Here is a 288358-nt window from a genome sequence, read left to right as displayed (position 1 = left end):
GCTCATTAGTCAGAAACAAAGAGAGGTGCTTCTGAATCACTGATGTAAAGTGGCACTGCAAAGAAGTTATGATCCTAGGACTCACCAGGAGGATTTTTGCAGGAGAAATAAAGTTTTAGTACCTCAGTATATGATGCATATGTGGCATCCTATAATAATAATGATCAGCTTTTAAATGGGTGTATCAGAAGAAGTAACTGAAACTTGGAACATCTTTTCAAAAGGGCCATGGAATGACAGGATTACTTACATTACAGAAGAAAGTCAAGAGTTTTTTCCTTGTGCCTACTCCATTGAAGGCTGAAGAAAGGGGCAAAAAAAGGTAGGAAGCTCTGACGAGGTGTCTTTAGGAAACATCAAAGCAAAAAAGAGATTTTGCTGCTGAAGGACAAAAGAGGTGGATAACCACAGGTCTCAAATAGATGTACCTGTGAAAACAGAGGGTTTCTAACAAAGCAGAACAAAGGCAACAGGAGATTGTGAGAGAGAAAAACACAATGTTGGTAACAAAAAGGGAGCAAACCAGCTGTTTGAACATCATTTTTCTGGATAGTTGTTGTTTTGGGATATATTTCTTATTCTTTGACTAAAATTTATACTGGAAAATACTGGAAACCTCTCTTTTATCTTCTTCAACTCTATTTTCTCCTGAAAGGCAGTTTTGACTGGGAAAACTATAGGCAGGAGCAGAGTGAGGTTTTTTACTTCTACACATCTTGAATGCTTCAGCACTATTGCTTGGTGGAAGAAGAAAAAATCAATGACAGCTATAATTTCATAATAAATATGGTACAAAACTGAGGAGCTCACTTTGTAACAAGTGCTTACAGACACTGCTGATGGGTGTTAGTTTGGCAGCACTGGTAGCATCTACTGCACAGATATTTAAACACTATCACTGTCCAGATTTTGGATAGAGTTGTCTTGCAGAAAATTGTATTTTTGAACAAATAATGTGTATACTGATTCCTTACACATGAAACTGCCCTTTTCCAGGCAACCACACTATGTCAGCTCATTATGGTTATGAAATGGATATAGTATTAAAATATGTTACCATGCCTGCTCTAGAACTTTTAAACACAAAATTACTTTTTTTTTTTTTTTTTTTTTTTTTTTTTTTGAGATTTATTAGCTGGTTGAGACAAATCTCTTCCAAAAAGACATAGAGAACAAGTTACAATTCTTTCCCTTGTTTTGTAAGATTAGGATTTTCCCCTTAAGGCTCAATGGATTCAGTGACATCACAGTTGTATATTTTATAACAACATATATTCTGAATATCTCAGAGGAGTAAGATACATGCTGACAGAAGTCAGAAATAAGTGAGGTGTCTCAAAGTGTCTCATAAAAATGTACACATGGATGAAGATCAAGTTTGGATATTTTCTGCTGAACAGGAAAGTATTTCTACAAAACTGTCAAAGCATTTATTAAAAATATATTTTAATACCATAGCATCTCATTATCATTTTACTCTATAGTAAAAATTATTGGCCCTGCAGCATCACCATAATTTATTTGATATGTTACTACCTCAAATTTATTCTTTCTCTATTAGAGAGAATGAACCATGACATATATGTGTGTGTGTGTATATATCTACACATGAAAAAAGTGTGATTGATTAGGCCTGATTTTGATTAAGCAGATATGTTGTTCATTTCAATCCCAAAAGGGATGAAAGGTAAAAAATGAATGAAAAATGTTACCAAAGTAATTTAAGAATTAATGTGATTAGAATGCATATCATTCTTACTGTACCCAGAACTCTCAAGAGCAAATGGCAAATGTATTCCAGCCACTGGCAAGCAAAGATTAGATAATAAATCTCAGAGAAATGAGAAAGGTTAATAGAAGACCATAATAAGGAAAGAAAATTATCTCATGAATTCAATTAGGAACTTTGATATCTAAGGCTAAAAGTAGAAACCAGAGATTCAGAGGTACCTGGACATGGAATTGTATGTCTTTGAAACAAGAAAATATAGAACAAAAATGCTTTTTGGTAGAGAGAGGTCAGTTTTACATGGGTGGAAGAGGGACAGAAATATTTAGTCCACTGAAAAAGCTTCTTTAGTAGCTAGATTGGATACGGTTGTGTTGCTGTATTAAAGCTGGACTGAACATTTGTGTGTTTCCTACAGCGTGATCATCTGTCAAAGCCAGTTTCAGTGGTCGGGAATACTCCCTCTTTTCCTTGTTTCACAAGGGGTGTATTCTCCAGTGAATTCTACAGCCCTGTTTTTAACCTTGATTAGTTGAAGAAGATAAATAGATAAGTATAAATAAAACCAAATATTTTTCTCTTACTTTGGTCTGTCATTACCATCAGATACAGTTAATAGAGTAGCTTACAACTTCTATTAACACACTTCCAGGTCCTTATCCAGAATTACAAACCAGAAATACAGAAAAGATTTTGCAAAATGTTATTTTATCATTTTGTAAAAATCATAAAAGACAATTCCCCTATTTTGAAGAATATGGGGTAAATGTAGTAGGATGTTCGTAAAACTTGAAGTTAACATATATGTCTTTCTGCAGCAATAAAGCAATTAAGTAAAAAAAAAAAGAAAAAAAAAAAAAAAAGGGAAACGTCTCCTAGAGCTCAAGGAATAGAGGAATAGTTGTTCACACACTTGGCCAGGAGAGGGACTGCTGATGTCTGAGCCATGCTATGCCCAGCAGAAGCTGCTTTAGTTATGCCAGAAAGGCATTTCCAGGACAGCTCTGCTGCCAGGTAGGGGGGGTTTGCTTTTGATACTAAACTGCAGCACGAAAGCTGTCCACCTGGAGATGCAGTTAAGTGCCCAAGCTTTCAAAAAATGCACACACACCTCAAAATACTGCATCATGCCCTAATGGATGAAGGGGTTTATTTAGATTTAAAATGACAAAGACATTTCTCCAGGCTTAAATGAATTGATTATTCAGGAACTACAATACAGCTAAATCTCAGCAATACCCAGGCTGATTGTATGTACGCTGAAACTACTACTCAGCGAGTGTCCAGCATTCCTTTCCCTTCCTCTTCCTCCCTTACCTGCCAGGCAAGCCTTTGGCCCTCTCTGCACATTCTCTTTTTCCTTTTACAAGTACAGGCTGGACCACTAGTTCTCCCAATACTATGAAGACACAGTAATCTCTGTTTTAATTTGTATACTTTTATGTTTCCAGTAAAGGACCCAGAATTCCAAATAAATCTTTGAAATATGTATTTTTATCATCCTACTCTCCCCTCCTTTTATATAATGACCTAATGCACTTTGGTTTCAAACATTTTCGATTTGCAGACCTCTGAAATCCTCCCTGTGGAGCTATATAGTGAATTAAAGCCTGCCAACATTTCATGGTTCCATTTCTTAGAACCTTTGAGAAGGAACCCATAAACTTTACAAATTGAAATCTGCCATGGTGTCCAAGCCTTACCCTGATTGCAACCAACCAGTGAGTGTCTTGTGACTCTAATTGTACCAATTGATTTTCCAGGCCTTCCTAAAGACAGAAGGATATAATTCCCATTTAAAGAGTATTAAATTGGTGAGAATTTACTTATATATGTATATTGAAGACAATTTTGTATTTCCCCATCAAAGCTTTGCCAGTGGTGGTTCACTTTAAAGGGATATAACTATGACAAATTCTTCCTTAATTCAGCTAGAATATCTTTATTTCTGTCAGTCAAGTGCAAACATATCAAGAAACTCAAGAAATCACTTTAACTCTATGCATGTACTTTACAGCCAGAGGAGTAGTATTCTGGAGAACAAATTTGCCTTCTGCATGTGCAGTTGTGCCTCACATAGGGCACCCAGGAGGAAAATGGACCTGTCAAAGCGTGGCTTGTCCCTCATTTTTCCAGTCCTTGGTGTGTTAACAGTCCCTAGGTCCTAGGCACCCTGTGCTGAAAGAGGCATTTGAGGCTGTATACAAAATAGGACTTAAGCAGAATCCAGACCTCATGTTAGATACCCAGAAAAAGGGAGAGCTCAAACAATGTCCAGAACAGCTGCCTGTTACTTACAAACCTCTTCTCCTGAGCTTACTACTTTAAAATTATCTCATATCTTTAAAAATCAAGCTGTTTTCTATTTTTAGAAAATACTGAGGCACTTGGTTCTTACATTCCAGGCAGATATTTATCTGCCAAATAACTTTTGACCCACCTCTTCCATAATGGCACCCCAGTCACTGTCCTACATCTGTGTGACACTATGGGAACTCATCTATCAACATACGAGAGACCAAACTCCGTCTCAGTTATGGGACCACAGGCTGCTATATAGAAAAAAAGGGAATGACCAAACAGGGTGGAGATTATGAGAAGATTCGGGGATAATGCTATGAAGGCATGTTTCTTCAAAGATATTTCCAGAAGGGATATGTTCTGGAGGGAAAAAAAACCAAACCAAACCAAAACAAAACAAAAAACCAAAACAAACAAACAAACAAAAAACCAACCCAAGAACAAGCAAGAAAACAACCTCCCATCATACGCAAACATACACACAGGGTTTTCATTACTCTGCACTTCTCACTGAGATTTCTGAAGAATTTGCCCGAGGAAAAAAAATAGAGAGAGAAAAGTTAAGTTACTTTCTTCTCCCCATATGCTTCAGATTTGTCTAATTTGAATGAAGAGTGGTGGGTGGGTATGTTGGATTTTCAAGGACACTTACTCCAATTGTACAGAAAAGCTCAGCATTCATTCTGCTGTTGGCAGAGCAGAAAGCATGTAAGTAGCTAGCAAAATAGAAACACCAAAATCTGTAGATCCTTCCTTGAAGTGAATGCCCAAGCTTCTGCCTATTGGTGACAGACTCCATTTCCCAATGGTGCAAATCCTTTTAATCAATGTATTTCTTCAAATAATATAACTGTAAAATAAAGTAATTTGTGTTTGAATTTCTTGTGCTGCAGAGAAATATACTTCCTATTGTCAAAGGTGTCTGATATACAAGTCACACAAAACATTATTTGGAGAAAAAGTTTAAAATCCAATGGCTTATGCAACATGAGACAGGAAAGTGTTGCATGAAAACGCAAGCTGTGCTGTGTAGAGGTTTTTGCAAAGTGATCACTGGTTTTAAAAGCTATTTCACAAGAGTATTTAAAAGAGCTGTAAACCCAACTTCTCATTCACATGTAGGAGTTTCATAAAAATTCATTTTAGAATATAAAGCAAATGTCTCCCCAGCCACTTCAAAGAGATTGTATCCCTTGTTGTTTCAACATATTAAGATGCTGAGCATACTATTTTATGTAAAGTTTTAATATGACTAATAGGTTTGAATTAGTGTGTTAAATAACCAGTCCTTAAAATAAGTGAGGATAGAGACAAATTAAGGCATTGTTATGTTTTTCTTCCTCTGGATTTATAGTTATAGCTCTGCTATTACCCTCTAAGCCTTTTTTTTATGGTGCATTTGCATGGTTAATAAGTATTACAGTCCAAAAAAAGGTTTAAATAGACAACAAGAGTAAAAAAAATCTTAAATTTCATCAAGCCAGGGACACAAATATGTCAGATATATTTGAAACAAACTACATTAGTAAATTGCATTCATTTAGAACTTTTAACAATAAAGTAAGTTATGGCTGAAAAGCCATTTAATAAATTCAGTCATCATGGTCAGCAGAAATCTTTTCTCTTTGGTTTCAAGAGACATGACTGTTATTTCATATCATCAGTATTTCTGCCAGTGAACTCTTGTGATCATACTGCCCTGGTTTGCAATACTTGCTTCCATCCCAGTGGCACGACTGAGCAAATAAATGACTGCTTTTTGTGCAAAGATCGCACGAGTTACACAGGGTAAAGAATCTGAGTTAAATATAATCAAATTTCAACACTGTGCTGTAAAATTACAGCTTGGATTATTTTTGCCTGCTTGTAGTCAAGAGATTTAAACAAGCATTTCCAATAATCTCATTTTAACATTTTAGATTGACACTTTACAATAGCTATAGTTGAGTCAATTAAATGTTTGGGTACCAAAATGAGGAAGGAAGGGAACTTTATTTGAATTGATTGACTTTTTCAGCTGCTCTCTGAAATACATCCATAGCATGCTCACTATCCTTGTCCTACTCAAAAGACACTATTTTGACTGCAAAATGAGGTTTCAGCTTCAACATCAGAAAATAGATGGGAATATAGGAATGGCAAATTATTTGCATTAGCTGTCTTTTCTTTTTCCTTGAAAATTATTTATCTCAAAAAGGAAAAAAGGGACTTCTAATCAGACATTTCAATTCAGTAGAACCCAGCACTTCGACATCCTATAGACACTGGCTTTCTAACTGATAACATTGTCTTTTCAAATATGTTTGAGACAGCTCTGACATGAGAATTGCTATGCAGAAGGGCATGGGTGAAGTACACCTAATAAGTTTTACAAGGAAAGCTTTTTCTTTCTTTATGCAAAAATATAACTTTTTCTTTAAGAGCTTGGAAAAGAAGATCACTTTCTCCCTTGGAAATTTTAACTTCAGTTCTCAAAAGAATTTGGAGACACCTAGAATATTTTGCGTCTTTATGCTTAGTTGCAATTAAAACCTTCACCAAACTGGAACATGCCTTCATTGCTTAACATTCAACTGTGGTGACCAGTCTGAGCTAACTCTCATCAGGGTGCTTGAGCATCTTTAAAGAAAATGGATGGAAATCCCATCCTATCATATGTCTCAGCTCAATTTACTCTCCATTCCAAATGAACATCCTTTTTATATGGACACTTAATAAGCATTTCAAGCTTCTAGACTGATGTCAAGTTTCTTGTTTCCCATTCACTGTTGCACAGCAATAAGTACAACTGGCATTGTAATATTTGTGCTGACGTGTAGTGGTGGAAATCTCTGCAGTGTGTATGTCTGGAAGATATTGCTTCCCAGAAATAATGTGCCTATGGTGGCAACAGGAGGACACACCAAGTTAATTTCCCATATTATCCGCTGGAAAAAGACATTTTAAATGAACAGATTTTAAAATTAACAGATAGAGAGTACATCAGCAAATTGCTCGTCTCTCCAATTCATGCTATTGAAATAGCACTTGGGGACTGATTTGTGATAATCTGGTGATTCACAGGAAAGAGCTGAAGGAACAATGCCCCCCCTGTTGACAGTGATAAGCAAGAATGAGATTTCTTATTACTGCTGATGTACCTGCTGAAATTACTGCTCAAGTACTTTTTGCTATTGCTGGTTTTCCTTCTATTGTAATTAAACAACACCAGAACACTGCCTTCTGATGTGTTTCAATTAAACCAAAGTCAGATTCTCCATTAAATCCTATCCAAGAGGTTTACAAGGGGAACAATATACTAACTTTAACACTCTTTCAAAAGTTTTTAGCACTTCAACTATTTAGTGGGGTCTTTATGTCAGAGAATTGAATTTCTAAGTATTCATGAGAGTCTAGATTATTTTATTGTTTCTGAGGTCACATCCTCATTATTAATTTAACTGCAGCAGGATTGCTGGTTGATCCTAGAGGTACCTGGAATGCAAGGCTGCCAGCATGTGACCTGAGTGCTTATCATGCAATGACTCAGATAAAATTCCATTTTCTTTCAATAGCTGATTTGATGGAAGGAAAACAAGTGTGGAAACACACTCCATTATCTCATCCAAAACTTCAGCCAGATTCGCAGATGTGATAGTAAATGTAATTTGAATGCCAGTATCAGGTGTATTAGCTAGTAGCTGAGCAACATTTTCTTTCTCTGCATGCATAAATTGGACTTGTCTGTGACTTAAGTCTCCAGCCAAGAGCCCAACCCCTTCATGGATCAGCCACTGAGACCTCATGCCTGCAGAGCCAAGACTTACTCATATCAATCACAAGTCATGGGGAATGGAACCTTCACCCTACTCTTGGACACTGAAGTACTTGCCTCATTAGAGGGAATATGAAAGGTGATTATTGCTTAAAACGACTGGGATTAAATACTGCTGTGGGATATGTAGAGCATTTTCCCCTGGAGACTTTTCTCTTAATCACACAAGCTATGTCTTTATTGCTGAATAAAACCAGGCAGGCAAGTGTCCACACGTTTAAGGACACTCTGACATACCAAGTGAGATGGTGCGGTCCAAAACAGGGACAGGCAGCAAGCTATCAGTTCAGTAATTCAGATAGTCAGGAGATCAGTATTTCATCTCAGTTTCTGGGCCTCTTGTTAACAGAATAGAGGCATGATACAAATGCTCAGTAACCCACTGCACAGAACCATGGCTAAAGTCACTACCCTCAAGCATCTGCCTTTCTGCAGTAGCCACCTCTTCTGTCAATGGCACAAGGCTCCCTCTTTCCCCAGACTGTCCAGAGATGGAGTGGCTTAGGACATGGATCTAAGGTTTTGTCCATACCACTTGGAAATGTGCCAGTCCTAGGGGAGAAAAGGAAAAAAATAGCAAAAGGAGGTCATAACAGATGTCAGTAAATATAAAGACAGAGAAGCTATGTCCATCTCATGTCCAGTTCTACTGACACAACTGTTTCTTTATAATCTGTATCTATCTAGCTAAGTGCTTATGTTTTTATATGAAAGTAAAAGGCAGTTTCATTATTACACCTAAAGGAAGCTGTAAAGCAAGTGGTCCCAACAATCTCCTTATACTATATTCTTAGCATTTGTCTCACTTGCAATGAACCAGTTTCAAACCCTAAACTACACAACTGTACCCTAATTTTGTCAGCTCAGGTCCCTGAATAAATTAACTACTGAACAGGACCCCATCACTGTGAGGCTGCACTGGAACCCAGAAAGGAAGGTGCTTAACTAGGAGGCAGAAGGAGGAGCTGAACTGGCCTTCGTGTCAGCCATCAACTGTCTGACAGGCTCAGCTGTACTTGCAAACATACTGTCAGCCAACAAGATTTTTATTTAGCAGAGATTTGTTGGGCCTACAATATCTACTATCGCATACATACATTTTGACAAAGAAAGATTTATTCCTTAAGACCTGAAAACACAATTAATAAATAGATTTAGATACATGAGTGTGACAACACTCACGGCAGTTGAGATGGCCACAATACACAGAGAATCACCATACAATTTCAGAAAGCTTTAAGCATTCACCCATACAGAGTAACACTATATCACAGCAGAAGGCTCCAGGCACCTATAAAGACTAATATCACATGGGTCAATACACATAGGTCAATTGGAAACTTGGACACTTTCTACTTCTTAGGATGTGATGTCTATCCAGTCTTTCCTTGAATCTCATGTCAAAAGTAAGATCCCAGCATATATCTGCTGCTTCCTTTTCAGTGAAGGACCCATAAGTACATAGGCAGCAAGAAACCTCTGTAACTTTTGCTTGTCCTTTTAGAACACTGTTTTCTGGGCATATTGAGAGTAAATCATTTCTATGGGATGAATCTCTCAGATCACTGCATTATTAATAGCTGATTCAATTTAGCTAGTTAGAACAAGAAACAAAGAATTGTTTCTGAAGTTAGATTGGATTTCAACTACCTTTTTTGGATTTATGTTATTTTTATCCACTAATTGCTTCCATTGCATGGATTGTCACACAGCTATAATTCTTATACAATACTAAAATGAATAGCTGCTAGGCAATGCTAATCCTTTCTACCATCATGCTGGACATTTTATTGCCCCCAACCCCACCCCCTCCCATTTGGATCTTTCCCTAAAAATGCTTGTTAACTTCATCTTGAAATTGCATTGTTGCATTTTCCTAGTCATGCCTTCCCACTTCCCCCACCTCCCACCAGAGATTCTTCTGCTGCTAATTTTTCATTGAGCTCTAACATATCATAGCACCCAAAAACATCTTGGGTTGGAAGGGACCTTACAGATCATCTAGTTTCACCCCCTCTGCCATGGGGAGAGGTTGGAACTGGTCTTCCTCCAGACCAGTTTGCTCACAGCTCCATCCAAACTGGCCTTGAACACCTCCAGAGATGAGGCATCCACAACTTTTCTGGTAGTAGTGCAAGGTAGCCTCTCTGCCAAGACGTATGAGGTACACTCAGCCATGCTGATTTAGGAAAGCAGACAGCACAAGGGCTGTCCTCTACCAACATGGCTTTTTTAACAATGAAATTTGTTCTAAGAAGAAAGTTTCCAAGTAAAAATATGCTTCAGCCCCTTTCAAAATGCAAAGACAATGGCAATATATTACCCTGTACCTTTCTCTAAAATCAAGAATAAATACGGCATATCCTTCAGCTACTTCTTTCTAGACACCATATTTATATTTATTATCTGTAACTGAACAATATACAGCAACGTTCTGCAATGAAGCCCTAGTGATACTGTGTTCACTTAAAAAACACAGTAAGTTTTGTGTCACCAGCAGATATATGGTTTCTGCTCTGAGACTTTCTTTGACTGAAGAACTTCTTCAATGGTCATAACCTCACATACACATATAATAAAATACTTGCACAAAGGATTTTAATTAACATTTACAAATATCTTAAGAAATGAAGAATGGTAATGATTTTTCTTCTTGCTACCTATTTTGAAAAATTACTCTAGGTGTTATAATGGAAAGCAGTGGATATGGAGACTCCAAGAAAGAGCAACAGCAAAATATTCCCAGATACAGTGAAGGGACATGACATTAGCAGCCTTTTTTTTTTTTTTTTTTTTTTTTTTTTTGGGAAAAGGGAAAAAGTGATGGTTATCTTGGAAAAATAGACAATAAAGCAGTTTGAGTGCTCACAACATATGAGACTTCAAGCCTCAATATGCTGAGCCTCTGTTAAAGAAAGACTGAGATTTACTATGGAAGGAATAAAAAGAAGCCATGCATGAAAAGCAGCCTGGGTCTTGGAATCCAGCAAGAAATGAGGGTCATCTTGCATTTTTTATAATCCATATCCCAAGACAGATAATAACACTTTGAAAACGTTTGTTGCTTTCAGTTTTATTAAATTACAACAAGTTACTTTCTCATCAATCAGTTAAATAGGCAAGACTATAACTTGATTGTATATTCCTGAGTTGGTCTGCAATAAATCAAGCCCACAGTTGAATGGGTGTTTAATTATGTGTTCACAAACTGTAGTGTATGAAGAAATTTACCTATCAGGTCATATTTTTTACTTCTTATTTGAATAATTTGTTTCTCATTAACCACTGACTAGCCACAGTGAACTTTCTTTTCAGCCCAGTGTCAGGACAGAATCTCACCCAGGAAGATCCTAAGAGGAAGCTGTATGGGGGACAGCTGAGGTCACTTGATCTGTCCATCCTGGAGAAGAGGAGACCGAGGGGGAACTTCATCGCAGTCTCCCCATTCCTTGTGAGGGGAAGAGGAGGGGCAGACACTGATCCCTTCTGTCTCGTGACCAGTGACATGAGGAAAAAGCACAAAGCTGAGTCAGGGGAGATTTAGGTTAGATAAAAGGAAAAGGTTTTTCACTCAAAGAGTGGCTGGGCACCAGAACAGGCTCCCCAGGGGAAGTAGTGACAGCAGCAGCTTGACAGAGTCCAAGAAGTGTTTGGACAATGCTGTCAAGCACAGGCTGTGACTCGGGGATGGGCTGGGCAGGGGCAGGAGTTGGACTTGATGACCCTTGTGGGTCCCTTCTAATTCAGAATATTCTGTGATTCTATGAGTCCACTGACTCAACTAATTGTCAGCTTGAGAAAAGGACTCCATACCTTGCAGAAAGAGGATTCATTTTCAATCTGATTGTGTACACTTCTGGCTTTATCTTGAATTTGTGGTATTTGGCTCACATTTGTGAAGTGAGTACAAGATTGAAGAAAGCTTTATATCAAGATATAAGTAGCAAACTTATTTTTAGACAACAGACTGGGTAAAATAACCACAAAGAGTAAGAGCTTTTTTCATCTATTGTGACAAGAAAAGCCACAGGATAGGATGATGCCTTCCAGTGCACCCAAGAGCAAAAGGATCAGAAAAATAAAAATTTTCCAGAATGGATTGTGTGCCCAAAAGGTGTCATGACATCCATTTTTAGTGAACTTAGTAAATAGTTGGACCATAACCAACCACAGTGGTTCACAACCTTTCTACATTATTTATTGAAAAGCATTGCCCACCTGGGGTTTTTCTGCTTGCTTTTAGGAATTTTTAGCCTAATGGGTGATCACATTTAATCAGTCTGCACTTCCTTGTTAATGCAAACAGTTGAGTGCATTGGGTTTTTTAAGGCTATCAGGCTATTGGTAGAGGTATCTCAGACTCCTAATGCAAGTCATTACTGCCCCAGAAAGAGAGATGGACTTCATATTTTGTAAGGACAAAGCTATTTGGGAAGTCAACACTAAGATCCATAATCATAATTTCTCTCCTACTGATACATACACCGTTAAGAACTATTGTCCCATCTTCTCTATTTGGTCTTTTCAATATATTGTTCTCTTGAGAAGAAGCCAGGAAATCCACATTTCCAGCGTGACTTGGTGCCTGAAGGATGATACAAGATCACTGCCATCAGTTAGTGAACCGCTATGATGAGTAAGTCATGAGAGGAAAAGAAGTTTCTAACGTCAAAACTTAAAATGCTTAAAAAACAAAAGAGCTACATCAGATAGAATTCAAATAATTCATCATCTTTGACCCCAACTTATGCATAAAGTACTTTAAATGGTAAATCATCACAAGTTTTGTCCTGATCTTAAACTTTCTTCTGTGATAAAAACATGCCTTTCAATGGGCAGATAATCACAACATTAGGAAAAGTATTCTCTCTCTTCCACCATCCCAGCCGAAGCTGGTGATGCTTCACAGAATTTGATTTCTTAGAAATAGCAGGTCTTTACCAGGTTTGGCTGGTCACAGATGCCGTTATGTGTACAGAGAACAGATCACCCTATCACAGTGCCTTTCAAAATCAGTGGAATATTCTTTAATAAATTTGCATAAGGGCACAGGCTCAAACTGTAAAGTAAAAAATAATGTCTCAATTCTAATTCATGATGCCAAAATCTTTATCTCACAAAACTTCTGCTAATATATATGAACATTTGGAATCCACAGAGGTTCCTACCAGAAAACCTAATTTAGCCAGAGACCTGAGAGTTGCCACTAAAACTGTACCTTAACATTTTGTTGAAGAACAGTTAATTGCATGCTCTTTTAATCAACCTCTAGCTTGCCACAATAAAACCATATCCACACTCATAGAAGGTGATCTGAGAGCAGTAAAATTGTACATATAGTGCAACTTTTAGGGTACCATGGAAGAATTACAGACGAATTTGAAAGATTAATTTCAGGCTCTTTACTGAGCAACTGAGACTCTTGGTGTGGGAGGAGAATGGTCAGATCCAGGCAAAGCATGACATTTCCAAGAGGCATGACGAACATAGATGTTTCCATCTTGCATACCTGTAATTAGTACTTTCCTGGATCAACCCATCTCAGCAAATAGTAAATGAGACACTGGCTATTTTTACCCAGGTCAATTCTTGCCAGATTTGATCAGCTTTGCATTTTTTACCAGTGGGAGCCAGATAATGGCTGCCCTTGCTACAGTGGAGGATACTCTTGCATGGAAAAAAGTGAGAGAATGCACAAAAACCCCCAGTGTTATGTTTCCCCTAGAGGGTATGGAAAACTGCTGAAATCATCTAATTATTTTTTGTATTATTTTTTTGGGAGTGTGGAAGTTCTCCTGTTGAATCATGAGCATTGGCTGCATAATAAAGCATCACTGCTTGTACAGAAAAAATGTGGATCATGATCTTTGGTGTACCAAACATCTATGATTTCAGTTCCTGGGCAGCATCATATGCTCAATATTTTGTAATATTCTGAGACATGAATACGTTGATACATGAGTATAGGCTAGTTTAAATTCATAAGCAAGGTATTTATTTACAGAATCCCAGGATAAGTGTTCTCCTATAGCATGTCCAAGATTTTAATTTGCCTCAAATATGTGTCCTTGCCAAGGACATATCAGAAGCTAGATAAGGTAATTCAGAAATTTATTACAGCTACAAGGCTTTGAACAAAGACAAATCAAAGGCAGATTTTAAATTTGAAGGTAGTAAGTCCTTAATATCCCTTTGGTACTTGGCAAGTGCTATATGTTGAGGTTTTTTTCTGTGGAGTGGGAAAGGACTGAATATATTTCCCAAAATCAAAATGTATTTTGTATTTCCTTTCCTTTCGAGCAAATTAACATTTTTTCCCCTTTCAGCATCTTCATAATTTGTTCTGATTCATCAAGGTACTCAAATTTAAGGCTACAGATAAGAATGTAGAGTCAATAGAACTACATGTGTTCCCAAGCTAAGGAACATGTTTAGACGTATGTGGACTTCAGCCTTAATTAGTTTCTAGCTCTAATAAATGCTTCTTAAGACAAGGGAAGGTACAATTACATCTTGGTTGAAACATTTCATATACAGCAGGAACCAGGGTTATCTTGTACTAGCCATGAATGTCCTAAGGAATTAACCAGCGTCAGGATAACATTTATCGATGTATTTATTTATTTTAAATAAGGAGAGAGAGAGAAGACTCCTAAATTTGGAGTTATCCTGACATTTCTAATACTACAAAATAAATGGCTAATGAGAATGAAACAAAGAAATTCCTGAAGATAGAAATGCAACCACATAAGCAGAAAAAATGGCATACCTTCACTGTTGGTGAGGAATTGATTTATATCATCACATTAGGTCTCTCTACCTATTTGTTCTTGCAGATTAAACCAAATGAGTTGTTTAAACTCTGTTTACTTAATGGAGGAAGTAACTGCACTTTTTTAGTGGAAAGAGTGGAGACAAGAGGATGGGTTGACTGTGTCTTGGAAAATATACTAATTATGTTTAGGCACCTCTGTACATACACTAGGAATGCTAATGGGAAATCAGAAGAATGCAGGAAATGGAATCCTCTGCCTATAGGACTCCAGGACAGAAAATTTCTGTCTGTGTATGTAAGACTACACATGAAGAAAGGAAGCAGCTCTAGTGAATAAAAGAAATAGAAAAATGGTGGCTAAGGAGTGAGTTTTAAGAACAGCCTTCTAAGCAATATTTTAACTGGATGGTAAATTCATTAGCAGCTGATGAAATTAGTTTAAAAAACATACCTATTTTTTGCATGCCAGCTCAAGTCATAGCTTCCTGAAATCTTCATTGCCACATCTTTCTTATTCTTCAAACTGGTATAGAAACCTCTGCAAGTTGCAAGGATGAATGATGCTTTTTGATTCTGTTCTGCATAATTTCTCTGCTACTGGGTTGTGCAAATTTTCTACTTCCAATATTTTAAACTACTTCCTAATACAAATAGTAAGAGTTAGAAAATCACTGGAGTAAAAAGTTTATTGACAAAGATAAACGCAAGTGAATAAAGAAATGAAAAAAGACAGAGTATGTACACTTAAATACAGAAGAAAGCAGCTGTCTGATGAATTTGCTTTCCCAGAGCAAAAGCCATTTAGCTTGTGTTTAAGAATAATGGAAAATAGTAAAAATAATTAATAGAAACAGATATCACTGGGGCTACTTAAGTAAGAAAAACTAATATGGTTAAGTACTTGAAGCGATATAACATGTAATGATGGATACTTATAGAGAACTTTATGTGTTCCAGGAACTGCACTTACAGCAATTAATCCTTAGGACACCCCAGGGAGACAACTTTGTAAGAAATAGCTTCCTGCTCAGTTTGCAGAAGGGGTTCCAAGCGTGGAAACAAGCTGTCATTGTAATATGCCCAATACTAAATAGCACTTTGATAGGAACAGCAGGGCAAGAACTCCTGAGGTTCTGGGTTTCTGTTCTGCATTCATGTCATAAAAGTGGCAGAACCAGAGTGATGTGGGAGATAAATGCACACAATTATTTTGTGTGTTTGTGTCTGCGTACTCTGTTCCTAAGAGTGGATATCATACACTGAAGTCCCATAGAAAAATATCTAAAAAAATATTGATGCAATTTTCAGGATGTAAATCCACAGCTTTCCTTCATTATTTTCAGTGCTATGACTAATAGAAATTTAGGCTGATTTTAAAAAGTTTAAAAAATAAATAATATTTGGGTTGTTTTGTTTGAGTTTTTATTTCAGAAATAGTAGGGAGAGAAGAGTATTTCTTTGGTGGTGTTTTGAGGATGAAACAAGATCTGGCATAAGTTGCAAATGTCTCATATTTTCCCTTGGTATCATCAACTCATTTGAACAAGAGAAGATAGACAACAAAAAAGAGAAAATGTGAAAAAGGGCAAAACAGAATATAATCAGAAAAGGGAGGAAAGAAACTTAGCTTGCAATTTAAAATTCCTGTGTTATATTTTAAATACTTGGGTTTTTTTCCCCCAACAGACTCATATAAGCAAGTCTTCATCTACCTTACTGAGGTTCACACAATAATTTTATGTGTTCCCATTTACAATAATCTTATTGAACATAGCAATTATAGGCTATTAGCTTTATTAGCACTGGGTACAAGTAGTAGACCAACCTGCCATTATAGAGACAACAATAAAATCACTCCCCCTTCAAACAACTTATACATTCTATTTAATGGGATGTGCAAAATATTATAATGAGAACAATTCTGAATTGCAGTGATTTTCCTGATTAAATGGTGGCATGTACAAAAACTTCAAAGACAATTTTTTTCTTGTAACTCTTACATTTAAAATAACCAGAGTTTTAAAGCAAGCTTGATAGAGAATTAATATGGGCATGGTCATTTTTCATTCAGACAATATATTTTTTTATTTGTTCTAAAACAAGTAAAAAATGAAGAACCTGATATTGCATTAGCTGTGTGTCCTGAATAATAAAAATTGAATTATCTTGTCCCAAGTGTCAGTGATAAGGCTATGGACTTGAGCTTGCATGCTCAGAATGTCTATTGTGATGTTTTCACAGTTCCTGCACAGGAGGGATGTATAATAGTTTTTCTTAGGTAATATTCTCTGTCAGATATGCTCAGACATTGGTTTTTATATTCTGCCATTCCAGCTGGCTCCATAATCCATTCCTGCAAAAAGGACAGTACAAAGACCAACCATACTGTCAAAGCAAAAAGTGACTAAGAGAGGGCGAAGAAAGAGGAAAAAATAGTATTATGCTTCCCATGAGGCTGTGGGCTACACACAATTTGAATCTATCCTGTAGGTTTATGTATTGTAGCTCCCCTAGTTTGCACTTCTACTTTTTTATTCTACATCTCCTCTCATTGGAAGAAAACAGTCATGATGTATCCATAATAACTCACAATTACAATGCTACATATTGCAATGACATGACCTTTTTCCAGAAAGCAGGAGATGTGAGATTTTTTATTTTTACTATTTTGCCACATACAGTCTCTGAGAAAGAAGCTAATGCAAAGTTGGAAGTCACAAACTCTATATTGTGCATAAGCAATGAATCCTCCTCCTAATCTAGGGAGATGAAGTTATCTTACAGCCTTAAAATATTTGAAGAAAGAGCCAGAAGCCAGGAAGAGTAATTAAGGAACACGGTGGAAATAACTGTGTGAGGTTGCTACAATTCTGATTAATTAGAGGCAAATTTGGAGGGAAACAGGAACTAAATCTAACCCCTGGTAGCAAGGGATGAAAAATCATCATTCTTACTACTGGTGTTCACGCAGCCTCACGAGAGAGGAAGTAAGTTCACAGCCATGCATAAGAAAACCAAGAAGAAAGTCTACTGAGCACAATGAGAGAAACTCACTCTAGAGACAATAGGGTTTTAACAAAGACCAAAAGAATTTCTTACAGAAATACCTGCTAAAACCCCCAACAATAATAGGGTAATCCCCCAGCACCTATCCTAGCAGAAATGCTGAGGCAGTGAAAGAGGGAGCTTTAGCAGAATCCATCTTTAAATAAAGAACAAAGAGGTCCAATAAGAGAGGAAAACCTCCAAGCAAAAGATATTCAGAACATCTGAGCTAGTTATTGTGTCCTAACAATGGGCAATTTGGAGCAAGTAGGGAATTCTTGCAGTGCCAAGACTGAGGCAGAACTGCACTTTGTGGTGGCTTATTGGTTTGGGGGTTTTAATTTGTTTTCTGACTTTTATGTGTTAAAATTTGTATTTTAAGAAAATTATTTTTAGCCTGAGCTGAATGTGGCAATGAGCACTCTCAGACTGCTTCTCAGAAATGCTCAGGGCTCATTACTAAGCCATTCCCAGATATTACCCCAGTTCTTTCTTCCCTGTGGAGTAACACATCACAATACAGTGAGGACTGAGGGCAGAAAACTCAGCCAAGAGACGGGTTCCTGTAAGGGGGTATTCCCAGCAACAACTGGGATTTGTGGTTTACATAAAAAATATCCTGAATTGTGCAAGATGTAAGTGCTGCCTTCATCAAACAGAAACTAAGGAAAACTTCTTAATGCCTTTTTTTCCCTTTTGGTTTTCTCTTTCTCCTCCCCCTTCCACAATTCTCCCCCTTTTTTCACCCCTTTTTGAGAGGAGTTCTTTGGTCTGAGGACTAATTCATCTCAGAAAAGAGGCCAGATTTTGCTGTTAGGAGCTATAACTCTTTGCAAATCTCTTTGCTCCAGACTTCTTGTATCTCCAAGACAAATTAAATTCCTAAATAATATGCTTGGGGCTGGTGTTAGCCCTAAAAGTTCTGATCCTACACTCACGTAAAGCAAAAGAAAAAATAATCTCAGCAGGAGCAGTCTTGGGGGAGGGCTTCTAGTCCTGATTAACAGCAAGTCCCAGCACTTCACATTCACTGCCATTTGTTTCTGCAGCACTCCAGCAACACGTAATTCCTTATCCTGCAGGTGACAGATATCTTTGGTGTTACTGCTGCTCTGTGGGCAGTAAATCACCACTCAAATATAAGCTTAGGTCATGCCATGTGACAACTTCTTTACTTATTTGCATCACTGTAAGGCAGCCTGGCAATTATACAGAAAGTATGTTACCATGGCAACACAGGGAAACTGCAGCATCTAAAAAAAATTAGACTGCAGAATTACTTAACATTTTATTCTCCAAAGACTTCAGTATTCTGAGTTTAAACTTTGCACAAAAAATCATAACAAATGGTGCCTATTTCATAAATAGTGCTTCCTACATCTTTTAGAAGTAATTGCTTCTTTACATCAAAGCATTTTATATTTTCATCTTCGTGGAATTACTGAATACAGAGTTTAATGAGTAAAATACTCCTCTATCCCCTGTCCAGAATTTTTTTTTTTGCAAAAAATACCTCTTATTAGTCAAGTCAAATATGGTAATTATTTCAGCACAGTTAATGCGTAAGTCTCCTCACACACCTCCCACAGAAATGACTGCAGACAGCTCTGACAGAGCCTGAGTCTTGGTAAAGCTCTGGAACAGCACAAAGGAACACCTGACATATTAGTCTGCATAGGATGGGAAGAACCAAGCTGTCTGAATTGTGAAAAGGGACACAAAATGTAAGAGGGACACAGCTATCCAATGTCCAACTCAAGATACACAACACCCTGGCTTCTAGCACAAGTCAGAAGATTCCTTCTGGCTTAATGTCTAATTCAAAACTGAGGCTCAGACAATCAAAGATGGCATTATCATCCAAGTCCCACCAGCTGCACTGGTTTTGGATGTCAGACGTCACATTGTTTTAAGCTTTTAGTCACGCGCTGCTGATCAGGAAAGCAATGGAGATAGTGCTGCTGCAGACCCCTCATAAGCCAGGGTTTTGTAATAATTTAGTATAAGCCATTGCTGTCATATTATTACTATAAATAGTGGCAATACAATAAAGAACACATACAATATTAATGAAATTCAAATTAATGAAAAAAAAATCACTATATCCCAGGGCATTTTATCTCATGCTGCTACCATTTCATCTCACAAACATGGTCAACGCATCAAAGGCAAAAGCTGCTTAGTTCCCTGAGAGCTATTCTCTTCCTCAGAACAGAAATAGTTATAGGCATACATGAAGCAGTCATAGTTTTAGGACACCTTCCTTGCAAGCAGAGGGCAGGCGGAGAGCCCTTTTTGACAAAAATGGAACTGTGTGACACAGATACAAAATTTTAGAGGAGCCCATTAATGCATGACTAATGCTCTCCACTGAAGTAAATACTCTGGCTTCAATTCTTTTTCTAAAAGATTTGACACTAGTAGCAGCCTGCTTTAAAGTCTGATTTTGTAAAACACGCCATTCATTTCTATCGGCACAGTCAATAGAAAAATACATATTGACATCCGAACATCAGAATTTGCAAAACAAAGTCTTGCTGTGCAGTGTCTCTGATCTACATTTCATGCTAATTAACCTATATATTTCAAATGAAAACAGACCTTGATTCCTTATCAAGAAGCCTAATTATGTTACCTATATTGCATTTCTGAAATAGGTGATAAAGTCCAGTCTCAAGTCTTTGTTAGCACCATTAACAAATAAAATTCACAAAGAGCTAATTAGGAACAGAAACACTAAAAATGTCCAAAGCATTTGCACAAATAAAACATACATAATTTAACCACCATGGCATATCCGGAATTATCCATTGCTTTACTATGTGAAATAAATATGCAAAAAAAAAAAAATCTAAATAGTAATAGTAAATTCTAATAGTAAAATTCTAGATCTTAAGTCCAACAATACAGCACAACATAAACAGTTTAATAAAATCTCAGAAATATAAGCAGCAAGGATATGCAGACTTTTGTTCCAAACAATAAACCCATTGAACAAGAACCAGATTGCCAGGCACAGGAAAGAGCAGAAGCAGCAAGAGGGGGAGAGGTAACACAAGGGGATACTTGATGCTGTCAGGGAGTCTACTGACCTGTCAACCAGAGAAATAAGATAAGAGCTGTGAAAAGAAAGTGGTAAACATGAAGCAGCAGCTCAATCATTAAAAAGCAACAGCCAACTAATGGGAAAAGACATTCAGCTACCACGAAGCCTACTTTTAACTAAAACTGCCAAATGGAAAGGTGACCACCTGGCCTGACTGAGAAGAAAACAACAACCAGCTTCACATACCAACACAATTACAAGAGGAATTGAGAGGAAAAAGCAGGAAGAAGGGAAGCCTGAAGATAAAGCTGCAGGAGGGTTTTGGCCACATTGCAGACATTATTTGAAACTAATTCAGTTTTGACCACAGCTTCATGTGGTTTGGCACAGCATTCACAATGAAATGAACAGATTTACAGGTACTAAAAAAACTGTGGTCCTTCTGGAGAAAATCAGGTATCATCATAGGAATAGAATTATTTACCACCAGGCTAACTGCTTACCTATTCCTGTTTGTAAAAGTGCTGAATTGAGTGATATTTCTGTCCATAGCATAGGATTGCTTACATACCACAGCGGTATTTCCCATCATGCCAAGCCCCAAATAAAACCACATGTCTAACTACATAAAGGGAGAAAGTACAACACGGTGACATCAACATGGGAAGTGAGGAGTCAAGCAGGTTCAATTCCCTGCCCTGCCACACCCTTCTGGCATAACATTTTACAAGCCATTTTGAGCATTTCAGGTCCTCCCAGTATACCATGGTTCACGGCTTTCCACTGGGCTCTGCAGGTGTTATAGAAGCCTGCATTAGGATACATCCTTCAGTCACACTGGAAGCCTTCCTATCTCTTGGATGAATATAACAATCTCCCACATCCTATAAAAATGTGATGTGGGCAGAGATATGGATGGCAAAGACCTAGTGAAATATTAGGTCTGTATACCCTCTTTATTCACAGAGCACAAACTGTTGAAACATCTAGTGGATATAGGCTGAAAGGAATGTACAGCCACCTCTACAGAAAACATATGGCTGAATTCAATCTTGGTGTAAACAAAAATACTCTAAGTTTCACACAATTTTTTTTTCTTCTTTATATTTCACACTTTTCCCAATAGCTGCAAACTATCGTCAAAGCCCATCACAGATGAAGTAATTTCTGAAGCCAAGCTATGCATTTTTAACGCCATTTTATCTTTTCCCATATGTCACTCTATCTATTTCTGTTGCTCTTCTTCACCTTAAACTGATTATGTATCTGGTAATTCACTCTCCAGCAAAGCCTGATTCATCTGTAACCACGTAAGGACAGATTCCATGATGAAATCTTTGACTGAGATGGTTTGGAGGAGGGAAACTTCACAGTTTCCTCCAAAGATATTTTTTCAAGGCATTCTGCTTCTGAGAAAAAAAGCTCTATGAAGCCTGTGGAATTAACATCATAAATAATACAAATCCTAACGCCAAAATTGCAAAACAGAGAAGACTGTTTCTGGATAGGTTTTCCTTCATTCCCCTGTGCATATTTTTTTCCTTTTTAAGGACACACTTGGGAGTGATAAGTTATATTTTATTGTGTCTATAGTAATTAAAAAATTATTTCATCAATTTTAACAGATATCTTTCCACATTGTCACTTTATTTTTTTGCCTGTAAATCTAGTCTATTGACTCTAAATCAGTGTTTTCCCTAATATTTACTCTGAATGTTTGGAACTCATGGATATGTTTTACCATCAAAAGCAAGGTCATTAAATACCTATATTGTTTGAGATATTGTTATTTTTAATAAATCTGTTAGTCCTTCAGCTCTTTTTTTTTTTCCTTTGGTGCATGTGGTATTCTTTTCAAGTAAATGTGAATTAATTTTTGTCAGGTGATTTCATAGAATGAGATAAAACCCTGAAATTAAATCTGAAGATATTTAATTTCATCTGCTGCAGTCTGTACAGACACTGATTTTCTACCGTACTTTTAAAAAAACAATTTAAAACGTGCCTAACAAAAAACAACTTTTATAAGAATCATGACAATTCCTGCTCAAAATGGTTTTATATATTTAGAGAGATGGTTTTTGCTATGATTCTCTTATGTTTCTAGAAGCAGAAGTTAAATGTGTGGAAGGCTCATGATTATCTTGCCACCTCCATCCCTTTCTTCTCTACTCCCAATTTACTAATCAGTACAAACAAGTGTTTTTCTCCCATTTTCAAGCAAGTGACAGATTGTGTTCAACCTGAACACAACAGAACACCATAAATTCTCCAGAGCAGCAAGTCCCCCAGGCTCTGCTTCAAGTGTTTCTTCACTTGCTCCCTTGTCCTCTTCTGAAATTATTTCTGTATGACCTTTTCTTAGTTCTAGCTTGTGTGTGAACAACAAAGAATTTTTGCAGAGAATCTCAATCTTTGCCATTTTCAATTCATAATTAATTCACTCCTCTTCATTTATTAATGAACTAATTTCTTGCAAAGGTTGAAGTTATTCAAAAATGAAAAAAAGGAAGAACTTTTTCACTGCATGAAGGGCTCATCAGTAAAGAAATGTGTTTTGGAGGCCTAAATCTCATAAGAATCCACACACTTCAGCAATGAATAACAGAACCTGAATGTCTGGGGAAACTGGGACCTGACATCTGTTTTGAACTTGTTTGCACTTCTCCTTTGTAAGCCATGTAAGTCTATTTAAACTCTTTAGAGGAGGAAAACAAAACCAACCCCACAACCATTCCCCTGTAAACATCCACAGACAAAATCTTCTTCACAGCTTTTGAAGATGTGCCTCCCTACCTTCATACGTGTGAATAGTATTTATTTTCTGAGGATCATAAAAGCAATTATTTGAATTTGTATAAAAAAAAAATGTGTGATTATTAGCATCCTGGAATGGGAAGCTCAGGATTTCAGGTGTCTAAATCAGGAATTCTAAAGGCCTAGCAGGCTATGTCCCAGTGCAACTTTTACCATGTTGGAGCAGTGCAGTTGTGCAGGTTTGGCTCTCAATTTACCTACACAAATTCTCCCCTATACATAGTCTGATCACTACACTGAGCTGCACATTCTCTCCTATTCATTGCAAGGTAAGGGGAAGCATGGTAAGGGAAGATCCTGTATCCATACTGCTTGCAGAGATTTTTTTGAATATTGCATGCCACTAACCACATCCTCTGGATTATGTATGCCTCCTGCTCTCCCTACCCTCTTGCATGACTGAATGTTACACACTGATTTCTGATCAGGCTCATTCTCTTTTCACTAACATTACGTTCTCATTTCTAAGTTCTCTTAGAAAATGGGTCTTTAGCTCATTTGACTATGTGATATGCACATTTCTAAAACAAAAAATAAGGTCAATCAAGGTCACCATGACTAATGGAGCCTATTCTAAAATTATATAGCCCAGATGTGATTTTTTTTTCTTTTTTAATCAAATGTAGGACAAGAGTAAAGAGTACTTGAATTGACACATTAATATAGGAGGCAGACTATGTGAAGAAGGAATTAGAGTTATAATCAAAGCCTGCTGCATAAGAGCAAATTGCTTCAGCTATGTTCAGAGTGGAGCATAATTTGATCTGTCTATCCATTTTGATTTCTTTATTGCTTTGTTACTGAAGACTTATATTGTGTTTCTATACACAGATACACAAGCTGTAAGCAAGAGATCATAGTTACTGTTGGCAAGGAAACAAGTTACTGGGTGCTGAAAGTCACATTTCAAATTAAAATTATATTAGTATTTGAGCCAATTCAAACTTATAATTGTCAGTGAGTTTTTATTTGTATCTACTTAGAGCAGGAAGTCATTAATTGACTTGAATATATTTGAAGGATATAAAATATATTTGAAATATATTTGAAGGAAAATTATTTACTCCCCTAGTGTTGAACTCAGGGAGAGATACAAGAAATAAATTGCTAAAGAATGTGTGGCCATTCCTGCACAAAAATCAAACATAAAATTGCAATAACTTGCTTCCCACACCTTTCAGTAACTTGTGAGGAACCAAGAAATCAAAACACAACATTTTTTTGTTCGTTTCTGTTAAATTACTCCTTTAGACTGCACCTGAATTATTTGCCTTCCCACAGTTGCTCTCCAGAAAGAAAACAACTTTAATTTCCCTTTCTCCTATTCTTGCTCATGTTATATTCACATGCAGCCTTCCTCTTACCCCTCTGTTGGAGCCCCTTCATGTTTTGTGCAGTTGTTCCAAGCAATTCAGCACCTATATTTCTCCTTACATTTTAGCACAAGCAAGAAAAAAGCCTGAAAATATTCACTGGACCAAAATTGTATACATTTGCCAGCAAAAGTGAAAGAAAATGTTTACCCTTTATGGCTCTTCTGAGGGCTTCAAAAAGGAGCTTCAAAAAGGAGCCAGGTACACAGGTTCTTGTGTACCACACATCACTAGGATACTGACAGCATTTTCCTGAGAGGAATTGTTTGTTACCTCAACAAAAGCCAATTACATGGTCATTAAACAAGTTTTATTTTTTCTAGATGTAAAGATCTGAACTTGAATCGAAGCTTAGTGCTACACCAGTTCTTTCTGAAGTAACATTTTTGGTTTTCCTTCCATATAGCAATTAAAGAGATTCAGTAGGGATTACTGAAAATGTTACCAGTTTATGTGAAAACATTAAATGTGAAAATATAAAGTGTGGCAGTTCACGTGATAAGTGGAACAAGTCAGCATTTTAAGTTTTCCACATATAATCAGTTGTCACATATACCTTATTAAGATACTATAACTGAAGAAACCATAATTCACTTCCCATTCTGCTCTCACGGTAAAGCTTGTATAGTCTGGGAATGTATCATCTGCTTGAATCACTTCTGGGAGTTACATGCATACTGTATAATGAGAATAAAACTTCATGTCATATTTTGAAAATGGCATTTATGGTCTATTTATGGCTTCACAATTCAAGGTCATTTATAGGAATCATTATCTCCACTTATTCTGCTCATTCTTTCAATAGTTTGACATAGTCAACTAGCAAGGTTTCTGAAAGTATTAAAGCACAAGTTGCCTTAGCTTAAAATAGATGATAACTTAGATCCATTGTGGAACTTCAAATTAAAAAAAAAAAAATCCACATAATTTATAGACACGGAATCAAAGAATATGCTGTGTTGGAAGGGACACACAAAGGTCATCAATTCCAACTCCTGGCCCTGCACAGGACCATCCCCAAAAGTCGCACTATGTGCCTGAGAGAATTGTCCAAACACTTACTGAACTCTATCACCCGTGGTGCTATGACCACTTCTCTGAGTGGCCACAGCACCAAACCTGACAGAGCTGGTTCCAGTGCCCAACCACCCTCTGGACCTTTTCCCAACATTCAACCTAAACCTCCCTTGACTCAGCTTCATGCTATTTCCTTGAGTCCTGTCACCTATCACCAGTGAAGAGATAAGTTCCTGCCCCTCATCTTCCCTTCATGAGGAACTTGTAGACTGCAATGAGATGTCTCATCAGCCATCTCTTCTTCAGGCTGAATAAACCAAGTGACCTCAGCCACTCTTCACAAGGCTTTCCCTCCCGCCATCCTTGCTGCCCTCCTTTGGATGCTCCCCAATAGCTTAATGTCTTTCTCACATTGTGGCACCCAAAACTGCACAGAATATTCAAGGTGAGGCTGCCCCAGAGCTGAGCAGAGCAGAGCAGAGCAGGACAATCCCCTTCCTTGCCTGGTTGTTGATGCTGGGACTGATGCCCCCCAGGACAGGGCTAGCTGGCTTCCAGGGCACTGCTGGCTCATGTTCAACTTGCCAGTGACCAGCACCCCCAGGTCCTTTTCTGTGGCACTGCTTTCCAACCTCTCGTTCCCCAGTCTATACACACAACCAGGGTTGCCCCATCCCAGGTGCAGACTCCAGCACTCATCCTTGTTAAACTTCAGAGGATGGTGATTGCCTATCTCTCTAATTTGTCCAGGTCTCTCTGCAGGGCCCCTCTGCCCTTGAGGGAGTGAACAGTGCTTCCCAATTTAGTGTCATCAGCAAACTTATTCGGTATTCTTTTGAGTCCTATGTACAAGCTGCTAATGAAACTGACAACGAGTGCAGGGCTGGGGATGGAGCCCTGTGGAACCCCACTGGTGACCAGACACCAGCTGATGCCACCCCATTCCCTGTAAGTCTGTGCCAGACCCGTGAGCCCGTTGCTCACCCAGTGCCTAACACAGTTATTCAGCTGAGGGATGGACATTCTGTCCACAAGGACACTGTGAGACACAGCATCAACAGCTTTGCTGAAATTCAAAAAGATTGCATCTACTGCAGTTCCCAGATCAGCTAGGTGGATTTCCCTGTCATAGAAGGAAATTAGGTTGGACAAGCAGAACTTTCTCCTCATGAAGCCCTCTAGGCTGTGACAAATGACTGCTTTGTCCTAGAGATTTTTTCAATACCACCCTGAATAATCTTTTTCATGATTTTACTGGGCTCTGAATTGACACTGACAGGCCTGTAGTTTCTGGGGTCCTCTTTCTTTCCCTTACTGAAAATCAGGATGTTAGTCAGTTATATTATTAAATACAAGAGTATATAATTGAGTAAGAATTTTTAAGCTTTTTTTTTTTTTTTTTTTTGTTGTTGTTAAAAAGAGCATATTTTGGAAAAAATGAACAAGAAAAAGATGCTTAGGAACAAGCCATTAAATCCTACTACATTTGGGAAGATGGTTCTAAATCTCTTGGACATTTTTCAGGCAGCAATATGTCACAGACTTATTTTATTAAGAGCTTTATTTCATCTGAATAGAAGGAAAATTCTTACTGATTTAACTTCATTAGCTATGCATAACCATCAGCAAATTTAAAGAATAGAATTATTAGAGAGTTTCCCTGTTCCCTCTAGAGAGAAATTTTCCTTCTCTTTTCAGAAAGCTGTGCAGAGCTGCCCTACTACAAGTATTAACCTCTTAGCATCTACAGTAATGATACATTTTCTTCCTCCTCTCCTAATAAAAATAATTCAGGTGTTGAGTACTTTAATTATTACTTCTTAGTACTAATGGCTCTTTATGCAAGTGGATCTAATAGCACTGAATTATCAGTGCTGATATATCCATATAACTCCAACAATGAAACTACCTGGCTTTAGGTCCTGTGCAATGCTGCGAATCTTATTATTTTTAATTTCATATGGCTACAAAAAAACCTTTATTTACCTACAGATGATCAATAGAAACAAGTGATGGACTAAATTCTTTAAAGATATACATTTCTTTAGTAAGACACACATAGCCAAAATCGTTGTATTTGAATGTAAATACAGACACTGGCTACACCAGACTTAAACTTCGCATGTGAGGTTAGAAAATCTCAGTTTAAGTTTGGTGTGGTTCCTTACTGCAGTTTTTAAAGGTGCCTTACAACCTAATGATGATGAATTTATCATAGTTGTGTTCTCAAGGGACTTCAAAGCACTGAACTCATCAATTTCAATAGGAAATGCTTGGTTCTTTCAGAAATACCTATAATAATTTTCTGGCTATATTCATCCCAGAGTCCCAGTGCTTTGTAAGCACTACTGAACATAGCACAGCACTTTGTTAGTGCATGGAGGTGTAGACAAATTAACTAAACCCATCACACAGGGACTATTCTAGCCCGAAGACTGGTGATAGCTATAGGCAATATTTATAATTAAAATAGCTAATAATAAATGAGAATTCCCTCATTCCTTCTGCACTGCCATCTACTAAAACAAGTCTTCTTTCTGTTGCATTTCACTTTAAGCAGGTTTCAAAAGCAGGATCTAGAGCCACATGTTCAGCACCCATATGGGAAGTGGAGCATGTCCAATCCCACTGTGCTTGGGAGCCATGGGCAGAAGTGTGGCTGCCTGAACAAGCTAAGGGAAAGAGTCTCTTGCTGACTCTCCAGTCTTCAATGACAGTGTGGGATTTTGTGCTATTGGTGAGAAATCAAGCAGCAGGAAGCCAAAAATATTTTCTAGAATAGCTAAAATGTTTTCCAGCCCTGAAAGTACACTTTGTTTTCTCCTTACTTTGAATGCTTTTCCTGACCCTCTTGAAATTTCCCTTTCTTCTCTGGTGTTTGTCTCACACTGCTTTCACCACACTTCTCACAGTACCCAGTTGCTCTGCTTGTGAAAGATAATTTCATGCTGTGTTGGTACATCTAGGAGAGATGATGGCACAGACAGAAAGCTATAGAAGCTTTTGCTGGGTGTGGTTTCGTGGAGACCTGTGCACTTCAGTATGTGTATGTGCACAGTGTTTTCCTCTTTCCTCTCAACCAACCTCAAACCAGAAGGGAATGTTTCTGAAAAAAAAATGCAAAATAATTTATTTTGCATTATTTTATCTGTAAAATAATTTAAAACCAAAGCCATTTGGGTCCCCAAATTATTGGCAACAGCACTGGCAACTATTGTTACTGACTGCAGGGTAATTCAAAGGAGTCAAGAAGACTGACAGCTCTCTCTGGGCTAATAACCACTGAAGCTGAGCCATTTTTTCTATAGCTGAAGTACTCCTACAGAAGCTTGAAACAACACAAACTTCTGCTTTTCCTGCACTTAAAGAAATATCTACATTATTAGCTGTTTAGAGCCTCCAGAGCGTTTGTCTGCTTTCTAACCAGATTTTGGTCACATGTCATCAAATACACAATGAGGCATATGTCATCCTTGCAAGAGATTTCCTTGCTTTTCTTCTCCTTTTAGGTTACCTACAAGAAAATAATAATTTTTTTAAAAAAGAAATCCAAATAAAATATGATACTAGGAAAAAAAAACCAAAAAGGACTTTGTTTAGAGTCATAAACAGTTCCCAAGATCTGAAGAGAATTTCTGACATTACAGTGGAAGTTTTCTCCTCCAGAGCCTAGGTGTACTTTCACACATTCCCTGAGTGATTCATGGAATAGTCGCTAAGTTGATGGAATAGCTCTAAAGGACTTAAATAGATTATACCAATTAAGTTAAACACTGGCAACATATTAAAGTCATCTAAATTATTACACACTTCAGAAAACAAAGTTATTTAAGTAGAATATAAATTGTATATTCTGTTACAATGTAGTATATTAAGAAACCACTGACTCCTTTTTTTCTTTCCAATAAGCCCTGGGTCGAAATCTTTGGCCCTCAGGTTTGTCTGCACATTTTCTCTCAACAACAATAATCCTGCTCTCAGCAGCGTGTGTTTTCCTTAATGCAGAGTCTCATTGAGAAGCAATGCACTGATGTCTTTGGTGGAATTTGGTGCTCAGCATATGCAGCACTCAGATATGCTATGAATAGCATACATACAAATCACCTCTAAATTTGTTCATTCCAGTAGTGTAAATTAGCAACATTCTGAACAGATTTTTCAAAGCATTCATTACAGAAAAAAATTTTTAGATCTTCTATGAATGCTAGTTCTGCTTTAGTATCAGAGCAATACAAAACTCTGTCTTCCTAAACTTATGTGAACATGCTTTTCATTCTATCACAAACAAGACTAACCTTAGAAGTTAGTACTTTTTTTATTATTTACTTCACTAAAGCAGTGCTCTAACTCCACTCGTGCTCAAAGCACAGCCTGTCAGCCAGCTGTATGTCTGTTCAGCAACGCAGAATCTTTTAAACCTAAAACACTAAAACATCTGTTTAAAGACGTGTCGAACTATTCTGTGGTGAACAGAATACTGAACAGGAGACACTGATTGCTGGTTAATGATAAGCAAGAGGTATAACTTCCTACCCATGAAAACAGTTAATTTTTTAGGACTTGCATTGTTGTTATTAATGCCTCCTATTAATTTGCAGTGCACAGCACTGCATGAAAAAAGACTCACATAGAAAAGACATAACTGAGCTGAATTCCATAGGCTGTTGCCAAGCAAAAGGCATTACTCAATTAAAGAGTGCAGAATTTAGCACACAGACCTTGACCATTTGTCTCATATACAACAATGTATGGCTTTCTAAAATAAAATTTGACACTAACCAATTTTATTTCATCTTCCCATCTGACAGACTGCAGAAGTATAAATGTTTATATCCCTTCTATAATTCCCACTTATAGTACAACTGTAAATACTGTGAAGAGATATATAAAAATTTTAAGACTTTTTGGGTTCCTGTTTGCCATCTGTCTGCAATGATATCTTGGGGCAATACATGATAGAGTTTAATTATGCATCTCAAAAAAATCATAAGCGTTTTTTACTTAACTTCATGTTGAACTGATTGAATTCCCTTGCTGTCAGCATCTAGGAACTGTGAACATGAAGAACTAAAAGAGACTCCAGGAAATCATCTAGATTAATCTCCTCTCAGAGGAACATAAATACCACTTACTGTCAACTAGAAGGACACTCTAGTCTATGACTTGTCAGTTTTGAATTTTATAAGATGGACAAACATCACCTGATAATTTTTTTTCTGAAAACATATTGAAGTCTTTTCTTATTTTCAGTAAGGATTAAGTATTTCCTATTAAGTTCAAATTGCAAAAGGGGGCCACAGAAAATAGCCAATTTCACTTATCTTAACAACATCAATAGTGCCATTCCATGATTCCTGGGTGGCATTTAGTGTAATTTCAGCTTCTAGTTTTGGTATCTTTAAAGTCATTACTACAATTCTTCCCAAGGGACAAATTGCTGCTATTTGTAAAGACACACAGGAATTTTTGCTGCCTTTCCTACAAAAGAATGCACAACGGACTGGGCTGACTTCAAGAATAATTAAAAAAAATTCCCAGAAAAATCTCTGGTGGGAAAGCAGATAAGGCAAAAAGACTATTTAAGCATAGCCCAAATTCAATATTCAAAGGGCTTCTGGATCCAAGATAATTTGCTGGGTCAAAGCCCATTCAGCTTCAGGGAAGGGCTAAATTTTGTTGCTCATCTAACAAGATGAACAAGCTCTGAAATATCTGGAAAGGTTTAGCTGACTTCTCTATACAGTTGTACTCAAGTAAGCTTCTGCAGTAGCAAATTTCATAGTGTGGAGCCATTTAATAAGTCAGTACTGATACAACATTCCCAGGACTACATTCTCATGATGGATACAACATACCCAGGACTATGTCCTCATGATGGATAGCTTCATCACTCAGAGCATTTCCAGCCTTTCACTGCCAAATCTGATCTGCCTTCCAACTCCCTCTCTGAGCAATGTATGCAGTAGAAAAAATTATGTGCAGCAGTCCCTTCTGACTCAATTCATTGCTACTTAGCTTTTGATTATGTATATGCATTCTTTTATTTCATTCTCAAGTTTTCCAGTGAATCTATGAATTCAGTTTGTACCTGTAGCAATAGCCAAAACGTTGGATTTTACACAAGGATGAAGTGAATATAATAATCTAAATACTTTGGTCAAAGTTTGGAAACACTGCTATAACTTTTCCAGGAAAATTTGTGTGCTTCATTCTTTAGCTGTCTTTTGTAGGTCAGTTTCTTCTCCTGAGGAAAGCATCTATTTTCATACACAAGTTCTGTTTAGTCAAAAAATTACTCCTGCAGTGAGCATGCTCAAGTGCAACTTTCCACCAACCATAATACCAGCACAACAGCAGAAGTTAAAATTTAAATTCCTGTTAGCATGTTCATTTTATAGTCTGCTGTTTCTCATTCTACGCTCTAAACCTCTTACACTTGAAAGGATGCATCTCAAGAATACAGCTAATGCAGGGGAGCATAAGGTAGGAACCACTTACAGTCAAGGCTAAACCAGTCTTCACCTCATTAAAGTTATGCTCTGGCAGCTGTTACAGTCCATCAGGAAATGAACCTTCCAAACTGAACAGTGTAAAATAACTCAGCACAAAAATAAGAATTTTTTGGTCCTACCTCTGCATCTTCGCAGTTTAATTAGACTCCTGATGTTAGCATATTTTTTCTCTGGATTTCCTTTTTGGTGTTCAAAAGGAGAGAGGCTAAATAAACATTTATAACAGACATTTTATTTAAAATTAAGTGTGTTGGTGAAAACAACCAGGCACACTTCTGATGGAACCAGTACAGCAAAGCTCCAATTTTCCCCAAAGTGCAGCAGAGTTTCACTGGAGTAATCATTTTTCCTAACATGAGGTCTCTCATGAAAACATGCACTTTTCACAAAGGGCTCCACCTATCTAGGAGCACCAAAACCAAATTCATGCCACTAATGTAATTGTTTCAAGACTTCAATCACACAGACTTCTGAATCAATCATTCTGACCTTGTACTGTGACACCACAATAACATCCTTCCCCTCAACCTCACAGGCTCTACTACTAGTCAAATTTCCACCAGTAATACTGGTGTCATAAAAGATGACTATGTGTAATATTTAAAAATAAATACATAAGTAAATAGTTAAAACAAAATACTATTTATTACCCAAGCCACTGAAGAACCAAGTATACTGTGTGTTTCACAAAAAAGACCTAGCTTCCCTCCTTTCTTAGGTTTCTTCCAAAATGACTGAAAAATTTCTTTCATTGTCTCCTATTTAAGGATACATCTTTATGAAGGGTCTCCAGCCCCTTGCACAGTGTCTGTGCACCTGACAGCTCCAGCCACACAGTGAGGCACAGCAGAGGGTAGAACTTGCTGTCACAACACATTTTACATTTCCAGACTCAAATTGGGAAGGACTTTTGGGTTTAGTAATTAACTGCCCCCAATCAGTGATCCAGGAATATAAATATATGCATCAATAAGTTGAAGCTTATATCTTCAAACTTTTATATTTAGCTGTACCTAAACTAAAATATATCTGAACAGGCATGAAAGGTAGAGAAGCTTATATAAAATTGGCAGACTTATTTTTACAAAATACTTAATCACACCACCCAAAGATCAGTTCCATCATTTAATATGTCAAATACCACCTTCAACAGAAAAAAAATATCATAAATTCAACATACTTCATTGAATATTGAAAGTTAAAAGAATGGACAACATTTTGTTATAACGACAAGCCCATTTTTTGTATGCACCTTTCTTAACTGGAACAGTAGCAGTAATTAATGGGAAGTCATCCTGGGATAACTTTCTATTCTGTGTCAAATGAGATGCACAGACACTCATGAAGTGTTTCCACACATTTTTCAAGCCATAGTATTTTTTACAGAACTACCTAGAATACTGTCACTCAGAAGCAGTTTGTCCAAAAACTAACAATAAGACTGTCTGGTTGCCCTATTTCATACTAGATTGAGGAAAAGAAAAACCAAACCACTATGATTCATGTTTTCTACTCTTGACTAGATCACCACTTCTCCTATTTTTTCTTGTCTCTCAGGCAATAAATATTTCCAAATGTCTTCCCTCAGACACTCTACAGCTAAGTTAAAGACTAAGTCCTTAGGATCAAAGATGACTCAATACTTTTTTTTTCCTACAAAATGCAAAAAAGAAAGAAATTTGTTCAAGGAAGTCACTTTTATTTTCTCTCTAAAAGTAATAGCAACAGTATTTGAAAGAATATCCTTTCTTACCAAGTGCAATTTTGGTCTAGTTATCTATGAAGCAATCTCTTACAATGGTGAGGAGGGTAATAAAGAAGAATGAAATGAGAGCAGAAAGCAGCCAGCTAATAAAAATGTAGTGACTAAACAAAAGACAGAAAGGAAGTTCCAATTTTATGCCATGTTTACTGAGCTTAAACAAAGAGAAAGGCACTACATTACCCACATTCATCTGTCTGGCCTTCCTATCACTGCTGATCTACAGCTTTCTAAACAACTAAATGCACACATTCTTCATTTCTTTATGACTTGCATGTAGGTACAAGTAAATCCAATGCTTCACAATGATGTATGAAGGTTTAAAACGTGGGTAACCACTGTCATGGATCATTGTAATTTCCTGCAGGCACACTTAGACAGAGCCCCATCAGTTGATTTACATGAAGTTTTACACTTCTTAGATGAATAAATAAACTGATTTTTTTTACAGACAACAAACAAATGAACAATGCCCAAGACAAGGAAATAATGAAACATCCAAACTAATTTACAGAAGCCCCATTACTACCTTCAGTTTTAAGAGAAAGCCCCTGCCAGGCAAACCTAGGGAAGGCAGCATCCCAGATGCTTGGACACTTCCAGGGATGGGGCATCCACAATTACTCTGGGAAACCTGTTTGAGTGCCTTGCTACTCTCAGGATAAAGTATTTTTTCCTAACATCTAATCTAAACCTACTCTGTTTTGGTTTAAAGCCATTCCCTCTTGTCCTGTCACTACATGCCCTTTTAAAAATCCCTCTCCATCTTTCTTGTAGGCTCCTCTCAGGTGCTTGAAGGCTGCAATTAGGAACTCCAGCCTTCCTTCTCCAGTCTGAACAATCCCAAATCTCTCAACATTTGCTCATAGGAGTGGTGCTCTATTCCTCTCACCATCTTGGTGGCCTCCTCTGGGCTTGTTCCAGCAGGTCTGTGTCCTTCTGCTGCTGGGGACCCCAGAGCTGGATTCAGCACTGCAGGTGGGGTCTCATTACAGCAAAGAGAAGGGGCAGAATCACTGTTCTTGACCTGCTCACTATGCTGCTTTTGATGCAGCCCAGGTGATGGTTGATTTTCTAGGCTGCAAGTCTGCAAGTGCCAGCTCATGTCCAGCTGTCTTTTATGTACCTGCAAATGTTAAAATCATCCTAATTAGAATATACATTTTAGTTGTGCATCTTAAAAAAATAGAGAGAAACAGAACATACAAAACCACTGTAGGAAATATTTTGCCTCCATTCCAAGGTATCAGAAATTACTGCAGTGTCATATATCCAGTGCCTCTTCTGAAATACTGAATTATCCTCATATGAAGGTGCCTGCTGCTTTGAAACTGGAGGTTTCTAATTTCAGCTTACATCTCCTGGGTCTTGATGGAGATAGGAGTTGACCAGGAAATGCTTTCTGGTTTGGTGCTTCACTGGGTATGATTGGCATAATATTCTCAGCCATTATATGTTTTGCTTTTTTCTTGGTCAGGTCACAGGTATTATTGAATGCTGTGTTTGGGAGGGAGATGGGGGTTTTTTTGGTGTTTGTTTTTATTTTTCAATAAAAGCCAGCTATATTGTTTCAACATCCTCATGGGTTTGTGGGTGAAGAAACATAATCTGGAGTAAAAATACAATTTGAGTGCTTTTAAAGGTCCAAGTATATGCTGTCAAAAAATGTAGATTTGAGATGTTTAATGTTCATAGATAAATGTCTCACAATTCCCTTTGTTACAACTGGCAACCTACCTACCACAGCCTATTTATTGGAGCTATTACTCTGCTTCAGAATAGGGCTATCTCTTGAACCACTTGCATATGTATTATTACTTATAATCAACATTTAATAACAGCTATGCCTCTAAATGAAGGCCTTTTATTCCTAAGATATATCAAAGAATGTTTACATGATTTTTAACCAAAGTAGTCATAGATATTTGATTATTGCTTTACACAATTTCCTCAGCCATGTCTACGATTAACACTTACAATATATTTGATTGCATTTATGCAATATAAATACTTACCTCTCCTTTAAGTAGAATGGATTATTACTTAGTGCAATGTCCCATGCTACAACTCCTTCCAAGAGTTTAAAACTGTCTCAGAGTGGTGTTTTTATGAGACTGCTTTGGATTAGTCTCTATAAGGAAGCTTCATGCAATATCATAACTTGGGTTTTCCCTATTTTTCCCAGAGAGAGACCAAAAACACGCACACGCACACACACACATACACACTACCCAAAAGTGTTGGTGTCTCCTAGCGTGAAGCAGAAGTGGCCTCTTCCAGCACCAAGCAATCAGAGAATTCTGAGCCCTCTTGGGTGCTAAATTTCACCTCCACACCAACGAGAGGCAGGATAAGAACAGCAACAGCCACAGTACCTGTCTCACTTCAAACTTACCAACAGAGCACAGTTCCTCTGACACTCTGCTGGTTTGCTACTCCATATAGCACTCATCAAGGCAACTTGACTGCAGGAGATAAAGGAAAGGATACATACAATTAATCCTTACAATCAGAGAGGATATAAAGAACATTTGTCTTAATTTGCTCTCAGACTTCTGGCACACTTTACAACTCCTGTCTGGCAGACACACTTTGCTTTGAAATCACTGGGACAAATCTGACTCTTGTGTATAAACGGATAATACTCTACCAAAGCAACTCTGTTAGCATAAATAGCTGCAATGGAAGAAAAATCTTCAAATTAACTTCAGTAGTGGATTATTTGGCCATTTAAAATTGCCACATTCAATCTCTTCTGTTACCTTACTTAGGTTTTCTAACTGCAGCAATGAAAGGAAGTGTTAACAAAAATAAAAAGACTCCTTAACACCCATGCAGCACTAAGAAGCAGGTATTCTTTATTCAGCCAATGCACAAGGGGATATCTCCTCCAAAAATCATGCATACTCAGTAGAGAAAAAGCTCCTACTCATGTACTCCACATTACATACATGTTTGTTGATTCTTCCAGAATAAACATGCAGATAAGAATTATTTCCCCAAAATCATTAACCTGTTTTCCCTCCCCTTCACACATCCAGTCTTCTGTCCTGGGAGACTCTTTGGTGGTCAAGCTGCTCAATTCATAAGTCGCATTTAATAGTTCTCTTAAATTATGTCGAAGTGACATAATAATAATAATAATAATTCAGGAAACACGTCAGAGCCTTTACATCAATTTTAAGGTATTCACAAGAAATGAAACCTGAAATCATAAGTATATCTGGTTTTATGATGATAAACATAATTTTACAACCTGCTCATGAATAGCTTCTACATTGTCTGTGGACTTTGAACAGATGCATAATAATCACAAAATAATTCAGATAACCTCTCTGAGACATACCACCCTCTCAATCTTATGTTTTTTGATTTGCTGCAGAAGTCATGCACACACACGGAATAAGAAAAAGCTATGAGGAAAAAGATATGTAAATCAGACTTTCCTGCTTAAATAAGGACATTGTATTTTCCTGAGGTAAATTTTGATTTGTTAATTTTGCCTTTAATTTGTTATAGGTGACAGTATTTATCCCATTTTTCATATTCTATATAGGTGATAAATAGCAATCAAGGAGTCAGTAGTAAACTAAAATGTTTTATTTTCTGAAAGTATCAATCAACAGTCCTCAATATTGATACCAAAACTGATTATTTTCTTCATATAATTCCCATTATTTTGATCCTGATTTTGTCCTAACATTCTGTTGTGAGAAACTTTCCAGTGAATTTCATGCCCTTAACACTCAAAGAGAAATCTCTCAAGTGTTTATATTTTGATTGCTTTCTTGGTGACACAAAATGTTTAAACAAGTTAAGGAAATTCATACACAATCTGTTTTTTACTAACAGAAGCCAAAGGGAAGCCACCCTCTTATCTCTGAACCCAAGTGTACTCAATCTAAAGGAATGCAAGTGATTCTAGAAAGAAGGTTTGTAAATTTTGTATTGTTTCACATCCTGTGTTTTTTTAAACAAGGTTTTAAGATAAACACAAGAGTGTATAAAATGTGTAGTATGAATCATATCAAGTATGGAACATTGGGTAGAAGTTTTATTTTTACTTATAGCCAGAAATGGCTATAAATCTAAAAACTCTTTGGTCAAAACACAAACAATACAACAAGAATGTCTTCTTGCTATACTGAACACATCATTCCTGTATGGGTAGCAGCAACTTGCAGAGGTAACTTGTCAAAAAATTGAGTCATGGTTATGTTTTAGAAGGGGATCTGCATGTATAAAGGAAGTATAATGTACAAAAGAAGTATACTGAGCAGACAGCAACCACAAAAACAGAAGTGATGCCAATAGTATATGTTATGAGCTGAAACTCATGGAGTTTTATCATATCCATCTTTTTGTCTGAAAAGGAGACAAAAAATGTCAAGTCTTGACCATAGAAATAAACTTGTTATACAGATTAAAACAGTGTAATTTCTGTGTTACAAAAATAGCTTTTTTTTTTTTGATGTTGCTATAACATCAAATGTCCTCACTTATTTACAACTTTACCTGTGGATATGTTTACTCTAAAAAGCAAGGCTTCAAGCTTTCACACAATTGCACAAAACTCTGGCTATATACTGGTAAAATGCAGTACATAATTGTGTAATAAGCCATAACTTATTGAAAGGTTGTTCTTAATTGGAGTTAAAGACTGCTAAAGAATCATCTACGTTTTGAAAAGTAGATAGTCTGACAAATGAATATTTTTTTAAAAATAAATCAGAAGTAAAGCTAGAATTATGTACAGTGAGTTAAGGCCATCTGTACATTCGGGTTAAATTCACACTTGGAAATATTTTTTTTTAAGATCATGTAATTGAAAAAGTCAAAGAATAATTAAAAATGCTAAATAATCAAAATGGAGTATTTCTGGTTAGATTACAAGAATTTGTTATACAGGAAATATTTTATCCTCTCATTTTTTGCAAAATTCTGTTCCAAAAAAGTTTGAATTATATTTGCCTGCTCCTACTCCATGTTGTGGCAAATGCAGAGAGGAAAATAAAGCTACATCTTCACTCTGATAAATAGGTAAAATAGATCCCTAAGAAAGATGGTATAAGAATTAACATTCAAAAGATGTCCCAAGAGCTTTCCAGCTCCTGAGGTGAAAGCAGTTACACCTCCACTGCATTAGCAACACTGAATATACATTTTTATGACTGGTCCTCTGCTTGCTCTCTGCACTGACTTCAGATAAAATTCACCTGGTACAAAGTTGTTCTTATCTGGAATAGCCTGCTACACAGCACTGACCATGCCCTTCATATCTCAGGAATTTATGGAAGATGAAATAACAGTGTGTGAGTGTGAGCTACATGGAAACTGTAATGATTAATGAGGATCAAATGAGAAACATGAACACACACACACACAAAATGCCAAATACTACTTCTCACATCTAAGGCACTTCCAATTAGTTGATAGATAAAATTTCTAATCCTGTAGCTCTCAGAGATTCCAGTGTTTTGGATCTGTGATGCTTGTTTGGTCAGGCAGTATGGTGCCTAGTCTAATAAATATTTAAAAGGCCACCAAAAGCAATCAGAAGTTTCTGAAAATTCAGCAGAGAACACAAAGCAGTAGGGCAGTACCAGTCTCTGATATCTTGAAATAATACTGTATTTTGTTAAGATTTGTTCAACATTTAAGACTGACAGTAAAGTGCTGATAGGTAATGTTAATAGCAAAAACAAAAGCCAAACTAAACAAACACACAACACAAACACAATAATTAAATAAGTGTCCAAACACCAATAGAAACTTTCTAGATCTGAGGAACCTGCTGTACTCTGACAACCCATTGCAATGGATGCTTACCTTTTAATAAGAATCTTCATTTATTTCAAGTTTAAAAATTTCTCCCTTCACAAGTTAGATACTGAACATCTCTTATCAAAGTTTGTTCTCACTGTTATAGATTTTTCAGCACTTAAATTTCTCCTTTATAAGTTAAACAGACTGAAAGTCTTTAGGAACTATTTAAAGGCCTATTTTCTACTTGCTTCCCCACGCTTTTTTTTTTTTTTCTTTTTCTGAATCTTCTTCCATACTTTTTTTGTTTGTAAATTATAGACTTCAGAACTGAATGTAGCATTCTTTCAGTAGCCTCATCAGCATCAAAAGGAATACAGATATTAGCAAGAACATATAATTCCAGCATTAAACATTATTGTCTTGATATTGTTTCTTAAGCTCATGAATAGATTCTCAGTGGGAAAATGCATCATGAAAAAAACAATTTGACATTCTCCCTATGACATTTATTTTGCAAAACCTCTCCATAGGTCTCAGTTCTCTTGGCACAACCCTCCCATTCTGCTGCTCTTTGCAAAATGGTTTCCAACCCTTCAGATTGTCACTGACATCCCATAGGTCACATTTTTTCAAAAAGACATGCTCTTTTTTATTTCTTTCATACTTTCTTTGTGCTTTCCAGAAAAAGTTCACCTTTGGGAAGGAGCTTATCAGAGTTTAAGTGAAAAGACTGATGAAAAAGCAGTCTTAAAATTTTGATTTCTCCTAATTACTGTAGAGTAGATGCTTGCTCTCCCTCATTTGGATCAAAAGGACCCAAGTGAAGTGCTTTGTGGGTTGACTTACCTGAACAAGGAGCTATGAAAATGGGGAGGCAGATGGTAAAGGTGACACTGGGAATGCACAGTGAGATCATGAAGAGTAACTTATTCCTGCTAGGCTTGGAATGCCAGCAAGGAGACACCTCAGCAGAACCTTGCTCATTTCACCTGGGCAGAGGCAGCCTAGGTGTTTCCCAGTAAAGAGGACACATCACACCTACACAGCATGTTGGAACAGGAGAGTGGGGCAGCCCCAGCAGTCTGAGCTGCCACGAGGGGTGTGCAAGTGAGAGGACACCAGCAGAGAGGAGCTGAGGCACTTGGCAGTGGCCACAAAGCCTGTGACCATCCCTGAGGGGATGCAGACTGCGCCCTCCCACCTTCACCAAGGAGCACTCACAGATTTGTATGAGAGCAGCAAACCTGGCTCAGAGGCTGTGCTTGTTCTGCTGGCCGACGTGTCTGGCGCCGGGGCTCCATGGATCGGACAGACACACAGACCACAGACCACAGACACACCATGAGCATCAGCAGCTATGTCTAGGCCAAGTGCTGTCTTCAGCAGCTGGCTTGGTTCAGTGGAGCAGTTATGAGTGTCCTGAGGAAAAAAATCACAGCCTTTGAGGCTGTATGATCCTAAGAAGCAGACAATAATACTCTTATTTCTGAGAGAGATAATTTTTTCCTACATGCATTCTATTTTGACAGTAAACACAACACAAAGATAATCTGTGCAATATCCAATGTTGCTTTACCCCTATGACCTGTGAAAAAAATGAAAATGGCATTAATATGCTACCTTTCCAGATGTAGACTGCAGTTGCTGAGGATCTTTTAATTATGTTTAATTACTAACAACATTTAAAAATATATTAAAACCCTCTGTAAGACAGAAAACCACACCTGGCTCAAGTACACCTCAGTGTGTTGGTTTTAGGTCAGTTTTTAAAGGAAGAGTTTTTCCTTTCATCTACTTCATATTATCTTTCTAATTTTAGAATTTTCATATGAATATTAAGTTAACAGCAAGCAGCTCACATATAATGTCCGTATAACATCTTTGAATTTAGTTTGCTGGCACTTCACTCTTAGTGTCAGCAAAGATAGTAAGGACAAAATATCTTGATTTCTTCTATTCATACGAGAAACAGCTTGTAGGCATTCCCTGAAATGTATGGAAAAATGGCAGAAACCTCCTGCAGATGGAATCTTCATGTGTATGAAAATCATTGTATGAAAAAAACACCATATGGAAACAAAACTAAGATAATTTCAGGGAATTAAACACCAACAACCACAAAGATGTTTGCACAAAAACCAAAACACACAGGCAACAACAAAGCAAAACAACTCAGGCATTCTGAGTCGTTTGACTCAGTTTCACCGCTCACCACGGACATAAATATCCAGTGTGGCAGACCTCCGGTCCCTCGTGGTTTTCAGAGCCACGCTGCATGCTGTCCATGGTCAGTGAAGCCACAGAGCCCGTCTTACACATCCTTACATATCCTAACACATCCTTACACATCCTTACCTGTTATAACACATCCTTACACGTCCTTACACATCCTTATACAACCTCACACACCCTTACACATGCTTACACGTCCTTACACATGCCCCGTCCTTTCACATCCCCCCCACCCCGTGCCTTCAGGGGAGTGCTCCTGTCACATTGTCCCGCTCTCCTCTTGGCTCTCCCCGAGTGAGCCTTCGTGTTCCTCTGCCTTTTGTAGAGCCCTGGAAAGGGATTGTCGTGCTTCCAAACTGTTTAACCATTATTGCTTTACAAGTATAATGTTCTCTGTGTCAGTTCTTTTAACTCTTATTGTCATTCACGGTGAAATTCACTCAGAGGCCTTTCTCCCTTCTCTCTGAGGCTCTGAGCCCTCAAACGCCGTGACCCGGGGCTGAGATCGGGTTGTGTAGAAGCCTCGCTCACCCTGCATCAAACTGAGAGCATTTTCTGCTTGTTCAATCACTGAGAACAACCCCCCTGGATACCTCCGGGAGCCGGGGCTCGGAGCGGCTGCGCTGACCCTTCCGCCCTGCTATCAATAGATGGCAGCAAGCCGCTCCTTCTGTCCCCGCGCCGCGCCAGCAGGAGGCTCCCGGCGGGAGCACGGGACGAGCTTCCCGACAGGCCTCACACAGCGGGGCCTAGCAGGCTCGGCTCGAACCTCGGCCCCACAGCGAGGGTGTGGAGATGGCCCTTCGGTAAAACGTCCCGACGTGTTTGCAGGTCATGTTAAATGTCAGTACATTTACAACAGGTCAGTAACAGGAACTAAAATACAGTTTACACTTGAGCTTACTTGGATCTTCACTGGCCTGGGTGGAAGTCCTAAAAATTGTGTATAGCAATGAGAGAAGGCAACAGTCAAACCAGGTCAGGACGCCATTTGCACCAAATCAAACCACAAGTTTTAAATCACAAGGGGTGAAACTGTGGTACAGCCCACTACGCAATTTGACCAGTTTGTGTGTTTGGAAGAAAGATGCAACTTATATTACATGAAAATTTGAATGTGTATTAAAAATAACGTTTCCCCAGCAAAGATGAGTCCTTCAGGAGTGTCTCAAAACTACTGCATCCTCCTTCTTTGCACTCAATGTGACTCTTTTTTTGTCTGGACCAAATTTTTAACCTCCTGTTTTGCCACTTCGTCTATTCAAAATAATACTTTTTCCATTAACAGAATGTCTCATTAATCACAAATAACTTTTCCTCACACCTCACACGTTACCCCCCCCCCCCATACCACATACCGCTCCTTAACATCCCTTTTTCTTGTCTGTCCCTCCCTCTCATCATTTCTTGTGCTCTAAGAGTGAAAATCTCCACATTAAAGCATCTCTTTGCCCTCCCATGTGTTGTAAATTCACTGGGTTGGACAGGTTATCTAAACTGGCCAAGTGATCTGGTGAGCTGTGAAGGATAAGTGAAATGGGAATGAATATGACTGAGCCTTGCTGCTGCCATGCAAATGGAGATGCTGTGTTGGAACTGCTTGGGAGACAGATTTTACTAGGATATTTGATATTTCTGCTCATAAATGCAAATTTTTAAGCTACAAAAGTGTTGAAGGAGATCATTAATAACTTTTTTCACACAAAGGGTGTCTCAATACAATATCCTGAACAGATAAACCGAGTAAAAGAGGAAAATATACCTTCTTCGAAGCATTCCAATTAAGAATCTTGAATTTCATTGTTCAATTTCAATATTAAAAGGACTCAGAACATTGCCTTCATGACTTTTAATTTCCTGCACCATGCCATATACTTTTAGAAAGTAATTTTGCAAAGAAAGAAAAATATTTTGCTATTCTTTTCAAAAGCCAACCTATTATTTCTGCTTAAGGCTTCCCAAGTTCTTTAACAATTAGCAGTTCCTTGCACTGACATTGACTGAGTTAAAATGCAAAGTCTACAGTCTCAGTGTTCTGCATGTCTACAGCAGAAAGTTATGTGTGAATGGCAGCTAAAATTGCATTAAATTTTGGCTTCTTGTCAGCAGTGTCATAGTATGCTTGTTAGGTGGTATGGTAAGTTGAGCTGGAAAGAGATGGCTAGACTTGTGGAGGGATCTAACGTTTTCATTTTGTAGTCAAGGTTGGGGAATATATGTACTGGACAAGCTGGAAGTGCTTCAGCACATCACAGAGCTCTCCCAGCAAGTTTAAGAACTCTTTTCTCCTTTTTTTTTTTTCTTGTTGTTTGTTTTTTGTTTGTTTGTTTGCTTGCTTGCTTGGGGTTTTTTGTTTTGTTTTGTTTTGGGTTTTTTTTGTTTGGTTTGGTTTGATTTTGGTTTTGGTTTTGGTTTTTTTACCTCTTTCTCCCTTCCATCAGAAAGTTTTGTTGTTTGGAATTTACAAAGACAGACCTAGTTCACCATGGATTGAAGCCTTTATCATCCACCTGTTTTTATGGGCTCTTCTGACTTCACTGGTCACAATATCTCTGAGAATTCCTTTGGGGATTTTAAGCAAAATCATGTAGTTAACATCACTTTGTCTTTAAATTTTAGCTAGATGATATCAGGCTTGTTTTCTTGAAGTTTTTTTTGTTCCAGTTTTTTATTCAAAAGCCAAATATTCAGACTTACACAGAAGTCTTTCCTTGTTTTCTTATGCTGTCAGAATAACACTCAAGTCTTCTCACAGACATCTCCAAGCATGTTTAGCTAAGCTTCAGGTTGGGGAGGACTTTCTGCCAAGATTAAAAGAGGCAAAGGAGAGTCATGAGCTTAAGTGGAAAAGATTTCCTCAGAAGGATGAAAACCAACAGTTTTCCTATGGATAACAGAATACCTTCTGATAACCCAATACCTTTTTTTGCGTGCTTTGCCTGGAAGACTGAATAGAGGTGTTGAATGTGTCATAACAACTAAAATTGAGACTTAAGAAAATGTTCAACACTGGCAAGTCACATGTCTCAGAGTTATTCTTTCAGAAACCCAACAGTCCAGGGCTGCAGTCAGAGGTAAAAACCCTTGTGCTTGTTAATTTATTCTCCTTTTCTAAGCAACAGAGATCACTGCAGAAAGGTATAACTGAGGAGACGTGGATTGCTGAAGATAATTTATGGTATGTAATTCTATTTCAACTTATCAAAAAAGTGCAGAGGAGGGAAGTGACACCTACACTTGCAGCCAGAGGGTGGCCATAGATTTATTTCTGCTGCACTGGAAGCTGCATCCCCCTCTTCTGTCACGATTATTTGCACATCCAGTACCCAGTCAAAGTGCAGTCACATCCTTGCTGTGTGGCAGCATCAGTCATGGGACTGTGGCGTGGGGGAGCGTGCAGAACAGCTAGCTCCTCTATTCATCCTTGCAGGTCATGGATGTTACAGGATGCACATCTGGCACATGTCAAAAATAAGCACTGCTTTTCACACAGCGGGTATGTGATTGGTCATGGCAGGGAAACTGGTGCAGAGAACTGGAAAGCTGCCAGCAGAAAGGACCTTGGGGTGCTGGTTGACAGTGGCAAGCAGGAGACAACATGGGCCAGTTAAGACAAGAAGGCCAATGGCATCCTGGCCTGTGTCAGCAACAGTGTGGCCAGCAGGAGCAGGGCAGGGATTGTCCCCCTGTACCCGGCACTGGTGGGGCCACACCTCGAATCCTGTGTTCAGTTCTCAGCCTCTCACTACAAGAAGGACATTGAGATGCTGCAGTGAGTCCAGAGAAGGGCAATGATGGTAAAGGGTCTGGAGCACAAGTCCTGTGAGGAGTGGCTGAGAGAGCTGGGGGTGTTTAGCCTGGAGAAAAGGAGGCTCAGGGATGTTATTACTCTCTGCAAGTGCTTGATATGAGGTTGTAGCCAAATGGGAGTCAGTCTCTTCTCCCAAGTAAAAAGTGACAGAAGAGCAAGCAGCCTGAAGTTGTTCCAGGGGAGGTTTAGACTGACTGTTAGGGAAAATTCCTTCCCAAAATGTCAAGAATTGGAATAGGCTGGCCAGGGAAGAGGTTGAGTCACTGTCCCTAAGGTGTTTAAAAGACATAGATGTGACACTCAGGGACATAGTTTTGTGGCAGACTTCACAGTGTTAGGTTTACAGTTGGACTAGGTGATCTTGGAGGTCTTTTCCAACCATAGCAATTCTGTAATTCTGTGAAATGAGAGCAGCTTCTGATCGACACCACAGTATTTTGGCTCTTTGACCCCTTCCCAGACACAAAGATACCAGACAGCTCTTAGATGCACACAGGCACAATGGAATCACACTGTAGAAGGCAGGAATTTTACTACAAAGTACATCTGGCACATGGACCACATCTCAACTAATACTGGTTTGATGAGCAAAAACCTATGAAAATTATCTATCACTCTTAGCAGGTTGTATAACTAAAGGAAAGCAGAGTAATGGCAATGAATAACACAATGCATAGTCTTCACTGAAAGCTAATCCACTAAGCAACATGCAGTCTATACCCTCCAGGAAAATATTTTCTGCCTTGGAGAATCTTTTCTACAAGAGTTAAGGTGCTATTCTGCAAGCCAGTGAGAAGTTCTACTCTGTACTGCACACAATTAGGAAATGTTACATAGATGACACCCTGTTTTGTCATGCTTTACAAATGGACATCAGTGAACTAGTCTTTTATTACTTAGTTAAGATTACCACTACATTTCATTACCTAAAAAATTCCATTCATACAGTGATCTCAAAGTAAGGGACGAATATTTTAGATGTTTGTGTTAATCAGATCTCATACCACACAGACCAATTTCAGTATGATTCCCCTGGCAATGCTTCTGCAAACTGCATCTCACCTCAGGGTATTTAAGACAACAATTGTACCAGATTCCCACTGCTTGCAGGGGAACATCTTCTTGCAGGTGTTTGCAGTCTTGTAGTCATACATGACAATTTAAGGGGAGACTGCTGTAAGTGGCAGTCTCCCTGTGCCATTATTCCCACCTCCCCATCTCCTTTCACCAGCAGAACAGTGAATGCTGTGACCAGGAATCAATTGTGCCATCCTTCCTTGCTGCACTCATTCAAAGTACTGTAGTCTCCTCACTAATTTACTGTGGGTCAGCTGGTGATGCCTCCTGGTCTCTTTCTCTAATTTACTACCACCAACCACCTGTTTTCTGCAGAGATTTAAAATACTTTTCAAAGCTTTTAGAAATAAGAGATTTTTATGTCTGGATAATATTCTGTGATCTTATTTTCAATACGTATTGTGCCCTGTGTTAGTTATCTAGGGGGTTTTTACCTTTTTTTTTTTTTTTTTTTTAATTTAGAACCACGGAAGTTGGATCATGGCCAGCTTTTCAATTCTTTAACCAGGCTTTTCAATGGAAAGGGGGTAGCTTGAATTGTTAAACTAGTTCATACTCTTTACTCTTTCTTGTTTGTTTTTTTGAAAAGGATAGGTTTAGGCATCACAGCAGGTTGTGTGATATACTTCATTTTTCATCAGTTTCTTGTCTGGAGACAGCATGAACAGTTAAATTTGCAGAGTGTTACATACTGGGCAGATATAAGAGCCTTCGTAAATCATCAAGCTTCATTCAGTCCTCACTTCAGAGAGCTAGCAATAGCATCACCTCTTGTTTTCTTCATTCTTACTTAAGACTCTTTCTGTGATGTTTCTTCAAGGGAGCCAGAAAAAGAAGGATGCAATTGGAGGCAACAGACAGAAGCTGCCTTCTGAGAAACATGGCAGAGGTGGTAGGAGAGAACTGAATTAGCCCTGAAAAAAATTGACAAGAAGTGGAAATAAGTTTTGTTACTGTACTTGGGAAAGGCAGAAACAGTGAAACAGGATGGAGATGAAAACACCGTTTGGATCTGTGAAGAAGGAATGTGTGCTTTGTAACATTCTCTGAAGTAGGAGAGGAAAGAATGTATTTACCAGTTCCAAACAACCATGTGATACTTTTTGAATAAAACTTTAGTGTGCAGAGTGAGAGGAAAAATGAGAATTTAAATGTCAAGGTGACAGTTTTCTTTTGCTTTATGGAGTTCTCTTGACACTGTATAGAAATCCATTAGCTGCCCTGCTTACTACTCTAATACCTAAATTTCTCCATTTTGTTTAGTATTGCTAGTGAGACCTGCAGCATTTCTTATTCTGAAGGCCTTGAGATATTTCCAAGATGCAGTATTTCATTGTTAGTTTTTGTATCCTTTAAAAAGAAGTATGCAGTGTCAATCCTGTTACCATTTTCTCATTGTGTGCACAGTCAAGGTAAATGTAGTCATTATAAACTTATTTTCCCTATAACTTTGCTGAGAATGCTAAGAAAGTCTTAGCACTTTTTCTTAGAATAAGGGCAATTGTAAAATGGCACAATTGACCTATGTAAAGGCTTTCCAAAGACCAAGATGACAACAATTACCCTTGCTTGTTGTGGGCCCACACAACTTGTTTTATAACATTTAACCTGCAAAAATTTAAGGTGGGGCAGGGGAGATAAAGAAAGAAAAAAAGAGAGATAGACAGAGAAAGGAAAAGAAAGAGAGAGAAAGATGGAAAGAAAGATGTAAAGAAAAACAGGAAGGAAGAGAAGGAGGGAAGGAGGGAAGGAGGGATAAGGATAAGGTTATTGGTAGCAGTGACTTCACATTACCCCCTCCGTGTCTGGAAACCATAGAAACCAAACTGAAAGTACAGCCAAGAAGTTCGTCATTTGGCTATCTCTGGCTGATCTCCATGGAAACATTTCACTTTTTGTTGAAAGGAAAGATTTTCAAATCAGACAAATGGCCACAGTCTGACGGGTTATGACATCTTTGGGAAGAATTAAAAGAACAAAAACAATGACAAATATTTCTGCTTTACATATTTGTATTACACTTCTATTTTACACCATTCATGCCTATGTAATTACAATTGCAGCCTTTCTTTCAGTTTTGTTAACAAATCAGACATTACATATGAGGAAAAAGGTAATACTCTGCCAACAAACCAGAGTCTATTCACTGTAGTATCCAATTTAGATGCTATTTGCTGTAAACTATATAGATCACCCAATACCTTTTTTTGCGTGCTTTGCCTGGAAGACTGAATAGAGGTGTTGAATGTGTCATAACAACTAAAATTGAGACTTAAGAAAATGTTCAACACTGGCAAGTCACATGTCTCAGAGTTATTCTTTCAGAAACCCTACAGAGCCAGGAAGGTACTTCTGCCTGTTTCCCACCCCCTTACCTTTTGAATTGCAGTTAAAATAAACACTGGATGATCATGGAAAAAAACTACCAGATAAAACAACTAATATGAAAGGCACTTCCATAGAAATCAAGGCTTTTATTTATCCCATATAAGTCTTTTGGTGCTTAGAGTTCATGTCTGTGAGGGTGCTTGTGTTGGAGGTGGAGAGGTGGAGTGGCCTGAGGATCTCACAGAAGCTTCAGAGTATGGTCAGTACCCAGCTGCTCAGCCACATCAGCTGCAAGGCTGCTCAGGGCACAATAGAAGGTTCTGGAAGACTCCTCCTTTACAACTGCATTTAGTTGTATGTAGGTACCATCTGCACTGTATGTATCACTACACTGCTAAGATATGTCTAAGCACTAGAGATACTCTGCTGAACTATGAATTCTGAAAATTAAAAAGTCTTGTTACAAAGTGATCTGAGGTACTAAAGCCTAATTCATTTGTCCTTAGGCAGTTCCAAGTTACTGCTGCAAGCATTCTGCTCCTCTAAATTTTTATTTGCTACTTTTACTGGTAATGGACATAGCATAGGTGAGAAGAGGGTAAATGTTTCTGCTAATTTAAATACACAGAGAAGCTCCACTACCAGAAAACTCTTATGCAACAAAGGAAGGAAAAATACCGATGCCATCTTACCTTAAACAGAAAAAAGAGAATAATACACAGCCACCCTAACACTATTAAAGAATGATTCTGTTTATCATTGTATACAGCCCAACAAACTACAACGCATATGGGATATGACTTACAGTCTTACAAAAGCCTCTAGATATCTCTGATTCATCATGCAATGAATATTACTTTCAACATCAACATTATTGCAGTATGACTTATTTAATACCTCATTGTGGCAGTTTATTACAGTGCTCCTAGCAGTGGTCTACCTGCTAAGAAATAGTGACAACAGAAATTAATGTAACAGAAATATTATCAGCAATGAAGAGACATCAACTGACTTCAGCTGAAGACAAACTGTCACTGAACAAAAAGAGAGAAAATATGCTGATGCTTCCTAAAATTTGAAAGACTAAGAAAAGACTGCAATGAATTATAGAGACAGAAGTAAACAGAGCAGGAAACTCAAGGAAGTAATGAAGAACATTCACAAAGAGAAAGTGACAGGCAAAATTCAGGCTCTGCTGAATGTTTTATCAAGCATGCAAAGTAAAATAATAGTCCAGAGACAAGAGCAAGGAAAAGGGTTACATCTACTCAGTTAGAAGATACTTTACTAACATACAGATGAAGATATGTATGAAAAAGATGATAGAGTTTGGTCCAGAATATTCAAATCTGCTTAAGAAATATTCTAAATATTTTGACCACATCTGGTTTCTCTGTGCAGTTCAACAGTTAGAAGATCAGCCGGAAGATGCTCTTTGTATTGAAAACCCTCTAATATCAGAATACAATAAAACAGAATATAATACAACAGTTGTGCAGGAGCAAACTGGACAAGATTTAGGTAAGGTTTCCTCCATGATCTTCAAGTTCTTTTCTAACCTAAATGATTTTATGATAAAGGTGGTTAACAGTGGTGTAGTTATTGCTTTCTCTGCCCATAATTATGGTATGGATATGTCAGTTCTGTAGAGTACTTGATCTGTAAACATATAGGAAGTCAGGATGTATATTTTAACTGCACAGGTATAACAGACTGATATTTTTCAGCTTGATTCCACTGAAGTCTGGGTGGAATTTTTAATACATTATTGAAATTTAAAATAAATCTTGAGAAATTTTTGAAATTATTGTTTTTGGTTAGGGGAAAAAGTACTTTCTGTTTGTTCTTAGATGGGATTAGCTGCCCAAACACAAGAAAAAAGTCTATTGACCTAGTAATTAAGTACCCAGCAACATCGGTCTAAAAGCTCTCTTTGTGTCCCGATGCATAGATAGAAAAAAGGGGCTGTAGGCAGGGCATCCCACAGAGTATCAGTTTCAAGAAATCCATGGATCAGCTGGAGAGAACCTAGAGGAAGACAAGAAAAATAATCAGGGAGCTACAAAATATCCTATAGAGAATGACTGAATTAATGGCAACGACTTAGTTTGAAGAGAAAAAAAGTTAAGAGGGAGACTGAGCATCCTTCTGACATACAAAATCTTGCTGTAAGGAGAGTAGATCAGTCTGTTTCTGTGTCCATTGCAGGAAGGTTAAGGAACAACAGACTTATACTGCACCTGGAGGATTTGGTCTGGAGATCAAGAGAGACAGATATATTTCTAGCCTTAAACATTGTGATAGCTTTCCTAAGGTAGTCTTCCCAGAAATAGAGAAATCTCCATCACTAGCAGTTTTTGGGACCAGATCACACAAACATCTGTCTGGAACTATTTATACATAATTGGTACTTCTTGGGCCAGAGGAACTGGATACATCATAGTCTCCCTGCTTTACTCTGGAGGCCAGAGCGACAGGCCCTCCATGGCAACTGAGGCACAGGGCATACTCCATTCCCTTCTTTAACCTGGAAAGCCAAAGGGGAGCTCATCGTTTAGTTGTAAAGCACTGGCCAAGTTATTTCAGCTGTGCCAGACTAGACAGCCTCCCCCGGTCCTTAGACCTTGTTTTCTATAAGTTATCTTTTTGTAGGAAAAAGAAAGGCTATAACTGCATCTCCCCACCCCTCCTCTGCCAGCCTTTCTCTTTCCCTCCAGTGGAACAGAAGCCTGCACAAGCTCCCAGGACAGTGCCAATCTTTGAAGGCAGTAAATCTTTCAGCAATAAAAAGCCAGGCAGTAGTGAGATAGGGCAACCAATAATTACTGTGCAATCTGGATAAAGCACCCTTCAAATGTACATCACTACAGGGTAGTTTTAGACTAGAATTTCCTGAGTTTCTGTATTTAATAATTACACTTCTATTGTTCTTGCCTGAACTGAAACTATTTTGTGGCTACTAAGATCACCCTATCATGAACAGCTTCTTATTTTCTTTCGCACAAAAATATGAAATTTTCCCCTTGACTTTTCTTGCTGCAGCTTGTAATAGAACTGCATCTGGAAACACTGTACCATATTCTTATACTACTTTTACAGCAGGAACTGCTAAGTACTTTGGCTTGCTTACAAATTCCTCAATTCACTGAGATATAATTGTGCTGTGATTCATGCCTTTGCTAAATCTATGCAAGTTGTGGGCATGATTATTAACATCACATTAAACCCTAGAACTAAAGAGATTAGCAAACAGATTTTTTTTCCTGGACATTGGCACTTAGGAGATAAATTACACTGTCAAAATGTTTAAAGAAAACAAAGCACAATTATGACAGAAATAGTTTTATTTTACAGATTGCTCTATTTTGAAAGAGTTCAGCAATTGTTATATGGCAAAATATAGCATAATTTGAGTATTTGTTTATCCGTGGAACAGCACAGCCTAAAACAACCTTAAGTGTTCAGTTCAGGAACCCTTGGTATTATTTCTTAATTTCAATAGAATTTCACACTCAGAATGTTATAAGTCTCTGTAGTGACATACAGTAGCATAAATAGGCCACTGTATGTCACCTTGTAATTGCTGTAAAGGCTATAATATCTTTTTGAACTGCAACCATGGGGCCACAAATGGCCAAATTGATTTCATTTCAAATTTAAATTTTGCTCAGTTTCAAATTTAAACTACTGGCTTTTCTTATGAGTTTTTCTGATGACTGGTATCTCTTTCCAGCACAGGTATGCATCAGCTATGATCAAATGATCATTCAAAACACTACATTAAAAATCATGGCCTCTTTGCATTTCTAGGCAGATTTTTTTTCCCACATCCTCTAAATGTTTCACTCAGCAGATTTTTTTTTTTCTAGGATACTGCTGATTATCCAAGGAGGGAAAAGGGTAAAGTAGGAAACTATCAGCCAGGGTAGAGGGATGAACTAAATCTGTAACAACACGTGCCATTGACTTTACAAAACACTAAAGTATGTTAAAGAGTAACAGGAATTATACAGTGGCTGCAGAATATTGCCACTGCAGCTTCTCAGGAATTTCCCATGTAAATTTCCAGAGGAATTCCAGTGTAGAAGGGAAGTCTGGCAAGAAATAACAGCTTTAACTTTTTTAATGCAAATTTGACGATGAAGATGTTTTGCCAGGCCAGTTGATGGTGGCAGAGATCATCTTAAATAGTTTTAAAAAAAATTTTTTACACCCTTCCTCAGCAAGATCATTGCAGAGAGCTGTGCTAAAAAAATTGTGGTTAGGGATGTATTATGCTATATGCATCATCCATCACTAGGAATCTCTGTTAGTATGATGATACAAGTAATCTAAGCTAAACAGAGATTCTGATGTGTTCACCATCATGTATTTTGTCACATGTATAAAACAAATAGATTAGTAAAAATCTTTAAATCCATTAAGGAAATTTGCCTTATAAATAGTGCCTTGAGGTTTATAATAAATATATGTGTTACTCTTCCCCCTTTTACAAGTAAATCCTATTACTTACAAAATAAATAATTAAAAGCTCATCAGTGCCTCTAGTCACTAATCACTCATATCTAAGAGCTTACTTGTGGCAATTGATTGTCTTGGTAGTTATACACTAGAATATTTTCAGATAAAATGTACTTAAAAGCTTTCTGCAGAGAACAAAGGAGATGAAAATATTTTTCTGTTGGTTTTGTCAGAAAATTGTAACATAAGACCACACAGATTTTCGGTGTCTGATAATAGGAACAGATCAAGGCTCACTCCTAATAAGGTAAAATATTGTATCCAGATATTCACGTACTGAACGCGCACACATACGTGAGAGAGACTTGCAGGGATTTTGGAGCTACCTTGTGCAGGAATACAACTCACTTGAGAGAAGCTCTGAGACAAGAGGACTAGCTCAGCACACCAGACCAGGAATGGCAAGAGAAGTCTGCAGATGGGAGCGTGCTTTCAGAGCGCCCAGCCTGGGCAGCCGCATATCCTCGCCACCCTCGATGGATGGGAGGAGGGAACCATGCCCACAGTGGTCCACGGGCTTGGGGGCACGTCCTGGGCTCAGGCCAGGGCAGAGCAGGAGGCCCAGGGACAGGCATTAAGCAGTTCTTGTTGTTGCTAAGGATGGGGGACACAGCACCACAAGTAGGCTGCTGACACAGCAAGCCTAGAAATCACCCCAGTGGTGTTTTCAGCTCATTGCTGAAGCACCTTTGCTTTCACAAAGCCTGAGTGAACTTCCACTCATCTCTATAGCTCACTGCTGGTAATATCAACAAGCCTAAGCTTCAGAGCTGCATTATTCAACAGATTACTGAGATGAATTTCATCATATAGCCATGGTATAATTCAAGTACACCACCTAACAATCAAACTAAGAATTACTAGGACTATAATTTCTTGATTAGCTTTCATAAGTCTTCGAAAAGACAAACATAAGCAAAAGTTTCAACCTGGGGAGTCTGCAGTTACCAAAAACCTGCTGTATTAAGAGAAGAACAGCTCCCAGGTTAAATCTGTTTTTAAGCTAAAACATATTAAGTAAAGATTTAAAGCAATGCACAGTACCAACATGCATAATCACTTGCTGGTCAGATTGCAACAGGAGAATCAAAAGCTACTGGACAGGAGGTAAAGGTCAAAGTCATTAATAGACTAGCAGGGAAAGATGATTTTGTTTTGATCAGAGATAGGTAAGCATAATTTAAAACTATCCTTTTTCTTCCCCTAGTCAGTTTGCCCACCCCAAGCCTCAGCCTTGCACATAATGATTATGACTGTTAAGTTTTGCAACTGTAAACATGACAGAATATTTTCATGACTCTTTTATTCTAAAAATATTAATGTCAAAGAGTAGTTGACACAACAGATAACAAGCAATTTCTTGCTTCGTTTATCACAATTTTCTTGTTAGCTACAGGGCTCTTTTTAATTACAGTTCAAGCATTGGTTCAGCTACTTGCTTTCTTGCTTCTGACAAGTCTGCAATTGTTAGTGTTTCCCTTGATCCAATGCAATCATTAGCAGAAGAGTGCAGCACTGAATCTGACATCATCTTTTAATATCTACCCAAAGAAACACCACAAAAAAGACTTATCTCTGGGTTTCTTTTTTAAAAAAATAATGACTGTAACACAGAGACTGACTTAATTTTCTGTGAGAGTAGCTCATTAAGCTGTTATTAACAAATACAGGTCCTATGATTGTTGCAGTACTAGACAATATCCATATGCAAAAGAAAGAATTAGTGATGCTTTCTAGATAGTCTTTTTAAGGTAATCTAAGCCTGTTGCTTGTAGAAGGAAGTGGAATAGAGAACACGTCAAAACAAGAACTGCAAGCACCATTCAGACACTGTTGTTTAGTGTTGCTGGTTATTCAGAATTTTGGTAGGGCTTTTACTTTCACAAGTAAATAACAGTAAAACTCTGAAGCACTAATATATTAATTTCTCTCCTATTGGAAATAGTCTCCACTCCTGTGATGGCTCACTGATTGTGCCATAAGAATAAGCCATTTGCTACTCTGACAAGCATAAATGAAGACCATATGAGTGGCTGGTATGGTGAATGTTTAAGGACTATGGAAGCAGAAAACTATTGTGAGAAGTTGTTTCCATCAGGTGTGGATGCAGCAGTTGTAGTCTAGTCATAGGCATCAGTTGTGGGTAAAATTTGCAGCTATAGATGATGAGAAACAACATTGTGCTTCATCACTGTATTACTGACCACACTTACTTTGAAAGTCTAAAAGTTATGACTGTGATTATGAAGGTGTGGTTAGGAAATATTATCACCCTCTATTATCGCTTTAAATGGGGGTATTAATAAGAACTTAAGTGATTTAGTTAAACAGATTTAACCTGTACTGTGGTGATATTATATAAAGAAAAAATCATGACCATTTTAGCGAGTTCAGGGGAATTAAATAGGATTGGTATGCCTGTATTTCCATAGAAAAAGAGGATCCTGAGCCAGCTGTAAACAAAGGAATGAAATAAAGTTAGGGTGAATGCAATTCATGCTTCTTATAACACACCATGAGTGTATGCGGATGTAGGAGACTATAGCACTCACAGGCACCCAAGGGATCTCCTGGTTTTCTTTAAGACATACATTTCCACATGAAAAGCATGAGATAATTTAAAGTAGATGTTTATGTCAAACTCCACTAAAACATGTTTAATGTTTATCTGAACAAGTTCACTTATCCCTCCATATAAATTCTTGCACAAGTTAGGGTATTTTTTATGATTTAATCATTTAATCTGTAAAATTATTCAATTTGCATACACACATATATTATTTTTTTGCAAACTATAACTATTTTATTACTCATTGCTGTTGAAAAAGTTCACTGTAACATGCCTTAAAGCTTAGACTAATTTTGTGCTACTGATATTGCCAGGAACCCCACCTGAAAAAAACAGTATTTGGAAGCATCTTGGAATGCAGGACTTGATTTTACTAAAACCTTAGAATATTTGATGCTCAAATGTCTTTGTTACCTAGTTTATAAACATCTTAAGCAGAGTATGGTAGTGCTAATGTTAAGACATAATGTTCCTGTGCACTGGCATTAATCCATTACTATCCAAAAGGCTGCAGTGATTCATGTTGAACTGTTGATAGTTTGTCCATTCTTATTTAATATTCTTAAATTTGTTTTTAAAATTAAAGAAAAAAAAACCTTCTAGGTATTATTCTTCCCATCATGACTACTTTCTATTAGTGCATCTCTTGCAGCATGTAAATTTTAACGTTAATAAAGCTAATCTGGGATATACAGGAATGTTGCCTTTCATACTATATTTTATATAGATTTTTGTAATCTTCCAGTTGTTCACTCAATTTATAGTTTACCCTGTTACATTATATTTTACTATTCTTCCACTTTGTCTGGTTCCTTGTACTTTAACCTGTCTGAAACTTCATAGGATGTGCTTTCTATGTTCATGATTATTTGGATGTTTTTCTACAAACCTTTTTTCATTTTCTTTCTGTGGTGGAGAAGAGTACATTTTTTAAAGTCTTTCCTTCTTACTTCAAAACTAACTAGATTGTTACAGAAGTAGTGAAACATTTTATATAATAGAGCAAAATATTGCATGCTTTAGATCATACCATACAAACTAACTTTAAAAATAAACTGCAAGTAAAGCTAGAGAAGGACCTGTGGCCTACAATTATTTTTTCAGTTTTTCAGTGTGTGAAACGATGCAAATCTTTTCATGCAGGAATTATCACAGAAACATATGCCTGAAGCCAACTCAGATTCCAGACAAACAGGACATTAAAGTAGAACCAAAATAATTAAATCTTTGTGCTCTTGGAGAATAATGATTCCTTATCTTGTGTAAAACATTACGTTTGAATTTACTGACTTAATTATTGGTCAAGCACTTTGATGAATATGAACAGTTGACCTTCATGGCACACACAGTTCAGCAGGCTTTTGAGTACAGTCCCAGTGTGCTGCCTCCCAAATTGGGACTTTACACAATATGGTTCAGAAAGACTGGTGCAGAGAATGAAATGGCTGGTCCTGATTTCCTTTTTGGCATTTCTCCCATCTTGGATTTAAACTCCTCTTTTTTCCTTTAGCTTGGGTACCTTGTCTACCTATGCAGTTTAGCAACTTGGCCCGGCCCAAAAGATGTATTTATGACAAAAATATGTAAAATATATATAAGGGGGTTTTTGGGTTTTTTTTTTCAGATTATATGCAAGCAAACAGTACATATGCTTCTGCTTTGGTTGGGGCAACATTTACTGCTACCCAGTTAGGAATGGTGCATCTGTGAATTTTGCAGTATATTTTCAAGTGTTCTGCATTACTGTAGCCTCATGGCCTGCAGCCTCAGTAGTTACACTACTAAAATTCAAGAGCATCTTTCAATAAACCTCTGCCACCTTTGCAGGGCCCCATATGAAAGTTCTTAATTTTATTTTCTCCTCTAAAATAACCCATCCCAGTTCTGAGTCTTCACATTTTCTATTTAAAGTCAATTTTTGTTCCATTTTAGCCTCTTTTCAGATGTGAATGTTTTTTGTTCTCCTAGTATATTCTGATTTCGTGCTGTGCAATCCGTATTTTCGAAGGGTCCCCGTGACATTCCTTCATTGATGCTGGCAGTTGTTCCCTGTTATGCCAATCTAGGCTGAATATTTCCATGACTTCAGAAAAAAAGTTATCAGAAAATTTGCTCTGGATTACACCTTGACAAGAAGTTGCTAGTTTAATACAAAAAGCTACAAATAATTTGTGAGTAGGAAAGCTCAGGAAATCTAATCTTCACTGTATGGAGAAAGAAGCAGTCCATGTTGGTATGATTTCTATCCCACATTGTACTGGGTGATAAGTGAACCAAGGAGAAGGTAGAAGCCTGCAGCTCAGAAGGCCCAGACTTTCTGTCAGAGAGAAAACTAAATCTCTCCCCTCTCACCAGCCATCTACAAAACTAGGACCAATTCAAGTCTTTGAGATCTCTACCCTTTTGTCATGTCTGGCTGAAAATGTTGGGAGTGCTGAAAATTATGCAAGCTTTTGGGAAGGGAGAGGAAGGAGCTGATACTGAAAGCATTGTGGGAATGCACAGCTCAGCATTTGGGTGTCTGTCTTGTGAATGCTGCTACCTCCCACCTGGCAAAGTGGCCAGAATACCCAAGTGGGGTAAATGGACCAGAAATATCACATGAGGCTGAAATATTTTCCAGGTCTCTGACCAAAATTGGAGTATTTCATAGCTGCTTGAGTTGTTGAAGCATAAGGAAGGTAAAGCAATAACAGGATGTTCTGAGTCAAGGAACAGTCACCAAGAATCCCAAACTAACAAAATATGCTTCGCAACAGGTCAGGAGAAATATTGTAACTTGGGTAAAGAGTTATTGCCAAGATTCACCTCAAGACCTAGACAGTTAAATACTACAGTGTAAGTGGGCTTCCTGAATAGTATTTTAAACACCAGACACTATTAGGTTCTTGTTCCCATCTGAATGTGATGGCTATTTTAGAGTAAGCATTGACTAACTGCTTTTTGAAAGAGCATTGAAAGAAGAGGTTGGAGGTGAAAAGAAACAAAGGACTAGAGGCTGAATTTTGCTTGGCTCAAGTGAAACTAAGGGCAAGTATTCTTTATACATCTTGCTGAATGAAGCATTTAAGCTAAGGAAACCTGGACCAAGGTTTTAAGTTACTACTATAAAAAGCATTAGTTTCCTATTTTCTCTTTTATTGTGCCACATAGACTTTGGAAATTGAAACAATCAGTTTGTTTTACCTAAGCTACCCAGATCTAATCATAGAGTTAAGTTTATATTGAGTGTTTTTAGCTAGGGAAGCTGACTGTACCAGGACCAAGGGCAAGCTCACAGCTCGTACCTGTCTCAAGCACACCCTATGCTCTTTAGTCTGACGACGAACAGAAGAGTATGCAGTCCAAACGTGTAACTGGTGACCATGGCTAGCAGCAACAAACAAAACAAACAAAAATAACCAAAACAAAACAACATTTACTATAATAAAATAAAACTAACTAACGAACGAACTGAAATAATAAAAATGAAATTCAAGGGAAACAAATCTTGACAACTTTATTTCTGAAGATAATTTGATGTAATGAACAAGTTAGAACCATAGAATTGTAGAATCAAGAAGATTGGGAAAGACCTTAAGATCATCAAGCCCAACCATCAGCCTAGTAACACCACTGTGTTTGCCACTATGTCCTCAAGTGCCATACCCACACATTTTTTTAATACTTACAGGGATGGTGACTGCAGCACTTCCCTGGGCAATCTATTCCAATGTTTTGTAGCATGGAAAAAAATGAAAAAAAAATTTGAAAAAAGTTTTTCTAATGCCTAACCCAAGCCACTCCTGGTCACAGCTTGAGGCCATTTGCTCTCATCTGTCACTTGCTACCTGGGAGAGGAGACCAACCCCCACCTCACTACCTCCTCCTCTCAGGTAGTTGTAGAGAGTGATAATATTCCTCCCTGAGCCTCCTTTTCTCCAGCCTGATTCAAATCCAGTTTAAAGTTCTCTGCACAAGCCCTGCTAATCCTTAAGGTAAGATTCTTTTACCACTTTGAGACAGGTGGGACCTTTTTGTTGCCAGGAGGCTCAGTGGCATATAAACCAACCCATGATCAAAAAAACCAAAATTCTGCTGCTAACACCAATCCCAAAGCATCTTTCCATCTGCATGATATTTCCATTTCTTGCGCATCCTTCCCTGCAAATGGCAGGAAAAGTTATGTTATGATATTTAAATCTAATTACATTGTGGAATACAGACAATAAAACTAGGTTTGAAATTCAGCAGACTTTCATCTTTAATGGAAAAAAAATAGTGTAATTCAGCTCTAGAGATATAACTAAATGCCAGTCTCAACTAGCTGATGCCATAACTTTGCTCCAAGTGTTCATTTTGTACATGCACATAATCATAATGAACACTACTCTGCTTCCCTGTTTCAGAGACTGAAGTTGCACAAATAGAAAACATTTTTTGACATCAGGTGGGATATGCATAATTTAAAGTGCTGCCAGAATATTGTAGAGAAAATATATTTCACCCTACTACTTCACATGCAAAGACAAAAAGACATTCTAGGTGTTTACTTGTCCATTGACTGATCTGAAAGGGGAAGAAATGAAAGAGAAAATTCATGCAGTATGAAAAAGAAAATATAATTAATTACAAAAAGTATTGAAGAGATTAAGGAATGCCTGTTCTGTGTTCTGAAATATCCCAGAAAGAGCAATACTCCTCAAAGGTAAAAGAGAAAAAGGTATACGTGCTAGTACATCACTATACACTTGAAAATACCACTGCATTTATAGAATGACAAAAACTTTAAAGCTCTCCCAAGATGCTCAGGCTGACATCCTGTGCTTCAAATATAATAAAAACATGAGATGGGTTTGTAGGTTTGGTTTTTTTTTTTTTTTTTATTTTGATAGGTTTCAAATTAACTGTATTCTAAACAACAAATTAGAACTGTGTCACAAATTCCTTTTTTCTATCTTACTGGCAGCAAGAACCTAAGGCAACACATCTCAAGAGCTTCTTTGGTTGTTTCTGACATACTCTGACAAGAAGTAATTACAGGCCACATACAGTCTTTCACAACCTTTTCTGAAGTAGCTTTTAAAGACAGATAATACAGGGCTCCTTCACCTGTCAGCGCCCTCCTGCTCGGAGTTGCTGCTGTTTCTTGCACACCCAGGCAAGAAGAAGAAGAAGGGGAAGAAGTTTTGCAATGTGACCAGGAGCAGACTCTGGGAAACCAAAGCACCTCAGTCTAAACCTAACAGAGCCCTGGTGTGATGAGGCTGATTTCACACATACAGGTTTTTCTCTGTGACAACTGTATCAGTTATCCACTGTGGTCTGCAAATGTCTGGATATGCAGAACATTTTGGATACCTCAGATTAGCCTCCACATGCTCCCAGATCAGGAGACTTGCAAGACAAGCGAACTGAATGTCCCAGGAGTCACTGTGGCCAATGGTCACTGTGAGGGCCAGGATAACTCACTGCATGGCCCTATAGCTACAAAAGGCGAGTTGCTACCTCTTCCCAGGAGCTGTGTCAGGAAGGTCCTGGCCCTGAAGACTCTGATTTTTCTTGAAGAAAGAAGTAAATCTGTATCTTATTGGAAACAGAAGAAATTTCAGTGGAGCTCACACTTCAGTGAAATTCTGCCTTGGTATTCAAGCTAGTGGAGATATTTCACTGAGGAGAAAGGATTTTTTTCACTCTAAAAGATAAAGGCAGGCAGAAAACATGCAGAAGCTTGTTTGAGAACAGTAAAAAATTAACAGTTTTCACTTAACAGCCTAAAAGTTTTAAAAAGCTGTCAGAATGGGTCTTGTGACCCATAAAACCCCCCACATTTCAGTGACTGGAAGTATACTCATGATTGTAAGACTAGGATGCTGGACTTAGACTCCTCTGTTGTAAAGAGAAATTGTTTAAAAATCTATTTGATCATCTCTGGCATTTTATTGCTATAGTATCCCCTCACATCAGCAAAGACTTTCTTGGTAGGCTTTGATTGGAATTTGGTCCCCTTAATGCTGATAGAACTATTACGGCTAAGTGGTTTCATTATCAGAAGTAAATGGAAGGACTTGCTATTTGGAAATATCAGTTTCAAACCAAAGAAAGATGTTCAGTTCTGCTGACTGAGAGCTCTCAGAATTTCTAGCTAAACGTCCATAAAATACAAGATTTGGAAATAGCTGCTAAGGCATTAGGTTTAACTCACATTTGCCCTTTAATATTAGTACAGAACAGGATGTTTTGGCCAGGTAGAGGAGGATGAATATTGTAAACCTTGCCACAATCTCCTTTGAAGGGAGAACATTTGCCCACAATTTGTCTTTTTCAGATTTATGCTTGATCATATCAGTGGGCTAAATGTTAGTCATTTCATTCCAAGTAGGTGAGCAGTATCATGCATTAATGCAGTTAGCCAGGTGTGGAGTGCAGTGAAACAAGTTAATGGCATCATCAGCTTGAGAGAGATCAGAAACATGCTTTGATATAGGCAGCAGGATTTCTGAGACATACTTCATTAACTCAAATTTTAAATGTTAATGGTATTTTATTAGAAAGAAGCCACTGAAATTAAACATGTAATAACTCAGAGACTAGAAATATATGCACAGATACAAGTATTCTTAAATGGTGACGTGGTTCCTGAGTCATTATGGCATTTCTTTTTCATCAGTCAGCAAGAAAAAAATATTACAAATACCACTGATGGGCATTTATACTGGTGGTTTTATCCATCTATTTAGCTAACCATAAGGAAACTCAGTTTCTCTGAGTCTGTGTATGTGTGTGAATTTAAAAATACATTTTTATATATATATATATATATATATATATGTATATATGCAGATTTGAAAAGCATTTATTATGTGACTTCAGTTGGAGGAATGGCTGTACAAACTAGTAACAATAGCTTGAAATCTTTGTTGTAACCACGTGGGTTACAATGAGGTGGGTAGAGGATCATATATGCAGTGGTTACTATAGTTACAGTGTCTCTCTCTCTGTCTCTTTAATGAGGAACTAATCACTGTTCTCTGACCAAGACATCCATATTTTGCTCATTTTTCTCTTCACCCACACCAGGCAGCGTTTCTTCCCCAGGAGAAGGTAGATATAGCAATATTAACCCTTAGGAGCAAAAGACTCCTTAACTAGCTGATTCCAAACCTTGCTGAGTCTAATAATGGGCAGAGATCTGCATGCCGTGGCAGCAGAAACCACTACCCACATCCCCACAGCTAGCAGAAACCCTAAAGGGCTTCTAAGCAGTTACATATCTTACATTTCTACTTCCACCTGTCAGTAGATTGAAAATCAGAGATGGGGAAAAAAGAACTCGAATTTGCAAGTATTTAATGAACAGCTTGATACAAGGCCCCAAAACTTAGTAGTTCCTAACATTAAAGAAACCCACAGGCTCTATATGCAGACATAATAGTTTTTCCCCCTTTTAAAATTATATCTTATAGCAGTAGGAGATGAATTGTGATCCAAATCCAGGAAGGGATTGAAGGGCTCACATCCAAGAGTTAGGATGCTCTGCTTCTCAAAATATCTGCCAGCTGCCTTCAGTACCTCCCTTCCCAGATCTATTTAGGTCTTTCCTTCAGGCAAAAAGGACAAGACTCAGGGCCGTAAACATAGTTGCCAAATTCCCTTTTTAGGCACAGCTGGGTTTCTGAAACCAAGTCTTATCATGTCAAAATCTCACCTGCTGCTCTGGTAGGTACAAATATCTCAGTACCCGGAGCAAGTGCTCTTTTACACAAGGACCCAGGAGGGAAATTTAGAGCTATCAAGTTTCACAGTATATTTTATATCTCTAATGAGTGGGACACTCCCGCAGTAGGCTGAGGAATCTGTTATGAAATACCCTAACTCACGGGTAAGAGTTATCTGAGGAATTATAATTGCAATAATCAGCTACTGACTGTTTAATATCACTAAGTAAAGGCAAGATTTTATCTTTTCTGTTTCTATCCTTCTGCACTATAAATGATAAACATCAGTGGCATTAGTCAGATTTGACAGCATGTTTTACTGAGCATAACCTCAAGCTAAAAAATAACCAATAAATAACAATCTGTGTTAATGCCCTAAATACCAGGTACATCTATTACTACTGTAAGCTACAATTTTCAGCATTTTCAGGTTAAATTATAGGCAGGCTTAATGTTGGTGATTCATCATAGATTTTCCTCAGTTTAACTGACAAGATGAAATTGCCCCTACTTTGTCTTTGCCTCTGCCTCAAGGAAATGAGATTTAAAGTCTCCAAGGATTCACATCTCTGTGTGAATATCTATGTTTGTCTGTATCCCTGTGAGCTCTTCCTCTTTTGCAGTCATTGTCATTTATCAAATGAATATGACAGAGTTGAATGTGCTGTTGTAAATACCATAAAGATGTTGAGAAATGTCTTTACCACCTTAAACATATTTTTATCCTTACTCTATATCCTAACATGATATTCTTAATTACACTGTCTATTTTTTTCCATTTTAACACTGTCTTAGTTTCATGAAGTTGAAACTAAGATGAAACTAAGTCCTGTTAATATAGGTGGCCAGAGAGAGAAGCAAAGATGTGTAAGTGTTGAGGTAAATATTGTGTTGTGATTTCAATCCATCTGCACCAGGGAATCCAGATACAAGACAAAAAAATGGGTTTCATTGGTTTCAACAATGGGCAACATTTCATTGGAAACCTAAAACTCAAGCTAAAATAAAATAGTTTTATTATTTTATATTTGAGTCAGGGAAAGTATGGTTAGCAGTTTAACAAAGGTTTCTGACTGTTCTTAACAATTCCTTTATTATTTGGAACAATAAATTTAAATTTAGCATGCTAGTTCTTAGACATAAAAAATGACACCATAAAACCTGACAAAAATATGACTCAACTGTCATTGCAGAAAGTCACTGCAGTCCAAAGGGATTTTTACATCCTTTGGGAACAGCATCACAGAACAGTTTCAGGACAGGACACAGACAAAATAGCCTTTCTTTTCTATCTACTTTCAATCTCCCTGGTTTTTGTTAAAAAAAACCCCACTGGCTCAGTATCATGAACAACTAATATATATGTTGATATTGTTGAAGGTAAATTTAAGATCACGCAGCTCAGTTTGGGGGTTTGCATTCTAACTGCTGAGTGGTTCACGTTGGGTCAGCAAGATACATACTTAAAACATATATTAGATATATCATAAATGCTGATAGGAGTCAAGGAGACCCTTTCAGGTTTTTTCCTAGTATTTTTTAATTTGTTAATGGGCTACTTATACAACAGTAAGAAAGTAGCTGATGAGAAAGAAACACTGTACAAGCAGGAGACAAAACAATATTGTCTCTTTGTAGAAATCTTTTCTTCAATTATCATTTTGCCTTGTTGCTAGCACCTTTCATTTTATTAAATCAAGAAAAAGGGAAAAAAATTATTCAGATGAGTATGTGATACGTGCATATTAGCCAGAGTGATAGACAGTTGCATAAGCAGAAAAAGAAAAGAACTTTTAAGAAAGTTATAGCACCATTAATTCATGAAAAGGTTATTGTTTTTGAACGTGCTCCCTGTTGTTCAAAGGTTTGCATTTATAGCTTCAATTATTTAAAACAACAGTAATTATGTTCCATACAAATTGACACAGATAGTGAACCTATTGATTGAGTAGGTGGCATCATTGTATCATAGGTCTCAGCATTCTCTACCTGGCAAATTAGAAATACATTTGCTTCTACAGCAAGATCGAAATTTCAGCTGCTATTATACCTGTTTCTCTGAATTTCAAGTACCTAAGAATATGAAGTCTAAATTGCAATGAACAGAGTCATCCTGCATTGATCCTTCTTATACATATTCCCTGCATTGGGAAGACGACACTTTGTGAATGTTACTAACAAGGCAGCTAACAAGTCATGCTCTTAGCTGTAAAATGGTTTATAAGACCAGCACTTGTCTATTTGCATATGAAAGACAAAAAGCAACAATTAAAATAATCTCCAGAAGACCAATTTCTTTTACCATTGCAGTTCTACATATAATTTGTCAGATCACATTAGCTTTTTCTTGTTGGAGTATTATGCAATGCATAACCTTTTCTTCCCAACACATTCTTCTGCGAGACAAATGAACAAATTGTATATTTTAAACCCTTCTGTTCTGTTTGAAATAGAAAGTGGGTCACTGGGTTTGCAGATAGTTTAATTTCATTCTCTATTGTCCTGTATGTCTTGTTATCAAGATGAGCATTAGATGCTACTAAATCAGACAGTGCTGTTTAATCACAGGGGCCAGCAAACAGCAGCAGCACTTCATGGCAGGCAGCTGGGGACAGCAAAAACTGCCCACACCTCGAATGGCACCTCGGGCTGGCTGGCAGAGTAACACAAATCAGAGCCACATGCAGACCTTTTTCCCTCCTGCCCACGCTGGTGAAAGGGCTGCTAGCACAGGTAATCACCATGGCTAAGGTCACCCATTTCAAACAGCAGCAATCTTCACACTCCTCTGCTAGTGGGTTGACTTGTTGAGAGATGGGCTGACCTCCTCCTCTATGCCATTCCTGCCCACTGAGACAGTGACTTCCTCAGAGGGGCAGTAACAAAGACAGGCAGCATCACAGTTAGCTCACAATAAGACCAGTAATTTTTGAAAAATTAGGTGACTTCCACATCTGCAAATTCTCAGTCTGGGCACTTGTGAAGTCTGAAGCAATGGTGAATCAAGCTGCAGATCCCCTTACTCCTCACATGCTTTTTCATCAGCAAACACCTTGTGGGGAAAAATGGAAAGAGATACCATCCTCAAAACCTCAGAGAGCAGAAATCAACAGGAATGGGTTTTGCTCCACTTAAGGTCATCCTCAGTAAAATCAGGTGAATCTTCTCAGCTTATTTCCATTAACCAAGGGCCAAGAGGAAGGGGCATCCAGCTTCAGGGTAGCACAGTTTATCAGGAAATCATGACACTGATATTTGAAAATCTATAATTTCAGCAATACCAATAAAGAACACAAAATTTTCTCTGCCAAAGTCCATAGAGAGCAACTTCTTGAAATTGAACACTCTATATTCAAATTGAATAAACAAACCAGCTAAAATATGTAAGCAATCAAATGCTAGTAATAATGAGGTGAGTGAAAGTGGATTTGGTTAGAACATGCCCTCTGGGTATGTTCACTTCCCTTGTAAACAGAAGGGTAGGGTCTGTGGAACTGTGAGGCAGGCAAATCCAATGAGCATCTACCAAAAGTGACTGTACCACAGAGCAGCAGCTGCATGGCAAGTAGACCTCAGCACAGAAACAAGCATCTCATGATCCTTCTCATTTATCATCTCCTCACTGGAGACTTCAAACATGGAGAGCAGCTAAAAACTGAGACCCTGACACTGACTTTTGCCATTTGAGGTGTAGAAGGATAGAAACAGAAAAGCGCTATAGCAACTCCACTCCTGTAATGTGTTAGATAAGGTTATAAAAATGGAAATTATACTGAGTATACAGCTGAATATAGCCATTATTTGCTAAATGAGAAGTCTGAGATAAAGAATTTTGTTTCCTATTGAGAACTGAAATCCTAGCTAACACTAATATTTGCTGAAGTATCTATTTTTGCTAGAAAATGCTATACTAATATTAGCTTAATTTCATTAAATACCATAGTGTTAGGTTAACTGCTGCAACCTCAGGAGAAAGAAAAAAAAAAAGAAAGGAAAAATCTGTTAGAAGGAGTTTAGATTTAAAACTTACTATGGGGTTGTTTGGGGTTGGAAATTTTTTTTTGTTTTGCTTTTTGATTTTGGGTTTGATTTTTTTTGCATAGACATACATACATCTTTATACAAAGCTAGTAGAAAAGGTAACAGAGTTTTTCAGACCTGTATTTGGTTGTTCTTCATCTTATCACCATCTGTGTGTTCTGCAACTTCATGTTTCTGCAATGTCAACATAGTGCAAAACAGTGATAAATTGGGCAGCTACTAAGCTGTATTGCAGGATCTTATGCCTTTATTTTTGGCAATCTTGAATATAGCAAGAGGCTATGCACAATATTATAAAACTTAGGCAGGTGTAGTACAGAGCTGCTAGTATAATAAAGATAGCTTCATAACTCTACCTTCTCAACAGCTCTGAGAAGATGAGAAAAAGACTAACAAAAAAAGCCATGAAGACCATTCATGCTTGGCTGGACTCAAAATTAGCTACTGTCATTCCAATATTGACTCAACACGTTCACACAATGCTCTTGGCTAAGCCTCAGCTTGTGAATACATAGTTGACTTCATACATATGCAGTATTTTTCTAAATGGCTTTATTTTTATGGCAGAAAAATTTTACTGAATCTTCAAAGCTTACTTTTTCCTTCATTGGCCCTTTTCTGAAATAGCCTTTCACTTTCATCAGGTTAAATTGCGATTAAAGTTGTGTTTCAAATAAGTGCAAACAACTTTACCTTCTACACAGAGGTCTATCAAGTCTCCAAACTGCCTTTGAATTAATTAATTTAAAGAATCCTAGCGCCTATATAGTAAATAAAAAAGTATTTTTTCTCTATCATTAGCAGTCTTTTGAAAGACAGCTCCTGCTGTAAAGAAATTGCTTGGTCACTACTGGACAGTCAGTCCAAGTGACCATAGATATTCTCTTTTCAGATCACTTTTTATATCAGACCACAGCTGGTGTGTTGCTTAAACCAATATACTATTTATACACCATCTCACCATTCAAACACAATGCTGAAAGTGAGTTTTCTGTGGTTTATATTAAGACAAGTAACATTTGCACCTATACATTCCAGGAGATTTGGCTAAAGGATTTAGAGATGACCTTCTCTGCCTTAAGGAGAGTATCTGAGATGAAAATTCCACCACCTTCCAGTTGTGTATTGTTCTTAAAATTTGGAGGTTCTAGACTAGAAACTGCTTTAGGCCAGAAAAATCTTTGCCTCCTCTAGAAGGCAGAAGTGTTTAAACAAGAGTTGTAGTCACCTCTAGAGAGAGCAGAGGTTAAACCCTGTTCCACCTCACATGCAGACCATGGTGAAGCATAGCTGTTTTTTAAACCATGGAGCATCTAATTTACCTGTAAAGGAAAGCTAAGGAAAATTTTGTGACCAAGTTACAGCTGCTGCAGGAATTTTGTAGCCTTCTGGACTTAGGTAATCGCCATAGGAGTGATATTCTTCATTGTTGTTTTAATGTGGCTGCCTTACTAGATCTTATCTTAATCCTCCTGAAAAATCCTGACTCATTTCATCCAGATCCTCAAGAAGTCATGAATGGTGCAATCTCAGGAAAAAAGCCAAGTGCTCAGAATGGAGGTGCATCAGCAAAACTTAGAAAATAAGCACATGTAGCTGGGACTGTAGATGTGCATCTTCCATCAGGATAGTCCTGTATCCTTCTGTGCAATAAACATGACTGTATATTTTAACCAAGGGTCTTGGTTTCAGCCAGGACAGGATTATTCTTTGCAGCATCCAGGAGGGGGCACGGCCAGGTGCCAAAGGTTGTTCTGTACCACCTCGTGTCATTGCTGGGCCTGGGGAAAGGAGTCTCTGCTGGGGAGAAGGGGTCCCATCTGATCGAATAAGCCTGGTGGGTAACTCTCGTTCTGAGCAACCACATGGGAATCATTGGCCTGCCTTGTACATTTTCTTGTCAATATTGTTGCTCTTGCTGTTCACTTTCCTATCTCATTGCTGTTTCCAGTAAGTTGTTCTTATCTCAATCTGGAGTTTTCTCTTTTGTGCTTTCAATTCTTCTCTCCATCCCACTACAGGGAGAGAGGGAGAACAAATGAGACATGCATGGGTTAAAAAGTCTCAGTGGAAGCACTAAATTGGACAGTATAATTCTTGAGCCATGACACCAAATTAAAGACATGAATATTAATTATATACCACCATCAAACATTATGAAAAGAGATTGGGAGCACTGCACATTAGAAAAATACCATTTCAGAAGGAATCCTAAGACTTCCCATTGCAGCTTCTTTGACTAATTTTAATTAGGCTGGAATTACAGGATATTTACAACACATTTACCAAGTATAGAAAACAACAGATTTTCATTCATAGTCTGATGTTTAGAGGAATGTCAATTTCCAAGGTATAAAATAAAATAATCAAAAGGAGATCAGAGTTGCTTCTCTGGAACAAGTATGGACATCTGGCTTTTCACAAGTAGTCTCCTGTACCATTTACATCTGCTCAATATGATGACAAGCTTCAAACTGTAATGTTTGAAGTTCATTTGACTTTTTTCATACACAATGGAGAGAGAAACCTACTCTTTGTATTTCAATGAAAAAGTAAATAAATAATACTATTATTTACAGGCTATTCGTCTGCTTTTGTTGAATTCAGATAAGTTTAAAGAAAGCCAATCTACCTTTTGGCTTCTGTATAAGTGATCTTAAGAACAGTAATTGAATTAGAATTATGAAAAAATAATGAAAAGCTATCAAACATGATAAAGTGAACCAAAATAATCATCAGACAGTCACCTTCTTCTTCATTTGATATTGAATCTCCAATATAATAGATACTAATTAGATTATCAGTCAGCTGTCATCTTTCAGCCTTAATCTGATGGGGCTACAAAAGCAGAGCTTCTGTGTATATAAGAAGGCTACTAACCACACTTACTACACTAGTGGTCTTACCCTTCATCAGCTGTGTTTCAAGTTCATCTTTCCTCAATGTAGGTGACCAAAATCAGATGATCATTCCCCAAGAGGAAGTCTGACCATGTTCTTATACTTAAATGCATTTTAGAAAGTAACAGAATTAGGAGAGCCAAGTATTTGCTTAATTTGCTTATTAAAGCCCTGAAAAGTTGTTATATCAGCTGGACCCCCAAATGTTGTCTCTTTACCCAGTTAGTACAGTACAGCTTGGCAGAGCACATTCTCACTCCAGGCTGGGTTCTGCTGGTACAAATGTTTACCAGTTCTGGTTTTATTTGCAGTTATCTGAACCTAGGATACCAGGTGGTAGACACTCTACTCTTATCTATTGTCACTTTTTGAATTTTGAGGTTTGGCTCCACAAGTATCTTTCTTGGAACTGAAGAAACGGGTGCCCTGCAATCTGGAAGAACTTGTTATACTTGCCAAACATCAGAATAAAAGAGCAACATGTACAAATGAACTGAAGATCAGGAGATAATTTTAATGATTGCATAGATACCAAGACTTCAGAGTATGTAACTAACATAAATGAGATAAAATCCCATAGGGAACAAGTATGTCTGAAATTAAGCATGATTTTTAGGAGATGTCCCATAGTGACAGTTCAGCTGCTGAACACAGAAATTCCACAGTGAGGCTGAATTTGAATTTTTATATTCTTTAGAGAGCCTTAATGCAAATAAAAAGAATTTTAAAGTTGCTAGGATCAGAGGCTAGAATCTCTTGGTGGATGATGCTGATGCAACATAAATTGGTTGATGCCACAGCAATAGGAGTCTATGAGCCTGTTATGAGCCTTTTGTCTTGATGGTTTCTCAAGCAATTACTTAGCAGCACTGAAGATGAGATTAAGCAAACTAAATTAGAAAAACACTCATATATTTTACTTCCACTCATCACCAATAATTGCCAGTTAAATTTAAATTTGTTCACATTCTGGATGATAAAGTAAAAATGTCCTTAGTGGAAGTATTTGACTACTTATCAGCTCAGGGGGAAAATTGGGCTATTTATAGAATGCTAATGCACAGAGCATCTGAAAAGAAAAGCACATATTAATCCTTTGCATATTAAGATTTACGCTGTTTTGCAAAAATGTGTTAAGATTAAAAAGAAAAAAAATCTGCAAACAGAAATGCCAACTAAATATGTAACAGCTTTTCATGCTAAATTGATCACAAAAGAGAAAAAAAGTGATACAGTATATGACCTTACACTAAGTGAAGAGACAAGGCTTTCAAACATAATTCCACAATTACTTCATTTTTAAAAGTTAGAGTTACACAATGAACAAAAATCAATTTGCAGCCAATACACAGCATGTGATGTTACCTGGAGATAAATAACTAAGTTATAAATCTATAAACACTGAAAAGCTCTAAAGCGGTCTAGCCAGGTACAGAAGAAAGGGAAGCTCAAATTGCTTATTGTCTCAGCATGGCTTTGATCATGCTGTGATCAATCCAAACTTGGTATGATTTCTGTGACTTAGATGAAGGAGAGCAGCTACAAGCCCAGAAACAGTTGGAGGTTGATGACTGGAGTCCAAGGTCTTCTCCAGGCACCTCAAAGCTGGGTGCCCTTATTAAAGAGGTGCCTGCTCTATCAGCGGATTGGATGTTCTCTAGCTGCTTTGGAGTGGCAGTGGATCCAGCCTAAAGAAATGTTGCCTTTCAGATTACTGATTCTGATTATCCTAGAGCAAACAATGCATGATTATCCTAGAGCAAGCAATGCATGCAAACAATGAAGCCGCTGCACAGCTTCACCTGAGAGCTGGCTCACATTCAGCCAGGTTGACACCTGAAGATACATGGCTGGCACCTGCTTGAAAACACTAGGCAGATATACTGAGGGCCCAACTATACTCTTCTCTCTAGCATCCATAAAACTATAACATTGCATACCTACACAATGCTTACCCAGTTACCCAATGCTGTGTGCCACCTGAGGGCATTCTCCTGAAACAGGACAGATCTACTTAAAGTATTTAATCTGGACTTCCCTCATCCCTCAATGGTGTGACTGAACCTTTACATGCAAACCAACTTCTTTTCCCAATACAGGCTTCTACCACATTATTGCAAGGGATCCCATCCTATCCATTCAATGAACCCTAAAAATGCCTGGATTTTCAGTTTTGTATGTAAACTTATCCCTAGATGGTATTTGGTAGGATGCTGTAAGGGAAATTGCCCTTCAGATTGATCAGAAGCTTATCTGCCAAGTCTAAGCATTGATAAACCAGGCAGATACACAAGTGTAATAATCTAGATTGTGCACCTCACTGATCTGAGCTATCTAGAGTCAGTTTTGCAGTGCTGGGGGTGTGGCAAAAGTTCTTACAGACTTGCTTGCTGCCCTTTACATAACAACTGTGTTTACCCTTGGTTATGTGCTTTTACTGATCAGCTTTCCTCTGTAGTATAGAGCAGGTCATGCTCCTTTCCAATGGGAGATACAGTAGTCAGATATATAGGAGAAATCAGACCTTTAATGCCCACTGCTGGGTGTGACCCTTTCATAGAAACATAGCAAGGTTTGGGTTGGAAGGGACCTGAAAGTTCACCTGATTCCAACCTGGTTCCAATCCCCTGCTGTGGGAAGGGACACCCTTCCTCTGGACCAGGTTGCTCAAAGCGTCATCCAGCCCGGTTTGGATGCTTCCGGGGTGGTTCATCCACAACTTTGGGAAACCAAAGCCAGTGCCTCACTACCCTCTGTGTAAAGAATTTCTTTCTAACACTAATGTAAATATTCCCTTCTATAGTTTGAAGCTATTCCCTCTTGTTCCATCACTGCATGCCCTTGTAAAAGGTCCCTCTCCAGGTCTCTTGCAGCCACTGTAGGTACTGCAAGGCTGCTATAGGGTCTCCCTAGAGATTTCTCTTCATTAGGCTAAGCAACCCCAACTCTCTCAGCCTGTCCTCATAGGGGAAGAAGTATTCCAGACCACTGGGCATCTTCATGGCCCTCCTCCTGTGGACTCATTCCAGTAGGTCCATGACTTTCTTATGTTAGGTGCTCCAGAGCTGAATGTGGAACTCCAGGTGGGGTCTCATGAGAGCGGAGTAGAAGAGCAGAATGAGTTCTCTTAACCTGCTGTCCATGCTGCTTTGGCTGTAGCCCAGGACATGGTTGGATTTCTGGATCCAAGCACACACTACTGGCTCATGTCAAGTTTCTTGTCCAACACCCCAAGTATTTCTCCATAGCACTGCCCTTGATCCATTCTCCATCCAGTCTGTACTTGTGTTTGGGATTGCCCTGACCCAGGACCTCACACTTGGTCTTGAACACAGGCCCACTTCTAAAAATTGTCAAGATTCCTCTGGATGGCATCTGTTCTGAGGATGAAAACCTGCTCTGTTGACTGTCAGTCTCCCCAGGATTTTAGGTATCACATGAGTAGACCTAGTCAAGCAAAAAGGGATTTGGGAGCTGTCCTGAAGGCAAAATGCCATGGTGACTGAGGATGCTCTTGAACTGCTGTGTTTACATCACAGTCATCACACGTCTCCACAAAAGCTATCACCGAGAGGCACGATTATGGTGCAGCACGGCCTGGCACAGGCATGCTGCATTGCTGATGCTCCTGTAGTGCCTCCTGACCTGTGTGAGTATCTCTGCCTGATGCCGCCATGTCACATGCCACCTCAGGGTCTCCATGGTGCATTCAATCCCCCAAAGCAGAGGTTGTGTTAAAATAGTTTGGATTTTTTTTTTTCTGGCATGTTTCACATTTATATCTATGCTATATTTCACCAAGATGACACAGCCAAAATATTCTTCTACACTGTTTCTACTCTATTAATGCTGATTTTTTTCAGGGATGGTGAAGTCCATCGGTAATTTCCCATGGTAGGATAGCTTTACACCAGAAAAACTGATAGAAGAGCATGTGGAGTTTCCAAATTTAGTTTTTTAATTTAAACCAATGGGCCATGACAAGCAGTGAATTTCTTGAATGGTTATTGCAAACTGCAGGAGGCATTAAAAGGTACAAGATAGAAAGCCAAATGGTTTTTTAAGCACTCAAGCAGAGTAAAGCTCAACTGGAAATTAATTACCTGGAGTGTGTTATTGCTACTGTAACATGAAATTCAAGCATCAAAACAAAACGAGGCAAGATGTATTTTAAATAACAAATAATATTGGAGGAATGCAAAATAGGCAATCATAAAGGCAGACATTCTGAAGAAGGTTTGTGTATAATTTCAGACAGATCATAATTTTGATGCTCTGAATCTTGAAAGACTAAACTTGTGAGACTCTTTAAAGCTATGCTGTGCACCTTGGTCATGGTTTTTAATGAGTATTGAATAAAAACTGTTCCTAAGTCTAAAATATCCAAAAGCATTTAATTATGAGGAAAAAAATGAAAATAATGTGCTAGAATTTCACTCAGCCATGTATTTTGAAAATATATTAGGAATATTACTAATTATGTTCAAAATTTGCCCAAATTTCATGAATTTAATTCTGATTACCATTACAATAAGGTAATTACTTCCAAAGTTTGCTGCTATACCCAAATTATTCTTTATTCAAGAGGGTTGATCTCTTTAAGAGTTCTTCCTCATTTCTAAACTCAAGTGAGGAGCTGGAAAGTCCACAAGGCAAGTAAACCCGTTTTGGATCTAGACGCAAGCAGGTACTGGTGTCCCCACTGTGAAGTTGCCCAGCCTTCATAGTGACACCATTCATGCTTTGCAGCTGCCATGATAGCACTCAAAAATTTTGCAGTGTAGTTTAGAAACTTACAACAGAAATATCTAAAGCTGCTGTCTTGTGAGGGTTGAAAGTTGAAGTTAAACTCATCCACACTACTGCTGTGGATGAGTAAGAAATCTAGAAGACAGAGGATCTCTGGCAACTTCTCATTTGAGAGGGTAATTGATTTGAAGGAAAAAAACGTCTGCATCCACCAATGGCAGCCTCCTGCCTGGATTTTAGTAGAGCATTTAATTTACAGTGCACTTAATTTAACTTTGTAAACACACACTTAAAGTTGAAAGAGACACAGCAACTGGATGGCATGATGAGTCAGGGAGCCAGTGACCATCCCCATGAGGGGAATACTGAAAACTGGTAAAGAAGCAATGTGGGACACCTAAATGTTTCACTGAAGTACCAGAAAATTCCAGAGATGTTCTGAATAAGAAGATACTGCAGGAATGTGTCCATTTCAGTCTTTTACATTTTTAATTGAAATGTAAGAGAAGGATTTTCTTTCAATTTTATTTTAACAGCAAAAAAGCTGTCTAAAGGTAACAAGCATTGATAGGCTGGCAGAAAAGAAGTCTGAATATACTACATTCTGATTTTTTCTTCCTTCCTCCATTCCCATTTTACTGCAGCCTTTTCAAAAGAAATCATTATTCACAACATTTTCCAAGCATGTATTGTGATGTGGAAAGGTATCCTTAACCTAACAGCTTTCAATGTCCCTTTTGCTAGCCTAATTATATACTTGCCTTGGACATCTCACCTGTTGCTCTTTTGACAGTGACAGGAAGTGCCATTGACATGCTGTGAAAGTTTTACTCCTCTAGAATTGCAAGAACCTGGATACATCCATTACTTAACAAAGTGTTTGAAAATCCAGGATAATATTCAACTTAAAAATTTAAAGCTGACACAGTTTTGATGAAGTATTTTTTTCAAAGCATGCACTGTGCAATATTAATTGTAGTCCCCTCTTGCACGCACATTCACAGCTGAAGGAAGGTTGCTGTCACTGGGAAGCATGGTTGCCTTTCTGGGCCCTGTGGCACAATGAAATCTCAGGTCTGGAGGCCTTATGCTCATCTGGTAACAAATGCACCTTCACAGAGCAGAGAGATGAGCTGAAAAAGACACCCTGTCTTTTGAGCACCAGTTATGTGTTGCAGCATCAGATCCTACCACACTGGCCTCATGTTGGCTGTGAAGTCCTTCTGCTTTCCAGCTGGCAGTGGTAAGTGTAAGCCTTCAAAAGCATCCTCACCAGCCAAGATGTGGTCACACCAGCAGAGGTCCAGCATGGGGTGTGTTGATTAATGACCTTCCTTTGCATACTCAGGAGAAAATTCATATTTGGACAGGTACAGTTAACAGTTAACACTGATTTTTGTCCCCTTCAACTTCATATGACCTGGGATCAGATCAGGGATTTTAGTGAGTAGGACTAATCATGATATAGTTTAATACCCCTTAAGTTATTCTCCCTCACCAAAAAAATATAAGAGCAGATTTCAGTTCTTTTGTAGGAGTAATGCTAATAGATGCAGAAAATAAAATTCTATTTTAGATTTACTTTGAATTATGTGAAAATAATGGTCAAGATAAAAAGGAATTGTGGATGGTATCTGGATAAAGGCTAACAACAATCTGCATATTTACAGATTACACAGTTTACACAAACAGACATTAATAAATACTGAAATACATATGAGAATAAAATATTACTCAGATGTGCAAAAAAAGAAACAAGGAAAGGGAGTGACAAGGTTTAGAGATCCAAGGGTGGCTGAAAATATTCAATTTAATTTTGCTCCAGTTTGTACATTTTATCAAATTCTAATTTATGTTGTCGCCAGTTTAAGAGAAATAAAAATCTTTCCTTTAAATTCCTACCACTATCTGATGGGCACCAAGATTTATATGCAATCATCACATTTGGACTCCTCACAAGATCAGACTAGAACAAAAGAAATTAAACCTTCTTTTCCTCCTATGTAGACTTTCCAGAAAGTCTTTCAAAAAAATTTGGAGAGGAAACTGAGAAATAAAATCAGAATACCTTGACTGGAAAAGGAGAATATCACTGGTTGACCACATGCTCCAAAAGAAGTTCTAAGAAATCAATTGGTTTTCCAGCTGACTGTTGTGTGCAGTCATTGTTTGTAGTATCAATATTCCCTTAGCTGAAGAGGGATCTTCAGCAAACTGACACCTAACTCCGGAGACAAATCTTTTTTTCTCTTCAGCCAGTTTCTCTTTGCAATAATTAACAACTGTTACTACAGTGAATCCCTTTGGAATTCAAAATGTTCATCAATCAAAAAAAGCCAAAACTCTGGAACAGAAAAGACTTGATTTCTTGGAGCTCTAGCTTTCATTTTCTTCTCTTATTTGTTCCATGTGAAAACAAAGATGTCTCGGTATAGTTACGAGAAATGTGAAACTCAGTTTGTGGGAGAACAAAAATTATCTCAAGATAACTAAGCAAGCACATCAGCTACAGTCATAGTTTATTTGTGTGTGAATCATAAGCCTGATGAATGCAAACTGTTGACTCCAAGTGTTCCCCGAGCAGTTCAGAGGTCTCTTTGATCACACAAATTAATATCAAGTGGGCCACTGACTATACTGGTTGTATGTTGTGCAGAATTCTCAAAACTGGGCAAGGGAAGACCTTTAACATCAGGAAAATAAAAGACAAATAGACTCAGATGAAAAACAAAGGTCTTTCACAAAGAGTTTTTCTCCTACATTTTTACAATGTATTCAACATTCATCTCTTACTAAACTATTTGAAGAATGACAAATTAAGAATAACACAGTATGGCAGAAGTGGGCCACCACTTAATTAAAGATGCATGACCAGTGGGAACCATTTGTGTGTGAAAAGTCATTTTATTTCCAGGGTTCTGGATAAAGACAATTTTGATGAACATTTGGTTCACAAACAGCTTAACTGATAGACAGCCTGTGTACAAAGGACCCATTAATTGAGACAGCAACATCCAATTCACTGGCAAGTGATTTTGTGAATACAGGCTAAAACAACAGAGATTCTGAAGGACCTAATGGTCCTCATCACTTCAACCAAGAGCATTTGCTTAAGCTGTGCATGAAAAGGTGTCAGTGCCCCTAAGTCAGTGGACTTAGACCTAACCTCCCAAGAGGTTGCTCTGATGCACGAGTCTCAGTCTCCCTGCATCAATTTTCCTCTGCTTGGCACACTAGTACCACTCTGTCAAATTATAGCCACCAGATTTAGCACAGCAATCCATATTTGCTCCCTCTCTTTGGCCCACTCCATGGAAAGCAAAGAACAAAGTCAGAACCTTCTCACCCCAGAACAACCTGGAGCAATGTCTTCCTGCACACAAGAAATTGCTGGATCCAGACATCAGTGATAAGAATTTTTTTTTTTTTTTATTACTGTCACAATTTTAAGGAAAAAAAAGAAAAAAATGGTAAACACCTTTGAAGTCTTTTTCTGTCTTTTCTCTCAGAGTTCACAGTATCTCACTACTCAGCAGCTAATTAGCATGATGTTGAAAAACAGTGCTGTGAGTCAGTGCCAAGTGACAGGGGAGGGGAGAGGGCTGGAAACTGGTTCAAGCACACACACTCCTTCCTCTGCAGCCTGACCACAGGCACAGGGAAGGGAGGAACCTAAGAGAAAGCATCATGATTTCTGATTTACTGGCAAGCCACAGACATAAGAATGGCACTCTCAGTGCTTCTCTCACATCTTTTGCAATACTTTTCAAGCAGGAATTTGGAACTGAAATAATTAAACAACATAATTAGACATTTATTTTAACTCTGTGGGCCAACGTGTTGGCTGAGGCTTTGCAAATGACGAAAACCACAGCTGCCATGTTCAGCTTTGGGAGCAGCTCAGCTGCACTATGTGTCATCAGTTCCCATCCTGCTCTCTTGTTTTAATTAGACTCTCTTGCAGGCAACAAATCAGACTGATATTCTTCCTAAATGCTGCAAGTGCCCAGAGCAAACTGTGAATACTAAGGGAAAAACAAAAAGACAAACTAGATGTTTGTGTTCTTATATATATATGAGATACAAGAACTTTACCAATACAGTCAAATCTAGTGAAATAGCCACATTCAAAAGTGGCATGCTTCTGTTGCAGTAGTGTTACTTCAAAGTACTTAGGCAGAAATTCTTCTGGCAAAGAGACTTTCCATGTGCTCAGGCTTGGATTATGTAAGGCTCCTGGCCCAGGTCCTACCTCCACTGCTCCTTCTCCAACATTTCTTCCCATCAAGGGGATAATGCCTTGTATTTCCTGTGGTAGCAGCTAGGAAAGGGTGGATGTGGCAATAGGGATGTGTTGTCCATGCCTCCTTATAGTCTGCTCAGTAAATACCACAAGTCCTTTAATTTTAAAATTCTCAATTTTCTCGCTTTGCACCAAAAGCAAGGGATCAGATCAACTCCATGTATTTAAAGTCACCATGAGAAAATCACTTGCCCTTCTTTAGGTGGGAGCACAGGGCACTCCAGACTCTAAACCAGAAACATTCCTGTTTGCTTTTATTCATCCCTCTTTCCCCCCACAAAAAAAAATTTAAAACCTTTCCCCTGAAGTTAGAGAGATGGGAAATCACCAACCATATGAAGTTTAACAAAGTGCTGAATTCGTTGCCTGGGATGGGGCAAGCCTGGATGTATGGACAGACTGGGGAATGAGACGCTGGAGAGCAGCACCACTTACAGGAGGTCCTCACTGATAACAAGATGAGCCTCACCTCAAGTCCTCAAGTGTGCAGTTTTGGGTGCCACCAAATGAGAAAGATAGAAAGTTATTAGGGAGTGTCCAAAGAACAGTCACAAAGATGGTAAAGAGTCTGAAGGGAGAGCTGTATGAGGAGATGATGAGGTCACTTGGCTTGTTCAGCCTGGAGAAGAGAAGACTGAGGGGGGCACCTGATGGCGTACTTCAACATCCTCACAAGGGCAAGTGGAGGGGCACCAATCTCTACTCTGATGACCAGTGACAGTACCTGGTGTCAGGGGAGATTTACTTTGGATATCAGGAAAAGGTTTTTCACCCAGAGGCTTGTTGGAAGAAGCTTTTGGACAATGTTCTTGGGCACATAGTGTGATTCTTGGGGCTGTCCTGTGCAGGGCCAGGAACTGGACTCAGTGATGCTTGTGGGTCACTTCCAACTCAAGATATTCTATGATTCTATGATTTTGTAAAATTAAAACACTGAATCTTTTTTCTTCAGTATTTTCCTCTACTTGAAGAGCTTTTTGAACCTGTGACTTGTTTCCCATCTCCTGTGCTTCCTCATGTTGGCCAGTAATATGTTTTTTCTGTATTGTATGTCAAAGGACTTTGTGAAATGCTCAGATCTTCCCCTCTCATGATCTGCATCTGCCCACAAAGTCCCCAGGAGCACACACAGCAAAGCACATTGGGACCAAGTGGAGCAAACAGCTGTAGTAAGTACAAAATAGAACTTACTCTGGAGGAAAAAGATTAAGCATGTCAAGGCCTTGGCACTGCATCTTGAGATGAATCTTAGCTCCCACAATTTCTCATCAGCTGCAGATGAGATGTTCCTATAATAGGAGGGAAATGGAGGGGAAACTCACAGTGTCCCAAAGCCCCCCAAAAGTTAAGAAAACTATGCTAATATTGTAATACTTGGTTAAATAACAATGAAATGTTAATACAGATGTTAGATGCACATTTCAACATAGATGTTATATATAGCTATATAGACGTATATATATAGTTATTTATCTATATATGCAATATAAATGCTGTCAAAGATTCAAACTAAAACCCCCATCACTAACAGACAAGTGAAGGGAATAAATCCAGATCTCAAACATTAAATCATTCCATGCCAGACAGCAGTATATATTTGTTATCCCACTATCGAAGTATTCTGAGCACAGTAGCAGTCACTTTTCTTCAGAAAAAGAGTTCCAGGCATGGTGTGAGAAAAAAAAAACATTTTAGCAAGTTTCATTCTTTGAAAGAGGTGGGGGACTCTAATCTCTAATGTTTCTAAACTGGCTAAGACATAAAAAGCAGCTTCCACTTTTTTAACTATTTTAATTTAAAAAAAAATATTCCCAAAGAAAATTATTTTAAGCCATTCTCAAATCAGCAGACCATTCTACATAAAGATCTGAACTACTTGTACACCGCATGAGCCATACAGTAACAGGTTAATTACCGAATAAACTACGGCTTTGAAGGATGATTACAGCTGAGGCCCTGGGCATGCACAGAGCAAGATCCTATAATCTGAAATTATCTTGACTGGGAAAAATGGTGGAGAAGTAGCTTTTCTCCTGATGTTGTAGAGGTAAACTGTTTTACTGAGGCAGGAATGCACAGTGACAGGGAAATTGGGAAGAAAAAAAAAAAAAAAAAAAGCTAGTGAAGCTCCAGAATGTCAATAACTGGGTTTTGAAAATATGGGACTCACATTCATAGTCATTATCATATTAGTAATACAAATTTCATGATCCTGGTTCTGAAATATATGTATTCTAATATAATTATATAAATCTAAAAGAGTGTAAAAGGTTGAATAACAAAATCATCAGAGCTGTGACTGCATGAATCCACAGATGACAAATTCACAATTCTGGGCATTCATCTGATTTTCTTAAGTGAGGGCACATGAAAAAATACTCAATTGTTGAGCTGGGTTGAGGGAACTGAGGGAATAAACACTGCTTGAATAATTGCCTGTTGACATATTGGAAAGCATGTACATGTTTGCCAAGGCAGGCAGCTCCTAGGGATTATGCTTTTCTCTGAAAAGCTATCAGCCTGCAGCACGTATCTGAGTTTACTAAAAGAGGTTTAAGAAAATATGTTGAACTGCAAACAAAAATAGTACCAAGTGCAGGCACAGCTCAAACAGCTGCATTGCAGTAGATGTTTGCTTTGAACATCGTGACAGAACGGCGTTCAACAAAACTATCCAGTGCGTGCGCTCAGAAAGGATGCCAGGATGTTGCCAGTTCTTGTACTCCCACTTACTGGGATGACAAAGCCACGAGCACAATTGTCAGGCAGAAAGAAGAAATGAACTGTGCTGAGGTGCTTCGAACAAAGGAACATAAAGATTTCTGTGATCAGCTTATATGTCACTAGAATATAAGGGGAGAAAAGGCACAGGGATGAGTGAACGAACAGACTGATGAGAGAACTAGAGACACACACTGAAAGATAAAGGATTGGCACTGCAGAGCGGAAAATCTCTGCACAATACTGAAAAGAAAGGATGAGCAATAGATTGCAGAAGAATGTAGAAAAACCAAATAATATTTTTAAAAATAAACATTGAAAAGCTCGCAAGGTCTTTGGGTCAAAGTCTGTCTCTTCCTGTATACCTCACCAAGTATGACCCAGACAGGGTCTCTGGGGCTACAGCTACATGGCAGACATGGATGTTAAAGCAATTGTGTTCCTCAGGGCCCAGGATCTGTCAAATCTCTTACCAGATATTCCTCAATAATGAAAAAAAAAAGTGCTGAGAAAGATTACACTTAATGAGCCTGGTTAGTTGTTTTTAAGTGAATGATAGGAGCTCAAGTGTTGAAAATTATCTAACAGCTACACGTTAAATATAAGTGGTAGGCAGGCTCCACAGCAGGACTTACCCAATCCAGTTTTTTCCCCATAAAATTGCATTCAGCAACCCTCAAACTGTGGAAGTACTCAAACCCCTTTGAAAACACCCAAAATCCTCACTGACAACCTTCTACTCTTCTGTATGTCTGCTACAGCCTGCCTAATTCAGTATCTAGCTCCCACCCAAGTCTCAAGAGGATGCCAAATTACTCATTCATCCACTAAAGTCTTAAACAGAGATTGTTTAAACAGGTTTCATAATGCCAATAATTCACTCAGGACAAGACACTCTGTGAATGCTACTTGCATTGAACTAGTGCAATTACACAGCAAAAATACCTGTACATTCAATTCTAAGTCTGTATGTCTCTAACATTTATTGAATACAGCCTCTAAGCTAATTTAAAAATGAAAAATATCATGTTGTCATTTGTTGATTTTTTTTTTTAATCCTATATGATTTTTTTTCTTTGAAGGGCTGAGAAATGAGAAAAGCTGATTTTAATTGAGAGTTGTGTTGTTTTGGAGTTCAACATCCTTATTTTCTTTTTAAGAGATTCTGAATTCTCAGCTATTTTTTTCTGACATTTTAGCCTCTTAAAACTTAATGGACCTATTTTCTCATTTCCTTACCTTCTTACTCATGTCCACTTAATTAATCTAACAACTGACTAGTTTCAGCCAAACCCATTCATTATTCTTCTTATATGTTGATCTTAATGGTATCTTCAATACTCTTGCAAATGCTTCCTTTATTTTTTACCTGCCTCTAGTTTTGCACGAAACTACTTTGCTCGCTTCTTTTTTCACTGAGCTGTCACATCATCCTTAATCATGCTTTCTCCATTATCATCACCCACAAGTTTTGACTCAGAAATCAAAGATCTTCTATTAAATAGACTGTTATTTCAATCCCTGATGGGTAGATACTTCATTCCTATGACTTTACTCATGCATTTGTATATTATTTCAGTACAACCCTTTATTATTATTGTTATATTGTTTCTGTGCAATATTTCACCATCCTAACACTATTTTTATGTAATAAATGCCACTATCTCCTCTTTATTTACTGAGCAAAGGGCCCTTTGTTTTAACTCTGTGTTTGAGTTGACTGTAATTTTCTTTATACTACTCATTTTCTGATCTCTAAGGCATTTAACTCAAATCTTGAGTCTTTCTTTGACTGCCTGAAGGAGATCTAAATTCTTCCCAAAAACTTGAGAAGTTTACTAATTTAGAAAGATACAGAGCTATTTTGTACAATATTTGAATCTCAAATTTCCTGATCTTTTCTTTCTTTCTTTAAGTAAATTCCATACACCACCTTCAAATCAGTTTCTGAGCTTATTATTTCCATTTGTCTCCAGCTCAGTTTCCTTCATTCATTTTATCACATAGTTTAGTCTGAGAATTGGACATCTTAATTATAGACCTTCATTTGTTTTCACAAAATTCAAAGAGAACTGACACATGTCAGTTTAATCTCAGGATGTTTTGCATTATCAGAACTGTTTTTACATTTCCAGTGCTCACCACACTGTCTCTTGATACAATTTTATGTTCAACCATATGTTCAACAGTGAATTGCAATATCAGAAAACAGAGAGAAGCCTGAACAGAAGAACATGTGACTACAGACAACTATCTATCTAGTAAACTCCACTTTCATTGGCAATTAAGATCCAATACCTAACCCTAAATAAAAAAAAACACAAACACACCCTAAATAATAATAGTATAAAGTAATAAACACATCCATATAACATTTTTGCACAAATTAAATATATTTCCAAGAGTATGTGATACTAATGCACCCAACCTCTTGTCCCTTATCCCAAGACGCAGTGATATCAGTAATGATGACAGCAGAAGTAATCAACAGTAATTAACAGCCATGACTCCAGTACATCACAGCTACCTTTCTCTAAGCTAACAGGGTGCAGGTTTGTTCCCCATTCTGAAGCATTCGTTTTATTTATATTCCATTTTTTACTGTCACACATAGCTTCAATTAATTCATCTGCAGCTTTTGCTTCTTTGACATCACATCTGCTTTGCACCACAGCCCATTCCATCATTGCACTACTGAAATATTTATTCAGAAAGTTGTGCAGGTGGAGGGCTGGCAAAAAGAGAACAGAACCTTTCAACTGTACCATCAGAAAAGAAGACAGGACATAATTGGAATTGCCTAGGTGAAAAACAGTTTGGATCTCACCACTTGCCTCAACATTCTATATACTAATTCAACAAGGTCAAGCTGAGCTGCAGCACAGTTAAAACTAAAAGCAATATTGAGAACATCATCATCTAAGAGAAGCTTTTGTAAAAACTACATTTTTATTTTTTAAAAATTAATATTTTGATCATTTTACATACAAATGTACCCTCTTTATTTTTACCCAAGAAAAATGAATATATAGACCAGGAGTTTGAACGGGATTAGGAAAAAAACTAGGCAGATATACTGTCAGTCCCCAGATTACTCTATGTGACAAAGACTGTTGCAGGAGACCTTATAACAAAGATGCAAACTGGTAAGAAACACAAGGAATTATATTCACAAAACTATGAATCAAAATAATAATTTTAAAACCCCACACTTGATTAGTTCTTTTTTCCCTGAATAAAGGAAATACACTTTACTGTTCTTGAAATACGGACCATAAGAGATCAGCTAATCTAGACACATTGTCAAGGCAGAACTGACAGTATATTGAAACATTTCTGATACAGGTTCTATAAAAAGAAAAGCAATAACAAAAAACCCCATAGACACTCCTGTGATTGAATACAATATCAGCTTTTTCCAATGTCAAAGATTTTTCCCAATGCCAAAGGTATCTCTCCCTGCTGAAGTGTCAACCCATGAGTTTGAGTTGCTGGACAAAATGCAGAAGACTAAAGGGTAATCTATGTACAGATAATCGAGAGCACATAAAGCCAACAAAATGGAAACATAACTAAAATCACTGAAATGGAGTTGAATTAGTGAAGTGGGACACAGTATTGTCTCACATAAAGGTCTCTGTTTTTCCACAGACACAGAGACACTGACCATCCTCTCAGTTTAAAGCTTGACATAAATAAATTTCTAGTAAAAACCACTCACTGGTAGAGATGGGTCAGCAAGCACTGGGCTGTTTGACACCACCAGACATGAATCCCGTAAGAGCTGATAAATCTGAAGGGGTACAGGAGTTTAGGTCAGAGTAAGAATCTACTCTCAGTTCTGCCCTGCAAGTAAATTGTTTACTACCCCTATATCTCTCCAGTGATATTACCTTCACATTTCAGGTTTTCATCAGGTGTATTACTTCACTTAACTGTTCTGAGCTGTTTAAAGGCCTCCAACAGGGATGTTTTACAAGGATTGTCTATACCAGTAATTGCCATTCCTGATATGAAGAAAGGTATAGAGCTTCTTTTCCTGCATTAGCTTGAAGTCAAGAGCATTTAGGGTTTGCTTTTTTTATCCCTTACAATTTCCTGTTTGAGGATCATAGAAGCTATTCACTTTATGTAATTGTTTCCTTAAATTGCTGTTTTCAATTTGCATAATGTATCATTTAAGTAAAGGTAAAGAAGCATTTCATCTTGATAATTTCTGCCACAGCTGAGATTGCAAAATTGCTTCTTGTTAGAAGGAAATTTTTAAAAAGTGCAATCACTGCAACTTTCCAGATGGCATCTAATGTATTTTTCAGTCTGCTGCAATAGTATGTTATAGATATGCTTGCTATTCAGTTCAAGCTAGGAAACATTTTCTCCAGCTGAGGTGGGTATTTTGGCCCCACGTTTTCATATTGCATTACATTCCTTGATAATTTTCTGATTTATTAGTTCCATAGCTCTAAACATTTTCTTGTATATAAAAAAATTCTCTACAAGTTTGATTTACCAAGACACTCTATTTCTCTACTGCTAATTTCTTTGCTATTAAATCTGATTAATTCTTTTCTACAGCCTTATCTAAGAATACCAAATTTAGCCAAAATACCATTCTACATTTATCAGTAACTTCTCCTAACTTCAAATCTTTTCTATTATTAATAGCAAATATTGATACATGCAGTACCCTATACCTGAGATATACCCATAGGTTGAAATCCTCAAAACATAAAACTTCCTAAGTTTCATGCCTGACACTTCTCTGGAATTAGCCTTTAAATATAGTGTTGCTGGAAATATCAATGTCATTATATTGAATAGTTCTGTGCAGGTCAAAATCGGGCAATTGATCTATAAATATATATTGTTTGTACACATTTAGCCCCACATTCACCTGAGCTTTTGACTCAGCCAAGCATATGAGTCTTATACTTCTGCAAAGTCACTACTAACATGCCTAAACTTTGGCTCAGCGTGGCAATACCAGCACAGACATTCAACTATTTAAATAATTTTTTTTTTAATCATTCCTTTATAGGTGATAAAGAATATATAGATCATAGTGGCTTAAACAACCCTATTGCTTAAGACTGCAAATCAGACCCAGTGCCTGCCAGAGAGGAAAAAACAGAGTTAGCCTCAAGCTCTTCACCTGGGTCAGGAATCATTCCTGTGTACCTGAACTCTCCCATTCTCCCTTTGCACTTAAGGCAAGCAGGGTACAAATCCTTATTGCATCTGCAGAACAGGGTCATAGGCCTGTGCAGATAGTCAGCAAAGTAAAACAAGATTTGTCCTTCATTTGATCATCTTCCTTTTCTTACATTTAGAATGCTGTATTTCTCTATCTCTCTATCACTTGCAAGTCTGCAAGCTGATGCAACCCCTCACTTGAAATTCTTCCATTAGATCAAGAGCATTAAAATTGGGCATGCATATCCCTACTTGGTTGCTATATTAATCTTTCTTTTTCCATCAGAACTGGACAAAATTTCCAAGTTTTTCATTGAAAATTTGAAAATCTTTGCTTTGTTGACTTGGAAACTTAGATGTCTTAAGGATTTCTTCTTCAATCACTCTTGTTTTCAAGCTTAATTTTAACACCAAAGAAAACAAAAATCTATGATAATGTCACCTTTTATGACATCTCTCTTGGTCAAAGTAAGCTCTATGACACATTTCAGCTTCAAAGAACTCCAGTGCTTCCTTTATGTTTAATGATTATGACATGGACTCGAGTGATCTGCAAGATCTGCAAGAAGGCAGCAAAATCAGCCACCAGCATGCAAGAGTCAGGACTGTTTATTGTCAGACCTGAAAGACTACAAAGAGTGCAGAGTTTATCTAGATTGTGTGCACACCAGCCATGTGGTTAATGATTCACGAGGCTATCACCATTTCTTAGTCTGGGTGGAATATGCTGTGGAATGTCTCAAGTGAATTGTTTGTATAGCACTGCTTGGATGTGGTCAGAGGCTGTGAAGTTCACATGTGACAGCACCAGCAAGATCTTCTGAGATGTCTGAAATATTAAATAGCTTTATCTCAAACTGAAGGACTGTGTTAGGCTTATTTCTTTGACAACGAAAAGCATTTGTAAAGAACCAAATTGTAATAATACATGCAATTTCATTTTGAAAGGCAGGGATTAGTGACACACAATGACAGTAATGGTAGTTAAAATTTGACCTCCAGCAATGATTATTATAACCCCATGGGGTATTCCTCTGCAACTGCTTTTAAAAATTTTACTTACAGCAAAAAACTTTGCTGCATCCCTCCATAGTCCTTTAAGGAGCACAAGGACTCTCCTCTACCCCGCTGCAGCCCGGTGTACCTATGCTATGAGGTTAAACCTGCCCAGGACAGTGCCTGCTGCTTAGGCCAGCTGGCACTGAACAGAGAAATGTCATTACGCCTCTTGCTCTCCAGTGAGGGCAACCCTGTGTTGAGAAAACTCCCATCAGGAACTCCCACTTGTGTCCAGAAACCACTTGACTAGCTGATGCAAACCAAAACCACCCCAAAGACTGGCTAGATGCTTACCTTCTAGCACGGAGATAGTCAAGAAAAAACAAAATTAAAAATTAAATAAAATTAGGTCTTTCACAGAATCATCAAGGTTGGAAGAGACCTTCAAGATATTCTAGTCCAACCCTCAACCCAGCACCACCATAATCACCACTAAACCACAATCCAAGTGTACATTTAGATGCCTCTTGAGCAGCTCCAGTTGCAGTGACTCCACCACCTACCTGGGGAAGTTACTTCAATATCCAACCACTCTTTCAATGAAAAAAATGTTTTAATATCTAATCTGAACCTCTCCTAGAGCAACTTAACATCATTTCCTCCAATCTTTTCATTTGAGACATGGCAAAAAAAGCAATCCCCACCTCACTACAACCTCCTGTCAGGTAGCTCCCTCAGCCTCTCCTCACAGGACTTGTGCTCCAGACCCCTCACCAGCTCCATTGCCCATCTCCAGACTCACTCCAGCAACTCAATGTCTTTTTTGAAGGGCAGAGCCCAGAACTGAACACAGCACTCGAGATGTGGCCTCACCAGGGCCGAGTACACAGGAGCAACCTGTAGCACTGCCTGGGGTTGGTGTGACCCAGGTGCTGGATCCAGCACTTGGCTAGCCCCATATAGTTGGCCTTGGCCCATGGATCCAGCCTTTCCAGACCCCTCTGCAGAGCCTTCATGCCCTCCAGCAAATCAGCGCCCCCACCCAACTTGGTGTTGTTTGTGAACTTACTGGGAATGCTCTCAATCCCCTCATCCAAATCATCACTAAAGATATCCAACAGAACCGGCCAAAACACTGATCCCTGAGGAGCACTGCTAGCAACCAGCTGCCAGCTGGATGTAACATCATTCACCACCATCTCTGGGCCCAGCAATCCAGCCAGCTTTTCACACAGTGAGGAGTTTCACTGTCCAAGCTCAGTACTACAGAGTATAGCTACTGCACTGGGAGATGCCAGCAAAGGCTTTCAAATTAATACGTAAGTGGGGGTTTTTTTTCTCTTTTACAGCAGGTACCGGAGAGGTTTGTCTAGTTGCCTGAACTAATAAATATTAATAAAGTAATTTGTGACAAAATTAACATAAACAAATTGTTCCTGCATTTATTCATAACTCAGAAAACTCATCATAAACGTTATTTACTTCACAGACAATTTCAGTCTGATTAACTAGAGCATCCTTCTTCAGTAGAGCACTTGATCATGTCCTCAAGTTCCACTGGATTCAATTATCAGGTTAGTTGAGGAATCAGTTACAAAGAGAGATTAGGGTGGAACACTGGACAAAGAAAAGCAGGAACTAAATAGCCAAGAAGGACAGAAACAGAATATGGGACAAAGCCTAAACAAAAACAAAACAAAGCAAAACTAAACAAAGAAAAGAGCCAAAAACCCAGAACTTGAGATTGAATCTAGTGGCCTTGTGCCATTGTACTTCAGCTGTTGTTGGAATCTGTACCTCACTCTCCAGAAGTTTCAGCACACACAGAGTAGAAAATGTCTTCTTTACTTCTCTTGTGAGTTTCTTCATGACTCTTGCAAAATTCTTTATTTTATACAACTTTCCCTACAAAACTCTTTAAATAAACATTAGTAACATAGCACAACGACATTTGTTACCTGAATTAAGTACTTGTGATTTCATCCAAATTTAAAGACATTAATGTAATATGTATTAACTAATTAGTGAAAAAGAACCTAAATAATGGTTACGGGTAGATGCAAAAGCAATGCATTTGCAAGGACATAATGAATACTCATGGGGAAAAATCCATGACAATGAATTAAGCACATGATTAAGTAACGATTTGGTTGATTTACTCCATTTAGCACACCCTGCTACTATGATAACAGAAGTAAGAGATGCTCACACTATATAATTTACTCAATGAATTTGACTTTCATGTGAATAAAGAAACAATAAATCAAGGGGTGTGACCCAAAAACTTCCTCAGGCTCATCCCCTCTGCTCTCACTTTAAGTGTCTGTAACCTGTCCCTGCCACAGGTCATTTCTTCCCATATGATTGAACAACCAGACCAGAGCATGTGCAGGGATAGAGGCTAGATAACTAATCAAAGACCTAATCTGGAGTTCAGCATGTGTTCCTACATGACCATACTTAAACATTTTTTCAAGACTTGCATGTCATACTTGTTCAGGAAAAAGACATAATAATAGTGACCCCATTGAGAACAAATTTTTATTGTTCAAATTATGCCAATATTACCTGAGAATAGTGTAAACTTTTCCTCCCATCTGTTGTCCAGCTTTACTTCCCTGTTACCTGCCACTCTCCTCCTCCCCATTCCTAGGGAAAAAATGCAGGAAGAAAGGTCTTTGCTATGGTATCAGTATGACATGGCATCTGCTTGGGTTTCAGTTCAAACTTTACTATAGGTGTGGATGGTGGATTTCAGCAGGAGGAACCAGCACATAAAGTGTTGTGCTGGTTTTAGCCCAGAGTTTGCAATCCAGAGGTTCAAAAGAGAAGCTGTTGGTTTTCCTCCTCTGGGATCTCTGACTCCTTATGTTTATCTGAAAGTTAGGGTGTCTCAGAAAGGCATTTCAAAGACTACGATGCTAAAGAGGAACTGTCTGGAGGTGGCTCAAAGGAAAACTGAGAAGACAGTATACCCTAATCTTTCCTCAACCACCTCTTTGGGCTTCACACAGGTGTACAGTGAGGTATGTTTTCTCCAGGCTAAAAACTCTGGGTGAGCTGCTGCTAATAGCAATTTTTTTCCCCAGGAAATTCTGCAGGTCTCATGTTTCTAGAACATCATCTCAATTTTTCTCTCTGATGAGAGCATATTTCTTCCTTACTGGTAGCATTTATATGCACTGGTTTTGCATTCCAACAGAGAGAGCACTGAGTGCCTAAGCACTTAAAAGGCATATCCAGTGCAGGAACAAAAATTTTCATATGTAGGTTTTGATGTGCCTACTTACTCGGCTTTGCCCACAGACACCTTGGATAGAGAACTGAGCAATCCATTAGAGATAAGCTCTTTCCAGAGCTTTCTCAGCGTACAGACACATGTATTTTTAATACATTTCAGAATATACTAAAACAACTTCCCTCCCCATCACGATTTGCAATATCAAACTGATGGCCATTTATTTTCATGTGATTCTATTAATATCCCAGAGAAGACTAATTGCTTGTATTTTAGAATGCAGCCTATTGACAACATATGGAAATAAGGGCAAGATAAAACATGTATTATGTAAGAACTGATTGGAAAAGACCTGACAGGTGCTGTGATATGTAAGTGGTCACAAGTTTGATAAATAGATATATTCAGAAGCAACAATATTTACATCTTAGCTAATCTAGGTGAATGTGAAAATTATCAAAGCCCAAGTTGTTGTTAGGATTTCAGGTGCATAAAATTACAGGAAAAGAGTCTTCCAGTTAGATAAATTAAACAGATTTAACAATCTCCCTCCTTGCATTGCTACATTCATAAAGTTATAATATTTTTTCAAATTCAGGGATAGAATTGACCACATTTGCTCTCGAAAGATGGCATGGATTGTAATCTTATATGATAAATTTAAAACATAGTAAAAGGGCCTTAAAATAATGCCAGCTGTGCCAGTTCTCAGGCATGGCTTGCAGCCACACAGAGAGAATGGAAACACATCTCAAATACCTCTGTGTATAAATACCTCTGTGACCCCAGGGAATCTGGCAGGGGTCTGCTTCTGCATCCCTAAGGCATCCCAGCTTCTCGACCTTCAGCTGTCAACGTACAAAGCAGAGCTTACACACACAAAGCATTGCTGTGCTTTACAGCCCACAATGAATCACATAGCACAGATGCAATGCTGTTTAGAGGAGCTGGAAATTTAGAAAAAACACAAGCACAACTTCCAGCCTGAACTGACAGATGTAATCCATTTCCATAAAAGCAGAGACTGTTATTAAGGAGGATAAATAGAGGAATCAAAGTCAAATGCATGGTAAAAAAAAGAGGCTGGTATATTGCAGTAGCAAAAATAATTCAGACAGGCCCAGACTAGTGCAAATAATGAGGCCTGTTTAACTTCCAGCTGGACACCTCTGCCCTTACAAATTTTCTCTTTGAGCCCCATATCAACACTACTATAACACCTAGTCATAAAGCTGCCAAGGAATTCCAAGGATGGCTGTGTCCCTGGGAAAAAAATGGCTGGAATTGTGTCCATACAACCCACAGAGCATTTGGGCCTCTTCAGATGAGTCCAGTTCCCTTCAGGGCCAAATCTGTTGGTATTCTAACACAGCTATTCCATCTCCATGTACATTACCTGGAGCTAAGGCTTCCTGCATGTGTAGGTTCCTCAAACAAGGGATCCAGAAACACTGTGAAAAACATGTATGAACATATGTCCTGAACCAGAAATGGAATCATATATCTCTTTCATTTTCAGATCCTGGACAGACTCCTGAAACAAAATACCTTCTACTATGCTTCAAGGGACCCTGCAGGTATTTTCCTTTGCTATAATGGCCCACTGGCTGTGCTTACACACAGGCTACACACACAGATTTTTATGTCAGCTGGGAGCTGACACCTGTATACATGTTGTAAAACAGGCAGAAGACTTTCAGCATCTTTTATGGGCAAGTGCTCTAATCATTAGCCTTGTAAAGGAAGGTTGTAACAACACCCCCCCAGCTGCAATCATTAAAAGAAAAAAAAAAAAAAACAACATAAACCAAAATAAAACAAACAAACAAAAACAACCAAACACAAAAAAAATTCCCAGTAGATAAAACACTAGGGAGCCCTCAGTTGTTTGTGTCATTTTGGCAGGCTCTCCCATGCTGTGAACGACACTTCAGAGTAGCTTTTTATTCAGCTTCTTGTTATCTGGAAAAGAAAATACTTCAATGCATTTTTAATGAATTTCCTGTAGTTTGAATTGAAATTTTCTCAGTCAAAAAAGTAAAAATCTTCACAGAACAAACAGAAAAAGTGATTTAAGAAAAATGGCCAAAATTGCAATAAATACAGTGAGTACATCTGAACACATTGCCCATCCTAGAATGCCTTTGGTAATTTGCCCCAACAGCTTCACACCTGCTAGGTCTCCAGCAAGTTTCCTTTCACACTATCCATCAGGGCTGACACATAATTTCCATCCAAAGCCTTTCAACAGCATTAAAGCAGTTCAGCGATACAGGTAGGTTCTCTGTTCCTCTTAGAGACCCTCCAGCACATCTGAAAAACAAGCCTTTGATCTATAATTTCTCTAAATTTTGCTGGCTTAATCACATCTACTCACACCTTCATCTTCCCTCGCCTAACGGCACGAGGGTGCTGCCAGTTCCTTCCTGCACTCAGACTGGGGCTACCCTTCACCTTGTGCTTTGAGCTTCTCCTCCAGGTTCACTCGACTGTGCTGCAGTCGATGCAACTTCTGTGTCTCTGTGCCTGCGCTGGCAGCCCTCCTGACATGACAATTGCTAGCATAAGCTATGAAATGTCACATGAGCCTTTCCCCAGATGCTTCTTCATTTTTATCTGAGCCATCATCTTGCTGGTTTCCTAGAAAAATTTAGTGTCACCATCTCAGACCACTGAACAGGCTGAGCAGGTTTTACCTTTACATACGTACCAGGTCAGAGGCTGTTCAGTAGATGAACACGGATATTCAGCATTTGAGACCAAATGCTGAATTTGGTCCATTTCATTTTGGTCCAATTTCAGCATTTAAGACCATAGGTAATTGTATCTTCTCCAGGGCCATTCCAAATGAGCATCCAAATACAAATTTGAGAATATAAACTTGAGACTCAACCCTGCAGAAAGAAAGGAGGGAAAAGGGCAGAAAGCATTGGTAGGCAAAAATCCAGAACCTGACTTCCACAACCGAGTCCTCCTCAGCTGTGCTGTTCTCTTAAGAGAAGTACTAAGTCCTACATATAAAAGTAAATATATTTTAATGGGAATTGAGAGCACCTATTCCCAGCTCAATATCAAATATTTCATGGGCCCACAGTAAGACCACAGACAGAAAACACAGGTTCAATTCCCTTAAACTCAGACTAAAAATATATAAATCAGAAGTCTCATGCTCCTAACTACCAGAAATGGATCTAGTGCTCTTAAGAAGCACTAATCACATCCAGTAGAGAAGGAGGTATTAAAAAATTAGTTTAGGAGGTGTTTTTCACCAGCCCAGGTAAAGTTCCTGGTAATTTTCAGCCTCCAGGCTGAATTCTTCTTATACTATCAGCAGCCGTAGTTCTAAATTACATAAAACCTGACCCCAGCATCCACTGAAACTCTCCTTAGATGCTAAACAGGCCTTGTCATAACCTAACAGCAGAAATCCCCATCTAATTAAGGCAAGTGACGTGAGTAAACTGTGAGATGTGGGGTAGGTAGTACCATGCCATGTAGCATTAAGTGGCAGCAGCAGCATGTATGACTAATTTGTGCTACAAGCTTAAAAATGACAGCCACAGAAGCTAGGAGAAAGGGCTGTAGTCTCTCAAATCTATGATCTAGCTGTGGTTGTCAAACATAGCAGATTTCTTGGCATCAACATCTGTCCCTGAAGCAAGCAGCAATTACAGCACTTTGCAGCACTGCAAGCCATTCTGACAGCTTTCAGCTCAGCCTGCAAAGAGATTTGATGGTCCTGGCCACACTAAGCAAAAGAAATTAGGATTCCCCACTCCCTGCTTTGCATGGGCCACTGCTCATACCAAAATGATTTCTCCATACATGCCTCTATACACATATTTGTTGCAAGCTATAGTTCATTTTTGCTGAAACACAGTTTTTACAAGTCTGTGGTTTCTAATGTACAGAAGCTTTGCTGGGCCCAAGCAAAGAATAATAGAAAATCACTTTAGGTCATGTTGAGAAATACAGTAGCTGATGAATTGTCTGTTGGCAGGTAAGGCAAGGAGGAAGCACTCTTAGATTACCTCAGAGGAATAAAAAATAAATAAATTAGATAATAAAGTGAGAATTGCTAATCTGTGTATATTTGTTTCTGCTGCTGTGAGAGAGGCAAGGTAATTCATTTAGCTTTTAGCTTGTTGCCTTAGTGAGATACTTCACGACAATGATACATCAGTAGACTGGTCTGCCATCTTAATAAATAATAAAGCAAATATAATTTGCATCATATTGCTCATGAAACCCATCCCTTTATCTGTTCATATCTAAAACATCAGGTTGATGGAACCATTTAGCTAGCATCAATGTTGCAGCAATAATTTCAGGTGAATCCATATTAAAGAGGTTTACTGTATTCCTTCCTCTTTCTGCTTCAGGCCACAATTAGAAAGACAACTGTTTAAGAACTCTCACAATTGTATTTTATTTGACATCAGCAATACACTGGAGTATAATAGGAACAATTTTTTTGCACAATCTTTCTTGCAAGATGGATTTATTTTCCAAATACATAGATGTTCATAATACAGGAAGGTAACAGTTAAGCTGCACAATAGCAAAACAAGTTGACAGCTATCAAACCACCTTTTAAGTTTGTTTGTATAGTCAGGTGACCAGCATTGAACATATCATTCAAATAATTTAGTTAACCTCTGATTCTTCAAATCTTCCCAGCCACATTGTTCCATGCAACTAAAATGTGCACCAAGAATAGCGTAAAAGAATTCAACAAAAGGTTTCCTTTGCTTTGATTTCCTTTCAGTTTTTCCCCATGTATGAGCCAATAGAAAGGGATAAACATCAGAATTTGGAATGGCACAGGATCTCTTGCAACATGCATCTAGGTCAGCCACATATTGCAGAAGTAGTGAGTTACTGACAGAGAAGATAGGACTTTCCTACAGGGGGTGTTTAAAAAGCATTTTTACTATGCTTAGTTTAAGTATATTTTTTGCATGCCACTACTTTTACAGAAAAAAAAAATAAAAGGTACTTCCAAAAGCTTCATATTTTTCACTGGGATTCTTCCTTGCAATGTCTAAGCCTAAACCCAGATGTTTTGGTTGTAATAGATAGGGCTTCTCAGGAAAAGAAAAGCTTACAATAAAACAAAATATCAGTAAATACCACTTTTTCTTTTTTTTTTTTTAACTTATTTTCATTTTCAGCTTAAAATGACACAATATATATGACATATAGCAGCTGCTACACATCACATACAAATTTGGTGTTTTTTTGGTTTCTCTGTTGGTACGCAGGTCTTAAACTTCAAATTAGCATAGAAGTTGATATCTCCCAGTCTGCCCCTCAACTGTGAATTTGTGAGTAGAAAGAATGAGAGAAAGGATGCTCTCCTTAATTTGTTAGATGTACTGATTTCAACAGCTCACTGAAGTGCCCCAACAGTTTGGAATATCAGGTCTGGCAGAGTGCAAGGGTGGTAGGTAAAGGTGAGGAGAAAAAGGTACCCAGGGCAACTTCTAGGTGCCTTATTTAGTTACTACCAGCAAGTGAATACTGTGTCTGCAGATGGAATTTTAACACACTGCCTCTGCTCTGTATGCCTGCTAGTGATGCAGCACAGAGCACAAGTGGGCTGGCAGTGCTAGAACTCATCCAGAAAATTTAGAAACCTGAAAACTTTTGTCTGTTCTACAACTGACCTGCATCTCAAGCAGCCAAAGTTGGTTTATGTCACTGTGCTAGCACTGGATCTTGAAGCCCTCCCCTAAATCCTTACACACCATACTGTAGGACTCCAACCCTACTCACACTGTGCCTTGCTGCTTGACTGCCAGGGTTTATCTGCCCCTGCCATGGATGCACACCCTCCCCCTGCCCAGATTCTGCTGTCCACCTGGTGATGGAGATGTGATGTAGATGTGATGCATAGAGAGCCTGTGGCTAAAGGGAAAGCATGGGAATCCCATACCATCCCAGAAACTGCTGCTCCTCAGCCACACAGCAAGGGAGCAAAGTCAGGGACAGAACTTGAACAAACCAAAACAGTGCAAAAGTAGCAGAACATGCCAAAGAGTGGGTTTAGATTGTTCATTTTGGAATTTAAAACAGATAATAAGCAGCCCTTAAACCTAATTCAACTCTTATATCTTACCTCAGGAAAACCCCACAGCTATTCTTATCCAGAACTGGGATACCTTCTCCTGCTGAACAGATTGTTCCACCACTTACAAAAACATGCTCCTAACTCAGCAAGGCCAGCACTGAGTGCCCTCCTAACTGGACTGATGTATTGAACCTAAAAATTCCTAGGTCTTCCACAGTTCACCCATGGAATAGCAGAAAGAATTCTTGGAAGTGTACAGGGAAGCTGGTTAATTGCATACTTAATAAGATCAAATGATAATGTGGAAGCAAGAAGTAGAATTTTAAAACCTCTCCACAGAATTTTCCTACCTTCCGTTTACATATTGTCTCCACATTCTCCAAAGAGAAAAAATATAATCCATGTATTTATTAAATGGCTACTGAATATCCCACAGCTAAGCACCTGGTTTACCTTAACAGAAAATCCACATACATTTCACCTTACCTTCCTAAGTGAAATGTCTACAAATAAAATTCACATTTTCAGTACAGAGAAAATATTTTTGCACATAAAATTTTTAAAGTTTTAACTAAATATCATCCAAATTAGAGATTTTATCTGAAAACAAAAGCTATCTTTGTGAGATAATCATAGACAGAAGTTTGCACAGAAGTGTTTCCTACCTTCCTGAAGTTTGCAATGGAGCTTATGATTTCCATGTCTGCAGGTAAGGAAGCCTCTTTAAAAGAAATAGTTTTAAAAATGAGAAGAATTCAGCTTGATTTTCTTCTTAATAACTATGCAACAAAATGGAGAAACATGCATAATTATGCAACAAAATAGAGCATCAAAGAGAACCACCTTTTTCCAGTGTTTAAGTTAAGGAGTGATGATAGGGGCATAATAATTATACCTACAAAAAAGTCAGCGATGCAGTTCTGTCTCCGGAAGACCCACAGGCTGCTGGCAGGAGACTGTGGGTACTTACCAGGCAGCAGCACTAAGCATCTTCTGTTTCATTACCACACCTGTATTTGGCACTCCCACCACTCTCCATTTCAAAACATTTAGCAGATAGGCAAGGAGCAGACAAGGTGCAATACACCTTGGTGCTCCTCTGGGACCTTCTGTGCTGTTGCAGTGCCTATGAGCAGTGCTGATCTGAAGGAAGCTTTCATTCTGCCCTATTTTGTACTCCAAAAGAGTATTTTCCATCCCACCCCCACTACTCCAAAGACCCAGTTGCACCACAGGACAGCTTGGATGCACAGCAACATGAAAGCATTCCAGCTGGCAGCAGGAGCTACCTCACATCTTTTCAGTTTTCTAGCCACAGCACCAGAACCCTTAGGGGAGATTAACTGTGCTGATCCTCGTGCAGGATTTGCAGTTGGAGTTGAATTCCACACTGCACTCAGCTTGCTCCTACGCCGCCTATTTGGAAAAGGGGTTTAGGGGGCATTTTCATAAGTGGCTTAATCCAATATAAGCTCTGCTCAGCCTCTGAGAGAGGCAGTCACACTCTCCTTACCCTCTGGTTCTGACCACAGACTCCCATCTTCTCCCACATGAGCAGCACAACAGCTCTCATGCACCCACCCATGGTGGGCTACACACACACACACCTTTTGTGGATCCATGCTCTGCAAGTGCCAGCTTGTGGATGTACATTTTCAGATGTGGCAACTCTAAATGCAGGTGCAGCCCACACGCTGTAGCACTGACTGGATTATCAGAAACGCTCAGCACTAACCAGCTCCCATGAATTCAGGTACAAGAATGAAGTCTTCATATTTAGTAGGAAAGCATGGTACTTTAAAAAAACACTGGTTGTTACTGTAATGAAAGCTGTTTTCTTCACCCACATCCCCTTTGATAACTGAATTAAATCAGAGACAAAATTCTCTCTATTTAGTCTCTTAAACATAAAGCAAGTTAAATGCTAAACATTCCAAAGTGCTTCACTGCTGAAAATTAAATGTATAGAGCCCCAGAAAGATTTTTTTTTTAATGTTACTGTTTACATTTTTGGTTGAGAAATGTTCTAAAACAAAGGGAAACAGTAAAACTTAATAAAACTCATTCTTTTTCCCTTCCCATTCTGTCTCCTAATTCTTCCTGGCTGACAAAGAAAATACCATTTTCACAAACAGCTTCCATGGAACACAAATGTTTATAATAGGACATTAGACACTTTTCTTTAATACTTTCTCATTATACTTATAATGAAGGAATAATTATTTCTAGGCTGTTTCCTGCCAGATGCAGTTCTAGTACCTCTAATAGGACATATCTTAAAATAACTTCTTGGTAGCAAGAAAATAAATTTTTCATCCATACTCATGTTTTCCCTTCTTTTCTCTCTCTTCAAATAACTTCATTAATTTTGGCTCTTTTGGTCTTTTTTGTTTGATTTGCGTTTGGTTTTTTTGTTGTTGTTGTTTTTGGTTTTTTTTGTTTGTTTGTTTGTTTTTTGATTTTTGTTTTGGTTTTTTTGTTTTGTTTTGTTTTGTTTTGTTTTTTAACTCATGATTGTCATTGATATAATTCACAAAATCACCTTTGTGGAGGAAAAATGACCACAGGGGGCACAGGAGGTTTGAGAAAGCTTCAGAGAGCCTCTGTTTTTATGATAGTGGAGGTAAGAGGAGAGTCCTCAGACTGTGGTTTCACACCAGCATTAACCCAGCTCAAAGCATCAATCCAGGCTCCTCATGCCCTCCTTTGTACCAGCACTAAGATGGGAGCCAGATCAGACAGATCCCACTACTACTAACCAGCCAAAAGGAAACAGGACAAAACTGCGGGTTTAGCTAGACAAGTTATTTCAGCCTGCTTCCCCACAAGCACAAAAATCCTTTCCCACACACAAAGCAAGGCAATAAAGAAGGTGAGAGGGCTACATTCAGCAGTAAGATAGTTTTATGGTGGAGTCTTAAAAAAGGTTGCAAAAAGCCCATGGATTCTGCTTGTAGTCTCTCTGGTGCAGACTGCCCCAGAAGATGGCAGAACATAAGCCAGCTCCAATTCAGAAGCCTCTTAGAATAAACATGCCCTGAGTCCTGCCTTGCCCAATGTGCTTCATCAGCCCTTCAAACATGGGTTGAGTATTCAAGACCAGGATTTTTCACAGGTGGATTATTTTTTTACCATAAAAGCACTGCATGTATCTATGAAACAAATATTTTAAAGTAATTGCTCAAGAGCTCTGGTTATCTGAAACACCTCAAATCTCCACCACTCCTCTGGTGATAGACAATGTTGCCACAAATTAACAAAAAAATGAAATACATGTACACACAGAATCATCTACTTATGGAAAGTTCATTTGACAACCTGGCACATCCTAACAGAAAAGGAGATTTTCAAGCTTGCAAATATAAAGCATACTGTGACATTACTCTTAGTAATAAGGTTAGCTATCTCATATTTCAAATTAACTTTGAAGAAATACTTGTAGACATTCTTTACTTCTGAGTCCTCCATCCTCGGAGCAGTTTTACTTACCATGGAGATGAGCCACCAGCACAAGATGAAGATGCAAGACAAAGCAGCGCTCAACTAATTTTTCCAATGTATTGAGCTCAGAAATACAGCTGAGTGCTTCATACTGTCATCTGCTTCTTCTACCAAACTCCAGTTAAGTATTTTCCAAGGATGAAAACATATTCACAAGCAATGATTTCCTTTAGTGTTTCTTTATGTCATCAGGTCATCCACAGACTGCTGTCAGTTAACAGCAACCTGGATACAGCATTCACAAAAACACTAACCAAATCTTGACACAGCAGCAAGATGACCAGCAGGAAATAACCCAGATCTTCGTGCTACTTGAAGATTAATACCACACTCTTCCTCCAGATCTTTTTCTTGAAAATAGTTACATGAAGATAGTGATAAAAAAATACCTACCTCACATGGTGTTTTCCATTCAGAAGGTACTCTTTCAATACAGAGCTATTAGCAAATGCATCTTGAGTCTGCCTCCTTAAAATTCAGGGAAATTATATTATTTCAAGAGATATATGTATATATGTACCCAGCCTGCAACAGCATTAGTATTTTTAAATGCTTAAGCTACACTAATTTTTTTTAAAAAACATTGAAAAATTGATGGGAGTTTGGAAGGTTTTCTAAAAAAGGGAATCTCCAAGGTTTTTGTTTTGCCACTCTTATTTTTATTTTGGAAAAAACCATCATGCTCTCAATTCCTCTTGCACAAGAAAATGAAAATAGAATTATGACCAAAAAAATATAGTGAACTGCAATGGATATTAACTGGTTTTCTTTGAAATCCTTTCCAGTGGTATACTACAAAAAGCATAAGAAAGTCTGAGCGGTACTTTTAGATGCATTAAGTTATTGACTAGAAGACAATGCTATTCAATTCTGAAATAAATACCTACCACATTTCTAACTCATGCAAAAACAAATGATGTTTTGCAAATTCTATCAATTTTATAATAATTGCATTTTTCATTCCCTCCAGTTAACACAGAATATAACATCAACAAAGAGAGATCTTTACAGGGTGCTCTGTACTTCACACTACTCTCACTTGCCTGGGATGTGGCAAAAATTTACTTTCAGAGTCTGATTTACTCAGAACACACTGAAACTCTCCCCACACTCACATTCTCCAAAATAGCTACATCCTGACTTTGAGGAGAGGCCTACAAATGAAGATTGTACAAATTAACGCATATCAAATTAACGCATATTAAACTCCTTCAAAATGGCACATTTTTCCTTCCAGTAAAGTTCCCATTTAAAGTGCACTGAAGTAAATGAAAAACACATATTGGTGTTAGTGGATACCAGTAGAGATTATTAAAAAAATGTAAACTCACCGTGGAAGCCCACAGTGAAAAAATAAAAGGTCTTGGAAAAAAAATCTAAATAATTTAAAAATATGCTACTGTCATTTAACTTAACTTTTTTTCCTGGATTTTTTCCCCTGTTTTTTTGGGGTTGGTATCTGGTGGTTAATACTGACCACCATAATGCTATTTGCCCCTCAGATTTTTATTGAGTATGAAATTTGTTTATGCAATTTTGTTCTTCCACATATAAACAGAGCAGCAATAAAGCTTATGCTTTATTGCTTTACTCCTGTCAGAGTAGGAAGGGAAGCACCTCCTTTCCTCCCCACTTAGCACTGACCTGCTGCAAACTTACTGCTGTATCGCCCTGAAGTTCTGTAAGACTTCTACAGCTTTGATCATACTTGGCTTGATTGATATCATCAGCAGACATTATACTAAACCCAGGCTTCTCAACACTCCAGCTGCTTTTTTTCTAATCTATTTTTCAATACTAGAATTAAATAAAAACAAGGGTGAGTTTTTGTCAGCTGTCTGTATTGCAATTCATAACCAGTGCTAGCCACACAAACCCTTTCTATTTTAGTGAGGTCAAGCCCTATTGGCAAGTCCCAAGAAGACAAGGTACAACTCACCAAAATTTCTTTCCTCTTTAATCTTCTAAGTCAAGCAAAAGTTATAAGAAGCCCATGATCTACTCTGCTATCCAAACAGAGCTCTCAGCAGCTCTTGGGATTTATATGTATAATGTGCTACTATAGCACACTGAAAAAGGGTCTGCTAAGAAATCTGTAGTATCTATGGAAAAATTACCCAGATGGCCAATGCATGTCCCTTACAAAGCCTGTGTGTCATTTCTCCCATTCTGGCCTTCCCTATACTTCTAACAGCACAAGGAACAGGGGAAGTTAGGCTTTGGATAAATTGGATAAATAGATACTGCATACCCTGTCATTCTCACATGGCATACAGACAATGAGCTACATTTGAGTGTCAAGCTACATTAGAGGCCAAATGACACACAGGAGGTACACAGTACAGTGGAAGAAGATGGAATTCTGGGCATATCAAAAAGCCGAGTTCATTAAATACATTTACTTGGTTTCCCCATTTTTTGGTAAGGTCCATTTTGAATGATGAAGATGATGAGATGTGAAAGGCTACACTTGAACGCCCTGTAATCAATAACTCTCAGCTCCTGTTAACAGAAGAGCTCTAATCACATTCCTTATTAAACTATTTCTCTTTCATTCAATTATTGTCCTGTTTACTTGCCTGATCAAGGGGTAATGTAGAGTGGATAACTAAACAGTTTAAAATCTTTCTTCCCCTTCAAAGACACATGGGAGAAGAAATGCACTACCAACATCCATTTGGAGACAAGTACATTTTAACAGGAGGAAAAACAGATTCCAGTACTGCTGGTGAGCTCCAAGAGTTCAGGTCACCGTGAAGGGCTGGGGTCTAAGTTTGCCACTTTTCTCATCTTCATTATTTTCACAATTGCAGTGAAACCTGCGAATAGTGGGCTCACAATTGACTACAAACCACACCAGCTCCTGTGAAGATAATCCTCCTGAGCCAAGTTTTTAACTGTTTTCCTCAAGTGCCTGCATTAGTGGTCAGGGCTGCATCTCAGCAATCTGTGGGAGTTTTGCTGCCTGTAACAATGTCTCTGAGGAAATATCAGTGGAGAACTATCTGTATTTCCTTGCAAAGATTTTTGTCTTTCTCTCCAGTTTCCTTTCCTGTTGATAGATGTGAACTTATCTGAAGTGTTTGCTTAGTTTTAAACCACTATGATACTGTCAAAAAAAAGATTGTTCAACAATGCCAATAGAAAAAAAGAACAAAAACCTAAAAATATAGCTCCTGTAGAATTCATCTCACTGAACCTCATCTCTAATAAGCTGTTTGGTCACTGAAATGACACCTGCAGTGTTCTCCCTCAGGATTTTAGTTAGCAGTTTTGAACATTTGGGCTGCTACATTAAGTATATTCCTCCTTTTGTGCTTTCAGGTTATGGTATCACTGAGTATATTGCAAGCACTTTTTTTTTTACTGTTTGTGTTCATCCAGGAAGATTAAAAATAATGAAGAACAACTGTTAACAATAATTTCCTATTTATATTGGCCACATCTAATTTGGAAAGGTAATTATGGTAATTTCTTCATATGCTGCAATATAAAAGTGTAGCACAGTTCAATAAATTAGTCCTAGACTCATAATGATTTTTTTTTAATGTACTTCATTTTGAATTTAGGCATGGAAGTGTTGGAAGATACTTCAGAAATACACTGGATATTTAAAATAGGTAACTTTTTCTGTGGTACCATTAAAAATTTCTCCCAAAATGGAAGCATAGGAATAAATATCTTTAATTTATTATTTTTGCAGTCCTTTTTCCTCCTTTTAAATCTTTAAACAGAAACTACAAGTGAATTGAAGCAGCACATTTAGATCAATCTTAGCCTGAACTAGTGTTGATCCCACTGAACAATGCACTAGATAAAGCTGCTTATAAAATCAGTATACAGGGATGGGTGGAAAGAACAGACGACTGTTTCTGATGAATTGTTTAAAGCTCTGCCTGTGAGAGAACATCCTTGGTTTTCATCACAGAGGAAAGCAAAGAGTAATTTCATTAACTTCTGGTGCAAGTACTAGGTTCTCCACACAGCAGGTCGCCATTCTTCATGCTAGGAGTACTTTATCATTTGCGTAATTATAATCAGTAATTGCCAGAGGTTTAGCTTTGTTTATTCTGGGTTAACCAAATAAATAGTCCCTTGCATACCATCTCCTATTCTAACAATTTGTAACAATGCGACCTAATTAGAGAGGAAACAGCTACAGCAACTAGCAGTACATCCAAAGATACAAACTACTGCAGTTAGACATCTTGCACGGGTGCTCCATTTCCAGTTCTGTGATATGCCACATAATGTTTTTCTAACGAGTGCTGTAGTCTCAACCATCTTCCAGATGTAAAAGATGAAAAAGGAAAGAACCATACCTGGGCCTTTTGAGAGCATCACTTAAGTAAAAGAAAGTCTAAGGCAACTGATTATATCACTCCATTATAATAAAGTTACGTAAGACATTCCCACTGCATTCTATCATCTACAGTTCATTATTACACATGAAAGAACCATCTGGAATCCATACTACACACTGCAGTATCTCTTGCCAGGTATCTCCCAGGTCCCACAAGTTACAGGTCAGATTCTCAGCCATGAGCTGGCTAAAAGGCTTGGAGAGACAGAGGCACGGTCATAGTTTCACCATTATGGGGTCTTTTTACCCTGACTCTTGTCCCAGCAGAGTCTAGAACAGTCTTATGTATCCCTTTTGTTGCCAGCAGCTTGTGGCCTCCATAAGTCCCTGGATCATTCTCTGGGCACAGAACCACTGACCTGATCTGCCCTGCAGCATAAGACTTTGACAATAGGCTACCAATCTCCTATTCAGTCAGCTGAAGCTAAGGATTAGTCCAGACCCTTTAAAGACACAGCCAGATCATAGCTGAGAATTTGGCCTTTGATTCCCACTTGTCACCTGCACAGAAATGCTAACCATTTGCCAAGCCAGACGCTTCTATACAAACATTTCTTTTATTTATTGGCAATTTGTTTTCTACCTGTTCTAGTGAAAATAACATTTATGATCAGGACTTCTATCAGACTTAACTATTCAATTATTTAATAATGTTGCCTGCTTGCATACTGCAATTTGGTAAGAAAAGCACCTATCTATGCCACAGTTTAAAGTAAACAAATGGATTTGTAAATTAACATTTTTAGCCTGGGATCCACCTAGAAAGTTTACTTTCTTATTTATATCACAGCAGTCCTTCTCAAAAAGGGTGTCTTTCATTCACTCAGTGACATGCCACACTCATCTATGCACAGGAAATGGGGCTTTTTTTGCTTAATTTTCAAGCCACTTTTAAAACTGTTGAAAATTTAACTTGACACAAACATTACATAAGGAGGTGGGGGAATGGAATATGTGCTTAAAGGAAATCAGGAGTGTAACTGAAAAGTATGGGGAAAAAAACAAAAACAAAAACAAACCAAAACCCAAACCCCAAAGCATCCAAAGAAAAAGCAAAGAATTTAAAGGAAAAGTTGAACATTGTGGTCTGGTCTTCATCTACTACAATTGATGTAATTTAGGAATAAATCCACTTAAGCTGGTCAGCAAGGTCAAAGAAGAATCACCCACTTAAGATCACCTTACCAAACGAGAAAATCCAATTTTAAGAATTACATCAGGTTTCAGATTTTACAAGGTTCACTCATTCTTAGTTTGGTGTGAGAATTTCCCAGGTTACAATGCAAAATAATGCTTAGTAAAAATATACGGAGCTCTACAACTCCTTTGCATAACTTTCCTGGAGTTGCACTCTCCCAGGCTGGACTCTCTTCCCTTTTGCCACTATTGACTTTCTTCCCCCCACCATTCTGTGAGTTTTAATCTCTCAGGGAAAGTCCTTTTCTACCAAGCACTGTCAAAATATACAGGACATAGACCTTACACTCAGAGAATGCAATGCTGTGTCCAGACAGCAGTGCTGGGTGCCTCAGGCATTTGTAACAGCCAACATGCATATTCCTAGCAGTCAGATGTGTTCCACTGCACAGCTGTGCACCTCTGCCTCTGATTTTTTTCAGGTGCATGTTCCTCCCAAATGCAAGTTCTGTGCAGCCAGAGTAGTTTGTCTCAAGCACGTGTTGTTTCACTGCTGGCTGAAGGGAGGAGGACCCATTACTGTTACCCATTACTCTGTTAAGAGTTAACTAATTATCCCCAATAACTCCAGCCTTTAGAATGGGAAAGTACCACACAGCTTTTATAAATAAGAATTACTGACCTTTTTAAATAGTTTCAAAAGAAGAAACTCTGCATCAAATGTGAGTATAATTTAGGAACTACTACATAGCAGCAAAACTACATTAGACTTTCCGATTTTTCCATGGTATCCTTGGATAGATACACCACCCAGTAGACCATGTTAAATGCTCCGAAGGTAACAGGAAATAAAATGCGTGCATATTTGTCTATCTTACTCGTGCCAGAGTGGGAGGCGGGGGGAGGAGGTGGTGTGACAGCAGATGGCTTTGCAGATGCTCCTAATGTGTTAGGTGTGGTGGTCTGAATCTGCTCCAGTCTAGATCCAAGCAAGTGCTGAATGGAAGGGGATCCAGCTGTGGCATGCTGGGATACAAATCCAGTTAAAATTGGGGTAGAAGGAGGAGCTGGAGGGGTAGCTCTTGCAGAAGATAATGTCTCTGATGCGTTGATTCGTGTGAAAGGGTTAGGACTTGATGCAGAAAGGGAGTGGGGTGTAATGTCAGAAGACCCCTGAGCTACAGAGGGAGGCTGGACGGAGCTGTGCCTTGTGTCAATTCGGCTCCCACCATCAGCTTCAGACTGTACTGTGGCATTCGTTCTTTTCCTCACATTTGAATTGGCATCGGTATTCTGCAAAGTTACAAAAAAACACTTGTCATTCTTAAAATAAACACTCAAACAAAAGCAATGGAAACTATAATCAAGCGCTATGCGAGTAATACTCACAAATATAACCATAGCTTGATCCTGAAGAACAAAGATACCAAAAACTCATGAAAATAGATTTAATAGCATATAAAGTGACAAACAAGAGCTCCTTTTACCTGTGGCTGGAATACCAGAGTGAAGACACCTAAATACATCACACTCCATGTGGTGCAGTACCTATACAAACTGAATACCACGAAGCTAAGGATTCTCAGGTTAGAGTCACAGCTTTTTCCAGGCTCAAGCTCAAAACAAGATTCTCCAATGTCTGCCTATTTCTTTGATGATATAAAAGCATTCTAGATGCAACTTACCAGCCATGAAGGTTTATTTATTCTATATCTCCAGAAAAGCAACTACCATATACTAGGAGCTCTAGTCTTCTATAGAAGAGGCTGTTAAAATGCAAACCAAGTTACCACATTGCTGCTCTTTCAGAAATAAAGTCAGTGCCTTTTCACATCAACCATAGGCAATAATTTCACCAGGCACAACTGAACCAGGGAATAAATTAGTCTCTCATCAACTACTCCTCTCCATTCATTAAGTAAGAGAAGCGGTGAATTCTCCATCACTTGGTGTCTTCAGGCAAGTCTGGATGTCTTTCTGAAAGATATTCTTCAACCAAATAGTACTTACTATGCATTAGAAAACAAAATTCAGATAACAAAGTACAGGAACAGGAAATCCTTCAGGGTTTAACATTCTACTGACTTTTGGGAGTAGCACTTGGCCTCTGCCTTTTTTCTCTGCACTTGAGAGGAAGACTAACATCTCCTGAACTTCCTTCTGGAAAGGTTTCTAAAGAAGTCTGACCTTCAACGTTGCACCTAAATATGATCTGAAACATATAATACTTTAGATATAATATGTGAATATCTTCTAATTAAGAAACTGACTGTTTTCCAGAAGACAAAGACTTGAGGACAGATATGGTACACAGGTCGAAACACAGACAGGATGAAACAACCATCTGTTATATATAAAAAATCCTATGTTTTATGCCTCTCTGATGATACCATTCCCAAGCACTGCCCTGCACCATACTGACTGTGCCTCTGGCTCCCCTTCCCTCCAGCCTTCCCAGAGAACCCTGCCAAAGTTCACAGCAGAAATCAAAGGGAGAGAAAGCAGGCAGCAATGTCTTCCCTCCTTCATCCAAGAGCAGTTCTCTCCAGCCAAGTGACAGAGCAGTAACAGAGATTAGGTTAAGTGTTATGCAAGGTACTAGCAGTACCTTGAGTAGTGACAAGAGTGACACTGTGTCTGTCTGCCACACCAGTTGTGCTTCACTGTTCTGCCTAAGGAAACAAAGAAATTTAAGCTGAAAAAAGAAATCTAAAAAATAATTTTAAAAAATCAAATCTCTTGATAATATTCCCATAATGACCAGAAGGCTGGTCCCTAATCCTGTTAATTGCAGTACAAATCTGTCACTGGCAATACTGTTGGCCTGAATTCATCTGAAACTGTCGCAGCTTTATGCCTGTTCATGTCTGATGTATTTGCCATCTCACAGTTGATATATCAAAGAATCCCTCTTAAATTTCAGTTTTCCTTCCTGCATGGAAGCATGTCAATCCCTTTTATTTATTATTCTGCATCTGCAATCCAAAGAAGCAGAGGACTAGAAGAAACACCAGAAGAAGGTGGTATTTCCTGAAATAAACACTAATTTTACTGTTTGATAGAGAAGCCCAAGTCACTTTTTGGGAAGTGCAGAAGTACACACAGATGCAAAAATTAGATACGTTCATGGTAGGGTTGTCAATGACCCAGGAATAGTAAAGCCATTTTCAAGACTGCTAAATTGAAATGATAAAGTACAATCAGGACAGGGGTACATTAACTAGAGACTTGGTAATACCTTGTGGAGTGCTGCATGTCACGTGAAGGCTTGCAAAGCTAAGCAGATGGAAGTCATCAATGGTCACTGCCCAAAACAGCATCTCTGTGCCATAGAGAAGCTGACACTAGTTAATGAGAGGAGGTGAGTTTTATCTTCTACATGCAGATCCTTGGACAACCTGGCTTTGCTCAAGTGTGTGTCACCCACTGTAAAGCTCTCAAGCAGTGCTGGGAAGCAAAAATCCACAGGCTGGGTCAGGGGTTGCAAAGTAGATCTGCACTGGAACCAAGACACGTCTCAGTTCCTTTCTGTTCTCCACCTACATTAGACAAGTAGCTTAGAAGTGCTGCTGCTGGAGAATAGAATAATCACGAATTCAGTCACTCCACATGCAACCATAAAGAATAGTCCAAAGAGCAAAACAATAAATTAGGTGCAATTAATTTACAGAGGCACCATTTTATGTTCTTACTCACTTGCACCGTCACCTGTTTTCAATGACCATCTCAGTATATTTCTCTTTTGTGCACCATCATCTACAGACACAGGTAAGACAGACAGGTAACAGTCAGGCTCCTCACATTCCAGTCATCTCCATTTCTTTTGTAGGAACTTGTTTCTATCAATATATTTGCATAACACCTCATCTTCCTCCCCAGTTCAACTGTCATCTAAATGACCAAATCAGACCTGTTGCTATTGGATTCACTACTTATTTGCCATTACAGTCTCTATTCTAGAATAAAATTATCTATATTATTTCAAATGGTCAAAATCTGTATCTGTGTGAAAGCCTATTGGGCATTTGCTTTTCTGTTACTGACACAGAAAACTTCCAATACTTCAGAAACCTTAAGTTTAGAGAGAAACACAATTTTCTCATAACATACACATAAATGTACACATAAAGCCTGAATAAATAATATTGTAAGACTGAAAAATAACACAGCATAACAAGCATCAAAAATGTGGGTACATTGTTTGCTAATTCTCTGGAAACTACCTTCCAATCACTCAGATCATGGAAATCAGAAATGGCATTTCTAACATGCCCCACAGACAATGTATGACAGACACCCAGTTGCTCTTGCACAATGTCATTGTAGACTAGTTTGTAATTGTGTTCTTGAGTAGAACCTTGCTCTTGAAAGGTGCTGAAACAAGCATGCTTCCTGGAGCACCCACATCTATGCCTCATCAAAGCTGAGCAGAATGCACTCTCCTTGTCAGGGTGGTTTCACCAGTACATTGACCATCACATCCCCTCATTTATCCTTTCCTTGCACTTGTTTTACTCAAGATACTATCACGGCAATAGCTCATTCTCCTTATTTAAAGCACTGAGGTGTCCCTCCTTGTTGAGTTGTCCAGTTAAAAAAATTCTAGCAAAAAGTCCTATTACTGGTTTTATACATAGGGCTCTTATATATTTCTCTATTCAGCCTTGCAAAGATAACTCAGTTCTTCCTACATTAGTTTATTTCTCCTCTGTGCAGAAGCTATCTCACAACTCTACATCATCTGAAGATTAGTGACAAGGTCACTAATAAAAATATCAAACAAGCCTTATTCTGTCGGAAGCCTTAACAACTCAAATTCTGTTGTAAAACATAGTAAATAAAATACAATGTTCAGTTTGTGTTAAGAAAACATTCCACAGTCATTTCAGTTATGGTATATATCCCCAGTAAAAGGGTAATGTGATAATGGCAATCTGACTAACAAAATTATAAACGAATGCAAAGCACTTGCTACTTCCCAAAATGATTCCACCTTATCTTTTTTAAAACAACAGCAAGAAACACAAAACTACTGCCTTTTAGTTTGGGAGCACTGACTACATTTGAATGACACAGGGGAGGGGTGGCTGCTGTGAGAAGCTGCCAGAAACTTCCCCTGTGTCTGACAAACATGCACCTGCAGCCCATGGAGGTTCCCATGCCAGAGTGTGGAGCAGCCTGTTTTTGAAGGACTGCCCTCCATGGAAGGGACCCACGCTGGACCAGTCATGACAAACTGCAGAGCCTGGGAAGGACTCACTTTGGAAAAGTTCATGGAGGACTGTCTGCCCCAGGAGGACCTCACACTGGAGCAAGACAAGAGTGTGAAGATTCTTCCCACTGAGGAAGAAGGAGTGGCAGAGATAACTTGTAATGAACCAACTGTAACTACCATTTCCGAGGAGAGATAGAGCATCTATGGTGGGCACCTGGTGTTCTGCCAGGGTCAACCCATCACAGACACAAAACCAAGAAATATCACATGAAAATCAAATAGAAGCCAAATGAAAATGCAAGCCAAGAAAGGAAGGGATTATCCAAGTAAGGATTCTTTTATGAGGGCAAGTCAGGAAACCATTCAACTGTCCTGAGCCAACAGGACTGGCATGCTAGTCCAGACGGGGCTCCACAGGAAACACCGAGTGCAATTTTTCACATTCTCATTCTAGATTAAGAAAGGTTCTGATTTTCTGGAGGCATTTCAGTAAGACTTTTGGGGGACATTTAAAATTGTGTAGCTCAGGAATGCAAAATGGGAGCCTGGAACACTACTATAACACCCAGTCTGTTACACTGTGCAGCGCCAGGCTTAATAGATCTGATAAAGATTGCCTGTCTATAAAACAACAAATTCTACTTAGGTAAATGACACCTCACCTTTTCTTTGAAACAGTCTATCCATCTGATAGGTCCAACCAATTGGTCCAACCAATTCCACACACACCAGAACTCTGATTGCAACCATCACCGAATCAGAAGTTGTAAGTACTTTGCACTGAGAGTACTTTTCCTCCTTCAAGAGGAAACCTTCTTGCTACAGATCCTGTCAGGAGAATTCAGCCTCTGAACCTTTAGTGGCAGAAACAGTATGGATGAATTTCAAAATTTTGGGTGATTTGACTGCACAAGTCCATTATACACATGTTTGTGTATCAACAAAGTTCTCAAGAGCTCTGAGAATACATATATTGTCCTAACTGTAAGACATCTTCATTGGCTAAAGCTCTGTGGTTGACTGGAATACACTAATGCACACTAATGTACACCTATTTTATTTGTAACAGCCAATACCAGCAACGGTGAAAACTAAATTCCACCCTTGATGGAACTTCAAACATTTATCACCAAAACTTTGATCATGCCAGAGGGCATGATCATGTAGATAGGTGAGTGTAGTAAAGCCAAGGAATTGACCAAATATGGGAAAATGTGGAGTACAGTCTTTTTCAGAAGAGATTGATAATCTCTCCTCCTTTCTATCCAAATGAATATAGTAAATACAACTTTAAAAAAGGAAACAAAACAAAAAACTTGCTTAGTAAAACAGGTTTTGAAAACTCCCATCCTATACACAAGCATACTTCACTGAGGAGGAAGGAGGCTGTAGGACAGGACAGGAGGCTCAAATTTAGTCAGACAAATTTTGTCACATAGCATGCAATATGCAAAACGATTTTTGAAGTATTTACTGCTTTAAAAGGCATAGAGATTTTGCTTTAGTTTTAAGTATCACAAGCTATTTCTCATGCATTTTATCCTTAAAAGAATTAAATTAGGGAAAGAATCATTGAATACAAATTCTTCCTATGTGTAATGTCCTGATGCAAGATGCCCTTCTGCTAGTACTAAAACAGAAAATCCATTTAGCATGAAGATAGGACATCTATGCCAACCTCCTTACAAACATGTGTAAAATGTGATTATTAATGCTGTATCCTTCCCTTTACCAGTGGATTCACATGCAATTAACCATGAATAATACAATGAAAGATGCTCTCAGCATAGTTCAGGATAAATCTATACAATTTAATGTTAAATACTGTGGCAGATTTGTAGAGTAAGTTTGATGGTCAGCTTATTTTTGTTTGTATAGAACAAACAAAAAAAACCCTTCAATAAATCTATTGCCAAAAACCAATTCACACATCATTTGCTTTTCCATTTAAGCTCAACTTTGATGGATACTGCTGTTTACTACAGCACTAAAATGATGCACAAATATGAGTCAATCTAAATTCTTCAATATTTAACATGGTTTGTACACCATAAACAGCTGCTCACATAATGTGGAAATTCTGAAACTATTTCTAAGTCTATGTAAGCCTCAACTTGAGCCAAAAAAAATAAAGTACTGGATTGTTTTTTATGTATTACCAGTTTTTGACAAGCAAGGCAATTTTGCACTTCAATGAAGTCAAGATTGCAAATTTAGCACGAAGTGAAGTAGCATGCAGCAGCTGAGCTGAGGTTCAAGGGAAGGGGATCATCAGCACAGCAATATGCAGTACTGAACTGACAAACTTAGTCATCTTGTTACAGAACAAAGAGAGCTGGTAACAACCACACTGCATATTTCCTATGATAAGGCCAAACTAGAATCCATAAAACAAACAAAAGTCACAAGCCATGTCCTGGGGGGAATGCAGCGATGATAAAAGTGATTACCAGGACATCAGGGAAGTTAGTCCTTAGGACTGTATTTAAAAACAAAAGCAGTGAGAACACTGCAAGCTGTGAGAAACTCTTGTGTTGGTACAACATTGTACAGTCAGCTGTTTCATGCAAGTCAAGAGCATCTTTCTGTAGCCTGTTAGTGCTCTACATAGCAACTTTAAATCAGTCTCTGTAATTTTAAATTTCTTCACAGTTTTTATGATGGGCTCATCCTTTTGAGATGTGAATCCAAAATAAGCAGCTCTTACTGCCTGAGCTAACAGAGTATCAGTAGTACTCAGCATGGAAAATCCCCTTCTTAGGCTCTCTGATCACTAGGAAGCACAGTCATCATCAACTCCTGAAAAACAGGTGCACATTAAAACCAGAGCCATGTATTGGCAATATAATTCCGATGCAGTCTTCTAATCTCCCTCAGGACTCCTTGGAAAACAGCTCAGCAGTTGTGGGGTTGGATATACAGACACTTCTGAAGACCTGTGTCAGGCTCACCCTGTGACAGATCTTCACAGCATCATTGTGCAAGATCCCAGGGCTGCTTTTGCACTGTTTGTTTACACAAGTGGAGAGGTCACTGCTGCAGGTCAATACATTTTATAGTTCACAACAGATCTTTGCCACAGGAAATCACTAAAATGGTATCTCTTTCTGGGACTGAGGTAGTACAATACTTAAAGGAGTAAATTCTGTTTTCCCAGGGATAAATGCACAGCAGAATTCACAAGTCACACCACCACCATCTGGTACCAGTTCTAGTGGGAGAGAGAGCTAACACTTCGACATCCAGCAAGCAGCTGTCAAAGCTGGAGAGAAATGCCCTGGGTAGGATCACAGCCTAAATTACATGCCTTTGCAGAAGGAGCCACCCAACTGTATCCAGTGCTTCCAGCTCCGAGCTCCTTCCTGAGGCAAGACAGCTAAGTCATACTGTGAAAACACACTCAGGAAAAGACTCTGTCCTCCTCTACTGTAACCCAGCAACCAGGAAGGCAGCAAGGGTTTGGTGATAGGAGACCACTTCTCAAATCTGCCCTGATTGTCACAAGGATATCAACACAGGCTTTTCACATCTCAGGTGTTTCCCCACCAGGCCACTGAATATTCTAGGACAAGTGATCCTTCCTTCCTTGCTAGAGATGTTGCTTTCTCCAGACTTCAGTCTTGCCCTCCCATTGCAGTGCATGCACAGACAAGCCAGCTTCAGAATTAATTCCTTTCCTTCTCCATGGCCCCAAATAAATTATTTAACATAACAAAAGCAGCTTCAGTAGAACTTAACATGCCAAGGACTACCTAGCAGTCTGGCTACTAATCTAATTCTCCAGTATTGAAAAGGCAGGACTCGAGTCTGCTCAGACTCCCACGTGGGATTTGTGGGAGGCTGTATCTTATAGGCATGCCAGCCACTGAGCTGAAATGGTGTAGGTATCCACCTAAGATGCATGGCAAACACTTAACAAGCAGCAACTCAGTTCTGTACATGCCTACCCAGGGAAATTTAGTAATTAAGCCTTTCAGGTGCCTAATTGCCATTTTGCATACTTCAACTCCCTAAGTAAAAAAGAAAACCCAAACACAAAAACAACAAGCAAAAAAAAAAAAATTCCTGAAAAGGGCACCACAATCAAAGCAGTTTTAAAATTGCAAAGAATTTTAATTGTTCATTAGAATCATCAGGCATGTAACAATGAGGAGTTGGTAGAATGGAATCAAAACTTAACGGCCAATAAACACCTTTATGCTTTTCTGTTAATTTTCCAAGGATACAATTAGTGTCTTTCATGACAGCACTACTAAAACTTCGATGAGACACAGGTAAATTAATATATAGGAGTGTCAGTAACGTGTTATATGAGAACATGGGCTTCCCAAACTGGGACATCTCAATCCAAGCAAAAAATTAATTCAAAAATTGGAAGGCTTAGAGCAACCAAATTCTGACATCACTTACTGTTTAGCTGCAACAACAAAATTGTTTGTATGATAATTTAGTAGTATTTTACTATTAAAATCTACCATAGTGATTTTTATCCTTACCAATCCTTCCTGAGAAAACAGTCTGTTCTTCTGGGAGGACATTGTATAGCCTGCCAAATTCACACTATTTGACATTTATCAGGGAAGCAGCATGTTGTCATCAGTGTAAATAATGCTGCTTGTCCCTAATCCCACTGAGTCACCATATTGACCTGCTGTGAGCAAAAACAAAACTTGGAGGAGAAATCTACCCTGGTTTACTACTATGTTGCAGAGCCAGTCAATCAGAATTTTACTGGAATAATACTAGAGACTTTGGGCTGCCTTATAGAGCCCTGCAGTGTAGCCAAGTAAAAGCTCCACCTGCCACAAAATACAGTGAATTCTAGTCCCTAGCTCTAGCAGTGCAGAGAGCAGTGCAAATTATTTGGAAAGAAAAAACAAAGGGGAGATAAGAGCCAGTCCACTATCCACTCTGCTCATTTTGTAATCTGAATCATGTGATGGGAGGGGAAAAGAGGCAAGAAGAGCAGTCCATTCTATGTTTTACCACTAGAGAGGCATAAAAGTGCACAAAACTTAAATTACAAAATCCCTTTTTAAATAAATGGATGCCAAATTTGTGCCAAATATACCCATCCACCTGTGTGCTGCCAAAAAGCCTTACACATGCAAAGTGTGTGTGTGTGTGTGTGTATATATATATATGTATATATATATATTTAAATTTAAGTATGCATGGATATGATTCTTAGGTACTGGTGCACACAATTCTTAAAGACTTTATTTATATTACGACAAAATGAAAGAACTGAAAACATGACTATGGTGGGGAACAAACCTATTATCCTAAGACATGTCCTTATGAACTGTGGAGTTGATTTGTGTGACATCTCTGAAAGAAAGAAGAATGGCTGTTTAGGAACCAAGGGCCTTAGTTATTTTCTGTATCTTTCAAATTTCATTGACCTTAAAGCTATAGTTAAATTTGCTTTAGTAGTTTGCTGAAAGTGCTTTGAACACTCATTGCCTTGTAGATTTTCCAAAGCCTCTCAATGCTTATTTCTTCTGATTCCAATTTTCCCAGTGTAAAAATGAAGTCAGCCAGAAATCTTACACACAGCTGGAAAATTCAAATGTGATTTGGTGCCATTGGATGCACCAGTATTGAAAACTTTGTGGAGGGGAAACAAAATTAATATTACAATATAAATACATGAAAATGTTTAAGCAGAAAATATGAAGAGTCTTGCGTTCAGAGACATCATTTCATACTAACCATCACAGTTAGTATAAAACACTCCCCAACAATTTTCAGTGTAAGGGTTGATGCTGGACAATCTGAAAATTTTACCCCTGTCACCATAAAGAATTGCCCTTGACTTGGTGTTTCTGAAATCCTACCACATATTTTTTGACTATGCAACATTTCCCTCTACAAAAAAAGATTTTTCCAAGGCAGGAAATTGACATTATATCAATAGAAGACCTATCTGAATGCCTGCAACTGGTACTGGCAGGAAAATAACTTCTTATTAAACAGAAACACACATTGTATATTCTAATGAAAAAACATAAGGAATATGGTTTTTTGGAGCATGGCAATCTTTTTGATATTCTAGTAGATCATCACAATGACAGAGAAAGATATTCACACACATTTTTGGAATTCAAAACTACAGGATATACTATTTTTTAAAATAACTGCACCGTGCTTTGGTTTCCAATAAGAAGCCTTATCTTAATACTATTTAAATAAAGTCTTCCACTACTTAGAGTAAACACTGTCAGGTATTTTAGCATCAGATGAGTAACAGCCAAGTATTATTATTACTTTATATTTCCTGGTCTACTTTGTGACAGTTTATTCTACTACTTACAGGAAATTGAAGAGTGATCAATTGTAACACTTCCTAATAAAGCTTGGAGAAGATAGTACTCCAGAAGGATTTTTTGTTGCACCAGGTGCTGCAATTAAATTCCTGCTTCTTTTGGTGCATATAGAGAGAAAAAAAATCACAACACACCCAACCTCCCCCAAAAAAACCACTTCCACTACAAGAAGAAAAAACTTCATTGTCCACATTTAAATCCCAACAGTTTTGATCAAGCACCCCGCCATTCTCTATATTCACTATAACTGAATTCTGGAATTCAGTGGAGTTTACAGTTAAGCTGGGTCAGAATCTAGGCACAAATCTCATACTACATTGCCTACCTGCAATGTCTCTACTTACAGTATAAATTCATTCTACAACCTAAGAATGTTAAAGGTAGAGTAATATCAGGTTGTTGAAGAAAGACAAAAATTTTTAATACATATCACTTTAATTTGTGCTATTTAAAAAGAAATATTATGTGAAATATTAAACAAAACTTTTATATTTTATGTCTCTCATTTATGCCTAAGTCATATTGTTTGAGCTCATTTTTAAATTTATACATTATGAATAGTGCCAGTTGATCAGTAGAACGGTCTGTCTAGTGAAACAAGTAAAAAAAACCCAAACAAAAAGCCCAAAAAAACAAAACAAAAGCAACAACAAAAAAAACAAACAAAAAGCAAACAAAAAAAAATCCAAAAACCCATACAACCAAAACCAATAGCAAAAAAAGCCCCAAATGAGCACACAACACGCCCCACTCCTCAAAAAAAACAAAAAAACACCCAAACACTGCACCAAAAAACAAAGCAGCAAAACAACAAAAGGCAAATGAAATCAAGGAAGCATATACAGCCCCAAAAACATTGTACCTGAGCATCACAGCTAACAAAATATTTCATGAACCATTTTGGATCTACAGGTATCCAAAAATTGAAACTTCCCACTAAGTCACTGCAACCTTCTCCCAGGTGATTAACCTCTCCTATCTCTCAAGCAGCATTCAGTACAAAATGTGCCAGTTGTTTGTGACCTGCACCCACTCTTATCCCATTTAAACCTGATGCTAGCATATCTTGACTGTAAATCATCAACAATAAAAATGTTAACTAATGAAATTAGAGCAGCAGAAAACTGTTAACATGTCAAATAAATTGTTAAATGGCACAGCAGCTTCCATTTGTATGGTCCTGTCTTTATATTTAGATGAACTCTCTGCATTTCTTGAGCCTGACTTCCTTCATTAGAATCTGAGTTTAAATGCCACTGCCCTAAAAAACTCAAACCGTAACACCCTAGGCAGTGGAGAAGTAGTGAAGTAGAAAAAAATGGTCATTATATTTAAAAACTGAAATGATGTTCTAACTGCAGGACTGTTTAAGTCACATAAAGGAGACAGACTGTGCATCCACATAAGGAGTCCAGTAACCAGACCTGTGGCCCAAGTGTTGCCATCACGACCAAGCTGCTCTTCAAATACTTCAATTCATATATGAGGCAGGAGGGTTTAGCTCCACTTCACTATTGCTGGGACAAAGGAAGCTATTGTTCTACTACTCCAAAGAAGGAGCAAGGCAAGTAAGTGGTACTACTCTACGTCTGGTACGGTTTTTGTACCTCTCCATTATGCCTGCATATTCAAATAGAAGTTTTGGTCCAGAAGCTAAAATTTTCAGTTTCACTTAAAGTGAAACTAGACACAAGAGTGTATCTGCTGACAACTCACAATTAATCAACTTCAGGGATTAAGAACAACAACAACAACAACAAAAAGGCACAATAAAAAAGAAGTAACCTACCTATAGCCTCAAGATTGTATGCAGCCCATCAGAACAATTTATCAGGCCCAATCTTTGTTCTGTGGGAAACAGAGCTGGCTATCAGCCAGATTAATTGCTCTAGATGTCTGTTCACCAAGGGCTGCCAAAGGATTTCCACTTTTCTCCCACCCCACCATGTAACTTGAGCTGTGCCCATAAACAACTAAAAGATAAGTATTTCATACCAGAGAAAATACATCTGAATCACACAAAAGCAGTATGCAGGCTGTCCACATGACAACATTTCTCGTAAACTTGCAAGGTGGATTCCAGTCACATAGCACCCAAGCAAGGAGAGGAATGTGTGCCTATATGGCAGTGAGCAGCTTGACCCCTGAGTTCCCCCATTAGATGCCACAGGACTTGCTAAGGACAAGATGACACTTAACTATCTACAGAAAAGAGGAAGAAAAATTGAGAGTTACAACCTACTTGTGGCTGAGTTTGAAGAAATAATTCCATTAAAAAAGGGTTTTTTTGAGTCTGACCTGATTTTTCCGGAGTTTCACACTCTTTTAACAAACAGCTGAGGTTGAAGCCCATGTTACCACTGTTTAGGAGTCTATTTTTTGAAGACTACTTTTCAGTAGCATTCTTCATCTCCAAAACTGGGTAGGTCTTTAAAAATAAACTTCATAGGAATACAGTGAAAAGGAAATAGTACAGAAGCATAAAAATAGACTCAGGAGTCCAATAACAAACTATAAATCATTCATTTCCATCACACATTGACTTTCAGCAACATTTCTGCTTATACCAATGAACGCAGTTCAGAACATTTAGGGATAGGTTCTTTCCTTCTAAACAGAAAGCATTTTAACTTGCTCCCAAAACAAAGAAATCACAGGTAACCAAGGTTTAAGTTACCTCTCTTGGGTTAGACATATTTCGGTGCTATCCTGCTGTGCCTGACAGAAAGTCTGTCCAAGTCCCTCATGAACTCAAAGCAGACCTCAAAGAAGATTGGGTCCTACTCCTGGGATGTTTTCTGCACACCTGCACTCCTCCTTATTGAAATGCATTACGTTTGTATCAAGAAGTTAAAGACAAGAAGAAAAAAAGAGTTTAAGAGGAAGGAATAAAAAAAAATATTGACGGCTACCATGGCTAAAGTCAAACCAAGTGATAAAGGAAAACAAATTGCATCTGCAGCTATTACAGTCTTGCTCCTCCTACCCTCAGCCCAATAAATTAGCTTGATGCCAGGATTTTTTTTCTTGGAATTAACAGAGTTCAGACTACTTAGCTAGCCTCTGAATTGCATTTAATGCTTACTTTAATCAATGTATTAATCAGAAACACCCATCATGTAGCTCCAAAAAAAGTAAATATAATTACATAAGACAAAAATGTAGAAAAGCAGATAGCCTACATTTGCTACAGTAAAGATTTATTGGTCCTATTGAAGAAATATATCCAAATCATTTGATCCTAATGATAAATGATAGGAGTTGACTTTGATCCAAGACAACTATAAAAGTTGTTTTGACCAAAATGAGAAAAATAACCCACCATTAAAAATTCTAATTAGTATGACTAATATATGAACTTATTCAATACAGAAAACCCACTTTAATTCTATGGTCAGAAATTGGTCAAAGATATATCTATCTAAACAGGACTTATAATAATGTGTAATTCATCTTCACCAAAGTTTACTATTAATATGCCTAATTTCTAATATCATAGGACAGAACAATCTTCATATCTTCATATTCTACAGCTTATCCAGCTTCATAGCCCAGCTTGCTCCCTCATATAATCCTTCAAGGATATGTTACTTGAGGGAAAAAAAAAAATCAGATGAGTGAAACCATCCAGTCAATAATGTAGAATCGACAGCTCATAAAACAAAACCTTTTTTTAAAAGTATTTATACTTTTATTTGCCATGTTTGTTTTCCTTAACAACCTCCACTGCTTCATAATTTTTCAGGGGACCTATACAGATGGCATCTCAATTGCAAAAAAAGTGGGCAGAGACACCTGCATGCCATTTCCAGGTAGGCTAAAGTATAGGGCTAATAGGCTTAAGACAGGGATATCCCCTCCCAGTTAGTAGAATATCCAAAGCACATTGCCAGTGGTGAGATATTCAAGAGAAAGAATTGTAACGATTCAGTCATCTTCTTTCCCAATAAGCATACCCTTCCTTTCTGGGCTAAGTGAAAATTTTTAATTTTGGGAGACTGGAAAATTTAGTATTATAGGCAAAGTCTGTTTGAAAAAAAAAAAAGTTCAGGTTTAATATACTTTTCCTTGAGCTCTGGCAATTGTACTGCTACCAACAGAATTTCTACCACAACAGTGCCAGCACAGCACAGATTTTTTTAAATACTAACTGGGTCTACTGCTTGTCTATTGAGAAAAAATGTGTAGATTTACATTAAGAAATATTGCTTACAAATTACATGCTACAGTCCAGCTAATCCTGCATTCTTTGTGCACCACAAACTCACCACCAATCTCAGTACCAAGGAAACTGAGATTTCATTACCAGCACTGACTAGACAGTATTTGTGCAGAGCAAAAAGTCAGATTCATTATAAGGAATAATGAAATAATTCAATAATAATAATACAATGATAAAAATAAAATAATGTAATACATAATAATAAAGATTTTTTTAAAATTCTAGATTAGTCCTTATCAGCAAAATATAGCAAGGATTATTTTACGTGTCAGGTTGGAAAGCAGGGTGTAACATCCATGTTAGGTTCTAGAGAATTAGAGCAGTGATCCTAACTTCTGTTCTGCACAGTGGGAGACCAGAAGTAATCCTCCAGTCATAGAAAGGATTGCACAATAGTTAGACCTTTATTAACAGTAGCTGTGGGCTCACCTTGTACACCTGCCTTGGAAGAGCAAAGTCTCAAATCTTAGTATAGGCAGAATTAAGGAGAAAGCCTTGACAAAAATAACAGTTCAAGGTACAATCAACACTATCACTCAGTTACATACTCATAACATTAATGTGCAACCCCTTGAGTAGATCGTTCCCTTGAGGGCTTTCAAGAATCTCCCAGTCTGTGAGAATGCTCCCACATTTATCCCAGCAGTGGAATAGAACACATCTCATTTTAATTAAGATTAAATTAATTAAGCAGTGGAATAGAACACATTTTATCTATCTTTCAAGTTGAAAGAAAATGTGTGTTCTGTTGCTGCAGTTTAAAAAAAATAATAGTAATAGTAATAGTAATAAAAAGAAGAACAATAGGGGGAAAAAAAAGAGAGAAAAAAGAATTTCTCCAAAATGTGTAGTAATGGTTAAGAATTACACACTACTAACTTAAAGCAATTCTGTCCATGAATCAAGAGTTCTCTGAAGCCTTCATGAGAATAAGTTTTATTAAGCTACCTGAGCAAACTACTGCTTTTCCTATTGTTTTAAATAAAATCTGACAAATAAACCTAGGATTTATTTATTAAGTAATTTATTTTCCTAGGTATCCAAATAAAACCTATCACCAAAAGCAGTATTTACTTTCACTCCTCAGGAGCAGCCAAAATACTCTACTAAGCTTCATGCTGCACAGTCAAGAAGCTTAGCATAAGCTCATAGCACTAATGCCTCTGTGTACAAGGTGAACTATGTGCTACTATAAACATATTTCTTGGTTCCTGTCTCTTACCAGCAAGAGTGACAAATAATAAACTCTTCAAGAGCATATCTATCCTTTTAAGCAGAAATGGGAGCTAACATAACAACACAGCCAGGAGATTGAAAACAGTATCTACAGTAGGAGAGCAAAGAAGAGGAAGAAAAATGGAAGTGGGTGGACAGCAGCTGGCGCAGCGATAGAAAATGGAAGGGGTGGGAAGGCAAAAATGAGAAGATGAATAGGGAAGGAGACAAATGAGATGTGAAAAGAGACAGAAGACAAAATTAACAAGAGTTAGTCTAAAACAGCACTTAAATCCTGGCTCAGCCAAGGGAAATTACAAAGTCAGCCTGACAGGAAGAGTAAGTAAATCACAATGCTGCTGTCAGCGTCTCACTTCTTGAGTGGTGTTGCCAAGAGCCAGTCACGGCCGGGAAGCACTGGGACAGGTGCTGCAATGGCTTTGCTAGCTACGTGTCTCATGAACAGCTGCTTCAGAGAGTAAGCACCATTTATTGGGAATGGCAAAAGAGAGAAAAGGGTAATCACCAGTGAGCTCAACTGGAAATGAGATGAAGCCCTTATTAGCTGGTCCACACACTAAAACAGCTCCCTCACAAGTCGTACTTAACCCAAAGTATGAGGAAAGCAGACAACCATTTTGTTAAAGAGAGCCACAAAAATTTATCAGCAATTGAGGTGAACTACTGTGCAAAGATACACAAATTACATTAAAATTATATCTATGGTAGACAAAAAGTTTCCATCCAATGTTCTTCAAAAATTCCTCAAATTGTAACAGATAAAGAAAGAAAACTCTTTGTCGGCAACACATGCAATGCAAGGAGATCTGTGATGTTTAGGGAAGTGTCCCAAGGTACAGCTGCAATGCTTCAATATATTTTAATTCATTAAAGACACTGGCCACACAGGATAACACGATGCCCTTATAATCTGCAATATCTTGGCCTGTATAATCAGTCCGTACAGAATCAGTGTGGAAAAGGAAGCTAAGTTTCCTCAAGATTCCCATCCTAACTGATCTTCGCCAAAACACAAACACAGAAGAGACTGCACATGTGGAGGGACACAATTGCCACCTTGCCCGAGTTTATTCAATAACGCAAATAAGGATTAACTCATGTTTTACAGGTTTTTATAATTGAATATAGTGCAGTATTAGCCTTCCATTAATCTGATGTGCAACGCATCATTAGCTCAAAGGACCTGGGCGGAAGCTAAAGGCCAATTTTACTGAGAAACACTACCAAAAATACAGAAAATGTTTGCATAAGGTGGAAACATACCGTGAATGTCTCTTCTGTACTTCTTTTCCTTTGTACTGGAGCAACTGGAAATTCAAGAAGGGACTTGACCGTCTTCCTTTTGGCTCTTTCCATTTGAATGTTAGTAAAATAGTTGACAGCAGCAAACTCAATCAGAGCAGAGAACACAAAGGCAAAGCAAACCGCTATGAACCAGTCCATGGCAGTAGCATAGGATACTTTTGGCAGTGAATGTCTTGCACTGATGCTCAGTGTCGTCATTGTCAACACTGTGGTTATTCCTTCAAAAAAAATAAAGCAAAAGAACTGGTGAATCAAAGTAAAACAAAGCAAGAACTGGCAAGCACCTTCAAACAAAGAATTTTAAATCACATATGAGTCTTTCTCTGCTGCTTGTGAATACTGCAGTAGATTTAAGTCATGGCAAGCATCACATATCCATGAGCACCTAAGTCCACAAACAGCTTACTGCTTTTCAAAGGAGGCACAGAAAGCCATGGCTTCAGCAGATCATCTACAGCTCACATGAAGAAAACACAGAAGCCTTAATTTTATATGTTTTTCACGTCAAGTTCAGTAGAATTTTTTACAAGTTATTTTCTAAACATTTGAATAAGATTTAAGTTGTTAAATCGGGGAGTAATCCTCAGACTGCAACAAAAACATGACTTCTCCTGTAAATGGTCCTGAATGCCACCTATTATTCTGCATCTGTGCCTCTGATCACACTTGTAATCCAGGAAACGTTAAGTCATGACAAATTATTTTGGTGCTAGGGAAGAATATTATGCTAAAAACTCTGTCAGTTAAGAAACCACCAGGTTTTTTTACAGCCTTCTGCTACTAGTCAGCCAATGAAATTTAATTAGATTTTCATCTTCTGAAAGAACAACTTTAATTAAAAAGTGTGAAGTATGAACACTGAACACAAAAGATACCCACTTCATGGTAGTACTTCAAATGCAAACACATAATGTATAAAAACAAATTACTGGGGTCTTTTTTTTCTTTTTTTCATCCAAAATATCCTATATCATAAAAATGTAAAACCGCAAGTACATATTGAGCACTGCATAAATCCTAGCAAGATAACCTCAGTGATGAGTGACTACAAATAGAGATGTCCTTACTCTTATGAAAAGAACACTGTATGCATCCTAATTCAAGATGCAATTCTAATGCTCTGAAGAATTCAAATGCATTAAGAATATATTTTGAAACAGATTTCTCACATCCCTATTTGCTAAATGATGATATTCCATCAAGGTAATATAATAAAAAAAAATCTTCACCTACACACTGCCATACAGAGAGATGTTCACAATGGAATCAGTCATTCCTTCCAATGAAGAAAAACAAAAGAAGAGTAGTAGCCAGGTTATGACAGCTCAAAGGATTTCTCAGAGTTTTCAGGAGGATAAAAAATACAGATGCAAGCTCACAAAACCTTCTTCAGTGGGAAGGTGTTGAAAACCACACTACTGAAAATGTTTAAGTCTGAGAAAAAAAAATTATGGAAAGTTGGTTGTTTGGGTTTTGTTTCTTTTCCTGGAGGAGGCCCATCCCTGTTTAGTCCTATCCTTTCTAAGGACCCTGAGTGGACCTTTGTCCACTTCAATCAAAAACTTTGTCTGAATTTCTTCTAAAAACATTTGTTTAATAGATGTAAAAATAGGGTAAAGTGAAATAAATGACCAACATTAACCAAAAACAAGGAGGGGATGGTAGTCTGTGACAATATAAGTTTACTGACATTCTATATCAGATTTTTCTCTATTAAATCATTCTTCTGCAAGACTTGGAGCTGCCAGTACAACTGCCCCTATTACTTTTGCCAGCATCTAGCAGTCTATAGAGAGGCTTGTAGTAGAACATTCTCTTCCTGCTTTAGGCAGCTTTTAAAATGTTTTAATCCTATTTCTTTGTTAGGAAACATATTTCCATTTAGATTCTTGCACTTTGTCTTCCACTGAAGATTTTCTGTTATTTTCACTGTGCCATCTCATTCAAGCTGTATTTTGAAAAGATCAATTTTAATATCTTGTGATAATTTTGCTTTTGTAATTCATTTTCATGGTGGCAGTGGTAGAAAGGAAAGAAAAGCACTAAATATGAAATTACAGTAACAGAATCTAAGCCTTGTCCATAGCAAGCTTCCACTGATGACACAGATACCTCATAATAAGACAATGGAACATCTTACACACTGAAAATCAATTTGTTTTACAAGTATTCTATAAACCTTGAGTTCAAGTACTTTCACTACTGTCCACCGGAGGATAAACCTGATCTGGATGTAGACCACGGACTTGTATTACTCAGTGTATTACTCAGAGCCAGGTGTTTCCAGTTTGCTCCCTCAAGCAGGTAGAATCCCTAGAGCTGAGCAGCCTTTTTCTACAGGTTATCATGCCACCCTTCTGGTTATATATTCCAAGTTCCTCTTCAGAGTCCAAAGATTTACTCAACAACATTCTTCATACATCAATGGCAAGATTCCCTCTGAATTTAAATTATTCCCTTGTTTCTGCAATACCATGGAATACACCCCAGGGCACTGAAAAGGCCTGTTCTAGGCAGCGTTATTAAAAGAGCAAGTACAAGAAAAAGTTTTGAAAAAGGAAATAATTACCAAACACAGTTCTAGCAGGAACTGATTCCTTATTTATCCAAAATGAAACTTGAGAGAGGATCACGGTCATAATGCATGGGATGTAGGTCTGAATCATAAAATAACCCATTTTCCGTCTGAGATGGAAATAAACTGTCATAACAATATATTCACCTAAAAAAAAAAAAAAGAAAATATTTCTCTGTGTATAAAATTTGTGTTTCAGACTCTCAAGTAGGATTGTTTAAGGTGATGCCATTCATATAACTTAACACGTACAGAAAGATATCTTCTTTAGAACACGACTGAATGAAGGGGGTTTTTTTAAATCCCAGAAACAGTAGGTCCTTACAAGGAAGTTGATATCAAAAATGCTATAATACAACTAATACTGGATTACATTTTACAGTATAAGCATGATTTTAAAAATCCTTTTGACAGCTATTGGAGAAGAGAATCCCACAACACAATTTATCTACCTACCACAGTATCCATAACATTGTGGTACCTACCTGCTGAATAAAACAATAAGAACAATGATACACATCAAATGTTGTGCGAGCATCTCAACTTTTTACTAGATTTATAATTCAGCCCCATTATGATAATGAAACAAATGCAAAAATCATTGAGAAGAATTAAAAGTACTCTAAATTTATCTAAAATGTTATAAATTCATATTAAGCAAACAGACCAAAAAAGCAGTTTTACCATAAACTCAAAAAACTGTCTAAATAAAGCACTACAGAATGAGCCTTTTGGGACAGCAAGGAATTTTTCTTTATTAACTCATAATAATCTATATGCTGAGAAGTAAATTCCTAATGAATTGCAAAATGACATTTTATCTTTTAGTAAAACATCCGTAGAGCAATACATCAAATATATTTGCTTTATTGGTTTCATTTTGACTATCTTACAACACCCAAACCTGCTGATGCTTAGAAAATGATTCCAAATTTTAAAAATATTTTGGGAATATGCTTGTTTATCACCGCACTGCTCATCAGTGATACTTCACTCATTTTGGATGCCTGTAGTTGCCATTTGCCTTATTTCTTACAGCAGGAATCAGCAGAAGTATCTATTGTGACTAATGTATTTGTGCCTACCCTTATCTGACTAGAGGGTTTTTATGGTTTTAATAACCCATTCTGTATGCTGTACTTCTATCCTGAGCTGTTTGCACCACCAAACAAAGGAAGTCTTTTGCACATAATGTGGATACAGTGCTGAGAAATTACTTCCTCACCCAGGCATCCTCTTGACTCTTCAAACTGCATTTTAAGCAGTGATTAAATGCTCATTTTGTCCCTTGGAGTAATGATCTCATTCTAGCTTTCTGAAAGACTGTCGCAATCTACTGTAATGAATCTGCAAATGTAAATCTCAAGGACAGAAACCTAATTCAGATTTACACTCTCAGCCCTTAATTCATACCCTGTGACATTCAGTAGAATAAAACTTACAGGAAGAAAAAGAAAAACGGCTTTGGGCAATGTTACAGGTTAATTTTACCTCAAGTTAATTTTACTGATGAGATTCCTACCTGTAATAGATTTTATAGTTTCAGAAGATACCGTATGCCCAAGCAGGTCATACTGAACTAAACTGGAAGACTCCTCAGGAACTTCCACTGACTTCTCAGGTCCTTTTGTCCAGGTATAAATCATTTCACTTTTTGGATAAGCATCTACAACACAGCATCAGTTTGCATAAATAGGAAACTTTTTCTCATGCCTTAATAAGAACCAAAACCAAACCTACTGAAACCAAACAGTAAAACACACATGAACGACTTCAGAAGATCCCACTCATGTTAAGTTACCCCCCCAAAAGCCACCCTTGGAGCAGAATAAATAAGAGCTGAGGTAATATGCCAAGTGTCACACACAAATTCACTTCACATATGAATGTGAAGACTAAACGCAATTCACTGCTGGATCAGCCCTTATTGGGCATGCAAAATTTCTCTTTATTTTAGCAATTTGCAACTAAACTTTTACTATTAAAATATACCAATCTAAAAAAAAAGAAAAGAGTATATACAAGGAGGATATATTTTGAAGATTGGGTGCACATTACTTTACAGAAAAGGATGATTATACTAAAAATGGCAACATTTTAAACTTCTGTTTAAAATATTTGCCAGAAACCATAGGTCAGTAAAAAAATTCACAATGGCCCCAAAATAAGCACACACAAAGAAACATTTTACATTTAATGCAACAGACATGTCTTAGGGCTAGCATTCAATCCCTACACAGTCCAAACTCCTGTTAAAATTGAATCAAATCAGTCTTACATTTGAAATGGCTACCTGTTATTTCAAGTTTCACTGTGGGAAACATCAGACTAGTGTTCAGCAATTCCTGCTGAGTGGTGATTCTGTCTGAAGAGCTGTTACTGTCAATGAGCCCCCACTATCAAAGAACCCCTATCATACAATTGATAGCAAAGACAAATCTTGCAGCACCTGGTCTCCACTGAGGAAAAATCCTATCAGAGCTGTGTCTTTCATACCCCCATTCAGGCAGACTATCCAGCTGTATAAGCTAAATTTATGCAATGGAAAATCTCTGGAGGTTCTCCAGCGATTTCTGACTTCAGAGCTCTAGGGTTAAGGAAAACAGATTAATGTCCAGCCATTGGAGGGTTTAAAGCAGAGAAGTCAGTGACCACGAAGGCTTAAAAGAATAACAAGATAATTAATGAAATGCACCCACCATTTCCAGGGGTCTCAGAGGTCTCTGCTTTGGATTCACATCAGGGAATCACAGCTACCCTCTCTTGTTTGTCGTGCAGAAATCCCAAAGTGTTCCTCTATCCAAAATTTGGCTATTTTTCAGAAACCTACATCTGACTTCAAAGCAGAAAAGTCATCTGCACTAAGATTTTTCTCACCAGTTAAGAACTTATTTATTTAGTCTAAACTTGCCATGCAGGCTCCTCTTACAGGCCTGAAGACAGACAATTACAACTAGACATCAAACTCCTGCACATAACCTACACCTCTTTCTTAAGATGCCAATGTGCTTCCACTGCCTGTAGAGAAAGTCAGCTAACCTGCTTCCCTAGGTGACTTTTACCTGGCTGTTCAAAGGTAAGTTTGTCTTCCCCAGAGTACCACTCACTTGACTGAGTATCCAATTCCTCCCCAGGAACCAAGAAAATGTACATATTTCAAGCAACTGTGTGTCCAGACAGTGGGGTTTAACATAACTGCTGAATCACCGCCTGTTTTTAGTTCTCTGGGTTTAATTTTTGAGGTCCTAAATTGAATTCCTGAGGAACTTAACAGGAGTTTTGTCTGCATAGAGATTGCATATCAAGACATAACTCTATAAATTCATAAAGTCTAATAACTGCTCAAAATTTAATTCTACTATTTAAATTCTGTAGTTACAAGAAATTTGATAATTGCAACTTACAACTCCCAAATTTGAGAGGACAAGCATGACCATCCATGGGAAAATCCACTAATCTCATGGGACACTCTGCACTTATTGTAAGCCTATAATGGAACAAATTAAATAGTCTCTGGTTGCCATTTTGTCTAGGCAGTACAACTTTTGCATACAGTAATTGTAAGAAATCAAACAAACACATTAGGTACCTCATTGTGTACAGGATGGTGCCATTTCTCATTATTCTGAAGAGTTTATTTGGGGCTGTCATATTATGTGCAACAGACTTTTTCCCATTCCTGAAGAAAGTATCAGGAGTCCATACCTTCGAAACCATCAAGTTGTTAAGTCTTAAAATTTCAATAGGACCATCATATTTTAATCTTTTATCAACCCATGTCTGACGAAAGAAGACATCCATTGTATATTCCTGTATTAAATTGCAAAAAAACAAAGATCACATTTGCATATGTGTTTCCTATAAAAGAAGAAATCCCTCAGAAGCAATCATTAGAAAAGAAAATCCTAAGTCCACTACATAAACATCTTTCCACCAATTAAAATGTCTTGTGTACTTCTTAATAGCTTAATTTCTTACATTAGTCATATCAATAAACTGCTACACATTTAATCATTAAGGAATAATTAACCTAATTAGGTTGCAGAAAGCAGGCAACTGAATTTGAAGTCAAGCATATAACTGAAAACAAAATGATCTCTGACAAGAATTGTCAACAGATTTTTAAAGAAAATATATCCATAGATCAGCTGCCGATGGCTAAATTGAAAATACCAGGACAAATTACTAGTTCCACTTTAAAGTTAGGAAAGAAAACCTAACTTCATCTCATGGAAAGTAAGCTTTTAACCGAGGAAAGCTAAGTAAGTCTTTTGCCATGCCCACAAAGCAGGGATAATAAATTATATAGAGATTTGCATATACATCTACATTTTTTTTAAGTATGTAACTATCGCATTAACTTCCTCAGAAAAGCCACTGAGATGCTCCAAAGAAAACATGCAAACAACTGCAGACATAGGCACATAATGAGAAATCATATGTGAATGAATGGATGAAAGAATGCATTTCTCATCTTGGGAAGCTAAAGCACTTCACCAAAAAACTACCATGTGGCAATTTAAAAGGTCACATGGAAGCATTTAAGTCCTTTCTAACTTGCAGTTTTGATTTTGTTGTTAAGCCAAACAATGTTTTCTGACTTGATTTCAAATTCTTCTGCGTAATGTTTCTATTGAAATTACTTGCAAGGACATTTCTATTTGCATTGGGAAGGAGGCATGCCTACTAGTGTAATGCATCTTAGGATTTTATGTCTTCTTTTCCATGACTGTATCCTCCACTGTGATTTATAGTTAATACATGAAAAGTGTCTCCTCTAGTGTCATTTCCTGCTGGCAACTTCATAGCTTATAAGTAGCAGTTTCTGTTATTAGTTTCTACCTGACAGATTTTGTAATATAAGATTTCAATCATTTTCATTAAAAAATGAAAATGGGTACAAAAGCAACTAAAAAGACATTCTGATCATCCCCTGTACTGACACCATAGCACACATCACTGTTGCAGCAAGTTTTATGAGTGCAGCCACATTCAGATTACACTGGGTCACTAATGGACATATTAGCTAAAGAGTTATCCCTAAATAGCCTCCTAAATCATCCCTAATGAAGAAAGGGGAAATACTGGCTGTAAACTCTGCTTTTGCAAGGTCCTTACCCATCCTCTGTCCATGTTCTCACTTCTGCCTAGATATATGCTTCAATATAACTAATAACTTCCTATGAAAATGAAGCCTGAGAGATGCCACGCAGCCCTCACTACACATTTGAGGCACTCACTACTAGATTTCCTTGGGATCACATTCTTGTACCCCTTGCCACTCTGATAAGCATCATCCTGCACGTGATAACCAACGAAGGGGTAAGATGCATTTCAACATGAGACTGCTGTCACACTGTAGCTCTTGAAAAAATACCTTGCTATCACATACCTTTCCACATAACAGAATTAAATCAGGTGCAACACAAAGTGAACAACAGCACTAGAGGGGAAGAAAATTATTACCCTGAAACTGCTTTTTCCATGAAGAAGTTCAGTTCAGCACATATGGCTGTGTTATTTCCATGGGACTTCTTGAGTATGTTATAAAAAGATCAACTGCTCTATGATTTAAGGGTATATCGCTGTATTTTAGAAGTTGATGAGAGTTTTGCTGGATTTGACCTTGAAATCAAAAGCCGTTCAGCCACAAATAACAGAACATGCAAATGTAATATTTCTCCTCTGTAACTATTTCATGCATGTCACTTGGACGTTCAATTTCTGCATATACTTGTGAAAACTCTTATCAGACAAACATTTGCTGAAAGTGATGCTTAAATGAGCACAAAGATCAGCAAAGGACATTCATCTGAAATGAAAACGTCAACAAGTATTTTTGAAGTGATGTCATTATTATTCACCTGAGAATAACACAAGTTTCAGAAACGAAAAGCAATTTCAAAGATATTACACATTTTCCCCACAGCAGACTTACTTAGACACTCCCTGCAAGGCTGGATTCTGCCTCAGTGCCGTGAAAATCTGTTTTAAATCCCATGAAGTGAATTTCTTAAGCCAGCCAAAACCCACTGAAAGTGTGACCAGAATCAGGCCTTATGTATCTAATTATAACCTGTAAATTAAGCTGTTACTAATCTTGCCTAATTTGCATGATTGACAGAACAGTACAGATGAAGCATCCACTCCTACTGCAGCTAATGGTTTCTCAGAACCAGGAAATGGCATTTTAATCCCAGAAATACATACCATTTCTACATCAGAAACAGGTCCAAAACTGGTGACATATATATCTGTTTTGACTTCAGTAACAGGACCTAATGTATGAAAAGGAAGTGAGCAAGAAAATTTGAATTTTGCAGGTCAACAATTCCCATAAATGATCCTGGTGTGTGAACAGTTACCGCTTTCAGGGTTCTGTGGATGAGCAAGAGCAAAATGCAAACAGAGGTCAATTCAGATAAGTTTCAAATAAGAAGCACTGCTCAATTACCTTTACCACATAAGTAAATCAAAAGCAGCATTTCCATGCAAATCCCCATTCAGAAAACCAATGTTGACTCAAGGGCTAAGAAAACCGATGCCAAAAAATTAAAAGGCTCACTAAAAACACCATTCTACTTTACAACAAGCACTGAATCCCAGAAATCGACATTCCTCAAAGCATTTATTACTAATATTTGGACCTACTCATAACAACTGGGCTACAGACATTAGCATGCCACGTACTGAGTAATGCAGTATCGCAGGATCAAGAACTGCATCCATTTCCTGAGATGTACTTAAGTGCTTTAATACTAATACCCAAAATAAAAGTTGGAGGTCTAAGTACCTTTGAGGGTTTGATCCAAGATCCACATTCTGCTACAATGTTTGTATTGAAGAACCAATGATACTTAGGACACTGCCAAAAACAGTGCACTGAACAGAGGTTTTGCACTCTCACAGCGGCCTACAGCAAACCAACCGCCAGAGAAAGCGGTTTCATTTTAATGTATTATTTCCTTTACTACCTTGAAATCTTAAATGGGCGTTCGCTCTTCAGTACACTCTACATTTCCCCTTAAACGAAAGAAAACATGCACTAATTTCACTGGGATTTAGGTCTCTTCCTAATGTAATAATCTAGAAAGCTGATAATCATTATCAGCCATTATGATGATTTTGTGATCAAAGCATTAGATAACAGTTTAAATCAGGTAATTAACTAACTTCGTAAGTTTTAAAAATAAATCTACCAAATGTCTTGCCAAACAGTATCTGTTTGAAAAAAATGTGCATCATCTACAAATTTAGAAATGGCTTCTAAACCCCTACAACTCAAATTACTAAAAAGGATAAGTGATAAAGTCCAATAAATCAGGTTTTATCATAATATTTGCAATCTAAAAATGAAAGAAGGAAAGACTCAACAGAGCTAGCAGCAGAAGAATGTCCCACTTGAAAAGAAAAAAAAAAATTTAAAAATCAGTCTTCACAGATGTCACTTTGAATCAAATGGTAAAAGATAAAAAAAGAAGTAAGCAATGGGAAAACAGGGAAATTGAAGTTCTTGCACCTAGAACAAGTCTCAAGCTGTGAACAAAAAGTAAAAGAGAACCATGTAAAATTGTTTTACTATAGAATTTGCCAATTATTTAGAGAAGAAAAGCGAAGAATTTTTCATCTAAATGTCAAAAAGATTACTTTGCTGGTAGCCAAGTTTCACAGAAGGGCATTTTTTCAAAATAACTCTTAAGAAATTCCACTGTACAACAGCTGTCAGCTCAGAGGTCCCTGAAAAGTTGTACAGTTTGGTACGTCTGTCTCAAAAAGGTTTTTAAGAAGCCACCCATGAGAAAGAAGGAAGCAGGAACTCTCAGATAACACACTTTCATTCCAAGCCATTTGTTTTGCAATGGGTTGCTCCCTAAACATGGAAGCTGCTCCCTTTTCTACAAATAACAAAGCATTCATCAGTCAGGGAAATCCATGAGTGTTTAGATCACTCATTTTACTAACATAGTCCAATGACATTTCCTGAATATATTGATTTCTGGAGAGCAGACGAGCTCCAAGAGATTAGAAGTGAAGACATTTATCTACAGTGCTGGAAAATAGGAGAGAAAAGCCCAGTCATACTTGCATGTAGAAATAGAAGAGATTCAATTACCACTGATCTCCCATAACCACACTTTTTAAATTTATCCAGGGTTGATTTAAATACATATATATTTATTTCATTTGATCTTGAAATATTTCTGCAATCAGTTCTATAGAAGTGCAAAATTCATTTTCCTAAATAGCTTTAATAAGAAAATACAGGAATTAGTCTTTGTTACTCAATAATAACAGAATACTGAATACTGCACTCAGTTCCTGAAGGAATCCCTTTCAGGAACTGAGTTCAATATTCAGTACTCCCTTTTTACTGAGCAACAGAGACAAGTGCCTGAATTCCTTTCAGGAGCTGCTTTACCTGTTAGTGCTAAGAAACTAAACAGGAATAGCCCTTAAATAAACCCCAGACCTTTACATGTTTTTCCTCTGATAGTATAGTCTTTTCTTTAGCTTACAGAACACTGTAAATTTACAATCATACCAAATTGAGCAAAAGGACAGATTTTCCTATAGGCATGAGCTGCTTCTCCTAAGACATTGATTTCTTTTGTTTTATTAAATGATTACAGTTTCATGCTCAATAGGCATTGCACCTTTGTTTTTTGGAGTTTCTCAGAAAGAAGGGGAAAGCTAAGATCAAGAAGCTAATCTCCAAACCAGCAAGCCTACAACTTAATGCTATTTAGAAACACTATAGCAGCAGCACAAGTCTAAAACTATGTTTGAGTTCACTCTCCAGTAACTGCTATTCTGCTCTCAAATATTTATTAGTATGACCCATGAGAAAGAAGGAAGCAGGAACTCTCAAACAATTACAAGGCCACAAAATAGTGTTTACTTTTGGTTGCTTGTCCAACATGATGGCAGAAGAGTGACAAAACAGATGTGAAAATCACATTTTATTCCACTAGAAAATGGCAGATGAATGTGGATCTAGAGGTACTTTAAACAACCTAACAGTTATCCAGCTATTACAGACATACAAATCCTTGATTTGCAGCCAAAACCTTGGTCAAACGGTTCAGGGTCTGGTAGGAGCAAAGACAGTGAAGCTGATTATCTCCTTAATGCTTTCTCTCCAATTGCAGCCCTTTCATGCTCCACGTCTTCCACCTACACTGGCTTTAACAGTTGTGAAATGACAAATCTTGGATTTTCTAGCACATCCCAGTACTTAATGCCAACCCAGGAGTATCTATGGCGACACCAGTACCTATCTCTTATTCCTCTTGTTCTAGAAGAAAACATAGTTGGTAACAATAGCGAGGGTATAAATAGTGAGTCATGCTGCTGCTTCTTTTTTAAACCATTATTAATCGTGGGAATTCCTGTCAACGAGGAGGTGATCTGTAGTCACCTAACCTACTTTTACTGGTGATTTAAGCAGCCCTCCAAAACGAATGTGTTGCACCACTTAATCAACTCAGGCTCTGCAAGCAGAAGATCCTATTAGAATCCTTAACGCTCTATTACTGGCAATAAAATGCAGTGAGTTGTAAGAAGGCCAATTAACTTTAAATATGACCATTTGGGCTTACCCCTCAATAGATCTTCACAAAGTATCTATCCACCATAAATCTTCAGAAACGCTGAAGAACTATTTATATCATACTGGTGTGTATTTTTATGTCAATGAAATAGGAGGAGAGTCCTACACACTGCAGTGGGAACAGTTACGTCTGAATCACTGCTTGCAAGATAATATACTTTAAAGAAGCTCAGGCAGGATTAAAAGCAACCCCTGCAAAAAGCCAGAATAGTTCAGTGTTATAGATGTTACATGTGGGCTGAAGAAGTGATGCCAGGCCCCAGCCCTGGGAAGAGGAATGCAAGAGAGCTCTCCCATGCATTTTATGTCAACATATGGGTTGAACTGCAGCACAGCTCCCAGTGAAAGACTTCGGGCTCCATTATCCCTGCGTCTCCATAGGCAACTATCACTGCAGAGATCCCTGCTGTATGTAAACACTCAAATCCTCCACAAGCTTTCTGTAGATTGCAATTTTTGCCATCAAGGGTCCCACAACTAATCGGAAACATTAACAAACAAGTCTGTACAAAGGTTTCAACATACCAAGTCCAGTTATGCTTTGCGGTTATTGGTGCTATTATGAGATCCATCCCAAGATATATAAACCACATAAAATCATATTACATCAGTTCCTACAGCGACATTAAAAAAAAAAAAAAAAAAAAAAAAAGTAGTTGGAACAGATTTTTTTTTAAATATAACTACGTGTGAAAGATTTGGTGTTTTCTCTTTCCAAGTTCTTGCTGCCTGAATAGGGTTGACATTTTTTAAGTGAGGAAAAAAAAGAGAAAAAACCTATCACATGAAATATGTTCTCTTGTTTCATTCTATCAGAAAGAACAGCTAAGGTCACCTGCTATATGTAAGAACTCTGCTCAGAAGCCAGAACTAGGTAGGGCATTTTTAAAAAATTAATGCAGAATTCAAATACATGGGCTACATTCTCTACCAAAAGACAATACAACAAACACAGCAGCACACAATAACCTTTGTCTCTATGTATGTTCATCCATCACCATGTCTGAATCTGAAAAGGGAAAAGTGTACCTCCAGAAATTAGGAGATTAGTGTTTCTTTGCCTGTTTATCAGCAAAACATCTCTGCTGAGCCAGCCAAAAAGCCTAATACTGGTGCCAGTTTTCATGATGTGAACACCTGTCTACTAAGAACTGGACTAAGAATATCAGCTAATTTTATACAGATCACTGAACAACAGACAGATGGTAATGACTTCAAGCATTACTAACCGAGGCCAAATTCAAATCTGTCACCTACAGGTATCTAACACCATATCCTGTTAAGCTTTGAGTCATCAACTTTCACCAGCTGAGAAAGAATGGACAACTGCCGGGGAAAAAAAAATGACCCACTTCCCTTTTCAATGCTCTCTTCAAGTCCATTTGCAATCTAAATAGTAAAAACAAATTATAATATCTATTATGCTGAGCAATGGAACCTTTAAGGTACGCTTGAGTTCCTAGTAAGAGCAAATAATCATGCAGATATTTTTATTTTCTCTAAAAACAGAAAATTGCCTTTGCACTTCAAATGTATTCTGTGTTTATTTTCTGACTAAAGTCCTGCATAGACAGGAAATGAAACTCTTCAGAAATGCTGTTCATCAGCTGAACAACACACAGACTAAAGGGGCACAGAATCCTTCTCCTACCCTTCCTAGGGGAGACAATGGCCAATATATTTAATTCTACCAAGTACTCAGCTGCACAACTGAGCTGCACTCAGTAACAAGATCATGAGAAAGAACGAAAAGGGGGAAGAAAAGAAAAAGGGAAATGGATGAACACAGTCCTAGTCCTATTCAGGAGTCAGCAGCGAATGTGGCAATTTCCAAAGAGAAAGCCACAGAGCTAACATCAGTAGTTAATAGTGAGACTCAAAATTTATGCCAGGTTCTACCTCACACAAATTAGCAGAACTCAGGAAGGGACAGGGCTCCATCTGTCACCAACTAATGGGGAACCACACCCCAACACATCAGCAACAGGCTGTGGGCAATGCCATAGCTTGTGGTCAGCAGGTTTCACAGCCAGTCTGAGAGCTTTGGGCAGGAGGCAAGTCATGCACCACTTTCTTTCTTTGGTCTGGCCATACAATTGGCCACTAAAAGCAAGATGCCAGAGCAGATGTTGTCTGAAAGGCATAATTCATCAAAATTAGCAGATACATGGCAGCACAGTCTAGTCACCCTCATCAGTTTCAGCCTCCTTATTCCTTCCTACATCCCTAAGTCCAGGTTTAAGTGTGATTAGTTACTATATCATGAAAATTTCAAAGACACCATTATATTTTTTAAAGTTACAATCCAATACAGGTTTGAATCAGCTCTTGCAGGCCCTTGCTAATGTCAAGAGTCACTCAGATAAAGTCTGAAACCATGCAAGAGTTTAAAATGGCAAATCAGACCCAGGCCTTTTAATTCCAGTGAATAATGCTCCTTTCAAACACCTTGGACTTCTATCGTCACTTTGAAACTAATGACCAGAAAAGTAATAAGGTGATTTTCAAAGAAAATACAGCTTGTGAAAATTTCACGTAACACAGAAAATTTTAAAAGCAGATGAAAACTGCACACAGGGTTTAGATAGAAATGCTTCTACTTCAAACTTTACAGCTGAATCAAAATAGTACTCTGGCAGTACTCTCAAAGTTTTCCAGCAGATGATGATTTTAATTAATGACACTACAAGGAGCTTCTGTAGAAACACTGTTTTTATAGAGTGGCTTTGACCAGGAAACCTACTTGGATTATAAATTGCATGCTGAAATTCAGGATAATGATATAGCAAAGCATACAGTGTAGGGAATGAATTAACTTCACTTCCATCACACTATTTTCAAACATCATACAGCATTACTTTACTCATTAGTCCCTAAATACCTTCCATCTACTCAAATTCAAAACTCTTATGCATTTAAAGTCTTCCTGACAGCAGTTGCAGGGTTTTTTTTTCTTTCCTACATGAAACTGACCATTCTGCTTTATTTCATTCAATTTCTACGTGACATTTCTTTGCTTCCCTCTTTAGATTCTCCCCCTGCCTCAACTTAATGGGAACTTTCACTTAAATGGTCTTGAGTAACCCTTTTGATAAACCCTTCTGGTTTTGTTTTTCACACTACCAAACCTTGCAGTGCCTAGTAAGGTGACAGCAACTTTTTAAGTTTATTAAATTTATTTAATAAAGTGAACTTATAATTCAAGATGTCAATGCATAAGTACCACTGAGAGAAGCTTCCACATACTCCACTGGGGTTCACAACTCTTCCCGGAGACCACGTCCACATTTGTAAGCATGCTGAGGCAATTTGACTTCTCCTCCAAAACTACCCAAAATTGTGCAAATTAATGATAGTATGGAGAATATTGATCCAGTTGTAGGAAATTTCCAAAATCGAACATTTTCTACTTTGCTCTGCATGTGAATTATCTTCATGTATTTTTATTTGTGGTAATGCTGTAATATGCCAGCAAAATTCAGAATTTGGCTACCTCCCCAAATCTGATTTTAAACATAATTTGTGCCAAAATTAGAAATATTTTCATCAATTTGAAGTTTAAAATGAGCATAGTTAATCCTCTGGAGGCCTTTTGTTCTTAAAATAAAACCTTCATTTCATTTCAGGCCCTGTGAAAACTAGATGGTGAATCAGCTTCAAGAAGAAAACAAAAATAAGTATTCTGCTGTTCATCGGAAAGTGATGTAGCATGAACATTACCAAAACACACTATACTTTCCATCTCTAAATATTCCTATCCCCTCTCACATTTTGTTTGCAATTCTATAAACTAGTGAGTGACCCACTTTCAAGCTACAAATCCTACTTCTGATAAAGATTTATCAGGAAAAAGCCCCAAAATATAGGTAAAAGTTGATTTTGATAGTCTCTATTTCAATAAATAGTCTATAGTTATTACTCTGAGCAATGTCAAAAAGTGAAATCTGATAAATTACAAAAATTTCTTTCTTTGGTTGGTTTTGTTGTTTGGTTTTTTTTTAACCGAAGTTGTTGTTCTCAAATCAGGTGTAGATAATTTTCACTGTAAGGAGCTAGGGAGGCAAGCATCATTTTTAAAACCAAAGCATTTTCCCCCCATGTTTTACTTAAAAGTTCAAAACTCAGAGATGAGTGGTTAAATGTTAACCACAGAGATGGTTATGAGGAAGGAAGAAGCAAAATAATATCCATTTTGTGAAAAATTGACCCAGAAGTGTTTTCCCCAGGCTGAAATCTGAGTTTTTGCCTCCCTCTCTCATTTACTTCAATATTCCCCATGTGAAAGTTCAAGAAGATACAATGAACTTTTTCTCCTTGATTGCGTTTTGCTGAAAGTCTTCCATACTTACAGGGGAAAAATACCTACTCTTGCAAAACATCTTGCAAAGGACAACTGTATTAAAATAAAAATCACCATATATTACATATTTAGTAGTTGTTTAATTTTGGAAATCTGATAATGCTCATAAAGCATCTTTGCTAGATGACTAATTAGTTGGCATTCAACCTAAAATGATGCCAAACTTAGCACATCTCTTGTACGCGTGCAGAAGTGTCTGTAACCTCTCCACAAAGACTAAATTGCAGAAGACTATCAGTTCCCAATGACTCCTCCGGGTGGTAATAAATTTAGCTTCCTTCTCACTTGATGTGTAAGCTAACTTAAGAAGGCCTCATTCCACACACTCAAAATAATAAGAGTGGTCCACGGGTGCCAGGTGCTGTCCTTTAACAATCGCAATCATGCATGTGAGAGCACTGCATATGGCATGTGGGGAATGTGCTGGCATACATGTCAGTGTGGATGGATCACATGTATGGAGAAGGTACTTCAGAGGAGGAAGAAAGTATTTTGCAACATAAACCTACGCAAGGATCTCATTCAATCCTGTATTGGAAGCAGCCTATAAAAACCTCATTACGGCTTTGAGCATCATGAAAAGGTCTGTAGCATTTTTTTATAAATATTTTAATATTATTTTTACTGTCAAATTTTCATTTTAATACCTTCATTCCAGATTACAAAATAAACTTTTATTTTGCCTGGATCTTAATGATTTTTGGTTCCAAGACCCTACACAAAAACATAAAAATCATGAAAAAGAGCAAGTCTGGCTGCTTCTTCAGCATCACAAAACTGCATCTTAACAGCCTGGGGAAAGGAAGAGGCCCAAAACCCCAACAGAGCAGAGCACAGGTGAAGGCACATTTTGAAACCCCGCCACGTCTAATTCCTATACAGCAATTAAGTCTACTACTTCTAAATCAAAGCTGGAATTTCAGCAACTGTGGTAAAAAACTGGCACCTGAGCTCTGATTTTCCCTAACTAGGGGAGCAGAATCCACCAGACCTAACCTCCTAGGCTGGTAAAAGTACACTTGTTTCTATTAGGACCCGATCGTGGCATTTATTTTTTGAACCGTGGCAGGTTCAAAACCTGTCAAGAACGAGAAGAATCTGAGTGTTAGACAGGTCACTCCATCCCCACCAAGCCAACGCACACCGGCTTCAGCGCTTATTTTTCCTCCAGCGCGGCAGCAGCAGCCCGAGCCCGGGATGTGGGCAGAGCAGCAAAGCGGGGGCTGAGCCCGGGACCGCCCCAGCGGGGCCCCCACGGCCGGGACTGCGCAGCACCCCCGGGCTTTCGGGCCAGGCGCTGCCTCGCTGCCGGCCCTTCCCGGAGGGTTCGGACCCTGGAGCACGGAGTGGGGACACACCCCCACGTTTTCGGACAGCAACGGGTCGGTCCGAGCGGCGAGCGCCGCGTCCCCCGCCCCAGCCCAGCGACCCCCCGCCCGCCGCCGGCACCGCGCCGCCACCGTACCCCCAAATCCCGGTCGCAGCCGGTTGTCATAGCCATCCAGGAGGCTGTTCAGGATGCTGGTAAAATTCTCCGGCCACAATTTCTCCTCTTTTTTGATCTGCCCTGGCGGCCCGGTGAGACTGCGAGGCAAAGAGGGAGCGGGTGAGCGGAGCGGGTGAGCGGAGCCGGCACCGGACCGGCCGCCCGGGTCCCCCGGCGCCGCAGCCGGGCTACTCACCAGGTCGCCAGGCACAGGCAGTGCAGGAGGGCGATGGAGAGACCCGAGGACATGGCGATGGCTGGCTCCTTGGCAGAAACCATCTTTGCATGCCATACTTCACGCCTGGGCACGTTAAACGCCTTGTCCGGGGCGGGGAGGGGGACGCGGGGCCCGGCGGGGGGGCGGCAGCCCCCGGCGGTCCCACATGCGCGGCGCCCCGGTTGCCAAGCGCCCGGCACGGGCGGAGGAGCGGCGAGCGAGTTTCCCCGCACCGTTAACTCTCTCGGGGCAACAGGCGCCGGCGGCCGCGCTGCCACGGGCGGCGGTGCGGAGGTGGGGTGACAGTGCGGGAACGGCGGCCGGGGGCGTCGCGGGGGTGACCGCGGTGGCGGAGCCCTCTCTCGTCCCGATCGCCTCTGTTCCCTGCGAGGGGAAGAAAACCGAGAGCGTGGGCGGGCGGGGGCGATTAATTCCCCAGCGAGGAGGGCTTGGGAGCAGGAGGGTCTGTCCGCTCCGGTAGGAGAGGAGCTGGCAGGAGAGAGGTGGGAAGAGGAGGTGAAGGAAAGCTTTGACTTCAAGGTTAAAACAGAGAGCGCCCAAAACAGATGGAAGCGAGTGGGTTATTCCAGGTTGCTAAAAGCAAAAAAAAAAAAAAAAAGCCAGAATAAGGGAATCGTTTCACATTATATCTGATGGGTTTTTTCTTTTTTCTTTTCTTATCATTCCTATAATTAGGAAACATGATTTGGTGACCCAAAAAAATTCATTATGCAAGGTCCAAGGGATTGTGAAGAATTACAGTAAAATCCACTCAGAAGTGTTGTTAGTCTGTCACAAGCTATTGGGATGGTTGGGTGGAGGGGGAAGACTGGGGGAAAGGAAGAGAATGGGAGGTGTTCCACATGCAGTAAGTATTGGCAGTAAACAACTTGTTCTTCTGATCAAGTGTGCTGCAGAGACAATTCTTGAGGTTTGAAAATCAGTGTGCATGTCAATTTTAATGAGGGTTGTGAAATTCATCATGCACATAGGGCAGGTATTGTAATTGACTCAAAGACTACAGTACTGTCAATGCCGACAGTAAAAAGTCTTTATTCATTACTTACTACAGTATCTTTTAGCATTGAAATGCCTGATTATCTTCAAAACCACTGTACACTTGAAATCTTCCTGATTGTACTTCAGAGCTTGCTCCAGCTAGGGTGCCCTTTGCTGATTCGTTTGAAAAACAATTAAAGCTGTGCTTGAAATCCATTTAGCCTGCTGACGCTGTTTATCTTTCAAAAAACTCTGTCTAGGCAGTCAGTTCTGCTTCCAATTTTAAAAGCCCTATTTAGGCCTCTGCAGATTACTAGTCTGCTTCCTGAGATTTTGACAAGGATCCTCATCTCCTGACTGCTTTACAGGATCCTGATCTGACTGCCTTAGTGGAATGACAAATGTGCTGCCAAAACGTCACCGAGTGGGGCCGCCTGCCTATGGATGGCATACACGCTCTGTGAGGTATTTACAAACCTGGAGAACACGGACGGCAGGATGTCACGCCAAGGTCACTTCGGCTCTTGTGATGAGGCTCTGTTTAACTCCACACACAGGTGAAAACCAGCACAACAGACAGAGTCCACTGCTCTGTCTCCATTAGCAATCTGATCAGGAACAACAGAAGGATGAATGAACAGCTCTTCAGAAGTCCAATTTCACCAGAGTCAGATAAATTTCTCTGGGTTAATCAGCCACTTGGGATCTTCTGTAAAGTGTTGTGATTTGTTTCGCTGGATCAATCTTTTGCTCTAGCATGGACTATGCCAGGGAGATACTGAGAACTCACCTCCAGTAAAAAGAGTGTTGAGTTGTTCTCCCTCGGGATAAAAAGTAGACCCTTATTGCAGAATATTGAAAATTTTTCCTCGTGAGATTATCTTTTATAAGGATACTTCAGTTAAATTTTGCTGGCAGAAGTGAAACTCAAAAAATGAAAGTGAGGGCAATAGTGGGTAATTGAGAACTGGGCAGAATCCTGCTGGCTAGTCACAAACTTGGAGCAAAACATGGCTCTAGGCACTGTCACTTACTGCAGCTGCTGAGGAAGAAAACAAACATCCAGGCAGAGCTGGGGATACCCTTGGGTTTAGATTGTTTTAATGTTTTCTAGATATGTATAGACACCTGTGTGAGCTGAAATAGAAAAGTTGCATGGTGTTCACCAGTAATGATCTCACTACTTGAACGTCATGAAAAATGCTATCACATAACCCCCTCTCAAATCCATGCCTGGAGTCAGTAGTTCTGCTACAGCTAGAAATCAAAGAAATGCTCCCTTTCATCAGTTCTAGGAACTGAGCTGGTCTTTGAATGATTTCCAAGTTCTTCAGAACAAAGAACAATATTATTGATACCTTCTGTCTCTTTAGTACAGGTACTTCAGTGAGGTAACTGAAGTAACATTCAATAAAAGTAACATCAGGTTACAAGATTTGTGGACATGCCATGCAAGGGCAAGAAATACTCATGATTTCTAAAAAGATGCCCATTTTTTTTTTCTAAGAAAATGTAGACATAGTGCCCTCCTGTCACGCCAAGCCTGCCTCGGGTTGCATGGATGCAGTATCTGGGAGCCACATGAGTGCATTTACTCCCTACAGGTGCTAAAACTAAATGAAAATTCACTTTGTCTAAACCTAGAAAATTAATTCTAAAACACCTCAAATTCATGAGTTGCTAATATCCCCCTTAAATCCAGCAATGATTATCAAGAAATCCATAAGATTAATACCAAATCCAGACTGTTGTCCTTGATATCTATAAAACTGTATCATTTGTAGATTGATGAAGCATTTCCAAAACAAGGCTTGAAGGAAAAAAGAACTTAAAGCAGTTCAAAATAACAGTAAACAGTCCTGTAAGCCACATATAGCTCCTGTGAGTGTTCATCACTTCTGGTATATGCATTGCCCTGCTAAATTTCAATGTTTTCTGAATTACAACTTAAGAGCTATTCTAGGGGTTTTTTTGGTAATGTATTTGTAGCACAAACACACAGAAACTCCAGAGGTTCTTCTTTGTCACCAGCAGACGTATGCTGTTTTGAAAAGTACTGCTTCAAATGGTCTTTGATCTCTTCACAGAATATCTGGGTTATATCATCTCTCTAAAATAACTTGATGACTCCAAGAAGGATTTAGTGGTCACAGGCTGGATTGATGGTCCCCAAAAGTGTTTGCTGAATTCAGCAGTTTCCCAGCTTCTCCACCATTTACCACCAATTCTTCCAAGATTTCTCTGAAGAAATCTCACCCATCGGGGACTATTGTAAGAAGGGGACTATTTTTGCCAGGCTCCATATGCTCAGAAAGCACTTGAATTTTTTAAATAGAAATTTTTTTTTCTGTCCCTCTACTGATGTATCCTACTAATGATTTTTGATGAAGCAGACATTCTGGCCAAGCCTCAAAAGAAGGTTTATCCAAAACTATGGATCTTAAGTATAGCTTAATCATTTTTTATTTGTTACAACACAGAGAAGCAGATTTTCTCATCACTCTTCCCAATTCTACTTTACCATCAGATTAAGCAGAAAGAAAAAGGAAGTCTGTTATTTTCTTGTGTTAGTCATTATCTGACCTTTACAGGGCTTGTACTTTTTGGTTTTTGGCTGCTTTTTTCCTGCTTTGTAACCTCTATCAACACTATAGGTTATATAGGTAAATCATAGGTTCCATCCTTTCCCACAGCAGATTTAATTATTCAGCTGATTTTTACCTGATTTAGTTTTGGCATCAAATCCATGAAGACAGACAAGCTAAGATCAAAAAGGCTGTGAAAATCTTTAATGCCCAGTTATATGTTGCATAGTTAAAAACGTCTAACTCTTAGAAAAGAGAAGATAAAACTGGGATCCCTGCCAAGTATCTCAATGTTTCTTTATCTAAATAGGTAAGTCATTGATTTCTTGAATTTTTTTAGTTTCTATCCATATCAGTAGAGTTTCTTACAATATTGAACAAACAACTTGTCTTCACATACATCCTTTTTAAAAAATCAGGGGTTGAGTATGCATTCTTTGGAAAATGCATACCCCTGATCCCATTTTTGGCAAATGACCGAGAAAATATATGAATACATTTACTGTACTAACTAAAGTGTCTTTCATTCCCTTCTTCTCCAACATCCACTCTGATCAAAGAGATCATGGAAACCTGCATGTCTTGCCTTTATCAAAACTTTGATCTGGAGTTCAGGGAACGTCTGTACTACCTGTTCAGGGTAGAGTTTTCAATCAGAGGGGGTACCAGGACACTGTGGGCCTTGACTACACATCTAGTGATGTGCTTAAGTTTAAGGAGTGTAGATTGATTGAAACTTAAGTTCTGCTCTGGGAACAGTAAGATAATAAGAACAGTAAGATGAATAAGCTCTTTCTGAGTCTTCTTCCAGTTCCAGCTTTCCCTGTAGTTCTCTTTCCTGATGTAGTTCTAGAAGTTTTCTTTCCAGGTTTCTATTTCAGTATCTGACCACAAAGTTTTTACCTACGCACTTGCCTCTCCAAAGGACTTACAGTCTAGATAAACTAAACTAAGTGAGGACTGGATAAAAGAAAGTACTGTTATTTCTGTTTCGCTGGGAATAGAGACCCAAAAAGCTTAAGTGGCAATGCAACACAATGTATGAAATGTAACTGCTTCCAATATAAGAAATTTGCAGCAGAACATGAGTTTAATTCCAGTCTGCTGTGTCCCAGGTCAGTTTTCTAGTCACCTCCTCATCTGTCTTTTCAGAGCACAGCATAAGCTCTATGTAAAACTGAACCTTCAGCTGGCCCAGCTTTGCTTCACTTCCATGGCCAGAACTCCTACGAAACTGCAGGAGCTGATGCCGACATGCATTTAGCTGTGTATTTTTTCCTCTGACATATGGTATTTACAAGACTGCTCCACAGTACCATGGTTATTTTAACACATATGTCCTTGATTGCTTGGAATAAGACTAGAAAATCCTTTGAGTACCAAATATACATACATATATATACATATATATATATATATATATATATATATATATATACACACATATATATATCTATGTCTGAATATATACACATGCATATATTGCTATTACTGATTGCAAGAAGATTTATATGGATTATAGTGATTGACACATGGATGTTTAAGGAGGTAAACTGTGAGCTTCATATTTAAGGGGACCTCTACTCTACACACTGCAATGGAAAAGTGTTTGTGGAAGCATTCACTGCAGGAACTGCAAAAAGTGTTGTCACCAAGAAAGCACTAGAGGATTCATGTGCTTTCATCTCTTCTTTCTCACCTGACCCCAATACTTTCCTAGCACACACACTCATAATTTGGCACGTCACTGACCCATGTCACATCTGCAGCCAGGGCCATCAGGACAAGTTGCAGTCATGTCCTCATTGGCAAAGTGGGGAATCAAGGAGATGTCCTGATTTCTGTCTCTAAAATGGGCATCCCCAGAAAAACAAGATAAGAAAACCCTCTTCATGCAGGGGGAAATGCAGATGTTCCTAAAAGCAATACAAATCTGTCTCTCTTTCACTGAGGTGAAGGACATGGCAGCCAAGGTTGTGGGGAGGAATCTGGTAAGCTACTGCCCTGTATCCTGCCTTTCCCTGTCAGGGCTCCCACATTTAAAACAAAATGTGTCAAAAAATTTTGGTTGCCACAAGCAACAGTTGCACACTTCCTGCAGCACTCAGAAGCAACAGGCAGGGCAGAGAGGGGCAGGGGGCTGAGGCAGGGGAAGTTTGTCGGGGCTGCCATAGCTCAGAAGGAGAGGGGAGGAAGGCTGGATGCTCCCTTGCAGTCTCCTTCAGATTTCTGATTTCAGGCAAAGCCTGCTGCTCTGCCTACTGGTTTGAAGACAGCTGCATCCTGCTGCTGGCAACTGCTCCCAGAAGGAACAAGAGAGAAGATGCACCAACAAACTGCCTTCCTGGAAGGCTTCATTGTTCCCAGTCATTACATGTATACTAATCCCAGAAGTATATGAGTCATGGGCAGATACCTGGGGAATGACTTAAATATTCCACGGAAGCCACAGTGAAGCCATTGGCAATAGCTCTAGTGATTTTCTCCCTGCCTTCCTGGTGCCTGCCTTGCATGGCTTGAAGAGAAGCCTCATTTTTCTTTAAAAGGAGAAAAGTTGCAAAGTCTCTGGATTGTATAATGCCAGGAAAAACCTGACAATTTGATCTAGGTGGTTTACAAGTACTGCATAAAGATCCAAATATCTTGCAGGCAGGTAAGTAAAATTGAGACTTCTGAATCTCATGAGCCCCGTGGGGCTGACTTCTGGTTCTCAAAAGTCTGGGGCTACAGTACTTAAGAGGCCCTGTTAATGCTGCTCTTCCCTCATGCTACCATGCTGGGGGGTTGGCAAGCTGTGCTCAACACCACTTCTTCACTGACAATGATCTTCAGCTAAGAACTTTGCTTTGGTTTGGTTCATTTCTCAACACTGCTCCCTTTGGTGACATCAAGCACGCACAGTAACAGACTTTCTACCTTGAAAGAGGTACATCCTTCATAACATTTGGAAAAATATAGTGGCATCAGCAATGCCACTATAGCCAGAAGCAAGGAATACAGTCACTTAAAGGTGTTCTGCATCTACCTTCTCACAAAAGATGGCCATATAGCGATACACCAAATACAGTCAAACCTTCTTTATAAGGCGAACATTTTTGTACTAAAGAATAATATCAGCATTTGTGCATTAGGTAGAGAATATTCCCTTTCACATATTTTAGTATAAAAGCAAACAGAATGATTGGGGGAGTAATACAAAGAGAGCTGCCAAGCAGACTGGCCCAGAGGTAAACAGCTGAACAAATTGGTGTTTAGACCTGTAAATTCTGCTAGTGAAAGCAAAATTTGCCACTAGTGGCAATACACTAAATCTACAAAAGACACACAACTAGTCTGCTCTTCATTACCATCTGGTGGTTGTTGCATGGAGTGGCATTACTCACATCTCAAAGTTACTGAGGAAAAATTTCATATCCTCAGAAAGGAAAGCAAAGTAGCAGCAGTGGGCAGCACAAGGGGGGTGGTTTTGTCTTATAGGCATCAATACAAAGGCATCAGGCAAAGAAAACACTGTAAAGATGAGCAGGTAGAAAAGAGAAAAAATTAAGAAGTACTTATTTCAAGTATTTTGCAGTGTACCTCCTATTTGCAAGGAGCTGAGAACTGCTTGGGAAGCACAATGTGCTGTTCTCTCCTGCTGACAGCAGTGGCAGCTAAGACCATTTGACAAGATAAGATATTTGTTAGCCACTTTCCACAACTACTTCCCAGATCTTCACTACTCTCCCAGAGAGGTATTTTACAGTGGTAGCCTTGCAGGAGGCCATGAGTGGTAAGCAGGAGGAAGATAATCCCATTCTACAGCAACATGGGGAGCTAGCTCACCTCTTGCACAACGAATAGTCTCTGTATCTATCCATTGTACAATCTCTACCCCTTCCCCTTCCCACACAATGATTCCCACACAAAGGGAAATTGCAGGGTAATTCAACTTGGAAGTGACTTTTACAAGTCATTGGTCCAAACTTCTCAAAGCACAGCCAGCCTGGAAGTTAGACCAGGTAGGTCCAGGGCCTCTGGGGAGTTCCTCACACTTTTCAATCTTCCTGGAGTATTTCTTATCCTTGGAGGATTTTTTATGAAGGGAGGGTAGTCTGCTCCTATACAGAGTGAAAGAAGTACAATAACTGACAAAGTGCAACACCCCTTTGCTTTTACCCAAGTGTATGAATCAATAGGTAATTGATGTGCGATGACAAGTCCACTCTAAGAAGTTTAAAACGTACCAATATAAACTCCTGGACACAGTCACAGAGTGTGCTAGTTTGTGTACACCGTGGGGTTGATCCAGTGCAGCTGCAGCATTTCATGTCTTATGAGCTAGATTAAATTTTTCAAGAACAGCATGAAAAAAAATAATTATTAAATTATAAAAAATCATTATTAAATTAATTATAAAAGTCACAGGACATAACGCACTTAGAAATACTATCATACCTCAGTTTCCTTTTACCTTTAAGGATGCACTCTTCAGATCCTTTCTCAGCTCTGCCATTGAATTCTGTGACCTTGGATAAGTCATTTAGGCCAAATCTTCTAACAAGTGTAGCTCAGTCTGCATGCATCAGTTTATACATAAGACTGACAGAGACCTTGTGGAGGTGAATACCCAAATCTGCATTTAAAATTTTCATCCCCACACCTCCAAGTCTGAATTTCCTGTTCTTCAAATTTTTGAAAATACTTCCGTATTTGTAAGGATATTTGAAGGCATTAACTACTTCAAATGCACACAGGGAATTAAAAACATATAGAAATACTAAGTATTATTACCAAATAGGTCAGTATTTAACCAATACCCATGTTCTTAGTAGTTTAGACATTTTTTCAACTTCATGTCTTATTTCAGATGTTTAATACATAATCAGCTTTCTAAATATTTCTCTGCTGGACACGGATATGAGAGTACATGAGATTAACACTCTGTGAGAAATACCCTGTCTTCATGAGCAGGCCTCCACCATCACCTCCCTCACCTCTTAGCCCATTCAGACATGACAAATGAAGACTTCCACTGCTGATGGTGAAAATGAGTGGGTGGAAAATCCAAGGGACAAAAAGGAAGCCAAATATTTAACAGAGACAAATACACAATTCCAGGCAGACTTCACAAGATGAATGGTTTTAAGAGGATGGATAAGGTGCCCTTGCTGTCTTATTTACCCAAAGCTATAGTGATCTCTTCCCTACCCAAGAAGTAAAAATCCCCCCTGACTTATGTATGGTTTAGATACTACAGTCATTTAGGTCCCGCTCCAAAACTCACTGAAGTAAACAAAAACCCTGCCCCCCATGCAGGTGATTCTGGATCAGAACAAGATAGCATTTTTCATTCTGAGTTCCTTATTTACTATAGTGTTGAGTTTTTCTCTGTATTTAAAATACTTTGTTTTCTTATAACGTCATTATTGCAATTTAATCCTCTTATACAAGTTTTCTAATTCTTCAGCTCCCTTTCTGACTACAGGCAGGCAACATTTTGCTTTCTCAAAGGAAGGTGAAAAGGAATTTGACTTGTCTGCCACTCACATGTCCTAGCACCTCTCACTGAAACCCATTTTGCAGATTTTCTGAAATGAAAACTTTGATAATGTCCAGAGCTGAAGTAAAAATTAAGCCTTAATATACCAGGTGAAGGGAGAAAATTACTCTGAATCAAAGAACAAGCCACTTAAGGAGACACTTAGCAAGACAAAGACACAACAAAAAGGTTGAGAATATGAGAAGTCAACTCATGTGAAGGATTGCAAAACCAACCCTTCCAACCCTTACAGTAGGAAAAGATGAGAGAGAAAGGTTTACAAATCATTAATATATTGATATTTGTTCTTTTGGCCTCTTCTGCACAAAACTAAATCTTCTTTCAACCTCTATTCACTTCTGTCCCAAAATGGTACTAAAAACTGTCTGAAGCTAATATTGACATCACACAAATGCTTGATGCTGCTCAAGAGAAGCTCAAGGGAACAAGGGAATGTTCTGCATCCCTTATCTCACATTTTACTGCTTCCTGAGCTTTAACATGCTGCTGATTGCTTTAAAAGAGAAGTCACAATGGTTTTGTCCTCTGAGCTGGGTTTGAAGGCAGCCATAAAAAGTCCAGTCTTTTCCAAAATGTATGAGTAGTGAATAAAGCAACACCCCATGCTGTTGAACCATCTCTCCTGAAAACCTCTTCTCAGAGCAGTTATCCATGGGAGCACCCTTGTGCCCCTGTGCCCCCCACTGCGGTGGGAAGAGATACCAACAGGGGCTAAAAAAACACTAAAGCATCCCAGTTCTGTGATCTGGCTGAGGAACACCTTTACCAGTTCTCTGTCTTTGTGTTCAATTTCTTTTTTTCTTCAAATTCTTAACTTTGCACTTATTTTAGCCTTTATTTTAAGGTTCTTTTTCAACTAGCTAAAAGCAGCTAAAATGACAGGGCACAATCCCTTTCTCAGTATATAGACCACTTCCAGTGACTGCTGCCAGCCCACACAACACATATAAATCATAGATTTTAGACCTACACCCCTACATCACTTAAAGAGAGAAGTAAAATTATTTGTTGTCTTACACTTCCCTGATGACAAAGTGACTCCCAGCAGAAGAGATTCACACGTGCTCTTTATTTCAGCAAGCCAGAAGCATCTGTGTCACTCTTCAAATGTGCTCCTGAGACAAGAAAGGAGTGTGCAAGCAGCTGGTGTGTAGGACTATTGCATTTGTTAAAATCATGCCCACTTTGTTTTCTCCTAGCGTAGGTATGACTGTGCATGGTGGTACCTAATGCTGTCATTTTCATGGCTGTAAATTGACAACAGAATTCCAGGGGAATTTGCCATCATCAAAGAAAACAGCTTGCAAGTTTTCCGTCTGGCAGGTTTTATTGTTATATTTTGCTCTTTCCATAAAACTCACTCTTAAATGTGAGAGGTATCATATTTGTAAACATATTCTTGAAATATGATGCAAATTTTTCCTATTGTCACCTCCATCTCTGGAAACAGCAGATGACCTTGATAATGAGTGGAAATATAAAATGCCTACCTTCCATGAGAGAGGTGCAACAGCAAAACAAAGAACTTTTCTCTTTTTGGTGCCCATTCTTGGCTCTGTTCAAGCTTTTCCTTTTTAGGGTTTTAACACATATAGGCACAACCTATATACTGTTAAAAAACAAGTACTATAAAATCTCAACCAAAATGTCTGTTTCCTTTCTTACTGAACTTGGCTGTTTGAGGAGTATGTGATTTGAAGTCTGGGTCTTCAGTGCACTAAGAATACTTTTGGGTAGATTTAATTTTAAAACTGGAAGTGGCCAATACAAAAGGCCTGTGTTCATCACCAGTTTTAATCACAAATCAGATTTAAGTCAAAACCCCAAGACTTCTAATGTAAAACTAGCTTTGAGGAACAACTAGCCAGGATCTTCAACCTTTTCAGAAATATAATAACCAAATAAGCCGAGGCTACTGGAGATTAAAAAGGAACTGGAACTACCATTTCTGTGGAAGAATTATAAAGCAGAAGTAGAGGCAGAAAGCAATGTTACCACCCTTTAAATCCACAAGATCACAAAATACTTGAAATTGGAAGGGGAAGCTGAGTAGCCTACCTCCTGCTAAACTGCAGACCCATGCTCACTTTCTTCTCTGAGATGCATTTACCTCAAAGATAGACCAGGTTGCTCAGGAGTATTTTTTAATTCAAAACTTCTTGAGAGTATATAATGCAAAAATGTGTATTTTCTCAAAGAAAATTTCATTTTGATCCAGTTTTTACTTAGTTCTTTCTGAGAAAGGAACTCTCTGAGCTACACAATTATGGAAGATCTCTCCAGATAAATTGCATATGTGACCAAATTCAGCCATTCTATCTCCTTATTGCTAGAAGAAAATAAGCTAGGCTCTTATTTACATGACTCACATTCACAAGTGTTTGTAGTGAGTGCACCACATCACTGAAATGGGAGAAAGAGACACATTGCATTCTAGTGGCTCTGTGTGGTAAAATGCTTGTGAGTATGAGAATACTACTCATAATCTGATAATTTAAATAGAGATTTGCAGTGAGCTGCTTCAGAAAACAATGAAAAGTCAAAGCTGAGTAAAATTAATACATTTATCAGAAAAATAATTTTTGAGCCATTCAACTAACAGTGTTTTGTTTCTTATGCTAAAAACCACAAACAAAACAAAACAAAACAAAAACAAAAACAAAAAACAAACAAAAAAAAAAAAAAAAAAAAAAAAAAAAAAAAAAAAAAACCAAAAAAAAAAAAAAAGAAAAAAAAAAAAGACCAAACCTGTACAAATCAAGACAGGAGCAGGCCTAAAAAGCATAGAAGAAAAGTTCTCAATCCTACAAATGTATAAGCACCTTGCCACAGTATGCATCAGCATTTTAAAACCAAGGGAGCTGCTTGTAATCAAAAGGTATACATGTGCTCAATTTCTCCAGGATAAAACATCATGTGTTAACTCTTTCTGTCCTGCTTCTGACATACTGCCACTGCTGAAAAAACTCAACTTTTAGGAGCTGTATAAAAGGAAGCATCTGAAGTACCTTTAAAGAGAAATCAAACAATATCATCCTTCATATGTCTCTGTTCTCTAAAGACCTCCTTAAAATCAGCTTCTGCAGTGCTGCCATCAACTGCCTTCCTTTTTCCAACAACACTTGAGATGGCTGGCTCCTTGTAGTTAATATGTCCATAAAAACTATACAAATGCGCACAGACTAACTGCTGCCTTCACCTTCTTCATGTCTGTCTGAACACTTGTGGCTTGTCTTCCTTACTTACCCTGAATGGTTTGTTCTCTGAAACTAAAATTGGGGGGTTTTTTATAATCTCTATAGCAACTGCCAAAAAGACCTCAATCTTTAGCCCCCACTACTTCTCTTGAGCCAGAATCAGAGGCTGAAGGAGCTTCTGAATCTTTCACAGATGGGATGAAGGACTTTGAAGCAAGGTTGCTTCCCATAGGTGGTGAGGAGGGAGGGCGAGGAAAATGTACTGCTGTAGGATTTTCTGTCATTAGGGATGTAGTGCTGGGCATGCACATCTTGAGAGGAGCAAATTCTGTAAAGTTAAGAATGAATGTTGAATGGTGGTCTAGCAAAAAGCTGGGAAATCTAAAAAGGGATTTCAAATGAATAGTACATATGTTTAGCTGACATGATTAAAGACTCACTAAATTATTCTGGCAATAGTTATTACAGGACAAAATCCAATACCTCATATATTCTCATTTTGACTATTAAAAGTGAATAACTGATTCACAGTTTTGATATTTTCTATTAATTCCGTAAAAGAACTGTTATAAGCATTTTACAGTCCTTTAAAACAAAGTAGAACATGCACTAGAAAGATCTTAATTGATCTTTACAGGGTATAAAGAGAGGAATAAAAATGGAGCACAAAGAGGAACCTTTTTCTTTCCTGAGATAAGAGTGAGGGCTTGCTGAGAGACCCAAAGGAAAGGGAAATAGGTGTGAGGGTGAGGTGATCTCCTCAGTGTGCAGCAGTACCACACTGCCCACAGAACCCCAGATAAAGCTCAATTTCAGCACGGCAGTCCTCAGGTCTTGTCGATCGTTTGGGCAGCTTTGCTGCTGCACTGAAATCCCCAAGGCACACTAGAAGTACTTCCAGCTTGCAGTTTTCTGTCATTTGAGAAGATGGCTCACAAACTCTATTTGACTCAAGGGATTGCTGCAGGTACAAAACAACAATAGTGCTATCACTAAGCAGATTAAATAAGTGACCTATTTCATTACCTGCATCTTTATATATAAAGATATGTATATTTATTATATATGTATATTTATTATATGTATTTATGTATAAAGATATGTATAAAACAAGGTTAGTTTTTTACCTGCACAGGTAGTCATTTCATAATTCCAAGGTTTCATTTCATAGTTTTCAAGCCCAACCATTCACCTTAATTGTTAAAAAAATTGGTCTAAAATTTTGAATTTATATTCTTGATAAAATTACTGCAAAATTCGCCTGCCCAGTGCCAAGTAAAAAAAATGTGTACCCATCCTAATTCTCATTTTTCTTTCAGCTGTGTGTGTAATATGAAAAATCTACACAGCAGTTCCAGCTGGACACAGATTAGGAATATCCTGAGTCTGCAAGTCCCTATTTGCAGTTTCTCAAAACCTGTCAGTATCACAAATATTAACATTTTCAGTCATCACCTCCACATATAAAGTATACAGTATGAGGGACACCATTTATTTGGAGCAGAAGCACAGAGACACCTACTTTCATTTTACTTTTAAGGCACAAAATATCACTAGAGAGAGGTTGCATAGTCATCATTTTTGCATTTTTCCCCTTTATTTCTTTAAAACTTGTGATCTTCCTGCCTATAGAGCTTATCTAGAAAGACACAGAAAGAATCTCCAAATTTCCCTCTTTTTCAGTGATCTTGCTTTTTTTTTAATTAGCCAACATATCTGAGTAGGACATTATATTTGTATGATGTGCACTTTCTGGTGCCAAATTAAAATAAGCAATGCAAAAAAGGTATTTAGTAAAGTGGAAACATTAATTTGTGTAAGAAAAAAGATGCCATCCTGAAAGTTTAAATATAATGAAGATAAAAAATGAATATGCATTTGGCCCAGGATAGTTTCTGCATTATGCTTTATGATTATATGATTTGTCTTGCTTCTAGTAAGCACTTGGCATGCCTTAGAATATGAAAGAACAAGTAATGCTTAATATATTAGAACTAGTGGATTTCAATTGGTTTAGTTTATTAGTGCTTACGTATATCTAACAAATATGAAGTTATTCCCTGCCCAAAAGGTCTGCCTTGTCTAACACAGAGTAAAAACATATTTTTAAAATCTTATTTACCACCTGTATGTCTATCTTATAGACCCTATATATACTAAACTGTTGTATTCCATTTTATTTAAATGGTATGCTCTGTCTCACCCCTCCGAAAAGGACCCCAAATAAACCTTCATCTGATCAGAAGCCGTGTGGAGTCTCCTTGCCTGCCTGCTGCTGCCAGCCAACTCACAGCCTAGGGGGCCCTCCGGGGACATCCCCGGGGTGCCCCCACCTCAAAACGCACCGCAACACTAAACCCAGAGTAGAAATTATTTGGGAAGAAACTTGGTGCTATCATTAGCACGGGTTTCAAGAAAACTTATTGAACAACAGTATGAGGAAATAACCATAAGAAAAGACCATAAGAGCAGAAACTGAAGCCACCACAGGTGTTTGAAAACAAAACTGGGTTTGGTACAATGGGGTTACAGCTCCCATTGGCTGTGAGCTGACTGCATCCCATGCCACTGGTGTCACTTAACACTAAACAGCACAAATAGATCAGGGTGGTAGCTCTGCCATGGGAGCTCATTTCACTGACAGAATGGACAGGAAATGTAATAGCAATAGAAATATTTAATTATTTCTGTGAAGGTAGAAACTTCCATGCAGAGGACATGCACTTTTCTTGGTATAGCAGCTGTGTTATCTCCAGTCTTATTAAAAAACTACAGATTTATAACTGCATATCTCAGAGGTGTGAGAGAGAACTAAAACTATTGAAAACTAGTGCCAAAACTCTTCAGAGTAAGCTCCTAGAACTCTGGACACTAAGCAGCCTGATTTCCAAAACTGCAAATTATCTATTTAGTTGCCTGTATTGTATTCTGGGGTGCTCAGCAAATTCCAAGATGCCCAAAAGCCATGCTGAGTACCCACCCGGTTTCACTCAGCCTGGGTGTTTGAGCAAACCCCGCTGGAGTGGATGGAAAGACACATTGCTGTGTTTTGAATCTAATTTATTGACTGCAGAAGCAGCTGCCATTTGAAGCACATGTCAAAAACAGATCACCAGATGTCTTGTCACCTGTATAAGCTTTTAGACAACATTTTTAAATAATAATCATAATATTTGAGCCCCTTCCCCATAGTCATTCATTTTGGATGTCTTCACTCTTTGTACAAGGGGTTGGTAAAGAGATCCTGAGGTAAGAACTATGTCACATGAAGTGTTTTATCAAAATTACATCAAAATTCTTCCCCACTGGTGGCCTGGAAAAGCATACTATATTGTCCTAGAAACAGATGGTCTGCAAAGAGAGCAGAACTTCCAAATTCTTAATTCATTGACTACTTCATCTAGCAACACGTTTGAGAGTGGAAGTCCTGCTGATAATAATTTACCTTTTTCAGTCCTGAAAACAATGGAAAACAGGTCTCAGATATATTTCCATCATCCTCCCCACAGGGAAATCCTTCTCAATCCCTCTGCTCTGGCAGTGTAATGCCATGCAACTCCTCCTTTGTATGGTTATTAAAAATACCATATAAATCTCTTTGTTCCCAAGCCCCCATTACTGAGGGGTCTTTTCAGTATTTTCGCTACACTGCAGGGTGTTTGCAGTTGTTTCAAAACTCAGGTTTAGAGCCCAGATGTCCCCAGTAATCAAGCTGTACAAAGTGGAGTTGAATTTCAACAGTTTGGGTCTTATTTTTGGAATGTTCAGTGGAGGAAGCTCAAGGCTGGTCTCCAGAAGCCAGGACAGCTTGGTTGGGAGAGATCTCAGAGGAACCAGCTTGCCAATAAGAACATCCTCATCCCTCCTGGAAGTGTATTTGCTGAGCTGAGGCATCCCTGATTGCAGGAGACCTGCAGGACAGGCTTTGCTCATGCCTTCTCAAACCAGATGGTAAGATCAGAAATTCACCTAAAACAGTTCAGGCATAAATGGGCATTCAGTCCAGGGGCCAGACTACAGCTCATCTGAACTAAAGCTGCCCTGAAATATGCAGCAGATTAAGAATTCTAATAGAATAAACCCTGGCACTTACGCCTTAAAACAGATTTTAGCAAGCCTTGGAGAGCAGTGATCTCCCTTAAATACAGTCATAACTGACTTTCACATGGCTTATGACAAAGCTAAATGTAGTGCTGCATACCATTGAGAAGTAAAATATATAGCTCCATGGTAAATCCTAATTCAGTGCTTCAGAAGAACCAGGTAACTTTATGATGGCTGTGTGGGATACAACTCTAATCAAAGATACTATTTGGCAGACAGCCACAGGTAGGATTTTTAATTTTTTTTTTTTAAAAAAGCACTTTACACAAGCCACACCAATTATAATTGAATGAAACTCTTTCCAAACAGCAATCCTAAAGTACTCTCAAGTTGAGCTGGGAGGTCACATTTTTCCACAGCTAATTACTGAACTAGGAGGAAAAGAAAAAAATATAAAACACCTCAGAGAAAATCGAAAATATTTATTGCATACTATTACAAAGAACTGATAAAGTAATTATTTTCATACATTTGTACACTTTTGGTTGGAGAAAGCGGATGTGAGATGAAGGACTCCCATAGTAATCGCTCAGGAGGAATGTTGGGCTCCTTCTCCAAAAGGGACAAATTTTCATAGAAAAATGCATTGTTCAAAAATTTGTTCAAAAAGCTGCTCAAAACTATCACTAGAATGTGTGTCACAAACTATATCAATATTCCAGCATTTTTCAAATATCATGGCATATTTCAGCTACAAAAAAACATCACCAAGTCTGCCATTTCTCAGAAACAAGTCTGCATGACACTGTAGCAGACTCGAAAACATCCAATACATATCCCAAGGGCACCACACGCAGGACTGTGAAGCGCACAGAGGAGATGGGCTGAACCTGAAAGAGATAAATATTATTTCTGCTGCGCTTTCACGGCGCAGTGAAGGCGAGCGGCACCGGCAAAGCCATAAACTATTCACAGGGCTCCGATCAGTCTCTGTGTAATGATGCACAAGAAAGGTCAGGCTACATTAGAGCATCCACTCCGAGAGTCTTAGAGAAGTTCTAAACGCAGGATCAATTGCATTGGTTAAAAGATTGGAACTAAAGATCAGTTACCCGGGGCACCGCGGGTACCGCTGCGGGAGCGCCGAGCGCTCCGTGGGGCGGGCGCGTCCTCAAGCCTTCGCCGCTCGGCAAAAGGCTACCTGCGGCAAAACGTGCCATTTCTGTCCAATTTGCCATGCCTCTTTCACTTTATGGTTAACATAACGTCGAGGGGAATTTTCACGCCGAAGCGCCCTCAACAATCATTCACTGTCTCTTGACGAGAAGCCGGCGCTCCAGCGAGGCGGGGTGAACCCGGCGGTGGCAGCCCCTTCCCCGCGGCAGCTCGGGGGTCTCGGTCCCGCCGCACCCCGCCAGCCGCGGGGCCCCGCCGCCCTCAGCGCTGCCGCGGTACCTGTTGCAGCGCCGCGCCCTCGGCCCCCGCTCCCTCAGGAGCCCGCGGCAGGGCGCGGCCCGGCCGGGCCCGGGCGGCCGGGGCGGGCAGAGGGGCGCCCCGGGGCCGCGGCACTTCGCTCCGCGCATGCGTCCCGCTCTCGGGAATTGGTTCTCCTCGCCGGACCGCAGCGAGTTCCAGTCCGCGGCTCGTCCCCCGTGAGGCGGTGGCCGGGATGGGGGCGGCTGCGAGGCGAGCCGGCCCGCGGGCGCTGCTGCTGCCGCTGGCGCTGGCCGTGGCGTGCGCGGCGCGCAGGTGAGCGCCGCCGGGCTGCGGACGGAGGGAGGGAGCCGCCCTGCCGCCTCCCTAACTAACCCGCTTGTGCTTCTTTCCGCAGCGCCGACGGGCCCAGCAACATGTCCTACGTGAAGGAGACTGTGGACAGGCTGCTCCAAGGCTACGACATCCGCCTCCGCCCGGACTTCGGAGGTGAGGCGCCCGCGGCCCCCCGACCCGCGCCCCGGCCCCCTCAGGTGCGCTAACGCCGCCTCCCGCTCCCCCCGCAGGTCCGCCCGTGGATGTGGGCATGCGGATAGAGATCGCCAGCATCGACGTGGTCTCGGAAGTCAACATGGTGAGTGACCCTCGGGCCGGAGCGGTGGAGCCCCACGCCGCCCCGCCCGTGCGGGCGCTGCCGCAGCCGCGGGACCCGCGGTGCAGCCGGCCGGGAGCCCAGCTGCGCGGGGATGCGCGTACCGAGCCACAGCGATTGCCACAAAATCACCGAGCGCCTCGCAGTTGCTAGGAAAAGTTATTTGCGTTTTTCGGATGATGTTGGCGTGCCTGCGGTGGCACTTCAGGAGAGCTCCCTGCCCTGGTCAGAATACCTACTGCAGATTTGAGGTTCTGGGTCCCTCTTGCTCTGGTTTGCCCTTTGCGTAGGCAGCAGCTGCCGTCGGAAATGCTGGAGTCTCTTGAACTGTAGCAGCAGATGGCCAGATATGCGTGTTTTCATGTTCAATTATTTAAAGAGTTAGACAGTTACTTTTCATGCTAGTAGCCTTGAGGAAAAGGTGCAAAGAGAAAATAAGAAGGACTTCTAGAAAATGCTCTCTTTCTTGTAGAAGGGAAAAAAATAATGACACTGCAGAATAAGTACATAAGGATGTTTCCAGCTATCAAAATCAGTAGTCTCATAGCTACAGGTGTGAGACATACTGCATTTTATTTCAGTTCTCCTGCAGGAAGGAATGCTCACAGAAAAGCAGGTTTAAAGAGCAAAAATGTGACTTTAGTGCCTGCCTCATTTGACAGCCTTTCCCCAGAAGAAGACAGTGAACCAGTTGCAAGTTTGAGCATTGTATAAAATCACGTTGAATTAGTCAGCATCATGGGCATTTTGCTCTCACTCTCTTTTCTTATGTTTGATCTCACTTGAAAATCTCAGTTGCTTTCTGTACATAAGGGAACACCTACTTAGTTAAAAGAAGCTTAGAAACCTTACATTTCCATCCTCATCAGCTGTTTATTTCAGTGGGTGATATTTTCATGTTTGAAGTAATTTACCTAATGTTGGGGATTTCTTGGGATATTGGTTAATAGCTGTTATTAAAACAATCTCTTCATACATTTTTTTTTGTTTTGTTTTCATACTTAGTTTTTTTCTTTTGTTTGTTATATGTGTCACAGGTTCTGTTTGTGCGCTAATGTTTTATTTGCTTATGAATATGCGTGGCAGAGTGGGGAGGAAACAGAATTTGTCACATTGTATGTAGCATACCAGCGTTTGCAGACTGCTAATGCCACACAAAGACAACATCTTGCAAGTTTCAGCTCCTCGTTTTCCTGTTGCTGTATTGTACTTTCAGTGAGGAACACGGTGCAGACCACACAGAACACTGACCTTATCAAAGGCAGAGGGAACAGAACACTGACCTTATCAAAATAGTCGAAGAACAAATCTACTCCAACTCCAAACTATTTCTGTGACACTATAGTGGGATTGCCGCTTTCACATCTGGAAAAAGCCAAAGAGCAAAACACAAAAACACCTGTTCTGAAAAGTCCAAAACTTATCTTGTAAAGTCTCAACACCTGAAATAATGTTAATCTGTAGGGGGGTGGATGTGGCTGTTTCCAATGGCAATCTCACAGGGCATAAACTCACAGCATTTCTTCTGTACCTGTCAAAGTTTTCTTCTTCGCTGTAGAACTTGCACAGCCTCTGGCAAAGAGGCTAATCCATATGCTAAATGGATTCTTTGAATAATCTCTGTGTGTAGGGGGCAGCTTGACTGAAACTGGTCAAAAAGTAAGAAAATGTTTTCATTTCATAAAATGCCATATCTCACAGTGGAAGGAAGCAGCTGGTCCCAGCTGTAGCCATTCGTGAATGCAAAATATGGAGTCTCCATTCTGAATCACTTTAGAAGGGCTTTGATATCACAAGTGCTACCTGTACATACCCGTATCTAGTGTTCTGTGTTGCAGGTCTTTATTGTGTTGCTAGAGGTTGTCTGCCTGGTTTTGGGCAGTGATTAGTAATTTCATCCATCATTGAAAAACAAGGCGGTTGATATCTTGGCATAAGAAGAAAAGATTTTTTACTTAGTAAAATAATGTTTTATTCTAGTACTTTTTTTTTTATTTCTGAGAAATCACAGCCTTGAGATGCTTAATGTTGCAGTCACATGTAAGTCATTCATCTTCTTTTCCTTTAAACTGTGTCTTATAGATTTTTTTTTAAATTTATTTAGTAAGAGCTACTGTTCTGTGGCTTCAGAGCCAGAAATGTTTTTCAGAGGGTCTAAATGTATAGGGCAGTTTTGTTGCTGAAGGAAACCAGTAATAAGAGCCAGGAGACCAATACCCTCATCATGTGAGGTCCTCCTGAATAGAGAGTCTGTTTGGATCCACCAGAGTTCAGTCACCTCACCCTAGCAGTATTGGAGGAAGTTGTCTTATCCCTTGGCTTTCCTCAAGAACATGAAACCTTACATCCAGAGTGACAGAGGCACACATTCCCAGTCATGGTGCCCACAGAGTTAAATTTTGTATTCCAGTCTCAATGCATAAATAAGACTAAAGATTATATATAGAGAGAGAGGGAGAGAGAGAGGCTGTGAAGTTGTGTTGGGTGAGACATGGTCATGGCTGTAGATTGTCTGCCATGTCAGCAGGGTGATTTGTATGTCCAAGTACATCCAGTCCTTGGGTAAAAAGTTGAGATATAGGCAACAGAATTATTTTGAATTCTGTGAGCTCCAATAATAGTAACTGTTTGTTCAAGCAGCTTGGCTGGTTGAAGTTGCTTGTTCTAATCTGTGAGACTATTGTAAAATACTTTACTCAGTTAATGAAGCAAGACTTGCATAGTCTTGAAGTCAGGTGTTCTGGTTTTTTTTTCCCTTACTGCTCAGTCCTCATCTCCTCAGCTCCTTAACTAGCACTGTTTTGTACCTGCTTGGTAGTTCAATAATACTGTGGTGAGCTGCTATACCAGCTTTTACAGAACGATTAATTGAAATGCTCATTCTTATGACTCTCCCATTTGACATCAGATATATACTCTTATGTTGATTTTTTGCAGGTAATAATCAGAAGATCTTGTCATACAACAAACAAGCAGGAGAACTAGAATGTAAACATCCTAGGGAACATTGCCTGGTTCTAACGGTGCTTCTTCCCTAATGCACCATAGATAAGTTTTAGTTCAGTTTTCTGTCTGATTTTCACAGTCTTGCTACAGTAACTCCAAGCATTACCTTCCAAAGGCACAAGGTGACCTTTCTCCTTGTCTCAGTTAATGACTATTCAGCTAATTTTCATTCATGACAGAGCTCCTTAAGTATAACAGACATTTACATGAACACAGAGTTCATTAAGAACCATGCTATGACTAGATCTATTAAGCTTCTGTGATGTCTGGTTTACTCTGATGCCTTGATGTGGTTGGCAGAAGGTGCTGCTTGTACATCAAGAATAAACATGGGCAGAATGATTGGCAGTAATTAGTGTCATGCTTCAGGGCAAGCAAGCTAATAATGTATTTCTCTATCTACTAAGAAACAGCTGAGAGAAGTAACTGGACTCAAAAAAAATTGACATGCAGTACATGTTGTAATTTTCTCTAAAATGTGTTCCATACTGAAGTAAAGGTGGTCAAACCTTTATAATGGGCAAAAGATGACATGTACACGTCCTAAAGTTTAAAAAAACTGCATATGATAAAGAACCTTTTCTAGAGTAATTAAAAAATACACCAAAGAGGAAAAAAAAGAATCCCTTTATTTTGTATTGGGAACACTGTTCCTGACCTGTCATACTGATTTTATAGTGATAATGATGATGATGTAGTTTCTGTGATCACAGACTGAACGTTTCATGTCCCAGCAAAAAGAGGTAAATAAAATCATGGAAAAAATGTATAATTCTTTAGCTTCTCTAAAATTACATTCAAGGCTCTTACATTTATCTGATCTCCCAAATAAGCCACGAATCTTGCAGAGATTAGTTTATTTAACATCCCAGCCTGTTGGGTAACATCTTTTTGCCCCAGAAAGAATTTATATTAGCTTAAACCACTCACTTTTTGTATCCTTTTTTAAAGTTGATAATTAAATAAGCCAACTGCATAAACATATATGTATTTATTATTATGTATGCATGTGTATACATATATATATATGCACACAAACAGAAGTTTTTGAGTTTACCACAGAAGCATCCAGGGCCTAGAAGAGCAAAGGCCTTCCCCTTACTTTCAGGCTGATGTTAGTCCAGGTGGCTGTGGCATCCTGCAGTGGCAGATGTTTAGCCAAGAGAATCTGAATCTGTGGGCTTAAACACTTGAACTGGGTAATGCTTAGAACCAAGGCACTGAAAGTTTGACCATTAATCCTGGCAGGTCACAGCTCATGCATTAGAACCCAGGTCCAGGAATGGTAGAAGGACTTCTGTGCATGGATGGAGATTATTTTAAGACACTTTTTGCAGATTTGAGAAAGACTTAAGCTGTGTTTACTGGAGTAGCCAGAATTTCACACATTTTATTCCTCCTTTCTGTCTTAATTAGGTATCTGAGAATTTAGCATGGTGGCTGTTGTGAATCTCAACATAGGAAATAAATCCTAGGGAACCAAATTGGCATTATGAGCCCCATCTCGTGCCTCTTTGCATCACAGCAGCCAAGTCTCATTTTCTGTAATCGTATGGCTGGTTTATATAGAACTAAAATGTCAAAAATTCCTTTAGCCCCAGCCAGTGTGGAAACACAAATGATAATAAATGGTTCTTGGCCTAAATTTATTTACCAGAAGATGTTCATATTAAACTAATTAGATTACACTATTTTTTTTCTGAAAAGTCATAAAGCTTAATAATTATTAATGAAAATTTACTTAGCTGTAGTGCAGAAGAAGGAGAAATACTTCTTTGTTATATAGCAACTGTCCTAAAGAGCATGAAGGACATGCAGAAACACTTTAATATTAATAAGAATGTTCAGTAACTGATTTTATTTTTTTTTCTAGCAAATATGGAAAAACTAATCAAGTAATAATACATTTCATCACTGTCTGTTCCAAACAGGAGCAATTATATTACAGAGTGAAATGTGGAATGAATGCAGAAATGGGCAGCTTGAGGTTAAATGACTGGGTCACTGTTAGTGGATGTTTTGTTGGATCGTTTTTGATTTGACAAGAATAAGCATTTATTCAACAAAATTGATAAACAGGCAAAACTTATAGAGCAATAATGTAAATGTTGTCTCATATGATCCAGAAATCTGATATATCTTAATTTTTCAAACCTTGAACAACATTGAGACCAGCTTCAGGTTGATATAAGCTGTAGTCCACATTTTCTTTTTAGGCTGACAGTCACAGTACTTTTGTGATTTCGAGGCTTAGACAAAATAGCTGTGAATGCCCTTTAGAAAATATATATTTCTTTTGTCTAATGTTAAACTCACAAATGCAAGTCTCCTGACTCCCACTATAGAGAGTTAATCATATCATAATGGTGCCTATGAAATTAAAGGGGTGACACCCTCCCCTTTAGTAGTGGAAGATTTAGCACCTAGTTTGAGATGCTATTTCATTAAATAAGGGGTATGCCTGTAAAGAGATAGGCTTTTTAGTTGTGTGGAAAGGAAAATGAAAGGATTTCCCCAGCATTGCCTGTTTAGTGTACGTGCATCAGGCAGGTTGTGCTGTGACTGCTGGAGACATCCAGCTGGTGATCTGTTAATGTGCACAAGTCGCACAGTTCAGTGGTGCAAACCTTTGGAAACATTCACAGTGCTAAGTAGTTGTGTAATAATGGAACACAAATACACATTCTCCTAAATTAACTTCTTTCTAAAAATAGAAAAATAAATCCAAATAAAATCAAATTTCATGTTTCTTTTTCTTGTATACAGGACGAGTGCTTATTTAAAAGTTTTCACATTTTCCACAATTGCATTTCCCTTTTATTTCTGATTTTGGATTTTACATCTGACTTCTGAAAGAGAGTATCAGAACCTTCAAAACTAAGAATTCTTCTTCATAAGGAAATTCAAAGTATGCATTTCAAATGCCTGCAAAACATAGTCCTTTTTTTTTTTTTTTTTTTTTTAATCAGCTTTACTTTGTACTCTATTGCTTGAAAAGTTCCATACCTCCTCTAGGCTGTAATAATTAATTATCTACCAACTGCAGCTCAGTAGAGACCTGAAGCTGAAGCTGTGCAACCAAGAGAAGGAACACTCACACCACAAGTTCAGCCTGAGATGGGAAAAGAGGGAGGAACCTCAGTGGAGGAACAGTAACAACCTCAAAAGCTATTACCAGAAAGACCTGTTCCTGTTCACAGAATGCTGGTTATTCTGTGACAGCAGCTCAAACTGTTAAACCCAGAGATTGCCTTCATTCAGAGGTATCCCCAGCTGATGTGTTTTGTTGATCACTGTATTCCAAACAGCAGCTGCCTGGGAGAATTCTTGGTAATTTTTTATGTCCATCCATCTTGAGTGTGCTGGACTTTAAAGCATCAGTAAAGGCCGTAAAAATAACTATAAGGTCTTCTGGCAGGTGTTGAAAAGTAGCCAAGATGGCTACTGGAAAGATTTTATACGTTAATGTTCTTTGAGACTCCTTATTTTCTTCTGGAAAGAGAACCAGAATCTCAAGGTTTGCACTTTCATGCTTGTAGAATTCTGTCACATAAAAAATGCCTGTAACTCTGGCAGTGCTCCAAAAAACATATTAAAATGAAATTATTTCCAGCCCAAAGGCTAAACTACTGCAAATATGCTCACAAGGAAGTTGGTCGTAGGAGTCACTGCATAATCTAGCAGAATAACACCAGATAATGCAGTTGATTCTTTCTTTAAGTAATAATTGTGTTGAGGTTTACGTGGGATGGAAAATGTAGATCAGATTTCTTGCCTATCAACTTTTACAATAACCTTTCAAGATTAAATGGTTGCTTTTGGCCAAAGCAGTGTCACACTAAGGTTGATTTCATCCTCTGCTGGGGCAAATCCTTAATGGTTTATGTCATGAACTAAGAAAAGGTAATTTAAAAGATTCAAAGGCAGCTTCTAGAAAGCTGCATTATCACTCAGACATCCACCTTATAACAAGATTGACTTGTATGGTTTTAAATGCTCACGTTACAGTACATTGTTTCAAAGCATAGATTAATGACTGCCAAACTTAATTAAAGGTTGGAATAAATGTTCTTCATTAAAACTGATCAATCCATTTGACTGAGATGGAATCATTTCAGTCATGTCTTTTTTAATTGCCTGTAGAAAGAACTGAAGAGTTAGCAAAGTTAAAACTGTTTTAACACTTAAATGGTGTCTAAATATTATGCAGGATCTTAATCATATTAAAAGAGGAAGTAAGTTAATTTTGTAGCATAATTTTAGCCTGAAGAGCCTCGTAAGTGTAACTGAAGTAACATGAGTAGAAGTCAATGGCATGTAGATATGTTTGTGCTTGTGTATCTCAGTGCTTCTGTAAGCACTAATTATTGCAGTGCACTGAGGACTCCTGTCCCATCCAAACGAGGTAGAGGGTGATAGTCCCATGTTTTCAATGAAGATGCTCACTTATAAAATTTCTTACACCGCTAAAATGAAGTCCATATTAGCTCCACCAGCTCAAGTTTACTCTGCAGCTTCCAGGAGCAGTTCAGCTCTCCAGTTTACATAATGTTTAAACTTTGGTTTCTTTATCATTTTCTGTGCTGTTGCTCTTAAACAGCATGAGAGAATAACCAAGTCTGGACTGATAACCTCCCTTCCTGTGTTCTTATGATTTATTCTTTCCTTAATCAGTGTTTTTTTTTGTAAACTGTTAACTGATCAAAATAATACACTGGTCAAGGAGAGAAATGGATGTGATTTGGGGGCTTCATTCACATTAGCACATTTCACAGGCAGTGCAGCTTTTTCACTGGTTTCCTATGAAGGGAACGAAACATGGAATTGACAGCCACCTGTAAATTCTGAAGTTAAATATTAATCTGCAGATGATTCTGACATATTACTCAGGCAAGCTTATTACCTGGGTTTATTCTGAAACCTCATGGTTTCAATGACTTTTGCACAGTTTCTGTTTGGAAATCCAGACAATAGTGGTGCTCCAGATCATAGCGAACAAGTTAAGTGGAAGAGGCGTTGCTGAGGACAACCTGTTGTGCCAGGGAGTAGCATCAGGGCCTGACTCTGCAGGAAAGGAGTGCTGGCTCAGCAGGGGCCCTGCTGATCTCACTGCTGCTCTGCAGGGCCCATCAGGTCAAGCTGCTCTCGTGACAGATGGCTAATTCTTTCCAACAGATTTGAAACAGCAACACTGTGGTAGATTATTTTTTGTAGTACTTTATAGAACCTTTTACAATGCAGGCAACATTTTTTATGAATTGCATAGTTGTTTGGTTTTTTCCCCAAGGATGTTTGTGAGGCTAGAAGGAGCTTGCATAAAGCAGTTGTGCTGGTTCTTTCTTATCCAAATGATTACAGTAATGAAGAATTCAGCACAATGTTATGGAAAGGAATTTAAAAATATGGAGCTCTGTACTTAAAACATTACGAATCTATTAAACTCATTAGTATTCATAATTTTGCAATTTTTAGTCCAAAAAATTGGAAAGTCAGTATTTCATGTAACTTCCGGTAAACAGAAGTGATCAATACAACATGTTGCAATATTCAAGAGCTCTGGAGCAAGAAGCTGGACAAACTTTATGCAACAGCAAGCCAAATGCAATTTTGAACCAATAAACTTTGGTTGAAATACTTTATTAGCTAAGATATATATATATATATATATAGATATATATATATATATATCCATGTTCATCTTTTATAGAAATGCTATAGAAGAAAAATATATTTGACATCTTGGTAGGGAAAAAGATTGTTCCAATTTATTAGCTGTTCTTCCACGTCTGAATATCAGCTCCAAATGGCTTCTCTGGAGTACATGCTCTGCTCACCTTGTTCATTGGTTAGTTTCCTCTGAAAATCATTGAAGTTGCATCAGTAATGAGTCAAACCAACCTTATTCAAGATGATTATACTTTTCTGCAGTAACTGCATTTTCTTGGAAAAACTTTGCCAGTAATATGTGTAAACTCAAGACAAAATAAACTATTCTGAATGCACACAGACATCAAGAAAAAACTTTTTAAAATGCTTAATTGTTATGATGATGCCTCTGAAAAGCAAAATGCAAAAAAGAATGAAAATGAGCAAGTGAGAAAAAACAAGAATTTTGTTACCCTCATGGGAGTATATTCTCTGTCGTTGCAGAGTCTTGGCAGACAGCTTGGTTTTCCTTGAAGCATTTTTACTATTTTCCTGCTGCTGTATTCCTGCATTCTAGCCTAGTGTTTAAATTAAGGGTTGGAGCAATCCCCAGTATGAACACAGGCTGAGGGATGAACAGATCAAGAGCAGCCATGCTGAGAAGGATTTGGGGGTGCTGGCGGATGAGAGGCTGAACATGACCCAGCCATGTGCACTCACAGCCCAGAGAGCCAAACGTGTCCTGGGCTGCATCCAGAGCACCGTGGGCAGCCAGAGAGGGAAGGGATTCTGCTTCTCTGCTCTGCTCTGATGTGGTGAGACCTCACCTGGGGTCTTTTGTCCAGCTCTGGGGTCCCCAGCACTGGAAGGACATGGACTTGTTGAGGCAAGTCCAGAGGAGGCCACCAAAATGGTTAGAGGGATGGAGCAGCTCTCATATGAAGAATTGGGATTGTTCAGCCTGGAGAAGACACCAGGGGTAACCTAATTGCAGCCTTCCAGTCCCTAAAGCAGCCTACAAGAAAGGTGGAGGGGGACTTTTTACAAGGGCATGTAGTGACAGGACAATGGTTAATGGCTTTAAACAACAAGAGAATAGGTTTTGATTAGATGCTAGGAAGAGATTCTTTACTGTGGGGTTGGTGAGGCACTGGAACAGGTTGCCCAGAGAAGTTGTGGATGTCCCATCCCTGGCAGTGTCCAAGGCCAGGTTGGATGTAACTCTGAGTAACCTGGTCTAGTGAAGGCTGTCCCTGTCCGTGGCAGGGAGTTTGGAACTAGATGATCTTGTCCCTTCCAGCCATAACCATTCTATGATGGCACAATTTAAACATTGGTATAAGAAGCTATCAGGTCTTTCCAAGAGTAATCTGAGATCCCAGTCTCCTTAGTCTATGCTGGGCCAGATGCAGTGGAAACAAAATGAACATGAACGACTGCCTATGCATCTTCTTTTTTATTATTCACACCCACAACCACATTATCAGAATGGCGTGAAGGTTTTAAAAGTCACAAGTGGGAATCTCTTCTGTTCTTTGTAGGTACCTTTGATTTTATTTTTATATTTGAATTTAAAATAAAGAAATCAAAATAGATCCATAATAGGAGCTTTGAATTTTGTACTGAAACTGGGGAAATGTGTGGGTGTTGATGCCTCTTCCTCCTGGTAATCACAACAGTCATTGTAGCAGCAGAACAAAGCTGTGAGTTTAGGTCCTTGTTCCAAAGAAAGAGGCAGTGATTCGGGTGACTTGGGTCATGCTCAGAAAGTGTTTTGGAGGCCAGTGTCTTGGATTTCACTGTTGTGTTCAGCAGGAGAACAGTGCCTACAGGGGTTATATGTTGTTTGCTTTATGGAAGGAAAGAGTCTCAGGGGAGAGATATCAAGCGGAACCAAAGTGTAAATTTCTGTTCTTACATGGATTTTTTTTGATTGGTTTGTTTGTTTTAATTCCTCTGGCCCTCAGTTGCTTCTCTGTTAAGATTTCTGCCTTGCAGGGATAGTATGGGAATTAAATGCATTGTATGAGCATTCATTTGGACAGTGAGCAAGTTTCTGCACACTCTGGTAGAAAGAAAAGGCATACAGCCTGCAGCTAAAAAAGAATATATCCCCTGTGACCAGTTATTTCAACACAGCATCATGGCTTATGACCCAGCTGGTCTGTTCCTACATCTCTACAACAATACTCCTGCAGTCCTGATAGGAATTTATTTCTTACTTACCTAGTGAGAAATCCCAAGAAAGCTCAAGATGTTGCATAGTAATTACATTTTCCTCAGTGGTATTGCTGAATGACATATTGTGATATATCAAGAGGCAACTGTGAATTTAGCTTCACTCATCACAGTACTTGGCCCAGTACAGTAGGTTTCCAGATGAGCATAGTGAATGTAAGAATAAAGAGAAGTTTCTGAATACCACACAGCATCATGCATACTTTGTCAGCATTAGCTTTCAAAGCACATACAGTTCTCTGCTGGCTTGGGAAATCTTCATGTATTCATTATTTATTTAGCTTATGTGTTCACTCTAATATTTAAGAATATATTGTTTGCAGATGGTTTCACAGGAGAAGACAATAATGATAGTCATTTGTCAGAACAATCAGACATCAAAAGTTGAAGCTTTTTCATTCTGTTTAGTATTTAATGACACTACATGCATATTTCTTGTGATTAACAGAACAGGTAAGCAGCTTGCATGATTATTCTGTTAGTAAGGCATTTTAATCTTACTTAATTTCATTTGGAACATGATAACAACATGCAAAAGCAGAAGGTTTTGCTAATCATTAAAGATGTGGCAGATTTTCACATTTATCCCTCCATCTTCATATTGTCTTTTGCAAGATATTGCAAGGCTGGCATGTGGGGAGGAAGAAAAAATAAAGAGTGGCACAAAATCTGCTTTTTGCCCTACACACTTACCAGGGCAGCTAGCATGAGCAGAAATACCCCTCTGTGGAAAAGACATTTTTCTTTAGGTATTTGTGAAAGAGTTTTAGTGCACCCTAACAAACAGTAGCCTTCATGCGAAGTGTGTGGCTAACTGAAAATACTTTTCCCAGGCCTGCCTTGTTTCTAGAGAGGACACTTACTTCACCGGATGCTCTGTCAGTGCCAGGCCCAATGTGCTCTTAGACAAAAAAATATGTCTGTTGCAACTCTGCACTACAGTTTCAGCCATTTGGCCTCTTGGTAAGTTGTGTCTTATGCTGGAAGTAGCACTTTTAAAGTCAGCCATCCCTGAGGTAAAAGAATGTGGATACCTAGTTTTAGTTCCTGGATAGATGAGGAGATCAAGTACTTCAATTCTGAAACACTGCTGCTGGTGTGGTGGAATGAGAATTGAGTGCAGTAGTGCCAAATATCTTCAGTTGTTATCAGTCTACTCACCAGAGAGTTAATGCAGGTTCCTTAAACTGACAAAAGAGGAAAGTTTTCCTCCCTCCTCTAAATAATTTATTTGAAGTATCCTTATCTGTCTCTCTATTAATCCTATCACACTAAGTCTCTGCTGATATTTCTTTAAGGTTAGGACGCTAAAGTTAGGGAGTATGAGACCTTGACAAAGATTTTTTTTCCCTGCTTTATAATATGTTACTTCTTAAATTCAAAGCAAGGAGCACTTTTTTGCTTAGCAATTCTTAGTCTCATGATTCAAGCATTATCACATTACCACACCAGTTGCACAATGTAAAGGTATCTGAAAACTGTATCGATATTACTGTCGTTTGGTACATAAAATTGCTTCTTGGACTCATTCTTTTGGCCATGTCTCTATGAGAAAGACCAGTCAAAGGCAACGCAAGGTAATATGGCTGGTGTGTGCCAACTGGAAATTTTCATGCACTTGACAAGAAGTCCCAATAACTGAATTGGTGTTATAGATTCTTAAAAATACTGAATGAATAACAGAACCTACGAATGGCATGATATTTAGATCCATGTCAAAGCTTGATGCATTTGTTTAGAGTAAAGTGTGAAATGAGAGAAGTTATCTAATCTAGTGTATCCACTAAGTGAGAAGAATCCTACCCTTCATTGTGTATTTACTGTTCTTACTCCGAGCCAGTCTGAAAGACTCCAGGAACTAAAATCAGAATATTGTTGATGTCCTTCCCTATCTCAGTCAGAGTGTTCTCCTTGACTCCAAGACATTATTTCTCATCTATTCATTTTATGACTTTTGTATCACATATAAGCATCTGCTCCTTTCACGAAAGGAAAGCAGTAATTTTGTCTCCTTTGTTTTACAATCATTAATGCTTTTTCCCCTCAAGTTTTTTCTCTGATATGATGTCTTTAAAATCAATGGTCATTTCACTTATTTTCAAGTTAATAAAACAGCACATCATAAGCCATTGCAATTACCAGCCTATGTAAGGAACTGCCTTAGGCAGTCTGAAAGGGCATGCTTGGCTACGTTCTTGCTTCCTATGTGTATTTTCAGAAGTTGCTGAGAAAACTTAACAAGTGATATGTAAAGTCATTACACATCATAGGAATAGTCCATTTTGGAGTTGTACTATTCACTGCACATTGACATTGGATCAGAACCCTAGCTCACCAACACTATTATAAGTTGGCAGTAACTAGTCTGTATTGAATGAGTCATATTCATCTGAAAGAAAGAGGACAAGTAGACAAAGTGTATTTTCAAAAGCCAACTTCTGCATATGTATGTATTCCAGAACAAAGTGTCTTTCAGATGTCAGATGGAAAGTAATTGTAATTCAGTGTATCATTCCCAAACCTCCTCATTTCCCTGTAATTTTGTTCCTTACAGCACAGCCCTACTGGTTTTTTTATACTATAAATAATATTTTATTAATTCTGTTTTCATGCCTGTTCTTACATCTAGGCAATCTTACCTAAATGTACCTGCAACCTGTTTACTTTAATACATGAGTTCCTGCATTCACTCAACTTTCTGGTTGTCATCCTGGAAAATTATGTCTATTAAATTTGTTTGTGAAAAGAACTAGGAGTAAATAGGATCAAGATACTTTGCCGTCATAAATTATTTCTCAACAAGTTCTTAAGTACTCTGACTTACTCTGGTAAGTTTGGAACCAACATCTTTGAGATAATGATGTAGATAAAAGGCTTTGACCACTCAGCCTGGGTATTATTGCAGACTTGAAACAATCAAATTCCTGGAGAAAGTGTATTTTCCACAGTATGAATTCCAGTAGATAGGCAACTTCTATATTGCTTTCTACATCTGTGCTGAAAATGAATTTTCATGCTAGGCTGAGTGAAAATATGTTACAATAAGATAAGTAAACACATTTTTTAGTGTCAGCAATCCAGCTCATTTTCTCAGTGTTGGGTTTTCCATTGAATATGCAGCAATATGCTATCAGCAAATCTTTTTTTTTTCCCTAGTCAATATCTTCTGTCACATGAGATAGGCACAAAGGGGCAGCAAAGGTGAAAGCTCACAGGGTGTCTGATTCATTGTCATAGAGGTCAGCAACAGAACACCTGCGTGGCAGATGTGAAGGGGGACTTCTGGTATCTTTTAGGAAGATACCCAGCTGGAGTTTACTTATTGACCTGCTGAAATTAGCCTGCACTTTGAGGGTCATTTACATGGCATTCAATGGTTTTTGTCTGGTTCCAGGGAGAACACTGATGTTTTGAAATGGCACTGGAAGCAAGAAAAGCAAATAGTGTATGACCCTTCAGTGCAGACAGTGAGGCATATCTTAGAGCCAGGTCAAGAAGAGCACTTAAAAAGAAACCAAAACAAACCAGTCATCTTCTCTCCAGCATTCTGAGTTTGGTGAGGGTGGGCACTATGTTTCGCTGAAGTGAATTTTAAGCATCAAGCTAGAATATGTTTCTCACCTTAGTAGGGAGTGATATAATACCTTGATAGCAGACATGGGCAATTTCTCAGTTTCTCTGTAGTCGTGATGCACCCAAACAGTCTTACTGACAATTTGAGTCCAGAGCCAAGTGATAAAAGTGTATCAGAGGACCAGTGAAATGTATTTCAGAAAGGATCAGCAGGAAAAATATGTAAATAGTATGATAATAATGTACCTAGAGCATGCCAGACTGAAGTACAAATACTAGATGGTGTATTACATATAATCTGTCAAAGTACAATCAAATTTTTTAAAATAACTACATTTTTCATTAAAGATGGTGTCTGAGCAATGAAATCTCTCAGAAGAGATTAAACATTAAAAATTAAATGCAAAACAATTGCTTTTTTGTCTGTCTGTTAACAGATTAAATCTCTACTATCTAGATACCTGTAAGCATAATACAAAGAGAAATATAAAAAGTAATTTAACTTTAATTTTTTTAATTTAATTTTATTTTATACCATGTTTTATTGTCTGTATTTAGCTGGATGGGAAAAGATGGCTAAGAAAATTTCCTTTCAAAATAGAGCTGTCTGCATTCTGCTGTCCCATGGCTCCTCATCCCTTGCTGTAGCTCAGATAATAAAAAGCCAGAACTGGTGTTTCAATAACTAGTGCTAGAAGTGTTTGCTCTGATAGCTGCATAACTAGGGATTTGAATAGGAGGATTTTGGCAGAAGTATAGTGGGGGAAACACTGTATTGAAAAATGCTTCCTAAATTCCTCTATTTATTTAGTGGTTATCATTAACATAAAGGTCCACCAAAGGCTAGGGACTTGGTTTAACACTGGAAAATGGAATGAAATACTCTAAAGCATCATTTTACTCTGCATTGCTGAACAAACAGAGCAAAATAAAAATTCATAGAAATCTTCCCAAAGATGAGAAGCAATCCTGTACTGCTTTACCATGATCATGAACATATTGTCATCTTTGGAACTGAAACAAATTCCCTACTCTACTCTATAGCCTCCTTGCTCCAGAAAATGTTTTGTAAACCAAACAGTACCAACAACTGAGCATGGCATTAAATAGTGTTGTGAAATTTCACTCTCTCTTAGCTTTCTTGGTACTTCTACACAAAGTTACAAATTTTTTTATTATATTTTTTAAAATATAATCAAAATACTGTGATTCAGTTTTTATAGACTCCAAATACTATGACTCAGTTTCCGTCTCCTTTAGGGTGTTCTATGGAGAATATCAATGGATTCCTTTGGTGAACTAAATGGCACAGTGCAGTGCAGAAATCCAAACTTTATCCTGAAGATTTTATAAACCATTCTTCCTGTACCTGTGGGAGCCATTGTTTCTTTATGTTTCCCATGTTTTCAAATGGGTATTACTGTTTTTTTGTAGGATCCTTTGGAGTCTGCTTCACTTGACATTTGCTGCTAACAAATCGTCAGTGTACAAAAATCTGTTGCAAAAAATACTTCAAAACCCATTAATCTATCCCTTGCTTTCCACAAGTATTTGCATCTGTTGTAATACAGTAGTTGACCAGCAGCAGAAGAACTGTGTGTATATTGCACTCTCCAAGCAAAAAAAAAAACCTTTACAAATAAGATATTTGAAAACAAAAATTAACTTCCAAAAGATGTATGAATGCCTGGCCACAGTTATTTAAACATTTACTTAGTCAAAAGTATGAATCAGGCAAAGAAATGTTATCTGGTAACAAAAAACTGCACAGGACAATGATCGAGGACATCATATATGAAGTTGTTAGGGATCATGTAAAAGGCTGTGGTGTTCTTCCCTGAACCAGGAGTAGAAAGGAAAACTGTTCTTAGGCTATGATTCTAGATAGCCTGAGTCAGTTCCTAAGTCAGCTGGAGAGTTGCAGTTGTATTTTGTATAGCAATATTATTTTCTTTTGCTGAAGGCCTGAACTTTTCAGCGTGACCAGTTATAGCAACATCCATCAGATTTATTACTAAATGATTGGGTGATATTTTATGGTACTTCTGATTTCATTTTAAAAGAAGAATTACCTACATTAATTTCACAGCATAAGAGCTAGTCACAAAGAAGGATTTATTTCTCTGTACAATATATTTCTTCATCTGTATTTTTGTGTTTTATTAGGTGACTATGAGTCGCCTCCAGCATTTTCAGATCATGGAGGAGTTTCTTTGAATGCTCATAATTCGACTTCCTCATCACTTGAGAATTAATTTTTGCTCACACAGTTGGGAAAAAAAGTGGTTAAGAGGATTATTTTATGAAAGAAGATACATACAAATATGCATTTTTCTTTAAAATTCTTTTCTAACCTGTTGATCATAAGCCTGAGACTTAAACTAACAATATCTACTGGACTTGCACACATTAGCAAAAAAAACAAACATGATTTTATGGAGTCTCCAAGTCTTTGACCATTTTATCTTTTCTATAAGTATCTGTAAACTGATTATAGAACAACAAGATAAAAAGCAATTTTGTTTTCACTGAGTCTAACGTGTTTGTCAAAGCAGTGATACAATATGTTTCTGTTCTGGGCTGCAAAGAGACAACTAGTTTTTTACTTTCTTTTCCATAATTCATCTGTTCTGGAATGAAAACAGCTGAAAGCAATATCAAGTAAAAATCCTTCATGAATTAAACCAAGGGAATGCTGGTCAGATGAGGCCATATCTGTTGGTAGAGCACTTGTTCACTGTGTTCTTTTGCATGTACTTTTAGTTCTTTGGGAAGTTCTCCCAGTGTAGACTACTGTTTGGTTCAGAATATCTGAAAATGCAGAATATAGTATAATGATGTAGACTAGAGGGAAGGGCATGAAAGAGATTCAGAATTGCTTATCATTTTTTTAAACTTGGACATTTCAGAAATACTACGCTTCCCTATCTCTACATTGCTGTAATTTTTTTTTTGTTCCTTTCTTCATTATGTTGTTCTTGGTCAAACAGTAGTTTCATCCACTCTTTTTGCTCAGCTTGCATATAACTCTGCTTCTGCGTTACAGTGGTATTGGAAGGTTGGTTGTGAAAAATAAACAGAAGGGACATTTAACATTTCAGTTTTTTAGGGGCATTCCTTTAGTGATTGCCAGCAAGGCGAAGTATCGTACAAATAAAGACAAATAGCTCATAAAGGAAAATTAAATAAATAAATAAAATCCAATAACTGGTGGTTCCCCTTTTCTGTGCAGGATATTGTCTATCAGTAATCATTCCAGAGTGCAGCCATTAAGTTCAACATTTCCTCTGTGTTCAAATCTGAGGGATTTTCTAGCTGTCTGTAAATATACCATTGGGTAAAAAGCACCAGTGGTATTATTCAGTATCTCTACAGGTCTTCTCATAACCTGTGACATAGATCAAGCCTTCTAGCAAGCTTTTCTAAATTAGAGCCATCAGCATCTTTCAACACCATTGGTAACCAAAGATGTGATTATTAGTAGGTACCTTTTAAAGGTATTGAAATAATTTATTAAAGGTGTCAGAGAGCATTTGAAGTAATTTCTTAAAAGATGTCAGATAGTATTTGCTCACGGTCTAACCAACGTCTCTTTGGAGCAAGTAGGAGTTGCTCTCTCCTCTCTTTTCAGTACGATTGTTCAAAAATAATTCAACATTCAGCACAAATAGTTGAAGAATCAAAGCACACTGTTTCCTCAACCAGTTTGAGATCTAAATCTCTTCAGATTTAGCTGTCACTAATGTAGTGTTTGGGCTGTAGTCCAGAGAGAGAGTAGGAATAGTGAAGACCATTTCACAAATAGAAGCTGTAATCAAGTTCCCAGTCCCATTCCCAAGCCCATTCTAGTGATAACAGCCTCAGCAGGACTTAATTTTCCAACATAAGTCAACAGTAACTCCACTTATACCAGAGGTTTATACCAACAACAGAGAAATCAGTATCAGATTTAAGAACTACAGTGACAAAATACTGGGTTCTGTTTTATTTCACAGCGTTTCAACTGCTGATGGTCTTTGATGATGTTTTTATCAATACAGCTATGAAACACTAAGGGGAAAAAAAGAATACACACTTGGTATGCTTGAACTACTCTTTTCCTAGAAATGTTTCTGAAGAAAATGGGACAAGGTCAGTACTTTAATATTCATAGCCCAGTTAAGATGTATGACAATATTTCAATATATTTGGGTAATGAAATTTATGATCTATTAACTGGGGAAAAAAAGTAATTTCAGGTAAATAAAGTAAATATCTTAAAGCTTGAAAATGACTGTTTGAAGAGAGTAGGATTTTTTTAAAGAGAAATATTATTTAACACAAAATCACATTAACCAATCAACAACATTTCTGAAAACCAATAAAAACTTCAAACGAAAACTTTGTGACTCTCTGGAAAAGAAAAAAAAAAATCATGCTGCCTTGACTAAAAAGAAAAGAGGCAAAAAAGGAGGTGATTACTGGCTGAGAATTTATATTTCAAGTCTTAGTTGGATGGTTGTATTGTAAATTCCTCAGATTCATTATGTTAACACTGCCAAGAATTACTCTAATGTAGTAGATGAGAATTGTTCTAATGTATTACTGTTGGCTGGAAGTAATTATTTCAATTCAAAGAACTAATGACATTTACTAGTATTGCCATGCTGCTTTATTGCAGCTTTGAAAATAGATGGGAATACTGAGTGGTGTGGCATTCTAAATGGACTAAATTTAGAGTCCTGTTCCCTGCTCTTTCCACTTTGTTTTATGAGACCAAATCTGAACAGCAGCACTTTGTGTCAGGCCTGATAGAGTAGGTGGAATGGCGCCTTTAATTAGACCAGACTCTACAGCATATCTGGAGGATGTGAGGTATCCAAGACAATGATTGGTCACCCTGTGGAGTATAAGATAATCATCAAGCTAATCCCTTTCCAGGCATTCCATGTTATGCAGGATAACAGAAGATACTAGTTTTAGTCTGGAAGCAGGAAGCCAGATCTTGCAGCACTGTGCCCAAAATAATTAGTCCAGACTCAGCAGGGATGATGAATTTTGCCTTGGCATCCAGAAATACAGCTGTATCATTTCTCTCACAGTATAGATGGGTCAGAAGCCATTTAGGTTGCCTGTACCAAGAGGCAAGAGTCACATGCATGAAATTTTGTGGCAAAAGAGTCACATGCATGAAATTAAAGCATGGGATCAGCTCACTCAACCTAACCTAGCCAGACAGAAGCTGTCTTCTTAAATGATTGCTCATGGTGTGGCCTTGCAAACCAGATGTTCGTCACAGAGGAAAAAGGTACAGTACTGTTGTCTTTTCACTTGGCTGCCTTTGGGCTTGGGAAGTGGTGCAAAACACAATTTCCGTGTTCTAGAGTAATTGATTTCATGCCTCCTGTAGTGGGTTTAGTACTGGCCAAACACCAGTGCATCCACTAGAATTATTTACTCATTTTCTGCTGTGAGATAAGGATTAGGAGGAGAGCAAAGCAGACTTAAGATTTTAAAGGGTATAAGAAAACTGTATTAACAGAATTAAAAGAAAAATAGTAAGAAATCAGAATAAGCTTTCATAATACTTCTCCTCCTCCCAACTTTTTTTTTTTTTTTTTCCACTGACAATGCAAAGAGACAAATTTGGTATTTTCAGTCAGTCTACCACTCTTAAAATAATCTTTCTTCAGTCCATTTGGGGAGATGAATCTCTCTTACCATGCTATGGAAACTTTTCCACAAGAAAGAGATGTCTTTTGATTTTACTTTTCATGAATAGCAGCCGCCCAGAAATCTGCATTTGTGAGGTCCCTCCCATGGTTTTGGTATTTTTCCCACAACTACCACCATGGGTCATTTCAGCTTATTGGATACAATTTTAAGGGTGAGCTGTTCTAGTATAGAAACAAAGGTTCTCTTCTTTATCTCTGGGAACAGAGGATTACTTCTTCCATTCCTGGGGCAAGGTTTTTCATCTCTCTCATTTCTCTCTGTTCAAGCTTCTCAATGGATCACAACTACTTCAAAATCTGCTTGCCGGTTCCTCTCCTCACAGGTTTAGTTAGAATGCTACATCTCTCCACTGCATTCCATGGTTTACAGGGAGAAAATAGTCTGATGCATCAATTATATCTTCCCCATAGCCTTACAAGAGAATTTCAGCCCAAGACTAAGGCATCTCCTCATTCTCCTCCCATCTGGGATTTGACTCCTTCTTCACTGACCTTGGTGTCTCCATGTTATTTTCTTTATGTGTCTTCACTCTTTCTTTTTTCTCACTTGAGAGAAGATTGGTGTCTGCAAGTTTCATCTGTGCACTGAAAGAGTTAGTATCTCACCTGGGCCTGTGGATGGTTATGTGATCTCTGCTGTGTTCTGGCCCCTGCCGCTTTCAGTTCCAGTCTTGGGGCTGCTTTCTCTGTGGGGCTGCAGGGCTGCCTCTGTTCTTAGCCGCATGATTTTCCATGGAGGATGGATTTTCCATGGCACCAGCAGGATGGCCCAGCGGCTCGCAGCCGGAGCAGAGTCCGGCTCGGCTCCACCCAAAGCCGAGTGGAGCCGTCCTGGCCCGCTGGCCGTGGTTGGAACTCGGCTGCAGCAGAATCTCAGCGGAGCCGTGCCGCGGGCTGAGCCGGCCTGGCCATGCAGCACTGCGAGCGCGGCTGGGGCAGCGCTGCAGCACAGCAGGCAGAGCTGGACCGGTGTCCTGGTCCTGGCAGCATCCAGTTACTGTTCAAAGGCCAGAAGTGAGAGAGCTTTTCCCGGGGTTTGTTCATTTCTACATGTGATTTCACAGGGGTGTGTTCGTCTTTCTTAGGTGGTTTAACAGAGTTCAGTATGCAAAACTAGCCAGCTGATTGGTTCTGTCAGGTCTGAAGGAAGCTGCCAAGGTCCTTACAGGGAATGGCTTGTGGACTCCATTCTCAACTAAAAACCAAACTATGTTATACCATGAGACACCTTCTTAAGGAATGGTCTGAACAAAGTTATCCTGGTGCAGTGCTAAGTTGCTCCTGTAGAAGTAATTGCATGGTTTTGGGTAAGAAAACATGAGGTGTAACATATTTGGGAATGTATGGAAACTTGCAATTAAAATCTTCTTTCATTGCCTTGGCAAGGAGTAAGGACTGGACATATTCCCCTGTCAAGGGGGGGGCTTCTTCGCCTGTCTAGAAATCTATGTAGGTCTGTGCAAGAACCTATATTACTAATTCTTAGTACATGACATTTACATGACCACATTTTCAGCAGAGGTAGGAATAACAAGCTAAATCATAAAGTATTTTTATTGAGAGAAACAATATATTTCTCTGGATTGTCTACAGTGAAGTTGTAAAACCTCCCTAGAAAGATAAAAGAAGCCTGCTTAGAAGATTATTTGGATATTTTAAGTCCCTGTAAACCAAATGTGCAGAAAGGCTTTATTTTTCAGATGACAAATTTCTTAATATGAAGTCCCTTCTCAAAGGTGCTAAAATGCAGCAGCAGTACAGCAGTAGCCATGAGGATTATAAACAGGAATCTGTCAAGTCATAAATAATTCATTAGTTTTCTCTAGTCTTGTAGCAAATTCATCATCAGAATACATGGTGTGTGTAATTCTAACTGAAATACACACCCGAGAGCTCTGCTTGAGTGTTTGTATTGGGAATTACAAACTGGAGCACATGCAGCATCCTGCTCCTTTGTGACTGCATGTGCTAAAAAAGGGTGTGAGGCAGGAAGTCAGTACCTCCCACTGCATCACCACATGATTCCCAACTGCTGGTGCAATGTATGGGAACATAAAGATTATTCCTTGGCTTGTAGACAGAACAGACAAGAACAGACAGAACAGGTTAAAGCAGAGCTCTGAAAGCTGTGACTGATGGTGGCAAAGGCTCAAGCAAAATAAGGGGTTACCTAAACTAAGCAAGTGCTGGACACAGAAAATTTGTAGGGGTAAACACAGGAACGAAATCCTGTAATTCTCCCATCAGTGACCCCAACTTTACTCCAGGTTCAAGCCTCTCCCCTAAACAACTCATTCAAGTGCCCTCTCCCCATGCATCCCTGAAGGCAATTTCCTCTTGCAATGCATTCCTGGTTCTGCTGTGCTTGCCAGGGCTGACACTGAAGGAAAAGGCTGTGCAGTTAAAGCTGCTTTGGTCGGAGGGAGAGGCAGCTGGCAACCTTCTCCTTACATTCCTCCAGACACCAGGGCACGGTGTGGGTACACGAGCTCAGTACTGGCAGCGAAAGCAGCTGCTTTAGGTGTAACTGAATGCGCAAACAGACACAAGTGTCCAGAAATGGAGCTTATTCGGCCTTTCCTTCCAACGCACGCAGGTAGATGGTGCCTGACAGAGCCACACTCTTGTGGCTGTGAAACTGAATTGTTGTCAAAATCAGTGAGTTATTTTGTCTTATGCTCAAGACAGTAAATATATTTGTTTGTACTGATATGAAACCTGCAGCCCACTGAGTGTATGTGTGGATACAAACCAGCTCATGCTGCATCTTCCATGTACTTTTCACCACAGAAGGCTACAGATCATGACACAGCATGCTTTGCCACAAGGAGAATCTGTTTGCTGTCATTGCACGTCCTGCACAATTTGCAAGGTGTGATTTCACTGTACTGAATCCTTAAGGACCAAGGAGCACTTACATATGAAATAAGCTTAAGTTTTCTACATTTGAATTTCCATGCAGCCTACCATCTAAGTCCAGAGGTCTTCTCGTAGTTTTTGGCTAGTGTAACGGTTAACTTTGAAGGAACAAGAATATTCTCAAATTCATCCTAGAAGAGTTACTTCAGTTTCCAAAAGAGAAAGAGAAATAGAGCCTGAACTGATGCTTCCATCTGCAATCCCAGGAAAGCAGCATCTGTCTAGAGGGTTAGGCTTGGATTCAAACAGAGAATTTTCTGCAGCTATTAATGATGTATAAATAGTTCTATTTTTTACATTGGCTCTCTCAATTTTTCTGCTACCTGACAAAACCTTTTCAGATTATTGAAAGGCAATTATGGAGGCCTAAAATGTATAAACTGCTTACCTACAGTGAGCCTTGTTTGTGTTCTACCAAGGTAGAAATTTTCAGGTCAAAGCACAGCCCCATAGGTGTTAGGAATCTGGTCCAAATAATAATCTAAGCTCATTTTTACTGTCGTAGAGAAAGAAATGTCTCCACAGCAAGCTATTGATCAATTAATTGTCATTTTAAGATGCATAAAATGTCTGTCAAAAGTATGATGAGAAATTCTTCTACTTTTAAGTGAAATAACACTTCATATAAAGAGAAAAAATGATTTATTAAATGAGGGGGACAATTTACATGAGATAGTCAGCAAGGGGAAAAATCAAGAATCAGCAATAAAATACGTCAATAAGCCAGGGTAATTGAATCAGTTGCAAATGTTGTTAGGCTTTTTTCTCCACTCCCAATCTGAAGCAGAGTGAGTGGCTGTAGCAAAGCTCTATTTGGAGATAATCTCCAGTTCCATATTTGCCATCTGGAAATGGCGTGACAGAAACACACTGATGTGCATTTAAACACACACCCACACTCTGAGAGGCCCCAGTTACATAAGAGTATGAAGCAATTAAAGTCTCCTGGTTTAGAAATAATGTTATTTATTGCAGCTGATTTCATGCCTCCTTCTTACAGGCAGTGCTTCTTAAGACCACAGCCTTGGTGTGCCCCATCCCCATGCTGGGAGGAAGCATTTCATGCCATGGCTTCAAGTCCCTTTGGTCCCAATGCTGCAGCCAGGGAATGAACAGGAGCACAGTAATGCTTCTCCTGCCTATGCAGTTGATTTCTCAAGCATGGAAATGGAGTCAAAAAGATAGAACAAATCACAGTAATTTCAGATGTTGTCAGGCTTAATTTGTAGACTTAATTTGTGTAATTAAGTCACAGAAGCCCTAGGTCTTAGGGGTATCTGATGCCATCAGACTTGCACTACTGAGTTAAAAAAATAACATACTGGTTTTCTGTGTGCATTTCAAATTAAAATTACTTTCAGCTGAAAAAAACTTCATCATTCAAGGCTTATGGGGCTGAAATCTGAAGGCATGGTGGCAGTTAAGAGACTTACATAACAAATTATAAAAAGGCAGAAACTATGTAACTTCATTTAAAAGTAAAGATATGTCAAATAAACATAAAAACATAAAAAGAACTATACTAATGAAGTTACATTTGATAGGAAAAAATGGTGCACCTTACTGCCCTCTGTACCAATTAAAGTGTTAATGTTGCAATCAGTAGCACTTAGGGTTTTTTGTTGATAAACCTTCAAAACAGGGAGATATGTTCATTTTTCCTTGAAAAAGTCAGGTTCCCTCAGTTCAGTTCCTGTCTGGACCAAATAGACTGCATGCAGATGTGTTACCACAAGGAGTTTCTTAGAAATAGTTTGATAATGAATTAAACATTTGCTAGAAAAGAACAACAGGAGAAGTTCCATGTTAGAAACATACCATATTTTTTCTAAACTTCTCTTCTTTTATGTTACCAGGTACTTCATCATGGATTTTCTTAGGAGTAAGAGTATCCCAAAAATCTTTAAGTCCATACTTCTGACAGGTTTTGCTTCTTTTCCTGTCAAGATCCTCTGGTTGCTCAATGACTAGTGTTTCTGGAAGACTTTTTAAAATTTTTACTGTCTTCCAGTATAGTTCACAGGGCCAAAAGTAGCATTTCCAATTAATTAATCTGTGAATGAGAGCAGCTTCCCTGAGGTGGTCTTATGTTGTGCTCTAACCCTTAGCTTGTGCTCAGTTCACTTTTCTCAGCAACTAACTGGTTGCAAAATTTTTATCTTGGCTCCAGCCTCTGTTTTCATGTTGAGCTGATATATAATGCAGTAAAGAATTTAAAAAATCAGATGGTAAATGATGAGTAATCAACCTGAAACAAGTAGGTTCAATACCTATGCTTCACCTGATAAGCAGTGTCTGCAGCCCCTTCCTCTAGGTCCTCAAACAATTCGTTCCTCTTCCATCATTGCTACTACCCCTCTACCTTTTTTTTTTTTCTACCATGCCCTCTTTTTTTCCCCCTGTGATGCCCAATCCTCACACAGGGCTGGTAGCTTTCTTCGTTTGCACTCTGGCTGGCTGGCCAATATGCCAAACAGCACAGTGGGCTTCTTAACAGCTGTCCACTTTCATATGCCACATATTGTGCACAGCATCCCATAATAGATAAGATTTATTAAGTGTTTAGCTGGAAATCAGGCACTAATCAAATAATCAAGCTCTGCTGTTTCGAGCCATTTTCAGAATGTGTGCTCTGCTCGCATGTCCTGCCAAGAGTTTGACCTGAGATCGTTCCAGTTATTAAGTAGATCCACTGCCTTAGGCACTCTGAGCCAGCGAAGGGCAAGAGAGCAAGTACCAAAGAGAGACACAGACATCTTTACATAGAGGGGAAAACCCATGTGCAAGATGTTAATCAAACAGTAGGTGGTAGCTCTGACTCAAAAGACTTCATCATCTAAGTTACAAGTCTTAATACTTTGATAAAGGAAACAACTGAGCCAAAACAAAAGCATGTAGGAATCCAGTGGGTGTGAAAAAACAAATTTTTTTCTTCTCCAGTGCTCATTGTCCTGAGTTCACAAGTTAGAAAGGGTGGTCCTGATTACAACTTACCACCTGTCATCATCAGATTGAAAGACTGTGTGTCATAGTAAAGGGAAAGGGTGTTGAAAAAGTTGTCTGTAGGAAGTTTGCCACAGCTAGGAGAGGTAACAGAAGAAAATAAAGGTTTTGGGGATGTAGGGAACCTCAAAAGCAAGACTTCAGCTGAGGATGACCTGCTCAGGTAACAGGATAATTTGTATCATAGAGATCACCCTGTCTGTATTTAGGATACTTTCTTTAGATGCTATTAACATTTGCTACTGGAATGTTAGGAATTGGCATGAATAGGTATTTGAGTAATTGTAAAATAATGTACTTCAAAACTATGTTACCTTTCGTCCTGCCTCTTACCAAATACTGATAATGAAATATTGCACTTAGACATATTGGCAGTTCCAGAGAAGCCTTAGGAAGTCCCACAGTCCATTTCTTCGAATGTTGCGAGTGTTAGTGGTGCTATAGTACCTGCACAGCACCTGTGGTTAATAGGGACTTAGAAACTGACAGTGATTGATCCCCTGTAACAACCTGAAGTAACTGATGTAAAATGTATCTTTGGAATTAGAAAGGTTTCCCCTTGCTAACTGACATCTACTTTGTTGCATTCTAAGCCCATCCTGTCTTGACTTTGGAGGTCAAAAAGTCAGCAGCGAGTCTAGTCAGCAATAGTCTTTCAGGTATTTGAAGACTGATAAATCTTATCCCCTCTGTGTCTTCTCTGTACAGTGTTAAATACAAGCTGTTGCAGATTCTCCTTCTCTTTACACATCCCACTAGAGCATATGCCACTTTTCCTTCTGCAACAGCTTGACAGTAGTCCACATTCATTTTGTAAGCTACATTTTGCTCAGAGCTGCTTCTTATTCTCTGTCCTGTATCTATACACATTTAGTATATCTATATGTATATATATATATATATATACAGGATGGGGATACTGTACACAGAATTACTGTTGAGTATAGAACTTGAATGTGTCATTAACTGGATGACATTACATTTTTTTCAGGCTGTTTTCTGAATTTATCAAGATCTTGACACAAATACAAGATAGGAAAAAGAAAAGACATAACAAAATATTTTCTGTCATTACAGTCATTGCTTTTTCTATTAAAGACAGAAATTTAAACAAATCCTGTCCCAAAAAAATAAAAACAAACACGTAAACAAAAAAAAAAAAAAAACCAAAAAACATGTAAGCAAAAATGAAACAAAACAACAATTCTGTCACAAAATATGTTTAAGGTTGAATTCACCACTACTGTGACAGGCTTCTATCTTAAAATTTCTTTACAACATTCTTATAGATAGTGACAATTTCCTGTGACATTTTCTCCCACAGGAAGAATGCTGAAAACCCACAAAATAAAGCCAGAATGGGAACTCAGTCCTCTCAATATCTCTGGTGTGTACAAGTTAATATCAAGTCACTTAAAGTAACCATGAGGAAGTCACAAGTCACAATATTTTACTGCTACATTTGGTCGCTTCAAAACATGATATTCTTTTTTAATATAATCCTTTTTTTTCTTTTTTTTAAATGAGATGTGATGTCTCTCAGCTTCTAGGAGCCATAGAGAAGGCTCAGCTTGTTGAACTTCTTGCACTGTAATAGAATCCAAGAGAAATAGTCCAGCTCATAACACATCAAATTACAGATAATTATTGAAGCAAGAGATGCTTCTGCTGCAAAAGATGGAGAGCAACTTCCAGGCATGGAAGTCAACTCAGATAATTCTCCATTCTTTCTCAGTCTGAGAAAGAAGGAAGCAGGTTGAGAAACAACAGCTCCCACAAATGCTGCCCCATCTCTGAACTCAAGCAGCTTATGGTAACATGCAAAAAACCAAATCCACAGCTGTCACCTTGCTGTGGGAACAGGTAAGGCAAGAAAAACCTGGACTGGCATGATTTAATACCTGCCAAGGTTGCCACTGCTCAGAAGATATATTTTATAGTACAAAGTAGTGCAAAATCTGTGAAGACCTACTGTGGTTTATACATGACATCCATGACAGGATGGATTTGTAAAAGTCAGCTCTGAGAAGTTGCTAGGTAACAGTGTCTTGTCCTCACAACTGCTGGGTGCTGATCATCTGTTCTCATGATGCTCTGCTGCATCCTCTTGTCCTTGCTCAAAACTAGTGTGGATACAAATTTTGAAATAAAAGTAGATCTGAGATGATCTCATTTACAAATGTTTCCTTTGCCAACCTTTTGAAAGTCTACCTAATTCATCACACTTATACCAAACACAGCTCTTCATATTTCTGGGAAATTACGGCCTGGTTCTCAATGCTCACTCTTTCTGACAGACCAATAAGGAAATTTTACAGCAGAAAGCTTACCCCTCTGCCTGATTTTATTAAGAGAATACATGACCTATAATATTACATTCAGTATAGTGTCAACTCAAAAAAAAAAAAAAAAAAAAGCGTTCCAGCAACACATACAGGAAAGTAACTTTAAGGATATCTGAGAAAAAACTAGCTCTGCACCAAGACTCTCAGAGGACCTGAAACAGCCTAGGGGAAAAAAGATGGTAGTACCAGAACAAGTCCAACTATAAAGCAAGTTCCCCACAACCCATTGTAAATAATAAAACACATCTGCTGCAGACATAACATCACTGGGATTTGTATGATTGAATGTGACAGCCAAGGAACTCTGACACTAACAGTGGCTTTGCTTGGGCTTTGTTTTTTTCCAAACATGTTAACACGGCTTAGCCATTCCCTTGCTTCATTTCACTGTGGCATTTCACTGTGGCATTTTGTCCTTCCTGTTGTTTTTAAAAGCAGGGTGAGCAATACATTATAGATCATTGTCATCCAGAGTTAGCAATTCAAAGCTAAGAAGTCACTCTCTGAGGAGTGAGCTGGTACAGCAGCTCCCTGGGGCCCTCAGGTCTGAGGTGAGCACAAGACCTCTAAAGCAACAGCTTAGCTGCCCCATCTGTTCACTGTGATGCTTTACTCCACAGCAGTGCAGGCAAAAGCCATGAAAACCTGGCTGCAAGAACCCAAGGAAAAGAAACTAATTCATTTACTATGCAGAAAGCTCTCAAAGGCCATATATCTTTGGTCAGATCCATTGTAACAGGAGATGTAACTCCAATTGATTCTTCAAGTGATCCCAAAGTGACCAGCAGTGGTGTTCTACTTCTGGCAGTTTCGATCAGTTCCAGTCAGGACAAGAGTTATTAGCTTAATAAATACTGTTCAGCCAGAAGCCAAATATTCTCAAAAAGAGCTTTTTGGAAGTAATAATCATATTCTGCTGGGCTTCTTATTTTTCAGTGTATTGCCCTAAGCATTCTTTGTACTATCTAGCATTAATGTTAGAGACTCTCTAAAGGCAAACGAGTTTTTGAGGTTGCCTTACACCCTTTCCAACAAGTGCCACAATTCAAGTGCATCTGAAACCCCCCTCACTCATGTTATAGACACTCTTCCCAAGCAGGCCAGAGACTTGCTTTTTCACCAAGGTTAAAGCTGCGCACTCATTAGGTGCCATGACTTCAAGCTGGGCTGTACAGTACGCCCCTGAGAGAAGCTCTCCTCCACCCAGGACACTGTGCCTCTGATGGCAGAGCCTCACCACTCTGCCAGGATTATCCTGCTTGAATAATTCATCACATCCTACTGCCAGTGGTGTTTGCTATTTGAGGACCTGGTTCATTAAAATCTCTTCATAACAATGGCACTTGGTATATGAAATAAAAGGCAATGGCACATCTGGCCACTACTAAACCATATAGTTTTCCTTGAAATTTTTGTGAAGTTCAACTTTTTCAGGCACAACATGGATTTTGGTGCTTACTTCAGCCTCTTACCCCTTCCAAATTCTTTTTTCAGTGCACAATGCAACTAATTTCAGCATCTTTACCAGCACATAATACTTTCAGAAATAGTCTCTTTGCCCTGGTGTCTTTCCAGTTCTTCAGAGTACACTTGAGTTTGCAATTTACCAAATGTTGCTTCCTTGTGACTTTTATAGTCAGTCACACTCAGTCTTTCAGGACATACTGGGGTATGCCTTCACCCTTATTGTGCCAGTACAACACACTCCCCCATTCCAGTGTGCAGCACCTTGGTCACCTGCCTGCAGGAACAGCAACCACATCTTTTCCTCCTCAAGGAAACACAGTATTTTCTAGAAGCTGTTGTAGAGCTGCATACTTTAGAAATCTCCTATACCCTGTATATGTTTGAATCTGTTCCTTCTTCTTACAAAAGCATCTGTTGCAACTCAGAAAAATATTCAACAGATTTTTTTTTTTTTAATCTGAAGCTTTGATAGGAGTGATACTGAACACAAAAGGAAGAGTTCAAAGAAAACTGAGACTTTTCATATATGTATCACGGCTGTAGATTTCCTCTGATTCTCTCTGCTGCCATAGTGCTCTTTCTTCATTGTTGTATTGCATGGGCTGCCAGTCTTGCGTTAGCTTCAGCTGTGAGCTGTTTGGAACAGTAGCCTTGAAATAATTTGTTTGTAACCATAGATTTCACATATCACAGCTGCAGGCTGTACTATGCAACTCCCCATTTCTTTTTTGTAAACAATTTTGCAGACATTTCAAATCCTAAATCCCTAATTTGCTACTGTTGGCTAAATGTTAGGCATTAAAATCTTCTTCAGTGACTACTGGCTTCTCAAAACTTCCCTCCTCATAACACAACAAATGATTAAGAACAATCATTTTGATATTTGTTACCTCATTAGCACTAGATTTATTCTTGTAGTCATCTCAATGCCGAATAGTCAGTACAGTTTTTCATTGCCACAGATGTTTACCTTTTAACCTTGCTGGAAAGCACACTTCACAATATAAACCAGGTGCTGTGTGTATGAATGCATTCCACATGAAAAAAAATCCAGTCTTTTCATTATTTTTAAACCAGTTTGAAATAAGTATGATGTCTACAATTTTACAGTAAATAGAATAATAAGATTAAGCTTCCTTTCAGTATGAGGAGTGAGTTTAGTTCATATCATACTTCTATTTGGGGCTGCTTGTCTCTATATCAGATCCACTTCAGAATGGATCATCCAGAGGCTTCCTAGACAAGTACATGAATGCTTGTTTTTAACTGCCTGTGTTGTATGGCACAACAACATCATTTTCAACAGACATCAAAATCAGAAACAAAATGACAGTGCAGATTACCATCATTCTACCTGAGCCACAGAAATTATATATCGAGGTCAAAGCTGAACAACTGGGACTCTAAGAAGTGTTTTAGCTAGTTGAGCTCACCACATGCCCAGTGTGCCCTTTCGGTGAGCGTCTCTGCCATAGAACTTTGGAACAAAAGTGTTCATAAAGTGCAAAAGTGGGAAGCAGAAGACAAATCAGGTACCCAGAAATTTCACTGAGAGGTTAAACAAGCAAAACACTTGCAAAAAAAAGTTTATAAGATTTTCCATTTTTTTCTAATGAATGGATGCCTGAAAATTTCCCTTGTTATAATGGATACCTGTTCATACCATATGTCAGCTCAAAGTCACCAGAGCTCATCACATACTTGTTCATTTACCTGCATTTCTCACTTCCTAGCTTGCTGTGACCATAAGGGAAAAGGCATATTACTGTTCATGAGATGTTTCTAGTTTATCCCCTCTCTTTAAAACTGGTTGTTAGTTCACTCATTAACACTAACTGCAGCAGCAGAGCTATCAGATGTGGAAAGCCAATTCTCTCACTAAACATTTAGAACTTTATAGAGTAATAAGGCAGAAAGCAGCTAATGCACCATGCAGTGTGCTAGCAGAATGTGTGAAGCACTACAGCTTAGATAAATCCATTTGAGTCTAATTCACCTTCATGATCTCAGTGAACATTTCAATCTACTGAATAAATGTGTATTGATGAAGGGTGATTGCCTAAGTCAGAAAAGCCAAATTCTCTTCAATCGACATTGCAGCTGCATAAACATCCATGATTTAAACCACCTAAAAACTGCAAACTTTTCATAAACTCTACCTTGGCAAAAATGGTAGAACTGTTGAGGTTGGGAGGCACCCCTAGAGGTAATTTGGTCCAGCCCCTCTGCTCCAGCAGGGCCACTGTAAGTGTGTTGTACAGCACCATTCCCGACAGCTTTTGAATATCTCCAAGAATTGAGACTCCATCACCTCTCTTGGTAACATGTACTAGTGCTCAGTCGCCCCTCACGGTGAAAAACGTGTTTGAAATTCAAGAGGAACTTCCTGTGTTTCAGTTTGTGCTTGGTCACTATTGTCCTGTTGCACGACTTGAAATAGCCTGGCTCTGTCCTGTCTCCACAGTCCCATCAAGCATTTACAGACATGAATGAGATTGCCCCTCAGCTTTCTCTTCTCCAGGCTAAACAGCCCCAGCTCTCACAGCCTTCCCTCATAGGAGAGGTGCTCCTGTCCCTTTAACACCTTTGTGGCCCTTAAACTAAAGCCTCTCCAGTAGTTCCATGTGTATTTTGTTCTGAGGAGCCCAGAACTGGACACCATATCCAGCTTTGGTCTCGCCAGAGCTGAGTAGAGAAAGGATCACCTTCACCAACCTGCTGGCAAAACACAGCCCAAGGTACCATTAACCTTCTCTGCAACAAAGGCACATTTCTGGCTCATGTTCAGGCTACTTTCCAGGTGGGTATCCACCAGTATATACCAGTGAATGATGGTGTTCCTACCCAGAGGCAGGAATTTACATTTCCTCAAATATATGTGTGTATATATATATATATATATATATATATTTCCCTTTGTGATTTGCATCAAGGAATTGCAAATTTCTTAACCAAATGTTAATTTTCTCCTGTGGGGTAGCTGCAGGGAATGTTTTAAGCAATAAATACTAATTGAGTTGAGAGTAGCTGCTATATCCAAACTACTTGAAAGGATGAAAGGCAATTTCCCTCCTAAGGAATCAAAAAATCTCTTGGGATTGCAAGTCTACCAAAATTTCAAGCAGAAATGTACTAAAACCTTCAGAGAAGCCATATGCTTGCAGTTCCCCAGGCAGTGACAAATACACTTTGCCTTGGTTCTGAATCAAAGAAAAAGGTTTCAAAAAATATACTCAGTACAAAGACACTATTTCTAGTGCCAGAGCTGTAGCTTTCCAAAGGATTCAGCTGCTACATCATAGTAGGTGGTAGGTTAAAAGGATGCCTTTAGCAGTTGAGTTCCAGACCCTCTTTCTAGGCTGAAGACACTATGCTGTCTTTTGTTTTGTCGCCAGTTCCCAAAGTCTACACGTTCTCAATCTGAACAAGTCTTGCAAAATTAGCAGCAAAGGAAACATGCTGATTTATTTTTCATTTCTCTTCCTTTCTGATTTTCAAATTTAAAAGTTTAAAGAGCCTTCAAGAGACATATCTCTTCCCATGTATACCTATTTTGACATTTCTTAACAAATAAAGTGTGACATTTTCTATAACACAGTATAATATCTACAGTCCTTTAATGAATGTAATTAATTAAGTCTCAGAACATCCCTGTGAAATAGCCAGGATTTATTATTTTACAGGTGAGTGAGCTGAGGCACAAAGAAGTTAGAACTAAGAAAAATGCTCAGTGCAAACTCACCACAATCATTTTTACACAAATGCTGTTAAGTTTACATTTCTTGGTAGTAGCATCTTATTACTTTGCAAGAAGACATTAAGAATTGTTTATTAATTGTGAATTGGAACTGGTTTTGAATAGTCTGTTAGGCTCTCCCCCTACTCCTCAACCTTATTTTGCTCCTTCCTTCAGAGTTTAACATATAGCTTGAAATTCTGTATTTTCAGCATCTGAAGATGCCACACATAGATGACTTATGAAGGTCATTAAAGAAATGAAAACAATAAATTTCTGAAAGTGGTTATGGTAGAGGACAGTGGATTAATCAGCCCTACCTGTCACTTGTACAGTAGATTGGAACATTATCATAACATATTTTAGCCAAAAAAAAATCTATACTATGTCTAGTCTTACTATGGTTTATAAAACAAGCCGCTGAATGTTGTAAATAGGAAAATAATAAATATTGGCTAAATAGCACATAAAAATTAAAACAGTAAAGCATGGCATGGTGGATATAGCTGCCAATAAACCATGTTTTTAAAATTCTGAAAGCATTCTAGGGCTAGAATGATTTTCTTTTCTCCTTGTTTCCAAATTCTTAGTTATATCTTCAGATAAGTGGCCTCATTTTTAAAAAACTGCTAGAACCCACAGACCTGCTCTTCAGGTGTGTTTCAGTGTGTGGCACATATCTGGGGTTCGTGCCTGACTTTTAAAGTCCTGGGTGTAGTTGTAGAATGCAACTGCATACCTGTTAATGACCATGGGAGTTAAGGCAGAAATAGTTGAGAACTTGTTAAAAGTCTGTATGACACTCCATAGTGTGTCAAAGAAAAGACACTTAAACAAAGCAAAACTTTATCAGGACATTTTTCAGGGATTGTTTTTAGACTTTTCCCTTTCCAAACCACAGAAGCCTTGGAGAGTGTGTCCCAAAAAGCCATTGGCTTCACATGTCAGATTTCCAAAGTGATTGCTCAGGAGGTCTTTCTCATAAAACTGTCCTCTGGAGAAAGATATCATATCCTCATATATAACTGGTCTGGCAATCTGAACTAAAAATGGTAATCAAAGGATTAGCTATGTCATATTCTGTAAAAAAGACAAATTAACAGCATTAATTCACATTTGTTCCAACTTAATTTTGGAGCATATTTTTCTTTTTTAATTATTTTCCCATTTGTGTGGCACAATATTTGAGTCCATTTCAAAGGTGTTTTATCACAGGGTTTTGACTCAAATCTCTGTAGGTGGCTCTTTAGCACAGAGCAGAGTTCATTTACAGAGCAGTTGTTTTAACATCTGCCACCACTCAGCAGGACAGGTGACCTATTTTATATTTTGGCTTTTGTAAAAGTCTTACAGTGCCATGTAGTCCTTTAGACATTGTGATCTGGTTCTTCTTAGAAAGATCATCCTTTCTAAGCTCCTTCTTTGTTGTGTACTTGTTTATTCAAGGCTTGAAGTTTATATTTTCAAGCATACTACTAAGAGTTTAGTCAGCACAAGTATAAACCCAACACTTAGTTAAGAGAAACATGCCCTAAATCAATTCATGCGCATTGGAACCTCACTAATGAAGCACTTGGAGTGTCTCATTTTCCTTTTGATAAACCTGTGTTTATGAAGTGATGTGTGTGTTCATGATGAAGTGAACCATGCACTAACACAAGGTCCTGATGCACCTGCATCTTGGTTTCCCACGGAGGACCAGATAGTGCCTGTCTACTACAGGCATGTGTCAGGGAAAACATCTTTCCAGTCCTTGTCCATATTATAAGTTTTTTTATAAACTGGTCCTTCCATACCAGTCCCTGGACCAGAATCTACATGTAGTGCTAATTTGCTGAATCTCATACAGGTGCAGTAGTATTATTCTCAAACAGACACAGCAAAGCTTCTTTTTACTTATTTGTCTGTTTACATGGATGCTTCATCTCAGGTGGCTACATAACTCTTTCCTAATTCAAGCTCCTTCCCACTCCTTCCCGCATCTACACAGACACAGGATTTTAATCAGACTATTTGTGATCTACTTGCAGTGGACAAACAAGGGAACAAAAATTCACCCAATTTCCTTGGTGGGTTGCAAAAGATACGTGAGACAGGAAAACATGAAAACACAGAACTCTCCTGCCATGTAGCTGGAGAGATGATTTGTCCTACGGGCATCAGAGGCTGATGATAATTAAATGCAAACTAAAAACAGGAAAGCAAGCTGGTAGGTACTGAACATGAAAGAACAGTTCACCATGGCAAGTGTAATTATACTTATAGGCTTAAACATAAAAAAAATTCTAAATCACAGCTACTTCTCTATTGACTAGTGTCAACACAAGATGGTTTTAATGTTCTGAACTTCTAGGAGTGTGTATTCCTGTCCCTGAGTTTCAGAAAGCATTTCTCACCCAGCACCACCCAGGCATTTGATAGGATCAAAGTGAAGGAGAAATTCCCATATGGTTTCTGTGACTCAGACAGCTGACCAAGAAATCCCTGAAGAATCACACCGAGAAATAGCTTGATGTAAATTGAGAAAGGTGGAAAAAAAACATGATGTAGAGATAGATGTCTTGGGCACATTTTTATTAATTGAATCCAGCTGGAAATGACAGAAGAGGAAGAATAAATATGGGAGATGCCCAAGCAGGAAAAACACTGGAAGAGAAGACAAAAGGCCAACATTTGCTACTTTATTTTAAACATTATTATTTAAGACAAAGTCCACGCATAAGCCAGAAGAACATGTTATTCACCAAGTAATTTGTGTGTTGCCAAACAAAAGTTAGAACTCTTACAAAAGCTCTGAAATATTGTAAAACAAAAATGTCATTGGGGCTCCTCAAATGCCATATGAGGACCTAAAAACATGAAAACAGTGATTCACTTCCTCTAGGAAAACCACAAAACTGTTCAGTTCAAATAATCTGCTTCCATTATTTATGGTGTTCATTAAATATAAATATGTTTTCCTATCTTCTGCTGATCAAATAATGAAAATACTCAAGCCTACTCACAAAAATGAACTCCAAACCTGAATCCGCTGCCCCCACCATGATTAGGTGAGGTGATCTAGAAGGCTACAGAAACAGACTGGGATCATTCCCCTGTAGCAAGGACTTTTCACACAGTAACTCTACAGCAGGTCTTCCAGCAGATCACAGGTGTCCTGGTGTATCCACTGTCACCAGCAGAGCTGCACACACCTGCATGAGGGTCATTGGCACCCTGTTCCTCACTCTGCTTTCCACACCACAGGTGGACTTCACCACCAGCTCATGCTGCAAAAAGGTCGTCTTTATCCATTATTTCCACAGTTCACCTTGTCTTCCTCCCAAAGAAAACTTGTGGATTTGGGCAAAGTAAAGCCACTGGCTGCTTGAGTAGGTCCTCTGGCTGGGATGGCTGATATACCAGGTCTAATGAGCATACAGCAGAGAACATCTGCTCAACACAGGCTGAGCCAGTGACAATGGGACACAAGAAGGCAAAACTTCAGGCTCCTGCCCATTAGAGCTCTGGAGATTAGTACTTGTTCGTTCAGTGTCACCTGGAAGTCAACTGTGGGCCAGGTTGTGGACTCCATTATATGTACACATAATAATGTTTCCCATTAAGATGATGCTGGAATTAGGAAGACACAAGAAGCAGGAAGGACTAGGTGTCTGAGCATGCATCACATACACTTGACTTACAGCAAAACTTACAGAAATTTTTTCTACTTTCATATTCAAGAGAAATTAAATGAAATAGCCACTAAATAAACTAAATATCCACTACAGCTAACAATGACTGCTCAAATATGTTGAATATAGTGAAGAAAAGTGAGTTAGGAACATATGACAGAAACCTCATTGTCTTGAATTCCATATTCTGATGTAGATTCTGGAGCAAATGGAAAATAAGTGCTACAAGGCACCCTTTTCATGCAGCATCTTCCAGCTTCTGTGAAAAGTATGAGACTTGTATAAGAAAGCTGAGCTTTAAAATATCTAACAGATTGCAGGCTTTAGAGTTGCCTTGGAGAGAGAAAAAAAAGAAAAAAAGCAGACATGCGAGCTAGAATAAGCTGAAAAGTATGTCATAATGTTAGGAAACGATGAAAAAATATGTTGAAGTAATCCTCATGCTTTGAAGGTCCAGTCTTGTGTCACTGATGGGGAGGAGAGATGCTTTGGCAAGGTGACCTGTGAGTTTTCATAATCAGTGATGCTTTCAACAGAAAAGGATTAACTGAGTAGCAAATAACTTGCCTTTCTTCTCTCTGGAAAGAGATCATGTTTCTTATGGATTCATTTCAAAATTAGTTAAGCTTGACCCATGATTTCTCTGTAGGGTTACTTCTTCCTTCATCTTCTAAAACACCTTATATCAAGTCCATTTAAAAAACAAATTGAATATATAAATTAACTTGACACAGCCTTTCATACTAGTCATTTCTGTAATCAGTAGACAGTTATTCCTATGATAAATTAATATTTTTATATTCACATAGCAAAAGGCTAAAATTGAAAAATAGACAATCCTATAAGAGAGGAATTTGGAAGCAAAAATGAAAGAAAAGGATTTTAGACAAAATAAAATTCTTAGGTTTATAAATTTTTTTAAACATCTTTGTCTTGGTGTTCTGATATTCATCATTGCATGAGTATCTCTGGTAAATCTTTAAAGTACTGAGAAAATGTTGAGAATTTTCTTTTTCTTCATGTGTGATGAACTCATAAAAAGGTATATTTTTGCTATTTGGGGCATGTTTTAGGTTAAAATCCTAAACCATGGTGGAACTGATATGGTTGGCTGTTGCAGGGCGTGAAACATCATTTTACTCCAAAACAAAACCTCTCCAAATACTGTCCTTGTAAACACATTCTCATGATTGAAAGTAAAATGAAACTTTCCTCTGAAGATAATGGGCTTATTCCTCTAGTGTGTTCAAAACTAGTCAGTTCACAAGTGAACTTCGTTGCATAAAAGACATCAGTTTTACAAAGAAAGGAAAACCAATTATGTGGTACACAATAAGCAAATAACAAAAACGGAAACAATTGCAGAAATTCAGGCCAATTGCTTCAAAATTCAGGTTGTCGGAATAGTCAAAGCGATATGCACAGACTTTTTAATTTACCTGAAATACAGCAAAACAGACATCAAAAGCATATCTCTGAATTTAATATGATTCTCCTATTTCCTTTAAAGGTCCTTGTCAGACATAAGTCTGTGCTCGTTAACATGTAAGTTCTTGTGAACAAAACATTCAGAAAATTCTGCTGCTTTCACTTTGTAATATTATCAATTTTCTTGATGGGATCATTATTCAGTAATACTTGATGTCTAGTGAACCTCACACTAATGAGGGTATTTGAACTTTAGGGTGGGTTAATTAATCCTGCTTCAGTTGCAAAGTAACAGGTTGAAAGTTTCAGAACAGAAATAGCAATTAAATGCTAAATTTACTTAACTTGCTAGAGAAATAGAACACATAAAGAAAACTCAGAAGAATGGTCAAGTGGCTAGCAAGTACAATCACAGAATTTAGTGCTGAATTCTCCATTAATGTCCCCAAAATACTCTGCCTATTTTATATCTCTTAACAAGCATTTTCAAAATTACCTCATCATTGAAGGAAAGAAAATTACATGTGGCCACTCAAAGGGGAAAACAGCAGCTAAGGGAAGGATTTTAGGTTTCTTTCATGAAAGCATTGATCCAGACTAGCATCAAAAACAGATTTAGATTTCACCGTCTGTGAAATGTAGGAGTTGTCTTTATGAGATCAGGGAGATGGCTACAGCTCATACTACCAGCCATTACAAATTAATGCATTTGTCAGAAAAGAGCATTGGTTTCCAAAGGCAGTCAACTCCTGCCCTTACCAGTTTTTCTGTGGAAAGGTGGTATGCTGCTTTTCATTGCTTAAGGAGCTCTGTGAATCCCATGTTACTCTCTTAGAATTTCCAGGGTTTGCTGCAGGCTGTATTACCTATGTCTTTCCACTTTAGAATATAGGTAACAAACCTTCATAGAGCTTGTTAGAGCTCTAACCTCGTTGTGCTAGGCATGGCTGAGATCTTTATGATCTTACTTTACTAACTCCTTTCAAGAAAAGGACCTGGACCCCCATCCCACTGCATCTGAATTCAGTTAAGGAAACAAAGGAATGGCGTGCTCAGTAATAACATAGGATTGAATGGCAGCAGACAAAAATTTTGTTCTAAATCAAGCTGAATATTCTTCCTGAGGGGACACTGCAATGAAAAAGTTACAGAAAGTACCTGAGAAAACTACTGTCAAAGTACAGATGATCAAATTGTGTGTTCATACATATCTGAGGTGTATATAAGAGCTTGTGAAGTTCTAACAGAGAAATTCAGTATTTTAAACTAACCAAGTATAAAAATCAAGAGGCCCAGAAACAATTCTTGTATGACACTAACACCTTGATAAATTTACAATAAAGCTTCTGATTTTCTCCTGTAATTTCTTCTTCCAGGTTTTTCCAGGATTGAAATAAGATCTTTCTCTTTTTTTCTGCATACTGTCTTCCTCTTTCCCAGCATCTCCACTGGCAATTTTACTTTCTCTTTGCCCTCATACAAATGTTCTATTGTCTTAACCACCACACCCTCCTGTAGCCTTTCTTTGCAGTCTGATGGAAGAAGCTCTGTAAGCCCAGGGAAAACGCAGGCTGTCTGTTGATCTAACCAAAGCAGTGTGTTTACAGAAAAATTCAAGAAGTGGAATGCACTGTGTTCAAAATTTGTACAGGCTCCAGTTTTATTTTGATTCCACAGTGGCTTTATAGCATATGTTCAGGAGATACAGAGAGCCAGGAGCACCATGGCTTGAACAGGAAGTCTCTTTTGTCATAGCCATACAAAACAGCCACATCAAAGTAAAAATTGCTATTAAAAAATTTGCAAACAGATGAGAAATTAATGCCAATACTGTCTTTGTCCCTATGGTTCTATTATGCTCCTTTATCATAATATCAGTGTCTTCTGCTAGGGAAATGTTTTGGGTTTTTTTATTAAATAAATATGATATACCTTAGAGAAAAGAAAGGGAAATGAACTGGTATTCTAAAATCAAATGTCAGATCTTCCTCTACCTAGGCTTTCAGATGATTACAAAAGGCTTAGCTGGAAGCCAATTCTTATGCCAAGATATACACTGAAGCATTCCTATAGACTTAGTATTTGAGCTGCACTATTATTCCTTTATACACTGTGCATTGGCCAGAAAGAAATATTATTTGCAAACACCAGATAAAGAAAATATTCTATGTAGTTGCAAATCGTCTGTGTATCTCTATAAGTATGCAAATACAATATTTGATTCCCAACATTTCTTTGGTAGAAGTATACTACAGAGGTTGCTTTTCTTTCTTTCCTCCTCATCCCTCAGTTTTCTTCACACTTGGGAATTTGACAAGAGTCTAAAACAAAGTAAAACACATCTGACTTTTCATAGCTGTTACTCAAAGTGACTCAAAGCTCTCACTATTATTTTCTTCGTTATTAATAAGAATTCAATCAAAGTAAAATGATCTAGATTAATTCTTCATGAGCTCTATTTCTGTCATTTTTCTGCTGAGACATGACAGCATTTCATGGCTAAAAAAATTATTTCTCAGTGTTTTTCCCAAACACTTTAAGTTAAAAAGAAAAGCAGCATAGACACACACAGGTGCTATTACTAGAATATTACAGGGTAAAATAATGCAGGAGATTATTTCAGAAAATACCATATGTGAATGAAAGTGTAGAAATTTCCTACACTTGAATGGGAGACGAATTTTCCCCACCAGGTCAGGGTTTAAAATAACCAACTCAGCACATGCCTGTGATAACTTTTCCTTCATCTGTAAGTGAAGAAGATTTAGTAAATTACGGAAGCCCTTTGATTCACTTGATTTTCTTGTGTACACGTTTCAAGCTAAGAATTTCAGCCAAAAATTTCAAATATAAACTCAGTGGAAAAAAATTATTTTACAGATAATGACAGTACAGTTGAAACTTTTGAACACCTGTTATTTTATGTTGTCAGATATAATTCTACAATAACATGCTTTTATACAATGAGACATTTACTGTTCAAAAACAAATGTTAAAACTTCATGCAGGAATATATAAGAAGAATTTACAAGTCAGTATCTTCATGAAATATCATTAATAAACATAATCATCTCTAATGAAATTTTTAGTTCAGTACATGAGCTTTTTTGTATTTAACTTACACACAGGGATTAGATGAGAGACAAGGGGCAAAAGCTGGAATGGGAGAAATTCTGACTGAACATAAGAATGAAGATTTCTCCTGTTAGGACTATGAAACACCAGAACAGGTTGTCCAGGGACGTTATGGAATTTCCATCCTTGGAGATATTCAGAACTCATGTGCATGAGGCCCCAAGAAGCCTGATCTCACTGGATATGCTGTAAGCTGGAGGAGGATTTCTGGAGCTCCCCTCCAACTTGCATCATTCTATAATTCATATAAAAACTGGTAGGTGTACCTTAGAAAGAGGCTAAACACCCACACACTTTGAATCATGTAAGTGGAACTATGGGGAGGGCTTTCACAACAGAAATACTTTTAAAAATAATTATTAATTAATTCTTATCACAATTTTAAGAATTTTGACCTCTCCAGTGTTAAAAAAATACTGTGTCAACAGCCTGATATATTGATTTATAAGATGGTATTTTATAGCATATTCATGTTTATTTAATTATTTAATAAAGTAGTTTTAAAAAAGTAAAAACAAATATGAGGTGTCATTTGATTAAAACTATTTTCAAGGAACTTTCATTAAGTGTTTACTTTTGGGTGATCCAAAATTCTTTTCATTTTCCATTTGTCTGCTGACCTAAAAAAAAAAGCCAAACCTCTCTCCCCCAAACAACAAACCCAAATACCTCATGCTTCCTTCTGATGCTGCTATTTCGTGATGCTCAAGTGACATATCAGATAGATAAGTATTCAGCTCTTTCATCTTTTTTTTCATCCCACTCCCCAGCAAGGTCTCATCTTATAAAATATTTCCTTATAATTCATCTCCTAGTCTATGACTTTTCAGTATTGAATATAATCCCATTTTTACTACCCCAGCACTCAAGATGATCATTGTCATATTTTGATACTCTCTGATGATAACAGTGGTTCCTTACTTTAATAACAGCTGCAAATTTCATTGTTGCATTTTGATTTTTCTAGTGGCAGAAAAAATATAAGAGGCAATAAAAATTAGTTCCAAATCTCATCCTTTGGGTATTTCTGCCTGTAATTTCCCTTAGCATGTTACTTCTGTGTTCACCATACAGTACTGGCAGAGCCCCTTTAAACCAGAATCTTAACCATTCTACTATTTTTTTCTGGTTGTGGCTGGAGTGGAGTTAATTCTCTTCACAACTGCCCAGTGTGGGGCTGTGTTTTGGGTTTGTGCAGTGCTGATCAGACTGAGATGTTCTGGTTACTGCTGAGCAGTGCTTCCAGAGAGGCAAGGCCACCTCAGCTCCTCATACCACTGGTGAGGAGGCTGGGGATGCACAAGGAGTTGGGAGGGGGCACAGCCAGGACAGCTGACCCAAGGGATATTCCATTCCACATGGTGCCATGCTCAGCACTGAACCAGGGCAGAAGTGGCCAGGGTGCTACTGCTGAGGCCCTGGCTGAGCAATGGTCAACTAGTGCTCAGCAATTGCTTTCGTTTTCATCACTTGTCTTCCTTGGGTTTTCTCTCTCTCTCTCTCTCTTTGTGACTTAGATTTTCACTACAATTTATTACTAATGTTGTTTCCTTTCTGTTATTAAACTGTTCTTATCTCAACCCATGAGTTTTCTCAGTGTTACCCTTTCAATTCTCTTGAACACGTCCTTCTGGGAGTGGTAGGGAAAGTAACCAAGTGGCTGTATGATGCTTAGTTGCCAGTTAGTTTGAATCAAGACACTTCTTTTGTTCTAATTCCCATTTTCATCCATTTACATCATGTAATCAAAGATGTTTTACTGAACATTAGATAGCCGAGGTCCACCAGATTTATCTAGGGAATCAGTTACAGAATAAACAAGTGACATTGATCAACAATTGCTAAGCATATGTTGCATTTTATTTCATCACCAGCTCTTTCTAATTTTGTCCCTTATGGTATTAAAACAGCAACCAAACAAACAAAAAAACAAAGACCCACCCCACAATTCACATAATTCTTGAGATTCCTCTAAGCAAAGCAAAACAAAACAAACTCCAGGGTAAAAAGTTATCATTTCATCTCAGATCTCATATACAAATGAAACTTAATCTGAGACAATGCATCCGTTTAAACATCCTCAATCTAAAAGTTAAGTGAAAGCAGCAGCAGCTGCCACATTCTAATTTATATACCAAAACAAACAAACAAATCCCATGGTAAATATCTACTAGCTAGTTGTGATAGAGTTGACTTAAGTGTAAAGTTCAAAGACTTGCTGGAGAATATTCTGCATCTAATATTATACTTAATAGATTCAGGACAAAAATAAACCACAATTATGAGTCACTAAATAGAAGAGTTACTTGCAGTTAAACATTATATAAGATTTCAGTTTCCTCAAAGACTCAAAACCAGTATCATAAAGTTGAAAAAGTCGTATATCAAATGAAAAAATACAGTGTGCTATTTACAACAGAATGGGCTTAAAGATTTGATTAAAAATTCTAATTAGTTTAGCACTTCATTATGAAAAAGTATCTAGAGATTAAGTCATAAAACCATAAAATGGCTTGGGTTGGAAGGAGCCTCAAAGACCATCTAGTTCCAACACCCCTGAATCGGGTGAGAACACCTCTCCCTAGGGGAGGCTCCTAAAAACCCCGTCCAACCTTGCCTTGAGCACTGCCTGGGATGGGGCATCCACAACTTCTCTGGGCAACCTGTTCCAGTACCTCACCAGCCTCACAGGAGAGAATATTTTGATAATGTCTAACCTAAACTTACTTTCTTTCAGTTTGAACCCATTCTCCCTTGTCCTGTCACTCCATTTTTTTGTAAAAAGCTTCTCTCCATCTTCCTTGTAGGCTCCCTCCAGATACTGAAGGCTGCAATTGCATCGTCCCAAAGTCTTCTTTTCTCCAGAATGAACAAATATACTGTAATATGTTATGAAAAGTGGTAGGATAATGAGCCCTCTAAGATTAGCAAGTAGTACCATTCTGAGAATTCAATAACAAAACACAGATTGTCATGATTCGGGATGTAGAATCTCTTGCCCTACACTATTTAGCAGTCAGGTTAGAAATTCAGTTCTCTCAGAACTCTACACCTTTTTTCTCTATCCATTAAGCATAAAACACAATCCTGTACCCTATCCTGAACTACAGAATGGTCCAGATTAGACATTCTCTATCTAGATTCATTCCTGTACCTGGGCCACAGTCAGAAGAGACATTTGCCAGCTTAAAAGCATTATTTGTCTAGATTTTCCCACTAGACTTGTCTCTGAAAAGAGCCTCTAGTCCTGCACTAACAGTGCTCAGGCACTGGTGTCATCTCAAGAAATCTCCCTGGACGATTCTGGTCTTGGATTGTTAATTTGGCTTATGGATGGTTACCTGTCTGTTAGACAGAACTGTGGTAGATCAGTGATTTTCTGCCATCTGTGAACAGATGGATTGAATTTAGTTACTAATTGGGGTGAGGGACCTCAACACATGAAATATCCACCACCTGGGCCATAAAGTCGTCTGCTCTCCTAATGCCTAAAAATAGCTCAGTGATGTCTTCGTAATATTTGCAGCTGGGAAGGATCCAAGTTTCAGTCTTTCTTTTGGCTGACAGTGTTGACACAGGCTTCAAACCAGGCAGTGATTAAATCTTTGTTTTCTGAGTTTGAAAACACAATATTGCTTTGAGCTGCATTTTAAACTAGTAAGTATTCTTTCACCTCTTATGTAAGCAATCCACATATAATAGCAGACCACTCTCTTGCAAGCAAAGCATTGCAATGGAATTATCTCAAACTGTCAATGTCTGTTTTAACACTTGCAAACATGATCCCAAATGTCTGGGGTGTCTCAAATATATATCTATATTTTTTGCTACAGGCTTTAAGACTTAAGTCTTGGATTTGTTGCTAGAACTAGATGCTGTAACCATAGTGATTGCCTTTCAGTTGCTAGACTTTGACTCTCCATGAAATGAAGAAGGAAAAGGCTTGGGGAGAGATTTAAACAGTTCATCCAGTACTGAACTGACACCTACTGCTGAATCTACATTGATACTGTAGAAAATAGGTATCTTTATGACTAGCAATCTTTGCAGACAGAATTTGAAGACTAAATATGATTAAAAACTGACTGAAATCAGGATTAAAGAACAAGAATTTTTCCTGTAAATACCAAAAGGGAGAAATAAAAACACTGTTCTCACACTGAACACTAATCTTTAACTTAACAGATATCCCCATCACAGACAAACATCAGGTTGGTGATATAGGAGAGGATATGTGATAAAAACCAAGTGCTGGGCAGGGACTAAGCTGTCGTAGTTGCTCCCCTGGAGCTAAGACATAAAAACATTATCCATGTCATAAAACGGTGGCAGCTACCATTGCAGCAGACCACAAATGTTACCTATTAAGCCTACTGAACTTCATTTTGCTGTAGCCAAAACCAAGCTATTCTCCCATCCTGTCCTCTACACATTCTTAGTAGGTTTACATTACCTACATACTTATTTCTTGCAGAAGCCACAAAGGTCTAACTCATCTGCATGCAGCTATTTCACTGCTCAATATGCCAACATTTTTTGTCTGTTTTGTCACATTTGTAATCTAGGGGAGACCCAAGAGTTAATATTCATCTGGCTGTCTTAGAACCAGAGGGCTGTCATGCTAAGACTTGGTGTCCATTTAAAGTGCTGTCTCCACTGTAGCCAGCATCCAATACTATATGAAAAGGTAAGAATCTTCTAACATAGAGAAGTGGAACAATCTCCCCCCCCACTCCCTGACATTATTTTCATTCTGACCCACAAAAGGGAAGTTATTTTGCCCTGAACCATGCTAATTTATATTCCTCCCAAGATTTATTTACAACACACTTTCATAAGCCTGTTTTAACAAGTGCAAATTAGGTGTCACTTCTATCACTAAAAATAGCAAACTGAAAAGCATATCAGAAGAGTAATTTATATCACTCAAATTATGAGAAATTATAGGAGATCTCCCTGCAGCAACACTGGTGAATGTTGGAGATCTATTTCTGGTATTGTGCTCTAGGGTTCAGAGTGGTTGGAAAAGGAGGCAGGACTATCTGCTTCTGATCATCTGCTAACACCAATTGTTAGAGCAAGGTGTTCAAGTCCCAGAGCCACTGTCTGATTTTCTATCCTTTTCTAAAGAAAATGGACTATTGCATCTGGAAAGTTTGCTGTAGGGTATGTTAGGAAGTCAGTTTAGTGAAAGGAATGTACTAAGGTGAGAGCAAAGAAAGAAAGAATGTACTAAGGTGAGAGCAAAGAAAAACATGTCCCTTGTTGTTTCCTAAACTCCATTCTCCACTCCACTCATTAGCTCTGTAATTATTGTCTGAGAAGTGTCTATCTTCAGGGAACAGATGTTCATACTATCCTGAGATATCTTAAAATGTTGTAATAAGCTGAAAGCAAGCAAGAGGATAAATTATTTTTGTAGTTCAGTTAATTTATTACTATAACCTAACAGATCTGAAAGCCATTCCTGCTATAAATAAGTGAAAAACTACAAAGCCATTCAGATAAAACATATCCATCTGGAGAGTCCTGTGACTGGCCAGCACATTTATCTCTTAGCAGTCAGTGTCTACTGATGCAGACCCACTGGTTCTGTAAGTATTTAATCAAGGTTTGTGCAATTACTAAACCCATACTTGACTTCATCTACACTGTATCATCAGGAACCTTAACTGAAGGCACTTGCCATATCACTTCAAAGACTTTCTTGCTGCATGGCATGGTGCTGCATCCTACTTTGTGCTGTAGCTTCACTTGTCTCATTACCTGTGAGGGCCTTAATTCTGATTAGGAGCCACCAGCCAGAGCTATTTTATCATACTGAAGATCAGCAAGATTCACCACCATTACCACAAAGAAGAAATCCATCCCATCATCTGCATTGCTGCTCATACCAGGAACAATGGCATGACTTGGTCACCTCTGCTGTGCACCAAAACTTCCAAACAACTGATCTCCTGTCCCAGGCATTCCCCCTGGTCAGTTTCTCACTATCACCCCCTTCTTGCCACAGACTCTTTGTAGGTGGAAGAGGAAAAGAGTTACATCTGTCTCATAGTTTACTCCTCTATAGGAGTGCTGCTTCACTGACACTGGTTTCCATTTGTGTCCACAAACACATCATTTATGAACACTGTCTTCAGAATAGCCAAGCCTTCTGGACCTCTGCACTTCATGGTGCTCTGATAACAGCACCTCTGAATAGCTCTGCAAGAAGTTAAACCAGTCCTACAAAAAGCTGTAGGTGAGAAAATACCACACTTCAGCTTTGAACAATAGTGTCACAAACCTAAGCTTCACAGTTTGCCCAGCTCCATGTAGAGTGTCTCTGGCTAAATACAAGTCTATTTTAGTGTAAAATTAGCCTTACTACACAGTAGAGGCATTAAGAAACAGAAAAGCAGTCATATTTGTAGAAGGAGGAATAAATGCATAGGAACAATGCCTTTTTCACTATGAAAACACAGTGACGTTCCATTCCTCTCTTGGACTGAAATTGCCTAATTTGCAAAACAGTGAAAACAACAGTAACAAACAGCAGTTTGCTTGTTTCTAAATTGAAAAATATTCATGAGGACTTTTAGTTGACATAGTTAAGGCTTTACAATAACTCCAGAAATTAAAGCTTTAGAAGAAAATATTTCTTGGTCAACGACCCATGGATTTAAGATCCCTCAGCCCTCAATAATCCCTCTAGCATATACCATATCCATTTCAATAAATTCAGGACACACCAGACTTATACCATCTGCATCAGTGATCATCAAGTATGGGTCACGTAGGTGTTTTAACTTTATCCTTCATAGTATGACACAGCTGTCTCTAGAAAGCACCAAAGGAGGTGAAGCTGTGTGCAAAGGAACTGCTACGTGTACTTCTCCTGACCTTTTAAGATGGACCAAAAATGAATATTTCAGAAGCACAGGGACATGTAAAAAAAAACCCAGACAACAACTCAACAAACTAACTCCATGCTTCTGCAAGCAAGGTTCCATCTGCCCCTCTCAGAGGTCATCATGCTGGGCAAACTTCACAATGGCACCTCAGCATTCTGTATAATCTCTATTTTTCCCCCCACCCAAGTTAATAAACAAGCAAACAGAGGGAAGGTAATACTGAAACAGTTGCTGAGCTCCTGCAGTATTTTAATACTGTGAAAACACTAATAAACTTGCACAGCAAGTATAAGAGAGTAGATAGGCTACTAGATGCCAACCCATGAGATGCTTGGGTGTTACAGCCACTTGAGAAGGGTTTGTGCAATGCTGGCAATAGATCTAAGCTTCTTCTGCCACTCTGACTTGACACTGTTGTACATAGCTACCAAACCTGGTCTCAGCTGTAGCCCCATGCCTGGCAGCACACTGCTAACTCATTCTGGTTCACCCTCGCCTCCTCTGACTAGGAAATATGAAAATTGCCTTGACTGAGGACAGTGGTACATGTGTCCTGTGGTCTTTCACAAGACCCTTTCGTTTTTCCTGCCTCATTCTTGTAAATCCCACTCCAGAACTGTGGTTTCACAGCTGCTTTGAGCTGCTCTGCAAAGCTGCTTTGGCTTTGTCCTTCACTCTTAGTTGTCCTTTCCTGCCACGAAACCAATGCTTGGATAGCCATTGATGGTGGAGACAGGATCAAGGAATTTACCTACACAAAAAAAAAAATAAAAAAACGCCATGCAAAAATAGTAATGACAAAGTTAATCTTTAACCTGGATTCCTTCCACTTCCTAACTAGTTATTCAAATGTGTGCAGTCACACAGGAAGGGATGGAAGTAGCAGTTGTCTGGAGCTTCACTGAGGTGGAAGATTTCTGAAACTTCAGTCTCAGAGAGAGGTTTTACTGCCCTAAGCGTTAAATAAAACTGATTTTGAGGTTTGCTTTATTTATAAAGTCATTTACATGAAGACACTCTCTCAGATTTTCAGTATATTGGCACCAATCCCAATTTTCTGCACTAAGCTACTCAATTCCTCAGATAATTACTAATCCCATGTTCTCCTTAGTTACATATTTTGCAGAAAAGAGAGCCTGCACCTCCATATCCTAATCAATACTCAAGAGTATTAATCAGATGCTTTCCAACTGACTGATGAGTTATTTGCTCTTTTTTGGATTTTTTTTTCCTTCTCCTAAAATGTCTACACATACTATACAGTATTTTGAAATGTTGGTTCCCATGAGACTGGCAACAGCACTGCATATGTAGGGTTTTAATCAGATTAATCATATTAAATTGTCCAGTGCCATTAGTTACCCAACTGATTATGCTGTTAAAAATAAAACAAAGTCTTTTACTATCAACACTCTGCATTCTGCTCTGAGGATTTAGTGTCAACAATACATGCATTTAAAGGCAATCTGATTCCCTGCAATAGCCAAAAGCAAATTTTTTATAGAGAGTCTACATCAGTGTTGTGTACTCACCAGCTGTGATGTTAGATTATCATGTAAGCAGCTTAATAATATTTAAATTATGCAGCTCATGAGAAATCTCATGAAGGGTTTTTCCTCAAGCTGCCTTTTGTTGAAACATCCCAGATGAAAAGCTAATATTTACAGCACATTTGGTTTGCAGTGATCCCAAGATGACAGAATTCAAGATTGGGAGGAGGGCTGAGACAGCGAGCAGTGGAGTTAGGACTCAGGACACCAGGATGGTAGAATTTGGCTTATTTGGGTAATTGTTAAGTAAAATTCCTCCGCAAGCAGTCATCAAGCAGAAAGAGATGGGACTGAATTTTTAAGAAAACCAGGAACAATCCACGGTGTCCTGCAAGAAGGTCAGAATTTCACCAGCAGAACTGCCAGGTTAAGACAGAAGCCTCCCCATGAGCTAAAACACAGAAGGGAGCATACAGGAGGAGGAAACAAGGCAACAGAACTGGCAAGGAAACCAGCAGGAATTACTGGTCAACTGTCTGAAAAGGAGAGGAAGTGGAGCTGCTCTCTGTGAGAAAACAGCTGGAATACGTGGAGCTCTGCCTTGGGATGGATCAGAAGCCAAACAACAGTTTATGGATCAAGAGTAGCAGCCAAAGCAATATTGTTTGGCCTTGTATTGTGGGTATCTACTATAGACACCCTGGCCAGGAAGAAAATGCAGATGAGATTTTCTTCCAACAACTGCAAGAAGTCTCATGTGCACAGGTCCTGTTCCTCATGGGACACTAACCACTGCTGTATCTGCCAGAAGGATGACACAGGAGGGCTCAGGAAATCTAGAAGACTTCTTGAACATACTGGTGACAACTTCCTGGTAACTGAGAAGCTAACAGGACAACATTATCTGTTAGACCTTGCAGTTACAAGAATGAAAAAATTGTCTGAGATAAGAAAGTCAGAGGCAGCCTTAGTTGTAATAACTATGAATGCAGGAATCTGAGAGGAGAGAAAAACAAAAAATTCAGGTAGAATTCAGGAATCTGAGAGGAGGAAAAAAAAAAAAAACAAAAAGCAGGATCACAGCCCTGGATTTCAGGAGAGGAGCTAAGGCTGCCTCTAACTTTCACGTCTCAAGTTCTCTTTCAATCTCAATGAGACCCTTCCAATTAAATGAGTCTTTGATTCTGTGAGGCGTAAAAATGTTGCTTTGGATCCTAGTTAGATGTGACAGTAAAAAGAGACAGGGCAAAAAGAAAGGCTTCTCTAGTTACATTAATTGTAAAATGAAGATGCCTACAACATCGGTCAAAAGATAATTAGGAGTTCACTGATAAGAATTTCAAAACTGCTGCCAGCCCTGGTGAAAAACATGTGTCATTGAGAAGGTCTCTGGTGATATGACCATTATACCCATTTCTATGTCCAGCCAGGAAACTCAGAATTCAGCAGGTGGGAAACTCATGGATTAAGCAGCAGCTGAATACAAGCCACAAAGTGCACTTTCATTGTGCAGACTCTATACTAAGTGACACTGGCAGGGTTATGGGCAGCACGGAGGGAAATCATTACCCTCCCATTTTCTGTAATGGTACTGCTGCACTTTCAACAGTGTCTCCCATTTTTTTCCTGATACTGAGAAACTGAAACGGATCTACTGAAGAGCTATCCATGTGGCCGGGGCCTTGAGCACATGACCTATCAGGAGAGACATGGGAGCTTGCCTTGCTTCACTTGGCAAGGAGAAAAGCCAAAGGAAAACCTCATGGCAGCCTTCAATATCCTGAAGGCAAGATTGCAGTAAAAACACTCTCAGTAGTGGCAGACGAAATAATGAAGGGCAGCAACTACTAACTGCACATAGGGAGGGTCAGGGTAGATATCAGGAAAGATTTCTTACCAAAAGGTAGTGCTGCACTGGAGGAGTCTGCCCACAGATGTTGTGAATTTCTCGTTCTTGAGGGTCTTCAAGATTTGCTAGAGAAAGCAGTATCTCAGCCTGAGACAGTGTTGGTGACAGTCCTGCTTCTGATAGGAGATTGGAATAGAAATTCCCAGAGGATTCTGCAACCAGCATGGCAGTAGTATTCTAGTACTATCACAGTGTCACTAATACCCCTAGTATAATCCACTCTAACCACAAAATACCTCCTCTTTGACTGTCATTGTGAAGGAGAAATGTCATGATGTTCCTCTTTCCCTGGTTTCCAAAAACAGCACAAAATGTGAATATCAACCTGACCTATGATTTATGGGTTAGAATCATGTAAAGCAGTCAGGGTGCCAAAAATATACAGGAAAAATATCTCTGGCCACATAAGTCATCTTAATCATGACCATTTTATAGAACACCATTCAATCATAAGCCTAATGAACAATGAAACAAAGTTGTCCTGAGCATTTAGAAAGAAAAAAAAAAAAAAAAGTAGTAGTTACATACAAAGCAACCAACCAATTAAAAATAAATTCGAAAAATACCCCCACACAACAAAAAAACCCCAGTAAGGTATACACAAGTTTAAAGATCTGGCAGCAGCTATATAATTACTGTTTCTATTCCAGGTAGAACCACTGACTCATCACATGTCACTTTGACCTCCATCTGCTTCACTTGAAACTAAAGAGACTTGATATAGTAGAATGACAGCTGAGAACCAGGCAGGAGGAATCAAATAGATTTCAATCACCAGATCCATAGAAGTAAAAATAACTCCTGATCCTAAATGGGTAAAAAATAAATTTTATAAAGGCATTTTAAAAAATCAGTTGCTGTTTTTATAAAGTTAGCCCAACCTCATACTAAGATATATGTATCTTCCCTCCTACATTGTTAAGCATCTTCTGGAGCCAAAGAGTCTAGCTATAATTGGCTGTCTTTATTTCTGATTTCTTACTTCAAAGTTTGGTTTAAGATGAGGCCACTTCTGCTCAACACAGAATTAAGGTTTGTGGGGATTTTCTTTTGCTTCACATGATGAGCTAGTTCATCCTGTGACTCCAATTCATTTTTTCATTGCTGATATTCACTTTCTTATGTTTTCTTTAACTTTCTGTCCGGTTCCTGTAAGATTTCTGGTCCTGTTACAATAGGCTTATACAATAGGGTTCAAGACAAAATCAACAAACCTCTCCCATCTGTTCCTAAAATTGCAATCAGTTCAACTTCACCTGCAGCACACTGTACACTGTACACTGACAGCACAAGGAATTCTTCTGAGCTCTTAGCACTGTGTCATCCTCCTTAGACATACAGCACACTCTGTAATGGTCTCATTGTTCACCCCTGCTGAGCTAGATGGAAATTGCAAAGGAAAAAAATAATCAAGTGCTTCAGCAACAACCATTGATAGAAAACAGGCTGCTTTCCAATTATCTTGCTTATAGGTAGCAAGGGAAGTGGGGCTTAATTAATTCTTTACTCTTCTACAATGTTTTTCCTTAATGAGAACTTGAAAGTGCTGGACCTTCCCAACTATCTTTGGCTTAGTTTGCTTTAAGTCCTCACACCACATTCCATCCGATAGACCCTCAGAGCTCATCTATGCCCAAGTCATGAGTCAGTCCTCCAGTCAGAGAGACATCTCCAAATAGTCCACACAAGAAGTTCTGACCCAAATGCCCAGTCCTACTCCTTTGTATTGATGCTTCATCTCCAAACTGGATGAAATATTTAGAATGTCAGTTAAAGCTTAAAATTTCTTTTCCTTGGAGTGCTTTCTCCACCTGTTTTAGAGAGGATGAGGACAGCACTTCCTGAGCACAAGGTCACAGTTCTCAAATATCATTCCACCATTTCCTTTCATGCTTGCATATGAACAGACAAGTTTTTGTAAAACTCAGAGAGGGATGCTAAGATATTCTGGACTTCAGCACAAAGCAGCATATAATACTAGAATAACTTTCCACTGTAATTGTCAATAGTTGGTCTTGAGCGTTAACTGGAGTCCTCAGACACAGATAGAAAAGTATGGGCCACCAGGACAATTTGGGTTTCTTTGTGGGGTTTTAGCAAAAACTTGGTTTTAGCTGTGTCACAGAGAGAAATGTCTCATACTGCTGTCTGCATTTGCTCTTAAATGTATGTAGGCTTTACTTTGCTCTAAATGTATGTAGGCTTTTATTAATGTATGTTGGTCTGTGGGCTACTTGGCAGTAAGAAACTTTTCTGTTCCTTTGTTTTCTCTTCAGTTGTTCTTTCTGAAACACCAAGTGCCCTCACTGGAGCCAAAGTATCAAGGACACTGTTATTTGCTGCCTGTAAAAAATGCATGAACACACAGAATATAGTTACTGTATATGCCACTACACTTTTACTTCTTTACTCCAGCATTTATTACCATGACATCTTGCTTAAGTGTGTATATCTCCTGTGCTATATTTCTCCTGTTCTCCACTTCTCCCCTCATACATCTTTATGACAGTATTACCCTCTATACAAAAAAAGACTAGCAGCTTCAAAAGCAAAATCAAATATCATGGGAATACATACCATTGCTTGTTTTCTAATAAAAACAGTTGATTGATCTTTCCAGGAATATGAATCATTCCATGGACATGTTCTGATTCTTTTGTTGGCAACATCGTCACCTACGACAGACATGGTATTAAACTAGAACTGTGAAAATGTTACACTGGTGTATGTCACTGCTATCCCAGACAGTGGATTATGCAGCTGGAAGCTTGAGAAGGGTATAGTGGTTTTACCCCTTTCTTAAAGGAATTTCCAGCTTGCAGTGAGGATAACAGTAACTCATCTGCTTACCTGCTGCCTTACTTTCCTGCTAAATTTTGGCATGTCCAGTTCTAATCAGAGTGATCCATATTAGTTTTAGTAACATCATCTCTCTTCTTCCTATACAAAGAGCAAATGGCACAGTCAAGCCTTTCAGGTTAGTAAAGTTCAAATGAGAGGGGGAAAAAAAACAGCAAAGGACAAGGACAATAACAGTGGGTTATTGCTTTTAAGTTTAGAAGTCCTTACTCTACTCCTCAGGAGGCAAAACAGGACACACAAGATAAAATTGGGATTTTACCCTCCTCTGTGTTAAATAATACAAAACCAATGGAACACCACTGTCACAACAACCCTTTGAAATGTCAGAAGCATTTATTACTGTTTCTGCTAAGTCTTATTACTTAAATACTGAACAAAATGCCGCAAAATACATAGTTTACAGTTGCAACTGAAAAAATATTTTACTTTGCTTTTCCAGTAATGCTTGGATGTAATTCTTATCCCTGTTCAGTTCAGGGCACTTCTGCTTTGACTTCAAGGAGTAATACTGGGTCCCAGTACAGTAATGCCTTCACTTCCAGCATTACTGTGAGTCTAATCTTGCTCTTGGCTGTGCTTTGAGCAATAAAGAACATCATCATTACGGCTATATGGATTCCTGCTAGATCTTTGCTTCTTTCTGTAAGACCCAGCTGTCATGTCATGTACATAATTGCGAAGTTATAAATGCCAGCACTTTCCTGAAGAATTATCAGCAAATTTGAACAATAAAAATGCAAGACTCTTCATTAGCAATTGGAACTACCAACTGAATGAAACAAAATTTAAAAATGACAGAATCATTTAGGTTGGAAAAGACCTGAAGTCATGTTGTCCAACTATTGACTGATCATCACCTTGTCAACCACAACAAGGCACTAAGTGCCACATCTGGTTGCTTCTTGACCACCTCCAGGGATGGTGATCCCACCACCTCACTGCACAGTCCTTTCCAATGTTTAGCCACCCTTTCTGTGAAGAAAATCCTCCTGATGTCCAACCTGAACCACTGTGGTTCTTCCCATGTTGCTCATTGCCTGGGTGAAAAGACTGACTACTTCCTTTCAGATAGTTGCAGAGGGAGAGATAAGGTCCCACCAAGACTCTTTTTCTCCAGACTAAACAACCCCAGGTCCCTCAGCTGTTCCTCATATGACTTACACCCCAGACCCTTCAACAGTTTTGTTGCTCTTCTCTGGAAATGCTCCAGCACCTCAATGTCTTTCTTGCTGTGAGGGGCTTAAAACTGAACACAGCATTCGAGGTGCAGCCTCACCAGCTGAGTACAGGGGTACAATCACTACCCTGGTTCTGCTGGCCACACTATTCTTGATACAGGCCAGGATGCCACTGGCTTTCTTGGCCACCTGGGCACAGCTGGCTCATGTTCAGCTGCTGTCCCCAGCGCCCCCAGGTCCTTTTCTGCTGGGCCACTTTCCAACCACTCTGCCCCCAGCCTGTAGCACTGCCTAGGGCTGTTTAACCAAAGCATAGGACCTGGCACTCGGCCAAACCAGACCTCACACAACATTTTCTCCCACATAAGTCTCACATCTATAAACAATCTGTAATTTTCTGGTGGAAAACATGATCCCTGCAAAACTGAAGTTTGTTGTATGAAAATTCTGATCCTGTTAAAGAACATCAAACAGCTCCTGTGTGGAAAATTGAAAGGCTTTATCCTGTGACAAAAAAAAGCTCAAGCTTTCTCCTCCTTTTTGCCTGTCAGAAGTGTAGCTCACAAGAATCATGGCCTCCTATGAACCAGGCCAGGGAATACTGAATAATTTGAGTACATGCTCCTTCTCCTGTCTTCCCACTGCTTTGAATAGAAGAGAAGAACTGGGTAACATATGTGGCATCAGTTTCATTGAAAACAACTGCAGGAACTCTGAACTGTGTCCTTAGAAAGAAAAGCAAGTACAATTGGTCCAGTACTGTGCCCTCTAATTCCCTAGTTTCCTTGCTTGGCTGGACTGGAGACTTAATAAAGAGATGCAGTTCCTCTGACATTCTCAGAAAAGAATATGAGTAGAACCAGTATATTCTTCCTCCTTTATTTTAGCTAAATTTTTTTCCACTAATTTCTGTGCAGTATCTGGAATTGAGCATCAGGGTCAGGCAAGAGGTGGGGGAGAACCAAAAACAAGCAAAAAAACCCCAACACAAAACACACACAAACTCCAAACATAAACCCAAAATCCCACATCACCATTTGTGTCCTCTTACCATAAAATAGCCCTTTTGCAGATGAGGATATAGAGCTTCCTTCTCTTGGAGTTCCAAGGTAGGACAATTAACTTACTGAACAACAGCTGCTTCTGATACATTAGCATTCTTGCAACATACGAATGAGTACAATTTCTTGCAATTTGCAAATTTATATAGTAACCATTCTTTCAAAACTCTGCCCTTCCTATTCTTGTATCAGATAAACACATAAAATACTCTTTCCCAATTGATAAGATTTTGCAGTCACAGCAGGATTTACATATATTGCTTTTCTGCATTTATGGCATTATTGCAGTCAATATTAATATTATCACTCCATATTTAATTTTAAATTGCAATTTCAGTTATGTTTGTCTTGATTGTTATAATGTATCTGAATTTCATTGCATCTCATTTTCTGTGAGGCTGCCAGATACTGTATTAGTGGGTGGTTCCCAAGGGTAAAATTTAAATTTGAGATTGTTTGGGTGTACAGTGTTCATCCCACAACTACCAGTATACACTGCTGTCTATTAGAAGTATGACATTGGTGCACTTCATGTATTCATTTTGCTGCACAGTGCCTTCATGTGAAAACTCCTGTAGAGAGCTAATGCCTGATATTGACCTAGAACAGCTAAATATTCACAAAATATTATTTGATTTGCTAACTTTTGCTAATAACTGCATCCACATTATTCATTTTTAGTTGTTAAGACTTTCAGAGTGTGCTTTGATATTCAGTTATTACTTAAATATATCACAATGTGCTAACCTGCTGTTCAGTTAATGAAATGGTAACAGAGCTTAGATTAAGGCCACTTTGGAAAAGGGAAAAACAAAAGGTCTTTTAGACCATCAAGCTGAACATTGCACATTAAAAGATTCCCTGTTTTCTCCTTAAAATATGGACTTTGTAAAAGAAAAAACAACTAGCAGTACAGCAGACATGTGAACTCATCTTTTATTCCACCAGAATCCATAATTCAGCTGATAAATATGGTGAAGTTCTAGTTCTGTGTCTCTCAGAAAGTTAGATTATAATATAGCAATGTATTCCACATTATATTCTGCTGTACTGAACTGGCAAATCACAGAGTAGAAATTACCAGCAAGTCCAAATTCTTCAGTTATTTTAATGTATCTCTTCTGGTTTCAGAGATCTACAGAGGTTTAACAGGAAAGGAAAAAATCTGTTCTTGCCCTTACATTTTCTATTCTTATTCCACAAAAAAAAAAAAAAAAAAAAAAAAAAAAAAAAAAAAAAAAAAAGAGAATTACAAAAATGGAATTATTATGGTAATTCTTCAGTCTATTCCTTACTGGCACTCTAAATTGTTCATCTGACCTCAAATACAATATGCTTCAGTGGTCCATTCATTTTCCTTACTGAGAAATATATACTGTGAGGCTTGGTGCCAGTATTTATCTATGAGGCTTCTTAAATTCATATGATGAAATAGCTTTCAATTTTGAGTAAAATAGACTAGTTTGTCTTACTTACATTTTCACAGAACTTCTCTTACCTAGGACTAGTAGGTAAGTATTTGTCTTAGCAATCTAATGCACCTTATTAAAGCACTGCTACAGATTTACTTATAAGTTATAATACACATCTACAGACACACATTTACAAATTTCTGGTTTGAAACAAAGAAATAAGAAATTTGCACAATTACTAAGAAAGAGAAAAAGATCTACTAGTAAATTGAAATTTGTCATGGAAAAAGTGGAAACTAGATCAGATCCATAAACAGCACTATTAAATCTACTGAAATATCATGATTTTTCAGCAGAATTACAGATTTTTTTAATTAGGAAAGGAACAGTTCAGAAAAAAAAAAACAAACCTGTTCAGTGTGTTTCTAAAAAACATTAATTGTTTTTAAAAACAAATCATTTGAAAGAACAGTTAGCTGCAGAAATAGATTCTCTTTTCTAATTTTACATTGGGCCCTGCTTCTTAAACTCATGAATAGAATTTTTAAAATATGAAAGTTAAATACAGTGTGATTTATTTTGATATCTAGACTTATGCTTGAGATCTTGGGAAGCTTTTATAAGAAGCTAAAAAAATTCTGCAGCCAATTATCACTACAGATGTGACAGATTCAGAAATTATTCATATAGTCTAGAGCTTGAAAGCACAAAATCCCCAGCAAATTTTACAGGATAGAAGACAAGTAGTCATTAAATCCTTACTTCACTCACACCACTGTACAGTACGAAAAATAATACAAGGACCTCCAAGGTGTAGCTAGCCATATGGCTTGCCATCATTTAATACTTCACTGATGAGAGATAAGAAGGGTAAGGGTGTATTCCATTCAAAAACAATTTGAAATTTTATAACTACAAAATTTGGGTTATTACAGTGCAGCTGTAATTTGCTTTTCATTAAAACAGTCTTTGACTATGCTTTTTAACATATGAACTTACTGCAACTGGGGCTCTCACAATTGTAACATCAGACTATTTTTCTTATTTAAATACTGAATTAGTAATACTCCCTTGTACTGAGGAATGGGGAAAAAATAGGTAATTTGCTCAGTTAGGAAACACTGAGATTCCTTTAGGATGAAGCTCAGATTTTTTTTCCTCATTAAAACTTGCTGGCTTGCCACGTACTTCTCCATAGTACAGCACAATTGCAGACCAGAGGATCACCCTCTCTACTGTGGTGTTGCCAACAGCAACATTTTCTGTAAAGCACAAATGCTGGATGAAATAAATATTTTAAACAGACTATGATGCTAAAAATAGCAACTCAACTTCTTCTAGTAGTCATAGCCAAGAGACAGAATTTCTTTATCTTTCACTTGATCACATCCTTTAAGATCTCTTGTAGCTTACTGTGGCTATTCTTCTCTTGGTTGAGCTTTAAGAACCATTGCATAGACACCATTCTCAATTGTTCGGTTTTCTATAGAACAGCATAACAACTCCACAAAAGCAGCCTTAAGGCCTAGTGAAAATATAAAGAAAGGCAAAAAGGAGAAAAGATAATTATGTATAATCAGAATTTCTGTTCCATCTGTGCTGCAGGCTGCATAGGCTCTGCTGGATCAGGCAGGAGATGTAGAGGATGGCAGGTGCAGCACTGAGGGTTTGAATTTTATCAGTCATCTATGAAAGCTTTTCTACCTAAAGAGATTTGAAATAGGGCAGGTTAGGAAACAGATAAAATGTGTGAAAACTGCACCAGAATACTGCTGGGGACTTATGGGGTATTTGTGGTGTTTGATGGGGGTTTTATTTTGTTCTTTCATGTTTGGCTGATTTTTGGGTTTGTTTTTAATTTTTGTTTTCTTTCATCCAATTCCCAACTCATTTTTGGAGCTAAGGGTAAACTTCACTTTAAGTGATGCTTCTAACCCACCTCTATTCAAGTTGTTCAAAAAAACTTGCCTCCTTAGTGTTCCTGCTCCTCTGTACCCCTATTTAAATGAAACCACCTACTCAGCAAAGTGCAGCATATATTTCACTGCATTACTTTGTAGTTCGAGGCTTGACCGGCATGTTCTGAAAAGGAAAGGTGTTCTGACCTCCTCCTAGTGACCCCGGCCAGCAAAAAAACGAACAAACCTTCAGCATACAGCCTCTTGTGTCTATTGTGGGTAGCAAACAATTTGCAGGCCTGAAAAGGGGCATATCTGTGAAATCCTTGCAAATCTGGGGTCTGTGCTGACAGTGGATGTAATTATCCTATTGTATATAACCACTGATCATCAATCATGATATTTCATCCATAAAGAAAAAAACTCAAAGAAAAGTACTGGCCCAGGGCAAGGAAGAACAGTATTTTTATTAACAACTTTCACTGGCGAGTCTGTATTATAGCTCTGTTGGATGTGACTTTTCAAGTAGAAAGTCTTTTTGAAAGGTAACTCTGCTTTGATTTCATGGCAATGATACAGTTTTAAGAAGCCACTATAGATGAAGAGCGCAAATTGTATCAGACAGCTTTTATGCTGTTTCTTCAAGAATTAGAGTCCAGGCTAGGATTTGTGACAATGACAGAGTAAGATTTTCTATCACATAAAAGAAAATCTTACTCCTGACCAGACCAATTTTTTCAGTAATAGCTATGATTTTGATGCACTTCTACCATAAATACGTGTGACAAAGTGACCTGTCACTTGGAAACAGGGCTGGGAGAGGAGATGAGGAAGAGAAAACATACTGCTGTTCTACTCATCTTTTAAGAACTCCATGAGCTACAAAGTACATGGGTTTTTCCACTTGAAAAAATTGACTACCTTTAAAATCATCAATTTCCCAGAAAGACATATACAAGAGAGTAAATCAGACTGCAAGCCTTTAGAACAATTTCTTTTCAGACAAAATGAAAGCTGAAAGGCTGCACAAATGGTATTTCACTGGAGTTATAACATGATAGCCAAGTTGTTGATTTTCTGTGCAGTAAAATTCAATTGGCAAGGACAGAAAGCAGCACATTTCCCAGGCTGAGATGAGATATGCCTGGCTATCTAGAGTCATTACATATGGCAACTCCAGCAGAGGCAGAATGGAAAGTTATCCGTTATGTTCTGAGGTTGTGTTTGCTCTTTCTGAGGAAGGCTAGGCCTTTCTGGATGGTGGGGGGAATCTTTCAGGGTGAAGGGAGGGAATATCAGAAGGAGGGAATATCAGAAAAATATCATAAGTGCTATGCAATGCTATTTGGCTGAGCTCAGCTAAACACTGCTCTTTTCACAGTAGAAAAAAAAAGAAAATTAGAAACCAAGTTTGATCCATAGACTGGAGACCCAAATGTGCCGTCTATTCCCTCTGGGTCAAGAGATTATGAAAGCCTGGTGTAGTCACTGCCACTGGTGTCAAATTTGACACTAATATGAACAAGCCTAATGGCAACAATGCCTTCATGATCCTTAAATTTCCTATTGCTACTGATACTCAGTTACTGAGATTCATCCAAAAATAAACTTCTGGTCAGTCAATCTGTGAAAATACAAAAAGCCCTTCTTGTTTCTTCCCTAGGACTACACCCTGACCATGTACTTTCAGCAGTCCTGGAGGGATAAAAGGCTCTCTTATTCTGGAATACCTTTGAACTTAACTCTGGACAACAGAGTGGCTGACCAGCTCTGGGTGCCGGACACGTATTTCCAAAATGACAAGAAATCATTTGTCCATGGGGTGACAGTGAAAAACCGAATGATTCGACTCCATCCAGATGGGACAGTCCTTTATGGCCTACGGTATGTTGGGCATTTTAATCTGTCTGTGCTGGCAGAAGTGCAGGTAGAATCAGTGCTTTTTCCTGTGCTTTTTTTCCTGCGCTTTTTTCCTGCTTTCTCACGTATGAGTCAGCACATTCTCCATTTAATCGACCACAACACACCCAAGGATTTTCCACAGAGCAGCAACACTACCTTTAACAGCTACATGTGTAGCTCACGAAGCCTAATGCCTCTTTCTTTCAGCTCTTCTGAGTGTGTTAAAACTATTAAAGAGTTCTTCATTATGGTTCTCACCTGGTAATCAATCACAGCTTACACAAACACTTCCTTCCTTCTAAAATTTCTCTAGCAGCTCTTTAGGACAGTGGGAATTCAAAATTTGAAGTAATGTGAAGTGTGATATTTGGTATAGAATACAAAGGAGATATTTGTAGATTTGCATAAATTATTTAAATATTATCTATATGCCTGAGTATGGGGTCTCAGGGTGCAGCAAGGCCAAGTATTGCCAGATGGGCCCATATACACTGACAGCATTGCCATCACCAGCTGCATGCAGGAAGAGATGCTGAGCTGTCAGGTCTTTTTCACAGCTCAAGCTGATGCACCTTGTTTTCCCCAAGAAAAGGCAGCTGTTTAGACACATCTGGTGAACAGACTTTGGCTGTAGTTGCGAGTAAAAACACATGTAGTGTCCCCATCCCACAAAAAAGCTCTAACCAAAGACAAAAATCACAAATGAACAGAAGAAAAAATGAAGTTAAGATACATTAATTTTTTTTTCATGCAACAGATGGCAGTTATTGCACTAAACTTGCATCTGCTATGAGTGGTCACTTTCCTCATGGTAACAAATGTGCTTCTGTCAGCCTATAGGTTACCTTTAATTCATGTAAGCATCAATTTTTTTCATATTCCAGGTGACATATATGCCTTGTAAGAAACAAACCATGAGAAAACACTGCAGAAAATACTTTTAGGTAAAATTCAGCATTCAGAAATTTGAGCACAGTTCCAATCTAGTCTCACAAGCAGAAAAGAAACTCTGCAGCATATTATCATGATTTAGCATCTGTGCAGTAGAGAGCATGAGGACAGTATCACCAAACCTCTCACACGGGTTTTGATCTGTGAATTTCATTTTCTTTGCTGAAGACAGAGCATTGGCCTAGCATGTCTTGAACAAGAAAAACAACACCAATTAAGCTGCAACCAGAGTCTGAGTTCTTCACAAATTAGTCAGGGTCTTTAACCATATCTCAGGGATGATTTAAATGCTTCCTTTCCCTCATGCCTCCTGTTCCCCAAACAGATTTTTTGTTTTCAGTCCAGAGTTAATATTTCTGTTCAGGCTCAGTTATGAAATTTTACTGGCTTCTTTAAACAGAAATTGGAACAATCATAACAGCTCTAAATAACCTGTTTGCTTGCACCCATGTACACAGCAGTTTGTCATTGATGCAATGTTCAGCCTCAACAGAGCTGAGGAGAAATAAACTAAGGTTAACCATTTGGCTTTACAGATGAATAAACAAGGGAAGCACACACATAATACACTGGAGTGGTTTTAGATCATGTAACAAAGCATTATCACTTCACTATGTCTCCATTATTGTATTATTTGTATGATAAACTCAACAATCCCTTTTGCTCTTTTTGTGCAGTAACTTTTGGCTGCTATGTCCCCACAGTTTAAAGAACAAAGTGTGCTATAAACTTGTGCAGACTGAGAATATTCCTAAGCCTTCTGACCTCTAAAATTGGACATTGTTCTTATGTCTCCTGCTTCAAAAGGCAGTTCTGTTAATTGTTCATAAAAAAGGTGCAATATTACAAACAAAATAATTCTTTCATCCTTTCACCCAAGAACTACACATACAAACACATTTAACTCCATGGTAATGTTGCCACTGAATTTCATTTCAAATGTCCCAGGGAAGTTGAGTGCCACTGTTAATTATTATCTACCTGAAGATCATGTTTCTTCAGTTTCTGTCAAGTACTCCCACCAGCAGCTATTATCATTTTCTGTGGTATAGCCACCTGCTTCCTAAGAGAAAGGAAAAAAATCCCTTTGGGTCAATGTGCAAACCTGCTGCACTGTGAGGCTGGTGTATGGGACAGTGCCAGCCTGGTGCCAATACAGCTGGTAAAAATACTGGAATTTTTTTTTCCCCTTTACCCATTTTTAACAAGTGAATGGATGCCATTAGCTCTAACACTTCTGGCACTAGCAACATCTCTCATTACTTTTATTCCCTGTTCAGGCAAGATTCTCCAGAAATCTCTCCCAAAGCTCCAGAATCTTAAACCAATACATACTGTTGCTTCTTTTGCTTCTCCTTTCTTCACCTTTCCCAAGTAAGATGCCAGACATGTAATGTGTCTTTGAGTTATTTAATAATTATTTAATAATTTATTGTACTGAATTCTGTATTCAGATTCTTATGTCATGATGTCAGGAATGGAAGCTCTGATTTAAATCATCCTTTCCTAGTATTTTATGCCACCTCTTAATTCTTCTCAGATTTTCACCAGCAGAAAAATGACACCATGTTGCTTTGGAGACATCTGTTCTTGTATCATGACGTTGCCTCACAATGAACAACAGCAGAATTTCGTGTGTGTTGGAGGGAGCACATCCTTGAGCAGAGTTAGCTGTTAGGAAGTGTAACATACCCTCAGCGACACCTTTACACAGACTTCTCTCTCTTCTGATGTTCAGACACAAACCCACCTTGGATTAGAGCAATTCTTTATTTCAAGGCAGGGGGACTGAGCATATCATGACAAGGTGCGAAGAGCTGGTTTGGAGCATTAAAACTTTTGGTTTAGCTGTGACCACACATTTTTATACTGCTACAGCAGAGGATGCCACTTTGCAAGTGCAAGGGGACAAGGGGAAGAATAATCTTTGTCTTCAACATAAGGATTTATTTCACCACTTCTCATACCAGAGAAGTGGTGAAAATTTCTCAAATCAGAGAAGTGGTGAAAAATTGAAACTTCTCAAACCAGAGAAGTTTTTCTGTGATGCAAACACTGGCAGACAAATTCACTTTCCTCCAACCAATTCACAAATGAGAACTGAACCATTTAATATTTGATTTACTAACCATTTATTCATGCAATATCCATGGAAGCAAATCCTAGAGGTGGAATGCAAGAAAAGCTGTATTTCAATGCAGAATGTTTAGTTTTTAGTATAATCTTGAAAATAAACTTAAGTGGAGACTTTTACTTTTTACTACCTCAATTTTGGCAATATAGCTGAGAGTGTTATTAAAGAAATTTGCTATACAGTTGTTTACATCTTGTATTGCAGTGAAATTTTAATAGTATGTGGATTGCTTTTGCATTGCCATGTTTTGGGATTATAGAGTTTTGGATTCGTCTAAACATCTTCATGGATTTCCTTAGAGTCAGTTACTGACTCCTTTTCAGGACACCCCATCACAGCAACAAATAGCCAATTTACACTGGTACTCAACAGATTGTCCTACTTGTGTTACTAAACAGGTCCAGCCAAAAAACCAGACTGCAGTTGTTCTAAATGAGAAAAATCTATGCCATCGATATAGTGAAATAAAAAGGTACACTTTATTTCACTACACAAAAAATACAGAGCAAATTATAAAGTAGTATTTTATTAGGTGATAATTTGAAAATCCTACAAAAAATATTTCTTCCATGCATCAATGACAAAAGATTGAGCAGTGAGCATTTTAAGACTCGTGAGAACCAATTTGGGACTCTCTTTATATTTTTATACCCTAAAAATATACAAAATCTTTGCAAAAATACATCAAGCAATTATTCATCATTTCTTCCATTTAATACATTGGGAAGAGGAGGAAATACTTCAGGTTGAACTGATCTCTATAGAAAATTTATTTAAAAAACAGCAGAAACACACAGGTACTGAACATGGGCTCAGCTTTAAACATATGAGCACTGGCTCCTGTAATCAGTAGCTGAGGTACATAAACAGTCTGCTGGAGTCACCACTGGCTTCACAGGCCTGAATTTCAACACAAGCTTTAGATGCTGTAATTGACTGCAGCTATCAAGTACAGCACTTTGAAGAACTAAATAAGCATTTTGTAGTGCAAAGCCCACTAAGCTTTTTTCAAAGACAATTCAAGCAGGGTCTAGATCAAATTCAGATTACTGAAATGATATGTCAACTATTTAAGTATATTAATATTTTAATAACTATTTAATCTCATTAATACTATCAAAAGATCAAATAAAAATGATTAGCCAATATTTAACAAGTGTTTAATTTTAAAGCTGAAAGGCACTGTAGTGTATGGGTGACATATTTTCTAGGCAGCACACCATCTCTTAAAATCTTGGTATAAATAGATTTTAGATTATTTTCTTATCCTTAATTTTACAGGCTCTGTTCTGCCTACTAAATCTGAGTAAGTCCTCTTTCTCTCCCATATCAGAAGTGCAAATATCTTCCAATACCTTGAAACTATTAGTCTTTTACTGTCAACCTCATCTGCATCAAAACTGGACTTCTAAATAAAATTGTCTTCAAATTTTTACTATGTCTTACTTTTACAAGAGCTCCAGTCTCACCAAAGCTCCTCTCTAGTGTGTATAAGTAACACTATTATAGATGGCTCAAACATATTGGGAGACAAAAATCAAGTGAAAAAAGAATTTAGTGACAGGGAGTAGCACTGAAATACTTTTGTTCAAGAGGTATTTCAAATGAATTTATTACACACTCTAAGAATCACTTAATCCAATAATAGTATAGGCAAGTTTTTACAAGTATTTCCTTCTTTAGTTGCTTTTAGGGGGTAAGCATTAAATGAGAAAGGAATTTTTGTGTATTTACCAGTTCAGCTTTCTCCTCCACACACTGTAAAAGCTCAGATGCAGAGATATCCTACAACTGAGTAACCTGAAAGAAAATCCTCACAAGCTTTTCACAGCTGGGCCATGTAATTCCTGTTGTTTCAGTGCAGCCAGTTAGATACACTCCACTGAAGCAGCACATACTTAATCTGCATACTCTGGAAGTTAGTGCTCAAGTTTGGATAATGTTATAGTATTTGCTTTTTCCCTGAAATTCTAGATTTTTAACACATTTCTTGCCACTTATACTTTGCAAGGAGCACCAAATGGACATATACAGATTTTAAAAACCACTGCAATTTAAGTTATATACTTGGAATGTATTTTAGCAGTACAGATTATTTAGTGTATGTTTGTATATAAGGCTATATACAGGTACATTAAATAGGTCTGTGCTGAGTTCTAATATGTTAACATGTTTTAGTGATATTTCATATCACCATACATTTCATACATACCACATTATGTGTGTTTTTCAGGTCCTGACCTTCATTAAAATGCCATTTATTAAAAAGAAATTCCCTCAAATGATAAAAATTTAAAATGGACAGTAATTATATCTGTACTTTGCTGCAGATGTCCAACCTACTTACTATTAATTTTGAGCATGCTGAGAACAGTTAATACTGAAGGACAAAATACAAGTTTTAGCTGCTTAAAACTAATCTTACTCTCATTTCATTTATATTGATGTTGATTCATGACATCAGTGAAACAGTTATTCAACCAAAAATCAGAGTGGCATAGGATGAGAAAATCTGTGCCATTTCTGTGCAATAAATGTAACAGGCAGGTAAATTAAGGTCTTAAGGGAGACAGCAAATATTTTACCAGACCTGCTCCAAACTGATAAATGCACTTAAGATACAAAAGAGGGAATAGTCTTAATTTAGGTGTTCTCTCAAAGAGACAAGCACTTTCCTAATAAACACTCCCTGGAAAGCAGCTGAAATCCTGAACAAATGCTGGTACAGCCTGTGTGCTAGCGACATAAAAGTGAAAAAGGAAAATTAGTAAGTGATGCCAGGTTGTGGGAGCTGCTGTTCTCAGAGACATCCCCTTGCTCAAAAGCCCAGAGCAGTCAGGCCTTGTCTGCTCTGAGCTGCAGCACGCAGGAGGTGGGCTGGTGCTGTATGAAGTGCTTAAGGGTATTAATGTGAAAAGCAACCCTGCACTGATTTAAATTCACTACAGCTATCAAATGCAGTGTTTGTAAGTAATTTTATGAGAAATTAAAATCCATTTCTTGAGGACAGTGCAAAGATGCAAATAATAATGCATTAAAAATATTTTCAGGCGATATATTTTCTCTTTAACCCTCACTCATCTGTAAATCTCTCCACCTAAAATAAGGATTAGCCTTTCTTCTCAAATATCATTGGCCTGGCTTAAAAGTAGCTGCAAGAGACTCTACAATCTAGGTAATAGCCAAGCCCCTGAGTATAATAAAATGTAAAATATAAAATTAGTTACTCCATAAAATACAGTAGTATATTCCTGTATTTGGCACTTCTTATATAGTATCAAAATACATGCTGTTATAAGTGCCAGGACAAAATGACCTCATTTTAAGAGGCAAAATATGTGACAAATAAAATGCTTTAATTTATAAAACCATTAATAAGGAAATCGAGCTGAGCAGACAGGAGGTAGGTACTTCAGATATAATTCATGTCATTTTGGATCACAAATCTAATTAGATATGGTCTTCCAGGGAAGATTCTAGAAATATGAGAAGTCCTGGAGTTATTCAGAGCCTAAATCAGGAGTCAAAGTAACAAAGCAACTTGAAAATCATTCAGCATTTAAAACCTATAGTAGGTAAATATATATGGGAGTGACCTACACAGGAGTCTGAGCTGAAAGGGAACTATTCTTCAGTCTCTGGTAAATCATCAGGCAGCAACATCAGCTCAGCTCCCCCAGCCTGGGTGCAGCACTGTCTGCAGAAACCACCCAGAGTGGCTGGTTTCACCTCAGCTGAGGTACCTGCCCCCAGGTCAGGGTTACACAGCAGGCAGTCTCCAACCTCAATACCAGCAACATGTCACACTGACAGAAACACTGGCTCCAATTGTTGAAATTCCATTAGAAAAGCAAAAAACAATCTCCCAGATACAGAAACAACAGAAAACACCAACACAAAATAAAACTCAAATTACTAAATAAAACACAAGAACACAAATGGAAAAAAACACACACAGGTCCTTTCTAGAGTCAGGTCAGTAAGAACATACAGTCATTATGCCTAGCTTCTCTTTGAAAAAAATAGTTCAAAACCATACAAATTACTCATGCTTACGTATGGCAAAACTAAATGTTTTCCACATAGACAAAGTGTCCAGTTCTTCATTTTCACAAGAAAATGCCAAAGACAAATTTGTCCAAGCCACGTGCATAACAATAGGCTTGGTTCAACCAGACACCAGTAATCCAAGAAGAAATATACATGCCCTCTTCTACTGCCATCAGTCCTGTACCTCAGACAGAGGAGTTTACAGCCTGAGGAGATAAGTTATGTACAAAGGGTAATCTGACGTCTCCCATGGATCACAAGCAGAAGAAACCTGGGGAAGGTTGAACACTTGGAACTTCTCAGGCCTGGGAAGTTTAACTATCTGGTGCTCTGATGCATGCTGCTGATGTCTCTTCTGGCAGAGCAAGCAACCTCAGAGAGCATGATAACAGGAGACTGCAAATGCAGCATTTTTCATAGTCGTTAGATAGATGGATTTGTAAACTGTGTGAGACAGTGTGATCAAATGGCTATATTGGAATCATAAATCTACTTCCAGTCCTGTTCCTATTGTATTTGTGTAAATCAAGAACCTAGAAAATAAATCTGGTGTGGAAAACTTAATATTTTGACATTTATTAGTAGATATGAGGTGATTCAAACTTGTTCTTGGGTTTGTTGATAACCCTTTTTAGGGTTATCAAAGAAAAGACCAAATATCTTAAGGCTAGCTATTTTTCAGTAAAATGAGAGCTAATATTGAGCAGGTTTTTAAAGGCCTAACAGTTACACAGTTAAATTACGCATATATCTTCAATGCTGCATTTATCAATTTTAATATCTCCTGGCCAAGGGACAGAAAGAAAAATTGCATAGATTTTATTGCTAAGGATATAGTTCAAATAATGTCTAACCCATTTCCAATTATTTTCTTCTGTCAGAAACCATCTGTGGAATACACCTTTGGAGTCCAATTAAAAAAAAAAAATCTCAATTTCTATTTTATTACTCCTGAACTATTCTGCATTTTGCAAGAAATATTTCCATACCTGAATAACTGTTTCTGAAGAAATACTCTTCACAAATCTCTAGTCAGATTTTCATATAGAAAGAGGGGAGAGAATAAAAGATTGTCAGAGTATTTCCTAAGAAATATTCCATTGACACCAGCTGGCATAATTTCAAATACATTTGGCTACTGGCTTACTTGTCTTGTTACAATGTCTCCAGCTGTTGAGTTTTTCACTGAAAGAAGTAAATGGAACTATAAAATTACTACTTTTAAATTTTTTGGCAGAATTCTAGAAAGGTATAGCAATATTTCATTTCTTAAATTATTTCTTTACCTGAGACTGATAATTCTGCTCTTGATACAATTTGATAACACAGGGTATACATTTAACCCATCTACAGAGAATTACTAAAGTGCATAAGGATTCCAAGATGTCTCTTGGGGATATTAGAGTTTAGCCTAAACTGGCACAAGACCTGTATCAGACAGATTTTTAAAACACCTAAGGCAACAGTTTCAACTTTTCACTATCTATCTACCTTTGGATGCAAGGAAAAGCAATTCCCACTGAAACACTTCATGATGAGCCAAAAGAGTTCAGCAAGAAAAACCTGCTTTAAGTAAAAGGCTTAAAAAGAAAAAAAGGGGAAAAAAAAAAAAAAAGAAAAAAGAAAAAAAAAAAGAAAAAAAAACCTACTCTAAGGAGTAATTTAACTCATATTCTAGAAAGTTTTAAAATACATGCTGACATCCAAGTGTGGGTACCAAGTGTGCGTTCAGACTGCTGCAGATTTTTGTGTTACCTGGGAGCCCCCTGCTGGGACTCTGTCGAGAGAAAACAAGAAAGGAGAAGGGTTTTTTGTCGAAGGTGTGTCACTGATGTTTCAGTAATATTTAATTATGCTATATATACTATGTTAATGCAGCCTTATTTAATTTCTTTTAAGCAAATTACTAAAAGGAGAACTCTGCATAGCAGATGCATAAACTTAGTATTAGTTAAATATTCAAAATACTTTAAAATATCCCTTATTCTCAGAATTCATGATGATGATTCAAATGGGCAGCCTATCTGCTAAATATAATGAAATCAAACTGGTGGAAGGTCTGTGTGGTTATCATTAAAGAACATATAAACAGAATTAGGTTTATTCCATTTGATTAACACATACCCCCCCCCCCCCCCCCCCCCCCAAAAAAAAAAAAAAAAAAAAAAAAGCCCAAAACCACAGATATTTCAGAACTGCAAGAAGAGTAAAATACCAAAAATAATAGTTGTTTACCCAAACCAACAAATTTCAGGCTTAAGTACATGTTAGAACAATTGCTGTAACTCACAGATCATCAGTATTTTCTTTCCTGAAAAACTCATCTAAAATATTTCAACCCATACTGTAGTTGCTACCTCCTCCATTCTGCCAGGTACAGCCATTCAGAGCTCTGTGTAATTAAACTGCCTGTGTTATAAACAGCAGCCTCTTCCTCTTTTGTACCCATATCATTTCACTCTTGTGGTTGTGGATGATACAGACATAAGGCTTAGTTTCCAGATTAATCTTTGAGGATATTTTGAAGGTCTCCCTATAAGCTGGAAATATTTTCTCCATGGCAATGGAAGTTTCTATCTTTTGTGAGCATTGAGGTGATGGCTGTTTGATATATATGTATGAGCTTTCACTCACTAGTGATCTTTTATTCCATTTTTAATTCCTTTTTTTCTGTTATTTCCTAATGGCAAAATGTCAGGCTTATGTTTAAGATGCCAGTGAAAATATCAAAGCATTTTCTTAAGAAAAAATCAAAGGCCTGCATGCTCACAAGATTATAAGTAAATCTGCCTGAATACTGCACAGTGCTGTTCAGGACTTTTTGCTTTCACAGGGAATAGCTCAATCTTCTGCTATACTCAGTCACCTGTAGGAAATTTTATCAGTATAAGCAAATTATTTGCTAAATTGAAGAGCTATTAACATACTCAAAGAGAAAATTATGACCACAGCAAGAGGAGTTCAAAGATCAAAGGAAAAAACTTATCGCAGTTCTCAGTATTCCAGGTATGCACTTATTTTGTGTAAAGGTAACAATAAGTAACTTGTATATGTAAATATTTTCGCTTCCAAAGCATCCTTAAATTAGATGCAGGAAGAATGCATGAAACTACTAGAAGATGCAATATATGAACTTTAAAATGCAACATTTCCAAATCCATTTTTAAACCCTTCTCCTGTAAAGGTTTCAAACTCCATCCTTGGATACAAAAATAAGGTGTTCATTGAAGGAAAAGAAATCATTCTGTGAAACCACTGGACACTAAACCTTAGCAGTAATATGTTACTTAGATACTAGACTTGAGAATAATAGTAAAAAATATACAGGATGGGAAGTATAGGGATGAGAGTTTAAAACCCCTACAGGTTGACACAATGCCTTTCATACTTTTCTACATTTTTTAGTTTATCTTGATGAAAGAATGCCCGTTTAATTTATTGTGACTTACATCATCAAAACTGTTCAGAGAAGAACTTCTGAACTATGAAATTTAGCAGAAAATATGACACAGTAGTCAAGTAGCAATGCCATACTGTATTAGCCTCTTGTCTTGTGAGAAGGTTAAAAAAAAAAAGAAAAAAAAGTAAAATTGCCCAGCTACCTCTTGGGACTCAAGAAGCCATGCAACACAGAAAGGTTATGATGAAACAACACAAAGCAAGAATTTAACACCATAAACAACCTGGTTTTTATCTAAAAATTCTCCTTAACTACGCAGACAACATAAGCAGAAAAGTTGGTCAGTTTTATAAGCTTCAGTCTTAATTCAGTATTTTAACATTATGATAAAGAGCATCTCTGTCAACTAAGGAGATTTTTACTTGTTCTGTCCCTATAAACATTGCATAAATAATGGCACAATAGCATTAGAAAGAGTCTATTGTACTGTGCTCACAGTTAAAGGTAGCAGAAACAGGCACAACAACAGATACTGACTGTGAGGAATTACACGTCAACTACTTGTAGAAATCAAATGCACATATGTTGCTAGGAGAGAACAAAAGCCTGCAGAGTCTGAGCCTGCAGAATATCAAAGATCACGGAATATTCTGAGTTGGAAGGGACCCACAATGATCATCAAAGTCCAACTCCTGGCCTTGCACAAGTCAGCCCCAAAATCACACCCTGTGCCTGAGAGCACTGTCCAACTGCTTCTTGAACTCTGTCAAGCTTACTGCTCTGAGATTACTCAGGACAGGAGGAAAAAAGCATCTGTTCCCCCCGCCCCACAAAAAAAATCCCAAAACAAAAGAAAAAATCCAAACAAACCAAAACCAAACAAATAAAAAAAAATGAAACATGAAACAAAACCAAAAAAAAACAAACCTGAAACCACCAGTTGTTCTGCCCAAGCACATCCTGAATCCTTCCAAACCAGGCTGCATATAGAAGGTATCGCCTTGTTTCTGCTCCTGCCAAAGAAGCGTGTCTGAGTATGCTGGTGTCTAATTTTGTTTTATTTTGAAATAAGCAACAACAAAACAAACAACCCAAAAGGTGACCGTACCAATGACGCTAACATCACTGCTGCCATCTAGCAGACTTGTATTCTCTCCTGAGCAAGGTGTTTTGGTCAGTGGGTATTATCTGCACCTTTCTAGCATTTTAGTCACTTTTAGAAGGTTTGCATGCAGACATTGAAAAAGTTACAGATTTATCAACTTGTTTTTTTACATTCAAACCAGACTGAAAACCAGTTATTTGACCTTATTTCTCTCTTGAGCCTTCCTTTATGCTAAGCACTTCCCATCTGGCTTGCTCTTTTTCTTTTTATCTTGCAACATACTTGCACTGTCAAACTAAATTACTATTTGCAGTAAATTTCAGCTCCAAATCTAAGGCACTTTTTATTGAAGTATCTTGGTTGCCCTGGTATGGTTATAGGCCTCTTGGGATTTATATTGTAAAATTTATTTTCATTGGTTTATAGCTGTGCAGTAAAAATTCTCATTGCACTGAAATTTGGCTTAGAAGCATAAAATACACAGGTTTTTTTTAATATTTAAAAGGTTTTACACTGTAAAATTGTAGTGATATTTTATTATTATTCTTGATATTTACAAACATCTTCATTCTTCCCCCAGTCATCTTCACTCTACTCTGAACTATTTCTGATGCACTACATTGAACAGAATAATGGTCTTCCATTATCTTTAAAAAGTACATATCTGGCTAAAGGTTTTGATTTTAGAAAATCTAACTAAATTCTAACTCAGTCAGAGCAACATGTTTTCTCACAGACCTTTTGTGTCGCCATCTCTCTCCTCATCTCCTCCATGCACGAGCTCTCCCATTCCGATTGCCTCCTATTGCCACTGCTCTGCTGGAGCTTCAGCTTCTCCCCTTGGAAAAGGCAGAAGCCAGCAAGTCAGCTTGTCTGCATTTTGGGTAATTTCCCCACCCTGTCCCTACTTCGTCATGGTACTAAGCAGCTATTTTAACTATGTAACTATGTAGCTGAAGCAGAGTTATGGCAGCTGAAAGCCTGTTCATTAAGGGTTTAAGCAAAAAATTATTAATTTACTGACAATTACTTGGAGTGCCAAGGTAAATCTCCCAAGATAACTGAAATGTGATGTCCCCTTCCCCAAAATATTTTCATGCCCACAGCACTCTAATTGAAAATTATGTAACCTTTGATACACTCCTACTTTGCACTGACTGTAGAAGTCGATGTTTTCTGTGAAAAAAACACAGGGGAAATAAATTGATCTGCAGCTCTGGCAGCAAATCTTTTTAAACAACTGCCAAGCAGGATATAAAATACAAAAGCACGGTGTTCCCATAAGCATTCAGTAGCACCTGCCTAACACACCTGATAGCATCTATTTGCATTCAGAAGTGAGGTTAAAGGTGGGAATGATACCACCAGCTTACATTTTACAACAAAAATCAGAGTAAGGAACAGAGAATTCTGCTTGAAGACATCACTTGCTGCAGGCAGTTCTTAGGCAGTATTGTCCTATAGATCACAACACTATTATCACAGGGTGCTGCGTCTGAATGCCTTCATCACAAAACACATATGCTCCAGGTTCTGCAAGAGATTTCTGAACCTGGAATACTTAAAGGAGGATCAGCAGTGACCTTTTCCAGTAAACAACCTTTCATCATTCATACAAACAAACACACCAACAACAACAACAACAAAAGGAAGAAACTGCAACTGCAACTGTAAGGGAGCGGGGAAGAATAAACAGCAAATGAATAACAGGTTTCAAATTCACAGTCAGCTCAGTCTAGCAGAAGAGCATTTGATCATTGCATAGCTTTGTAGGCACAAAACAGGTGTGATAAACTGGTGCTTGGGACATGTTAAAGAATACTAATTGAAGCAAAGTAAAATGACCACAACAGCAAGGCCAGGCACATGCTTACCTCAATCAGCACATCCTGCATCACACCCAGTAACTGGGCATATAAAGACACCATCACAAACCATTCTTTCTCTCCTCCATGAGTGTCACACTGTGCTCCGTGGCTTGCCCCTGCCTGAGACTGAAGGTATACCTCAGGATTAGGCCCTGCTGCTGAGATAGACAGGAAACATGCTTTCAAAATAGAGTTTTGACTCTTCCAGGACTTTGGTTTCAGACAAAACTCAGGCAGCTTACCAGCAATTCACTGATGGTGAATATTCCCACTGACATGGGAATAATTTGACAAAATTCATTGTGTGGGAGCACTGCCTTCATCTGTTCTTCATCATCATTACTCTCTTCTGATATGGTGCTATTTAACTATCTTTAGGGCCTGGCATGGAGCCCAGCTAATGAACTGATTCAAGAACAATAGTCAGTTCAGGCAAATTCTGCCTCATTTGTCTTGGCTGCTGTTGAATTGATACAACCAGGGGGAAATAAGAATGGGATAAGAAGTGTCTCAGAGGACCTATAGGACAACATGGCAGCCCAGGCAGACAGCTCAGTAGCTTTTGGGGAGAGCATATGAGAATGAAAAGAGCAATAAGAGCAGTCATGTTTTCATTAAGTTGTTATTTTTTTAGCATTCTTATTTCAAGCCAATGCCGTTGATTGATTTGACACCCTGCAGATTAACTTTTCATGCCTGTCTTTTGCTTGATAACAGACATTTGTATTTACACCTCAGAGAAAACCCAGTATTCCTCCTCTACATTTGACAAGTCTATTCACTCTCAGGAATGTTACTAGCTACAGAGGGGAAGACAAACCCAGAATGATTTCTCCAGGTCTCAGCACAAGTCCATGACCATTATTATGCTACAGCACTATTCAGTGCTACTATTAGTTATTTCTTCTTCTAGTTTTTTTTCAGTACTTTGTTGTGGTTTTGTTGGGTGGTGTTGTCACTGACCACTGCAGCTCTTTTTATCTTAAAAGCAATGTTTCAGCCCTTGAAAGGCATTGCAGGCTTTCACCATGTGTCCTTTTCTGGCTGCAGCTATACTAGCTCAAGACCTTGATACCCAAGGCAACTGGTGTTATTGCTGAGCTGCTCACATTTTGTTCAAGGCACAACGTGGGCAACTAAAGGGATAAAGATAAAGGAGAGGCAAATCAAGCAAACTCTGACAAGTTTAGGTTATTGATAAAATACAATAGAAAGCCCATAGTCTGACCCATTTTTCCCTGCCTAATCTTTGTGCAACTTAAGTATAACAGGTCACTTTACCTAATATACAAAGGTCCTTGAGCTCCGTGTTTCTCTTTACACATCTTCCTCAAGGTCCTTTTTATTTTGTCATGATTATTCAACTCTATTATTTCTCTGAGCAAGATCAAAAGGAAGTGTGTGTTTTACTTTTTATGCTAAATTATACAAAAGCTTTCCTTATAAACTTATCTCAAAGTATACAGTCTATAGCAGTGACCTAGCAGTTGACAGCTTGCCATCCTAGAGTCACAAATATATGTCTTACTGGGAAAATTAGCTAAAATATAATAGTTTTCCAATAAAAAAAATGTTTTCACATGCATTCATATCTAAAATTATGAACCCAATATTACAAATTTTCTCTCAGCTCCTAATGAGATCTGTGAAAGCATTATTATTTAATCACCTTTTGGCCCTTGGCAATTTTCCTAATACTCATAACTCCCTTTTTTTTTTTTAGTAGACTTTAATGGAATTTGACCAGACAAGCAACACACAGGCTGTTGAACACAGATTTCCCAAGTGCACACAACATTATATAAAATACCCAATACCAAACTAATAACGCTGATGCTCACTGTACACCCTACAAGTGGGCTGCTCCAGGCAGTAGAAGTTTGGCACATTTCCAGGTGCAGAGATGACATTTCTTCCAGGGTCAAGCACTCAGGCTGTGCTTGGAAATTTATGGTGCCAGCAGGTATGATAACTGTAAACCTTGTACATGGCTCGGACAGAGAAGAAAATCGCAGATTAACTGTACATTTTTTTTCTGCCTTCCCCTATTCCTTCAGTAACTCTCCTTACTAGACATCCCCACTCAATCTTAAATATCAAGATTCTTCCAGTTTCAGAAAAATTAAACCAATTACACCAGGGATATGGATCTGGATTCTTTTTTTCCATGGGGACTAAGTTCCCTATACCAGTGAAGTTAAATTAACACTGATTTAATAAAAGTAATTTTTTACCTGGAATATGAAAGTCTACTTCCAGCATGTACTAGAGCCCTAGCACCTGCAGTGGTTAAGAGAAGCATTGTTCTTTTTTATTTGATTTGAAGATTTCATTTAGCTTTTAAGGAAAAAAATAGTCCATCCCAGTTCATATCCTCATGTACATTTATAATTTATGCTCTGTTGACTGATAGAAAAAGAACAAACATATTAAAATTTGATACCTGACCTCCAAAACATTTCACAATAGAATTTGCATTGTTTAGCTCCCATCATCTTCACACTTAATTATTATTGCTGTCTTAAATATTGCATTTATTTCTTGTCTAAGAATTGAGGATCAGCTTTTTGACAGCATATGGAGGAAATTATCTAAGTACTGAACCATAAATCTACTTCCTCTATTCATTCTGAACTTTAACTGCTCATTTATGATTTAATTCAAAATACTAAGCTTTAACATTTATTCCTACAAAACCTGCTGCTCTGCAGGGAAATCTCTGACAGTATTATTTAAGGAAGTCAGTTTTGCAAGTACTGGACATCAGTTGATTGGGTTTTTTTATTTCATTTAATCTTATATTTGTAAGTATAAGATATTCAGAGAGTAAGCCATCAAAGTAAAAGCTAAGCAGTGGATCAAATAACTTGAACCCCAAGCCACAATTTTAAAAAATTAAATCAGTTGATTTTGCTTTTATGCAAATGCTATTTATCTTGCCTGTTGGCAGTTCAGACTTCATTCCATCTTGGAATGTCTGAGTACTGACATGAGTGAAATTAAGTAGCATAATAAAATATCTCCACCCTAACTGCTTGTCTTCTTTGCATAATCCCATTTTTAGCATTTGCAGCCAAATTATTCTAAAGAATGTAAGGACAGTAGATTAAAAGACACTGTACAAACAAAATAAATTAGCCCAAACATCTGAACTTAAAATGTATTTTAAGAATTGGAAGCCTAGAAGAAACACATCCTACTTTGAGCTATAAATAGTTCTGCTTCAAGTGTAGGATTAATCCTCCACTTAAACATTTACAGAGCCTCATGATATTCTGCCTTTGCCACAAACTTGTGCTGAGGGCCTTTCAGGTCTAATCCTCTTGAACACAGATTTATTGGAGCATTGCCCTATCTTCAGAATATTGCAATCTCCTTCCTGCCATTGCACCGCTGTATTCTGCATTTGAATGTCTTTATTTTTAAGCTCCTGGTGCATATGCAAGCCATCAGTTACTCTCTCCACCCAGAGAGAGTGCAACCACTAACAGGTCTGGGATTTATTTACTCTATTTATAACAAAATACTTGATTTTTTTTTCATCAAGACAACAATTACTATGATTTCATCTGGGTTTAATTTATCTGTTTAAATAAGTTTTGTGGTTATCCAGAGCATAATGCCATTAACAATTTTACACAGCTGAGCTCTATCAAGAGTGAGAAACAAGCTTAAAAGGCAGATTTATGAACTACAGGTAATGAAGGTTGCTGAATCCTGAAGCACTCCTGCAGTTACACGTAGCTATTTTCATGGAAACCTAAGATTCCCAATAAAGTTTAAGCACCTCCAGCTTTAGGGGGGACCATATTGTGTTGGCAGGCTGGTAGAGAAGACAGTACATTTGTCAGAATTACAGTGTCAGGGGAGAAGATTATGTAGAATATTTAAATTTCAGATACAAACAATTGCATTAATTACTACTTCACTATCAATTTGCATTGATGATGTAAAGAATAGCTAATTGCTATTGCTTATGTAGCTTATGTAAAATATGCAAAACTGCAGAAGTGTGAATACCCTGCCATTAGGAATAACTGGTCATTCAAACTCTGGTTATCACAAATGAGTGCTTAAGATGACTTAAAAATCATTGTCAAATATATTAGCAAAAGCAGGTTTAATATAAATTTGTATAACTTCACAAAGTGCTATGGAAAGGTTTACTAGGTTTAGTAAGTTTACTTTCTACACAGACTAAGCATACATATAAAATTGGATTAGGATCAGTTTAGAATTTGCACAGAGACCAGGAAGAAAAAAGTGTAAGGGTGCAAAAGAGGGTGCATGACTTATTATAGACCCAGGATGGCAACATTCATGCTATACTTGCTATAGTGTGTTTCAATCACTTCACACACAAACATCTACAGACACAATGTCTGTGTCTAAATAAATTTACAAAGATATACCTGTTAAAAATTACTCTCAAATCCAATGAAATACTAATGTTAAATACCTTGTCATTTCTCTGTGGGTGAGACTTGAGCCCTGAGAGGGAGTGGGGGTGTCAGTGTGGGTCCCACAGTGAGTTTTCAGTGACAATCCAGCAAGTACAGCAAAGCTCTGAGAGGTGTCCCTCTAAGAGAGAGGTGCATCCGCTGCAGTCCAGAAGAGCTCAAAGGGCAGCTCTTAGAGCAGCTGCTTAGAGGGACACAAAATTCATGGCTTTAGTCATTAGTGAGTTTCTATCCTGGCTGCAATCCAAGCTGGTAATTACTGGAGTTCTTAAAAACGATGGCACAGTTCCACTCAGGCTGCAATTCAGGTAAATAATGTTCCAAGGCTGTCAGAGGATGACTGAGTGTCTCTTGTTCCCCTCCTTGGGGAGGCAGCAGAAGTCCCTGGTACAGAGAGTCCCACCCCCACCTACAAGAATTTGTGGCATGGTACACTTCACCACTCAGCTCGTTGCCCAAAAGCCAAGGCCTGGTGGGAGTCCCTGAGATCATAGAGCAGCCTGAGGAGGTGGCAGGGGAGTGCTGCCTCACCACAGTGGTTCAGAAAACACTCTGCTTCATACACGTGAACTAAATCACCATAAAGGCTGATTTATTAATTGGGAACAAAGCATTTCCCTATTAAACCTTCAATAAAAAGCATTTAACTGTGACTAATGTCACTATATTGTTATGTGTGATCTTAAGCGTTATTAAGCAGGTGTCTGACAAATGAGTGTCTTCTCAGTGCCTCTCAGTGAGGTATAATTGATACATGGCTAATCTAAATGAGGTCCTACGGCAGCTGAAGACCTTTTTTATGGCAAATGTATTTCCATGGCAAATGCATGTTAAGACACATGCATTTCTATTTAATGTGACAGAATCAGCCTGAAAAAAGTATAAATGTACCATTTTCATGGTACTTTACACAGTATTCCAGAGTAGTTTCATGGGCTGATTCTTACGGATTTTGTAGACTTAGGAAATGCTGAAGCATGTCACAGTAATAAAGCATGTGGCATTTTTTTACTTTTTAAATTCTGACGGTTCAGTGACAGCAAGGATTTTCGCCCCAATACAGCATGTAAGTGCACTTGACTTTGAGCACATCAAAAGTAAAATCTCAAGATGTGCTCCTCTGGTATTCCTTAACATGGAACTGGAACAACAGGACCAAATCCAGATCAAGAAAAGAGGTTATCTGCCTATATCTGGTATAAATCTTTGGAGAGAGAAGGAGAGAGATAATAAAATTAGAAGCCAAGTTTGCCCATTCACAACTTCAAAAGTTTTACAAGCATTTAAGAACCCATCTATCACCAAAAAAAAAAAAAAAAAGGGCAAATGAAGGTGATAACTCACTTTTGTGAGTTTGAAAGCACTGATCTAATAGTCTTTCTCAAAGAGAGCTTTAAAATTTGGTCCCCATCCTCATGAAGACATTTAGCCTTCCTCCCATGCAGTCACAGACTTACCAGAAAATATTTTCTTAGATGTTCTTGTGATTTATGGTCTAACAAGGGAGAGGAACTGCCTTGCAAAAAGTCTCAGGCAATGGAGAATACCTTTAGGGACCAAATATCAACTCACATGCCCTCTAGAAGAAGTAAGGATCTGAAACATCCAGCCTGCAATCATAGTTACTCTCAATGTTCATGAAGTAACCACTGTATGATGTTACATTTCACTGTGTTTGATTGTCTCATGCCATTTTAAGAGGTGATGTACAATTATCATAGTTAATGATAAACTGATTATGGAAGTATAAAAATAATGAATGAGGCATTATCAGGTATTCCACAGCATGAATGAGAATACACCTACCTATCAGACAAAATTAAAACAGCAGTAAGTGACAACGAAATGGAAAAAAAAAAAAAGATATCAGCAATATAAAATATAAATAAAACAATTTGCTAAACGATTTGAAGATGTCTCAATTTAGAACATTTAAGAAAAGATGTCCAAGTGGAAATCTCACTGAATGTTCTTCAAAACACTGTACACTTTTTACACAGAAACTTTTGAGTCAATTCCTCTCTACAATATTCAGCATACAGTTATGCTTTATGCTGTAACTAGTACTGCATGCCAGGAATCCAAGTGCATACCATTCTATATTTAAACAAACAGAAAACCCATTATAGAAAATCTTGCCATCTCAAACAAGCAAAACGTGGTTTTCAAGTCTCATTGGGTTTTTTTCACCCTCCTCTTACAGGATCACAACAACAGCTGCTTGCATGATGGATCTACGCAGATATCCTCTGGATGAACAAAACTGCACGCTAGAAATTGAAAGTTGTAAGTTGAAAACTGGAGGGAAAGGGTTGGCCGAATGACAGCTGAGAATTGAACCACATTCATGGATTAGGCAAAACAGGAGCAAGTTGTTCAAATACTATGGGTTCTGTGAGCTTGCATACTGAACGTACTAAATGTGTTTCTGTAATACACAAACCAGAATGTGTTTCATTCACAATAGTGGTTGATCCAAGCTTGTAAGATGTCTTTCAAAATCTCTTGTCAAGGAAGGGAGGAGGGTATTTTTTGAAGATTAGCTCAGAGGACAGCAGTCAAGCATTGTCTATCTTCAGTGCCTAAGCACTGCTGAACCTGGATTAATTACATCACCTTAGCATATTCATCTCTAACATCAAGACTGACATCTGTCCCATGTGGTTGTGGCAGGATTGATCAATTGCTATTACCAAATCATTTGGAGGTTATAAAAGGAAAAAACTTGATCCTTCAGCACCAAGGTTAATAAGAGTTTTGTCACTGTCTTCCATGAGCATAGGAACACAGCATGCATTTACAAAGTTTTGTTATTGTCTCTTTATTTTATGGTGGTAGCTGTTAGAGAAGTTCCGGTGAAGTTTTTTGAAAATAATCTTTATTATGCTGGTCATGTAGCTTCCCTTTGCAGTGTTTCCCATCACTGACTACTGATCCCCCCAGTCACTTTCTGCTAGTTCAAAACTCAGTCCGAGTGTCACAATCCACCACTTTACAGTTGCTTATTAAGATACATGATTGTCTTCCCATACTTGGGCTTTGCAGTCCCCTCCCTATTTTTGGCACAAAACAATTTTCTTGCTTGCTGCTGCTTGGCTCATCTTCTGTCTTAAACTTATTAAGGCACGTAATGGATGCTTTTAGAGAATGAGTCAAATCTTGGTGTTCAAAATGTAGTGCTTAACCCTTCTCCTCAGTCACTTTTCCACCTGATTAGCAGAGGAAATGAATATCTATACAATACCACAGCAACCAAAATGGGTGATGATAGTGAAGTTGCCTTCATATTGAACACATACCTAATTTATTTTTGGGAGGTAGTTGATTTGAAGTCCCCAGATCAGTCATGATTGAAGATGATGAAAGTAGGTACGCATTTATCAGCTAGCTTCTATCAGCCCAAATAATGAAATTAGACTGACCCTTTACTGGTTTATACCTCTCTTTTCAGAAGCTTTCACATAAATGAAGCTTTGTAGGGATAAATGTTCAGTGAGAATGGATTTAGTACTACCACTGAGACCTCATCAAGAATCAAAATTAGCATCAGATGGAATAAGCAATTAAAATGTTAACACAATCAGGGATGAGAGAATACCATGTCATTCATGTGGCCAGTCACACATGCCCAAAAGAAAATTGCTTTTCAGACCTTTTGAACACTTGTATAAATAATTCATGTCTCCAGAGATACATATGTTGATATGTTAAGACTTGTTGAGCTGATCACAATTTGCAGCAGGTCAAAATTGGAGAGTCAATTTCTTGCCATGAGTATTTGGGTCAGTTCTACTAACAACTGAATGATCTTCCAAAAGCACAGATGTGATTACCTGCTATTGGAAGCCCACAAGTAGTAGATGTGTCAGGGGCACTGGCATCTTTGACAATTGTCCACCTAAAATATACCTTCTAATGCACCACAGTTCTTCTCATCTGCATGTCTAAAATACTTGAAAATTATTGATCATGTGTCCTGGGGTGCCCTATACCAGGACATCATATTTGGAAGAAGAGAGTTCTGAAGGCCAGGCTGCCTACTTCTTTCTTAGGCATTTGAGTACAAGTAAGCCACTTGTCCAGAGTACTCTGCACTCAGTAGTACCCACTAATCCCCTTGAGAGTAATGAGGGGACAGAATGAAATAGGGTGAATAAAGAGGTGATAACCATGACCACGGCTTCTCTGCTCAAGCAATGTGTGTTAGGCATGTGCCATTTGCTTCCATGACAGAGCCAGCTGATAAGACTCCCACCCTCAAGCTCTCCTTCCAGCTCCTGCATCACCCTTCAGCTATTGAGCCTCTGTTCTGTTTCTATCTTGCCAGTATACAAATGGTCACAGAGCTAGGTTGAAAATTAAACTGTTAATATTTTTTTTATATTTAAAAAAAATGTCTCTTTGATAGAAAGTCTTATCCACTGCAGTTGTAGGACAGACAGGAATTCAATAAACCCCAGGACAGAACTATTCCTTTAGTAAAAGGGCCAGGGAAGGTGGTGCTGTAGTCACTAAGCAAGTCTCTAAATCACTAAGCAAGTGTGCAATAGCGAGCACCATTTCTGACCACTAGACAGATACTGTGCAGTATGTGCACTGCCAAACCATTTTGAAAGCACTGCAAAGTGGGCTTGTTCATTTTTATACTGTGCACAGTTTTGTGGTTTAACCCAGGTGGCACCAGCTTGCAGAGCAGTACTTTGTACTGTGAGAGCTACAGCATTTACTTCATTCCTAAAGGTTGGCAGGCAAGTGGCTTCTCAGAGAGTCCTGGGGTGCTTCCCCATTTCTAAAACAAGCAAGATGGAGACTCATTTTCCCCTCCAAAACCTGAATGCTCCCCAATGCATCCACTGCAGCTGTGCAGCTTGCAGCACTGCCGCAGAGCCCCAGTGCTGAAGCACACACAACCTGGTTCTCTTTTGGGTTCCCATGAGTTTTTAAGGGTGACTTACCCCTGCCACAGAAGGAGCATGTTCCAGAGGAACCAGGAAGTCCCACAGATTAGTTTGTCAAAGAATAAATGAACATTGTACTACTTGTGAGCAGAAAGGCACTGAGTCATTTCAGCTCTTTGGGATACTGTGGTAATTAGCTGAAGACAGTCCCTGAAAACCTAAAGTGATAAGAATTGTTCCTTAATAATACTTAACAGTGAATAATTTCAGGCATTTCAAATAGCAGCAAAACAGCTGTGTGACACAGGGATGGAAAAGAGCACAAGGAACTAAACGCTGAACTATTATCAAACCTCTCCAGCAGCACAGCAAAGGCATGGATAATGCTTGCCTATATTGAGCCAGCAGATTATTTTCATGAAAAAATTGCATGTCCAGCTTTCCTAAAGCTATCTTACAGGACTGCAGAAGCTATGTATGCATGGCTGACAACAAGAGAAATGTATACATTTAGGAGGGGAGCATTTTAGCTGCACATGTTCCTTCACACACGTTTTTCACAGTTTTACCCAACCAGTTCTCCTTATTCCAAATTCTGCAGTGGAAGATGGGGAGACCATATCAGACATTTTACACCTGTTCCAGTGTCTAATACCATGATGGCCACTGGAAACGTCTGCGTACAGAATCAAGGGATTTTATAACTGGAACTGCTTCACCAGTGGAGCTGGGATCTGTAACAATCCATTTCTCACAGATTAGCATATACTGGGAAAGAGAAGACTTAATACTTGGATGGAGGTTACACAGACTGCTTGGCACTCTCACATGAGCTCTGATGGATGTCAGCTTGGCAATTTAAGATGTTAAATCCCCCAGCTGCTAGTTGTGCTGTATCAGGTAGCCTTTGGCAAGGGCTACAACTGCTGTGGCAGTTCAGAACTTGTGCCTTGGCACAAGTCCACTGTTCCTGGCAGCAGCCATCACAGGCTCTGGACTGGCATGGGTGCAGACACACAGCTGATAAAGGAGCAAGCAGAGGGAGGAGGCAAACAACCAGGGAGGGTAGCATCAAAATGCTACAATTATATCACCCAGAGGTTGTCTGTCAGAGACTCCTGACTGCGTACAGCTGCCCCACTCCAGCATCCTTCTTTAAAAGTGCTAATCTCACTGCACTACCTAGAGGGTAAGACAGAATACTGTTCTTGTTTTAATATTCTTTGTCCCTCTGAGGTTGCCAGTGTCACAGTAACAGCAGGATCTTGTGGAGTAAACTTGCACCTGGCTTTCACTCATCAGATAAAAATGTGTGCTGACAGCATCACTCTTACAACAAATTAAATCCCTATTTGGGGTTTTACTTACAGCATCTCACAAACTTCAGTGAAATGTGTTTCACTGTCACAGGAGATGGAGGGACCAGCTGTGCTCCAGTTTGGCAAAGTTATTTACTTACTGGCAAGCTACTATGTGTTTTACAACAGGTCTGAGCTGACTATCAAAACTGTCCCTTTGGACTGAAAAATCTGTGTCTCTATGACAACAGTTAATGCTGCAGCATGATTCAGGGATCAACACTGCATCACTGAACTGTGCATTAGCCTTGTCAGCTGCACCCTTAGAAACCATTTGAATGGGTGAACTGAACAAGCCCACAGAAATCAGAACAGAGATACCTGGGGAAAAGAGGAAGATTTATTCAGTTGGCTACAGTATAAGAAGTGGCAATTCTGTTTTAATTCCATTGTTTTTGTGGCTGTCCCTTCTTCATATAGAGATAGATCTAACATTAAAGAGATGCAATGCTTCTATGAAAGCACACCCAACTTAGAGTGATATTAAAGTAAATCAATAAAATGATCCACTTGAACCGCTACATAGTTTGTTGCCAGAAAAAAAACAACTGAGTTCATACCTAAACATTCATTACCACCTTTGTTGGCACACAGCCATCTGAGGGAATGAGATTTGAACAGATTTATCACAGCTCTCTGCTTGAGACAAGATTGCATTGATCCAGGGTATGACTGCATTTGAACTGCCAAGGATGGAAGAACCTACACCTCAAACAAATAGGCATTTTTTTTTCAGAGGTGAAAAACTTGTCTTAAATCCAAGCTTTCCCATGCAGCTTTTCCTTTGCCTGTCTGCAGGCACCAGATATCTAGTAATTTATTCATGCCTAGCAATAAAAATTCACTAATGAATATTGCTGTTCTTGTACCTGAGGCAGCAAGAGCTTTGAGCTGGATCCACTTATATATTTTCCCTAAAGTATCCAAAACCACTAAAAGGGCATCTGGTTTCATCCTGCTTCTCACCAAGCATATCAAATTGGTTCCACAGAAAGCATAATTTCTCCTTTCTCAAAGGAGCTTGCTGCTCAGAGTATTCTAAAAGCCAATTGCAAGGCCCTTCCCAATTAAAAAAATTTAAAAAAAAGTCTGGAAGCATGATGAACCCAATGCCTTTTTTAAGAGCTTCTATTTCTGATGTTCCTAAAGAGGGCAGCCCCCCAATACCAGTTGCTTAGGTTTTGCCACATCTGTAAATGAAGAGCTTCTCTCACTCACTCTCCTGCCAGATTGCCCCTGCTCTCCCATGAGACCTGTCAGCCATAAACCTTTTCTCTGAAATGTGTTGCTTCCCATGGGTCCTGTAAACCCTGGGGAAAAAAAAAAAAAAAAAAAAAAAAACCAACTTATTTTCTCCACTTTGACATGTGTCTGGTTGTTACAGCATAACACTGGGAATAAAAACTTTCTTCTGCTTCTTGCCAATTCCTTTAAGTATTCTAAAATACATGCTCAGCTTTAAATTTCTTATAAACTTGATGGACTTGGAGAAGAGAGAGAGGTTCCAAAACTCAGATCATTCAAACAGTGCATCTTTCTGAGATGTGATGCAATGCAAACCATGTGAATGAAAATCAGAAGGGTTCCTGCCTGCCCATCTTCACTTAATGTGCCTGCTGTAAGTGACAGGATGTTCTTAGCATGTCTTCCTATTGACAGCTTTCCCAGCTCACCAGTGTGCAGGTGAGTCTCCATCCATGCCTGTTGTACTCCCGTTGCCGCCCGTGCTGTGACATGCACAAATCACCTTATTTCACAAAGACTCTGCCCCTGAATCAAATGCCATATGCAAGCTCCCACAAAGCCTAACAAAAGAATAGGCAACAGCAGGACACAGAAAAGCACATTTTATCACAGCATACTCATAAAACAAGCAAGACAGTACCACACAAAATGGTACCATATACTGCCCACTGGGATAGCAAAGTGACTATTCTCTGGGCAACACATTTTGCAATTTGAAACTCACTTTATGATTTATTAAGGCATTTAGATAATAGAGCCTCGATTATCCCATATACCCTATGCAGAATATACACACTGAGCTTGTATCATTGCAAATGCACTCTAGGAAGGATCGCCCGTGGAGACTCCGCACACACACAGCAATCTGTGGATCCCCATTAACTTCTGACATGCCATCCTTCTGAGCTGCAGAGAGCATGCTGGCAGCAAAACAAGAGAGGTTTTAAAGTTACAGCATGAGCATCCACAGCAGTCAATTTAAACATCACAGGAACAGAAAGACTAGCACAGAGCTGTGAAGCTGAGCAAGTTGTTTTTTAGATACTTTGAGAGGCAGATTCACAAATAGCTTGTTGATATTGAAACTGAGAAATTAGCCAAGTAGGATTGCATGCTTCCTTTTTTTTTTCACATCAAAAGTTAAAATGTATTTTTGGCTCATTTTATGTCATTCCTTACCACTCATCTTTTAAGTCAGCTACTGAGCTAAAATAATTCATTCTTCACAGCACACTAGTGTTAAGCCACAGTGACTGCTCTGTTTCCACACTTTGGAAATATTTCTTTTCCCAGAGGACTATAAATCAGTTTTGTTACTTTCAGAATGTATTTTTACACTGCACACAAATTTGCAAGTTACTCAGATGCAGATAGTTTAGTCTATATGACTTTCACATTTTATTTTCAAAAAGATGGATAGCTTGTCTTTATATGGATGCATAGATCTTAATAGCAAATATTTGACATTCAACAATTCCAGAACATGAACATATAAAATTAGCAAACTTGGAATGTCTTAAGCACTTTTTTATTACACACAGAGGAATGCAGAGTTATTTTCACCAACTGCTCTTCCTGTTTAGTGTCATCTCAGTAATCTCAGAGGTCCCAATATGTGACCCAGGGTGTCCCTTGGCAACCACAGAGGACAGGAAAGCTGGATCTGAGTCACTTCCCAGCACAGCCTCATCAAGTCTCAGTCTTCAGCCTCTGAGACTCGTCAGGCCAGGGGAACGGCAAAAGGAAAAGCTTAGCTTGCTTTAAAAAAAATTTAAAGATTCATTTGGAGGAGGGGCTGACTTCTCCAGAAGCAGCTGTGCTCTTAGGTGAGTCTGTATTTCTGCAGTCAGAGCTGAAGGAAAAATAATCTCTGCACCTGGTAGTATAACAATCTTGGAAGAGCTGGTATACTGTGCTTTGAGACAATACAGTTGTTTTAGAATGTCACAGCCATAAGTATCATTTATATAATTCAAGACAGTGTGTCTTCTGCCAAGGTGTGAATTGCTGTATGAAAGAAAAACCCAGATCAAACTGGAAGATTCTGGTACTCATGGATTTGCTTCAGTTTGTGAAAATGAAGCCTTTCCCCCAGTGCATCTGTATTTACAGATATTATAAATCTTGAGAAATTATCTACTCAGTGCCTATCTCTTCTCTGTCTTGATCTATATGTATGGCTTCTTGCCACTGCAGTAATACAAATAACAAAACACAATGCCTCAAATCTCAGTGGGAAGATGACTTATCTAACCTGGGACAGTATTATTATGAAGTAGTTTTATTAAGTAACACAGTATACTCATGCAAGTCCTCCAGCTCTCAGGAAACTTCTCTGCAGAACAGAGAACAGAACTGAGCCCTTCAGATAAAACTCTGAATGCTTCCTCCATTAGCATTCTGTTACCACTTCTAACAGCTTTATTTATTAATTCAGCTTTCTTATAAACTTAAAGCAACAAGCATTAAGTGCTAGAGTAGACTGCACAAAAAGGCATAGGTTATTACAGGGCAACCACAGTGTGTGGAAAACTCCAAGAAGAAAACATTGAGCATTTCAGTTTGGTTTGGAGACATCATTTATACTGATACAATTTTTCATTTAATTTCTATTTTCTGGTGATTGACAGCTTTGGTGATTCATCAGGCTTCCATGAAAACAGCAGCATCAAGTTTCCCAGACATCTAGCTCAGATCTCCCTAGCCATGAAGGAAACATCTGTGCAGGGAGGTGCACATTTGTCTCCCTCAGTCTTTCAAATACCTGTTACCCCTGGAGTGCAGGCCCGGTTTTTAAAAGGAACAACTGCCCATCAGCATGTAGATGGAAACTGAATTAGACAATGACTCATTTCACACAAGGAATTGGACTCCAGGATCAGGGCTACATTGCCGTAGTGCTGATATGCAGGGAAATGGAAAGGTAACTGCATCGTAACTGTAATTACAGATCTGAGCTGGAAAGTAACTGCATGGTAACTGTAATTACAGATCTGAGCTGTAATCTGTCTGATTGAAGCAGTACCTAAAAGTTACCAGATTGCTGCCCAGTGCTGCTATCTCTTCCTGCAACTTCCTAGCGAGGTGCAATTTTGGTTAATACTCTTAGTGTCTTAGCTCAGAATATGTGGCTGGTCTTCTGAGTAATCTATTTCCATTCTAATTTATATTCTGCAAGTGCCTATAGGCACTTACAGGCTGCTTAAGGAATGGATTGGGGGCCATCCTTAGGAGAAGGACTTGGGAGACTTCGGTTGATGGGAAGCCCAACATGACCTGTGCACTCCCAGCCCAGGAAACTAACCACTTCCAAAAACCAGAAGCTGCATGTCCAGCAGGTCGAAAGGATGTGGTCGTGTCCCTCTAGTCTGCTCTTGTGAGACCCCACCTGTAGTTCTGTGCTGCCAGCTAAATACCAAACAGCCACTCACTCACTCACTCACTCACTCCCTCTTCCCCCAGGGGGGAGGAGAAGCAGAAAAGAAAGGGCAGCCCACCATGAAAACTTCATTCTCACTATTTATATAAAATGCCCAAGTACAGTGGACTTGTACATGGTTCCATGTTGGATAATACTTTTTTTTTTTTTTTTTTTTACTTAGAAATGTGGCAACTGAGAGGTGTTTTAAAAGCTCTTATTTCATTTTTAGTCTCATAAGAAGGATGAGACAACAAATTCTTTCTACAAATCCATTTCCCACATTTTGACATTTACCTCTCTGAAAAACTTTATGCACCTGCATTAAATAATTAAAATTTTAAAAGGATTTTCACTGTCCCAGGTGGGAACACAATCTTGCGCAGAAATATGTGTACTTGTATAAGACAGGCTGGCATAGGCAAGAAACATACAATGTCCTGATTCATCTCCAGTCTGAGACCTGTGGAAAACAGAGATCTTGCTGCCTTAAAGAAGAGCAGGTTTTGGGCTGACATACTAGAGCACCAACCAGATGGACCTGGATTTCAAATGCCTTTTTCACCAAGTACAACAGCTGTATCTAAAGTTGGGCGACTCTGCCTGGCAACAAAATGAGAGCACTTAGAAGTAGATCTTAATTAGTCAAATGAAGTAAGTGCTCAAGGGCAAGATGTGTTTACAATACGAGCAGACAAAACTGTGTACCATGCAATATTGACTGAACTAAATTAATTGAATGCTAAGCAGCTGAACCTCTGTTGCTAATGTTTACATAATGTGCTTATAAATAGTGTTGTTCCCTTTTTAACTTTGTAAAGCAACTCAAGTCAGAAAAAACTTCCAGGATTATGGCTCAGACTGTGAGAGTCATCTACTGTACAGAAGCTCAAATGAGAAAAAAAGAGGAAGGAGGAAACTGGTGGGGTTGAAAAAAGATTTGCATTGGACTTCCAAATTCTACATAAAATGTGCTCCTGACAGCACTGCAAGCAAGTTACCTTCGTCAGGCTCGTGTGAAGGTGTGGAAGTCATTTGAGTTAACAAACAAGGTGAAGGATTGCACGAGGCTTTCAGGAGAGGGCAGGTCTCTCTCAACACATCAAGGTCTTTCGTCCTGAGTCTAGCACTCCCAGACTGTGCTGCCAGGACTGGAGTAGAAACAATGTGTGGTCTGCATTTTGCTGCTCCTGAAAATGGATATTTACTTCCTCGTCATCAAACCAGAGGGGAATAAAGGTTAGAAGAAAAAAAGAAAGAAGGGGAATAAAAGCAAGCAAACCTCTCCAGAAGAGGTCAGGATCTTTGGCTCACCTTTCTGCTGGTAACCAGTAGTGTGTCCATTCAAAAGAAGAATAAGAAAGGGAGAAGCAGAAAGATCAAAATAGATTCAGAAACAAGGCATCTCAGAATGAAAGGAAGAGAATATGGCTGGGATTTCTGACACTTGCTACTGGAAAGAAACAAATCCTCTTTTTCCAGCCCCAAGCTCTCAAGGACAGTTTGGTACCACCAGCAAGTGAAGTGGCATGCAAGGCAAGGAGACTCTTTGGGTTAACCTTCTCATCACTAATCACTGTTGACTAATCTTCAGACAAGAACATGACAGTGTGGCTTCAGAACTTTGGTGGTTTCAACCCCACAAGAGAAGAGGATCCAGGCAAACAAGTGAGAAATGTGGAAGCGACTAAACAAAATGTTCCTCAACATATGTAACTACCAAAGTAACTAAAGTGCCATCTTAAAATGTCATGCTTCAGAGTATGAAGCATTAAAACTTCATGCTTCACTCAAACTAACTTATAAGATGAGAAACTTGCTAAAAGTCTGTAGAAACTGATGCATGATGTGTGTATCAGGGCTGACCTCTCCTTGTGCATATTACATGTACAATTACACAAGTGTCTGGGCTCACAAGGGGACACCAGTCATGAACACATACTGCTTGCCTGATTTCTGAAAAAAAAAATTTAAACAATATATTATTGGAAATTTTTTAGACAATAGGTCATCAAAATTATTCAAGTCCAAGTTTGAATCACTGGCACTGCTCACTAAACATTTGCATATAAGGAACTTCAGAGTTTTCAATGACATCTTAGCCTCTAAGCTGCTATGGGCAGGCTGCTTTTTACTACACAAAATGTGGGGGCATGAACAAGACTTTTTAATCACAGTTTGATTTACAGGAATTACACAGGGATATGTAGAGTCAGAGGCTCTTAACATCAGGCTAAAAGTCATCACTCCAGAGATGAAAGGAAAGTGTTGTAAAGGTGAAAGAAATGAGATGGGTAAATCAGGCTGTATTAGAACATGTCAGACCCCTAACTGTTGTACTGTCTTAGATCTGTCTTAGCCATTATCTTGTCTCTGAGAGTGGCCAGCAGAATGTATCAATGAAGGTGGAACAGAGCCTAGGACACACATGCTGATATTTCCTCAGTAAACACCTCCTCTGTGCTTTGCTCCATCCTGTCAGAAATAGTATCATACTTAACAACCTGGATAGATTTTTATTCTGTGATTCTATGGCAGCTTTTGAACAAGCAGAAACTAAGGGCAATCGTATCAATGAGTGATTTCTGCAGTTTATCTGTATGCTGAATTTCCCTTTCAAACTAGCCACTAGACATGATTTGTTGTTTTCTTGGTCTGAAAGTCTGATGGTCTGTAAATAATCGTGTGCTCTTCAAGCTCACTATGCTAACTTAGGATCTTACAGACTTTTTATCAGCCACCTTGCCTTCAGACTAAAAAATCCTGACTCAGACAGGTCCTTTCTTCACTGAAATCAAGTGTGTCCTTCATTCTAGTCAATTTAGGATTGCCATTTTGGGCAAAGAAACACCATGAAATAGCACAACGTGAATTGGAATGTATATGGAAATGCAAACGAAGAGTTTTGCATTTTCTTCCCTTTCCTAATAATTCCTTAGTTTGGTTTGGTTTGGTTGTTTTGTCAAGTTTTGGGGGTTTTTTGGTTTTTTGTTTTGTTTTGTTTTGTGGTTTTTTGTTTTGGTTTGGTTTTTTTTTGGTTTTGGTTTTTTTGTTTTTTTTTTTTTTTCGGGGGGGGGTGTTGTTTGTTTGTTTGTTTTTCCAAAGCTAATGAGAATTAAATTTTTACTAGTGAACAGGACACAAAAATACCAGCATGACTTACAGGAGGTACTCTTGCACATGAAAGCCATACTAGCTAAAACATACTGATGTGTGTTTCTGATTTATTTTAGCCAATAATTTCCTTTGCCATCACTGGAAAAATCCAGTAGAAGGAGCAAATCAACTGGAATACATTTTCAATACAAGTTTGACTACTTATCCAGAATCCTTCATTTCCCTCTGTTGAGACACAGTGATACAGACAAGTCCTGCTGTGTTAGTCATTAAACTGGTATTAAGCAAAACCAAATAATGTCTGTCCCGGAGGACTTTCAGGTTTATGTCAAGTCTCACTGGCAAAAAATGATAACAAGTAAAAGTGAACCAACATTAAAGGTACTTGCAAATTAAGGCAAGGTTATAATTCACTCTTTGAATTAGATTAGATCTTGCAAGAGTGACTTTATGCTGTAATAATGTTTTTTTTCCCTCTTCTAATGGATAGGAAGTTATGTCTCCAGCTGGGATGGAACAGATTGCTGCATACATAAAATTTATTTTTATTTGAGAAACCTTCTCAAATAACTGACAATATTTAGTACTCCAGCAGTCTAACCAAGTTTTCATTTGAGCCAATGTTGCTAAAGCTAACTCATATCCCCAGGGAAAACAAAAAATATTTCTCAGTGGGAAAAAAAAAAAAGGACCTTATACATGCAAATACACACTCAAACACAAGTGGCAGGAAACCTTTAAACCTTTTCTATCACCTTAATGTTAACTAGTTACGCTGATTTCCAAAACACATCTCCAGATGCGTGGTGCCCCATTCACCAGTCAGATTTAAGATTAAATAGTACAATATACTTACTACTGTATGGACCACCTTGGTGGCCTGTGGAAGGAATGCTTTCTCTTCCTGTTTGAATGCAACCATAGGAATAATAACAAAAAAAAAAAAAAAAAAAGAAGAAGAAGAAGAAGAAGACATTTAGCAACAAAGATTAAGTTGTTATGAAAGACACCACCCAAGAGGAGTGGAAGAGGGCTGGGGTACAACCTCAGCCTAAGGACCCTGTCCTTACCGAGGGCCAACTGATTTGTACACATGGAATTGCTGTAGCATTTTGAAAAGCCCTATTTAGATCTGAAGGAAGAGACCCAGCTGCTGGGTGTTTCAGAGCTACCTACTCCCTGCCCTGGAGGATCAGAAGGGAAAAGGGATTCTCTTTGGACATCTCCATTGAATTGCTAATGATAGTGGAACTATGACTTGTATCTGTGAATGTAACACACATCCTCACTTATCCCAGAGATATTTGAGAAGTGCTGCAGTGTAAAATAGAACAGCCTGGTGACATCCCATACACTGTTAAACTTGGCTAAATCACAATGTCAGCAACATTTCTAAAGCATTTCTTTCAGTGAACAGGGAGATTTATACATAACCTATTTCTTGCCATGTGCGTATATAGTTACTTTTTAGATCTGTGCTACTTCTGACCAAACATTCTCACTTAAACTCTCAGATGCTGACAGAAAAAAAAAAAAAAAAAAAAAAAAAAAAAAAAAAAAAAAAAAAAAGGTGGTGATTAAGTGCTGTATTTTAATTTCTAGATATTATATCTCAAGCTGGGCAATTAAATGTGCTTTTTAGTCATTTTGAAGATGGAAAAGAATCTAACAAGCAAAAAAAAATGCTTAAGTGGAACAAATATTTTTCACGGACCACTATTAATTATACAACAAATAAATAAATAAAATTTTAGCGGTCACATTATTTAGGTCAACAAAACCACACTGAGAATTCCTGGGAAATTGATTAAGCAAGCTAGACTGCTAGGGATGCCAGCACAGCAATGAGGCCATGCTCGGTGCAGAGGCTTGGAGCAATCCAGCTCCCTAAATAATTGGTTCGGGGTTCGAATCCCCGCGCAATCCCCGCGCAATCCCCGCGCGGTCCCGCCGGGCCGCAGGCGGAGCGCGGGCGCCCCCGCGCGGCCCCGGGGCGCGCTGCCAGCAGGGCCCGGCTGCGTTCGTTCTCCCGTCGGGGCCGCCGCGGCCCTTGTGAGCATCAGTGAAACCCTGCAGGGCCGCGGAGTCTCTGACTTGTGTGAAATTCGTGTTCGGACATCGCGGTCCAGCTGCGAGTGCTGCTCTCTCTGTCCCAAAAGCAGAGCTATGCATTTAAATTGGTGGCATGGATACGTACGCAGAGGGAAAGGGATTACATGGCAAAAGAGCTGCCGAGGGAATACCTGGGCCGTACTGATAAGTTCGGTGAACAAACCAGCATTAACACTGGCCACTGCAAGGGCAAGACTCACTTTTCCTGTCATTGAAACAGCTTTTCTTCCTTTGTAAAAGCTAAGGCATTTGCTGCTCGAAGTAAGCGGTTCCCATTGCCTGCAGTCAGTACTGCCTCCACACCTGGAGGTTTCTTAATTTACATCACTGCAGCTCCTCGCTTAAAGCCGCTGTCCACTTGAAAAGAAGGAGCAATCTGTCTCTTGCATACTATTCAGAGCTAAAATAAATTCGTGTTTTTAACCTGCAGCCAACTGTCTCCCTCCCAAGTTTGCTAGAGAAAAGCCTATAAAACACGAGCACCTGTGAAATTCCTGCACCTCTGAGCCATTACCAGCCATGAAACGCAATGCCTCTCACACACCTGGAACAATGTGCAAAACATAAGGAAAGGGCATAACACAGCAGCAATCCTATCAGAGAATGGACTGCCCAGGGAAAAATTACCCCTTGTTAGTGTCTAGCAGAGATATTACAATGACTGCCAGGGAAATAATGAAAATACTGACATTCACTGTACCTAAAACCACAGGAAGATGTTTTTGCTCAACTACTTTTCTAAAAAGGGAACTAAAAATGTGAATGCTTCTGGGTGAAAAACATCACTATTTCTCATAATTTCCATCAACTTTAGGGAAGCTTTAATTCAAGAAAAAAAAATAGATATATTCAGAAAACTTTTGGTTAGTTTGCTTTTGGTTAGCTGACTTTATAACCTACGAGTTCTACTTTTCACTTGGTAGCCAAAGTCATAGAGTGCAAAACTAGAGGAAAGCACATTGTTTACACTACCAAACTCACATAATTTCCTTTTCCAAAAATCCAGCATGACCACACAGTGTATCAATAGCATGGTGCAATCTTTTTGTAGGAGGTTGTGCCTGTTTTCTTTCTGAAATCTGCCTTCTGATATCCCAGGTGTTTATTTGGCACCTTTGTGGGTTTTAACAACTAAATGACTAACAATTCGCCTTCAGGGAAGGGAATTTCAGTCACATTAGAGTGCCAAACTATTACTTCTTTTCTCAAAACGTCGGAGAAACTGCAGAAAGGCTGGCTGTGGCTACCTTAAGAAGCTGCAAGTAAAGTCAGGAGGTCCTGGGGGCTGGATGCTGTTCCTCTCACTGCCCTGGGTCCCAGCCTGCCCTGCCCAAGTAAACGGCACAATCTGAGCAAAACTGGAGGGCAGGATGTGAAAAGGGCAACAGCTGATGACAGCACAGAACAGAAGAATCATTTTCATGGTTTTCTTTCAAAGCCTGAGGCAGAGTTCAGGATCCTCACATCTAAACCTTCACCTGTGACTTTGCAGCAAGTAGCTGCTCAACATCTAGGTAGTGATGCCCCTTTTGTTTTTTATTCTGTCCCCTAAAGACAAAGGATGGGTATTACCTCATGTAGAGGACATCTGTGTGGTACAAAGTCTGCACATCATCAATGCCCTTTCAGTGTGAGATGACAGTTCCAATGCCATCTGTTTTGCACCACCTTTTCTGAGAAGAGAAATCCTTCAAGAGAAGGTTTTTATAAAACAGATTTGCAAAAAAATGAAGTTAACACTTCCCTGCCAATCTCAGTCTTGGTCTTTTAAACAGTCTTAGCAGTCTTCATTCACTTTCAGCCATTCTGTATCACACCCTACATGTAGCTCATGTCAGCCCTGGGGTTTGTGTGCAAAGCCTTTAAAGCAGCTACTGAAGTCTCACTACCAAGTAGCTACCTCGACTTTTTGCAGCAAAAAGGAATGAAAACCAGCCATGCAGAGCCCTGTGTCACAGCCCTGGGATGGGTCATTTGAAACAAACAACAAAAAAATAGCATAAATAATGGGAAACCCAGTTTTAAGCTTGCAGCAGCAATCCATATTGCACAGGTTAGTGTGGTTTTCAGAGCAATTCTGATAGTTACAATACCATGGCACTGAGCAGGTCAGAAATAAAATTTGTGAACATTTAACCTTGTTCAGCCCATCATTGTGTGTTTGCATCAAAAGATAGCTGTTCAATAGTTGCAGACTTTCCAAGCAATCTCTGGAGCCTGGCAGCAAGTCCTACGAGCTTCTCTGGCTGTCACCAGGGAGACCATGGATCTGTTCTGCATGTGGTCAGCCTTCCAGGGATGAGGATATTACCAGGAACCATCATAGGAAAAGACATCTCAAGACTAATTTCCTTAGCTTGATATTGCATTACTTGTGCATATGAAAGGATAGGTTCCTAACTCTGTGGAGACTTCAAGGCTGCAGTTAGTTCAACTGGCAAAAGTACTGTCAAGTTTTCTAAAGCTTTGAGTTCAAACACATGTTTTTATTTGATCTGTGTTATATGATTTAAACCTGATTAAATCTAACACCTGAAGGAAAATTTTAAAAATAGATGAGAAGTTCTCTCCTCTGGTAGATATCTGGGAAAAGTAGAAAAATGCAATAAAGTGGAACCAGTTTAAATATTAGTTCAAAAGTGTTGTCAATTGCCAGATTTTTTTGAAACTCAGTCACTTCTGAGTTCAATCAAAATATTTCTGAAAATGGTAACAATAATGTTAACATTTCCAGTGATATAATAGCAAATTAATTTTTAATTACATTATAAATAATCAACATCACTGTTAAAAGGAAACAGAAGAAAGGTGCTAGTTTTGGAGTAAAAAAGAAATAGTTCTGTGATAACAGAAGATCAAAGATGGCATGGTCTAATTAAAATATAAAATGCTTCATGAATATCAAAGGGTTACCTACTGCTCTGACAGACATTGTCAGGTGATACTACAGGCACCTTAATTTTTCTAGAATCATCTTTGTCTCCACTGGCTCTCAACTCCGTATTTTGTCATATCCTGCATAGGAAATCAAATTAAAATCTGGGAACCGAACCTGGTTTTACTGTCAGAGCTCCTCCAAAGAGAGTTTAAAAGTTTTGTAGATGAGGTATCTTTCTGTTGGTAAAATGAGCAGCTGAAGCCTGACTGAAAAGTAATTGTAATAGAGCTAGCTAAAAAACAAACTTTAATCATGAATTCTGTCCTTGTTTTCTGTCTTCTCTTCTACATCTAGAAGCTTCCTTGGGACATAGGGAAGGCTCCTGTGTAACAGGAATGTCACACAACAGAAGGCTGAATTCCTGATTAACAGCAGCTCCTTCCACTTGAACTGCAACTACTTAAGCAAAGTAATAAAACAAAAAGAAAAGTCAGTAATCAAATTGTACCTCTGTTTCAGATGGATACACTACTGATGATATTGAATTTTACTGGAATGGAGGAGAGGCAGCAGTAACAGGAGTTAATAACATCGAGCTCCCGCAATTTTCTATTGTGGATTACAAGATGGTATCAAAGAGAGTGGAATTTACAACAGGTAAGCACTGACAAGTTAAAGAAGTTGTTCCCTCTTCCTCCTACTCAGAAATATCCTACCTTTCATGAAGCATTAGTCATTTTGTGACTTCTTTCTTTCAGGAGCATATCCTCGACTATCACTTAGCTTCCGGCTTAAAAGAAATATTGGATACTTCATTTTGCAAACCTATATGCCTTCCACGCTGATCACAATTCTGTCATGGGTGTCTTTTTGGATCAATTATGATGCCTCTGCAGCCAGAGTTGCTCTAGGTAACTTCTCAAAATTACTGAACTATGTGGACACTTGCTGCCTTTAAAACAGTGGTACCGAATCCATTTTGCTGGTTGTAGCACATTAATTGTGATCTTACACAAGCAGCACAGGGCCTTGGTTGTCAGGAAGACAGGCAGGTGTGACCTTGCCTGCATCTGCCCAGCTCCACACTTAGGCTGGGATTCTGACTGACTTCCTGTTGTCATAATGGTCTTTGGATCAGGCCAAAAGCATCTTGCTTCCAAACTGGAGCATAAAACTCTAATTCAGGTATCTAAGGGTATCTACACTGTGCTGCATGAACAATCCCTGTTGATGTTAAAAAGTGATCTCTCAGGCCAGATCTGTGACTGGAAGGAACACACAAGATCCTGCTGACATCAGTGGAGATACACCAGCTTACACCAAATAAGTCTGGTTTACCTATAGCTGGTTCTTTCCCATGCTATGTTCCTTCCTACAACTTTCCACAAGAATGAAGATCTTCTGCACTGTCTGTGCTTTAAGGCATATATGTTTTTCAGCTCTATTGCCAAAAAGCCATTTTGTCCCATCTCCCTGCAAATTAAACTTGTTACACCTCTGCCTAGAGCTATCTTCATGCACTAAGGACCTGTGATTGAAGCAGAATAAAAAGCAAATTCAGCCAGCTAAAAGAAAAAACACGTATGAGAAAAAAAAAATCATTCAGTTGTGGATAACATAATGAGATGGAAATGCTTTACTTGCAAGCACCTAGTTAATAGGAAAAGTTGTTTTGGTACAAGCATATATATCACTTTCTCTTCATCAAAGACCATCACTTTATCAAAAGGCTTCCCTTTCTCCTTTCCATCCTCCATTTTAAATCAAAAGTTAGATACTTATTGCAGCAATGCAAGTCAACTATAGGGTGAAGTAGAGCTACTGCTTCAAATGAAGTCAGAAGCCTTTTCTCACATAGAAAGAACAGCAATCAACTTTTGCTATCCAGGTCAGCTAACACCACATTCCCTAGCACAGTTATTGCAAAAATTAAGGCAAGAAGTTCCAACATAGCCTGGGCTACTGAAGGTTATTTCATTCACCCTCCACTGCATGAAAAGCCAAGGAAGGTGCTATCAGCAGACTTGCAAGGATATGTTCCTTTCCAGTTCTGCAAAACACATTCCTTTGGCTGCTAAGAACCTGATCACATGATTAACCCATCTGCATGAGAAGTGCAATGCTGCCATTATGTCTTTTGTGCACAAATCTCCTTCCTTGTCTTGTTAGGCAATATCTTATTTCTTCCCTTCACAGGAATCACAACTGTGCTGACCATGACCACCATCAGCACCCACCTCAGGGAGACCTTGCCAAAGATTCCCTATGTCAAGGCAATAGATATTTACCTGATGGGATGCTTTGTGTTTGTGTTCCTGGCCTTGCTGGAATATGCCTTTGTAAACTACATATTCTTTGGGAAAGGACCTCAACGTCAAAAAAAGACAGCAGGCAGAGCAGGACGTGCTACAGGAGAGAAGAGCAGACTGGAAACAAATAGAGTCCAGGTGAAATGCCCAAGCTATCTTTTCAAACATTACTTAAAAATGTCCATTTATATGATGATAGAGATAAATACAGGTGGAACATGTGCAAAAGCAATGCAAAAGCATTTTGGATTGCCTAGAGAAAAAATGTATTTTAAGGAGATGACAGCAGCATATGGTCTGTTCCATCTTTAACTGAAAACAGAGTAAGAAAATACAGAAAATGCAAATTAATATTTAGGACACATATTTCTTTCTTCTTTGTATTTCTTGCAGAAAAAATACAAGGGGTACAAGGAAGTTAAATATTACTTCATCTGTATCTTTTTTTGCTTTAGAAGGTGGTATAGAAGAAATGTTTATAGTAAAGTTTCTCTTTACATACAGAAACTTCACCAAAAATAAAAAACATAGACAAGCTCGGTGGCTTCAGTGAGCCCTGAATGAAGCCTGTAGCACTGACCTTTGAGGAACACAAGGATGCTGCTGCTAGGTTATAACAGCTTTCATAGACATCAGGATTTTTCCCTCAACTAAATTCAGGCATACCACAACTATCCCCTCTTTAAAAAACAAGTCAGAAAACTTACAGAAAGTAATACTATGGACATATTTTTAACAAGGATGAGTTTAATTTTGCAACACATCACTGAACACTTGCAAACATCTATAAACCTATTTCACTTTTCCCCAGTTTTTCAGAAACAAACCTTTTGAAGCCTCAGGTGTATTTGGCCCAGCCTATTGCAGAGGAAAATATATATCCTAACGAGCCAAAATTTTTCTTCCTTCCTGTGCTTTACTTACAATATATTGCATCCAAGTATTAATGAGATCTTGCGCAGGCTGTCCTGTAAACTTCTTTACTCCTGTGGCCTGAGGTGATAACATTTGGACAAAGCTGTATTTGAGCCCTCTGTTCAGTTTGAAGAATGAGACCAACACATAAAACTCTAAGAAGTAAGACTTCATCTTGATAGGCGGCTACAGTGTCACATACACATCTGGAAGTGCACTTCAGAAACTCTGTGATATCTTTTTAATTCTAGAGCTGTGTGTTTGGTGTCCCACCACTACAGCTATGCATCATTAACAAAGCTGTCATATCCTCAGTCTCAGTGAGGATAATAACTCATGAGCCTATCAAAAGTTCTCACTTACATTTGCCTTCTGTCCCACTGTGTAGGAGATGCTTTATTACAGTGAGGGCACAAATTCAGTTCAGGCAATCAGCAGCCTCCAAGACCCCACAAAGCACTGTCTTCCACAGAGCACAGGAGATAAACCACCCCAGTATGGACTGTCGTGCACAGACACTGTCTATACATTTCTGTGGAAAATAAAGAAGGGAAAAAAACAACATAACCCACAAATTCTGACCAGCTACCTCAACAGCTCCTGAGATAACCCAGCCTAGGTGAGAAGCAGCACAGCAAGGACTCTTGAAGGGTGAAGCAGAGCTACTGCTGCAAATGAAGAGGAAATCAAGACTTCTTCAGAGGTCAGCCTTGGCTACATGTGCCCCAGTGCACTGAACTGAGTAAAGGATAAGAGTACAGGTAAGTTCTTCTCTTGCATATTTGGAGAGTTCATTTACCTAACAAAATGCCATAAAACTCATAACTAAAAGCTTTTTTCTAAATGTTATGCAGCAAATATTACACTGAGATTCGTGCTCAGAATGGGATGGAATGTTTTTAAAGCACCACATTGCATACACCACCATTTTTCTGATAGAAAAAGGAAGTCATACATGCTTTGTACCAGGATTTCTAAGTGCTCGCACTTCAGACAGCCACCCCATTCTGAGACTGAGAGTGTTTTAAGTGAATATACTGCTTTCTGCCTGTACAGTGCAGGTTTGTGATTGTAAATACATGTATATGCACACATACACATTAACATACACATGTGAATGGATATCGGTGAATTTTGTGTTCCACACACAGATGTGAGACATTGTGAGCATAAATTGTACTCCACATAGAAATGCTGATTTCCAACCATTGTATTTCTCTCTTTGGCAGGAAGAGTGCACATGGCCAGAGCAGTGGGACACAGTGAGACTATGTGACCTCCAGTGAAACAGCTCCCAGCCCCTCTCCATCATTTTTTGAGATTTTTCACTGGTATTATGATGCCTGCACCAGAGCAGGGGAAAGTTGGTTTTTGAGCATAAAAGAAGTACAATTGTAAGTATGTATAGCTATAGGACATTGTTTCCCTTTTGCTCTTGACCCACACAACTTATCCATACAGGCACCTGTAACTGTTAGAAGATATGTGACAGTGCTTCTTCATCTCTTTGTGCCAGGTGAAGATATTGATCATTCCCATCTGACATACAACTCCAAAGACTAAAAGAGTTCAAATTCCTCCACCAGATAACACAGGCTTTAGATGCATGAGCAACACTCAGCAAACTGACCATGATATGAACAGTATAGAGAAGAACAGATGAGAAATGAAACAGAACTGCTGTTTTATATGTGGCTGTTCCATACTCTACAGACTGAAGAAGATGGCAATAAAGTCTCTCCAGCTTTACAGTTTATGCCATTTTTATTTTTAATATACAAAAACTATTAACTTGTAGTAAATAATCTTTCTGTTTCTCTTAATAAAGCATAAAGACTGTTTATATCTCCTTCTTCATTTGTCAAACCTAGATGTCACTGACATCACCATAATTATGGATAAATAGAAAAAAAACACCCAGCAAGAAAATATTTAGATAGTCCATGCATGCAACTCTTCTCTTTCCCCAGACAATTACAGCATGAATAGTAATTACATAGAAGATATCTCTTAAGTTTGAAAAAAAGGTAGGATGCAATCATAATGTGAGTGGGAAAGGGGCTGCACCATCAAAAGGTTTATAAATGTTTATCAACACAAGGCAAGTGATAGATTGTCTCCCCAGTTCTGCACAGCATCACACTTTCCTTCTAAATATCCTGTCAAACACTAAACACTTGGGATAGAAAGCCAGAGACCAGCCACAGGCTCTGAGGAAAACTTACAATTCTCAATGCAGTGGCTACTGGAAAAGGAAAAAGAAGAGAAGCACATAACCACACAAAAATCTTAACCTTCAAGTAAATCTTCTTGTGAATTAATATAGCCCTGCTGAACATAAGCTGTTTTTCTGCAGATCAGATTGTGGTAACACTACAGCATTTGTTCCAATAAGACCACCTGTATGAGTAACATGGCCCTGAGTCTTTCATCTTAAGAGGAGGAAACAATGGGTTTGTATTGAGAGAAAACAGATGTTCTTACTTTTGTCTCCCAGCTGTTGCTTTGAGTTGTTTTCTTTTTATTGCTTTCACTGTTTTACACTTAACAATATCACTTGATGATCCTAAGCAGGAAACTCATATTCTAAAGTGCCACATGAAAAAAGGAAGGCATTCATTCAACCCTTAGTGCTTGTCAGTGGCCCAGGAAAGCTGAGTCCAGTCTGTCAGCATCCTGTAAGGGGGACCCTTCACTGAACTGCCCTGCTGGATCACAGGCTGATTTGACTGACTTAGTCAGGGACAGCCTAAGGGAGACCCCTCAGCAGGTCTTCCCAGTTTATGACCCCTTAATGGGTCTTCCTCTTTATTTATGTTACTCACTGCAAGCAACAGCCAGCAACTGGCAAGGACTCATGCTAACAGCTTATGGAATATCACTATTTGTTAATAAAAAATGGTGACAGGTTAATGTTCAAGGATTGCCAGTGATAGTATCTGTCTGCAACACTATATTTAAAGCAATACACAAACTCTAATCCCCAGTGAAAGCATTCAGCCCACACAGAGTGATTCTAAGCAATAGCATCTCTGCGGGGTAGAAGACATGTTCAGCCCATCGACGGATGCCAGTGGTTACAATGGAGTCTTCCCTGACTTCCCCATTCTCAATTTATTTGTAACCGGTTTCTTTACATTTAGGTGGAACTTGAGTCACACTAGTCATACACACCTTTGTTACTGATTGGTGTAAAATTCTCTTACTTCACTCTTGGAGACAATAAAACGCAGAGCAAATGCCCAGTGAGGGGTGGTGGTACCTTGGATGGAGATGTGAATTAGTACTACAATTAGATTAAAATGGACCAAGTTCATCTGAGGAGGATGATTTCAGCACAGTTGTTGGCTCAACAGCAGGAGATCAGCTGCACAAGTCTTAACACTTTATATCAAAATATCCTGAAATTTTAATGATGTGGGGAATTGCACAGAGCATTTGACCAGGTATACATAAGAACATCTTTTATACTTCCATGAGCTAATTTAGTCAAGATCAGTGTTCGGCTCTTGGCTCTGAATTGCAAAGATTGCAATTCAAAGACCAACTTGCTTCATGACATACAAATCATCTTGCCTAAAATGGCTTAAATTAATTTTAAAAATAACAGGTTCATTTTTGAACGCTTAGAGCAGGATTTCAGACACTGTTTGGCTCATAACAAATCATCAGGACATATCAGTTTCAGAAATCACTTCAGAGGATAGGCAGCTACAAGTTTTCTTCCCAAAAGAAAAGTCATACTAACTGCTTAATAATGCTTGCATTATTGTTACTATTATAGCACTGAGGTCAATTAACTTACACATTAGATTGTGTAATCAAAGACAGCTCAAAGAGCTATTTCATAAAACTGGGAAGAAAAGATTGACCTATCAAAACTTCTGAGAATTTCAAAAAAAATCTCTTTTTACACAGAGACAACTCTGAGATCACTGGGTTTTTCCACAGAAAAAATGTCAGATCTTCAGAGCTATTCATTTACTCTGACTGTGCATAGTTATGGCAGTCCTCTGAAGAGTAGGAGACCTTAGCTTAAATCTTCCTCCTCCTTAAATTTGAAGAACTGACCTAAAAAGTATGAACGGGGTAGCCCATGTCTCAAGCAAACATTTGAAACACCATGCTGATTTGTGACAAGCTGACCTTTCTAACCCAAAGCATGTGAGTTTTTCCCACCAAAACAGTGGTGGGAACTGGGGTGTTACCACTGAGTGCTCATTTCAGCACATAGAGAATCAATGTCTAAACCAGAATAGTGCATTTTCTATTTGTGAAGGCTTACTCACTTTGAAGGCTTTTTTACCCCACACTTCTCTTGTGTGGCTTTTGTACAAATAGTCCCTTCACTGCTTTGCATTCAGTTAGTAAGTGCTTAGTCTGGCACAGTACAAATATGCTGTCAGTAATGATGTAAAGATTTCTCCTGCTGATGGGAAGGGACATCTTCCTCATTGCCAGGTGGAATTGAAACTTTCTTTGGTCCCATCTTTCCTCTGTAGCAACCCACAAAGACTGGGTTTCCCTGTATGTTTTGTTTGGAATTTTTTATTTCACATACTCAAATCTGCTGTAGATTATTATATCATTTCCTAGCTCTACTGTGTTGTACTAAAAATGTAAAGTAAGAGTACAAACAAAGCCCTGCATATCAATGGTGCTTCACAAGACTAGATATTGTCTATAATTAATACCTTATTTGCTGATATAAAGGCATCCACAGACATGACTGAGTTTGTTATAAATTTGGGATAGGTCCAGTACCACAGGTTACCAAAAACAACATTAATATTCAAGCCTCAAGGTGAAGACCTTGAAGTTTCATTTAAAAGAGGCCAATGTTGTGATGTATATTTCTCTCAAATGAGCTACAGTGGATGTTGAAATATCTGTGAATTTGAAATATCTGTTAAGTCTTTGTGGAGAAATCAGAAGTTAACCTGGAAATACCACAAAAACTTTTCAAAAGAGGTTTTACTACAAACAGGAAAGCTAAAGATTTGTGAAAAGGAGAGCATTTCACAGAAATGCAGCAATTCATGGTTAATTACACTCATACAGGAGAAGACAATGATACAAAAATATTTAATATTTACATGTATATAATTGTTTCTGCCAGACATGTACATACTGATTGCAGTTTCCAGTTCTTTGCTTAGATATTTAAAACAGTGCTCTGACTAATAGCACAAATAAAGGGACAAACATATTTGAAACAGCTGTTTCTGATGCTAACACGTAAAAGTGCAACTGAATGTAAGTTTTCATTGAATGAAATGGATTATTCTATATGCACATGAACAAGTTAATGTGCTATGATTTCATCCCTGTAATATAGTAAATGCCCAAAATCAATTCTCATCACAAGTATTTTACAATAACTGATGAAACACATGTGTACCTACATGCTCTTCATATAACGAACCCATTGTTACAAAACTTTTAGAAACCAACCTGCAGCACTAAAACAGTCAAAAAGTGTTTAAAATGGGCAGAGACAGCAACACCTTCTTTTCATCTTGAGTATGTGAAAGCTTCAGGTGCCAGTCAGCAGACTTTAAAGAACAGTATTTCATAAAGGCCATGATCCAAGTAAAAGATAAAATTACAAAAGTCTTACTTCACAGAGGATGAGACAATTAACTGAATTACGAGACCAAGGAGCTGAGTCAGGATGGAAGGTGCTTAGATGTTGAATAGCTAATTTCACACCAGTCAGGAAAGCGTATTCAGTGTCTTTTCACTTTTGGGAATGCTGTACCAGACAGGACTGTCCTTGCAGCCCCAGGAGCACCCTGACACAAGAGCCACAAGGTCCACCTGGGAAACAGCTTGGGCTGGCTGAGGAGCTTGTCTAATCCCCGTTCCTTCCTTGACACAGGTGGATGCCCATGGAAACGTGCTGGAACCACGTGAACTACAAAATAATATTTGCACGATCTTCCATGACCCCCCAGCCACCACGTACGTGTGCAACAGTGCCAGCCTGCAGTACAGAAGAGCCACTTCCAGCAGAGACCTCTACAGCAGGAGCGCTCTGGACAGGCACAAGCTCCATAAAAAAGGACACTTACGCAGGAGGGCATCCCAGATCAAAGTCAAAATCCCTGATTTGACTGATGTTAACCTGATAGACAAGTGGTCCAGAATGGTCTTTCCCATCATGTTCATTCTCTTTAATGTTGTTTACTGGCTGTATTATGTCCACTAAGTTATGCAATAATGTTACCACAGACTAACATAATTAGACTTGTTTCTTTTCCTTCTCAATTTCGTTAATTCTGAAGAACAGCAGTAGCTATAATGTTCCATGTTCAATGTAAGATACTCTGCCATGGAACACTTCTAGATTTAAGCTTTTAAAAAAAACCAACAACCCAACACAAATCTAGGGTCGCAACATCTAGATCAGAACAGTACAGATCAGCTCTTAAGAAGCATCTTGAGAAAAATTGCTCTACCTTGATTTTTACAAAGTTTATGCATCACCCATGACTGTTCTGTGTCAAATTTAATTTTTTTTTTTTTAAGTGGAAATTTGTCCCACTGTATTTATTATCACATATTGGCAGCTCACAGCAGCATGCTTCCAAACAACACAGTCAAACTACTAGTAGTGTCTATGTCACTGTCTTTCACCATTCAGAGTGTAGAGAAATTTGAAGAAATTGCAGTTTAAAGGATTATAACTAATGCACCATGCTTCACTTCAAACTCAATAGCTTTACTAGGAAGTATTTCCATTGTGTGTTTGAGAAGTATCACTCAAGGAGAAGTCAAATAACATTTTCATAGACAGAGATCTTCAAAAGAAAAAAGGGTAGCAGAGAAAAATCCCACTGAGTATCCAAGCAAGGAATCAGCTGATTTGATCTCAATGGAATTCTGTTATTTCCACAATAACAGAAGCAAAGGTGATACTTATAAGAACAGTTGTGTCATATATAATTTTGTATTAAAAAGAAGAAAACAAACACATGTTGATTCCTTGAAGCAACTCTGTGGGATACCCCAGGCCAAGATTTTTCTTAACACCCAGGTTTCCTGTGGCTGGTAATTGCAACATTCTCCCAAAAGTTGGTAGATGTCTGGGAACAGATCTGAGGAAATTTCTGCACACAGTTTCCTTCAGATTTCTTTATTCCACTGAGAACCAGGAGATGCAGCTGAGTCCTACAGCACACTGGCAATGCTGGGTGCACTCCTCCTGAGGAGCTGCCTCTCCTTACCTGGCTGCTTATTGCCTGACACAATTGCAGCCAAGGAGCCACAGGCAAAGGGCTACAACGTCCATGCAACTGAGAAGCAATAGGTCAGTCATATTCTACCTATATTAAATCAATTTTCCTTCTCTATTTCCAATTGTTTCCTAACAGCACTGATATATATTGCCTAACATAGCTTTTTATTTAAATGATTATCAGTTAATTTTTTTTTTATTCCAAGTGTTTCATACTTTAGGAGAGTCAAGATATACAAGCCAACAGAGTCTAGGTAGGTTCTGAGGTGGTGTTATCAATGGAAGCTGGTAAAGAAAGAAACATTGGTCAGGATACAAACAAAAAAGTGATGTGGAAAAAGTGATGTTCTTCAGTAGTTCCTCGTTGCCTGGAGAAATTACAGCTGATAACCTTATTGCCAAGTGACATTGCAATCTCTTTAATCAGAACATGATAATGAATTAAACCCTCCTACATGTTATGGTTTGTCACATTGTGCAAATTGAACCTTCTCACAGAGCAGGGCCTGCAGCCCCTTCCCTTTGTGTGCACAGCAGGCTGCTGCAGAATGAGGTAGAATCATAGAATCACTAAACAAGAAAGGGAGTAGGTTTAATTTACTCACTACAAAAGTTATAAGGCTGCAAACCAGGCATTTGACATTGCTAATCTATGGGAGTCTTTGAAACTATCCATTTTATTGTGGGCTCCAAAGTCCCAGTCTCATCCCAGGCTCAATGGAGCACAATCATGGTCTTCTCAGATGTCTTCTCTCTGCTGCTACAACCTTTAACCTCTGGTCTACTACAGAGTTGCACAATTTTACAAGATTAATCAGCCCCTAAGTACAACTTGAGGTGATTCAGGATAAATATTAATTCAAAGGGCTCTTCTGAATAGGCTATGTATGCCTATCTCCTCCCTGAAACAACTCCAAATAATTTTTAAACAAGAATTCCACATGGGACTGTGTGATTAAATTTTTAATCATAGTTGAGCAATGTTTATATCAAGAATATTTCAGTGGAAACTAACAATATTATTTTGGTATTGTAAAATAAAGAATACAGAGAACATAAGGAAGTCTGCAAAAAATAGCACCAGGAGGGAGACAGCAGCAGGACCACATGTGCTGTCCATTGCAAACACACATCCCATTAAACAGTTTTGAATTCCTTGAACTGGCACGAGACTTAACAGAGTAAGTCCATGAGCCATTGAATTTGCTTTGTGCTTATACAAAAATTAATTCAAAGAAAGTAATTCAAACAAAGTAATGAATTCTGCAGATTTGTAGTGTAAAATACAAATCAGTGATTCATGTTTTCATTAACAGATTTCCAAAAGATATTCACAGAGAGACCTCAGGTAAGTAATTAAGCCCAGCTGATCCAGTGGTGAAGAGATACTGCAACCTCTCCTTACAGTTGCAGTGAACATTTTAGAAGAGCCAGCATCCAACACGACATCAAAAAGTCTTTAGGTTAAAAAAAAAAGGATCCTTTGTTTTTGCTTACAGGAGCAAAGATCAGCTTTACTGGTCTTCAGCATTTCTTTTGCAGGCCCCTAACATCTGCATACACATATTTTTCTAGTTGATGGTTCAGCCAGATACTCCTGGCACAGTTGATAGGTACCTGGACTATAATCAGTTACATTGTACAGTTCCAAGAAAAAAAAAATTTAAAAAAAATTTAAAAAAAAAGTATGGAGCAGAGTAAAAGCCATTAACAAAACAAGAGCAGGGCACATGCAAAACTCCTTAAGAACAGCATGTTCCAAAACAGGATCTACCCTTCTCCCCCAGGAGAGGTCAAACACATGCCTATCCAAATCCCAGCCCCACAGTCCATTTTGAGCAGCACACACAAGTCCTGTCTGCATCGAGAGCTGGAAGCCACGACCTCGAGTCAGGAAACAGCTGCCAGCTCTTGGTGCAAAGTTTGGCAGCAGGACAAATAACCATCACACACAGAGGCAAGAGCTACTAACTGTAGGTGCAACTACTTCTAGAGAAAAAAGCAGAAGAAAATATCTCTCACCTGAGAGCAACAGCTTGGCAGCAAGGAAGAGCCAGTGGTTATTAGTGGCATTGCATGGCAAAATGAGTCCATTTATGGTTACGCACGTACAATGCCATCTGGAGCTAGAAATTATAGAGCACAAAAGAAACATGATCTCTTCCCATCAATAAGTTGGATTAATTTGGCTGGCTTCATGCAATAAAGGTGAGAAAGGCTGTAATGCTGTAATCCCTCACAGTTGTACTTCAGTAGTTTCCCTAGCCTGAGGAACCAGACTTCAAGATCAGCATAGATAAGGTCCTATTGCTGATTAGGTTTCACTAAACTCCCAGGCAGTTTGTGCAGCTCTCATGCAATTTCTCCTGGAAATCGTTGTTTTTGGCTGGGTTTCCTGAGGCACTGAGGTTCTACTGTCCCTGAGCGTGTATATTTGTGTGCATACCTGGGAGTCTCCCAGCAATATTTGAATCTATTGATAATTTCAACCAATAATTTTCTTTTCATTCAAAAGCTAAAGGAAGAGTAAGGATCTGAGATACTACATTCCTACAAGTTTCAAAAGCTAGCAGCTAGCTCAGCAGAGGACAAAGCTCACATTATCACAGGCAGAAAGAAGCTTGATGAACTCCAGCCTTATTAGAGACAAAAAACAGTTTTTCAGTGAAACAGGAATATTTTTGACATTATATTGCTTTATGCTACCACTGAACAGCACAAAGGTTGCAATTTCAGAAAATCTGCTGGTTCACCTAGTTCACCCTTACAGGAAATGTTCCTTCCCTTTGTACTGCAAGTGCAGGATTTCTTGACATAAATCACAAGGAAAGTCACCCAGGGCCTGAGGGCCACATTCCACCAGCTGTTTCCCATCACCAAGGAGCCTGTTCCCAAGAATTCTCACATAGTGGGGATGCATTGCTAACACGTCCTTGGGAGTATTAGTAAAAAAAGGCTGGATTATATCTGTTATGTAAAAAAAAATCTATAAAAATGGGTTCTCTATTACAAAGCATGACCTCCCCACATCTGTGACTGCATTTCTTCCTGCCTCCTTGGGCAACCAATCACCCTGCAGCCCAAGGAAGGCAAGAGATCACACAAGAATAATGTATTTCAGCATGTAATAATGCTGAAATGTATATGCACAGGCTGAAAGAATTAAGTGACAAATAAAAAAGGTAGCATTTCTTAAAAAAAGACCAGGTGACTTTGGTCTACTTGCTGCTTTGGAGTGCAGAGCTAACTCTAATGATGTTGTTTGCTCCTTGACGTATGTATTTCTCAATTATTTTGTAAGTAATCTTGAATCTCCCAGAATTATAAAAACATCCCTTCTTGTCTCTTGCTGGTGCCAGTCTAAGAAATGGCCTGGTACTCACTCTTTTACATGTTTTTGGGTTTTTTTTTGCAAAGTCCAATTGCATTTGAGTATCAATACCAATGAGGAACTAAAATAATTACATGCCAGCAGAAGCATGTCATATTGATAGAGATCATCTCTTACCAATTTCTTTTAACTCATCTCTGGCTCTCTGTGCCTGCACGGTCTCATGCAAAAGTATAAAATCAGTCACACTGTCAAAATGTAATAAAGATGGTTTCCTTTAGCAGATCATGCCATCTCATCCACATCTGTGAACATACCAGTCTCCTTGTTCCTGTCTCTGAAATGTCATTTGGTGTTTTGATCTAGCTGACAACATGTTACCTGATTTTTTTTTTTTTAGATTTTCAGAGGAAACTTTGAGTGTTGTACACTATAGCTAACTTTTCTGAAACAAATCAGGCAAATCATAATTTCAGGAAAGAGCTGAATGAGATTTTGGCATAGATAAAGAATTTAGGATTGGGTTTTACAAAGGAAGTTAATAGCAGTTCTCATTAGATGATCCAATGTCGTTCTGGCTCCCATTTAAAACAGTCTCACTAGAAATAAGACACATGTGAAACCTCTGCCTTCACCCCCCCACCAAAAAAAATTACTGTAGCTATCAAAAATATTTATTTAATCTATATGATGCTAGGAATCCTTCCTCACAGATAGTCCATCACCAAAGCAGTCCCTGTGGACCTGTAGCAGTTCCTAGTTAGGAAAATCCCCACACCTTCCAGTGCCTTTCATTACTCTATTAGCTAAACTAGCTGAGTAACCCAGTGATTAAAAATAGCCAGAGCCTTCTCTATGTCGTACTCTCCACACAGACCTGCAAAAGTCCAAAGAATGAATCTTTGTGATATTTGCCTCCTTTTCTAGGTTTTGGTGGGAGTTATTTGGTCTTTCTGGAGAAGCCCTGAAGCAAGTATGAACTAAAATTTTACAGAGGAGAGTATACCACCAAATGTAATTGAGGTTGATTTAAAGTAAAAAAAAAAAAAAATATAGACTATCTTGATGCACTTATGAAAGCATTCTTTAGTACTAGAAGAGTAAAAATCCCTTTACTGCTGATACTGCATTATAAATATTAATACACAGACCAAAATTATAGCAAAATGTGCATACTTCAGGATAGGGCATTACTGGTTCTTAAAACCACCTTTCAGAAGAAAGCATAATTATGTCTCAACATGCTTCCCATCAGAAAGGCTTGTTTCAGAACTCAGAAATGTTCTACAGACTTATTTAGATCTTTTAAAAACACAGCTTCTTGGCATATATAATTGCTTTGTTGCAAAAGCAGTTTTATAAACAATAGTCAATTCCATACTGACAGTTTGCTGTTCATAGGCAGTTCTGGTTCCCTGATCAAAGCTGACATTACTGATGTGAAAAAAAAAAGGTTTTTTCTGAAATCAAGGGAAGATTTCTGTGAAACAGACAAAAGTGCAATGAACACCAGCAGAGGGCAAGTAACCTTATTTTTATAATTCACTTTTTATATTTTGTATCAAGATATGCTGATTTTCTGATTCAATTTGCAGGTGTGTTTATGCAATGTGAATTTCTGCAGGTGCTTTTTAGGTGGTGAAATTACAACTTCCTACAGTGTATCTATTATATTGTAGGTACTGATTTCTCATGAGCTTTTGGTTCAAAAAGTCTCCTGTGCAAAGTTTTGTTTCTGTTGTAAATTACATACTCAAGAGATTTCTCCTTAGTACCTGCAAAATCAGAGAGATTTCTTGAACATCTTTATGATGGTTGGTTGGGAGAGGGGGGTTGCCCATGCCACTGCTGGCACCAGAAGTGAGCTGCTCTGCCAGGTAAGGACTGGGAGAACAGGAACCCATGGTCTAGAATTGGGCCAAAGGAGCAGCATCTCCTAGAAACAATTCTTACCAGTTAGTGTGGTGGGATGTGCAAACTCCAGAGCTATTCCACATGCTGCAGCCACTTAGTTAGAACGAGCTCACACATGGAAGAACGTAGGAAAACACAGATATTGGCAAATAGAACAGAAAAGCAAGGACAAAATTCAGTTCTTTAATGCTAATGGGGTCTCTTTAAACTCTCACACCTTTGGCCTAATTCTTAGTCACAGGCACAATTTCCTCGTCAGTGGGGCTCCTCACACCATAAACTCTCCTCAAGACGTGCTCCTGGCCGCAGGCTTGTTCCAGATGCTTTTCTCCCGTGCAGGTTTGTCCTACTTAGTACGTGCTCATGTCTACCTGCATTCAGCAAAGTGTGGCTGAAGATGACACCAGTGCAATGGATCTTGTGAAAGCTCTAGCTTTTTTCATTCATCTGCTCTGGTACAGTCTCCACAAAGGCCTTATCTGTCACAACAGGAGACCTTGCTTGTTCCAGAAGTACCTAATTCTCTGAGCAAAGAGAAAAAAAAAATAAAATCTGACAGACAGTACAAAGTGCAAGCTCTGTTCTCCATTCTTTCTGGTCCTTTTCCTTGCCATGTGCTGGAGGCCATTATGTGCCTTACATTTGTCTGTAGAGATGTAAGGTCAGGATACACGTTTCAAATGCAATGCTGTGTTTTAGCTGCTGCTTCTCAACTGCTTGTCAACTGGAGCTCCTGTCCCCCTCTAGCCATTCACACTGTGTTGTTATGCCCCTTATTAAAAACATAATTTTGAGGGTTATATTAAAAATACTCAGTTTTTCAATAAAGTCTAACACCTATTAAAAAAAAAGCATCTCATTGCACATTTATTTCTGTCAACAACAGCAGTATGAGAAACCTGTCTTTTTGTTAAAGCAAAAAGCAATTAAAAAAAGATTTTTTTCAGCCTTTTCTGTTCAGTGCTCCAATAAAGGACAGACAAATATAGGATGATACTACAGACTGAACACCACCACATAAGCCTTAACTAAAAATCCATTATTACATAAGTTGCCAGAGAATTTAAAATGAAGCCGTGTAAACACTTTCAGTCTACTATTAAGAAAAAATCACAAATATTGAAAGTAGCATCTGTAGCAGATTCTTCAACAGAAGTTTCACTGGTTGTAAATAAAAATGGAAGTTATTATTTGTGGCTTTTTGTTCTTGAGAAAATGCCACTATTTTGTATTTTTGAACGGTTGATCTTGAAAGTTAAGAGGTAGCAACACAAAAGTTCATTTCAGCAACACACTAAAAATTAGTTTTAAATATCCACCTTTCATTGAAGTATGGACTTTCTAGGTATGGGTTTTTTTAGTTTTCACAGTACATCTATAAATTGTATTAATACATCAGCACACAAGTTTCTTCTATCCCAGCGACATCCCAAACGATAGAGTACACTTTTATGAAATAAATTGCTGCTATTAAATCAGCAACTATAAATAAAAGTAGCTTCCAGTCCTTTTGTCCTAAATGATAAAAAACACCATGGTAACAATAAATAATAAAAAAAAGCCTCTTTTCTCTAGAAAAGCCTTTCAGCAATGTATGTCCATCAGATGAGCAAGAGTTATACTTTCAGACCTGCATCACACAATACATAAGCATTTGAACACATAAGGCCATATTCTCCTATAAAGCAACTAGATCTAGAGGAAAGGAAAAAGCATAGTCAACACAAATATACCTATAAATAACATAAAGAGACTTGGTAAATTTATTCCTTACACTCACAATTGAAAAAACAGCATCCTCCTAACATGCTGCTGGACAACCTGCAGTAACTCTTTCCAGATTCTTAATAAAATTAAACGATTTTCAATTCCAACCTAATTTTTAGCTTGAAGTATTTTTTACCATTTATACAAGGTCTTTATCTGTTATTTGATCCATTATGAAATTTGTTGCTTATGGAAATTCAAGACAATGATCAAGCCATATCTGTTAGAGGTTGCACTCCTTTCACTAAGATACATCTTTCATTCTTTCGTCTTTACAAATCTTTACCCACTTCTTCACACTTCTTCATTCTTCAATTGCTAACACTGAACATGTATATCTGATTAAATGTATCAGTACCAAATAAGAGATCAACAATATATTTAAGTTTCCTATATTTTAAATCCATTAAAATCCTTTTCATAGAACCCTTTCTACAAGAGCTTCTTGTCCTCCTCTTCTATGACCAGTATTCTGAAGTTCTTTATATTAGTGTATTAAACTTTGCATATATGAAAACCTATCACACAATACAGTGGAATAAACTCAAGACCCTGATTTTGAAACCAGGAATAAAGCTAATTATTTTCTTTTTTATTTATACAAAACTTGCCTAAGACACACACATGCACACAGGTGAGAATAACACATCAGTGTTCATGTGAGCATTACAGATCATTTGCTCTTTATGTATGGAAAATTGGTCTAATAAATAGTAGAAACCGTAAGATTTCTGGGGTTCATGCTTTTAACTTTTGTTACATACTACAATCAAAACTCCATCTGGTTTCAGAAAAGTTTAGAGTAGAATTTACCAATTATCTCCTGTATTAAGTGAGCTAGGAATATCTTTCTCACAGTCTATACAGGTCAGCTCCTCTCCAGCACTGCATCCCCTTTTGAAAACATTAATATTTTTAATTGAAAAGCTACCAACTAGGATACACTCTGCAGTGATTTTTCTACAACTTCTGAGCACTGAACAGGGTGCCTAGAGAAATTGTGGTGGCTCAACCACTGGGAAATACTCAAGCCATCTGGAGACAGGCCTGTCTCCTGTGCAGCCTGCTCCAGGTTACCCTGTTTGAGCAATGAAGCTGGACAGGATAACCTCCAGAGCTCACATCCAACCTCAGCTGTTCTGTCATTCCATACTGGTTTTGTTGGTAAAGGTCATTTTCCCCAGCATTTAAAAAGATTGAGTTTAGAGATTCATAAATCAAAAAATAGCCTACTACAATTATTCACACACAAAGTCAGGTGTTTATTTACCATATTTACAAGTATAAATACATTAATGCTACAAATACTCTCTCATTCTTTATTAGTGTGGCACTTTAGATAAGGTAACATACAATGCAAGTAAGATGCCTTAGTTTTACTAGGTAGCTGTGTAGTCACTGCCAAAGTTTTACCAAAACAAATATGGCACATATTATAAGTGATTCTCTTCCAGATGTCTATAAATCTTTAGTACTAAATGCAACTGTACATTTGATTTTCGTATTTTTGGTCAAATAGATACAATAATTTATTATTTTTATTGAAGTGTTAATAGTTCATTTGGTCATAACAGTCTTCTGACTTCAGTATTTTACAGCACCAAAACCTTCCCACTTTGCAGTAAACACATTTTTTCCCCAAATCATTTAGGGAGCCATCACCAGCATACTGTTGGTCTGAATTCCATCATTTCAGTTGCAAGACAACCTTGAAAAAGGAGAAAAGAAATGAGATTAAATTTGGTTAAGAACAAAACTTTAACAGCCTATGAAAAGAAGCCTTTTGCTTTCTATTTCCATATAACTGAATAAGCATCGTTCCTCTGGACAACGCACCATTCCTCTCTCAACTCTTTTACAATCCCACAAAAAACCATCACTTAAGATAACTTCTTTACTGCACTCAAACCATTCTTCAGCTGCCTGCAATCAAAAAGCAGAATATCAAGTCCAGGTGCAGACATTCCTTCTGCACAAAGCAGAGCCAAGGCACCAATTCTGAAGTGAATTCCTCCTCATGTGCCCACAGAACTGGGTATGGAGATGACCACATCCCACCGCTTCCATACAGACCCTCAAGCAGAACAAAGGGCATGTGAACACTGAAGTCTGTCCTGGAAGAATCCTTGCTCACATACTATTTTTATTTAGTTTGGCAGGGAACAAAATCCATACAGAAGCAAGCTGTGAAAGCTCTTAAGGGCTATAATTTCATGCAAATACTGTTTTCTTCAAATCCTCATTTTCTTTAGCCCTTTCTATTAAGAAATCTGAGACCCTTCAGTGTCTCAGAAGTCTTATAGTTTTACTTGAAATTCTCTACTTGCATCACAATACTGTAATCTTTGTAACTTTCTTCCTGATTCACTGTGCCAATTAGAGGAAATTAGAGGATGTGGAAATTAGAGGACTTAATGTGAGGAAATTCGTGTGAACCAAGTAACTCTCCCAGACACTGACATTTTGTGAAGCTGAGGGAAACATGGGAGTTCTCACCAATCTTCCAGCATAGGATAGGGGTAATCACATTAAATTAGGAAGTAGATTTAATCTAGGTATTAGGAAGAAATTTTTTACAATGAGTGTGGTGAAACACTGGACACAGATGCCCCACCCCTGGGTCAGGTTGGAGAGGGCTCTGAGCAACCTGATCTAGTCAAAAATGTCCCTGCTCGTTGCAGTGATCTTAGACTAGACAACCTTTACAGATCCTTTTCAACCCCAACTATGCTATGATTCTACAAATTCTGCTTAAAATGAATCAGTACCTAAAAAGGTAGGAACAAAATATTACACCAGTAAAAATTACCTTATTAGCAGCTTCCAGTGCATTTATTAGGTTCTGCAGCTCTTCCTTATTCATCTCTATAGAAATTGGCTTAACTTCACCATTTTCTCTCACATCCAAATCAAGATTGAGGAGTGGCATTTGCAGCATGGAGATCTTATCACTGGAGAGAGCAAGCTATGCAGATTGACACAACAACAATAAAGTATAAGGTGGAGCCATTAAATTTTTAGTCTTTCATAATATCACCTCTGTATTTTATATTAAACTTTTAATACCAGAACAAATATCAGCATGACAAAATTAACTTCAAATAAGTCATCTCTGCTGTTTTCAGGGTTTTTTCCTCCATTATTGGGATTTTTTTTTGTTAGTACCAAGAGTATATTGAATAAAGACCATCCTCTTCACAGACTTGTCATATACAATTGCCAAAACCAATCTGTTAAAATTCTGGGATACCACATTTTGGAATTCCAGGTGAAAACAAGGGATACATTTGATCACGGCTCCTAATGAATTACTTATATTCTGAAATCACCATATTCAAATAGGTCTTCTAATCAACAAGAAGGGTCTTACAGAATGGGTTTGTTGGGAGAAAGAGGAGACCTTTGTAACACTCTGCAGCTGATCAAACACATTGTCAGATACACTGATGCAGGTTACATGCCAATTGTGCTTTCTTTTTATTGAGTACATTACTCACTGTGGCACAGATAAGGCTTTTAAATACATTGAAATTAAAGATCAGTTGACAGTACTATAGGTTAGTATTGTACAGACCTATCTTTATTTAGAGAACAGAATGCAGTAGTTCAACCATGGCAAGTGAAAAAAAAAAATCATAACCAGCTCAAGGGGGGAAAAGAGTGCTTTTAAGAAAAATAATAGCTCAGACATGTACCAGAAATTGTAACCAAAATCGAAAGAAACTCAAAAAATTCTCTAGACAAAAGATTTAAAAGAAGCCACAAACAAGACACAAGAATTCACTTAAGTCCATATTTTTCTCAGCAGTAAACGCAGTTAGCAGGGATCAAGCCCAGTAACAGATCATCTAAACCACATTATGATGTGGTTTTGCTTATGATTTGCTCTTGTAAAAACTTGTTTGTTTTGGGCATTGCTCTTTGATTTCCAAAGCTGTTTGCTGCAGAAAGTGAGCACTCTTGTAAACATGGAAAACTATTTAACAGCTCTAGAAATCTGTTTAACAGCTCTCACAATCTAATAAAAAATATAAACAGTAAGTAATGTTTTTAAGCCTTTGATTGAACTTAAGGTCTTCATAACCTCAAACCACCATCCTAACTTAGGCAACTCCAATATTACTGGTTTATTACCAAAACAGAAAGTCTAATGATAAATTATTTCAAACTAATTATTAAATGTCCACTGCAAAAATACGAATATTTGAATAAAGTGAAGAAAACTTATACTGAATCAGTCAACTAATCTTAAAATTAAGAATATACTTCTTCCTTTGGGAATAAACAATGTTTATTCAGGCCTCAAAATTGTAACAGCATACAAAACATTCAGGTGCTCCTGAACAGAACCAAGTCCCCTGAGCAGGTTTAGAAGAAAAGAGGGGAACTGTAAAATAAAACAAATTTTTAAAATTTGTATTTGCAAATTTCTGGCAAGTCTTTGATGTGTTCTTGCACCAGTCATTAACATGCTTTTGCAATACAAGTTACTTCTGTTGTAGAAGATTCCTTTCAAACAATATCAAGGCAACATTCTCACCTTTAACTGCCAGTCAAAATCCTGCAGCTGGGCAGAAGAGATTGCATGTACATTTTCTACTAGGGCATTCCTGATTTCTTCCTTTCTGCCTTTCAGACATTTTGTGATTGCTTCTTGGTAATCTGAATTTAACTCAATTATCTGCTGAGCAGCCTACAAAAACAAAAATAAACCCCGTGATTACTTGCACTATGAACCACAGAAGTAACATGTACCACCTGCAATAACTAAAATATCTAAGCTGATAGCTACCCTTTGTGGCTTCTCTCTGTCTTTGGTAGTTAAGAGTCAGTGTGCACCACAGCAACACACAGAGAAAAAATCATTTAAATTAAAAGACACCAGAGAATAGAGGTTTTATCATGTTCTTCTTACATGCCACCCTAAAATCAGAAGAACATCACACCCCCAAACAACTCTGGTGTAGGTCTGCAAGTTTCTCAGCATCAGGTCAGAGGCTAAATACATCAGCTCAGCTGAAACAGAAATACTGATGTAGGGAGGCTCCCCAAGGCTACACAGGTGTCTTTCTTTGACCCAGCTGCTAGCAGGTGGCCATAATACAAGCAGTATGCAAGAGATAAGAATTAATATTTCTATTAATAGAACATGATTTTTCAAAGTTCATACCTATAAGAATATCCTGAATTACAGTCCCTGTACCATATGGTCAATCAGTCACACTTAGATTTTTCAAAAGTTTATTTTACACCTCTTCAATGCAGTATTAACAAATAAAATCAAACAAGTGAACTGGTTTTATTGCTAATGAGCAGTACTATATAAACAGATTTAATCTGAGGATACTCAAAATACCAATTTAAGTGATTAAACCAGTATTTTAACAAGTATCCTGTGATATTAGAAAACTATTTTAAAATCAGCATCTATTTCACTTTTTGTTGTAGAAATCTTGGCACTGTATCTCTAAATGCTGCTTACCTTCTACCTATTCAGGATGAATCCACTACCGTTCAAATCCTACACTATAAACATATTTTAGGATTAAAGAAACTACAGAACTAATCACTCCATCCATGATTTCTCCAAGTCAAGGATAATCAGCTATGAGCCCTTACTGTAGGAATGCGCCCCCTATGACAGAGCGGCAAAAATTAACCTTTGTCCCCCAAAAAAGGAAAGAAGCCCAGAAGCTTCTTTCAACTGTTAGGTGGAAAGCCACCTCATAGGGCCTCAGGGACTTCACCAAACACCAGAGAACATCTAATTGGATAGAAGCCAAAAAGTCCCGCCTGATCAATCAAGTAGAAAAGAACAGAACAAAAGAGAAGAGGGGCTTTTGTGTGAAGTGTTTCTACCAGGGGCAGACCTCTGTACCTGGCTCGAGTTTTTCTGTTTGTTATTTTGCCTTTATTAAACCTTTTTTGTTTCTAACACCACAGCAGAAGCCATCCTGCTTATTTTATGCCCCCAAAGTGTAGCTGAGCTATCCTTGGGTGTATTAAGTGTTTTTCTAAGGCTTATGAGAACTGGCTCTAGGACAAACAACTTAATACCTTACCTCTTCATCAGACATGTTTTTGCCAACTGCAGTTTTGAAATATGTCATAGTTTCTGCTAAAACCTCCATCCACTCTGACAAGCTCCAAACATTGCCATAATCCTGGTATCGAGGGTACGCTCGGCCACAGACGCCATCAACTACCTTATGAAGGAACTGAAAGGATGTGACACATAATTTATAATTCTCTCACGGTTAATCTGCACCTCATATGAGACTGATCAAGCACTTCAGTTATCAACCCTCCCTCCCCTGGGGGCTGCCCCAGCGCTCCCAGGCTGCAGCCCAGGCACGGTACTCCTTGAATATGAGCCTTCTTCCCTTCTCCCCTTAAAGGCGGTTCACGAGGTCTGGCCCCAGAAATCACAACGTGGTGCACATTCACCCTGGACTTACAAGCGGACTGAAGAGCTGTGAGCACAACCACAGCCCTGCCGCGATGCCGAGTGAAAGGGCGCCCCAGCCACCGGCGCTGCCGGGCCGCCCGGCACAACCCAGGCCGCTCACTTCCGAGCCGTGGGCCTCCCGAGCCTCCCAGAGCTATGCCCTCTGGCACCGCGGCCTGGCGGGAGCGGCGGCCCGCTCCCCAGCCCCGGACCGCCCGCGGGCCTTGCCTCCGTCACAGGTGCCGGAGGGCGGCCCCTGGCCCGCCGGCCCCGGCCCCGGCCCCGGCCCCTCCGGCACGGGAAGCCCACCTCCAGCGCCCGGCCCGGCGGCAGCTTCTCCAGCAGCCGCGGCATCGCCGCCGCGTGACCGCCCCGCCGGCGGCGCGCATGCGCGCGTGGAAACAGCCGCCCTCATCCGCCCCAGTTCGCGGGTTCGAATCCCAGCCCCGGCGTCGCCGCCGCCCGGTGCGCTTGGGGAGCCGAGCGTGCTCTGCGCGACCTTCGGTCAGACGGCGAACGAGCCGGAACCCCCCTCGTTTTACAACCTTTTATAGGCAATAGCCCTTAGGAAATTTTTGCATTCTGCCTGTCTTGCAGCTCTGCTTTTTGACCCCTAACAGGTTAAACTTGCACTGGTGGCAAGAGAGGAAGCTCAAGACTTCCAATGGGCACCACGTCTTCTGTGATGTTAAATCAAATTGAGGAAGTTCGGAGTAACACTGCAGAAGCCCGTGCTGCTTGTACAGTGTCTACCGAGAAGAGCTCATTTTTTAATGCTTTATCAAAGTGTGGGTTCAATCCTAGCCAGACAGTGGAGGTTTATGGAACAGGCTTTAATATCAGCAGTGACCTTTCCATGTGTTGAATTGATTGAACGTGAATGCAAAGAAGCAGAATTGCCCTGATTGCTTTTACGAGAAAACCTGTAAGAATTCAAGTCACAGAACTGCAGATCACAAAACTGCACAGAGACTGTTATACCTGTTGGCAGACTTTATTTCTCTGAAATCACAAGGCTAATTTACAGTCAAACAGTTGTGCATAATGTAGGTGTAACACTGGGCCGTAAGAATACCAAAGCAGCTGCAAGTCCGACCTGGTGGATAGAAAGGTTTTGTAAAAAACCCAAGCTGGTTAAGTCAGTCTGCAGCACAACTTCTTCACAGACAGTCATGTGGCCTTGTGGGACTGATGTGGTGCATGGGAGTTCTGAAGAAATATATGAGGAAGAGCCAGCTTCACGTTTTGCTGACTGAAAACTTTCAAATTCCCCCCATTTTCTTTAGGGTTTGCTACTGCTAGTAGATTAAGCTTTTTAAGAAAATGTATTCAATTTTTTAATGGAGAAATTACTCAAAGCTGCTGTTTAAATGAGGGATAGATGAAATTTCAAATTAAAAAATTATTTTCAGTAATAATTTCCTTTATTCCCCTAGAATTTTCTTTGTTAGTACCCCCTCTAACTGTACTGTGTTGTGCACTACAAAACAGAGCACCAGGGGGAGTGTCTGCTCCAAACAATTAAAACCAGCGACAACAGGAGAAATACGACGGTGATCCAGACTTGCAACGAAGTAATTTACGAAATAAAGAGAAAGGTAGTGAGCGTCCCACTCAGATGAAAGGGCTCAAACAAGTGAAAAATGGAAGAGAGCAAAGATGTAACGCATGAAGACAGGAACAGATAGAAGAGGATAGAAAACTGCCATCACATGCTATCACAGTGAACATTTTCAAAGCAGCTAATTTTTTCCCAGTCTGAAGAACAAAGAATTTAGCTTTTCATTTTTTCACATATATGTAGTTTAAAAGTAATATTTTTGATTCAGCCTATTGGGCCATGAGGAGCAAAGTCAGACTGCTCAAGGAAACCACAGCTGGGTTATAAATTCATCTTTCAGAGCTCATGTTCAACTGCTGGGAAGTAGGGGATATAAAACTGGCCTTTGGCAGGTTGGACTTTGTTTGGAACTGCATTATTTGGATCTGCCATCAAGTCTTAACCTTTAAAAATACCTGGTTTTCATGCTTCTGTACCACAGCAGTAACAACCCACCCCACCCCTTGAAGTTAAGCTCTCAAACAACCACAAAATCAGGGAGGGAAACTTGTAGAACAGTAAGTACATAGGCAAGGATTTCAGAGCAGCAAGGAAAGAAGCAATTTTATGAGAGAAAAGTGTAGAGTGAACTTTACATTATTTTATCCACATTGCTCCTGACTTGTAGGGGGTTTATTTGCTTATAAAGAAAACCCACAAGCTAAACTACAGTAATTAAAGCCATTTTAAGATCAATCCATTTGTTGCCCTTGGTTTTGGAAGAATGTCAATAATTAAAACATTGGGAAATAACTTAATAACCAGAGGTTATTAATATTATAGTAACATACATTTTATCATAACAATGTAGTAATAATTATATATTATTATATGTAATATATAATAATTTCTATACATAATGTGTACATAATATAGTAGGATAGTGTTTTACATTGCTCTAAGTATATCCAGTTTGGAAGGATATCCAAG

General features: G+C 38.5%; 3 protein-coding genes across 4 annotated transcripts; 1 reads left to right on the top strand and 2 right to left on the bottom strand.

The window, feature by feature from the left end:
* Positions 1-107253: 107253 nt before the first annotated feature.
* GABRA4 (gamma-aminobutyric acid type A receptor subunit alpha4) lies at positions 107254-144046 on the bottom strand. Its single transcript, XM_041402753.1, has 9 exons — positions 143945-144046; positions 143728-143846; positions 134503-134570; positions 131882-132102; positions 131697-131779; positions 129815-129958; positions 128287-128439; positions 125676-125935; positions 107254-108703 (listed from the first exon to the last, which is right to left on the bottom strand). The coding sequence occupies exons 1-9, from the start codon at positions 144025-144027 to the stop codon at positions 108170-108172; spliced, it is 1665 nt and encodes a 554-aa protein (XP_041258687.1). The 5' UTR covers positions 144028-144046; the 3' UTR covers positions 107254-108169.
* Positions 144047-162164: 18118 nt separating this feature from the next.
* GABRB1 (gamma-aminobutyric acid type A receptor subunit beta1) lies at positions 162165-271339 on the top strand. Of its 2 annotated transcripts, none has more exons than XM_041402841.1 (8): positions 162165-162255; positions 162333-162400; positions 224672-224892; positions 245082-245164; positions 262424-262561; positions 262663-262815; positions 264101-264345; positions 271010-271339. In XM_041402841.1, exons 1-8 carry the CDS (start codon positions 162183-162185, stop codon positions 271337-271339), a joined length of 1311 nt encoding a protein of 436 aa, XP_041258775.1. In that variant the 5' UTR covers positions 162165-162182. The 2 variants fall into 2 exon arrangements, with proteins under 2 accessions (XP_041258775.1, XP_041258774.1); XM_041402840.1 differs by having other exon boundaries at positions 264101-264351.
* A 9282-nt stretch (positions 271340-280621) lies between these two features.
* COMMD8 (COMM domain containing 8) lies at positions 280622-286221 on the bottom strand. Its single transcript, XM_041402772.1, has 5 exons — positions 286138-286221; positions 285443-285598; positions 283921-284073; positions 282190-282345; positions 280622-281088 (listed from the first exon to the last, which is right to left on the bottom strand). Exons 1-5 carry the CDS (start codon positions 286180-286182, stop codon positions 281068-281070), a joined length of 531 nt encoding a protein of 176 aa, XP_041258706.1. The 5' UTR covers positions 286183-286221; the 3' UTR covers positions 280622-281067.
* Positions 286222-288358: the final 2137 nt, after the last annotated feature.

This window comes from Onychostruthus taczanowskii, unplaced genomic scaffold, assembly GCF_017590055.1.
Source record: "Onychostruthus taczanowskii isolate IOZ18803 unplaced genomic scaffold, ASM1759005v1 scaffold2, whole genome shotgun sequence".
Taxonomy (NCBI): domain Eukaryota; kingdom Metazoa; phylum Chordata; class Aves; order Passeriformes; family Passeridae; genus Onychostruthus; species Onychostruthus taczanowskii.
The sequence above is the reverse complement of the archived record's forward strand: the minus strand, read 5'-3'. Positions and strand labels throughout refer to the sequence as shown.

Coding starts and splice junctions, on each gene's coding strand:
- GABRA4 (XM_041402753.1), bottom strand. CDS start 144,027: ATGGTTTCTGCCAAGGAGCCAGCCATCGCCATGTCCTCGGGTCTCTCC. Junction 129,959..131,696: donor TCCTCTCAAATTTGGGAGTT/GTAAGTTGCAAT, acceptor GCTGTGTTGTAG/ATGCTTATCCAAAAAGTGAA. Junction 108,704..125,675: donor GTACAGAAGAGACATTCACG/GTATGTTTCCAC, acceptor GTAACTTTGCAG/AATACCGATGCCAATTCAAA.
- GABRB1 (XM_041402840.1), top strand. CDS start 162,183: ATGTCCTACGTGAAGGAGACTGTGGACAGGCTGCTCCAAGGCTACGAC. Junction 162,256..162,332: donor CCTCCGCCCGGACTTCGGAG/GTGAGGCGCCCG, acceptor CTCCCCCCGCAG/GTCCGCCCGTGGATGTGGGC. Junction 224,893..245,081: donor ACAGTCCTTTATGGCCTACG/GTATGTTGGGCA, acceptor CTCCTCTTACAG/GATCACAACAACAGCTGCTT.
- COMMD8 (XM_041402772.1), bottom strand. CDS start 286,182: ATGCCGCGGCTGCTGGAGAAGCTGCCGCCGGGCCGGGCGCTGGAG. Junction 284,074..285,442: donor AAAACATGTCTGATGAAGAG/GTAAGGTATTAA, acceptor TTGTTTTTGTAG/GCTGCTCAGCAGATAATTGA. Junction 281,089..282,189: donor CACTGGAAGCTGCTAATAAG/GTAATTTTTACT, acceptor TCCTTTTTCAAG/GTTGTCTTGCAACTGAAATG.